We start from the raw sequence: 288,358 nt of genomic DNA, 5'->3' as shown, positions 1-288,358 counted from the left end.
TCTGACGTTACTTCAGTCAGCCAGCCAGGAAGAGGGGGCGATGGTACACGAATAGGGGGCAAGCCCATTGGATTGAGACTGTGTCTCTCCCACTGCAGTCTTGGCACTGCATCCTTCCCCTGTTCAAGGTTACTGGAAGACTTCCATTGTCTTCAACGGGAGCAGGAGCTGGGACTCTGATGAAATATTTCACAGCTTTGTGAGTGGCCTGGAGTCCCTCATAGGGGCTGGAAGTTGAGGAAAATCTCTGGACTCAGGTAGACTTCCTCCTGCAGGACCTTGTCCTGGCCAAGGTACCCATGATTACACTCTCTGCTCCAGAATGTGATGAGTAGATAGAGAACATTTCCTTCTCTGTGGTAACTTCGGTATTCTTGCAGCCAGTTGGTCACCCATTCTGTCCTAGTTCTCTGCCCCCGCAATTTGGTCAGGAAATAAACTGGGGGGGAAGAGGGGGAGGGCTCAAGGCTCCTGGGATGAAATCCTGATCCCACTGAAGCCATTTGCTGGTATGGGACCAGGATTTCACCCCTGGGGGATGTAGCTAAATCTCCCTAGGTGCTACATCTTGGTGTCTCCTGGATATTCTGTGGGATTTTCCCACATGGAATTTGACCTTTTAATCTCTCCTTCTTTTTTACAAAAGTTTCCAAAGGCTTTAAGGTGACCCCTTGTCCCTTATTTTAAGGGACTGTCCCCTGTTTCTTTGATCTGTCCCTTTGGGTGATGACACGTCCCTTATTTTAATACTATAATACGTACCATTTTAAACATTCAGTGGAAGCTTGTGATAATTGCACTGTCTACTCGAGGGCAACAGAAATATACACTTGAGAGAAAAATACATCATATGCTAAGGAAAATGATCTTCCCCCTAAAATGTCCCTTAAAATAGAGCATTGCCCCTTATTTTTCATGTGGTTTTCCCCTATTTCCATCCAACAAAGCTGGTTACCCTCAGAGGCTTTGACCAGCAAAGTGACAGAGAGCTACTGGCTAAGCACAGAAAGGTTCCGAAGTCGCTGTTAAGTATTTATAAAATAAGGAACTCTTCACCCCTGTACTGCCTCATTCTGTAAGTGGCTGTGTCTAGCTGAATTTTCATGTGTAATAACTCCCTAATATTTGATCCTCAAAGATGCTTTGGGCTCCCTGTAAATCCCCATGAGCAACAGAACTAGGAGGCATAAATATACACTCCAATGAAATCAGTTCATAACTACTGAGGTTATATTTATTGAATGTGTTTGTGTTCATGCTGCTGCTCGACCAAGGAAGTGAAGCACTTGGATTGTTACTGTACCAAGTGTCAGAGTAGCAGCTGTGTTAGTCTGTATCCGTAAAAAGAAAAGGAGGACTTGTGGCACCTTAGAGACTAACCAATTTATTTCAGCATAAACTTTCGTGAGCTACAGCTCACATCATCGGACGCGTGCACTGTATTTTCCACTGCATGCATCCGATGAAGTGAGCTGTAGCTCACGAAAGCTTATGCTCAAATAAATTGGTTAGTCTCTAAGGTGCCACAAGTCCTCCTGTTCTTTTTACTGTACCAAGACTGCCACCTAGTGGTGACCAAGGACTTCTGCACTCCACGCATTGCCACAGTGAGAAATGTTTGCTGAACATAGAGTACTAAAGAGCTCAGTATAAGACCTTTTCTCAACACCGGCGTTGTGAGGAGAAATGTTTCTCTGCTTTATTCCATTGGCACACCCTTTTCAGCTTTTCTTTACATGAGAAACCGTAGGGGTGTGTCTAACCCCTCCCCTCCTCCAGCCGATGAAAGGGTTAATGTGGCCTTCAAAGGCCGGCTGGCTGCTGGAGGGATGAGTCCCAGCTGGGAGAGAGCTGAGTGGTTAGGATAAAGGCAGGGCATCTGGCGCAGAAAAGGGCTATAAACAGAGACTGAAGTGCTGCTCCCCACGGTTATGAGAGGGTCAGTGGAGTAGTCGTATTTAGCCTATTAACTGGTCACGGTGGGTTGAATGACAATTTCTATCTATTGGCTAGACACAGCAGTGGGTTATGTAACACGGGTAAGGTTAAAAAACCCAGCTGATCACCTGCGATGGGAATGCAAAGAAGAGCTCTTCATGAAGAATTGAGATGCATTACTGTGACGGACAGTGCTACGAGGGGTTTAGTGAGTGTCAGGAAAGTGGGGAGACACTAAAAAAGCTCTGCTAGGTTGTTGTAAGGAGACAGAGCAGGGTAAGAGAGTGTAGTGGCAGGAGTGTATGAGGAAAATAGCAGGTGGTGCTTATAGACTCAGGAGATGAGTCTGCTTCACCATAAAGTACACAAAGAGGAAATGGGCTGTAGGAAGAAACTTTGTTGCTGTTGTTCTCTGGAAGGAGATAATGAAGAGACTGGGAGGGTTGAGGAGGCTGCTTGGGGGAACTCCTCTTCTGAGTTGCAATGTTAAGGGGCCAGGAGAGAAAGAGAGAGAGAGAGACCAGCCACTGGGATGGAGCAAACTTGGTGGTGAGGGGCCCCAATAATAGGGCAGGATCTGGACTTCCAAGGGGAGAGTCCTGGGACATGTTCAACTGAGGATCAGAAAGGGATGAAAAGTCAAGCCCGAGGAGGGCAGAAGGGGGCTTACGTTTATATTTTTGGTTTGGGATTTATTAGGGGTGCTGGGGAGAGCTCTGTGAGTCCTGGCTCTGAGAGAAGGGTGAACTTCGAGAGGCCTTGGGAAAGGCTTGCTAGTAGGCTTGGTACGAAGGAGTCCAAGGAAGTAGCAGCAAGGAGTCTGGAGGTCTGAACTGAGACTGCCAGTCCTAGGTTTCCTGGACTGGAGCCTAGCAGAGAGGCTGGGCCTGGATTCCCCTACCAGACACTGGGAAGGTGACATGAAACTCCTCACAAGGGAATATGGCAGCCCTGGGGAAACAGCAGCAGACTGGATGGAGCAGTCAGAAGTTGGTTAGTTGTTGGTTTTTTGTTACCCCGGAAGGGCTGTGACTAAACCTTGACTTGGTTGGAGGGCCAAGTCAGGAGAAAAGGTGGACTGGAGTGGCACTCGGCAGGGGGCACTAGATGTGGAAGAGCTGCCACACCACATGCAGCTGCAAGGGGGCACTCCTAGGAGTAAGTCCACCCTTCTACAATAACACTTTCAATAAGCAACCAGAAATTCCCCTGACGTACCTCCCATGTCAGGCTAGGTAGATTTGTATTACTATGCAGGTCAGAGCAAAGAGTATACCCAAAACAGTATACAAGAGAGTAATGCCTGCAGGAATTGTGGATGCCAACAATGTCTGGTTCAGTTTCTGCATCCATTTCCGCTGGTGTCAGTCTGGAGTAACTTCTTTGAAGTCAGTGGTTGGTCTCCTAAAGGGCCATGTTTAAATTGTAATTAAACAGCCCAGCTGCAAGAGAGAAAATATAGGGCCAGAGCCTAATGTCACGTCACTCGTATATCAAGAGTCAATAGACTATTGAAGACAGTGGAGCTATACTGATGTCAAACTGGTGTAAGTGGACTGAGAAGCATACTCATGGGGACAAGCATATCCTGGTGTAACACTATTGGACTTGCACCAGGGATGGTTTTGGCTGAAATTCCCATGACCAATCTGGAGACTGTCCAGGATCTCAGTGCAGGGCAGTGAGGTCTGTTTGCTGGCCCCACAATGATGACTGGTGGAGATAACAGGCCGTTGGTCCTTCCTGGCAAGAAGACAACAGCAGGTTGGGTCAAATGAGGACTGTGAGGAGACAGAGGGATGCCTGGACTGATGGGGCCCTCCATAGGTTTAGATAGCTCTGAGATCCTGTCCCTCGTGTCTGACTATGTCGAGACTGGTTGATTATGTGGTTTTACATATACCGGTAGATCTGCTGTGAGCTTGGAGATGGATTTTGGTGCTCGCCAGGCTGGTTTGCAGCATGTCTCCACCCATAGCTTGGCTATGACCACTGTAGGACTTGCAAGATTTGTTAGCTTATTTCCCTTCCTGTCCTAATGTACAGGAGATGGCAATCAATGTTGCCTTGGTTATGCTGGAAGGGGTGGCTCCTGGGAGCACGGTGTCTTATCTGCTACAGCACCATACATGGCTCACAAGACTAACCATTCTGACCTCTGCCTCACCCACCTCTGAGGGGGTGGGGGAGTCACTGGTTGGTATGGATCACCGTGCCAGTTATGCAAGGGGAACTTGGTCCCACACAGCTTTCTCGGCTTCTGTCCCCGCCAGGTCAGGTGTCTGTGTAGCTCATATGTTGTAACTGAGTGAGTTTCTGCGTGCCATTCAGTATTCCCCGTGTCTTTCCCCAAGCCAGACTTTCCCATGATGGCTATTGTGCGTAATTTCATGCAAAAAGTTTGAAAAACTGAAATTACAAGAATCACAATGTCCTGCCTAAGTGAATTTTAGAAGCTTATCTGCAAGGGAGGGGGAAAATTACTTCCTTGAAATGTAATGGGACATCAATTTCTGGATTAAACAAACTGGCCAAATTTTCCTGGTGAAACATCATGATAATATTTGTACCAGTTTGCTCCAGCCCTTCTATGTAGTCACGTTTCCACAGAGGTTTCCAACACCACGTTACCCCATCAGAAAACTTTGCGAGCCTACAGATAACTATCTTGAGGTCACCATGGATATTTGGAATGGGTGTTTCAAATGAGCACAAGGGGAATTAGGGCACCTACGGTCAAATTCTGGCCCCACTGAAGACCACAGCAAAACTCCCATGATCTTCAGTAGGGCCAGGGTGTCACCCCTAGATCACAATGAAATTCAATAAGAACAGAAGGTCCTGTGAGGCAGCATGCCTGGTTATTAGACCAGAGGAATTGAGAGCCAGGACTCCTGGGTTCTGAGCCCAACTACTACAAACTCATTGTATGAGCTTGAGCAACTGATTTAACCTCATTAGCTGTCTTTCTCAGTTTACCCATCTGTAAAATGGGAACAATGCTCACCTATATAACAAAGGGGTTGTAAGGCTTAATTTACTGATCTTCGATACAATAGCATTTTCATTCAAGGATCTCCAGGCATTTTAATAAACAAAACATTATTATTATAACACAATTTCTCAGGCAGGAAAACAGGCAGTTTTGAGTAATAAAACCTGCTTTCTCTTTTTATTCACATTGGACTTGTGAATATTTACACAAAATCCAATTTTTGGCTCTTGATAATTTCAGCATGATGCCCATTCCTTGGGCCAATCATGGGGGGTGGTGGAGTGGGGCTTTTTGGTCATGCACCAGCAGAGATTAGCTCAGTTCTCTCACAACTTGCTGTGAATCAGGATGGAACTCACATCTGCAGAGATTAAATCAAATGCACATTCAGTGTCCATCTGACTGTATATTGCCAATCTGGAAAAAGGAGCAACGTAAAGATCTAAATTGATTGTGTGATGACCTACAGTACAGAACAATGCTCTTTATCAGATGAATGAGCCGTTAAAGATAGCCATGACTCCAAAAAAATAAAATGTAAGATATAAACGTATATTTTCTCTGCATGCACACTTCTTGTATGGTTCTTCATTTACGTCACACAGATTTTAATATTTATCTCCCCCCGCCCTTCCCCCCTTATAGGCATAAAGATGAGAAGAGAAGCTAGATTCAGTGGTTTTCAACCTTTTTTCATTTGTGGACCCCTAAAAATTTTCAAAGGGAGATGCAGACCCCTTTGGAACACTTGGACATAGTTTGCAGAACCCCAGGGCTCCATGGACCACAGGTTCTAGTTCAACCACAAGCTACTGGGCCTGATGCAGGACTTGCTGAGTGAAACTGGATGGCCTGTTCTTTACAGAGGGTCACACTAGATGAACATTATGGTCCTGTGATGGGGATTAAGCCCCATCACCTGTAAGGCAACAGAAATAACCTAATTAGGGACGTTCCACCCTCAGGAGCTGATTAACTGATTGGCTTCTGGCCAGAGGAGGTGGGGCTAGGTGGCATAAGGAGCTGAGGGAGCTCATATTTGGAAGACACCCAGGAGAGAGGCTTCAGGGAGAGTTCTCTTTTCCTGGGAGAAGGCCTGCAGGAATGTCTGATAGTTTAGGCTTGTCTGTGGCCGGGAGTGGAGCTACTGGAATAGGGTTAACTCCTGCAGTAGGGCTCCTAAAGTGGGGGAGCCCTGGGTTAGGGTTTGTGAAACCCAAGAATGAGGTAGAAGCCCATGAGGGACAGAAAGTTGAGTGAGAGGGTACTTAGACTCGCTGCAGGGAAAAGCTTGGGTGGCCAGCACCCTGGTGATGAGGGGAGAACTGGAGGCAAGTCCAGGAGGAGCCAAGGGCTGGCTGTTTGGAGGTGCACCCAGGAGGGGTAAGTTTTAGGACTCAACCCAAGAAGGGTCCTGAACAGTGTGTGACTTGGCTGGAGGGCTGAGCCAGAGAAGACCCTGCAAGGGAGTCCAGAGAAGAGACTGGCTGGGACTTAGCCTCATGGCTGAGTACATGGGTGTCAGAAGGAGTGTGAGGCAAGTCCCCTGCAACGCTACATCTGGGCATGAGGGGGTGCCCCAGAGGCAAGAATCTGTGGTTGTACCTCTACTCTGGTTTTAACTCTATGAATCACTTGTGGCACCCCATTAAAGTATATATGATGCAATTAAATCCCTGAATGACATAGATTTTCATAAAGCCACCAAAAGGCATCTTCCTGACTTCAGGGCTATGCCATGTCAAATTTCAAGATCCTGCTGTGTACTATGGAGGTGGAAGATGTATTTATTTTTATAATAGAACACATTAGGCAATGTAAATATATGTGTATATTCTGTTAGGAGGGAGGAAGTGCTGGCATTTGACTTTAAGAGACACATTTGCATTTCCAATCTTAATTTTTATGTTTTAACTTGAAAATCCATTAAAGATTTCCTCTGCTGTTTACTTTGCAATGGGGACATGATTGAAGAAAAGGGCAGTCTTCACAAACCACTAGCGAAAATAAATACAGATAATGAGTGTGGCTGCACTTGTTTTATAGTATGAAGTCATTTTGCTGCTGTTCTTTAAACTAATTGAATACTTACCTGAAAGCCTTCATTATGAAAAGTGTGAATTGGGAGTGCTTTGTTCCAGGTGAGCCTTGAGTGGGCCTGACTGTTTTAAAAAACCAGTTAGCTGCGAACCAGCTGAGCGGCGAACAGCAGAGAGGCTAACAGAGGAAGTTCGCCCAGGGAGAGCCCACTGAGGCTTACATCTTGCTGGCTTCTCTGAGTAGTCACTACAATTCCTGAGGAAGCTCGTAGAAGGAAGGTAATATGGATGGGGAGCGTTCAGCTGTTGTGACCTGCACTGGATGTGCCATGTTTGTCTTTCTTCCACAGGACAGAAGCGACTTTGTCTGTACAAAGTGCAAGCTGGTCTCCATATTGGAAGAGAAGGTTCAAGGTCTGGAGAAACAAGTATCAACCCTGCGCTGCATAAGAGAAACTGAAGATTTCCTGGACAGACGTCAGGATATACTTCTACGGACACAGTGTTCTGAAGATTCAGAGCAGGCTGCACAGTGGGGACAGGAAGATGGTGAAGACATTTGGCAGCATGTGTCCTCCAGAAGAAGAAAGGGGAGCATCCATGTACCAGCAACACAGATACAGGTAAGCAACCGTTTTCATGTTCTCTCCACAGGTGCTAATGCGGAGAGTGGACTAAATGATACATCTGAAGGAAGGGAACAGAAGGAGACTACGCCCATTGGAAGGCATGAGATGCACTGTCCTAGGGATGGGGGTTCCACGACCACCGCTCCCAAGAGAAGGAGGCGGGTGGTGGTGGTCGGGGACTCTCTCCTCAGGGGGACTGAGTCATCTATCTGTCACCCCGACCAGGAAAACTGAGAAGTCTGCTGCTTGCCAGGAGCTAGGATTCACGATGTGACAGAGAGACTGCCGAGACTCATCAAGCCCTCGGATCGCCACCCCTTCCTGCTTCTCCACGTGGGCACTAATGATACTGCCAAGAATGACCTTGAGTGGATCACTGCACACTACGTGGCTCTGGGAAGAAGGATAAAGGAGTTTGAGGCGCAAGTGGTGTTCTCGTCCATCCTCCCCGTGGAAGGAAAAGGCCTGGGTAGAGACCGTCGAATCGTGGAAGTCAACGAATGGCTACACAGGTGGTGTCGGAGAGAAGGCTTTGGATTCTTTGACCATGGGATGGTGTTCCAAGAAGGAGGAGTGCTAGGCAGAGACAGACTCCACCTAACGAAGAGAGAGAAGATCATCTTCGCAAGCAGGCTGGCTAACCTAGTGAGGAGGGTTTTAAACTAGGTTCACCGGGGGAAGGAGACCAAAGCCCTGAGGTAAGTGGGGACGTGGGATGCCAGGAGGAAGCACAAGCAGGAGAGCACAAGAGGGGAGATCTCCTGCCTCATACTGAGAAAGAGGGATGATCAGCGAGTTATCTCAAGTGCCTATATACAAATGCACGAAGCCTGGGAAACAAGCAGGGAGAACTGGAAGTTCTGGTACAGTCAAGGAATTATGATGTGATTGGAATAACAGAGACTTGGTGGGATAACTCACATGTCTGGAGTACTGTCATGGGTGGATATAAACTGTTCAGGAAGGACAGGCAGGGCAGAAAAGGTGGGGGGAGTTGCACTGTATGTAAGGGTGCAGTATGACTGCTCAGAGCTCAAGTATGAAACTATAGGAAAAACCTGAGAGTCTCTGGATTAAGTTTAGAAGCGTGAGCAACAAGGGTGATGTCGTGGTGGGAGTCTGCTATAGACCACCAGACCAGGGGGATGAGGTGGACGAGGCTTTCTTCCAGCAACTAACGGAACTTACTGGATCGCAGGCCCTGGTTCTCATGGGAGACTTCAATCACCCTGATATCTGCTGGGAGAGCAATACAGCGGTGCACAGACAATCCAGGAAGTTTTTGGAAAGTGTAGGGGACCATTTCCTAGTGCAAGTGCTGGAGGAACCAACTAGGGGCAGAGCTTTTCTTGACCTGCTGCTCACAAAACGGGAAGAATTAGGAGGGGAAGCAAAAGTGGATGGGAACCTGGGAAGCAGTGACCATGAGATGGTTGAGTTCAGGATCTTGACACAGGGGAGAAAGGAGAGCAGCAGAATACAGTCCCTGGACTTCAGAAAAGCAGACTTTGACTCCCTCTGGGAACTGATGGGCAGGATCCCCTGGGAGAATAACATGAGGGGGAAAGGAGTCCAGGAGAGCTGACTGTATTTTAAAGAATCCTTATTGAGGTTACAGGGAAAAACCATCCCGATGTGTAGAAAGAATAGTAAATATGGCAGGCGACCAGCTTGGCTTAACAGTGAAATCCTTGCTGATCTTAAACACAAAAAAGAAGCTTACAAGAAGTGGAAGATTGGACAAATAACCAGGGATGAGTATAAACATATTGCTCAGGCATGCAGGAGTGAAATCAGGAAGGCCAAATCACACCTGGAGTTGCAGCTAGCAAGAGATGTTAAGAGTAACAAGAAGGGTTTCTTCAGGTATGTTAGCAACAAGAAGAAAGTCAAGGAAAGTGTGGGCCCCTTACTGAATGAGGGAGGCAACCTAGTGACAGAGGATGTGGAAAAGCTAATGTACTCGGTGCTTTTTTTGCCTCTGTCTTCACAAAGAAGATCAGCTCCCAGACTACTGCACTGGGCAGCACAGCATGGGGAGGAGGAGACCAGCCCTCTGTGGAGAAAGAAAGTGGTTTGGGACTATTTAGAAAATCTGGATGAGCAAAAGTCCATGGGGCCGGATGCGCTGCATCCGAGAGTGCTAAAGGAGCTGGTGGATGTGATTGCAGAGCCATTGGCCATTATCTTTGAAAACTCATGGCGATCGGGGGAGGTCCTGGACGACGGGAAAAAGGCTAATGTAGTGCCCATCTTTAAAAAAGGGAAGAAGGAGGATCCTGGGAACTACAGGCCAGTCAGCCTCACCTCAGTCCCTGGAAAAATCATGGAGCAGGTCCTCAAGGAATCCATTCTGAAGCACTTAGAGGAGAGGAAAGTGATCAGGAACAGTCAGCATGGATTCACCAAGGGCAAGTCATGCCTGACTAATCTAACTGCCTTCTATGATGAGCTAACTGACTCTGTGGATGAGGGGAAAGCAGTGGACGTGTTGTTCCTTGACTTTAGCAAAGCTTTTGACACAGTCTCCCACAGTATTCTTGCCAGCAAGTTAAAGAAGTATGGGCTGGATGAATGGACTATAAGGTGGATAGAAACTGGCTAGATCGTTGGGCTCAACGGGTAGTGATCAATGGCTCCATGTCTAGTTGGCAGCCGGTATCTAGCAGAGTGCCCCAAGGGTCGGTCCTCGGGCCGGTTTTGTTCAATATCTTCATTAATGATCTGGAGGATGGTGTGGATTGCACCCTCAGCAACTTTGCAGATGACACTAAACTGGGTGGAGAGGTAGATTCACTGGAGGGTAGGGATAGGATACAGAGGGCCCTAGGCAAATTAGAGGATTGGACCAAAAGAAATCTGATGAGGTTCAACAAGGACAAGTGCAGAGTCTTGCACTTAGGATAGAAGAATTCCATGCACCGCTACAGACTAGGGATCTAATGGCTTGGCAGCAGTTCTGCGGAGAAGGACCTAGGGGTTACAGTGGACGAGAAGCTGGATATGAGTCAACAGTGTGCCCTTGCTGCCAAGAAGGCCAATGGCATTTTGGGATGTATAAGTAGGGGCATTGCCAGCAGATCAAGGGACGTGATCATTCCCCTCTATTCGACATTGGTGAGGCCTCATCTGGAGTACTGTGTCCAGTTTTGGGCCCCACACTACAAGAAGGATGTGGAAAAACTGGAAAGTGTCCAGCGGACGGCAACAAAAATGATTAGGGGACTGGAACACATGAGTTATGAGGAGAAGCTGAGGGAACTGGGATTGTTTAGTCTGCGGAAGAGAAGAATGAGGGGGGATTTGATAGCTGCTTTCAACTACCTGAAAGGGGGCTCCAAAGAGGATGGATCTAGACTGTTCTCAGTGGTAGCTGATGACAGAACAAGGAGTAACGGTCTCAAGTTGCAGTGGGGGAGGTTTAGGTTGGATATTAGGAAAATCTTTTTCACTAAGAGGGTGGTGAAACACTGGAATATGTTACCTAGGGAGGTGGTGGAATCTCGTTCCTTAGATATTTTTAAGGTCAGGCTTGACAAAGCCCTGGCTGGGATGATTTAGTTGGGGATTGGTCCTGCTTTAATCAGGGAGTTGGACTAGATGACCTCCTGAGGTCCCTTCCAACCCTGATATTCTATGATTCTATGCTACTATTGATAGGATCCATCTTCCATTGGAGTGAAATGACTCATTTTTTATTTAGGTAGTGCACAAAGCCCCATTGCGTGAATTTTATGACAAGGTCTCATGTAAACCTTTGAGATGTCCAGGAAGGTTGTCAGTCCTTCTGCAATGGTGTCATCCTCAGGCATCTTTGTTGGCCAAAGACTACTTTAAAGGTAAAAAACCCTCATTATGAACGAAGGGGCTAACCGTGAACTGCCACCTAAGTAACTTCTGGTTAGCGAATTACTCTTCCGGTGTCTGCGAGGCAAGATGAGCGAGGTAATATCTCGTACCCCACCCTTTGTCTCTCTAATATCCTGGGACCGACATAGCTACAACTACACAGCATACAGCAATGGAAGTCTTCCACTGTGTAAGCTTTTAATGAAGCTGAGAGCCAGTGTTGTTTGGACACCTGCTTTTGGCTCTTGAAATGAGTCTTTTGCTTCTGTGTGACTTTGTCCTTTCAAGGTTGACCTTTAAACATTGTCATCTGTTCCCCCTCCCCTTTATTGGTTGCTCAGTTGCTTGTATGCTGCATCTGCTGCTGATTGTCAGTTTTAGTTGTAAATTCATTTGGATGTGGGTAGGTCTACACGGCAATCGGGAGGTGTGATTGCAGCACACATGCCCACATTCGACCTAGCTTTGATCTAGAGCAAAGCTAGCTTGTGTAAAAATAGCAGTGACACCATGCTTACACCAGTTAGCTCTGCCCATCCAGGACTCTGATATGTTCTCAAGCAGCCACTGCCGAGGGTGACCTGATATTCAGAGCTTTGTCTTATATAGGTACCTTTTAACCCATTTTCCCTCTCCCAATTGTTCACACTTGCTATCTGGCCACCTGACCACCGTCCCTCCCGCTGAGGCTTCACTGCTGTTGTTACTTGAACAAGTATTGATCTAGCTAGACAGAATGCCAAGATTTTCTTCCCAGTTAACCGCTTTCCCACAATTAGATGGCTGTCCTTTTGCAAAAGGAAATAGGCCATTGTTTCTATTTGTTCAGCCATATCAAGTGGAAATGGAATGGCCAAAATAAAAGGATCCGTTTGTTGTGGGTCAAGCAGGTGTGGCAAAATCCTAGTTTTTCCCTCAAGGCTTTTTATGGCATGTAGGGAAAGTGAGCATTTCTTCCGCCATCATTCTGTCTCAAGCCATGGCTGTATATATTGTTGCCTTTCTTTGATCCAAGTGACTAGTCACATTTCAGGGGCCTCGGGGCACATTCCAGCCAGGGGTAAAAATTGATGATAGAATCTGGCCTTTTCTTTGGTGCAGTCTTGTGTATTTACCAGGAAGGTAAGAGGTTCTGCTTCTCCGAATGCAGGAGGAACAAGAAACAGAAGAATAGTTTCTTAACTTACAACCCTCAACCTGTTTAGCCTGCACCAGACCCAAAACTCTCACCAGCTTTTTCCAGGATCAGACACCGTGCTTGAAGGCTGCTGCTTGGTTTTCTTGCTCTTTATTTTTTTTACCTCTGTCTCTCCCAGTTTCCAATCTGCTTTCCTTTCCCTCACACACATACCTTACCCAAAACAATACTCCACAAAATACTCTGCCCACCCAGTGAACTTATCCTAACAGCTATGTTAATAGAAGAGTGCATTCAGACCCGATCTCAGGTGTTTGTGACCCATGCAGTCACCAGGACCTACCAGTGTAACAAAATGAGTGCCTTACTGGGTCCATCCATGCTCCATCTTGCCCAATATCCTGTCTCTGACTGTGGCCCAGGTTCCATAACATCTAGTCCAGAGCTTTACCCATTGGACCCACCAAAAAGTACACCAATTAAATATACTTGGTCCTGTGCCACCATATGGGTGTTACCCAGGGTTCTTTCAACCCAAAGTTCTTGGTAACTTTACTCTGTGCAAGGTGGTGTCAGGAAATAAACCAAGGGAGACATGGCCGTCCAGCTGCTAGATGGTTGAGACAAACAGGACCACACAAGAGTGCTTTCACTTAAAGCTATACTTTACTTAGTCTCAAACACTTCTACACATCCGCAACAGGTTAGTAAAACACCCACAACCCTCAATTACTGAAGTTGGGTGTGGCTCCTGAGTGGCACAGTGACAGTCTTCCGATGGCCAATCTTCCATCTGCCACTGGGGACCACAAGATGTGTCCAGAGTCAAACTTCCTTCCCTTATTCATTGCTATTACAATAACATATCACTCAAAGAAAACTTGTTAAGCAAGCAATTTCACAGGTTAAGCGAGAGGTTTCCTTATGATCGTCGATTAGCCAGATGTGTTTTTTCAGAGTTCGCATGCCTTGAGGCCCTGACAGACGCATCCCTGAGGGCACATATAGAGGAGCTTCTTGTTTTTCTAAAATACATACCTCAGCAATTTCAACAGAGATCTCACCAGGAAGGATGAGGGGTCAAGCTGCCCTTCTGTGGTCACCCAAACCCCCTCTCCTCCTGCCTCGGTCAGGCTAAGGCTGCTGCATAGGCCCACTTACGGACTACTGGCTTGGCTACTTTTACCAATAAGCGGTAGTGGTTCAGATAGTTTACTGGTCCGCCAAGATCTTCCCGTACGGGGGGCTGGAGTAGGTGGCCTCTCAAAGTCCCTTTCAGCCTTGCCTTTCTATGAAAAGGAGAAGGAAAATGGATATGTAAAAATGGCATCTCATTACTTGACAGATCTGCTTTCAGAGTCAAGCAGAAAAATGCCCGTACTGCCTCAATCCTGCTGGCACTGCCAAGCCAGGACTGAAGAGAGCAGGGAGAGCAAGCTAGATTGTACTTTCGCTCATTATCGACAGAAGTGCTAACTTAGGCCCCCAATCCAGCACAGCGTGCCTTCAGCATCCTTTGTTTTGCTGGACCAAAGACTAAATTCCAATTGCAAGGACAGACTCTGCCTTCACTTACACTGGTGCAGTACCACTGAAGAATGGGGGTGCATAGACATAACTCAGGACAGAATTTGACCTGCAGGATTGTCACTGTGACTCGTTCACCACCAGAAGCAAAGGATAGACATAGGTAGACACACCCAAAGAGCTCCGCTTGGCTTTCCAGTTGTCATGGTGAACTGCGAGCATTTAGAAACACAATCTTTCAACTTGCACAGTGAGCAAATTTGAAGCGGCAATTGCTGCTGGGTTGCCAATTCCCATGAGTGAAAATCATGGGATCTTTAGTGTTTTTCTGAAAGCCCCTGCTCCTAGAGTTATGTAATTACATGAGAATCACAGCTTTCATCTGTGAAAAGTTTCTAACACTCTCAGTTGCAGAAAGAAGCTTGGAAATGTGAACTGTAAAAGGTTCAAAAACCAGTAGGCAAATGAAAAGATCCTTACTTTGACTTACAAATCATATGAATTTTAATTATAATCCATCTGATTTTGGGGGCCTGCCTTGTGATTTTTGAATGCTGGGGTTTGGCATATTGTCACTGAAAACACAGCTGATCTGGAACCCTACTGATTCTTCAGAGAAGAGCTATGCTGTATGCATCACTTACCCACGTTTTCTCCCTGAACCACTACGTGTTGATAACAGTAACTTGAAATGGATAGGCGGGAGATTTACCAGCAGTTACATAGTAATTAACACCAGCTGTAACTCCGTATGTGTTGTGGATTCCTGGCACTGCAAAGCAGTATGCCCACACTTGTTGCTGATTGGAAATTGCTATGCATGGAGCAGTATGCTGGGGAAGTGGCATCGTGATGACATAAGATACCACTGCAGTTGTTATACATTTTGCATGGAAATCTGGCTGTGTACTGATCTATACATTGTTTCATTCTGCAGTGTTCGTTCTTTCCAATCTGTTCTCTTACTTACCCCAAACCAGAGATAGCCGAGTGCACCAGTGTATGTACGCACAGTTTTCCAGACACTGGTTATATTTCCTCGGCTGCTTCTGTTACCTTAGTCACAGTAGATGCCTGTTATCCAAATTGAGAACAGATAGTTGATTCTAAAATGGCTTGATTTCTCCCCCTACCCCACTCTGAATTTGGAATTTGATTTTTTTTCCCCCACCGGCATAGCTGGTTACATACCCGTATAACCCAGAACAAGTGCTGAACATGATATATTAATCAAAGCCAATATACGCATATTTTGGGAGGGAGGTGGGGTGGAGTTAAATTTCAATAATACAATGTTTACATAATTTTGAAGTGATACAATGTTCTCTCTATCCTAGTAAAAATGAGAGGATAGAAGTTGATAAAATACAGTAGGAACCAAAGAGAAACAGTCAAGTGAAGTCAGACAACTAAAATTTTTTACAAGTGCTTGTATACAACTGCTAGAAGTCTAAATACTAAGATGGGTGAACTTGAGTGTCTAGTATTAAAGGAGGATATTGATTAATAGGCATCACAGAAACTTGGTGGAACGATGACAATCAATGGGACACTAATACCAGGGTACAAAATACATAGGAATGACAGAGGAGGTTATGCTGGTGGCACTGCACATGAAAGACAGCACAGTGTAAAATACAGTAAAAACCTCAAATGAATCAAACGCTACCATAGATTCTCTATGGATAGAAATTCCATGATTGAATAATAAGAGTTTAGCGGTAGGAACATACTACCAATCACTTAACCTGGATGATGATGGTGATTGTGGAATGCTCAGGGAGATTAGAGAGGCTATAAAAATAGAAAAAGAACATCAGTAATAATGTGGGATTTCAGCTAGGTACACGTCACCTTAGGATGGGCTGTGAAGATAGAGTTTACGGACACCATTAATGACAGCTTTTTGGAGCAGCTACTCCTGGAACCCACAAAAGCAGAGAAAATTCTTGATTTAATCCTAAATGGAGCACAGTATCTGGTCTAAGAGATGAATATAGCAACCATAATATAATTAAATGCTACTGTGGTAGGCTTCTTTGGTATCTAACCCCCCGCCTCCACCCCAAGGGATGTTAAATTAATGTCAGAAAGGGGAACTACAGACAAATGAGGAAGCTAGTTAAATGGAAATTAAACAGAACAGTCACAAGTGAAATACCCGCAAACTGTATGGAAATTTTTAAAAACACCACAGTAGAGGCTTAAATGAAATGTATAGCCCAAATCTGGGGGGTTGGGGGGGAGGGAGACACAGTAAGAGGACCAAAAAAATGCCACCATGGCCAAACAGAGTAAAAGAAGCAGAGGCAAAAAGACTTCCTTTGAAAATTGGAAGTCAAATTCTATGGAGGAAAATAGAAGGATAAACTCTGGCAAGTCAAGTGTAAAAGCATAATTAGGTAGGCTAAAGAACTTGAAAAGCAACTAGCAAAACACTCAAACTAATGGCAAAAATCTTAAGTACATAAGAAACAGGAATCCTGCCAAACAATCAGTGGGACCACTGGATGATCAAGGCGCTAAAGGAGCACGCGAAGATGATAAGACCATTGCAGAGAAGCTAAATTAATTTTTTGTATTGATCTTCACTGCAGAGGATGTGAGTGAGATTTCTACACCTGAGCCATTCTTTTAAGGTGACAGAGCTGAGGAACGGTTCCCGATTGAGGCGTCAGTAGAAAAGTTTTTGGAACAAATTGTTAAATTTAACACTAATAAGTTACCAGGGCCAGCTAGTATTCACCCAAGAGTTCTGAAGGAACTCAAAGATGAAATTGCAGAACTACCAACTGTGGGATGTAACCTATTGCTTAAATCAGCTTCTGTGATGACAGCTAATGTGATGCCATTTTTTAAAAAAAGGCTGCAGAGCTGATCCTGGCAATTAGAGGCTGGTAAGTCTCTAATTGGTAAGGTGGTAAGGTGATTGGTAAGGTAAGGTGATTAGATATAGTGTACTTGGACTTTCAGAAAACCTTTGACAAGGTTCTCAAGCAAAGTAAGCAGTCATGGGATAAGAGGGATAACAGGGAAGGTCCTCTCATGGCTCAGTAACTGGTTAAAAGATAAGAATCAATGGTCCATTCTCAGAATGGAGAGAGGTAAATAGTAAATCTCCCAGGGATCTGTACTGGGACCAGTGCTGTTCAATATATTAATAAATGGTCTGGAAAAAGGGGTAAACAGTGAGGTTTTGCAGATTACACTAAATTACTCAAGATAGACAAATCCAAAACAGACTGCAAAGAGTTACAAACGGACCTCACAAAACTGGGTGACTGGGCAACAAAATAGCTGATGAAATTCAGTGTTGATAAATGCAAAGTAATGCACATTGGAAAACATAATCCTAACTATGCATGCAAAATGACGGGGTCTAAATTAGCTGTTACCACTCAGGAAAGATCTTGGAGTCATTGCGGATAGTTCTATGAAAACATCTGCTCAATGTGCAGCGGCAGTCAAAAAAGCTGACAATGTTGGGAATCGTTAGGAAAGGGAGAGACAGAAAATATCTCAGATATTTAATAAGACAGAAAATAAGACAGAAAATATTATATTGCCTGTATATACATCCATGGTAAGCCCTCATCTTGAATACTGCATGAAAGATCTGGTTTCCCATCTCAAAAAAGATATTAGATTTGGAAAAGGTACGGAGAACAGCAACAAAAACCACAAGGGGTATGGAACAGCTTCCATGGAAGGAGAAATTAAAAAGATTGGAACTGTTCAGCTGAGAAAAAGAGAGGATAGGAAGGGGGGATACAACAGAGGTCTATAAAATCACGAATGGTGTGGAGAAAGTGAACAGGGAAGTGTTATTTACCCCTTCACGTAACACAGGAACACCTAAGGGAGTTGGGCACCCATGGCTCCTTTGAAAATCCAAGCCTCAGTGTGTATTTAAGTGCTTGTGTTTTCTTAATATGAACATGTTGGCTTTCAGAATAAAATATTAGATGCTTTAAAGAAAAATCAATAACTGAAATGCTGTTTCCTCCCCTGTGTGCATGCAAGAATAGATGAGCAAAGCCTAACAAGAAAACAAATAGGCTGCTAATTCAGCAGTGAAAAGGATAATTCCCACTGAATTCCTGTTTGCTCCTGCTTATGGAAATGTACATAACAGCAGAGCAGAACATGGGGGGAATCACAACCTTTTGAATAATGTATCTGCCCACAAGAGGGCGCTGCTGCCTCACCGCATAGGAAAAGTGAGTGCCTAGAAGAAGGAAAAGAGAAATAGCAAATGTTTGATTTCATTCCAAGCTTCTCAGTGAAAGATTTGATTTGTAATTCAGTCAAGTCATTCCATTGCTGCTCCCTCACTTCCTATTTCTTAAAACAGCCCCCTTTCCTGGTACGAAATGCCCTGGCATGTGCTCAAAACAAGGCTGGGGATTTAGAGCAACTCACGAGGGACAGAAGGGTGCAACTGTTCCTAATGTACAAGACCTGCGAGAGGAGAGCAGGCCGGAAGGGACACCTGGGATGTTCAGTGACAGGCCAGGCTCCTCATGAGTTGGCCCTTAGTCGTCAGATGAAAGCCGCTCCTGGTGCCTTCACAGAGATACAGCGGGGGCTCCTGTGCTTCCCTCAGTAGATGTAGAGTACGCACATCTGATTATTTCCACTGACGTCGGTGGCTGGCTGCGGTGCTGGGAGTGAATTGCGTCAGACGAAATATGAAGCTGTGCAAGTCTGACATCCGGAGGGAAAACTTGCTGTGTTTTCCACAGTGGGGAAGAAGTCAGATGTTCCCTTTGTTTGACGTGCCAGGGGCTAAGTAGTTATGAGGAGACTGTGCATGTAAAGGCCCTGGTTTTTTAAAAACTAGGCTATGCTGGAGAGTATACCCCACACTGAAAGGGTTGTGGGGAGCTGGAGAAGTGAGCTAGGATACCTGGTGGCAACTACAGGGCATGTCAGGCTCAATTAAGGAGGAGACCCTGGGTGGCTAATCTCAAAGAAGGATTTCAGGGAAGGAAGCTCAAAGAGGATTGGCCTTGAGATCCTCCCAGGGAAGGAAGAAGTCAAAGGAAGCAGGAAGGAGTCTGAGCAGACCCTGGCTGCTCCCTGTAGGGTTCCTGGACTGGAACTCAGACTAAGAGTGCCTGGGTTTCCCTGTCAGTCACTGAGAGGGTGTAAACCCCCTGATTCAAGGTGTAATGAAAGCCCAGAGACAAGGGGTGTCAGAACTAGTGGGCCCAGAGTCAGGGCAAAAGACCTGACACGAGGGCATTGGACAATTTGTTGGCAGACTTTGTTACCCCAGCAGTGCGGGGAATGGGACCATAAATGACCTGGATGGAGGGCTTTCACAAGAAGAGGCAGACCATTGCAGGGTTAGAGCAGGTGTAGCAGGGGCCACTGGAAGAGGCGAGTCTGCTACAGCACACCAAGCCATGAGGAGGCGCCCCAGTCAGTGCGTCACTCTGACACCAGAGCCTCAAGTTGGGTTCAGAAGGCTCACTTTAGGCTCTTCTTTCTGAAAATCTTGGCCACAATTCTGGGGGCATTCCTTATGAATAACGTGTTTAATAAAAGAGGGCCCTCACCCGTAGCAATGTCCCCTGTGGAAGGAGGGCCATTGGTGCAGCATGCCCAAGGCCGTGGGAGAGCCCAGATGAGTTCTAGTGCAGTTCCTGCTCTGAAGGGAAAAGGATCTGGTGGTGGGGACGTGGGTTAGCGATTGTGGATGTTGTATGCAGTGTCTCTGAGGTGCAGCACGCAGACCCACCCCGACGGAGGGGCGCAGGGTCAAAGTGGCTTCTGTGTTTTTTTCCAAGGGTTCCTGTCATAACCTAGATAGCACTAGGGCCTAACTTACAGCAGCCCATCCCCGGCTGTGTATGGGTGGCAACACTGCCCCGAATCTCCACAGGGCACCCCAGCCTCTCTCCGCCCTGACATGCCCTTCCTCCCCCCGACACACCCTGGAAAGTGGGGCTTGGTGCTGTGCAAGGCCACTAGGGAAGCCGAACGCAATGCTGGTGCTGGGGAAATTCTCTCCTGATGAGCGGAGAGTCCTTTCTGGTCCCTGTACGCTGCCACGGCAGCACCCAGAGCAACGAGGTGTAGAATCCCCATATCTTGCAGCTCCCCCACCATTTACATTCCTTAGCAGTTAGAAGAACTGCAGCTACTGTAATCTGGAACACAGACCTGGGTCGAAGAGCTCATTCTTTATACTGTGGGGACTTCCATTTGTCACCTGAAGACCTAGAAACCCTATTAACATCCTTTGAAAACACTAGGCATGTCAAAAAGAACAGGAGGACTTGTGGCACCTTAGAGACTAACAAATGTATTTGAGCATAAGCTTTCGTGGGCTACAGCTCACTTCATCGGATGCATAGAATGGAACATATAGTAAGAATAGATATGTATATGATGTAAGCAGTGTCAGGATGAGCTCCACCCTGACATCTGGTGGTGAGGTGTGGCAAGTTGTGGAAAAAAACTTCAGGGGCCAATCTCATTTGCATAGGCACACCCACCCCGCCTAGACTGAGGCCATAGCTGCCCAAATGGTCACTTTGGCTGCTGTGGGATCCCCAGTGTCTCTGTTATTGGGGCAGGAAGAATAAATTGTTATTACCCTGATTATGGGAACTGTGCTTGGAACTGTACTTGGCCTTTTGTTATGATGGAGGGACTCACCATCAACTAAGTAGCACTCGCTAGGCAAGGGTCATGGGTTCCAAAACTGTGTGAATTGAGAGAGGTTGGGCACAAGTATTAATGCTTGGTAGTATGGGCCTCTTGGTGAGGGCCTTACATGCTAATTGCACTTCCTCCTCTCTCCACTGTGGAATATCAGAGCTAATTTTGATTCTATTAGAAATCTAGTTACAGGCTGCTGAGCTCACTTTGGGCTAATGGTGCACCAGCACTGAGGCTCCTCTACTACAAGCTGAATTCACCTAAGAGCTGAAACCACTGAGCATTGTGTTAAGTAGTGGGGGAGCCTGAAGATATATCATGGAGCAGTTTGCGGAATGGCTGGCGTGCCTTGTGGACCGGCTGGTGGAGCAGTTTGTGGGACGGCGGGAGCTGCTTGTGGGGAGCGGAGCGGAGCTGAGCGAAGGAGTTCGTGGGGCGGCTGGCGGAGCGGAGCGAGGGCCTATGGAGCTGTGGGACAGTCAGCTTCAGATCATGTAAGGTGCCTCTTACCCCCATCCCATCTCCACCCAGGGTGGGAGGTAAAGCTCCGCAGATAAACTTTTGAACTCTGGGGCTGCCCTGACCAGGGACAGAGACTTTTGGGTCATTGGACTTTTGGGACTTTGGGTGATTTGGGGTTGCTGGACTCAAGAACCAAAGGGAAAGGGGCATGCCCCAATTTGCTTGGGGTGGGTTTTTTTTGCTCATGGGTTGTGTTATGAATCATGTTGGTGGTGTTTCCCCAACATAATGCCACATTGTTTCTCTCTGTTATTAAAAGGCTTTTTGCTACACTCAGACTATGTGCTTGCGAGAGGGGAAGTATTGCCTCTTGGAGGCGCCCAGCGGGGGTGGTATATATTTGTCCCAGGTCACTGGGTGGGGGCTCGAGCCAGTTTGCATTGTGTTATCGGAATGGATCCCCTAGATATTGAACCCGGCCCTTGTTGCTGCCAACTCTGACGGGCAGAAGGGTTACATATAATATAATCAGAGAACATGAAAAGGTGGAGTAAGAGGCTAATTAGTTAAGATGAGCTATTATCAGCAGGAGAAAAAAACTTTTGTAGTGATAATTAAGATGGCCCGTTTAGACAGTTGACAAGAGGGTGTGAGGATACTTAACTTTAGGGAAATAGATTCAATATGTGTAATGACCCAGCCACTCCCAGTCTCTATTCAAACCCAAGTTAATGGTATCTAGTTTGCATATTAATTCAAGCTCAGCAGTTTCTCCTTGGAGTCTGTTTTTGAAGCTTTTCTGTGGCAAAATTGCCACTGGCTGCTGAAGAGACCTGAACAGAGATTCAGGCAGAGGAGGCCTGCAGGCTGGTGCTCTGTACGACTGGGAGAACTGCAGGGAGTCTACTTCAGGAGATCAAGGGGAGGACACTGGAAGCAGGAAGACCTTCCTGTTGGGTGGAAGACCTGACTAGGGATTTCTGTTGTGTAGGCAGCAGCAGAATCCTTTCGAGGCAGTGGATTTAGGATGGGCCAGGTGGCAGGACCTGGGTTACCAGTTCTGATGGATATTGGACTGAGGTGTACGTGTGACCAATAAATGCAACTCTGGGAAAGGGGAAGAAAAAACAGACTGGTGGAAGCTTTGTTGATGCACTGGCTACTGAGGAGGCCCACTGGGAGTTAGGAAACAGAGGCGGAAGTAGGGTCTGATGCTGAGCGAGGAGGGTCCTTGCAACAGTGTGCCTGGAGCTGTACAGCTCTTTTGCAAGAACTTCCAAAAAGAGCACAGAGCTCTGCAGAGCTGTCCCAAGCCCTGAGAAGCTAGGTTGGGAGTATTGCTTGCAATCCGCTGCAATATCCAAGAATGTAGTAATCAACAACTCTGCTACTTTCTTTGAAAATTGGATTCCTGGAACCACTTATTATGCAATCAATGACCCTCTTCAATTTGAAATGGTTTACAGTATTCCAAGCAGCAAATGGTCTAATACTCTGGAGACTGGATTAACTATTAATTGCAAGACTTGTCAATTCTGGAGTCAAAGCTGGGATACTGCTTTTGAGAAGCAGCCAAAGCAAATGGGAAGATCCCATGCGAAGATCTGTAGGTTCTTTAATTGCCCTCATTTTGGACCTCGCATCAATGCGAAGAGATACGAAGCAATGAATATTCCAGTCAATGAGTGAATGTTACTGCGTCTGAAGGCAGTGTTTCAGAAAGCAGCATGGCTTAAATTGCAGGGCCTTCACTCATTGGAATCTCTAAATGGAACTCAATTAATGGATCATTGCTGGGTCTGCCTTAGGCAAAATAAATACATTTGCCAACCGTAGTACGTGTGACAAGATGCCAGATATCTGAGTTAGGCTCTCAGAAGAAAATTCAGAACAGTTAACTCACTCATTATGGGCGAGATTGTGAACCCAAGGGGATTACTTGTATGAGCAACTGCTCATCGGTGTGAGTAAGAGGGCCAAATTTCGAGCTTACCTGTTCTGTGTGGGCGAACAGGAGAATTTCTTCATGTACCATAGTGGATTAGAGAAAGGAATGTTAGGAGATAAAGCTGGAAATATACAGGACGCTAATTGGTTAGAAATTCCCCCATCTACCGGTAAAACTGCATCCCCTGTTAAAAAACAAACATCTGTGGAGATCTTTTCCTGGGTTGCTCATGGCCTGTTTCCATAGCATGTCTTGCTGTGACTGTGATCCTGTAAGATCTTAGATGCTAAGAGTGGAAGGTATCTTTTTGGTATATAACAGCAGTAAAGAGCCACATTCTGATCTTATTCACTCTAGTGTAAATCCAGAGTAACTCCAATGACTTCAGTGGATTAACTCCAGATTTATAGTGGTGCAACTGACAGAATTTGGCCACGTAACCTAATTTAAGTTTTGTGTCAGCAACTCTAGAAAGTTAGCCATTAGCCTTTGCAAATGCCTTGTACCTTGATCATTTTTGCTTCTGTGAACAATTGTCTAAAGAATTGGAAGACCTTCTTTAAAGAGGTTTTTATTTGGGGGGAAGCAGGACTGATACTTATGCTCCAGCTCCACAACTGGTATGAATCAATGTAGCTCCCATGACTTCAATGACTTCAAATCCACAGATGACAGGTAGGAGACTCAAGGAGCTTGGCTTGTTTAGCCTAACCAAAAGAAGGTTGAGGGGAGATATGATTGCTCTCTATAGATATATCAGAGGGCTACATTCCGGAGAGGGAGAGGAATTATTTAAGATCAGTACCAATGTGGACACAAGAACAAATGGATATAAACTGGCCATCGGGATGTTTAGACTTGAAATTAGATGAAGGTTTCTAACCATCAGAGGAGTGAAGTTCTGGAAGAGCCTTCCAAGGGAAGCAGTGGGGGCAAAAGACCTATCTGGCTTGAAGATTAAACTCGATAAGTTTATGGAGGAGATGGTGTGATGGGATAACATGATTTTGGCAATTAATTGATCTTTAACTATTCATGGTAAATAGGCCCAATGGCCTGTGATGGGATGTTAGAGGGGGTGGGATCTGAGCTACTACAGAGAATTCATTCTTGGGTATCTGGCTGGTGAATCTTGCCCACATGCTCAGGGTTTAGCTGAACGCCATATTTGGGATCGGGAAGGAATTTTCCTCCAGGGCAGATTGGAAGAGGCCCTGCATTTTTTTTGCCTTCCTCTGCAGCATGGGGCATGGGTCACTTGCTGGATGATTCTCTGCACCTTGAAGTCTTTAACTCATGATTTGAGGACTTCAATAGCTCCGAGATAGGTGAGAAGTTTATCGCAGGAGTGGGTGGGTGAGGTTCGGTGGCCTGCGTTGTGCAGGAGGTCAGACTAGATGATCATAATGGTCCCTTCTGACCTTAGTATCTAGGAGTCTATGAATCTGTGATACCGATTTTTACCAGTTGAGGATCTGCCCTTTAGTTTTTTGGGTACCTGGTGAGTCAGGTGACCCTGATTACAGGAGGCTAGAGCTGATCAAAAGATGGAAAATTCTGTCCTGTACAAAATTCCAGTATTTCAACCCTTATTTTCATTCTGCATCAGGATGAGCAATGGAAACATCAACTTTTGGCAGAACAATTTAGAAATGTCAATGTTTTATTTTGATATTTGCAATTGGAACAAAATGGTTTTGACGTGACTGAAAGGCAAGAGTTTTTAGTTTCAACTCCATTCATATCAATCAGTGCATCCTCCTGAGCTTCCACAGTATTTAATCAGAGTTGGAGTTCCAGCTCCCCCGCAACCCCATTCTCCCCTCTGCCTTTTGCTCCCTGGTAGACTACATTTCCCATGATGCATGGGGGTCTGCACCTGTGACTGAGCCACTGCAGTGCCTCATGGGACTTTTGGGCTGACAAACTGAAAGAAAACACTTTCTTTCAACTTTTCTCAAGGAAAATTCCACCAAAATCAGTGTATTCCCATGGGATACTTCAGTTAGAAAATGGGGTTTGTCAAAATTGGAAAATCTTATTACGAACTTTCGAACCAGCCTCCCGATGGATATTTGAGTGTGACCCACAAAAGGCTGCAGAACAAAAATTCCAAAGAAATCTTTTCTTTAAAGCAGACAAAGGGTAAAATGGCCAGTCGTGAAATACAGTTTAAAGATATGCCACAGAACACTGAGCAATTTTTTTCCAGTTCAGCTTCTTTGCCTTCCTCAGCAAGTTTCTCCTGAAAAAAGAAGAGTTGAAGGGGAAGAACAAAAAAAGAGGGAGCTGCAGAAATCACCATGCATCAAAAGATGTCATCAATGATGGGTACTTATGCAACATTAAAGCGGCATTAAAAGTGGCAAAACGGATGTTTTTGGTTCTCTGGTTTTCTGCGTGAAACATTATTGCATGTGGATCAGTGAGGATAGTACAACTGAAGAGGCAAAACAAAAGGATGAAGCGTGGAGACCAGTGAGCATGAAAAAAGGAAAACAACAGAATGATCCATTCCACGCTAATTAAAAGAAAAATCACTCTGTCTCTTGCACTCTTTCTTCCAGTACATTAGTTGTTGCCGTTAATGCAATGCATCAAAGTGACAGGTGCTCTGCATCATCTTAAGAACAAATCTAATCGAATGGCAAAACAAAAGTAATGGTTAGGCTACATATCCAGGAGTGGTGTTTGCCTTTGAAAAGGGAATTATAAGGATGCCTTGACGGTGCAGCAGATTGGCAAAGTGATCAAGTTGGCATGCAATTATCAGTTTATTTGATAGTTTAACATGATTCGCTTCTGTGGCATGTTGATATTAATTCACTATAATTTGTTTTTATGTTAAGATTGGAGCTGGGCAAATAACGGACTATTCAGTTTCCTGGCAGTTCTGAAGAATCAATAAAATGTGGTTTGAATTTTTTGGCAAATAGGAAAAAGTCTGAAATCTTGTTTGAGTCAAATGACACATTTTGTTTTGATTTCAGGCATTCTACTTTCCTTTACAAAAGCCCAGGGAATGGAGGGTTAGTTTTAACAAAACTGGTGGGCATATCTCCTTTGATGCCCAACTGTTAGGGCACTCATCTGGGAGGAATCATAGAATATCAGGGTTAGAAGGGACCTCAGGAGGTCATTTAGTCCAACCCCCTGCTCAAAGCAGGACTGAGTTATCCCTCCCCGGGGAGACTTGGGTTCAAACTGCTGCTCTGGAACAGGGACTAGAACCCAGATCTCCCACTCTCACATGGGTAAGTGTGGGTAAGGAGAACACCACCGCCTCCTGTTGTGTGAACGGAGCTAAGTCCGCAGTGAGTCTAACCCCGAAAAGACCTCTTTTGGGCCAAAACTGTTGGACAAACTGTTGTCAAATTCACAAATAGTTCTGGTCGATCCAAAATTGTTTTTGGGGGTGGGGGTGGGAGAAGGGCAAAGAAGCTATTCTTTGGAAAAGTGTCACACCGCTCTAGTTAGGGGTGAACTTGTGAAATGTGATCTATGCATTTATGTAACTGTTAAATGTTAAGAGAAAAGGAGGACTTGTGGCACCTTAGAGACTACCAAATTTATTTGAGCCTAAGCTTTCGTGAGATACACGTGAGCTGTAGCTCACAAAAGCTTATGCTCAAATAAATTTGGTAGTCTCTAAGGTGCCACAAGTTCTCCTTTTCTTTTACAGACTAACACGGCTGCTACTCTGAAACCTGTTAAATGTTAGGGATTTAATTCATACTGTACATACAGTTAAATTGTTCATTGGATGTTTCTTGATATCAGGGTTCTCAAGAAATGAACACTTACAGATAGCAAACAAATTACACCTATTTGTGATCCAAACAACCTAATAACCTATTTAGACCTAAATGAAACTGGAATTAAGGTTGTACATAGGTAGCAGTGACTTAAATGAACATCTTATTTTAAAGTAAACAACTATTAAGATACTGTGCAAGTCTTGTTAAATAGACAGTCCAGCCCCAAAGTTTCAATTCCAGGCTACAATCACAGATCCAGTATTCTCTGCTTACATTGTGATGTGTCCCATTGACTACAAGGGAAGAACATAGTTGAATTATATCATGCAAATTGACAGAATAAGGAGTAATGGTCTCAAGTTGCAGTGGGGGAGGTTTAGGTTGGACATTAGGAAAAACTTTTTCACTAGGAGGGTGGTGAAGCACTGGAATGCGTTACCTAGGGAGGTGGTGGAATCTCTTTCCTTTGATGTTTTTAAGGTCAGGCCTGACAAAGCCCTGGCTGGGATGATTTAGTTGGGGATTGGTCCTACTTTGAGCAGGGGGTTGGACTAGATGACCTCCTGAGGTCCCTTCCAACTCTGATATCCTATGAAATGGTAGAAGAAAGTTTTGCCCACTTCTCTTTAGGGCTTTTGAGTGTTTCCAACTTAATGCAATTATTCGTGTTCTGCAATATTATGTCCCAGAGAAGAAGGCAACAGTGACTGAAAGGAAATATAATCCTAGTATTTGCCGTTGAAATATTTGACTTAAATAAAAAACAGCTCTGTAACATCCAGAGCAATATGTTGTGGTTAAATTCATTGATTGTGTGTGGATATATTTTAGATCAGTGGCTGTTAGCATACTTGATAAATAATGCAGTTAATTGTCTAATTATTACAAAATCAAGTGAGGAATTTGGGAAGCATTACAAGTAGCAAAGAGATGACTGAAAGGCAGAAGAAAAGGGAAAGAAGGGGAAATCAATTAAAAGCACGTCTTTCTAAATTGGACTGAATGACTTTGAAGTCAGTAAAGAGAGTTAGGCAATTTCTATCATATATTACTAGTGATTGGATGAGGCTTCTCTACCATTCAGACTCATGATAGCTTTGACCCGGATCCTGCAAAGGCGTCAGCACACGGTTACCTTTATGCTACGTGAGTTAGTCTCACTGAAGTCAGTGGGACCGCTCAAAGCATAAACTTAAGCACGTGCATAAGTAGAGCTGGTTGAAAATTGGTTTTTGTGTGCAACAGCTTTTTGACCAAAAGGGAATTTTCCATTAACATCTTCCTTTTTGGGGTGGGTGCTTTTTTTTTCTTCTTTGTTTTTAAATGAAAACCCAAACCACTTTGGGTTTTGGTTTAAAAAAAAACCCATGTTTTTGTTTTATAAAAAACAGAACTTTTTACTAAAACCTGAATTTTTACCAAAATGTTTCAGGCTTGTCCTCAAACATGATACTTCTAGGAAACTTAGATTTTAAAACTGTTTCAAAAGTTTCTATTAAAAAAAACCAACAGGGCCGGGAGGGGGTCTTTTGAGCAGCTGTGTTTGTGTAAGTCTTTACAGAACCCAGGCGTTTGGTAGCAGTGAGTAAAGATTTAAAGGAGGACCAAACCGTCCTCTGAAGGTTGGGATTATCTGGGCACAGCAAAGAGGGTATTCAACAGGGAACTGCTTCCAGCACCCTGGCTATGAGGTCAGTTTCATGCTATCCCAGGGGATTTGGAGCAGACCTTAAGTGCAATGGCTCCAGAATGTCTGCAGTGCACAGGACGGTGATTGCTCCAGGTTCTTGCTTGGGGCTATGGCAAACTTTTTGTATCCTCCACTGCTCTGCTTACCTATGCAAGGCATCATCTAGCCCTCATAGTTCTAGGAAACCCTCTCTGCCAATTCTCCCCCAGGACCTGATCCGAGTCCCTCTGAATGGGAATCTCTCCATTGACTTTAGTGAGCTTTGGATGGGACCCATGTTGAGTATAACTAAGCCAATCCACCCTCTTATGATGCTCGATGAAACACTGCAGTTCCATCTTTAATAGCAGCGAGGGGACAAGGAGTTGATCAGAACTGTGTGGGTGTCATGGGGCCATTTAACAATTATTGCCAGATCATCCCATAGGGAGAGTGGTGAGTCAGGAAGTCGAGACTGTGATTTGTGTTGGAAGAGAAGGCTGGGACTATGCTGCCTGCCTATCGTGCCTTAACGATGCAATTAACTTGTGTCACCCTTGTAGCAATGTGAAGCATGTTGCTTGTAAAATTAAGATTGACAAATTTTGCAAATTGAGGGGGGAGGGGAGGAAGGGGGATTGGGCAGCAATCCACATTCTGCAGCGCGGATGTTTGCTTTTTAAAGAGAAAACAAAATCCAGCTGTTGCAAGGCTGGGGTTGTGAGTCAGGGGAAATGGCACCTGCTATGAAAAGTTGGATGGCATGCCAATCACTCGTGTGCCACCCTTCCTTTTAGCGTGTCAGATGAGCCCCTTCAGGAGTAGCACTACAAGGCACTGCAACTCAGAGACCCCTCCGAGGCTCAGTTCCTCCTCCCCTTCCTTCTCTAGTGGTGGAAGATGGCCCTATGACACTGCTGGCCTCTCAGAGTAAATTTCAGCGCTTCCTCCATGCCAGATCAGCCTGCCTTAGCCAGTAAGTGTATGGGTGGGGAGAGTAGAGCTAAGTCTCCACTCATTTGCCTCCCCACCCACCAGCTCCAGGGAGGACACAAGTAAATAGCACCTCTTACTCCTCCGCACCCAGCACCAAGTTCTGAGTAGCCTGTGCTGGGGCATCAGGGACTTGCTTATTCCCTTGCCTGGGCACGTAGTCCAACTCATCACCTAGTGCCTAATATTTAACCCATCCCTCGTATTTACTTGCAACTTGCCCATGTCACCGTATCTCCACCAAATGTTTTTAGACAGCAGGCTGTTTAGTTTTCAAACATGGTCGGAAGCATAGGGAGAAAAGACCTATAATAACCCCCCCCACCCCCTCACTCCGCACAGTCTGTTGCTTTTCCTATAGTAACTGGTTCTGTATTTTCTGTCTAATCACCTTTAATTCCTAGCCACTCTCTTTTGATGAACTTTTCTGTCCTTGTCAAACACATTCTCACTAGCTAGCAGTGCATTTGCCAATCTGTAACTTACTTCACTGTTCATCTCACGATACATGTAACAAAAGCCTCCTTGCTTGTCTTTCTGCTTTTCCTAGGCTATAAATTATTTTCAGGTTCTATACAATGCCTCATGGCCTTCGCAAATCTCTTTTGTTTACAAAAAGGAAAAAAAAAGCCATCTAAGTCTCAGAAAAGGAGATTTGTCATATGTGGTTCCTGTATTTCAAGTGGTGCTCCTTCCCGTCTTGTTGTCCCTACCACTCCCCAGCTTCCTGTAAATAACACACTGGACACAGGTCAATCCATTTCAGTAATATTTAAATGCCTTGATCTTCATTCCACTGACTCTTTGGTCTGCTAAGCCATCACCTTTGGTAGCAGTGGTTTGTGTCAGGCCATCAGGAGCTGCCGCATTTGGAAAACTTTTTTACTGTAGGAAGGGTAGTCTAGTGGATAAGGCACTGGACTGGGACTCAGGAGACACAGGTTCTATTCCTAGCTTAGCCTTTAACCGGCTGTGTGGCCTTTGATAAATTACTATGTGTCCCCTGGATTTGAGTTCCCCCTTGGGAAAATGGGACTAGTGTACTACCTTGTGGGGTGAGGGGTGTTGTGAGACTCAAATCCATAGATGGCAGGGAGGTGTTCAGATACTGTAACAGTGAAGGACAAATAAGTCCCTACAGAGGTTTGTGTTCAACCCAGTTTGAAATGTCTGTTGCCTGAGAGACTAATCTAGGCCCCCACTAAAGTCTCTCCATTGACTTTAAGGGGCTCTAAATCCAGAGTATGGAAGGCGAGAGAGACTCCGAGCTAGACGCTTGGAACTCTCTGAATAAATAGATGTGATAGAAGCTCACCTGATCTTGGAGGTAGCTGAGATCTCCACCCTGCTCTCCTTCTTGGGTCTTTATTGCCCTATATTTAATGGGTTTAAACTGGAGGATGAGTTTATTGCCAAGTGTGTGTGCTACATACCGGGTGACCTGCATGACATGACACCAATAGGAAATAGGGGCCATCTCAGTGCTTATGTGATCCTTTGTGTGCAGGTAGACTTGACAATGGGTTATGCAGCTTTCAGTGGGTTTGTCTGTTGGAGTAATCCCTACTTGGAATGGCCCAATGAAATTCTCGGAAGCAAAGGCTCTGGATTCTCAATCATGGATGATTCTCACTGGCCAAAGAGCAATGCTAGGGAATGGCAACAAAAGAAGTGTACACTCTTTCTCTCCCCACTGACAGACATCAAGGGTATAATTTAAAGTCAGCACAGGACAATGAGTGGCTTGCTTAACTGTATTTTAATAGTGCCCCTAATCCCACTCATCTGTGTCTGCATCCAGCCCTCCTGCTGTGGGATCTGACAGGTAACAGATGTTAAGCATACACTGAGCATACCTACAGGATTGGGTCCTAGTGGCGAGAGAGGTGCTCCCCTGCCTACTTGGAAAATCCTGCTTTGGGGACTCCGGGACTTTCCCTGAGTGAAGGCTGTGATGATTTGTCCACACTGCAAAGAAAAATGGTGGCACTGAGACTATTGGTGAATTGACTCAAGCTTGTGGGGCTTGGGCTACAGGGCTGCAAACAGCAGTGTAGACGTTCAGGCTGGAGTGGGAGCCCAGGCTCTGAGACCCTTGCCAGGTTCCAGAGCCCAGGCCTGAATGTCTACACTGCTGTCTGCAGCCCTGCGAGCTAAGCCAATTGACCAGGGCTCTGAGACCTGGTGCTGCAGGTTTTTCTGTACTATTCTGAACTGCTCACTTCCTGTGATTAGGTGTCTGTGCTTAGAAGGCTTTGTGCATGCTGGCCAAAAGGCTTTGTGCATGCTGGCTAGGGGACTTAAATGCCTACAGGCTTAGGTAACAGCTGGACTTTGGCGTTCAGAATGTCAATGGTGCCTAAAGGATGGATTTAGTTACCTTAGTAGGCAGTGAGGCCCCAATGATTATTGCTTTCAGTCCTTGGCTTCTGTGTTTGGGGCTGCCACGAATGATAGCATCTCTTGTGACGTGGCTGGACAGCTGCTCCCTGGGCAACAGACACATAAATCTCAGCAGTTTAGAGATCAATGACTGTTTTACATTTACTACCAACCTGAGCTGGATTTGAACCCGCAACCTAAGGGCGTTGGGGAGAGCATGGTATCCTGCTGCCAATTCCGTCACCCTAATGGTCACTCCCACATGTATGTATTTGTGATGTTAAATGCAATTCTGCTACGGTATGTTCTGTAATGATCAGGGAGCTCAAATAAGTAGTGGTGGTGGTGGGTTTTTTAAATTCCACTTTTACACTTTTCCAGGCCTGTCGTAGTCAAAGAAATGTCCCCATCTGGCTACATGCCCAACCTCAGCTACAAAAGTCTTCCTACCTCTTGATATATCACCATAGCACTAGTTGTCACTTGTTATTCAGCGATAAATAAGCAGCACTTAGGGAGCCATTAAAATTGCCCTATATTTAATGGGTTTAAACTGGATGAGTTTATTGCCGAATTCTTGCTTGCTGTCCCACTAGATGGCACACTTGCTTTAGCATACTAGATACTGCGGCTAACACAAATCAACAAGCAAAATGTCATCCAGAGATGTTCCACTTCAATTGTTTTCCATCATGGAGGTATCTGTTTAATCAATTAAAGGAATATAACCCACTCGTATAGTACTAAATGGGAATGAGCAGGACATGCAAAATAGTTATAAACAAACGTAAGGTATTTTATAAACATAACCAAAAATATATTTGTCCAGATTATTCCTTTATCTTTTCATTACTAGACTACCAAACTTCCCCCGGGTTTTATAACACTTGATATTGACTGTTCCTTTTCCAAGGACCATCTGTTGCTCTTAAGCAGTGTTCACATCTCCCACTGACATCGATAGGTGGCTGTAGGTATAGACCTAGGTCAGCGTATGTCTCCAAATGCTGGCTCTTTGTTGTTCTTTACTGATCTGGTAAATAAGCTCTCAAGGCCCACATCCACCAGAGCAGTTAAACATAGGCTTAGCTTTAAGCACAGGAGTCGTTCCATTGAAATTGAACAAAGATATACTTCTTCCATCTCCCCTTCTTCCAGGAGCTGTTTGGTGAACTCCCTGCATAATGTAAATAGGGTCAGGCTTTGTTAAGGGGATATTTATAAATAGTTTATAAAGGTTTAATCGATTAAGGCTTGGTCTAAAAGTTATGTCAGTTAGGAGTGCGGTTAAAATCGCCCCCCACCCCAGCTATGCCAGCAAAAGCTCTGGAGTGCAGGCAGCTATGCGAATAGAACCGTGCTTCTAGCTAAGGTGGTTCAGGGAGGTGGTGTAGCTTGCTGGCAGAACTCGTTCTGTTGGCTTATGCTGTGTGCCCACTAGGGGGCCTGGTCACTAAAGCCATACTAGCAAAGGCTCTCTAGTGTAGACAACCCCTAACAGAGGTTACAGACGTGATTAGTATGTTGTTGATGGTTACCAGTAGAAGACGTTACAGATTGTTTATAATCATGGCTTATCATCATCTACTGATATGGTGAACTTAATGAATGGTTAGTAGTTAGAAATACCTAAATACCAATCATTACTGTAATGATTATCTAGAATTAAGCGGCAAAGAGTCCTGTGGCACCTTATAGACTTTAACAGACGTATTGGAGCATTAGGTTTCGTGGGTGAATACCCACTTCGTCACATGCATGTAGTGGAAATTCCCAGAGGGAGGTATAAATATGCAAGCAAGGATCAGGCTAGGGATAACGAGGTTAGTTCAATCAGGGAGCATGAGGCGCTCTTCTAGCAGTTGAGGTGTGAACGCCAAGGGAGGAGAAACTCCTTTTGTAGTTGGCAAGCCAGTCACAGTCCTTTTTTATTCCTGAGCTGATGGTGTCCAATTTGCAAATGAACTGAAGCTCAGCAGTTTCTCATTGAAGTCTGATCCTGAAGTTTTTTTGCTGCAGGATGGCTACCTTTAAATCTGGCTCTGTTGATCTGTTTCCTTATTTCCTCGCGTGTGTATCGTAGTTTTGAGAATGCTTGGTGAACATCTTGTAGGTGTTTGTCTCTGTCTGAGGGGTTGGAGCAGATCAACAGAGCCAGACGTGTACCCAGAAGCCTCCTGTTGCTAGACAAGCCCAAGAAAGAAACCAACAGAACTCCACTGGCCATTACATACAGTCCTCAGCTAAAACCTCTCCAACGCATCGTCAGTGATCTACAACCCATCCTGGACAACGATCCCTCACTTTCACAGGCCTTGGGAGGCAGGCCAGTCCTCGTCCACAGACAGCCCGCCAACCTGAAGCATATTCTCACCAGCAACTACACACCGCACCATAGTAACTCTAGCTCAGGAACCAATCCACGCAACAACCCTCGATGCCAACTCTGTGCACAAATCTACACCAGCAACACCATCACAGGACCTAATCAGATCAGCCACTCCATCACCGGTTCATTCACCTGCACATCTACCAATGTAATCTATGCCATCATGTGCCAGCGATGCCCCTTTGCTATGTACATCAGCCAAACTGGACAGTCCCTACGTAAAAGGATAAATAGACACAAATCAGATATTAGGAACGGCAATCTACAAAAACCTGTAGGAGAACACTTCAACCTCCCTGGACACACAATAGCAGATCTAAAGGTAGCCATCCTGCAGCAAAAAGACTCCCTTGGATTCACACCTCAACTGCTAGAAAAGGGCCTCATGCTCCCTGATTGAACTAACCTCGTTATCCCTAGCCTGATTCTTGCTTGCATATTTATACCTCCCTCTGGGAATTTCCACTACATGCATGCGACGAAGTGGGTATTCACCCACAAAAGCTGTTGCTCCAACACGTCTGCTAGTCTATAAGGTGCCACAGGACTCTGCCGCTTTTACCGATCCAGACTAACACGGCTACCCCTCTGATATCTAGAATTAAGTTTTCCTGGTAATCTTTGGAAGTTATGGAGTCTCTCCCACTATGACAAATGTCTTCCACTGATAGGTGTTGTGCAGTTATTCAGAATGAAATCTCAGTAAAGAAACAGTTCTCCAACAATCCTGTCCAGAGGGTTAAATAAGTGCCAAAAGTGTGGGTTACTGAAAGCAAACTGTTAGCAACTCCTGGGAACAATACAGACCTGCAGGGAGATCACACTGGTCTAGACCAGGGGTGGGCAAACTTTCTGGACTAAGGGCCACATCTGGGTATGGAAATTGTATGGCAGGCCATGAATGCTCACAAAATTGGGGGTTGGTGTGCGGGTGAGGGCTCCGGTTTGGGGTGCGGACTCTGGGGTGGGGCTGGGGTTGAGGGGGTGCAGAATGGTTCTCAGGGCTGGGACCGAGAGGTTCAAGGGCAGGAGGGGGATCAGGGCTGGGGCTGAGGCAGGGGGTTAGGGTGTGGGAGGTGTAGGCTCTGGACAGCACTTAGCTCAAGCAGCTCTGAGAAGTAGCGGCATGTCCCCACTCTGGCTCCTACGCGAAGGCCCAGCCCCTGCAGCTTCCAATGGCCGTGGTTCCCTGCTAATGGGAGCTGCGGGGGCGGGGGGCCACTTGCAGCGGGGGCAGCGTGTGGAGCCCTCTGGCTGCCCCTACACATAGGAGCTGGAGCGGGGACATGCTGCTGCTTCCCGGAGCTGCGCAGAATGGGGCAAGCCCCAGACCCTGCTCCCCGGCGGGAGCTCGAAGGATGGATTAAAGTGTCTGGAGGGCCAGGTGTGGCCCCCAGGCCATAGTCTGCCCACCCCTGGTATAGACTAAAGGAGCTGGGTTAGCACAGCAGAACACATCATCACCTGCCCACCCCTCATTTCTTTTTCTGTTCTACATGGTAGTTTCCTGAGCCATTCCCCTGCCCCTCCCTGTGGTTACTGCTTCATGAGCATTAATTCTATCCCCAGCACTCCGTGTGTGACAGGCACTTATCTGTCTAAAGTGAGAGCTTCCCCAGACTCGTGAGAACTGGAAGTAGAAGAAATCTGTGTGGAGATGCCATGGGCCTGGGGTCTTAGGCTTGTTGCAGATTCATGTCATTCTGGGAGGAGAGTGCCTTGTCACCTTTACCTTGATAAGCCTGTGAGTGTAAGAGACATGTCACAGGCAGCTTCTGTTACAGAGATAAACAGGAATCCACCAAGAAAAGAAGCAGATAGACTTGACAGGGTGTGGGCTCACACAGTCCCTGGAAGGGATGAGCAGTGCCGCTTTCAAAGGGTGAGCTGTGCCCCAAAGAGAGGATCAAGACCCTGCTGTGACCTGTGCCTGGTTTTCTCCAAGTCAAGAGACTTAGTTATATGTTCTGGATCTAGACCTTCTGGTTAAAGGGGAGAGAAATGTCTGTCTCTGCCCCCACCCCGCAGATAAAATGATATATTGGAAACTCCATAAGGGGAACTGGTGGAGTTTCTTTGCCCACTACCATCCCTGCCAGGTTTTTTCCATGGTGCGGGTGATATTACCCTGAGTGAGGACAGCAGGATTGGGCACCAAGTCAATAACCCCCAAAATACTGCAGCATTGACCAGTGCTCCCACACTTACATAGGAAACACTTCTTGGGCAATGGTACCACTTTACTTGACTACGAGCTCACTTGTCGGAGGCAGACACCTCCTTCATTCCTTTCCTTTGCAACCAGCAACTTCATCTCAACACTCTCCCCTCCTAGGTTTAATGAATTTGGAATCTGGACTTTGACCTCTTTGCTGGGCCTCAGTGTTCCTTACCTACCACTGCTTTGGGTGCACATCCAATGGCATGGCACTTGGTAATGACTCAACTCTCAAGGGATGAGTTAGTTGGGGATTGGTCCTGCTTTGAGCAGGGGGTTGGACTAGATGACCTCCTGAGGTCCCTTCCAACCCTGATATTCTATGATTCTATGAAGGACTAGGGTTCAAAGCCCTAAATGCTTCCAAGATGCCGTGCAGGATTTCGCCTTTTTTATACAGCTAGTAGGGCATATAGAAAATGGCTAGTTTTATGAGACCATCTCTGAGGCCTACGTGTATCTGAGCTAACTTTAACTTATTTAACATCACTATGCTGCACAGAGTTCAATATCACCTTTTAGAAAACTCAGACACGAAGATGCAAATTAGACAAGTTAATGGCACATTCAGGCATCAATAAAAGGCTTATGCTTTATTAGACTCTACAAAAATAATACTGTAGTAGTAATAAAAATCTAAGACAGTAAGCTCTGGGTATTCTAGAAGTTTCTGGCCCATGTTTACCAGCACAATGCCATGGTATGTGACTGCCATCTACTAAGTCCAAGATTTCAATTTCTGAAAAATGTGACTGGCTGAAATAAGTGATCTAAGGTAGATTTCTGTTTCCATTTTACCTCCAGTCTCAGTGTTTGGTCATCAGTATAATGCTAAAATAACATCCTTAGAGCTAAGCAGCATAATTTCGAGAATAAACATCAGCTAATGTTTACCTTGGCAGGAAGATTGGAAACAATCTGCGTGTGTCAATCAGTATGAAAATGTAATTTAATTCAATGAGACAGAAATCAGTTTTTCTCCTAGGATCTGAGAGAGCTAAATATCACCCTCTCAGTCTAATTAATTTCTGATATTTGTACAATCTCACCTTTCCACTGTGGATCAACATAGCTTTTTGGAGTTTCTTTCCTTTCCTCCCCTCTATCTTGAGCGCCCAGCTGAAGAGCTAGGGTTTTATCTTTGTAGTCATGAGTCAAGTCTTACCACAACTTGTAGTCTCTCTTTAAAACAGGAGCAAGGGATCTGTAACACTCCGTCAAACCACTGGTCCATCTAGCTAGCATCTTACCTCCAGCAAACACCACTATCTGGTGCTTCATAAGAAGAAAAATCTCTCCTCCCCAAGTTTATGTGCCTAGCGAAATGGGAACAAAGGCACAAAATCTGATGAGTTTGCAAAGCCATTTTTTGGCCCTGAAAGCACTCCAACAACCTGCCCCACCTGGGAAGGCTGTGGATGGGGATCTGTAGGAGGCACAGCCCGAGATGATGATGATTTTGATTCGTGCAAGCACTGGAGGCCAGATCCAGTGAAGTCAATGGGAGTCTCTCCATTCTCTTCAGCGGGCTTTGGAAAAAGCACTGAAAAATATGCTTAGCTCCCATAGAAGTCAGTGGGACTTACACATGTGTTTAAAGAGCTTTTCTGAATTAGGGTCTCAGACTACTCCTATGAACGGTGGGGAAGAACAGCAACACCTGGGTGAGTCCTCTTTGTAGCACAACAGGCTCTGCAGGTTCAGGGAGTTGTGATTCTCACCCTCCCCTGTACCAGCATTACTGGTACTTGTTATGGCAGGACCAAGGGGAGCCAGTCAAGGGTCAGAAGGGCCCCACAGTGCTATTTACCCTACAAATAGGCAGTAAAATGTCAATTCTTGCCCTGGCCCTTCATCTCTTCCCTCCTCTGCACACCCCACAAGGACAATATGCATGCACCTGTTCAAATAGCAAACATCTTGGTTCTCAATTTCATGCAAAAATTATGGAGTTGACATGAAAGAGGGAGAGAAGTAAACTCGTAGCAGTCCCCAGCCTGGAGCAGATCAGGGGTCCATCTAGTTCCATCTCCTCTCTAACAGAGGCCAGCACCAGCTGCTTCAGAGGAAGGTAGACGAAAACCCTGCAATTAGGGCTGACCTGCCTCCATGGAAAGTCTCCTCTTGACCCCCAATAGATAGAGATTGGTGCAAGCCCTGAAGCAGGAGGATTTATTTTCCTTCCAAGACTCTTGGTTCATCTTTAAAAGTTTCTATGATAATTCTGAATATTCTTGTGATCCAGCTGAGCTCTTTGCCTCAATGGCATCTTGAGGGAGTGAATTCCACAGGCTAATTGTGTGTTTTAACATGACTGGCTTTTACCACACTCTTCTTTCCATCTATCATAGGTATTTATATGGCTCCCCTCATCATAGTATCTGAGTGCCTTCTTTAATGTATTTAATATACCTCACCCCTGTGAGACAGGGCAGTGATATTATTCCCATTATACAGATGGGCAACTGAGGCACAGAGAGACTAAGGGATAGATCCACAGAGGAATTTAGGGGCCTGTCACTTTGAGTATGTAAATCCAAAACTTAGATTCTCAAAACCCCCCACTCGGCTGCTGCCTAACTCGGTAGGTGCCTAGAGTGCTGGGGCTTAAAGTTCTGCAAGTGGCAGAACCCAAAAGCCCTTTAATTACATTGCACCAGCTGTTCAATTTATTTTTTTCCACCTCTTTTTCTCATTCTGCTTTTCTTCTTTTTGGTTATTGGATTATTCAGGATTTAACACAGAGCAGAGTCACCTTTGGCAGCTAGTTTGAGAGATTAAACTGCCAATTCAAATGAAAAAAAAAAAAAACCAGTCGCCCACACATATACACACACACATCGAATGCCGCTGTGTGTTACTGCTAGACAGTGGTAGCCAGTTTGTCTAGTGTTTCCTAACAAGAGGCTGCATCCCCGACTCTAGCTGGATGAAGAAATGTTGACTGCTTGGCTGGGAGATTGATGACTGTCAGTGACATCACTTCTATGCAGTGTAGTTGTGGCTGTGTCAATCCCAGGATATTAGAGAGGCATGGTGGGTAAGGGAATATTTCATCGGACACCACTTGTTACTCCTCCAATAGTCCCACTAGTTAAAATAATAACAGGAAAGTGCCCCACACAGTAATTGGAACAGCATCCTTGTTTGTGTTGCTCTCCTGACGACTGTGCTATGCTGTGTTATTTTCTTTCTTCAGAAGTGCTTATTTCATTTTCCCTGCTCTTTCATAAACAATCAATGCAAGGAAATGTTTTTTTTTTTGGTGAAGTATGGAAGTCATCAATATGAAATCTACACTTTTTAAAACGATCCTTTTTTCTTTTTTGTTTTTTAGCTGAAAGGCAGGCAGATTGATTATATCCTTGTGAGAATGCTTTCTCTGCAGAGTCAGTTCTTAAACACCAACACAAAGAGACATCAGGGATGATTTAGTTGGGGTTTGGTCCTGCTTTGAGCAGGGGGTTGGACTAGATGACCTCCTGAGGTCCCTTCCAACCCTGATATTCTGTGATTCTATGAGTCTATGACTTCAGACTTCTAGAGGGAAAGGGCCAGATTGTCAGTTCTACTTACAACCACGTTTGCACCATTCAGGTTATATAAAGGGGCCCAGAATCCAGCAGAAAAGGGCTAGAGCAGAATTTTCCTGTTGGAGTGGAGCCCCCTGCTTGGGCATCTGCCACTGCTGGGCCCTGCACCTTCCACAAAGGGAGGGTCCTGGGGACAGAAAATGTAATGTCGGCAGTGAACAGAGGACAAGGTGGTTCTTAGCTACACCTATCCTCTATTGGTGTAGGGTACATTAAGGATCATATACTACTGGTGGAATTAGTCTAGAGTCCACTAGGACCCAATAAGAGTGGTGGAAGTTAGAGTAGCTCTGGGAGAGCTCTGAAGGAGGCCCATCCTTGAGAATGATGGAGTCATAACCAGCTCCCCGATGCTCCCCAATCTGTTCTGCCCTGAAGCATCTGCCTCAGGATCTCGACTGCATTGATCCCCTGCACTGTGAAAATATAGGGAGGGATTTCCCAAACGTAACTCTGCTCTCATTGGAAAAACTCCCACTGACCTCATCGGGAACAGAGCTAGGCCAAAGCTGAGTGCTTTAAGAAATTCCATCCATGCTCTGGGGTATCAGCTGTGCTCCCAAAGTGGTGAAGGCTAGTGTGAGAACCTAAATAGTTGAGTCCAGTCTTTGGAGCAGTCATGGACATTCTTGGAGCTGGTGAGAGAGCCGATACTGAACGGCTGAAGAAACGAGGAGAATTACAGTGAGGGACCACACTATGAGCCAGAGCTGGATTCTGACCTTTATGATTACACTGAATAGTCCCTAACCTCAGGAGTAGACCCATGTGCTATTCAACCTGAGTAAAAGAATCCAATCTGGGGCCCAAGTATAACCGTGGCATTACCCAACAGCATGAGGTCATCACTGGGAGGTTTCATAAGGAGCTGATCTTCTGTTCTTCAAACAAGTTAAATATTAAACGAAATCATGAATACACACATGCAGGACAAAGGTGAGCAATGTACAGAGACGTGTAGTAACGCTAAGGATCCAGATTGCCTGTGATTCTTTAGAGTTTTTAAACTTACTTAGATTGTCTTTTCATATCTAAATTTTTTTGCTGTAGCAGCAGCCTTGCGGTAGCATTTTTAGATGCCTCAGTCAAGGACCAGGACCCCATTGTGCTAAGGGCTGTACAAACACACAGTGGAAAAGATGGTAGATGGTCCTTGCCCCAAAGAGTAAGTAAAAAGACAATCTACATTTATTTGATCAAATTCAAATTACGGACCAGATAGACACTTCAGCGTGTTCCAGAGACCAATTCTCACCATCTCTCCATGAGTTATTGGGTGGGAAAATATGATATTGTACACCTTGTACCTGTATTTTGGATACAGATGACACATGGCCCTGATTCTCTTGATGGAATAGACGACAATGTTTTATGTTAACCTACAGATGCTCCCTACTGAAACTAGTTGAGTGCATGTTTCATTAGACCACACAAGTCCTGAATACACCCGAGCTTGTCTGGTGCATTTTAGTTTGTCATTGCATTAAATGGGGGGAAACATACAAATTCTGCCTGAGGTGATAAGCATAGGCAGAAAATAGCAAAATGAAATTCTTTGGGAAAAAATGTGGTTTTTTGCACAGGAGTTAAAAACAATCTGAAACACTTACAGACCTTGGGAGGGAGAAGATGTAGGAAGCTGGAGGAGACCTAAGGGTGATAGTGGAAAGAAATCAGACATCCATTTGGAATGCACTAAGAAAGAACAATGCAATTTGGATCTGGAAATGCAGAGCTATATGGTTCTGGTGCGATCACTGCTGGAACGCTGTATTCAATATTGGGCACCATGTTGTCAGGGTGACACTGACAAAGTGGAGGGAGAACAGAGATGAACCATCTGAAAACGATCTCAGGGTCAGTGACTCTCATGGTATGAGAGAGAGGAAAAGTACTTAATGTGTAGGGCGAGATCTTCCTCTGGTCGAAATTAGAATAGCTCTGTTGAATTCAAAAGAGCGACAATGATTTACACCAGCTGTGGAGCTGAGCTATCTACTTTAACTTTGGCTACTAGCCAACACAAAGTGTGGGAGAGGAGCTTAGGGATCTACAAATAATTGAAGGGTGTGAAATATTAAGGAGGAAGAGTAATGAGTTTGTGTAGTACATGGAGGTATAAACTAGAGGTAGTTGGATGTAATAAAGGAAGTGAAAAATTCAGACCAATACCAGCAAAGCCTCCTGACAGTGAAGTGTAATAGGTTTTGGAAGCACCATCACTGGAGACTTCTTTAAAAACTTGATGAGATGACATGCCAGTGCACATTTTCTGTAGGGAGCGATGCTGCATTTGCATGAAGATTGACTTCAGTGGGTACTGGGGATACTTAGGACTGGGTCCATAATAATTAGCTCTTCCCCAGTAAACTAGACAAGTGTGGGCTTCTCACCATATGCACATTTACTACATGCCTTTCAGGTTCATAAACTCATACCCTAAAATAGGTATTTGCCTCCTTTTAATAATCAAAATATTTGCCACACTCCGTTCTGCAAAACCGGTCAGTGGAACTTCTCCTTGACAAAGGAAGCTCACCGGGGTAAATGCTGAATTTCTAAGCTAAACTGTTTTCAAGTGTTGAGGGAGCTGAAATGTGTGAGAGAGCTTTACAAGAAGGCAGGATGTGCTTTTCTGGATCCCTCATAGCTTTAAAACGCTTTTTCTGCTTTGTCTAAAACTTCCCGGGAAATTTCTACCCTGCCAAAGGACTTTACATGCCAGTTTTCAGGTGGATTGGTTTAGTTTTGGCACCATTCGAGGATGAGGAGTGGGGTTAGAACAGACCTTTATAAAGATGTTGGAAAGTCTGTCTTAATGTAAGAGGGAACATAGGCCAATGTCCTATCCAGTGGACCAAGAATCCTGGGTTCTATTCCCTTCTCTGGCCCTAGCCTGTGTTCTTCCCTTGGGCAAATCACTTTCCCTGTCTTGTCTATTTTCATTGTAAGCACTCTGAGGTATGGCTTCTCTCGCTATAGGTATGTATCTTCACTGTAGAGTTAACTCGGGTTACTGGAACCTGGGTTAGCTTAGCTCAGGTGAGAGTAGCCACACTACAAAGCCAGCTGCATTCCCCCATGTGCATTAATAGGACTTTGGGAGGCATATCCCATGGTTCTTTGTGCTGCAGTCTCTGATTCTTCCCCAGTGAATTGTGCGAGAACTTGTCCAGGCGCACAGGGGGAATTGTGGGAAGGCACGGGAGGACCATCAACACTCAAGTGATTGTGCCTGCATCCTTGCTGCGAAGTGGGTATGTTGCCAGCCCGAGTGGAAGCAAAACCCATGCTCTAACACACACACCCAGCCAGCTTGAGTTAAAAGCACCACTAAACTCAGGCGAGAGGGCTTTTTGTGTGGCGAGGAGCGGGGATTAGAGGGAAAGCTAGGCCACATTTTTTTTGACTGAAACTTTTTTCGGTAAAAAAGTGCAGATTTGGGTTAACCAAAACCAGTTTGAATCCATATCAATTTTGGTGAATGTTTTCAGTCCTCCGCCCCTCCCCTCAAAACACCTCTTAAAAATCCCCCCAAATCAAACATTGTAGCATTTCCCAAATGAAACACTAAGATTTTTTTAATTCAAAATGATTTTTTTTTTAAATTTCCTTTGATTTTATTAAAAAAAAGAATAAATTTTCAAAAAAAAGCTCAGAATTAGAACACAACATTTTGGGTCCAATGAAACATTTATTTATCTATTCTATTTATTCCCACCCCCCCGGCCCCCGCCAGGATTGCCAATGAACTGAAAAATCCATTATTCACACAGCTGTAGTTTGGGAATGTTCACAGAAGAGCTGGAGGTGTAACGTCCAACTCAGGTGGGCAAACTCATGCTGGTTCCGATTTGACCTACCCCACTAAGAATCGAGTATGTCGCTGCAGCAGTGGGAGGTATGTGTGTGTGTAGGGTTTCAGATGGGATCATACTCAGGTAGCTAGCCCGGTCCGCTACTTATGCCACTTGTTTTTAGCGTGCTAGCTCAATTACAGCTAGCATGGGTATGTTTCCTCAAGGTGGACATTAGCCCTCCAGACATACCCTGAGCAAGAGCTCAAGCTAATGCTGCATTGAAGACAAGCCCTGTGTCTGCTCAAGGTCTGGCACAGTGGAGTCCCGAACTCAGTTTGCGCATCCCAGAATACAAAGAATAGCTATGGAATCATTACTGCTTCCCTGTAATACATCCATGAGCAGCAGAACGGGGTGTTACCATTCCCATTTGTGAACAAACTGTAAATCATTAGCCGTGACACTTGAGGAATGGAGATTACTCTGAATTTACTAAAACGACCAATTCTCAATTTATTTTACAGCTCATTAGAGAGATGTGTATAATAAATTACCCAGCCCTTCTTGTTCAGCTAACCTGCCAGTCCCCGGTTCATTTCATGCTCTGGATTATTGGATGTGGAGAGGAGATGCTTAGTCTGCCCTCATCACACTGTGTGCAACTGACAAACAATGGCTTGACATGGCTTTTCTCTTTCCCTAGGGCTGTCCCCAGCCCATCCTGACCACGCTGGCCGCCAGCCCACAAAGGCTCTGTGATACATGGGAGGCAGCCCCTGACTCAAAGGAAACACAGCTCTCTCCACAGCAGGCGTCCTGCTGATTTCAGCTGCACGTGGCAGGCTGTCACAAGCTCGGAGGCTGTGTGTGAAGTGGGGAGTTTGATGGTTCCTCATTACATCTGTCATCTAGGAATAAAGGGGGAGCATACCGCAAGCCCTCTTCCTTGTCAGCAAAGGAGCTCAGGCCTAGGACAGCATTAATCACGCTGAAGATCTTTTTGCTCTCTCTAGCAGTGAGCTAGGGGTGTCGAGGGGTGACCGCCTCCATAGGAAGCCCCCACAAGAACAGTGGTAGGAGTCGCAGGAGCTTTCCTGAGTCTTTGAGATTGCAAATCAGGGGTGGAAGATTCTCCCCTCCCACTTCGAAACTCAGCGGGTGTGTCTGTGTGTACTTTTCTGAGCAAAGATGGTGAAGAAAACAGACCCTGGGCTAGTTCCCTTCCCCATGATGGAGCTGCACAAGGTGTTTAATCCAGCCTGGGTCTCTAGTAACTACATGACCCCACCAAGTTTGGAGAAATAAATGGTAAATGGAAGGAAGGTAGATTCCTCCCCACCCAGCTACCCCCATCCATTGCAGAAGCTTAATGGCCGAGACTTTCAAAGGTACCTAAATAAGGTGGGGGCCTAATCCTGTTGAATTCCAATGTGTGTTGGGCATCCTGAGGGTGCTGTGTGACAATCCCAGCCTAGAAGTCCCAGGAATGGAGCTGTTGTGTGTTTGTTGTGCAGTCCAAGCCAACCAGTATTCTGTTCTATAAATGTTCTCCTATCGCACGCCTCACCATAGTATCTGAGCACTTTCTAATAGTGCATTAAGCCATGTGACTAACATCTGCCATGCGTTTCTTCTCTTAACCTCTCGCCAGGGGAGAAGTGTGTGCCTTGGAGTGTGTTTGGTTGGGAATTATTAAAAGTAATGTGGAGAGAGATACTCGTTCCTATACATCTGTTAGAGAAGGGAGTGTCAAAGGCAAGGTTCCACATTAGGGGTCCCCAGGCGTTTTTCTCTCAGGTCCTCTCCATACCAGCTGTGTATATGTTCTTGCATGTCTAATCCCATTCTCCTCAGCGGTCACAGCTCTCAGGAGGTTATGGCAAGAAACCGTGACTGATTTGGGGACAGCGGACAAATGGGAGTAGATTCTGTCTTTATACTGAAAATCAAAATTTCAGTGATACCACTCTTAGGAATTTCCACAATGTTGACCAGCTCTAGTTCCATATCATCTTTTCCCCTGTCTTCCACTCACTGTGACAGAAAAAGGGCATCTCTAGAGGGTGGAAAAAGCTCCATGAAATTGTTGATTGTACCCTCCCTGACGAGGATGGTTCATTGTAAGAGCTGGTTTTAAAAAAAAATCAAATATTTTGACCAAAAAACGGGGAAAATTTTTGTGAGAACTTTTTGCTGACAATTTTCCAACCTCCCCTATTCATGGTCATGCCAACAGGACTAGCCCTTTTCACAGGCTGAACATGTGCCATAACTCTGGCTGTTCAAGGGTTGGGGAGTGTAATTACTCCCTTCTCCTTCCCTTCATGGTAGAATAGGATTTGACACACACACTCACTCACTCACTCTGAATGAATTTAACTAAATCAGTTTCCAAACAGCTAGTAAAATCGGGACAGCCGCCTGTTGTGAACCCACTTATTCTGGATTTCAGAGTGCCCTATTTCAATTTTGTTTAAGCCAATAAAAGAACAAATTAAACAACATGAATATAGGGTTCTCTTAACCTAAAATTAATGTGCCCACATTAGGAAGTTGTGTTGATTTCACTAAATCAGATTTCAAAATCAATTTTTAGTTTGGTGCTCAAACTGTGCATAGACCAACCCTTAGGCCTGGTCCACACTCCAGAGTTAGGTGAACATAAGGCAGCTTACATCAATCTAACTCTGTAAGCATCTACATTTAAAATATAACTCCCACCGACGTAAGTCACCCACTAGACCAACTTAACCCCACCTTCGTGAGAGGCATAGCGCTTAAGTCAATAGAGTTAGGTCAATGCAGTGTCAAGGTAGACATTGCATTCCTTATACCACCTGTTGCTGCCTTTCCGGCTGTTCTGGCTGTCAGTCCGTGGTGGCTGGCAGGCAGAGTGGCAGGGCTCGGTCTGTCAGCCCCGGGTGGCAGAGCTTGGGCTATCGGTGCCCCACAATGCCCCACACCAACAGTTAAATCAGTGCGAGCACTCTTGGTGAGGACACACACTGCAGAAAGAAGAAGCATAGTGTAGACATAAAAAACTCATTTAATTACTGTGGTGGCTGTATGTCGACAACTTAAATTGACTTAATTTTGTAGTGTAGGTGAGCCCATAGACAAAATCACAATCTAGCCTTTACTTTGTACTGAAATATTAAAGGCATCATTGCTGTTCAAAAGTACGTGAAAATATTAAGGCCATTCAGGCACTTAAATCAAGCGACCAGATTTTCAAAAGTGCTCCGCACCTGTAGAGAACAATAATATTTAAATAGGAGTTGAGTGTTGTTGTTTTTTTAATAGACAGTATATCCCTAGTGGCTAGAGCATTAGATTAGGACTTGAGACATGGGTTCTATTCTTGGTTCTGCCCCTGGCCTACTGGATGACCTCGGGCAAGTCATGCCACTTCTTTGTGCCTCAGTTTCCCTAACTGCAACATGGGTATAATAGTTACCACCTTTATAAAGCATTTTAATGGTGGAAGCCCTATATAAGTGGTAGGTTTCAGAGTAACAGCCGTGTTAGTCTGTATTCGCAAAAAGAAAAGGAGTACTTGTGGCACCTTAGAGACTAACCAATTTATTTGAGCATAAGCTTTCGTGAGCTACAGCTCACTTCATGCTCAAATAAATTGGTTAGTCTCTAAGGTGCCACAAGTACTCCTTTTCTTTTATATAAGTGGTAGGTATTGTTATAAAATCATTTATCGATTGCCCATCACATACAATTTATAGTAATGTTAAGTAAAAAAAAAAAACAACCAAACAAAAAAAAAAACAGTTCACAGACCTTTGACCAATATGTTATGATTCTCACCTAAATATATTTAGAGTAGTGGAGAGAATGCAGAATGATAGGATTTCCTTTTTCTCCAAATTCTATGTCTATAGCCTACTTTAATTGCTTTACTGTAACAATATAATGATAGGATGTTAGACTGGTATGAATAATTCAGGACAGCACAGTGATAACTTTATCAACAAAAATGGTTTATAGTGATTATTTAATGCATTTTCTAGTCATTTCAAAGACAAGCAGAAATAGAATCTGAGCGTGGTATGTAAAACACTGCAGAGAGTGCACTGCAAATGTATTTACGCTATTACTGGGATGGTGAAAAAACCGGAAAGTTATGGGAAGGCACTTGAATAAAACATTTTTTGTTTCCCATGAATGCGTGATCTCTTGTTCTATTAAATAATCACCAAAGGATGTTTTGAGAAATATTCCTATCCAGAGCTAATTGTTTGTGCTGTAGATGAATTCGCTGTTTATGAAAAAGGAAGACCTGAAGAAGATATAAGGCTTTCTTCTAGCAAGCGAAGAAATAAATACGGCACTGTGTTTACGCCGGAGACATACTGAGGCTTTCATGCACAGACTGCCTAGATCAGAAAGATGCTGGAAGCTCGCAATGGAGCAAGCACTTTGAATGTGATCATTCTTGTTGGTTTGCTCCTAGAAAGCAAACCCTTCCCCTGCACCCTCCCTTTTGAGAATGTCACACGATGGAGAGGGCCATTGGAAATACCTGCAGGAAGTGGGGGAGGGGAGCAAACTGTGCATGATTTCCCCCCCACCCTTTAAGAAACATGGTTTTGTTTAGAGCACTATTCAAACAGCTGCTTTTCCAATTCTGGCTTAGTTTCTTTTCAGCCTGAAATACCCAAAGCAGCTCATCCGTTGGTAAGAGAGCTCTGCTTTCTTTTCAGAACCTGTCTGCCTTTCACAGCTCGGCGCCCAGCTTAAATTAAACCCAGGTTGATGGTGCCTGAGAGTTGTTGCTGCTATTAACAAATAATTATGGTGGTCCTAACGCAGACCAGGGCTCCATTGTGCTAGTTGCTGTACAAACACAGCGTAAGAGGCATTCCCTGACCCTAAAGACCTTACAGTCTAAATAGACCAGACAGATACAGAGTGAGGGGGGAAATAGAGAGGGGCAGGGACTTGCCCTAGGGCTCATGGCAGGACAGGGGCAGAGCGGGGACTAGAAGGCAGGTGCCATAAGTCCCGATCCAATAGACCATGCTGCCTCTGTGTACCAATCAGTAGCTGAGGGTGGCTTTTAGAGATCTCTGAAATGAATTGGTGCTTCCAGTCCAGTTACTAGAGCAGCGTTTCTCAAACTGGGGTCCGTGGAGCCCTGGGGGTCCACGAGGGAACTCCAGGGGGTCCGCGGGCCCTGCTGATCAACTCCTCCTGCCTCCCTCCCTCTATCTCCCGGAGGCTACTGAAGCCAAACTGGGAGATTTTAGGTGCTAAAAGGCCGGCCTCCCAGTGGGGCTAAGTCAGGCTTCCTGCCTGCCCTGGCCCTGTGCCGCTCCCAGAAGCGACCGGCACGTTCCTGCGGCCACTGTGGGCAGGGGGTCTCCGCGCGCTGCCCACACCCCGAGCACCGACTACACAGCTCCCATTGGCTGGGAACTGCGGCTAATGGGAGCTGTGGGGACAGTGCCTGCGGGCAGGGTCAGCACACGGAGACCCTCTGGCCCCCTGCCTAGGAGCCGCTGCCAGAGGGATGGGTCGGTCGCTTTCAGCAGCCGCCCGAGGTAAGCACTGCCTTACACCCCAACCCCCTGCACCATTCCAGAGCCTGCACCCCACATCCAAACTCCTTTCCAGAGCCTGGCAAAAGTGAGGTGAGGGTGGGGGAGAGTTAGCGATGGAGGGAGGGGGGATGGAGTGAGCAGGGGGTGGGAAGAGATGGGGTGGGGCTGGGGCCTGGGGCTGAGTGTGTGGACTTGGGGATCCCTGAAAAATTTTAATTCAAAGTGGGATCCTTGGGTTGTTAAAGTTTGAGTACCGCTGTACTAGAGGCCATGTGTCACATCACAAAAATGCAGGGTCAGAATTAATACCAACTGGCAGCCTCATTGGCACTCAGGAGAGATACAAAGGACTGCGTGGGTATGGATTCCCTAAAAGTAGTTCTTCCAGGCCAAGGTTTAGGCCAGCTGGCAGGTGGAACTGTAAGAGAATCAGAGTTTTTTTTTCATTCTGGGGGCAGTTTTGTGGTGGTGGGTTTTTTGTTTGTTTTTTACTAACTACTTCTGTTTCAGAATAGAAACAAAAGGTTTCAAAACTTTCCATGAGCCAATTTTTTTTAAACCGATTCAGGGTCAATTTCATTTTCACAGAACTGCTGGTTTTTCCAATTTCAACTATCGACTAGTTAATATTATGTAATATTAAAAAAAGTGATTTTGGAACAAAGTGGAAATATTCTGAAAAGAGGAAAACACTATTTTCAATCTTTATTTCCAAATGAATTTTCATCAAAGATGACAATTTCTGCAAAACACTTTGCTTTCAATAAAGCGGCATTTTCTGATGCAAAAAGTTTCAGTCAGAAAACTTCTGATCAGCTGTACTGGGGTGGCAGTGAGGTAGAAGGTTTCATGCTTGCTGGGCTTGTTTTATAGGCTTGTTCATGCTGGGCTTGTTTTATAGGCAGAGAAGACTTCAGTCACCAGAGTTGCCAGTCCAGCATCTTTCATCAGCACGGATGTTCATACATGCAAGGAATGCATCTCTCTCTAATGCAACTGTTCACTTGTGTATGTAGGTGACTGACGCACTGATATTTATTATTGTACTTGACTTTCATACTTAGAACTGGGTGGGAAACAGTTTCCTCATCCCACAGAAATGTTTGAAATGTCCCCCCCTCCCAAATTGGAATAGAAAATCAAAATTCTGAAAATGTTTGTTTGCAGACTTAAAAATTCCCCCACATTTTTGTTTCAGGTTAAACTAACTTTTAGTGGTTTCAAAATGTTTCATTTTGAGAATGACAATTTTTAAATTTTTTTTTGGTATTACAATTAGCTTTAATTTTGAAATGGAAAGTCCTTTGTGGTTGCTTAGAAAATGGCAATATGGGACACTTTGATAAAGTGAAACTTAAAAGCATTCAAATATTTTTTTTCCTGAAAAACGTTTTTGTTTCAGCAAATTGGTACTTTATGCCCCCTGCCCTCTCACGCCCTCTATGCGTAATGTCACAGATTACGAACGTTGATCATATGGAGTAAGTCTGATGTTCTGCAGAACATGTGAGCGTGCTGATACACCACGGGCTGCTTAACAATGTTCATGGGAGTCAGTGTTGGCAGCAGTAATGCAGCAGAAGTGTCCATATTTGGAAGAAAGCTTTCTGCAGCAGTGCAGATAATAGTACTATTGAGAGCCTAGGAGACAGTAGGGAGCAAAGCTTTGGCCTCTATACTGCTAACAATGAGACAACAGGAAACAAAGCTAGCTTAAAAAAAGACTGTAAATATTTTTTTGAAAAACTGTGAGGAATTTTGCTCTTTCTTTCTTTCTTTCTTTCTTTCTTTCTTTCTTTCTTTCTTTCTTTCCCCAGAATTTTGAAACTTGAAAACTTTGAGCAGCCCTAATAAAATTCCAGTAACGCTGTAAATACACCTGTGCTGAGCTGATTGGTTTTAGCTGAGTTCCTGTGAAAGGCAAATGAGTAGCCGTGGTTTTGCTGACAGTGTTTTGAGGTGACTTGGTTTGATTTTTTTTTCTTTTTTTTTTTGCCTGCAGAGGGCACAGAGCCAAATCATCAAGGGCCTTCTCTTGGGTTGCCCTGAGGCAGAAGGCCTGTTGAATGGGGGAGCTGGAGATGTTAGGAATATGTTGAGGCAAACCTCAGATTTTGATGAAGTTTCTGAAAAGGATCTGTTCACCTGAATGCTTTTTCCAAGGAGGTCTGCTGGGGATTTCCCACGCCTGACTGGCATACTGTTTCCGGGGTTTCCATTGTGTTATCTCGGCTATAACGATGGGCAAAACTCAAAAGGTTCGCAGAGCTCGTTTTGTTTGCGTAAGCACCCGGAAGTTCAGTTGCTTCTTCAGATCTTCTCTGATCCCTACCCAGGAAAGACTGGGTAGGAAATCTCATGAGTGCAGACAAGGCTTCTAGGAGCTTCCGTTTGCTGTCAGTCTGCAAATCCCATAAGAGCAGTTTCACAGGTAGTGCTGGGTCACGAGAAGAATCTAAAAATTGGGAAAGTGTGCAAAGCTGAACATCCAAAAGTTATCTGGATTGTACTGAACTACAGACTTGTTCGGTAGAGGTTCACTTTGAGTTTTGAGGAAAGATTTGGGGTCAGCTTTATGGTTGCATCTTCCTTTATTTTTTTCCGGTTCCTTATGCATGCAGTAAAACCCTCCACCATTGCCAACTCATCCATGGGATGGGAAGAACACCAGGTTTGGTTTAATCTACTGCTGCTTTAAAAAAATCACCTCTGAAGCGCTTTAAACATCCCTCTGCATTAAGCAAGTCCTTGTGTGTATCCAATTTCATAATTATTTCCCCATTCAAAGACAAGTGAAAAAGTATCTTCAGTGTCGCATCAGAGTGGGGGGGGGAGGGGGAAGAGCAATAAAGTCTTGATCTAATTGTCTTTCATTTTTCCATTCTATTACCTTTTATTCAGCGCATTTACCTCTTCACCCATTAAAATAACTGTCTGACGGTGGCACTTCTTGTTGAAATGATATAGATATGCTAAGTGGAGTGTGACAGATGAATTCTCTAATTTGAAAATCTACTAGCTATTAGGTAGCGAGCAGAGACTTTTGCCAGCTTTATTGACTATTAAAGCCACATTTTATAGCACACGCGGCTCAAATGACTGGATTTTCCACCTTAAAAGCCTGATTTTTCTAAATCTAAAATAGCTCCCCTTTGGGATCAGGTGGGCTGCGTAATTCTTGGAGACTTATACATCCCAGAGAAAATCTCTATTGGTGTTATTAAAACATGCTTCTCACCTGCTTTCTGCATTTAACATTTTAATGTTTCTAGTGCATAGGAAACCATAATCTCACTCAGTAGCACAGTATACAACTGCCACTAGCTTCCGCTCAGACTATCTTTGCCAAAGCCACTGCTGCTTAGAGTGCCAATAAAAGGACACTTCTAGGCCTGTATAAATGAACAAAAAGAAAAGGAGTATTTGTGGCACCTTAGAGACTAACCAATTTATTTGAGCATAAGCTTTCGTGAGCTACAGCTCACTTCATCGGATGCATACTGTGGAAAGTGTAGAAGATCTTTTATACACACAAAGCATGAAAAAATACCTCCCCCCACCCCACCCCATTCTCCTGCATGCTTTGTGTGTATACAAGATCTTCTACACTTTCCACAGTATGCATCCGATGAAGTGAGCTGTAGCTCATGAAAGCTTATGCTCAAATAAATGGGTTAGTCTCTAAGGTGCCACAAGTCCTCCTTTTCTTTTTGCGAATACAGACTAACACGGCTGTTACTCTGAAACCTATAAATGAACATAGTTCTGTTAACATCAGTGGAGCTATCCTGAGTTACACCAGCTGAGGTTTTGGCTCCACGTCTCGCTTAATTCCTGTTCTTGCTTCTGTTCCATTTCACTCAGAAGGTGAAGGATTTGTTTATCCTCTTTGATAAGCTGTTGATATCTTTTCCCTCTCAGTTCTTCAGTTTTTGTTACCAAATTCTGTGATCATCAGTTCATCCCTTTATTTTAAGTAATGAAAGTACTAGAAGTTCATCTTGTATTTATTGTGATAGAAAAGAGCATAATAACTATATTTATGCATCTTATGGCCAGGACATTTTCATTAACATTAATGAAAGCCATCCAGTTACCATGCCAAAAAAAGTTAATTGTCAAACGTTTGCATTTATAGGTAGACCTGGTTATTATTTTTCTGTTTAGCCCTTTACCTTGAACACACAGTTCAATTTACTAGTTTTTGAACTGGGGTTACTCTTGAATAGAGCTGTGAATAGCTAATTTTTCAGTTTACTGGCATGTCCAAAAAAAAAAAATCACCTGAAACAAATTTCGTTTAAATTAGTTAATCAAAATTTAAAACAAAACACCATTTTGAGTCTGACCAAACACCTTGATTTCAAAATATTTTGTTTTGATTTCAAGCATTTGTAAAGGCTTTACATATTTTTTTAAAAAAAGGAAAATGAAGGGAATTTCAAAATTGAAATATTTCATTTTGGAAATATTGAAACAAAATATTTTTATTTTAAAAAAAATCCAGAGACTAACAATTCAATGCAACCAGCATAAATTTGCAAAATGCTTCAGTCTCACCAAATCAAGGATGGCAAGGATAATCTAGTCTAAACCCCTGTCAAGATTCAGGATTTGTTGCATTGCCTGATGGGAACACTGTGCTCCTGGAGTTGCTGCTATTCAGGTGAGATGAAAGATTAAGATCCCGAGCACGTCTGGCATAGGTGCCCATGTCTAATGGTGCCGGTGGGTGCTCGACCCCCCTCGGCCCCTGGCCCCGCCCCGACTCCACCCCTGTCCCACCTCCTCCCGCCCCCATTCCAACCCCTTCCCCAAAGTCTCTGCCCCAACTCCGCCCCGTCCCCACCCCTATTCGACTCCTTCCCCATATCTCTGTCCTGGCCCTGCCTCTTCACCACCTCCTCCCCCGAGCACACCATGTTCCCGCTCCTCCCTCGGCGCTCCTGGAGCTTGCTCCAGCTGTTTGGCAGCAGCAAGCGCTGGGAGGTAGGCGGAGGAGCGGGGACCCGGTGTGCTCAGGGGAGGAGGCAGAGGTGAAGGAGGAGGTGCAGTGAGGCCAAGGGGCGCGGTGGGGATCTTGGCTGCCGGTGGGTGCAGAGCACCCACTAACTTTTCCCCCTGGGCGCTCCAGCCCCGGAGCACCCACGGAGTCAACACCTATGGTTCTGGTCATTTAAGATTCTGTGACATCTGGTCTAAGGGGTTTGTTTGTTAGTTCTGTGACATAACCAATGTAATGACTAGAGCAGAATTTTTGCCCTATGGGAAATTCTGATATTTTGACTTTTGTGTTCATCCTGAATTGGGGAAAACTGTCAAAAGATCAACACTTTCTGGAACAAAAAGTTCCAAAAGTTTTGATTCAGAAATGTCAAAATATTTGCTTAATTTTTTTTTTTTTACTGAAATTGATGTTCTTGAATCCATATGTTTTCGTTCCATTTCTCAGCCTGAAACGGGAACCTTTCAATTTGGGTTGGGCTGACATTAATCTCTGTGTCCACCTGCGCTGCCACAATGCCTCATGGGATTTGTATGTTTGGGACCCTCATGCCCCCGATAGGTCTTTCCCTCTGGCCAGGTTACAGCTTCCTTGATGAATAGTGGTCTCTTTGAAAACATCTGCACAGCTAAAGAGAACCCCTTGGCAGTGAGTCTCAGAGCCCTGATTTACAGACTCAGGCTTGTGCTACAGTGCTAACAATAGCCGTGTAGAGGATCCTGCTTGGGCGCTGAAGCCCAGGAAGGGAGTTGGTTTCAGACCCCAAGCTCCAGCCTAAGCGAGCCCATCTACACAATTATTTTTAGCACCATAGTATGAGCCCAAGTGTTGCTATTAAACCCCTTTTCACCCCAGAGGTGGCTGCATTACAATAGTGAGTGAAGTAATCCCTGCCTCTGTTTATAGATTCCAAGGCCAGAAGGGACCACTATGATCATCCAGTCTGACCTCCTGTATAACCCAGGCCATAGAACTTCCCCACAATAATGCATCGAGCAGATCTTTCAGAAAAAACCCCACCCGACCTTGATTTCAAAATTTTCAGTGATGAAGAATGCACTAGCTTGGTAAATTGTTTGAACTGTTAATTACTCTCACAGCTAAAAATGTACACCTTATTTCTAGTCTGCATGTGTCTAGCTTCAAATTCCAGCCATTTGATTTGTGTTGTACCTTTTGAAGGGGTTGATCCTACCAAAGCACAGGTGAGAACTATTTGAGAGCAGCTCTGGGCCACCATTAGGGCTGTTAAACATGGTCCTTTTCTTCTTCTTCTTCTTCTTCTTCTTCTTTTAACTAATGGCCCAAGAAAGTGTAGGTAACTCTAGAGGAGCAGACATAGCTGGGTGGTACCCTGGCAGAGCTAACAAGCTATCATAGAACGGATACACAGCACAATGGAAGGAATTACTTTACGGGGTGGCATTTATCAAAGGATAATTGGTAATCTGCAGGCATTTCCATGTAATATGCTCACTGTATAGAAATGCAGTTCTAAGGCAATGTAACTGGACAAAAAAACATAAAGGAAGACAGATCATTTTTGCCTCAGAACTGTAGGCCAAATCTTTACCTGTGTTAAAGTTCATAGTGCTACGCTGACTTATACAAGTTGACCTGGCCCTATAATATGTGCTAGAGTTGGTTGGAAAATAGGTGGTTTTTCCATGGAAAATTTAGGATTTTTTTTCATTTTTGTCAGATTTCCACAGAAACGTTTGTCTTCAAACTGATGTGATGTCTCATGGGAGTTGTAGTTAAGGTTCCTTCAACTTCCATTTGCCTCTATGGGCTGGGCTCCTGGGCTGGACTACATCTCCCACGATACACCACATTCTCATTCCTGGTGGCAGAGAAGGGGTGCATCACGTGAGTCCCTACCTATGACACATTATGAGAGAGAGAATCTGATCACAGAGCCAGGCAGAATGGAAGCATAAGGCATCCAAACTACAACTCCCATGAGGCACCACAGCACCCTTTTGAATGAAAATATTTCAGGTCTGGGCTGTAGTGTTTCAGTTTTTGACCAAATATGAAAATTTTCAGTACAAAAGTTGAATGAAGGCCAGAAATTTTACAAGGACCTTGAGGAATTCTTGTACTTTTACTGAGAGGTTAAGAAATCAATATGGTAGCACAGAATAAAGGGGAAGCTGAGGTTGTGCCTCTTGTTTCCCACCAAAGGTAGTTCAGTGCTTAGCTAATCAATGTTCATAACCCAGAGGGAACTATCTGAGTCCCTTTAAATGCAGTGAATTTGGAAATAAGATGTAAATGCAAAAATAGCAGTCTGGGACAGATTTTTGCAAAATTTTAGCTGATTTATTTATTCAAATGTAGTCAGTAATCATCACCATAGCATCTGAGCTGCCCAGATGACCAGATAGCAAGTGTGAAAAATCGGGACAGGGTGGGAGGTAATAGGAGCCTATATTTAAAAAATAAAGCCCCAAATATTGGGACTATCCCTATAAAATCGGGACATCTGGTCACCCTATTTGGGCACCTTTATAGAAGGTAAACACAGATGTAAATAATAGTCACAATATGCAGTAAATGAATCTCACTAATCACTTCCCCCACCTCGCAATGCATCTCTTAGTCCTTTTTAGCCTGAATAGGACAGAGTGAAACACCTGATGCCTTCATACCAAGAACAGTAACAACCAACAGTGTCCCTCAGCATTAAGGAGACTCCCAGCTTTGGCCAATTCATCATGGAGCTGACAAAAAGCCAAGAACCCTGACACACGGACCAGTGCTGAAAATAACCGTGTCGATGATCTCACTCAGTAAAGCATACGGACTCAAAGTGCGTCCAGTGCTTGGTAGTAGTTTGCTGTCAACAGAACGAAATAGCAGACAGTGACACGGTGAGCTCCAGGTATACGGCACTGACATGGATTGTTCAGTTTTCTTTGCTGGTAATAAACCTTTTGACCACATCATGAGAGCAGAACATGGAAGGAGGGTTTTAAACCAAGACTCAGGGTCTCCCTAAAAATCATACTCTAGCTCAATCACAAGATATAGGCTTGATGCAGGAATCACTGGATGACATTCTCTGGCCTGTGTCATGCAGGAAGTCAGACTGGTTGATGATCACGGTACCTTCTAGCCTTATTATGTGTTACTTACTATAGCATATTGAAATGGCAAGCACTGAGTGTCATTTTCCAAAGTGCTCATCAACTACAAGTGGGGCCAGACTTTCAAAAACGCTTTTCGGTTCGTAAAATCTTCTCACCTTAAAGTCTCATATCTCAGTAATCTCCGTGGCTAGCATCAATTGCAGTGTATCCCATTGGAAAGCTGTGAATTTCCCCTTTCCAATGGTATAACACTTTGATTTCCAGCCCTGAAGAGTTGTAAGATATTAGACCTTAAAGCAGTCACTGGTCCAGGATTGAATATTGCCTATTCTCTGCCTCCAACTTGGAGTACAAATTCCCCATTTGTGGGTTGAGGGAGGAAGAGAGACTCATATCTCTAGCAGGTTGCTATTGTTTTCTTTTTAATGGCACTGGTTTGAAACTGCTCATGGACTTAGAATAAGTCCAGTGAAGATGTCGTCTCAGCTTATCCATAGCAAGATGACTCATGCAGAGGGCTGATTTGCAGTCATTTAATAGTTAGCTAAGGCTAAACTCAAAATGTGTCTGTATGCCTTTAAACTTTCAAACAAACACCAACAAAAGAAACCAGTTGGCTGTACAACTGCAAAGGTACAGTCCAAGGATAGACCTTTGCCCAGGGTTAGGACTCAGCGCTTTTCCTGTCTCAGCTCTCCTACTTAGCTGATGCAGGCAAGCTAATTAATCTACCTGATGGCTCCTGATTGGTTAGTTCCTCCTGGCCCTTCTAGACCCTGGAGGACCAAAACTTGTTGAGTTTTCTAGGCTGGGGGCAGAGAAAATCTGGTATACCCTGTCACAGTTGGATTAGTGGGCAGAGTGCAGATCAGATGCCCAAAGATCAATAATTAATGTAATCTATTTCATGGACCTGCAAATTATGACACAGCTTTCTCCACCACTTATATATACTTTACATTGAATGCCATACAGGTGTATAGATCACAGCCTTGTTCTGCCTGTTGGCAGCCTGAGCTTACATATCAGGTCCTGTCAAGGTTTCAGAGTCTACTATGGCAACTGCTTTAGCTGTGTTTGTCTTTCGTGCCAAATTACTTACCCCAGAGTTGTCAGACGAGGACTAATATAAGCAAGCAAGTCTCTACTCTCCATTACGCCGATAGGCAAGGCAAGAAAATGGGTTGTTGACTTACGCGGTACAGTCACTTCTTCCCTGCTGGCTTCGCTGAATAGCAGACGGCACTTGAGAATGATTCCCTTTTGTACGCTTGTAAACTTTGCAAGTGGATGCGATATAACCTAGCACAAGTAAAGGGAAAATAGCTGGCAATGGAGAGTGTGGTGAGAAACGTTTCCTCCTTCAGCCATAAAGCTAGCTAATTCGGGGTCGGGGGGAGAGATCATGGCATTGCTGGATTTGATGCTCTTCAAGGTATCAGGGCCTGCACTGAAATCCCACTCTTTTCTGAGGTTTCTATTAACTCATGCCGCGCTACATCTTAGTATAAGTTCATAGCATAGGATCATTTTTGTCCTTCCTGGCAAAGTGAAATTTAAAATAAGATAATTAGGGGAGGAAAGTTGAAGACCATGTCCTATTTCCACTTGTGCTTCCAAGAAGACATTGTTGTCTAGTGAAAAAGGCTTTTCACTGCGAGTGTGGTCACCTTGTGTGGTGGGGGATACTCACCCCTGGAGTGCCCCTAGTAGTCCTAGTGCAGCAGTACAATTACATCTCTGCCTCAGTTTCACCTAGATGGTTTCAATATGTCTAATGGGGTTTATGTGTATTCAGCAGTGACCCTTCAGGGGTCTAGTTTTTTTAACCCAAAGGTGGAACATTATGCAAATAGGCCTCCGCCCCAGTGTCTCTAGCTGGAGGGGCTGAGTTAACTTACCCCACTAATGTCCAGGTCCCCTTATTAGTAAGGCCCTCTTACTGTGGAACCCTCTTCTGGAGTCAGTGCCTCTTGTCATCAGCTGGAGGTGGGTCTCTCCTCTTGGATTAAGGCCCCCACAATTTTCAAACCACGACGACTCTTCCTCGGAACAGCATATAATTCCTCTGCTCTGGCTTTGCTGCTACATGGTGAAGTCCTTCCAGGGTGACCAGGTTCCACTGAGACTTGGCAGTCCTAACTCCTCCCTTTTAGGAGCTTCCCCCACCTAGGACACTCTTCCTTGAGTTTCCTTTCCTGGTGAGCCCTCCCACCGGGTCCCCCTGAGACACCCTCCCTTTGAGAGCTTTCACTCTGTTTCTCTCCCCAAGATCCTTTGTTCACAAGCCAGCCTCCCGTCCCGCACTGGGACTAGCTGCCTTTTATCACGCCCATAGTACTTCCCTGCCTAACTAATGGCGTCTCAGAGGTAGGCTCAGTTCCTGACCTCCTGAGAAGGCCAGCTACCCTCTGACACCTTGGTTCTTGTCTTAGCTCTGTTACTGTCCCACCAGGTGACCTCACCTTTGTGTCCCATCCCACACTTCATTGGCTTAGATTGTGAGCTCTCTGCGGGCAGGGCCTACGTCACATGTGTTTATCCGATGCCAAGCCCAGTGAGGCCCTGGTCTCACTGGGGGTCTCTGGTTCCGCTGTAATCTGAATTATAATAAAAGTCCTGGTTCTGACGCAGACTTCCTATAGACTCTTAAACAAGACACTGGAACAAAAAAAGCCGCCAAAGTATGAGTTAATCATTCATTTATTTCTAGCACACATTTGGCTCAGACTCTGACTGGGACTTGTAAGTGCTGCTTTGGTACAAATAATAATCAAGAATTAAGGATAACACCAGAGAGGAAGTAAAACAAAATCCAAAAGCAAGGTTGCTTCAGTCTTTCACAAGTGTGCCCAATGAGGTAGGGCTCCTGTGGAAAAAATAGTTTGATCACGCGATTAAAAACGTATGATAACGCATATCCACAAGAAGGCCGAATTCAGGTTGCCCAGGCAACCTTAAATCTAGCATTTCCTAACAACCAAGTGCTTGACTTTTCAACCTTAATGTTCTTTGGCACACATGTGCATATACAGCATAATACAAATGTACAGCTGGAAGGGACCTCAATACATCATCTAAATCCATTCCCCTGTACAGAGGCAGGACCAGGTGCACCTAGACCATCCCTGGCAGATGTTTCTGTCTAACCTGTAATAATGTATATGTCCTTGAGGGAAAGAGTTTAGCATTATTCTAAAATGGATTAGATATTTATATGGATCACAAGAATATCCCGAATTATAACAGTAAAAAATTAAAAATAAACAAGATCTTTGGAAGGGATTTAACCCCTCCTGATTCAGGGTTTAAGGCAATCTTTAACTAATGGTAGTGAGGAGAAAACTTTCCTTGGGGGTAGCCCAGAACTGCTACTGCAGGGTTTCTTGCACCTTTCTCTGAAGCATCCAGTGCTGGCTGCTGTTGAAGACAGGATATTATGCTGAAGGACTATGGGTCTGATCCAGTCTGGTGACTCCTACAGGACTCCATTGTTCACATGCCAAACTCCAAAAAGAAATCTATTCCACACCCCTGCTGCATATAATATTCTGATTGGAGCTGTCTAGAGGAGGACCATTCCATTTCACAAGTTTTGAGGTGAAAAAAAAAACTTCCTACCTTTTGAATGTTTTTATTCAACAGAATTGTGTCAAAACAGCTGGTTTTTGGATCAAAGACATCAGATGTTTGATTTGGGTGTCTTTCTGGTCAGAAATGATCAGCAAACCCTAGACCTCAAAAATCTTCCTGGAGAAAATGTTAACAAAACAGCATATTTTGAGAAAATGAAAATGACCAGCTCTAGCTCTGATTGAGTGATCTTCTTTTACCCCTAGTTCCATATAAATGGGGTTGGATCTTCAAGTCCTTCTTCTCCATTCCACTCTGTCTTGAATTGGTTCCTCAAAAACTCCACATTTAATCAAATCTTTTTGTGTAACATCCATCCATCTAATTTTGGGGCTTCTCTTACTCGCCAATTCTAAGTTTAACACCCTGTTTCCTATAGACTCTTCCAGTCTTGTTTCCGCATGCCCCCCAAACCATTCTAAGCCTGGACTCCCTTTTGCTTTTTCAATAACAGGTACCACCTTCACACATCCTCTAAATTGTTCATTCCGAACATGGTCCATCAATCTTAACAGTTTCATTTCCATTGTATTCAGGATCTGCTCCTCTCTCTCAGTGTCCAGCATTTGGAGCCGTACAAAAGTGCAGGCCTGATTACCAGCTTGTATATCTTGCTTTTCAATTTGATAGGCATTCTTCTATACCCTAATCACTCTGAACACTTCTCTTCATTTAGTCCATGCCTTTGCTGTTATGCTTATAAGTTTGTCATTGAATTCACCATTATCCTGTACTATGAAACCTAGGTAATTTAACTCCCGTTTTATTTATTTCTGTTGATTTTCATGCCATTTCTTTCAAATAGACATCTCAATCTTCCATCTTCTCTTTGCTGTCGCCCATGAACACTGTCATCAGCAAAAAGCATTCACCAGGGTGTTCTCTGTCAGTGCATCGAGCAAAAAAGGGCTGAGTGCCAAGCCTTGGTGTCCTCCAGCTCTGACTAAAAACTGTTCAGTGTGTCCATACGGCCTTCCGCCCGTGGTAACAGCACCCTCGTACATGTCCTGGATGCATCTGATTATAGTCTACTGGTATCTGTTCCATTCTCATACATCATCAAATGACTTCTCTTGGGACATGGTCATAAACCTTCTCAAGATGTATGAATACTATGTGCAGGGTTTTCCTTGTTTTTCTATATTTTTCCACAGGCAATCTTAATGCACAGAGAGCATCCATTGTTGACTTGCCTGGCACAAATCCAAACTGATTGTCACTGAACTTTATAGTCTCTTAGCAATAACTTTCTCCCGGATCTTCACTATGTGGCGTATGAGTTTTTAATAGCATGGTAGTTACCACAATAGCTTACGTAAAGGATAGCCGGCTTTATCTTTGTTACATTGGGATAGACACATGGTTTTGTCAGTCTTACTCTGCTCCCATTTGTGGGAATGACTTTGCATCATTGTATTTCTATTCATTATCTTTACTTGGTGGGTGATGGACTTCCAATAATGCAGTTCTTTGATCTGATCCTATTAAGCCACAGTCCATTATCCGCTCAGGATGTGTTCTAGGATGGAGGGTAAAAAAACGAAACAAAACAAAACAATGCTGTCAGTAAAATACTCCAATGAAAGTAAGTGAGGACATGAAGTAAGGTTGCACTGACACAAAGTGCTGGATATCAGCACCTGTGCCTCATTAATCCACTCAGTCCCTCTCTCTCTACTCTGTGAAGTGGTGTGATAACACACAGCCACGATAAAATACATTTGAACTTGCTGTCCATGCTTTCTGGCCAGCTGAAAGAGACTCGCAGCAAAACCCCATGGCATTCGCCTCAGAGTTTGGGCATGTGTTAGGTGCCGAGAATTCTTCTGATCTAGAGCGTGCACACCTTCCTCATACTGCTGAGTTATTTGCACAAGTGAAGTGAACGCCACCACTCAAGTGAGGAATTAGACATTAGCATGAGGAAAGGTTGCCCAATGTTGCCTTTTAGGATGAGCTGAAATGAAGCCAAAATGTAGAAAGTGGAGTTTTGTCTCTAATCCAATGCAGTGTCTTATTATTAGTCTGATTGACAAAGGGACTCAGTGCCTTTATAAAAGCCAGTCCAGTAGCTCCCTCCTCAGCAATTAAACAATTAGCAGGCAAAGAGTTTGCAGTTTAATAGACAAGACAGGGAAAGGAAAGACAGGTGAAGTGACAGAACCACCAGGACACATAGTCCAATAAGAGAGCCAGAAATAGAACCAATGTCTTCTCAGTTCAAGGCCTTCCCCCCGCCCCTTGACCACACTGCCTTTAATAGCCAGTCTTTCTAACTATAGATGATTTATGTTTTGTGTGACTTAGAACTACTGGAGCTGGCCTCATTACCAGGGCTTCACTCACCAGTGTGATTTGTTGACAATGACAATATCATCCCTAAAAAGGTTTGGCAGCTAGTGATAATGCTGACCAGAAATCCCAAATGTCACTCACTCACTGTGGAGACAAAGCATCATAGAGTGTTTTCTGTGGCGAACAGCACACTGGAGAGTGAGGGAGGGTGCGAGAACATTAATCTTACACTGTGTGGGGTTCAACAGCAAACGTATGGGCACTGCTATTGCAGAGGCTTTTGTGGGCCAGTTGCCAACGCTGGAATCCATAAGGGGGCTGTGAGATGACAGAGTCAAGACAGCAAAAGTTTGTAATGTCTGCAGTGCTCAAAGCTTGGAACATGGCAGGAATATCCTGATGCTCAGCAGCAAGCATCCATTTGAGCACGAGTCCTCGGGAACTTCATTCAGGCTCATTCCAGGCTGCACAGTATATAAAAGGGAATTTCCTCCGGCTGAGTCCAGATGCTGGGCTTTGGTGAATCTCCACTTACATGCTGAGATACCTGCTAGAAAACAAATCAAGTCTGATCATGCTTCTCAGAGACACTATTCCTAGATTTCTCATGATGTCTGGGTAGCTCATGGAGTCCTGGGTTGTATTCGTACAGCCATAGAGTCTCAGGGATGGATCAAGACCTACAGAGCCCTACACATAAATTCCCTGACACTGTGACCCTACACGTGTGATGTGGCCTCACTCCTGCTTGGAGCAGTAATAAGCCATCTATTGGGCTAGTGGAGGAAGGATGCCATCACCACTCCCAGATCATTGTCCTCAGGTAGTGCTGTGTTGGCAGGGACCACGCCCTTCACCCCAAGGCATTACGTTGAATGGAGAGTTCAAAGCTCTTGTCATGCTGTCTGCAGCCTTAGGCAGATGTAACTACACTGGGGTCATGTTTTCCATTTTTTCTTGCGAACATGAGGGCTCGAAACTGACATTTTAATAACTGAGATTCAGAGGTCATGATGGACTCCAGGCAGAAGGGCCAGGGCAGGGGCCTGTATTCAAACGGTGGTACGCATACCTCTACGGGCTCTCATCAGGGGCTTTGTGAGAAGAATCCTGTAATGCTGGACAACGCCTTTAATTTAGCCAGACTTGGCAATCTAATCATAGGTATATTATGACCCTATCTCCGATGGGGGTACGTGGTAGACTACATTATTTGGAAAGGGGTACACAGCCTAGAAAGTTTCAAAACCACTCTATGCCTTAATCCAGCCCTCAAGATTCCCATTCTGAGTACCACAGCGGAAGCCATCCGTTGGCACTTGGCTGACAAGAGTTTGATGGCTGAGATTCACTCTGTGGGCTGATGCTCCTCCTCCTTGCCCTACCAGCTCCATAGCTCTTTCTGCACCGTAGCTTGCTGTCTTTACAGTAAAAGGACTCCTGCAAGTGCAGGATCAGGTAACCCATGGCAGCGTGACATGAGGGGCACCGTACTGCTCTTCTAACCGTAGCAACACTCACGCCCACCCCCTGCCACTTAGTTCTTCTGGCTAATAGCAGCATTCAGTTAAAACATTAGTCAGATGGGGCACAAGTTAGGCTTGGCCATTGTCCCCTTAATGGCTGTGATGTTTGGGATAGCCGGTTACCTGGGTGTCTCTCAAATCATTCCTTGGAGCGCTACAGAGCACTTCAGTTTGCCAGCCCGGCTTGCGGAGGGCTTAGTGGCTGCCCCAGCCTTTAGCTCTTCTGCCTTGCAGCCACAAAGGGCAAACATTACCCCTCACTAAAATAAACACCGAAACCACTGGCCTAGGTTGTCAGAGGCTGAGTTCTCGGCACCCAGAAATGAAGGCACCCAACATCACTGGTCACCCTTGCAAATCTTGTGTGCTATATTGATGAGAATGTTCTTCCACAGAAGGCAAATAAATAGGTTTGGGTAATTTTGCTTTGTTTTGTGTAAAATTCATAACAGGTCTTGTTACGCGTCTGTTTTGCCATTGTTTCATGACAGAAAATTGCTGGCTCCCTTTGTTTAGGGAAATGTGTTTATAATGTATTGATCAGTGTGGCTTATAGATGCCATGTGATATGCAGTCCTTAGAGGATATGGGTCTGTTACATGTCATAGCCAAAGAGGTGGTGTATTTAGCTCAACCTGGTAGGACGCAGGCCTTTGGTTGAAGAGGTCCCTGGTTCAACCCCTGGTGTCACCCAAGATGATGGCTGTCATGTAAGCAGGAGTTTGTCCACATTACACAGTTTTCATAAGTACGCTATGGAGTACTATATCCATATCTCTCTGCTTGTCCAGACACAGGAGCACGTGAGGATTCAGAGTTCCACCCCCAAGGTTTTGTCAAACCCAAACTGTCTGTCATTGACGGTCTTTAGGCACATATCTTCCTAATGCTGCTCTCTCTGATATTGAACTTTCTCCAGCATCACATGAAACTAGTGATGTTACACTGCAGAATTAGCACACTGGGTTGTGATGCCTGTCATTCGAGAAAAACTGCCAAGTGTAATATGACCCATTGCCGCAGACTGACACTAATTGCAGTAACATTCAGGTGTAATTTAATGTCTAGCCATCTTCCAGCTGTCTAACATTTGTTAAATCATACATTCACACTGGGGGAGGGTATATTGTGTAGACTGTCTGTCTGGCTATTGGTTTCCATTCCAGTTCTGTTTTCAGTTGCTCACATAGAATACCAGGGTTAGAAGGGACCTCAGGAGGCCATCCAGTCCAACCCCCTGCTCAAAGCAGGACCAATCCCCAATTTTTGCCCCAGATCCCCAAATGGCCCCCTCAAAGATTGAACTCGCAACCCTGGGTTTAGCAGGCCAATGCTCAAACCACTGAGCTATCCCTTCCCCTTTTTATCAGCTGATATTTCCCTTGCTTGGTCTCTGCCTATAAGTGACTAAATCTTGAAAAATGTTGGAACAAAACAAGTTTTGCCATTTGGGGCACAAAAATAAATTAATAAAACCCCACAATCTCACAACTGGAGAGAAGGTTCACATGAGGCCCAAGATGAACAAAACCAAACCCACTCTGCTTTTCCTGATTTATGCACACGATTCTTGTTGAACTAGCAGGTGGTAAACCAGCAAAATCCCTGCCCCCTTCCCTTAATGCAAATTAAGAATCTGTGAACTCCCAGCAAACACTGCTTAATCAAATGGATATTTTGCATCTAAATCCCATTGGGGCAAGCTCCAGTTGATTGCCTCTGCTCAGCATGGTGCTTACAGCTCCAAGTCTGAAATCCCCTGCTACATTTACCCCTCCACATACCCCATGTCAATGCTGGCATGATAGGGTCTCCTGGTAGGACCACCAGTGAAGCCAGCTATGGCAGAGAGTTGGCACCATCTCCAATGGACACCATATTATCAAACACCCAGGCCCTGAGCCCTAGTGCTGATGCATGTGGGGCTAGATCCTCAGCTTTTCCAGAGCATTACCAGTACAGCTGAGAATGAAAAAGATGGCTAAGAACTACTTTCATATTGCCCGGATACCCCAAACTATGGGGAGCTGCTTCAGCCGCAAGCATAACTTAGAGCAGCCTCAGGGTTGGTCTATGTTATGCAGCCACCATGTTCCAACTGTGTGTCTTTCTCCCCAGGCATGATACCTACCCTTTGGCAGCTGTATCCTTGGTTTCAATGGAGCCGATTTAAGCCAGTACTGAGTGCTTTAGAAAAATCCCACCTTGAAGGGTAGGGTGGGGTGTGTGTGTGTGTAAAAATATATACAATTTAGCCATTCCATATAAAAAAGCTATGGTGAAAATTGCATGGTTAAGCACTTGAAAGTTAGAAAACACCAAGGCATTGTACAAACGTATTACAATGCAGTCTTTAATTACATAATCAAATACTAGTGCTTAAATAACACTGGAAAATATTATATACCATTTTATGCAACTTTGACTATATGGTATGTAGCATCTTGTGATAGTGTATATGCCTCTGTGTAGACAAGATTCAAGTAGCTATGCACATGTACACATTCCTATTTTGATTGTTTCAAAAGAGGATCCTAGTTGTAAAGAATCAACCCACAGAATAGAATCAACAGCATTTTTAAAGGCATTAACCCAATAGGCATACTCATGCCTCAACTCCTGGCCATGTCAAGTACAGGGGCACACAAGCAATTTATAGCCAGCATTTTCAAATTGAGTGCATCAAGTCAGGCACTTAAAATACATACGTAGGCACGTGAATAAAAGGGACATAATTTACATAAAGACTGAGCACACACAACTTACACCAAAATTAATGGCAGGGTCTCGGAAGATGAGGCCCTTGGTTAGTTGCTGAGATATTAATTTGGGTGCCTGCCTAGCTTTAGGCTGGCATGGGAACAGCCATAATTTGGCCAGTGGAATCTCTCCCGCCGGAACGTAGCTCATTTCATTTCATTTCAGGGGCTCTCTCTAATCAAGATTCCTGTGGGAAAGGAGGAATTCTACAGATTGCAATGTCGGTGATAAACCAGTGATGGGTGAGCTATTGCCGACAGGAGCTCTGAGTGACAGAGACGCTGCATTAACAGCCAAAATACTGTAGACCAATAGGAAATTTCCTTCTCTCCAGAAGGCGGAAAATACCAGTACAAAATATTCGCAGATATTATTAATTGTGGCAGTAGCACCCAGAGGCCATAAATGAGATCAGTGCCCCAGTGTGTGAGACACCGTTCAAAGACACAGTTAGAAACAACTCTTCCCCAAGGATCTAACTATCTTCATAGACGAGACAATGGATGGGAGGGGAAACTGGTAGGAAGCGAATTGCCCAGGGCCCCAGGCAGGACAGTGGCAAAGCCCGGACAGGGCAGGTCTCCTAAGTCTCACCGTACAGCCCTAGACGTTCAACCCTGCTGCCTTTTTCCAAATGCTTCTTGAAGATACATATTTGTTTCTTGCAAGGAAGCATATTAGAAGGCTGAAAAAGGTCAACACACTGACAGCCCTTTCATGTGTAAAATCTCAAATTGTTCCATCAGCCTGAACCTGTGGTCTGTATACTGCCCTGCCGCACAGCGCAGAGGGGAGCAGACCCACCTGGAAAGCTGCATAAAAGCGTGTGTTGCCCAAGGGCCAAGTGGGGAAAGCAAGCAGGGCCAGGCTTTGAGAGCAGAGGCGACAGTCAGCACGCTCCTTCCAAACGCTGGCAGCAGGAGAAGTTGTAGAGACTGGAAGCTGGTGGAAGCAGCTTCGATTCCCACGATGTGCTCTTTGGCTCTTCCCAGAGTTCCAGAACGAACCGGGATCAGTGGCTGCCAAGCCATCGTGCCATACAATGGTAATATCGACTAATATTGGCACAATCTCTCCACACATCTGCTTGGGTTCCACGGGGTTGGGGACATTCCCTTTGAGGCCTCTGGTCTTTCTTCAGTCCCCACCCACACCAGTCTTTGGGTAGGGAGCATGTGCGTGTACTGCACTGCCAATGGAGATGTCGAATTTGGCTGTTAATCCCCCACCCCCATGTGCACTTCTGCACAGGAGGGAACCATATGGGCCTAACTATTTTACGTCAAAGCCAGTGGTAAAAGACAAAGATGAAATTTAAAGGGTCAGCACAGCCCTTGACACAAGTGGCCAATTAGCTGCTTACTGTACGCCATTTCCCTTTTAAATCTCGGGTTGTCATCTACTTGCTGTTAGGGGGCTTATTCCTTCACCCACTTACTTCCCTGGTCCTTCTCGCATGAACAGAGAGCAACAATACCCGAAGTCCAAAGGTGCAAACAATTTGATGTTTATTGGGGTGAACTTCCAGCAAGCATGATTCCAGTTTCCTTCCTTAGTATCCTCCTTCCCAGCTTTGACTCCACAGAGCCTTACACCTGTGTCCCTGTTCCCATTCCTGCCCTTAGCCAAACATGATTCCAATTTCCCCAGCCCCATTCCCTGTTCCCATTTCCCCCTTTAGCAAAACATGATTCCAATTTCCTTACCCCCATTCCCTGTTCCCATTTCCCTCACCCGCATGCCCACCCCCACCCCCCTACTTCCTGATTGACTGCAGACTATATAGTAAAACTTGAGTTCTGCTTTGCTATACCTTAACCAATCATGTTCCTGAAATTTAACTAACCAATCCTAACATATTGTAACATGATTATGTACCCAATTATATCCCACCACCTTAATTAGTTTACACCCAGCAAAATTAATTATACAGCAGACAGGAACAATCACAGAACCAGACAGAGATCATACAGACAAACAACAGCAAAGTGGGAACTATAATGACAAAACAATACAGAAGTGAGGATGTCACATCCCAGCTATTGATAAGTGAGTTCTTGCCAGACAGGATGCTATCAAACTAAGTTTTCTTTTACATTTTCTAGGCACTTCCCTTTCTCTGGAGGCGATAGGCACTATCAGGACAGGATTGTATTCCTATCAGCCGAATAGCACCTTATTTCAGTGTGACTAGTTTGGAATGTGAGGATGTGACCGTTCGCTTCCCAGCTTATGGCTGCCTCTGCTGCTTAGCCAAAGGCCATAGCCTAAGCACAGGGCCACAAACTGTCACAGTAAGAGAAGGCCCTTACACCAGCAGACAGTGATTTTGATTCTTTCTTTTGTACCTCTATAACTAGCCAAGTGATAAGAATACACCTAAATTCTTAGACTATAGGCCTTTACAGACAGGCCTGAATATCTATATCCTAACACTCGCCCTATCTTTGATTATTTTTGGAAGAGTAGCTCTCACCCACCTTGTACATAAGTGCTTTGTTTTCCATCCATCAGTCCCCACTCACTGCTATCAAGGGTGCTCTGTTCCAAGCCCTACACCCATGAGTTAAGAGGAAAAGAAGGAGATCAGATCCTCAACTGGTGTAACTCAGTATGGCTCCATTGCCTTCAAGGGTGCTGTGCCAATGTACACCAGATCTGGCCTGATCCAATTTACCACCAAAAACTTTGATATCCTATAACATTTGCTTACCTTACCGCCAACAGAGTGTTGAAGTAATATGACTACAAAACATCTGTAGATGTTTTATTTACTGGAAATGGATTCTGATCGACTACTGTTCATTTGTCAATATCAGATAATAAAATTATGTCATTTAAATGTATACAGGAAGTGAAATATTTTTTCAATATAAGCATCAAAGGTTTTATTGTTATACTTTTAAAGCTTTGTATTTCATTTTAAAATGTAACCACATATGTTGTTACTTTGTGTTTGCTATTCCAGTAGGTGCATCTGATCTAGTAATTATTGTTGTTATTCTTTCATAGGTCTGTCATTTTCAATGCAATTAGTAAACAGCTATACATTTGTTAAGATATATTTTGTATTTCATAGATTGAGAGATTTTAAGGCCAGAAGGGATGACTAGCTTGTTTAGTCTGACCTCTATAAAAAAGGTGTAGAATTTCTTCCAATTATCCCCACATTGAGCTCCATAACTTGTGTTTGACTAAAGCTTATCTTCCAGAAAGCCAGCCAGTCTTCACCGTGTGTTCCTCTGGGATGTTTACTTTCCTACATTTTCATTTAACCCAATACAGTTAACACCAATCTGTCTGCTTCCAAGTGATGTAAACAGTCAGACTAAATTTGATCAGATTTGGCCATATTTCTTCTACTTGGCATACTGGCTACTCTGTGGTTGTAGTTCATGTCATACCTATTATCTGGTTTCTCAGCTGAATGGTGGACCTCTTCACCTATCGTAATGTAATTTTCTGTTTGCCTAAGAACAGAAAAATATCATTTTTGTCGATTTTTTTTGCGGGGGGAAGGCACTTAGATACTACTGTGCTGAGTGCTAAATATAAGAACTAGATAGGTAGGTAGATAAACCTAAGGATATTTTTTTTTCCAGATTATCTCTTTCTAGAAGCTTTAGGCTATGTCTACATTTGGAGCTAGAGGGGTTAGCACAGGAAGTAGTGAGTGACAGCATAGGTTCGCCATACTGGGTATGTAACCAGGTTCTGGCGGATTTGTACTCAACCCAGCTAGACTGTGTGCTGCCCTGGTTACACTACTATTTTAGCACACTAGCTCGATGAGAGCTAGCACAAGTATGCCTATACAAGCTGGGAATCACACCTCCACCTCCACTCTTAGAATTCTCCAGTTCAGCTATAGGCTGAAATTCCTTGTCAACAATATCTGATAGTATGAGTGATATCCTGGCCCCATTAAATCAATGGCAAAACACTGATTGACTTCAGTGGGGGCTAAGATTTAATCCTATATTTATAACCTCCACCCAAAATCACTTGTATCTGCATTCCAAAATCAAGGGCCTTATCCAAGGTTCATTGAAGTAAATAAGAGACTCTCCATTGGCCACAGAACTGCTTTAGCAATTAAAATGGGTTTTGTACGAGGCCCCAAGTGCAGAAAGGTGCCATGACACGTCCATGTATGACATCTGGGGTATTACTACCTTTCTTCTGCTTTGATTCAGGTTAACCTCCATAGTCATATCAGCCAGGGGTAGGATCACATAATAGATCGAGTAGTATCTCTTGTTAATGTATATAGTCTTGTTATCCATACCTATATTTTGCTATTGTGTGTGCTCATTCTGTTTCCATTGAAGTCAAGCCATTAATTTCCATGGGAGGAGGTTTAGGCCCTATTTATTCAGTTTTGTAGTCCCATATCTCTTTCCGATTTGGCTGTAAGTGGTCAGGTGAGATCAGCATTATAAAAGGAAAATAACTTTTACAGGTCTGATCCTGCAAATACTTATGCATATGCTTAACTTTATGTACCGTGGATTGTCGTAGTCAAGCCAGTTGGATTACTCACACATGTAAAGATAAGCATGTGCATAAGTTTCTGCAAGATCAGGGCCTTAGCCTAGACATTTTATTTTTGGTATCTTTGCCACTGTCAATGTATGAATTTTAACGCATTCTCATTTCCATTCTGGTGATTTCCCAGATATTGCAGAGTGCTTCTTTGTATTCAGCAAAATAATTGGTTGACTGCTAAATTATATTTAAATAATGGTTGATTTAAAGGTAACAGAGCCTTATTTTCAGTGCAACTGTGTTAAACGTTTATCTTAGAATATCAGTGTTGGAAGGGACCTCAGGAGGTCATCTAGTCCAACCCCCTGCTCAAAGCAGGACCAAGCCCCATCTTTGGCCCTAGATCCTTAAATAGCCCCCTTAAGGATTGAACTCACAATCCTGGGTTTAGCAGGCCAATGCTCAAATCACTGAGCTATCCCTCCCCTGACAGCTTGCTGCTGTTTAATCAATACACACGATGGGTTATCCCACAATGGTGTTCATTCTCCATGAAAAAAGCGGGATGACTTTTTCTGTGCCTACCCTTCCTGAACCAAAGTTGCAAGGCAGATTTTAATAGGTGGGATGGATTCAGCCCTCATTTGGTGCTCTGCCAGTAACATCCTGGAGATTGTGCTCGCAGAGGAGTGCTGTTCCATGTTAATGGGAGAGAGGGGTTCCTGCTAAATATGTGCCATTCAACAGCATACAACAGTGAGACCCTTGAGATGGAAAACATCAATATGAGGCCACTGCTTTGCTCAAATTCTATGAAAAGACATTCAGTGACAAATGCAGCAGTAGTAAGGGCATGATGTGGAAATGTGTGTTGTTTTAACCAGACCCTTATTTAGAAAATTAAGGCCTCTTTTAGTTCAGTGGAACATCATAAAAATGGCTAATAGGGTATTGAATTTAGCGGGGAGGGGAGGAAAGGGTTCAAATGACCAGGACCCAGGAAGGTTCTTTAGCATGTACATAACTTTAAGTACATGAAAAGTCCCATTGATTTCATTCTTTCTGAGTATAAATGCTTTCCTGAAATGGAGCCTTGCACTGGTATAATTTCTTTGGCTTCAAGGGTACTGGCATAGCTGAGGAGAGAATTCTGCTCTGAATATGTAACATACCATGCATTGCATTAAATGTAGCCAAATGCCAAACCTTTTCTGCCACCAGGATATGTCAGCAGCTCTCAAGTTCTGCTGATGAACTCCTGGCATTTTGTTGTTTTAACTTCCCCTTGCGCATTAACAACCATCTCTAGGGTAGACAACGTTTCACATATTTTTCATATATGGACATGTTTAAACACCTAGCCCAGATAGATAACTGTGGAATTCTTTGCATTTCATTCCTGATTCCTTTCTGGCCCGGGAATTTCAGGGACTGACTTGTCATAGTAGAGAATCAAGATAAAGGGAGTAAGTAGGACGTGTTGTTTCAAATGCTGGTTTAAAAAAAAAAAAGCGGCACATCACAATAGCAAGTTAAATATAGAAATGGATTAGAGAGCCATTGTTTTCAGTCCTGCTAAATAAGACTGGACTCTCAACATGGAATGCCACTTGACCTTTAATGTCTCATCAGTCCATGCTTGTATTTAACTGATGCAGGGAGGACACATTTCCCCTTGGAAGTGTCCTGTGTCGACATGACAGTTGCTGCTGCTGGGTCACACAATGTTCAGGAGGCATAAACCCAGCGCTCCAGAACACAAGAAGGACTTTGCTGTGCATGGAGCCGCGCTGCCGGGACCACAGAATGACATGAGGTCTTTTTTCAACTTGTCTCAGCTTGTACTCTGTGCTGGCCAGTTCAGATCACCACCCACACTCAGGCATTCAAAAATCACTTACTTTGAAGTGGAAATCCTTGATGCCCAAAGTAAGAGGCAGATCTGTGTGGTGGATAAGGTGAGTGTGTGTCATTTTCGGCACACTGCTGAGTGTGTGATTCAAAAGGTGCATTATCCTAACATGGATTTAATCTTGTTCATCTTACTGGGACATACTCAGAATGTCTCCTTATTCACTGTCCTTTGATTCTTTTCCCTCGTGTTTCAAAACCATTGGAAATAAATAAGTTTGGATTTTTTATACCTGCTGACTGCTCATCAGAATCAAGCGGGTACTTTGCTTGGGTCTTAAAGTTTATGAGATTGCAATGCTTATGTCATGGCCTAATACTTAAAACAGGCACTTCGGAAAAGGTAATCCAGTTTTATAAGATATTTGCAACGACTTGAGTCACTGAAGTGCTATAAGTTCTTTCTAGGGTCCAGATGCGTTCAGTAGAACCCCATTTATCCAAAGGGGAACTGGGATCCAGAGTAGATTTTCATGTAGGGCAGTTTGGCTAAGAGAGATTTTTGTGTTAATGACGGGGTTTAAATTACATTCAAATTATGGACAAGTGTGGCGAAGGGATTGGATAAGATTGGATTCTACCACATAAGTAAATGCTGGCTTGAGAAAACACCTCAAGAGACTTTATCTAAAAATAAACATTTTCACCACAGATTTCTATTGCAGATTTGGAGGCTGGATTACCCATGGCTTTTGGGGAAAAGAGGATAATTCATTTTTGCACAGCGAGTACGTGACTATGTGGACTCAGAGTGGCCAAGTCAAAGGCTTGACTTAGATGTGCTCTTTGCAAATATAGGATATAAGTATGGGAACATAGGATTTTCTATAGCAGAGCTGACCATTGATACATTCAAAGCTACTTATTAATGTTGGATAACTACAAATATAGGGTCAGAGTCTCAGCTGGACAAAAATCAGCATTGAGTCAATGCAGCTATGCCAGTGTACGCCAGCAGGCAATCTGACCTATTGTATTTTGCTATGAAAATTTGTATCCAGAATATTTCTTTAGAGTATAGAACATTCACATGGCACAGCAGAATTATGAGACTTCTCATTTGGCTGAACAGTAAGTTTATTATCATCCCCACTGGAGATTCTTCTTCTCCCCTACTGGAACAAATAACTCAGACTTCTGAAGATATTTATTGTAACATCTTTTATATGTGCAAGCTGGGATACACCAAAACATTTCCAGCATTCCTGGTCTTTCAAAGTACCATTCTGTAATACAGATATATGGCTAATATTAAATAAATCCATTAGTTTGTCTTAATATTGCAAAATATTTAATGATCAACAAAGATATAATACATTATTTATTATTACGTAATGTCTGATTATGTCTGCACTGCAGAAGTAACTAGATCTCCTATGATCATAATAAAATAATAGCACTAATGTGATTTTTGAAAATATACTGAATAAAGTCTCCAATCAAAATAATAATAAAATAATAACAATAATAATAATAATAATTAATAAATTAAGCATTTACCTAACTTTAAGTTCATCAGTAGTCCCATTGACTTCATGGCATTTACGGCAATGGGAGCAGAATTACGCGAATGCTAAGCACCTTTGAAAAATCCCAACCTAAATGATTTGTCTAAACATTACTGTGGTGTACTGGAACAGCCACGGGCCGGGGGCCTTGGGTTTTAGTCCTGATACAGCAGATCCCCGTTTATCTGATCTAATTGGGACCGGGGCCAGATCGGATCATCAAAAATCTGTAGAATAGGAAAGTTCGAGGCTGCTGCATTACAGGAGAGAGACCCCACTTCTGGACCTGTGTGCGCTCGTTGTGCCATGAATACGGAGAGACGAATAAAATAGGGTCAGATAAACAGGGCTCTACTGTACTGATCTGGGGGCTTCCCTGTGAGGTACAATAAGCTCCCCCTCTTCAAGAGAGGACTCATTGTACCTGCCCACTTCATACCTGAGTGCTGGTTGTGACATGCTCCCTAAAAGCCAAGTAGAAAAGGCTCAGTTACAGAAAGGGCAACAGAATTCATGGGCTTGTGGCTTCCAGTCAGAAAGCCAGGGCCACCTGTGCATTGGCTGCCATGAGCACCTCCCCTACCCCCGCCTCCAAGCATCGCACAAGAGATCATTGAAAAAATAGCACAAGCCTCAGATTTCCAAAACTGCCGAAGGAGTTTGGATATCCAATTCCCATTCAGCTGAGTGTTCAACCCCCTTAGGATACCATGGAAATCCCATTCCAAAGCAACTCCAAAGGCAGAGATTAACACATTCATTCTGTATTGCAACTAGAGCTCATTGGTATCAATGCACCATAGTTCTATAATTTATTACAGCAATGAAGAGAACATTTCACTAAATTTCACATAACCTGCTGCTTAATTAAATGGAGCACAGACACAGACCTAACATGACACTTCTAATGTCTGCTTTCTATTCTAATATAATTGCTATTAGCTTCACTTCTCAGCACTGTGTGTAATTATTTCTTGTCAAGATTAATAACAGGCGGGCACACCATGCACATATTTTAAAATATATATCTTCTTAGTCTGTCCTTGCAAATTGTTAACAGTTCAGAGTATGCTGCTTAGCAAATGCATGTGTAATATTCCCAGTTTAATAAATCTGACTGGAAAACTAAATCACTAATGACAGAGCAAGTGCCTCGTCTTCGCTCACCCTTATGGAGGCTCAGGTGGAGGGAACAGATGATTAATCCCTCTGAAGATAAGTACCAGGCACTGCTACCCGATGGATTAGTTGTCACCATTACACTGGCGCAGAAATCCCATTAAAGTTAATAGAAGATCTGTGCATTCAGTAAGGGGAATCCTAGCGCTGTAGACTGTCTAGCAAGGAAGATAGTCTTGTGGTTAAGGCATGAGAGGGGGATTTAGGAGATGTGGGTTCAGCTGATCACACAGACTTCCTGTGCGATGTTGGGTAAATCACTGGATTACTCTGTGCCTTAACTTGCCTTCTGTAGAACAATAATATTTCCTTTTTCTTGTCTATGTAGACTGTAAGATCTTTGGGGCTGTCTCTTAGTATGGGTATGTAGTATGCCAAGCATAAAAAGGGCCTAGTCTTGTTTAAGCCCACCTTGTTTATTCACTAATAATGATAATGGGATACTTAAATATAGAGATGTTGATGGATTCCTTCTTTCTCTTAATATCTCTGGGGGAAAAGATGTCAGACTGTAGCTGCACAAAGAATAAAGTTTCTGCAGGGAGAGGTATAGGAAAGGGGGGTTACGAGAAATTCAGCAGTGCCAATACCAAATATTTAAAAATGATGAGTCAGGAGTTCCACTCCTCACTCCCCAAAACCATGAGATTGGCTTAAAAATCTTGAAGTGTAAGCACTAATAAATGTTAGGTTCTTTTTACATTTTTTATGGTTTCTGAGCTTGTAGATTACACTTGCTTCCCATTTTCAGGCTTTTCTCTGAAACCACGAAGGTTAGAAATGCATCTTTTAAAAGCTGAACTTCGCACATAATCCCCTGTCTCCAGGAGCTGGGGCTTTAAGAAAAATATCTAATATTGCAAGAATTGTGATACAAACCCCAAGAGTTGGCTGCACTGGTAATACATTTTGCATAGGTGTATGTATGCCATAGAGGCACTGTACACAATTAATAATAATTAATAATACCTAGCTCTTGGGACTCTGCTATGAATGTTTTTATACAAGTGAAATGAGGGACAGCTAAAAATAGCTGCACTCAAGGAGCAGAGCCCCATCATACTATATGCACATATTGTGACTGTACAGTCTGTGCCCCAAAGATCTTACAATGTATATCAGTTTTACCTGCAAGGTGATGAGCATTCAAGCCCAATCCAGCAAAACATTGAAGCATATACTCAATTGTAAACATATGGCTAATCCCGTGGACTTCAGTGGGACTGCTCATGTGCTTAACTTTAAGCATGTGCTTAAGTATTTTGTTGGATCAGGCTAGAGCATTCTGCCCTTGCAAGATTGAGTCCTCATAACCCTATCCAGGAAAGCTTCTCTATTCCAGTTTAACACATGCTACACTTGAAGCAATTTGTGAATATGGGCATAGGACAGGATGGTGAAGTGAGGTCCAAACATTTTATCAGCATGTGTTTGTAATGTGTGTATTATTCATGAATGGTGACGCTTGAGTGTATGCTACAAATGAGTGTCAGTAAAAATGTAGTCATATATTTATATTAAATCTCAAAACACTTCTAAAGAATGGGGGAGGAGAAGAGTTCCACCAGCAGTAACAGTGGCCTCTATGGTGGAGGGAATATTTTAGCATTTTTATGGTTTTGTATTGGGGATACCTCAGAGATTAGATGTTACGGGGAAAAGTCTAGAGATTTTTCTGAGAAATTTCAAATGGTCGTATCTCCAAAATGTTTTTGTCTGGTTATTCTTCAAAGTTTCCCCAAACTTCTCTTCTAGGAGAAGACCATGCACTCCACATTTTCGGCAGAAAGGGGTTATTGTGAAGACATTAGAAAATTGAGGGGAGGAATGAAAAAGGGACTAAGAATAGGAAGTTAGTTGCAGACTTAGGCCCTGATCCTTCGAACACTTAAGCACTGCGTAAGTATGCTCTCATGAGGATTCTCATTGACTACAGTGAAACTATAGCTACTCGCTTGCTTAAGTTTTTGCAGTATTGGTGAGGAAGGCCCTAATCTTTCAAGGAGATTTGTGTGGGCTGATACTTGTGCCCACATGATGTCCTAGAGAAACCAAAGAGGCTTCACACAAGCGTAAAGGGTCCAGCAAAATTGATCAGTGTACACGATTGTGTCCCAGTTCCTCCCCTTTCCCACCAGACAGGTAGTAAGTTACTTCATCACTTTTCATGGAGCAGCTTTATGACCGTGTGCCCAGCCAGCTATTCCGGCTGTTGAATGATAGATAGAGCCAGGGGTTTATTGGTAAAATTTGCAGATGAGACAAAAAATGGTGGAGTGATAGTTAATGATGGGGACAGATCAGTTATACAGGCTGACCTGGATTGTGTGGTAACATTGGCTCATTTAAATTAAAAGTATTTTAGTGCAGACAAATATAAGGCTACGTACATCTAGCAATACAGAATGTAGGTCACACTTATAAGGTGGGAGACTATATCCTGGAAAGCAGGGACTGTGAAAAGGATGTAGGGGTCATAGTAGAAAACTAACTCATAGAATGTCAGGGTTGGAAGGGACCTCAGGAGGTTATTTAGTCCAATGCCCTGCTCAGAACAAGACCAACTCCCAGTTTTTGCCCCAGACCCCTAAATGGCCCCTTCAAGGATTGAACTCACAATCCTGGGTTTAGCAGGCCAATGCTCAAACCACCAAGCTATCCCTCCCCTAAATACACATGAGCTCCCAATGTGATGCTGTAGCTAAGTGGATGACCATGATCTTTCAATGTTTATATGGGGGAATATCAAGTAGGAGTAGGAAGGTGGCATTACCTCTATCTATGGCATTAGTGAGACCATCATTACTGGAATACTGTGTCCAGTTTGGGAGTCCACACTTCAAAAAGAATGTTGAAAAATTGGAAAGGACTCAGAAAAGAGCTACAAGGCTGATGCAAGGTCAGGCAACCCTGCCTTATAATGAAAGAGTAAAGAAGCTCAACTTCTTTAGCTTATTCAAGAGAAAGTTAAGAGGTGATTTGATCTCAGTCTACAAATGCCTACATGAGAAAGAGATTTCTGATAGTAGATGGCTCTTTAATCTGAGACAAAGGCATAGTGTGATTCAATGGTTGGAAACTGAAGCTAGACAAATTCAAACAAAAATTCAGGTGCAAATTTGTAATAGTGAAGATAATTAACCAGTGACCTAGGGATGTTATGGATAATCCATCACTTTGAGTCTTTAAATCAAGACAGGATGTCTTTCTGTGGGCTTGTCTACATGGGGAAAAAGCCTGGAGTCGTTAATGTGCACTGGCTACTCCGCACCAACTCCCCATGTGGACTCTTTCACACTGCATTAAGAGTGTGTTAAGCTAAAGCACACAAAGGCACTCTTAATACTGAGGGAGGCCTGGTCTACATCTAAAACTTTGGTCGACTTAGCTACATAGATCAGGGCTGTGAAAAATTTCACTCCCAGTGCAGCGTAGTTAAGTTGACCTAACTCCCACTGTATATGCAGCCAGATCCACAGAAGAATTCTTCTGTCGACCTAGCTCCTGCCTCCTAAAAGGATACATGGAAAAACCTCTTCCATTGCTATAGTAAGTGTCTACACTACAGGGGTGCAGCTGTAGTGTAGACCCACCCTAAGAATGTCCATAAAGAGAGTTAATGTGAATTAGCTATTTTGTTTTCAATTCACACCCTAGCTCCCTCCACACTAATGTCCAGGTAGAAAAGCCCCCAAGCTCAAACAGAAGTTATGGGGTTTTATGCGGGAATCACTGGGTGAGTTTATCAGCTTGTGTTTATACAGCAGGTCCAACTAGATAATCATTAATTAATTGATCTTTAACTATTCATGGTAAATAGGCCCAATGGCCTGTGATGGGATGTTAGATGGGGTGGGATCTGAGTTACTACAGAGAATTCTTTCCTGGGTATCTGGCTGGTGAGTCTTGCCCACATGCTCAGGGTTCAGCTGATTGCCATATTTGGCATCGGGAAGGAAATTTCCTCCAGGGCAGATTGGAAGAGGCCCTGGGGGGTTTTCACCTTCCTCTGTAGCATGGGGCACAGGTCACTTGCTGGACGATTCTCTTCACCTTGAAATCTTTAACCCATGATTTGAGGACTTCAGTAGCTCAGACATAGGTGAGAGGTTTATCGCAGGAGTGGCTGGGTGAGATTCGGTGGCCTGCGTTGTGCAGGAGGTCAGACGAGATGATCATAATGATCCCTTCTGACCTTAGTATGTAGGAGTCTATGAATCGTAACAGTCCCTTCAGGCCATAGAATCTATGAATCTCTCCCCACCCACTTGCTCACAACAGGCAGTAACTCCTGGTCTCCTTCCTAAAGCTGGGTCACAGTCTGCAGGGGAGTGAGAAGGCCTATGATTAGAGATGGTCAACGTATTTTGTTCAAGCTTTTAAATACATATATAACAATGTCCCCCACCCCCAGCCTACATTTGTGTTGGGTTTCTTCCTGTATTCTCGCTTTTTCCATTTTGGCAGCGAAAAGGAATGAGGAGGAGGTGAGCGAAGGGAAGGAAAAAAAAGAAAAGGGAAAAAGACAAAAAATCCCCAAAGCCAGTCAGTATGTACCTACATGGGGAACAAAAATTTGATAATGGGCTTTTCAATCTAGCCAGCAAAGGTGTAACTAGATCCAAGGGTTGGAAGACAAATTCTTCGTGGAAGTAAGGTGCACATTTTTAACAGTGAGGGTAATTAGCCATTGGAACAACTTGCCAGGGGTTGTGGTGGATTCTCCATCACTGGGCAATTTTTAAATCAAGATTGGTGTTTTTCTACAAGACCTGCTTTAGCTCAAACAGGAATTCTTGTGGGGAAGTTGTGGGGCCTGTGTTATAGCGAAGGTCAGACTCGATGATAACAGTGGTCCCTTGTAATCTATGCATATATGTTCTGGAAAGCTATGAAAAACTGAAAACATGTCGATGTTCAGTTTTCATCTTTTTTCATCAAAACCATAGAACATTTCAAAATTGTTTATGCACTTTACATACCATTTTCCAACCAGCTTTATTTGTCCTTTATTCTGAACTCCAGACATAGTCTAATTTGAAGGTTCTAAATGTGCAATGGTTTGATTGAACGCTGTTAAATCAACTCAGCCATTTTTGTCTATGCTGCAGCGTTTGCCACATATGATTTTTTTCTTCAGATTAACTTGGAGTAAAATGCATTTTCCAACAAGTATTGCACAGTGTAATTAATTTTGCATGAGTTGCTTTTAAGACAGAATGTGTCGTACAGCATTGTTTTGCAGGAGAACTCACCCGTGGGAAAGCAACAGAGAAAGCTTTCCTCATCAAAAGCCTTCAAGCTCAGCAGTTATGTGATTCAGCATTTGGCTGGGTGAGCTATGCATGAGGACGCACGCCCAGGGCTTGAGTCTCTTACAGGGCAGGGATTTCTTTCTTGTGAACTTTCCGAGGTCTCTTCACAAGCAGATCTCACTTCCTAAAATGCATAGGACAGGAGCTCTGCAAACCTTGGGAAGCCCACTTTCTCTCTGCTCTGCAAACCAGCCCCCACCATTCCAATGCCCCCGCCTACTGCTGCCCCTTCCCCATTGCAACTCCACTCTCCGCTGTCCCATGCCATTTTCTACTAATCCGAAATAAGCACATAAATGTTAGATGCAGCATTGCCAACTGTTGTGATTTTATCACAAGTGTCGTGATATTGGGGGTTTTCTTGATGCCTCAGCTCCTAGAGTCATGTGATTATGTGAGACTCTCAATTTTCATTTTTTGAAAAAGTATCCTTCAGTGCCTCATGATTGCGGAGAAAAACTTGAAAATGTGTACCCTGAAAGCTCACAAACCAGCAGGCAAATAAATAAGCCTTCAGATTTATTATTATTATTGTCTATCTCATGATTTTTATGACATGCTCATGATTTGGGGGGCTTGCCTCATGATTGCTGAATGCTTGAAAAGCACGATATAAGACCTGTGTATTATTGTTATGCATTTATTAACATTCATAGGTACAAAAATTATTTAAACTATGGACTGACCATTGATGTCTCTCTCTATCTGCTTCATTTGGAAGCTCTCTGGGGCAGGTATCATCCTTTTGTTTTATGTTTGTACAACACCTAACTCAATGGGGTCCTGCTCTATGACTGGGGTTCCCCAACATTACTGTAATACAAATGAATAATGATAATTAGTATTATTATTAATCAATGTAATTCTATGGCCCCTGTTGCTATATGATATGACATTGTGTAATCAGTGTAAGCCACGAAACAACATTAGGCTTGATTTTGATTTCCCTCGCACCGGTTTTACATTTGTGTAACTATCTTCGCTTACCTAGACTGTAAACGCTTTGGGCAAGGGACCATCTTTTTGGTCTGCATTTGTACAGCACCTCACATAATGTGGTCCTGCTCCATGGCTTAACTTTCTAGGCCTACCATCTTCATCATCATAATTCAATGGAGTTGCTCCTGTTTTATACTGGTATGAGAGCACAGTCAGGCCTCTTGTCCTTATTTTATAGAAACTAGACCCTGGTATCATATCCCACCCAGAAGGAACTTCGCTGATCTCCACTCTTTGAAGAGTGGAATAATAAAGTAGCTATTTTCCTCCATAGCTCACAAGCAGCCAAATAAAGCAGGCATGAGTCAGGCATGTATAATCATCTCTAGCAAGTAAAATTAACTTCCCACACTCTGACCTGTATGTTATATTTATAAATATCGCATTCATTTGTATGTGAGCAATTGCTACCTTTATAATAGGGTATTAAGTGTTCTTAAAGCTATTTCCTGCAATAACATGACATTTCATTTTACATCAGACTCTCCTCTTTGGCTGTACAATGCGGCGGTGACGGGCTAGGAGAAGTAGCATTGAACGGGTCCTTTTCTAGGAAATGTACTCAGGTTCTCTCTTAAGACAAGAACAAGTTTTATAACAGCTGCCAAGACTCTTGATCTAGCAGTGACCATCACTGGGAACAGCAGCAGCTAACCAAAACCTTTATTTTCAGGACCTCTAAAATCCAGATAGGATATTTGCATAATACTTTTGAAAGATTCTTTAGACATTCTGAACACATTCCATTCTGGGGTTTCTCCAGCTATTAATTACAACTATGAACTGTAAAACTGTTTTCTAGTATAATTTAGTTGCCTTACAGCTATCTGAGTATACACTTCATAAATGAAAAAAATGCAAATAATTTTAATGGAACTTCATGAACTCCAAAGGTCTTTTTAAAGGAATATGTGCTTTATTAAACAATGGAATTATTAGAAACCTTTCCTCCTAGTACTTACTGTACATTGCAGCCCTTGATTATCCCTTTGTTAATTGCCTTGAATACCTTTTAAGGTAGCTTTTCTATCCAACCAGTGATTATGTGCTAACTGTTATGTCCGTTGATAGAGCTAGGCCAATGTGTTCAGACGAAATAAGAAACTATCTGAACCTTCAAAACAAAATGCACTTGGTTCTGATCCAAAGATCATGGTAGTCAGAGAAGGAAATGCATCTGTTTGGATTGACAGGAAGGGAGGCCAAGGTTGGGAATGGAGGAAAGGCAGGTTTCAAAAGCCTCTCCTTCAATACACAAAAAGAATGAGAGACAAAGAGGGAAAAGTTTCAGAGTAGCAGCCGTGTTAGTCTGTATTCGCAAAAAGAAAAGGAGTACTTGTGGCACCTTAGAGACTAACCAATTTATTTGAGCATAAGCTTTCATGAGATGCATAGAATCATAGAATCATAGAATCATAGAATATCAGGGTTGGAAGGGACCCCAGAAGGTCATCTAGTCCAACCCCCTGCTCGAAGCAGGACCAATTCCCAGTTAAATCATCCCAGCCAGGGCTTTGTCAAGCCTGACCTTAAAAACCTCTAAGGAAGGAGATTCTACCACCTCCCTAGGTAACGCATTCCAGTGTTTCACCACCCTCTTAGTGAAAAAGTTTTTCCTAATATCCAATCTAAACCTCCCCCATTGCAACTTGAGACCATTACTCCTCGTTCTGTCATCTGCTACCATTGAGAACAGTCTAGAGCCATCCTCTTTGGAACCCCCTTTCAGGTAGTTGAAAGCAGCTATCAAATCCCCCCTCATTCTTCTCTTCTGCAGACTAAACAATCCCAGCTCCCTCAGCCTCTCCTCATAAGTCATGTGCTCTAGACCCCTAATCATTTTTGTTGCCCTTCGCTGGACTCTCTCCAATTTCTCCACATCCTTCTTGTAGTGTGGGGCCCAAAACTGGACACAGTACTCCAGATGAGGCCTCACCAGTGTCGAATAGAGGGGAACGATCACATCCCTCGATCTGCTTGCTATGCCCCTACTTATACATCCCAAAATGCCATTGGCCTTCTTGGCAACAAGGGCACACTGCTGACTCATATCCAGCTTCTCATCCACTGTCACCCCTAGGTCCTTTTCCGCAGAACTGCTGCCTAGCCATTCGGTCCCTAGTCTGTAGCGGTGCATTGGATTCTTCCATCCTAAGTGTAGGACCCTGCACTTATCCTTATTGAACCTCATCAGATTTCTTTTGGCCCAATCCTCCAATTTGTCTAGGTCCTTGTGTATCCTATCCCTCCCCTCCAGCGTATCTACCACTCCTCCCAGTTTAGTATCATCCGCAAATTTGCTGAGAGTGCAATCCACACCATCCTCCAGATCATTTATGAAGATATTGAACAAAACCGGCCCCAGGACCGACCCCTGGGGCACTCCACTTGACACCGGCTGCCAACTAGACATGGAGCCATTGATCACTACCCGTTGAGCCCGACAATCTAGCCAGCTTTCTACCCACCTTATAGTGCATTCATCCAGCCCATACTTCCTTAACTTGCTGACAAGAATACTGTGGGAGACCGTGTCAAAAGCTTTGCTAAAGTCAAGAAACAATACATCCACTGCTTTCCCTTCATCCACAGAACCAGTAATCTCATCATAAAAGGCGATTAGATTAGTCAGGCATGACCTTCCCTTGGTGAATCCATGCTGACTGTTCCTGATCACTTTCCTCTCATGTAAGTGCTTCAGGATTGATTCTTTGAGGACCTGCTCCATGATTTTTCCAGGGACTGAGGTGAGGTTGACTGGCCTGTAGTTCCCAGGATCCTCCTTCTTCCCTTTTTTAAAGATTGGCACTACATTAGCCTTTTTCCAGCATCCAATGAAGTGAGCTGTAGCTCACGAAAGCTTATGCTCAAATAAATTGGTTAGTCTGTAAGGTGCCACAAGTCCTCCTTTTCTTTTTAAAGAGGGAAAAGGAAGACCTCAAATGATGTATTCAGCTAGTGGGCCTGATTCTCCATTGTCCCACAACTTCTGCAGTCATCAAGACCATGGCAAAGCTAATGCAAAGGGGGCATAAAATGGTACTGCTCTGATCTGGTATTGTTTTACATGTACTTTGCACTGGTGAAAATGGCCATGCAAAGGGCAGGGTGGTGAAGAATCAGGCCCCAGGGTGGTGAAGACTGAGATGAACAGAATTGTTGGAGGACAAAATTAGGGGCTCTCATCCAGTGCAAATCGTCAAATCTGTCGAGTGTCTCCCCAGTGTTTTGTTTTTTTCTTGCAGTCATAACATTTCCTTTGACAGGGAAACACACTGGGCCTGACTGAAGTCAGCATTGTGGCTCTAATTCCCCAGGTTTGGGTTCATGTATGATAGGCCTCACTAAAGAACCGCCAACCTTTCCCTGTGGCAGCGCCCTGCTCTCCAGCAGTAGGAACAGCCTGCCTCCCTTGCAGCGGCGGAGATACGTGCAGAAAGCATGCCCTTCACTCCACCCCCACCTACAACATAGCCCCTGTGCTTTTGCTCTGCGGGGGGCGGGGGTGTCCCATGAGAGACCATGCAGTGGCACTTGGCCCTGCACAGTGCAGGACTCCACAACAAAGGGGTGGGGACAGGTCAAGGACTGGATGGGTGCAGGCTGGAGGGTCCACTACTATGCAGATCCTCTTCCCTGGAGAGGGAGTGCTTCGTGGCTGCAGTGCCTAGTGGGGCCTGCCTTCCATGCCTCCACCCCAGCTCCCTGGGGAACTACCCCATGGCCGAGCCCAGCTGCTTAGGGTGGGTGCTGGAATGAGGGTTTGGAACAAACTGCTTCACCTTCTAAAGAGGGGCATCCCGGTCTAGCAAATAGGGCACTGGCCTAGGGCTCAGATAGCGGGGGGTTCTAGTCTTGGCTTGACTACTGACCTACTATCCAGCCTTGGGCGACTCAGTGGAACTTGCGTGTCCCTTCCTAACCTTATTTTCAATATAAGCTCTTTGGGTCAGGATCTGTCTCTTATGATGTGTTTGTATGGCATCTAGAACCATAGGCCACTGACCTGGACTGGGGCCTCTAGGTTCTACTGCAATAGAAGTAATAATTCATTTACAAGCATATTACAAGCAGACATTTGCTGTGTGACCTAGTGGCTAGAGTTTGGGACCAGACTGGGACTCAGAAAACCTGGGTTCCATTTTTGGTTTGGCCACTAGCCAGCCGGGTGGTTCTGGGCAATTCACTTCACAGCCCCATGCCTCAGTTTCCCGAACTGTAAAATGGGGATAATGATTCTGACCTCCTTTGTAAAGTGCTTTGAGATCTACTCACGGAAAGGGCGACCTATGAGCTAGGTATTATTATCGTTAATTACTTATTCAAAACTGAATTAGACTCCAACCACCAGATAGGGAGGGGAAAACAAAAATAAACTAAAGGGAAAACCCGACCCTGGGTAACTAGTTGAACCTTGCAAAATACCCTGCAGGTGAACAAACTCAAGTTCTATTAAACTGGAATCATTGGACTCACGTCTTCCTACTCTCATAGAAATGTCAATACTGTAACTGATAGTTTCATGTAAAAGGGGAGATTTGCATGTATTATTTTCTGCTTGCTCTTCCCTATTATTTCTCTTCTTCTGATGTGGTTTTGGACACAGAATACCTGGGAGCAACCTTTGAAGCTATTGATTTATTTAGCAGCGATCAGGTTTTCTGCTATGGAGAAAGTTGCTAACCTTGGGGCATGAAAAGTTGGTAAAGTGGGTAATTTAGAGAATGATAGAAACCATTAAAGAGGATTCCTGCTTTAAATGATAATAATTTCCAAAGTTCGGAAGCCTCTTTTAAATGTCAGGCTTTTACTTATTCATTCTCTACTATAGTGAGAAGACTCTTTAGACCTGAAAAAAAAATGAAATCCAAAATTTAAGGGCCTGATTTGAATTAATCCCTTTGACATCAATGGGCTTTTCATCAAGCTGTTCATGAGAGCCATCATCCTGGCTAGGAACTGTAGGTCATCTTTCCCCCTGATGTAAGTCCAGGAAATTAAGGGGAGTTACAACAGGGATGGATATGGCCCAGTATATATCTATGGGGGCAGATCCTCAGCTGTGTAAAGCTGAGGATCAAACCATTATATTGAGGATAATTCATGGGTAATTGCAAGTTATGACTGTACGGTAGCATTGCAATATTACAGAGGGCCTCAGATACCATATTAGTCTAGTGGTTAATCAGCAGAACCCATGATGGAAATGTGGTTGTATGATCACCACCTATATGTGTATTACTATAGCATTAAAATGTACCAGGGTATGATTTATTGGTACATGTTTTAGGTACTTTCTGAAGTATGAGGCCTGTGGTACTTCACAACGTACCTGAGTAGTAATGTAGCAATGGACTATAAATAAGCCCCGGAATATATTAATACTGTAATCATAATATGACTTTCTAAGTTTAAATCATTCTTTTTTAAAACTATCTTTTAAAAACCATTCTCTCCTTTTTACTGTGCACGGTACTTCCACAATAAAAAAAAACGAGTTGAAAAGAGAGGCCGCAAACATCTTCTGTTGATAGTCTTTGGTGTTGTGAGAAAAATATTGGAATTTCTAATCACACCAGTCTTAGAGCTGACTTTTAATCCCTGTTACATTGTATCCTTTATTTCCTGCTTTCTCTTGTCTCTTTTTATTTCCCTGCAAGGACTGCAGGGAACTTGCTGTCAAACTCCTAAGTAGGCAAAGTGCCTGCTGGGGCAATCTGTGAAGGGCAACACATACTTAGAGGCAGTCCCGGCCCTGAGGAGCAACAATGGGTGAATAACTGATTTTTCAGTTCTCTGTCTGTTCGAAAAAACCAACCATCGACCCCAACCAACCAACCAACCCCAACCAATCAACAATCGACCACAAACAAATTTTTTTTCCAGAATATTTAGCAAATCGAAAAGTTGAAAAACAATTCATTTCAGGTCAAATAAAACGATTTGGTCCCCCCGAAGCTAAAAATTTGTAACATTTAAAAAAAATAAAAGTAAGATCATTTCTCAATGAAATATTATTTCAATGTGAAAAAATGAAATGCTTCATTTCAGAAATGTCAAAACAAAACATGTCAACTTTCCTGGATTTTGTTTTTTTAGTTTGACTGAAACAATTTGCTGAACTCAAAACAAATCCACAAAATGTTTCGGTTGAATTGAATCCACATTTTTGGCCACAAAACCCCAAACCAAAACAAATTTTGGCTGAAAAATTTCTCGGAGCTCTGCTGAAGAGCATATGGATTAAATATACAAAATAAGGTAAGAACAGCATTATTATCCCTGTTTTACAGATGGGGAAATGAGATACAGAGAGATTAGGTGACTTGTCCAACGTCACATAGTAAACCTGTGTCAGAGCAGGGAACTAAACACAGATCTCCTGAATCCTCTTAACCACAAGACCTTCCTTCTGAGCCTGCAATGTGAACTTAACCTTGGTGGCGTCCTTTCTGTATGATGCCATGAAGTGATGTTGCATAGCAAAGCTGGTGAGGTTTGCTCAGAAATGAGTATACATGGGGGGCATAGTAAAGTCAGGAACAGACTGAACGCTTTTTAAATGTTAACAGACTTCTTTCTCTTTCCATTTTACCTTATCATACCCCAATGCCTTAAGTATTTTCCTGCATTATCTGTCCTTTGCTTTCAGCAATTTCCTTGCAAAGAGAGACTATTTTAAGTGCCAAGATGACACTGGGAAGGTAGCAAACAATGACTGCCCCTAAGTATTCAAGTATTCTCAGCCTCCGGGTGCAAAGGGATTCTGTAACTGTAAATGAAAGTGAAGTCTCCTACAACATTATTAATAGCCATGCACTACTTCCACCACACTTTTCAAATATAGATTTGATTGATTCCAAGTTCTCCAGGATGACAACAACCCTTTGTTTAGAGCACTTGCGGAAATTACTACCTAATATATTACCTAAAAATAGCTACTACTCTGATATCAGTCTAGTATACCTTTGGGACTAAATTCTCTAATGTTATAAATCGGCACAGCTCTACAGAAATCAATACATCTGTGATGATTTGTACTCGCAGAGAATTTGGACCCTCTATTCTTGATATTTTTGGATGCTGTCTGCAAGTAAAATTAATTCAGAACGACAAAGTATTCCACTGAGATTATTTTATATGTCAAAGCCAATCTGAGCACACAATTATCGGTAGTAAATTACTAATTGTGGTCAATCAATACCCATGTAGGTGATAATGGGCTTGAACTAAAACCATAGCTCTGAACATCCGTGAATTCTGGGAAAGTCTGGCTCCAGATCTCAGTTTAGGGTATTTAGGCTCCTAACGTCCACGGATTTCCACACCTCTCTGTATCTGGGCCTTAGTGTTTAACTTCCACAGCAATCCATGGTTAAGGTGTCAAATTCCATGATAGAAGATTTAATCACTGGCAGTTGCTGAAGATGCTTTCTTACATGTAACCACTTATCTCCCATAAGCATGGGACTCTTGTGAATAATATAACATATCCCTTGAGAGGTTGGAAGTGATTATCACGATACCCCTTCATGGCTCAAGCTCAAATGGGGTCAGAGCTGGAGAGCACGTAGGGAGGATATGGACAGTGCAACATCCTTTTAAATACTGTTTGAAAATGAGCACAAAGAAGAACAAATCAGCTAAAGCTAAGTCAAAGGCATAAAAAATGAAGATGAATTCGAATGGCTCTTTCTTCGCACTGATTTTTCATCAATTCCTGCTGATTACTGATAGCACAGCATGTGCCCTAAGCAAGGGCTGTGTATGAAAGCAGTAATGAAGAGATACTTGTTGCATGCTTCATTTTAACAAATAAATGGCATTCCCATTAGTTATTGTGATGGGGCACCCGCCCACTTCCCGGAATGCATTAGGACTGGCCCTGAGAGGGATAAAACCAGCCTAGGGAGGCTAAGCAGCAGGCAGCCAAAGGAGTGGCTGCAGGGGAAACAGCCAATTAGGGTGGTGACTGCAGACAATTAGGGCGGGAGCTGGGCCAGCCAATCAGGGCCCAGCCGGCCCATATAAAAGGAAGCTGCAGACCAGAGCAAGTTAGTCTTCTGCAAGGAGCTCTAGGGAGAAGACTGGTCTTTTAGAGGGCTCCTCGTGCGCTGCCAGGAATTGCAGGCTAGAGGCCCTGGGAAGAGGACAAAGAAGCTGGATTCAGAGGCAGGAGCCAAAGGAACTGAGGCTGTGGGGAAGTAGAGAAAGTGAGCTGGAAGGAAGAGGCAGCAGGAAGCTGCTGTTTGGGCCGGGCTACCCACTGTAGCAGCGGCCAGGCTGTGGACTACCAAGCTGCTGTGAGGGGTGGCTGGGCTCTTGTTGGAGGACTCCCCCAGAAAGGGGGGATACCAGATGGTGACATGGCTGGAGGGCTGTGCCACAAAGCAGATGCTGAGAGGAAGGAGTTGTAATGAGTCTGGAGGCAAAGAGAAGAGAGCCACTACCACCTGAGGGTGCATCTGCTGGGACTGAACTAATTCCCGAAATGCCCAGCAGGAGGTGCCAATGTGGTGAGTGACCCTGTGACAGTTATTTATCTACTTTCTTGGCCGGATCCTCAGCTGGTGTAAGCTGACATAACTTGTGTTATCCTCAGCTGGTGTAAGATGACATAATCTACTTGAGCAGATTTACACTAACTGAGGATCTGGCTGTCTAATGTTCATGAACACTGTGATGTATTGAAAATTGTGTACAAATTACAAGCCATAATTTTAAATCATAAAGGGTTTCCTGGTCCCTCTTGCAGGCTAGGGAGTTCTGAGGGAAGTGTGTGGGGTGTGATCAGTCAGTTGGCAAAAAGCCAGCCTAAAGCAAGGTTAGGTGAGTTTTAGCTCTCTGTTGTAGGGAGCAGCCTGCTTCGTCTCTCTCTGTTTTTGGTTCTTGTATGTTAAGGTTCTGGATTCTAAGAAATAAAGTCTTTACCTTTCTACCTTTCAGTGCGAGTTTCTTTTAATTTATCCAACTTCTGTTTGTCCACCATGAATATAACAAACAGTTCAAATGGTGGAGTTTCAGAATTTCAATAGTCATTGAAAATTAGTATATACAGGAGGTGCATAGTTCAACAGTACTGGGCTTCCACAAACTTAAAAAACTAATTAAAAATCAACTATCATAATGAAGAGGAAGATCATTTATTTGCTCAAATTCTATTACTCAAATTCTTATTGACATTCTTTTAACTTTAGCCACTGAAAATAATCATTCAGTACTAGAAAGTACCTAATTGTGTTGCATCCATCAGTGGACTTACAGTATTATCTTTCCTCAACCTATAAATGTGAAAGATGCAATGAAAAAGGGATAGGTAGCATTTGTGATATCCTGTATGAGTAAGTTACTTCTATAACAACACTCCACCTCTTTCCAGCTATAGATCTCAAAGCACTTTCCAAAGGAGTTTGGTATCATTATCCCCATTTTATAGAAGGGGGAAATGAAGCATAGGGAAGGTGAAGTGACCTGCCCAAGGTCACCCAGTGCTAGATCTGGGATTGAACTGAGGTCTCTAGAGACCTCAGTTCAAACATGCTATCCACTAGGCCACACCCTCACTGTAATAAGTGATCCCCTAACACTCTTTAATGAATTTCACCTCAAAGCACCCCTGTGAAGAAGGGAAGCACTATTAGCCCCATTGTACAGATGCATCCCCAAGGCACAGACACTAAGTGTGAGATGCTCAAAAGGACTTCTAACTTCTTTTGAGCATTCCACCTTAAGTGACTTGCCTCATGTCATTGAGGAAGTCTGGGATACTACCTTTAAGAGGTGCCTGTTATGTAAGCCAGAGGCAGAGTGGGATACTGAGACACTGAATGGAGCAGACCTCTGCCCAGGGACTTGTGCTCTAATGAACACCTATATAGGATATAGCAGAGTTTACCCACCTGTTAGCCTACTGGACCATCTTCCTTCCTGGAGGTGACACCTGATATACTAGACCATCATGGTGTTTCATAGTGACAGGTGAGGTTGCAAAACACTTTCCACTACTAACCTCGCTGTGATGTGGTGTATAAAGCCCATACTGATGATAGGGTTAAGGGGAGTCAGAGAGCCCAGTTAGCCCTTTCTGTGGCACTTGGAAGGGAGACAGGTAATCAAGGATTAGTCCCAGCTGGGGAGAACCAAACTGGGTGGCTCCCTATAAAGGAAGGACTGAAGAGTCACCAGGGAGGTGTAGTAGGGACCAGCCCTGGAGGGCAGCAGGAGTTCCAGGGGGTTGTAAGAGAGTCTAAGAGATCCTGAGGAAAACTCCTCAGCAACAAACTGGGAAAAGCCGTCTGGAGAGATGAAATTCTAGGAGAGAACTGGAGAGCACAGCTCCATGGCAGATGTCTGCAAGCAAACAAAGGTAGGAAAAGACCCAGGCAGCCAGTGAAGGTTCATCAGAAACAGACCCTAGCTGCCTATCAGAAGGGTCTGGATTCTATGCTCTTGTTTGTAAAATCTTTACCTCTCAGGCTGTAACTTTCTGCACATGGGCCCCTATCCAGGAAAGCCCCATCTGCTTAACTTTGAGCACATGTTTAAATCCCCTAATCATCAACTTATTAGCTGAGTTATGTGAAGATATAAAAAATACATAATTTTCCAATTGTGTAATTTAAAGTTTTCCTTCTCCCAAAGAATATGGGAGAACAACTCAAGACTGGCTAAACTGTCAAACGTACAATGGAAGCACGCAAAAGGTTGGGTGATGTGGCTCGAGTAATGAGGCAGGAAAATGATCTTTGCATGGATCTAAGGGTAGGTGGCAAGATGACATTTTTCATGGCTGGAAAGCAGAAATTTGTCTTCTGAATATTTCCAAATAAGAACTGCTTTTAAAATTAAGGTAATTTCTTTTTTAAATAGACCAAGATTGGTCTTTACTGTGTTTTGACCTTTGCATATTTAACCTTGCTTTTACTCCAATTCATGCTGGTTATCACCCTTTCCAGAATAATTTAAAGGGAATAAAGGGGAGAAGAAATTATAACTGTCACAGCATATTTCAAAAAGTTTGTATTCAATTAAGTACAGTGGGTAATGAGGTGGTGTGGTGTTCCAACCTTACAATTCCATTTCTAGTTCCATTGAACAAAGAAAGGAACAAAAGGTAACTAATGGAGCATGCAGAGGACATTCTGATTTCTAAGATGTCTCAGCATCGTCTTCAATCTGATCAATATTGCAATCCATAACTTCACTGGGTGCTTTATGAAGGTTTTTTAAGGCCGTGAGTCACAAATTGTGTTTAATCCTTCTGCAGGATTGACTCCTAAATGTCCCAAATCATCCTGAAGAGGAAAATGCCTTTTCTCCTTCTATTCTGCATAGTTCTTCTGAAGTATGGAGAAATCATTTGCTGGTAGTCAGCTGACCCACAAAACAAATTGTTCAGCCTTCTAGCCTCATCAATGCTCCAGGCACTCTTAAGTGTAAAAAAACTTGAGTGTGACTCCAGATCTATTAAGTAGCCTGACCTCCTTAAGCCATAAGTATAATAGTCACAGGGCTAGTCTACACTGGAAGTACTACTTTGATGCAGCTGTAGTATATCTGGTGAAGAGAGATTTTATGTATCCTGTCAGCATAAAAAACCCAGCTCCGCGAGAGGCAGATGCTCTCAGTGGGAGAAGTGCTCCCATCGATATAGCACTGTCCACATCAACGCTTAAGTCAGCATGGCTTACGTCGCTTCGGGGGGTGGCTTGTTCACATGCCTGAGTGACACATAAGTGGTAGCGTGTACAAGCCCATAGTTGCTTGTTAGGAAAACATATGATTACCTCCGGTTCAATGGGTATCTCTAAATACAGACCCCATCCCCAACTTCATCACTCTTTTAAAAAAAAACTTCAGAGCTGGGCAGTGAGAGCTTTTGACTAAATGTTTTTGGGTAGAAAATGATGATTAATGACGACTGAAACTTTTCACTGGAAAGGGTTGGTTTTGGCTAAAATCTTGTTGGAAGGTTTTTTCCTCAGGCTCCAATTTCTGGTCAACCCACAAGAACCACCTAAGAATTGCTTGGTTCTTAGAATACTCACCTGGAATGTAAGAGACCCAGGTTCTGGTCTCAAGCTCTGCCTGATTCAGCTATTTGGAGGCTGAACTCTTTTTGCAGAGTGTAGGGTGTGTTATGAAAAACTTTGGAAAGTCTATGTCCTGTCCCAGTGTGGATCAGGAAACTTCTTGAACTATCAAACTTTCATGGGCTGGAGAAACCATTTTCTTCCAAGCTCTGTCTAGAGTAAGGGTCCTACACTTAGCAGCTCAGTTCTTGCCCTGGGACCCATCATTGGAACGCCCACTGACTTCAGCCCAGAGAGCTAAAGTTTGGCAAAGTCCTAAGTAATTGAAAGAAGGGGCTTATCAAGGGAAGTGTTTAGTACCTCAGGCTACAGGCATCAACCCTTACGCTTAGGGATCGCATTTGAAAATGGCAACCTGTCAGAAATGTTTCCTCATTTCTTCCCAACTTTGGTATGTCTCCCACAAAGTTACACTGCTTTGAGCTACGAAGGAGCCAACATTCACTCCTGGGCAAATGGTAGCTGTGAGGTACAATACCTCCTGGCTAATCAGGGCTCAAAACAGGAGCTTTTTTGTTGAATGAGGGGAGGCAGCATGGTCATGTGGATCAAGTGCTGTCTCGACTAGGAATCAGAAGGCTTCCATTCCCGGCTATGCTGCTGATCTCTGGGCCTCTGTTTCCCTTTGTCCACTTTGATCATAGGTTTTTTGAGGCAGCAATAGTCTCACTGTTTATTCAGCACCTGCCACGATAAGGCTCTGCTCTTGGGTGGGGCTGCTGACACTAACACAAGTAACTAGTGCCTGTAAACATTTAGAAAGTCAGGAATCCTCCCTTTCTGGTGTAAGAACAGACCCCGAGCATGAGCAATACTGCCCTTGCCTTATGACAGGGGTATAAGCCTTCAGAATCTTGATCTGGGTCACGTCTCTGGGGCCAGGAAATAAAATGTCCAGAGTTTTTAGTCTGGCTTCATGTGTTTCAGACCCTTAGTTCTGTATATACAGCCCTTGCTTCTAACACTGGGAAATTCCAAGCTTCCAGTTCATAAAACTTTGTGTGGGGAAAGGTATTTTTGGTAATTTTTAGAGATTTCTAAAATGTAGTCTAACCTTCCCTCTCCTTTCAAGACCTCCGCAGGTACACTCATGTAACAAAGGGATTCTAGCCTTATATAAAAAGGCAGAGGAATACTGGAACCAGGCCAAGTCTGAAAGCTTTGAAACGTGTGTGTACATTATAGGATGACATGGTGTTCTATAAAGGTTCTGTTGGTACTCTGTGGAATGGCTTATGTACACACCAGATACCGATCAAATGTTTTCTCTTGTCATTGTACCCACAGAGTAAGATAATGCTGGTGCTAAACTCCAAAACAATGCCCAAGAATTCAGGATCAGACCTTCCTCTCATGTACCTGGTGTAATTTCATTGGGTGAAATCCTGGCCCCACTGAAGTCAAGAGGGTGTTTTGCCATTGACTTCAGGGACTTCACGCAGTGAATTTAGTGGAGTTACAGCCCTGGCTACAGATTAACTCTCAATTTCAACAGACACTGGACCTTGGCTGAGGGAAGGAAGAGTTATCTAAACTGGAGATTCACAGAAATGGAGGTCTGGTGGGGGGAGACCCGAACTTTAATTATTTAAACCAGCAGTTCTCAAACTATGTGGTGGCACATGTTGAGCTTTGCTTTAGCTAAAAAATAGAGCAGAGCTTGTGCCTCCACTGGGCTCTTATACATAAATATAAGAGGAGGAGGGATAACTCAGTGGTTTGAGCATAGGCCTGCTAAACCCAGGGTTGTGAGTTTAATCCTTGAAGGGTCCATTTAGGGATCTGGGGCAAAAAATTGGGGATCGGTCCTGCTTTGAGTAGGGCGTTGGACTAGATGACCTCCTGAGGTCCCTTCCAACCCTGATATTCTATGATAAGTAAGGATGACCATGGGATGCAAGTCTGCTGTGAAAAGTGATACTGATGATCACTTACTTCTGCGCTGCTGCTGGCATGTCACCACCTTCAGAGCACCAGCTGCTGCTCTCGGCTCTGCCTTCAGAGCTGGGTGGTGATCTATGTATTTGTGGGAGGTGGGGATGTAATCAGCTACAGATAAAAAGAAAGGGGGAAGGCAATCAAATACGTTTGAGCACCACTATTTTAAGCTAAGCACCACCCCATTTATTCCTTTGGAATTTAATGGAAACTGTTTACTGTTCAGCTGGAACATATGGTTACATTGCTCTGTTCTGTCAAAATCCATACCTAGTTGACTGTCCTATATCTTACTGATTTAGAAATGTTGACTTATCACTTATGCTAAGGATGAGTCATTATATAGTTGCACTGTGTACTGAATTAATTTGGTTTCTGTATTGAACTATAGCTGTCGATTCTAGATCCTCTCATTTCCTTGGATCAATATTTCCCCCCCATTCTTTTCAAAGTTTGCAAGAAAGGAAGTCTAAGGTACTTAACTTGCCCCATTACCATGGTCTCTGAGTGCCTAACACCCCTATGAGTTAGACAAATAGTACTTTCCTCATTTTAAAGATGGGGAAGTAAGCCACTGAGACCAAACATCTTGGTGATAGTTTCACAGATGACTGTGGCAGAGCAGAGACTGGAATGCAGGTCACCAGAGTGACAGGCTGACACCCTAACTACTGGACCATCCTTCCTGTCTTACAGAATTCTATTCTTTATAAGCCCCATGTAGGAAAATGCCACCTTCTGCATACTTATTTCAGGCTTTCTGTAATTTCAATCATCATAATTTAAATTAGCCCTTTTTAACCTATTGGAATCACGACACAAGATGCCCTTCTACAGCCTAAACTAAGATGATCCCACCCTAGCCACTGTATCTTCCAAAACCTTGAAGAGCAGCAGTTCTGTCCTATTACTGTTTCACATGCACCTAGGCCCATGGCAGCCAGAGCCGGAATGGCCCCAGAAAGGAAGCTTGCTGTAATGCCCTATTGGCAACACAATCCATGTATGCTTCCCTGAGATCTGCCATGTTCCACTAGAACGTCGACGACTTGCACCAGCTGAGGATTTTCTGTTCACTTCTTTGTCTCTCTGCTTAGATGACCAAGATAGGGTGGTGGTATGTAGATCTTCTCCTACCAAGAGCTGGACTGAGAGCATTAGCATATATTCCAAAAGTCACCAATCCCTCCTGGGATTTGATTGCTATTTCCCAGGGCCTGGTCTGAATTGTTAACCTAAGATTCAAATTCTTTGCATCCTTCACCTTTAGCAAGCCATCTCTTTCCCTATTTGCCATATCTCCCTAGTGTCTATCACAGATACAATGTACCTGATACCTTTTTAAAATCAACATGAATTGTAAAAAAATATTTGGTAGCACCTCAATTGTTTTTCAGAAGTAAATACCATGATTTGATTTGTACGTGAACAACAGTAGAGAAAATAAACTTGTCTGCTTGTTCCACAGGTCACTGTCAGGATGACAAAATGTTATTGCTCTTCTGTACCTCTAAGAATTAGAGCAATGCAGTCCCTTGGCAGTTATGTCCTGGCCATGTCCTGATTGCCAGTCTAATAAGAACTCATGAAGACCAAGATTTATTATAACCATCATGCCTAAGAGCCCCAACCAAGGACCTGGACTCCAGGGTCTGGTACTAAGTGTTGTACAAACTCAGAACAAACAGACCATCCCTGCCCCAAGGACCATACAGTATAATACAAGGCCAATAGATGGCTGCAGACAGACATGGAAGTACAAGGAAGCAATGAGACAATATTGGCCTCATTCAGCACACCAGCGATCTAAACCTTGTCAAGTGTGTGTTTTGGTTTTTGTAGGCATCACGCAAAGGAGAGTTGTAAAGAGTATAATGAAGTAGCTTGGCAGTTCTTTTTGGGAAGACCGATTCTGGTACCCTTGTACTAAGTAGTTCTTTACTCCTTAAGCAGGCCCTCTCAAACTGCCCACTCCCTACCTGTTCCTAGCTCCAAGGGCCAGATTCTGATACCCTTTCTTATAGGGAGTAGTACCTTTGTTTTGATCTTTGGGGAAGGGACTGTCACATGAGAAATAGCAGCTTTCCTCCTCCACAGCTGGAATTTGTGCCCATGCTGTTTATACCAGTTATGGCCACATCAGGCTAAACCCAGTTATAACCAAAACATTACATGGGCAAAGAGTGTTGGTGTACAAACAAGAACAGTGAAGTCAGGGTTTTGCAATGGACACTGCCTGAAGCAGCTGTATGCAAACTGAAATGGCCACGTGTGAAATGAATGTATGTCCCTGTCCGCAGATTAGAAGAGGAGGACAAAGGAGTAAAGACTAATCTGCTCCTGTCTGTTTCTTTTTCAGGTACCTCCATCATCCACCCTCCTTGATGTTAAACATAAATTTCACAAAGCATGTAAGTACCCTGAACATCTGGCTGGAAGGGGGGAAGTTTAATGCTTGGAAAAGTTTGTCAAATTAACTTCACACAGGACTTAGATTGTCCTGACAGCTGTTTTGGAGTAACAGTGACACCGTGGGAGTGCTGTAGCCTCCCAGAGCTGTAGCAGGGTAGTATAAAATACATCTAACTCCTAAAAAGGGGAAGACCTTTCTGGTGTTAATATTACAATAGCAACTAAAGGCCACCACAGAGATTGGGCCCTGCAGTAAGTTAGGTGCTGTACAACACACGGTGACTGACTGTCTTGCCTATCTAGACTACATTCTTCAAGGCGAAGGAGGTGGTGTTTAGAGTGGGTTGAGATTCTTTTGCTGAAATGTCTCCTCCATCACAAAATGCCAACTTGCCAAAATGGAAAGCTTCTGCAGACAAATATTGGCTTTGATTAACCCTTTGTTGGGAAGGCTTCAATTCCAAGATGCAATTGCTGGTCAAAACCAGAGATGGGCAAGGAGCTGCCACCCGCCTCCCAACTAGTTGATGGCCAAGTGGTTGGGGCACTCATCTGGGAGGTAGGAGAGTGGCACCTAAGTCCCTATTCAGAGCAGGGACTTAACCTGTCTCTTCCGCATCCTGGATGAGTGCTCAAACTACTGGGGCTATTGGCTATTTGGGGTGGGGTGTGTATGTGGGTGCTCTTCCTGGTTCGTGCAGAAATTTAAAGGTCTTGGTTTCATCTTGAAGCTCAACAAAACCAAATGTGAAAACCTCAATCTTTCATTAAATGGAATTATTGCTTTCTGCCAGTTCTAGTAGTATTGTCCCCATTTTACAGATGAGGAAGCGAGGCACAGAGGTTGTGATTTGCTCAGGGTCACACAGTAAATCTGTCACAAGTCCTCCCTTTCTTCTTCCTTTAACCATCGGACAATCCTTCCCTTCTTCTAGGGTTGTTCTTCTTTTGGTCTTCTTTCAGATAGTTGAGTATAAAACAATAGATCCTGATAATTTGTAGGTTATAGAGCTGGTGCCCAGGCCTGGGCAGAGAATAGAGCAATCTTACTTGAATCTACATTCCCTCCTCCTCCACATGCACCTATAAACATGAGTGGTGACGAAAACGTGGGAATCGGAGCTGGGAATGCACCTAGAATCCAAAGCTTTGTCAAAAACATCTGTAGAGAATCCTGATGGGCGTGAAAGGAACTTAAGGTTTGCATGATTCTTACCTCTGGTATGATACTGTCCCTGGCTCACTTCTGCAGCATGGGCATTAACTATTTCCCAGAATAAGTGACTTGAGGCTGTGTATGTGTCTTCCAAAGATGAAACTAAGGAAACATTTGACATCTAGTTCTCTTCCTACTGCAATTGCTGATTGTAGAGGTAATGATGCAACATGGCTCCTCTTCCTCTGTTGAGCTGATGGGCCAAATTTGGGAGATAGTGTATTTGAAAACAACTGGAAAGAAAACTAGTAAGTGTATTGCTCTGTGACCATCCTCTTATTCACTATTCCCTTTGGCTTAGCTAAGGCTGTTACCCTGCAGATCCTCATAGATAATATCCTGATGTATATTATCACTGTTGTATATAAGCACCTGCTACATTAACATGGTCTTACTGAAACTGGGTTGGGCAGTCCTACTGGACCTTGACCATTGAATAAATGACATGTGGGCTTGGAATGCCATTTAATGTATGCTCTTGATGTGAGAAAATAGAGTGGTGTCAGTTCAACTTTTACATTGAATAGTACCTTCAGAGCCTGTTCCAAAGCCCACTGAAGTCAATGGGAATCTTTCTACTGAGTTCCATGGACTTTCCATAAAGGATATGACCCATAGGTAGCCCCGCTGTTATGATGTACAATGGTGATAAAGCAAATATCACTATAGACTATAGAATATAGCTCAATCCACAGGTACTTACTGCCATATGTCCTTTTTAAAATTGGGTAGGCACAAACAAATATGCTGCAATGTCGTCTTTTAACTCTGAATTGGCTCCAAATCCTCATAATATTGAAGTAAATACAAGAAACTTCATAAGTCCTGATTCTGCCACCCTTATGATAGTGCCTTCCTCCATCACAACTCTCTGAGCTCTGTGAGAGTAAGGTGCTACTCTAGACAAACTAATGGAAGCAGAGGTTGTCCCTTAGGTTCACAGTCATGCTTCAGACATCTGTTTGTAATTCCCATTCTCTTGAGTAAGAGCTTAACACCAGGAGGAAATACCTGGTATTAAAAGGCTCTTGACTCCAAGAAAGGCAAAATAGGAACCATTGGCAGGAACTTAAAGCCAGACAAATTCAAACTAGAAATGGGGCACACTTTTTTTAACAGGGAAGGTGATTAACTATTAGAACAAACTAGCAAGAAAAGGGGCTGATTTTCCCATTGTTTGATCTTTTCAAATAGAGACTGGATTCTGCTTTGGAAGAGATGCTTTTGTGAAACACAAGTTACTGGGCTCAATACAGGAGTAACTGGGTGAAGTTCTCTGGCCTGTGTTATGCAGGAGATCAAACTAGATCTAATGGTCCCTTCTGGGCTTAAAATCTCTGAATCTCAGGGCTGAATTGGATTGTGAAAATTTACAGTTGGTAACTTTAAACATCCCTTTTGGTGACTGCTCTTAAATTATTTCTGTTTGTCTCTGTAAAGGTTTGAGAAATTCAGAACAGGAATGGGTTGAAAACTATTCATGTTCTTGTGAAGAATGTTGTGGGCAGCTGGGGGGTTGTATCAGTTCAATTAAGTTTGGGGTTTTTTTATAAATTCACTTAAACTGTTGCAAATCCCTGTACAGACTCGTAAACTGACTTAAACTTGGTTTATAATGTTGAGACACTAATGCTAAAAATGCCCCACAAGGGTATACACCAGTTTAACTAAGATCAAGTTGGAATTTTTTTTGGTTAAACCAGTGCAACCTGGTGTTAAATCAGCCTTGTGACACCATTCATTACACTTAATAGTACTTTACTCCTCATGGACTCCTAATGACTTCACTGGAGCTGTGTATGGAGTCAGGTGCTACTTAGCATGATAAAGGTATGACTGTGTAGCTCTATATTGCTCACAGGGAGAGCTTTGTGACATGGCTTTTCCTGTAAGTTTTTGTTCCCCATTATTCTATTACTTCTGTCTAGTCTCCCTAAAAAGCTGGATTGTTTTCTTAGGGCTGGTCTACACTATGGGAGCGGAGGAGGGGTTGGGGAGAGAGAATCAATCTAAGTTATGCAACTTCAGCTATATGAATAATGTAGCTGAAGTCTACATACTTAGATCTACTTACCATGGTCTTTTCACTGCGGTGTGTCCTACGGGAGACGCTCTCGCATCGATTCCCTTTTGCGCTTCTCGTTGAGGTGGAGTACCGGAGTCGACGCTAGAGCGACTGGCGGTTGATTTATTGTGTCTATACTAGACACGATAAATTGACCACCTCCCCCCCCCACTGGATCAATCACTGCCCATTGATCCGGCCGGTACTGTAGCATTTCTTTCCTACCAGTTCTGATTTGCTTGCTTTCTTGGGTATTTTTTCCTCAATCCAACTTTAACATTTTTGGTTTAATTTCATCCCTTTTCTCCCACTCTTATAGCTGCTAGCATTCATATATGTGCATATGCATGGATGCACAAATGGGGCATAAGGGGAAGGCAATCAGAAAATACACCCCTTTTATGTAGGGGTAAAAATGGTTGCAGTTGTAGAGGTTACATTTTCAGTGTGGTGCTTTCCATAATGCTCAGTCTATGTGGAATTTTATCTTCACCTTAGATAATGGAATGTATGAGATCTCATCCACTAATTACCCTCATTCTATGGTTCCCAGACTCAGTATTCTCAAATAAGCATGCGTGTGCACCTGCTCTCTCTATCCATTTCCTGTTGATCACCCTTGTCAAGTTCTCTCCCTAGCTCATAGCCTGTCCTGATGAGCAAGTCCTCTCTGTGCAACACCAATCCTTTCTTAGTAGTGATGAAGATCTGATTCACTGCCCACGGCAATGAAGAAGGGAGTGACAACTGAATTATAGATAGATTTATTTTAAAGAGCAGGATGGATCATGCTCACCAGGTTACAACTCGTTACTGTCTTTTGAGATTCTAATTGCAGTAGATTCTAACTCGGTCTCCAAGACTTCATAGGAACACATTCTGAAGTCCGTTCTCACTCCTCACTCGGGCAAAATTCCCATTGGCTTGACAGAGTCCCACTGAAGTCAAACTATAACCCATTGATGAGTGTTTGTTACATTGATTTGAATGGTGCAAACCTGGTCCACAGCAGCTGAGGATCAGGACCTCTAGCATCTATGAATCAGGGAAGAGTAGTTTAAGGTGAACTACCATCCCCCTCTGAGGTTCAGGGTTTGTTCTACCAAATCTGATGCAAGTTGAACACTTGGGTCTTCCGGTTCCTAACCCTAGATCATGTAGGATATTCTCACAGTAATACATAGTGGTTAGAGAGCTTTTCAGCTGTAGATCTCAAAGCACTTTACAAACAAGGAAAGCATCGTATATCTCACTTTTACAGATCTAACTGCTAGCATCTCCTTTGAGTTTAATTATTCTAGCAGGAAGTGTTGCCTAGAGCTCTGGAGTTGGACTCAGAATGCTGTTATTCCTGGCTCCTCCATTGGCCTGCTGGGTGAACTGGAGCAAATCACTCCACTGCCTTGTGCCTCAGTTTTCCCATCTGTAAATGGAGATAATGATACCATTCTCCTTTGGAAAGTGTTTTGAGAGAAGACCAGGGCGTTACCATTTTGTTCAGGCCCATGCTGAGCAGTGGAGGGTGACAAAATCAAGCATTGACAATTAAAACATGTTGATCCTTATGTGCTTTGTCTAGTGCAGTGGTTCCCAAACTTTTTTTTCTACCAAATACTCATTTGGTATCTGACTAAATGTCCTGGACCCCTTTTACTTTCAGTATTACTGGAATACCTATGGCAGCATGACCTCTCCCACCCAGAGGGTGTCATTTTGTTCTCAAAATTGCTGGAACCTCTTTTTAGCCCTTGTTCAACGGTCAGACCCTCCTCCCTGTGACTCACAGCAGACTCTCCAGGGACCCCACGTTAGGAACCATGGGTCTGGTATGTGTGTGTGTTTTGTCAGGCTTTGCTTTTCCTTTTGAAAAAGCATGGTTTGAACAAGTCACTGTTTTTAATTAGAGGGCAGGCTAAACTTTTGGGGCTGATGTCTGTGGCATTCTCTCTTTAATTTTATTTTGCAAAGTTTTTGTTAGAGTTGGGAAAGATTCTTGAGGACTATAAAGTGTAAAATGTAATAACTACTCAAGGATCAGAGACCCAGCCTCTAGAACAAGTGATAAAATGGAGACGCCATCCAGCATACTGATCGAGGAAAGGATTTCAAGGTTATGGGCAAAAACTACTGAGGGGGAAAAATGGTTGTATCAGCAGAAGAGTAGAATAATAGAATGAACCTGTGGGATCATAAAGCAACATTGCTACCAAAAGCCAGCCCGAAGAGGGCTCCATAACCTCCATAGGACAGGAAAGAGCAGAACTGTCTGAGGTCACGGGGGACATGGCTCAGGAGCAACCCATGAGCTGCAGCTCTGGCTGGAGGCAGCAGCCTGGCAGCAAAGGGAGGGCTGGATAGCAGGCAGCTGGGGAGATGGGGCTGGAAGGCCTGAGCTGGACAGAGTCACTCCCTGTTGCTGGCGGGGGGCTAGCTGGAGCAGTGGGTCTCAAACTTTTGTACGGGTGACCCCTTTCACATAGCAAGCCTTTGAGTGTGACCTCTCTTATACATTAAAAACACTTTTAAAAATATATTTAACACCATTATAAATGCTGGAGGCAAAGTGGAGCTTGGGGTGGAGGCTGATAGCTCGCAACCCCCCACATGTAATAACCTCATGACTCCCTGAGGGCTCCCAACCCCCAGTTTGGGAACCCCTGAGCTGGAGCTTCAGCAGGAGTGGAGGGGTCATGGTGCACCCCTGGACTGCACTGCCCCTAGGGGCAGTGTTGGGAACTGCTGGGTTTATCTATTAGCTGTAACTGTTAAAGCAATCAAGGCCAGGGTGTCTGCACTTTTTATTTCTGGCAGCCCGGGAAGAAATCTCTTATTGGACTGAAGTGTTCTAGGGAGTCTACCCTGGGCTGGAGCCCATACAGCCCAATGCTTGGTGCATGCACAGAGCTTGCCTCTGGTACACAGAACACACGGCCAGACAGGTAGGGGGAAGTGGGGTCTGTTACAATACACAACAGGAGCTAAAGAGAGATTCTGGCTGGTGCATGTGTCGGCCATGTATGCTCAGGGTGGCAATCTGTCCCCCTCAAGTGGTGGCTGGGCCAGCTTGAGATCGAGCTTGCTACAGCCTTGGCTGAGAGATGCCTCTCTTAGCACAGACAGTAGAGGCTTATGCATTAAGCCAAAGAGGCCCCAGGCTTGATCCCGCTTGCTGCTGGCCAGGATCTGTCTGCATTCTTCTTGATCTAACAAGTGTTACTAGAGTGAGCTCAACAGAATGAAAAACAAAGGAGTGGACTAAAATCCTTGTCCTCTAGCTACACAACCTGAAGCTGCCATCTTTTGAGATAAAATATAGTCCAAGAGTGCTCTTCAAATGAGATGTCTATGTGGGTAAATACTTTGTACATGCAGCACCAGTAGATAGAATCAGCCATAGGCTTTGGAGGACCAATAGAATGTGTTTCTGTGTATTGCAAAGGGCTTCCTCTGTGCAGACGTTTATGTGGGCTGCTCAACGAAGGAGATCTCCTTTAGGGCCTGTTCTAAAACCCCTGGAAGCTGCTGAAAAGATTCCCATTGACTTCACTTGGTTGTGCATCAGGCCTTTAATGCATGGTAGGATTGGTTACCCTCTCCCCTCTGTGGCTTTGCAAACAGAAGGTGGCAATAACACACACAGCCGTAGGAGAGCACATTGTCCTTTTCCAGCAGCTCTGCGGGCCTCTACCCAGCCCCCTGCCGCCTTCTTTCTGAACATCGAGGGCTGTCTGCCAGCTCTGCTCCTCCTGGGGCTGCTTTTGCTTCTCAGCTGTGCTCAGCTCAGACAGCGCGTGGGGAATGCTGACTGCTTGGAAGAGGAGCAGCTCATTTAAAAATGGCTGCTTCCTGTTTGCATGCAAGCCTGGGCCAGGTTTACAAAAGGGGGTGAGTGGCTGTGTGGGCCATGCTGGAAAGGGGATACCTAGGGTGAAGCCTTCCCTTCCAGCAGTTGCAGTAAGGCCAGCCCCACATGTTCAACAATTGAGTCAGGTGCAGCCAAAATCATGAGATCAGCTTAACAAAACAGGACTCTCAAAATCACATAGTTAGGATCTTTCCATTTCCTATCTGGGGTTCAGCCACGTAGGATACACCTCTTCAAGGGTTTCTCTGCAATCAGAAGGGCTAGGGACTTTTTTTAAAATGTAGACTGAGATTCCTCCTGACTCCAGGAGCTTGGTCTTTAAGGAAAGACACCAAATAGGACACAGATAACAATAAAATCATGGGAGCTGGAAAAACTGCAGCTATGAGAAAGGATGAGTATTCTTAATACATCAAGTAATTCCATTTGCAGAACGGGCCTGACACTAAGCTACATAGGTCAGAGAGGTAACCAGGCATGCTCTGGGGTTTAGTCATTAAGAGTATCATGAAGGAGGCCAGTGATTGCTCAGCAATGCCTTGCCTACCAGTTCTGTAGAAGCAGGGAAGTCTGATAAGAGTCTTGCTAAGAACCTGCAATTCCTCTGATCTCTCCACACTGTCTATTCAAGCTGGAATCTAAGGTGGGAGAAAGTTAATGAAATCTGTCAGTCTGGATGCCTGGAAAGACAGATCTGCACTATGAATACACCTGCTGGGGACTCGGAGGCTAAATCATGCAATTTATGGCTCTTCCAAACCAGTTTTGTAGCCTAGGCCTGTCAATCAGCCAGGAAGCCTTCAAGTGTTACACAAGCTGAAGAGACCCAAATAAGCTGTATCAAGGACATGAAGGCTCCCAGGGGGATCTTTCCTGCCCTCTCCGCTGAGGAGAGCAGGTTTTTTATTTATGTAATATGAAGGGGTTTTTTTGGAAGAGTGACCTGATCCCATCCTGGGGCCAGGGGCTGGGGCTGGATTCTCTCTCTGGACAGAAAGATGGTTGTGGAGGGGGCAGTTGGTTACAATTCACACATTCTCCAGATAGCTCTCTCCAGCCCGGAGCTATGACTGCAAACCATGGGCTTGTATAGGGCAGCCAGAATCCCGCTGGCCAGATTGGTCGACTGCAAGGCAATATCCATAGCGTCCAATCCCCAGTGCAGATTTACAGATGATGTGGGCTTGGCAATCACTTCCATCCATTCTTTTCAATCAGATTTCCTCTGTCCATGTTCGTAGTAACTCAGCTGGAAATGCACAATGACTTGTGTTCAGCGGGGACAGATAATTAAAGCAAAGGGAGTGAAGAAATACAGCAAGTTCATTTGGGCAAATTATTCATTCATCTTTGTTGCCAATGGAAATGGGCTGACTGGGAGAAGACGTTCGGAGGTTTTGGTGCAGGTCAAAGCTACAAATAGAAACGTGTTATGGTGAATTTCTGTACCACATTAATGAAAAAACTTTAAAGCTGTGTACTAGAGTTCCTTACAATGATCTTACTGTCTTTGAGACAACTACGTTTACTGAGCAGGTTTTAACAAACACTTGGATGTGTTTGCTATTATTACTGTAGCATCTGTAAACCCGAATTCAGAGTGGGGCCCCTTACTCTGTGTTTGTGCTAGGTGTAGTACAAAGTAAGAGACAGCTCCTGCCCCAAAGAACATACAATCTAAATGGGAGGACAGATAAATGCTTTGAGAGCGTCATGCCTATTTTACAATTAGAGCAGAGACAGTAAGGCCCAGATCTACAGAAGGCCGTAGGTGCCCAAGGGTATTTCAGCAGTAGAGCAGCACAGCTAAAACACTGCAGCTGGGCCACTGTAGTGCCATAGTATAGATGCTTCCTACATTGTTGGAAGGGCTCGGTGTGTGTGTGTGTTCATGTTGTTAATCCACTTCTCTGACAGGCGGAGCTAGGTCAATGAAATAATTTTCCCATCAACCTAGCTGCATCTACACCAAGGGGTGAGTTTGAGCAAACTACAGAACTCAGGGCATGAATACACTTGCAGATGTAGAGCGCTTTGAGTGAAACCCACCTTCGGAGAGCGCGGCAGGGAAAACGCTGCAGTCTGTCCACACTGACAGCTACAAGCGCGCTGGCGTGGCCACATTTGCAGCACTTGCAGTGGCATTGGGAGCGGTGCATTATGAGCAGCTATCCCAGCATGGAAGTGACTGCAATGTGCTTTTCAAATGGGAGGGGGAGCGGGTGGAGTGTGACAGGGAGTGTGTTGTGTGTATGGGGGGGAGAGAGAGAGTGGGTTTGGGGGGCTGAGAGCATGTCAACATGCTGTCTTGTAAGTTCAGACAGCAGCAGACCCCCCCATCCCCGCCTCTCTCTCACACACAGCATTCCACACTAATGGTCGCTTTGTCTCGGAGCAGATAAGCAGCCAGCTGTCAGAAACAGAGTTTTCAAAGGGCATTTCCGTATTCCTACAGCCGATTCCAAACAATGATGAGTGGCCACTTGACTTAAAGGGATTATGGGATGTTTCCGGAGGCTGATCAGAGCGCAGTAATGCAACACCTCGTTCATACTGGCGCTGCAGCGCTCCAGCAGGGGTGCAGCAAACTTTATTCCACTCGCTGAGGTGGAGACCAGCAGCGCTGTAGCCACGGAGTCAGAGCGCTCTACATGCCTTGCCAGTGTGGACGGGGAGTGAGCTAGGGTGCCTGGGGCTCCTTTATTGCACTGTAATTTGCAAGTGTAGCCAAGCCCTATGGGTGTGAAATTTTTCATGTAGCTAGGCCACTCGAACTTCTAGCTGTAGACCAGGCCTAAGTCTGTGAGGGGGTGGGGCTTAGGAATCACCCCTCCCCTCAGCATCTGCTATTGGCTAGCTTAGGTGGTGCTCCTGCCCACCTCGCGTAGCGTATTGGCTGCTGTGAAGCCCATTCTTAAGCGCCAATCTCTCCCCATTCATTGTATGGGGAGCCTAGGGGCCTAATTCAGGTGTAGTGGATTCCACCGAGCAGCTAAGTGTGTAGAAGCTAAGCATTGCCACACTCAGCATTGCAGTGCCTAAGTGATTCATTAAAGGACACATGGACTGTCCGTCTCGGAGCGGGGAACTGAGTGCAGAGCTCTGTGTGGCCCCCTAGCCTCTTATGTTTTGTTTTCATCCACACAGCAAGAAATATGAGGCTGCCCAATTGGTTCTGTTCTAGACACATCTGCACAAAGGTTTTTGTATCACAGACAAGCGCCTGTCCGCTGATCTAGACTTGTGTTAGCTGAACTGGTGGCTCATTTGTCCGAATAACAGAGTCACATGGGGAACTTGTTGTTAGTTTCATTTACTTATTAAATGAAGTCCATACAGTGGAGGTTCTACCACTGATCTCATTTGGTTTAAAAAGAAGAAGAAAAAAGCTAGATTGAGTGATCAATTCTGAGACTTTTCCTGAAAGGCATTTTAAATGTTTAGTTCATACTTGTCCCCCACCTTGTTTGTGTCTCTTCATGCTCCTAGGATTTATCTACAACTCCTGTTGGACAGGTTTGCATAGCAAGGGTCCATGAAAGAAGGCTCCGGCTGCCACTGAAGTATCACACTTGTCTGTGTGTCTCAAGAGTGTGCATGGTGCGTGTGTATAGAGGAAAGGCATTGGGGTCACCAAGTTAAAAGCTTCTTTTGGTACCCTCCATTTCTTTTTTATGGAGAGTTTGAATTGTGGGGGGTGGAGTGATTAGGAATAGCTATTTGATCAGACTCAGAACATTGGATCAAATATTCCTGGAGTGGTGTTTTCTGTAGTTACAAGCTACTCCTCGTAGAGAATCTTTATGATTTGTGTTAACTCATGACACTGGTGAGGCAAGCCTGAATTCCTCAGACAAGGAGGGTGGCTTTGTGTTTCAAACTCTGGGCAAGGATTTAGGCTGTCTGGGTTCAGTTCCTGATTTTGCTGTAGGCTTCCTGGGTAACCTTGGGCAAAGTCACGTAGGGCAGACATTTAAAGGTATTTTAGTGCCTAACTTGAATAGAAATCTGGTACTTAGGGCCTAATCCAAAACCTATGGGAGTCATTCCACTATTTGAATGAGTTTGGATCCGGCCCTTTCTCTTTTCTGACTCAGTTTCTTCTCTGTAAAATGGGAATAACTTTCTCCCATCCTTTGCCTGTCTTGTTTAGGTCACGATCCTGTAAGAAGACCTTGGGACTTTGGCACATATTTAGAGTTAGCATGTGTTTAAGTGTTTTGGTGACTCCCAATGGATGCTTACATGCTTTGTTGAACTGGAGGAATCTCGAAGGATGGAGATTTCTGAAATCCAAACCCTACTCTGCTGGTTAAATGTTTTTGAAAATAAGAAGGCCTTGATAAACACAGAAACGTTTCAGCATTTAAACCATTGACAGAACAGTCAAGATCAACTCAAAAACATTAATGCAAATGAAAATTGTTTCCTCTTTTGGCAGCTGCTGCTTTGATTTTATTGCACTGCATTAGCAGGACTACGATATTTCTGATGAGTAATGTAGTAATAATAATAATAAAAAGGCAGTGAATCTATTGAGACGTATCTTGGAGCAGAACTGGTCCTCTTTGCTCTCTGGGACATTTTCCCTGGCTGAGGTTTACAGAGCTCTCACACTGCATCATAACGACATCCTATGTAAACAATCTCCGAACAAATGTAAAATGTCATTTAAATGCCTCATTAGGAAAAGGAAATTTCATAGATTATTGGATGTTTCTGTGACCTTTTTTATTTTACTTTCATTTATTTATGTTTGCATTTGCGGGGGATTTAATTGGCAGATATGCAAGAGCAATGACATAACTCTTTTCCAAGGCTGTGCTATTATTTATCCTATTTATCATTGTAGTGCATAGGAGCCAACTGAGACTGCGGCTCCATTGTGTCAAGTGCTGCATAAACATGGAATGAGGGCCTGAGGAGTTTACTGTCATGATCACAATGAAGCAGGTTCAGGCCTACAAAATGCTACGAACTTTGATCTTTTTTTAAAAAAAACCTCCTGGACTAATTTAGACTCCGACATTCAAATTTTTCCCCAGTAACCAGAGGTGAAAGTCAGCCAGTCCAGTCTGGTATGGCATACCGGACCAATCGGCTTCCCCAGGCTGGCGATTTAAAGGGCCTGGGGCTCCGGCGGTGATTTAAAGGGCCTGGGGCTCTGCTGTGGTAGTGGCAGCTGGAGCCCCGGGCCCTTTAAATCGCCCCTGAGCCCCAGGGCTCCCAGCCGCCTCTGCAACTGGCAGCTCTGGGGGTGATTTAAAGACCCCGAGGCTCCCAGCCGGAGCCGGGGGCCTTTAAATCTTGATTTAAAGGCCCCGCCTCTTCCATTTGAGGCCACGCCCATGCTCAGGACTCCAGCGTATGGGTAAGTCCTTTAAGTTACTTTTACCCCTGCCAGTAACAGACATTGTTAGCATTAAGGCTGTGTGCTCAGTGGGTGTGTTGGGACAAACGGTGGACGCTGGGAACAAACAGTGTAATGAAAGCTCAAAGGCAGAGCTGCTGAGCCAGGAGAGGAATCCTGGCCCCACTGTTGTCAATGGCAAAACTCCTACTGATTGCAATGGGGTCAGATCTCTCAGCGTGTTCGGCACCTACAAATGGGCCGGATTTCCCAAAGATCTTCGCTCCCATAGAGGCACCAGAATGAGGTGAGGAGATTTGCAGAAGAGCTCAACACTCAGCTGTTCCCCAGGGGAGCTACTAAGATCTTCTGCAAATACAGCCTTATGTGGCATGTCTGGTGATCTGCTGTAAAGTTTGGTCCTGCAGGTGCTGGTGGGATACAGAATCCCGAAAGACGTGGCGATGCTCTCCCCTGTTAAAAGTTAAAACAAAGGAACGACCCCTCTGTTCTGAGCTCTCAAAGGGGCCTATGAGAGGAAGAGGAAATTCTGAACTGACTTTAACGATCCTAGTGCAGCCTCTGATGCAGGCCAGAGCAGAATCCCATGACTCTCTCGGCAGGTAGGCCCAGATCCACAAAGGCTCCTAATGTTTGTTTAAATCAAGGGAATTTAGGAGCCTAATTACTTCTGTGGATCTGGGCCATAATACATACCCAGCTGACGTGCTGTCCAGTCCCAGCTCCCTGCTGCTCCAGTTATTGCCAGCCTGTCCTCTGGAAACCTCCTGCTTCCAGCAGGCCAAGTAACCAAAGTAACCTCTGGGGTAGGGTGAGACAATGGAAAATGGAGAGCATGCACTCGGGACAAAGGGGCCTTGTTAGGGCACTGTGGAGGGGAGATGTACTACAAAGGGTTAAGCTTCTGATGAACGTTTATATGTCACCATTCCTGTATGTCAGTAGAGAAGAAGGACGGACCAGTGGTTAGGGAGCTAGCCTGGAACTTGAGAGATGTCAGACCAATTCTCTGCTTGATCACAGGCTTTCTGTGTGAACGTGGGCAAGTCACTCAGGGCCAGGTTTGTAAAGGTATTTAGGTGCCTAAAACTGCCAGTAGGCACCTAGTGGGGTTCTCAAAAGCACCTAGGCACCTAACTCCTTTTGCTTTCAAAAGGGACTTCCATTTGACTATGTTTCAGTGGCTTAGCCAAAGTAATTCTGCTGAAATGGAGGGAGAATTAATCCGTGCCAGATACGGAACTGGTACAAATTACTTCCCCCTGGAACAAAGGGGAGCTGGGTGCCTGATTCTGATTCGGAGTCACAATCTGGACCCAGATCGGCTGCTAAGGCAGCACAGATTCATGCTGCCCTTTATTCCGGGCTTGTGGAAAAGCTACAATTTAGCCCTATGCTATTAGCTGGAATTAATTTTCAGTGTAGTGGATTAAACAATGAATTAAAAGAATTTAATTTACAGTATGCAAGAAATAAGGTCAATTAAAATGTACTCTGTTAATTGTAGCAGCTGTTGGTGGAGCTGTGTGATGTTTGAACACTCTGCCACTATGGAAAGTGAATGAATGCATCGTAATTAGATTAGAGATTAGCTTTGTGCTTTAGTTAGTCAAGCAAATTTGGAAATAAAACTACAATTTTACCTCTATTAATAACTGCTAATTGCCTGAGAGGTGGTGTTTTAAAGAAATGGGGCCACCAGATCATCGGCTTTAGTCTTTCTGTGCAGGTCGTGGATGGACTGTAAAGGTGTCTTTAATATAGCTGGGCAGGAAATGGCTTCACTAGTCCTCAAATATTTTTGAGTTCAAATTTTATTCCCATCTCAAATTGGGCTGGAAAGTTGAAATTTCAGTTTTTGCAAAAGCAAAAAACCAACATTGTTTCTGGTCTATTGAAACATTTCACTTTAAAAATTATTTCATTTTGATTCATCCTTTTTTTTTTTAAAGCCTTTTTTGTCTCATTAGCTTAAATTTTGAAATGAAAACTTGCTTAGAATCCGAGAACTGGAATTATTCACTTTGAATCATTTCGTTGTGACAATTCTGAAACTTTTCCCAACCTTCCTATTTTGAGTCTGGAGATTTGTCAAAACGGACCTCGATCCATGAATTCTCAGTTGTGATAAATCCGCATTGTTGCCCGGGGAAGGGGGACGCGGGGGGAGAATTTGTGAAAACATTCCTGACCAGCTCTAATCCTTGTCACCTTTACTCCACCCCCATGCCCCAATTCTCTCCCCCACCCCCATATTTTCTGATCCCGGAGAGCAAGTTGCAATGTACAGTAGCCCTAAGGCTACTCTGAGCTATGCAGCTGCTTATGGCATTCCAGCAGCTGGCAACTGCTGAGTGGAGACAATGGCCACACCCGCTTTTGGTCAATCACTCCCCTTATACCAGTGGCCACTACTGTCCCTATACCATCCAGCAATTTCCCCACACATGGGGAATCCTCAGGCAGCTGATTCTACCAGCATCATGGCTGTTTTGAGTTGAGGGACTGGCCAAATGTTTGTGAAAGAAGGATTGCAAATATCACCATCCGAAAATATCCCAATCCATGCGGTAGGCAGAAAACAGACACTGAGTTTTTTATAAAGCCCCCAGTAAAAGGAGCCCATGGTAAGAATTCTACTGTTGTAGGTCAGTTGGAGCATGTTTCATTAACTCTCCCACTCTGCCTCGAGTGTGTGTGGAGATCATTCAGCACCTCCTCGGAGGTGGTCAGCCCTGAGAATGTGCCACTTATCAAGGAAGACAAGAGAAGTCAAAGCTGACATAGGGTTCTGTTCCCTTGTCCGTGCTGAGTGTGAACTTCCCAACAGAAGTACCCTTTCTGGGAAAGACAAGTAGAGGAAAGGGGTTCTGCCCAGTTGGATTAAATTCTTATCAGCTGTGTATTCTCTGCCTATAGCTCTGTCCAGAGTTGCTGCGTAAAAAAAATATTTCACAGCCTTAAAAGTAAATCGCAGTGTCCAAAACAAAGCTTTCTGCAGCTCTGATAGTGGGAGGAGAGCATATGCAAGCAGTGTGCTGGGAACAAAGCATTATCAAAGCAACACTTCTTCACTGCCAGCCACGGCAACTCTTTGTTCTGTCTGAAACTGGCACCGGCTGAAACTGACCCCAGATTTTTTAAGAAGTAAAAATAAACCTTTATTTCACAGTGTTGTTTTTGAGCCCAGGCGGGATATTCCAGTAGTTGTGGTATTAGGCTGGGGTTTGAGAAACAGGGCTTCAGTCCCCTACTCTACTGTCCATTACCTGTGCATGGGCAAGAGCCAGACTTCCAAAGCTATTTAGTCAAAGCCAATGGGAATTAGGCACCTAACCTGCTTAGGCATTTAGGGGCATTTACAAAAGTGCCTGTCTGAATCTTTAGATGCCTAAACAGCTTTGAAAATGGGGCATTACTCTCACTGTGCCGCAGTTCCCCATCTGTACCATGGGGGTAATAGCACTGCCCATCCTCCCAGAGGTGTGGGGAGGGTGAATGGATTACAGATTGTGAGGTGCTCAGACACTATGGTTATTGGGCCATATAAGTACCTTTCTTTGTTCCATAGTGTGAGATCCCTTGTATTTTTGTCACGCTTTGTACTGAGCTTCCATTTATAAAGGGTTAATAAATGATTGATTTCTATTATACACGTTACAGGCATGAGCAATGTGTTTTACCAATGGTTATAAATACATCAGTAGAAGAAGATGTCAGAGATGGTCATAAGCAACCTGCTGACCTGTTGGATTCCGTAACAGCTGAGTAAGCATTTGTTAAAACATCTATTACTCATTTATTGACCCATTATAAACACATTGGAACATAGCCACGGCTCCTTGCTGGGGGCTTGTGGAAAAGCCACAAGTGAGCCCATTGTTTTTTTGAGCCCATGTGAACAGGAATCAGCCTTACCAGTGGGACGTCATCCTGATCCCTCTGAGCTGGAGAGATTCAACTTGCCTTTGACTTGTCCAACAAAATCATGGTCTATCCTGTTTTAGTTCTTTCCCCACCCCAGGATATATCGGCACCAATTGCATCGGCTTTCCTTAGATTTGTAATAGGGAAGCCCAATACGACCTTAACTACCATGGGGCAGATAATCCCTGCTGTAAATGGAAATCTCCAGCGTGTACCAGCACTAGTTTTAATTGCTGCCACAGTTTCAGAGTGAGCAAAGGCAGGCCTCTGCTGAATCAGCTGCATCAGTCAGGTATACAAAGGACCTGTATCTCTTGAATTGCTGAATACTGAGGTGGCCATCAGCTCTTAGCGCTGGTGTTAGGTGTTGATTTCGCTAAAGTCACGACTTTAACAGGCAGCGGCAGTGTTAAATGGATTGATTTATAGCTACAACCGCCACTTTGAATGCCAGTCCCGTCAGAATATCTATTTTCCTGTTTTGCCACATCCCACTTCGTTATTAATGCAGTAAAAATCATTTAAATGCAAATGCATGCCTAAAAATTCAAAATTAATTATAGCTTCTGCAGGCTACATGGAAAATTAATAATGCATGGACTTGGCTTTTTCTTTAGACTTTACAAGCTGAAAGGAGAAAATAATTTAATAACACTAAAATACACAGCTAAATGTTTGCTTTTTTTTTTTTTTTTTTTTTTTGGTAATCTGCTGCTGAAAATGTGGGCATCAAAAATTGCTTTTAGGGTCCAATTGCTTTAAATCTAAAACAGAATACTTAACACAGAAGCAACAAACTGATAGGACCTGCTACACGAAAAGCAGAATGTTATTTTCTGCTACTTATAACAGTTGACCTTCATCAGGTTAATTCATAGTAAATGTTTCCAATGTGTTCATTATTCTTTAGCTGCGAATGAACAATTTTCAATCTTAAGTATTTTTTCGTCTTCCTTGCTAACAAAGCATGAAAACTTTTTTTCAAATAAATCAATAGACTCTAGAGCTAAACGAACTACCTGATTTTTTCTGAATTTGTGGGGTCCTGGTTGGACTCGAGCATGAAGATTCATAGATTTGAAGGCCAGAAGGGATCATTGTGATCATCAGGTCTGACCTCCTGTGTAACACAGGCCATAGAACTTCCCCAAAATAATTCCGGCACTATAACTTTTAGAAAAAGATCCAATCTTGATTGAAAAATTGCCAGTGAGGAGTCTCCACCATGACCCTTGTAAACTGTTGCAATGGTTAATTACTGTCAGCGTTAAAACTGTCGCCTTGTTTCCAGTCTGAATTTGTCTAGCTTCAACTTCCAGCCATTGGATCATGTTAGATCTTTCTTTTCTTACTGAAGAGCCCACTGTCAAGCATTTGTTCCTCACGTAGGTCTGTGTATATATAATTGTCACCCCTTCCTTCTCTTTTTTGAAGCTTAATAGACAGACTCAAGGAGCCCAATCTCTATAAGGCAGGTTTTCTAATCCTTTAATCATTCTCTTGGCTCTTCTCTGAGCCCTCTTCAATTTATCAACATCCTTCCTGAGGGTGATGCAAGTTCATGGCTGCCCACATGTTCCAGGATAATGGGCGGATTAACCATTTACAATTAATTGCCAACTGCACAATGACCTAGAGTTGTAACAGCTGCTGTCACGGCTAACCTACGTCAGCTCCTGCTGCTACACTCTGATCTGTACAGATGGACACGTGTACCTGTACAGAGCCCCAGTGACTTCACTAGGGCAGGACTGGCACTAAAAGGGTATCTTTGTTCCTTTGCTCACAAAACATGCCCATCCCAAGCTCAGCAGGAATTGGCAGGAGGATCCCCCATGCCATAAATTGGGGGAGTGGCAGTAGACTCATCAGTCCAAAGTTTTTAAGAGGTGCATGCACATGAGATGCCCAAGCCCCTTCTGTGCCTATAAAAATGCAAAGCCTCCCACTGGTGGCTGCTTATGGCTAGACATGCAGGGCCCTATGTGTGCAGATTTGGCATTTAGCAAGTGTTCAGGCCCATATGTGAAAGGAAGGGTGGTTGGGGAAATACAGTACCTGCTGGAGATGTGGGTTCTGATCCCTCTTCTATTCCAGACATCCTGTGTGATGTGCGGCATGTCCCTTATACCCAGATCTTCCAAGGTGTTTAGGTCCCTAACTTCCATTGGTAGCAATGATTTCAATTGGTATCAATAGACTCTGAGCCTCAGCTCTCCACCTGTACAGTGGGGATCATAACGCTGCGTTATCTCATGGGGATTTTATGAGGGTAAATACACTGAAGATTGTGAGGTGCTAGGGGGCCAGAGAAGTATCATAGATACTTTTTGCAGCCCTTTCTGGTTTAAAAAGTAACTATGGCTAGCATGTTTATTGTAAGCGTTCCTTCCTGGTCCCATGTTGTGTTGATACAACGCTATTTTATGTATCTGCCTACTGCGTGGATTGAATTGACCAGTCCCCCGTTCTCTGTCACCTATCACCATCCCAGTACTGCCGACCCAAAGAAAAACTATGAAACAAGGCCCTCAGAATAATGAGATTACAAAAAAAGAGTCTCATCTTTTTGAGCCAAATAGTACATTTTGCTGCCAGGTCCCTTCCGGTTTGCGAGCCTTTAAGGGGTGCTTGGGTCGCATTTCTCCATAACCAAGTGGGCTAGAAAATTACTGAAAGAAGACAAGTGAGATGCTCTCGTCATCCATGACTGTAGGAATTTGGATTTTCAGAAAAACACTAACCGCCGTATGACACCAAATATTGACTTGACTGCACCGCTACAGCCATCCTCACAATCAGCTCAGTGACTGTGCGTGCGCGTGTGTAGTCTGTGCTTGGAAGGCTGAAAATAATAAGGGGTGGGAGGGGAGGCAAGTGCCATTTTCCCTTCCTGTTTTCTGACCAGCTCTGCCTGTGATTAACAGCAGCAGTAGCCAGGAGCTGACTCTGCAGCTCAAGATCTCCAAGCCAGAGGAACTAGCCTGCTCCCAGCATAGTTCAGGCCAGAACTGAATCTGACACCAAAGGAAACGGCGGGCAGTCTGCAGTTTGCTGATACTGCTCAAGTGGTCGCCATGTCCCTCCTCCAGCGACGTAACTCCCTCCTCCGTCACCCACCCTACCCAGGAGGGGTGGTCACCCAGTGCAGATCCATGTTGCTGCATAGCGCCACCCACGGGTCCAATGCAGAAGCAACAATCTATCATCCACCACCCTCTAGGGTTTGTTGCCCACGTTGCTGCTGCTGTTTTCCCCTTCCTCCTTCACTAGCACTGCTGCTTGCTGGCACTGACGGTGCCGCAGGCTCCTCCTTGTTCCCTAACAATAACAGCTGTGTGGTAGGTGACCCTCTTCCCTGTCAGCGGCAGCTCTTTATATATCACAATGGCAGGTGCACATTCAGCTGCAAGACCATATGCCCCCCTGTCATGTGTAGAGGTGAGTTCATACTGTAGTTCTTCCTAGTCACTAATCTACCCTGGCCTTTGTATCTGATCGCACTGCAGTATGCCACGCTGTCATTCAGGGGTTGAAACATACACAAAGTGTCGCCAGGCATGAAGCATTTCCATTGCTGAAACATCCATGCTTAATGCCCCGTGTCTTTCCTTCTTATCTCACGGCTTTCCATGTTGACGTATTTATTATAGGCCCAAATTTCCAACTGATCGCACACAAGCAGACTCCAGCACCCACTGTCTTCTGTTTTAGAATCAGCACTCGACTCCTGCACGAGCAATGGCGGGATGACAGCATTTGTTGGAGGAGGCCAGTGATTTTTGAAACGTTCTCCCCATCTCAGCCTGCTTCCTGCTGCTCTCATCCTCAAAGCCCTTATATAACAGGGTGGAACGCAGGTCTCTTGAGTGCTAGTCTAATGCCCTATCCACGGGATAAAAGCTATGCAAAGCGTGTCCTTTACATTCAGGAGTCAAAGGATTATGTGGTAGACAGTGATTGACTCAGCATGAGTGCACGAGAAGGACATGTAAATTGGGAAGAGTGTAGGAGGTGAAACTAGAATGACCAAGCAACTAAAAAGTACAGGGAATTTTTCAAGACGTTTCAGGGCAATTTTACAGAGTTGAATTGTTGCTGTCAACTATCCACTGCCTGAGGCTATGGACTGTACCGTGTTTGTTGCTGAAGACTGCAAAGTCCATTTTTCTTCCTTTAAAGATGGGTGCTGATAGTTTTATCTTGTCACCAGGAGATATTTCTCCATGCCTTTCTGTGGAAAATGTGTGCTCACACATGCCATTAACTGGTCCTCTTGCTCTGCCCAGACAGCATTATATAACAACTGGAGTTTAATGTTCCCATTGCTGGATTGTAACTCTAAAGAAATCATACTCATTGCTCTGGTCAAAGGGCCACAGTTAACACTTTGGGGTAGATACTCTGTCCTGTTTCACTCCCTTTGTACTGCTCAGGCTAAAGATCACAGCAACATTATATACCAGGCCACGAAGCCATCAGCTCTTAGGAAACTCCAGCTAGTACAAAACTCAGCAGCATGTCTCCTCAGCAACATGGGCTACCATGAGCAACTCATGCATGTCCTCTGCTCCCTATGCTGGCTTCCTATGGAATATTGAATCAAGTTTGAGGTCTTGGTCCTTATCATCAGGACAATCCATCATATGGGCCCGGCATATCTAAAAGAGCCTAAAGAGGGATGAAGATTGGTCAACAACTCCACACCTCTGGCACAATGGAAGTTTCTACCACAAGGGTAAAGCTTGTCTGTATAGGAGTCAGACATTTCTCAGGGGCCAGTCCATGATTATGGACTGAACTGCACCAGGAGCTGAGGAACATCTCAAACCTCACCACCTTCCACTCCAAGTGCAAGGGGCATTTCTTTCACCCGCCTTCTCCAACATAAACACATAACAGCATGTACATCTAAAAATGAGCACAGAAGCCCTTCCAAACCAGAACCCTCTGCTGCACATGAAATTCTCCCCTTGGGGAAAGGATGGGAGCGAGAATGCATGGCACATGACAGGCATTGACCATGTCGCTTAGATGCATTGGTGGAAGGCCCTCAGATACTCCTGGGATGAGAGTGGGATAAGAACCTGAATAGAACAGCAGAGAGGACACAGCAGGTGCTCGGATCACTCACGTTGGATCTGCTTCTGGGGCAGGCCAGATTCAAACACTCGCAGGGTGCATCTCAGCGACTACACTTCCATTCTGTTATCTAATACAAAATTTCTTAACACAGTTGCCCATGGTGTAGCATGATGAGTGCAACTGGAGAAAGAGAGACAGGTTTCATAAGGGAACTAGTGTGGTGTGAGGCCAGGCGCTCAGCAATGCAAATGGGGCTCCAGCTGCTTGCCCTCAGCCTCGGCGTGTAATTGACCTCTCAGCCTATGGAATGAAGATCTCTCTCCTACAACGCTGCCTGTATTGCTAATGAAACACATGGAAATCATACGTTACAGCTTCCAGGGTTGGACACTATTGGCGTAGACTCGGGCTACGTTTATACTTGGAGCTAGGGGTGGGGTCCCCAGTTTGAGCAGATGTACTTGTGCTAGCTGTCATTGAGCTGGTGTGCTCAAAATAACCGCACTAGCACGGGTAGTGGTGAGCGGCAGCATGGGCTAATTGCCCTGAGCATGTACCTGCAATGTCCACATGGGTACACACTTGGGTCAGCTAGCCCGTGTCGCCACTACCTGCTGTACCCCCGCTATGTTACTAGTGTTAATATTTTGTCATTTCAGTGGCAAAAGTCTGGTGCAGACTGTCGTGTCAAGCAAATATTCTTATTTCCTTTTCTCCTTGTTCCACAGCCGGGCTTTATCGTGGCTTCTTTCATGGGTGGTTGTGCTTCACTTACTGTTTGCTGCCATATGTCTTATGCGTAGAGCTGGGCACCTTTTTTAAGGTGAAGAAGGTAGATTCGGCAAAACCAAAATGTTCTGTGAATTTGTGCCTGTTTTACCAAATAGTCTGTGTTGCGGGAGGGCGGGTTTTTTTGTTGTTTGTTTTTTAATCGAAACACCTTCGTACCTTCAATTTTTTAAAAAAAAATTAAAGAAAGTTTAGAAATTTGAAATTGAAACAAAATATGTCATTTAGGGTTGACTGAAACATTTAAAGAAATATTTCATTGAATTTGAAATAATTTTTTTGCAGTTGTTCAAGTCAACAAAAATTTTGAAAACTTTCATTTGCGGGCCAACCCTAATTAATTTTGCCCCACTTTTTCAGAATTGCCGCCAACCGACAAATCAGTGACTTTGTCTTAGCGGAATGAATCCCTAGGCTTTTTCTCAAAATGAAAGTGGAAAGAAGAAATCTCCAGTCATTTCAGCTGCTTTCTGTGAGCATTCGCGGCTCCATGAAGCAGTGATGCTCAAACTTCCGTTCAGCAGAGGACTCGATTGTCAGGATGATGATATCTTTATCTACTCCTGGTGACTCTGAAGTGTTCTTGAGAATTCTCAGATGCTCCATTCCAACCAGTAGAAATGGCATTCATGACCTCTGCTGTTTTAAGGGTTGAGGATGTGAATACCAACATTCGCTCAGCATTCACTTGTCATGGAAAGACCTTGACAAGTTTAGTTGTCAGATAAGCTGTGTGTCACCACAATTTATATACACCATTGAATCAGCTACATTCCAGTCATGGGAGTTTCATAACAGCATAATGCCAGTGATTTATAGGTATTAGATCTACGCCCGAGTTAGATGAAGTACATTAGTCAGGTATAGGTGCAGTGTATTTTGTGGGAAAGTCCTGTTCTATTTCTCAGCTGGTGCATCGCAATCTGTGATCATATGATGGGATGTTTATGAATTGCTCCTATTGCAGCATTCCCAAGAACATCCTATGTTTCTAAGGTTTTTAAAAACATGCTGTTGATGATTGATTATAGTAATTTTATTGTTCATATTGTTCTATTCATATCACAGCAGGTGCTGCATGTAATTATTAAGCATCTTTGTTATTAGAGATGCATGGGTAGTAAAATATAATCAGAAGCAAACAATTTAACTGATAATAAAATTAGCAGTTCATGGAAAGTCAGTCTGTTAAATTATCTGGTTTTTAGATGGTTTATTGCTTGAAGGAGTAACTGTTGAAGGGCTGGATTCAAGGGAAAATGCCAAATTGCACAGAGGGAGGCATATTTACTATACCTTTACTTTTTCTATGGTATACATAAGATTTCTTCCTTAATGCGGTGTAACGCATTAGCGCCCAATCATATACTTTATGACCGGATGAAGTAAAGCACTGAAAGAACTTTTCTTACCTTTTTATGAAATGGTACAAAATGATAATGTTGTGATAGGGAACTCCTCAATTACATAGTGCCTGGAAAATTCACAACACTTACCTTTGATCTGTCAAAGCACACCAGGGGGCTTTTACCAGGAAGCGCCCATTAAAGTCAATTGGAGTCATGCAGCTATAATACCATTGAGAGCCTTTAAAATTTTATATGAACCTTTGCAAATGTCACTAGTTCCTATGGTTTTAGGCTGACTCATTCTGTGGCCTCTTTAATCCAAAAGCACACACAAACGAATCCATGGCATTGCACTGCTGGGAAGGTATGGTGCCTTCCTGCATAACAGATTCCTTTGGATACAGCTTCTTGCTGTATTCTACCTGCTTTGAAATGGGATCTGTCCACATTTTGTTAAATGAGTTGTGTCTTTGTCTATCATCTCCACAGCTCCATTAAATACATGTTGGTGTTGTTGTTGTTGCCAGAGACAAAGTAAGTGAGGTAATAACTTTTCTTGGAGCAACTTCTGTTGTTGGAATGGACAAGCTTTCAGGTTTCACAGAGCTGGAAAAGGTAACTACAGCATCTAAGCTAAATACAAGGTGGGACGTATCGGTAGGTGTAGGGTGTTCATGCAGCTGTAGCTGCATTTAAGCATTAGGCAGTAAGGTGTGTTACAAATCATTGCAATAAAACCAATGTCTCTGTTAAGCCTGTGGTTTTTAATGTCCAGCGGAGCTATAAATTTGAGCTCCCAGGTTCATCTTTTGAAGGTGTTGTGCAGGTTTGCTGCGAGGACAAGAGGTCGGATATGCAGTGATTGTTCTGTGAAAACGATGGGAGTTTTGTGATCTTTTACCATTTTTCTGTTTGAGTTCATCTGAGAGCATAGTGATTGTCCGGTTTCACCCACATAGTTGTTGTTGATCATTTGATGCACTGGATGAGGGACACCACATGTGGTGATAGTCATGTGTAGGACCCAGGGATTGTGAAAGCTGTGTTGTGGGTGATACAGATCATTACAAAAGAGGAGATATGTCTGCAGTTTTTTTCATCTGTTGTTCTGGCAGGGTCTAGTGCCACTTTGAGGTGGAGAGTCCTGGTCTGTGGGGAGCTTGCTTCTGATGGAGAGGTTGTGGGTTGTTTGAAGGCCAGAAGAGGGGGTTCAGGAAAGATTTATTTCAGGATGTGGTCCCTACTGAGTATGGGTTGTAACTGTTTGTTTGATGAAGCCCCATATGGGTTCTAGTGTGGGGTGGTAAGTGACAACTAGGCATGTGCAGTCAGGGTTTATTCTGTATTGAAGTAGGTTCTTCCAGGGTGTTTGGGTGAATGCGAACACTTACCCCTCCATCACCTGAGGCTACGGCACTGCATCTACCTCTGCTTCTAATGGGTGTGTTACATGAGATCTTTAGCCTTCTCAGTGTTGATGAGAATGAGACAGAAACTGTAAAACCTAGAGCTAAGACTGAAAGTCCAGCTCTATAGAACCAGACTGTGACTCAGGAGACCATGAGTTCTATTCCCAGCTTACCCTCTGGCCTGCTGGGTGACCTTCGACAATTCAGTTCACTGCCCCGTGCCTCAGTTTCCCCATAGGTAAAATGGGGATAATGTGCTGACCTCTTTATAAAGTATTTTGAGATCTACTGATGAAAATTGCTATATAAGAACTAGGTATTATTTCCGCACTATATCACTCTTTGTTTGGTGTGTCTGTGGGTTGTTTGTTTGACTGTTTGCTCTCTGTGTACAGGTTATGTAGCTATTTGAAGTCTCTGAGAGATTAACTGGTCTCTGGTAGTGAGGGCCGAGCTGAGCAAAGCAGGGATAAAAAGTCATTTGCTAGGTGAACTCGAAAGTTCAGACCGAGGCAGCTAACATGAGAGTTTCAGAGGGAGTTGAGAGAGGGAGCGTGAGAGGCTTTCCTTCTAGGTTCAGCTTGTTGTACAATTTTGAGATGCCCAGCGATGGGACAGTGGTGATGACCTGCAATGGATGTGCCATGTTTTCTTTCCTGCGTGACGCTGGAAGGGGACTTCCTAAGTGTGAAGTGAAAGCTGCTGGAGGAGTGTCTGTACTAGAGAAGAAAATTCCTGGATTGGAAGGGCAAGCAGAGATACTACTGAAAATCAGAGAAGCTGAGGAATTCCTAGACACCCAGGTTCAGGAAACATCAGTACCCCAGGTTCAAGGAATGAAGGAGCTGGCCACCAAGGAGTCATAGAGGAATCCTGACAGTTTGTAACCACCAGAGGCAAGAGGCCACACCGCTGGAGATAGACTATGAGGGGCAGGCTGTGGCCACCAGAAAGGAGAGGACCTGGAGGAATTCCTCACAGCTAGAAGTTTCCAATCAATAACAGGTCCTCAATGTGGAAATTGGAAGTTACTTCTCATAATCCAGCTGCTCTAAGGGAATGGAGAGATGTATTGGACAGCTCTGCCCAACTTGTAAGAAAATCAGCCTTGTCCACAAAGAGTTATTCAACCATCCAAGCAAGACAGACAATCCTTATTGGGGATTCCATACTCAGAAGAATTGAAGAAACTGAATTCAGCAAGAGACAGGTGGACAACAAGATGGTGTGCTGCCTTCCTGGAGAGGTGTCACTCTAAGATTGCGTAGGTTTTGAAATCGATGGGAAAGGATCCATTGCTGATGGTTCATATTGGCACTAAGGACACTGCATTGCAGAACATCACGCAGATAGTAGATGACTTCAGGGAATTTGGAAGAATGCTAAAGGAGGACGTCCATGCAATTTTCTCTGAGATCCTTCCTGTTCCATGAGCAAAGGAAGAGAGAAGGCAGAAGATTCTTGGAAGTGAACTGCTGGCTAGGTAGGGTGGAGGAGTTTGGCTTTTGTGGAACATTGGTCCACCTTCTACAGGGAGAGAGCCCTGTTTAGTTTGAATGGCCTGCACCTCGGTAGAAGTGGGACCAATCTCACTGGGGACAGGCTGGCTAGAGCAGTCAAGAGGGGATTAAACTAATAGCAAAAGGGACAGGTAAAATAGTGAAGATATGTGCACTCAGCACATAATCAAGATGTTGAGACCAAAATTAATCAAGGAACCAAAGAACATCACCAGAAGATCCTGGGTAACAAACAAGAGGAACTGGAATTTCTCATTTATGAGCATAAATTTGATCTAATTGGTATAACTGAAACCTGGTGCAATGATTCCCATGACTGGAATATTAAAATCAGTGGTTATAATCAATTTAGGAAAGATTGAGGGAGGGGGGAATGGGAGTGGAACAGAAGAAAATGATTTTGAATGTTTATGGACCAATATCCTACCAGATAGAGCACAAGATAGGGTGCTGCTATAGACCACCGAATCACACTATGGAGCGGAATGACTGGCTCCTTACATGCCTATCTATAACATATTGTGGGGAAAAGCTGTGTGATCACGGGGGACTTCAGTTTGAGTGACACATGCTGGAGCTCCCATGCTGCCAGTAGTAAAACATCCTTGGAGTTTCTAAATATTATAAGTGAGAATCTCCTAACTCGAAAAATGTTGCATACAACACAGGGGAGCTCTCAATATGAGCCCTTGGCTTGATGGATAAAGAGGAACTGATACAAGTGATATATACCTGGTGCTGTAAAAGGGCCAATTTCGCAAAGCTGAAAACAATTCTGAGGCAAACCAGCTGTGAGGAAGAATTTAATCCGAAAAACTGTGTGTGATTATTGGAAATTATTTAGAACACTTTACTAGAGGTGCAAAAAGCCACAATCAAGGAAGAAGGCTGTATCAGTTAAAAAAAACCCAACACCTGGTTTAGAGGGGAAGTGGAGGTGTGTGTATATAATCAAATGCAAGAAAAGAGAAGTAGATAGTAATGAATATAATTCAGAAGCTAGGAAAGTATATTAGGAATAAATCCTAACATTGATCTATTAGTAGATGGAAATGACAAAATTATTTATAATAATGGAGAAAAGGCAGAAGTGTTCTGTATTTGGTAAAAAAACAAAACAAAACCCAGATGTTATGGTCATATCATATGATAACATTTTTTCCCTTTCCATTAGTACCTCAGGAGGATCTTAAACAGCAGCTACTAAAATTACACATTTTTAAAATCAGCAGGTCCAGGTAACTTGTATCCAAGAGTTTTAAAAGAGCTGCCTGAGGAGCTTTTTGACTGTTAATGCTGATTTTCAGTAGGTCTTGGAACAGTTGGGAAGTTCCAGAAGACTGAAAGAAAGCTCATGTTGTGCCAATATTTAAAAAATGTTAACGGGATGGCTGGGGTAATTATAGGCCTGTCAGTCTAACATTGATTCCCAGGTAAGATAGTAGAGTGACTGTTATGGCACTTGATTAATAAAGAATAGAAAGAGATGAAGTTTACATGGCACACAATAAATGGATTAAAATCTATCTGACTGAGAAATCTCAAAATATAATTGTAAATTGTGAATCATCGTAGAATGGATGTGTTTCTCATGGGGTCCTGCAGGGATCATTATTGGACCTACACTATTTAACATTTTTATTAAGGACCTGGAAGAAAACATAAAATCATCCCTGATAAAGTTTGCAAATGACACAAAAGTTGGGGGCAGTGGTAAATAACAAAGACAGGTCACTAATATGGAGTTATTTGGTTCATTTGATGAGTTGCAAGCAAACGATATGCATTTTAATATTGCTAAATGTAAACGCATACATCTAGGAACAAAGAATGTAGGCCATACTTACACAATGGGGGATTATATCATGGGAAATAGTGATTCTGAAAAAGATTTGGGCATCAGGGTGGATAATCAGCTGAACATGAGCTCCCAGTGTTATGCTCTGGCCAAAACAGCTAATGCAATTCTTGGCTGCATAAACAGGGGAATCTCAAGTAGGAGTACAGAGGTTATTTTACCTCTGTATGTGGCACTGGAGCAACCACTGCTGAAATAGTGTGTCCAATTCTGGTGTCACTATTCAAGAAGGATGTAGATTAATTGGAATGAGTTCCAAGAAGAGCCGTGAGAATGCTTCAAGGACTAGAAAACAAGACGCAAGGAGCTCAATTTATTTAGTGTAACACAGAGAAGGTTAAGGAGTGACTTGGTTACAGTCTATAAGCACCTACATGAGGAACAAATATTGGGCTCTTCAATCTACCAGAGAGGGGTATAACACGATCCAAGGGCTGAAAGGTGAAGCTTGATACATTCAGACTGGAAATCAGGCGTAAATTTTTAACACTGAGAATAATTTACCATTGGAACATCTTACCAAGGATCATTGTGGATTCTCCATCACTGACCATTTTCAAATCAAAATTGGATGATGTTCTAAAAGATCTGCTTTAGGAATTGTTTTGGGGAAGTTCTCTGGCCTGTGCTATACAGGAGGTCAGACTAGATGATCACAATGGTACCTTCTCGCCTTGGAATCTATGAATCTGATTCGCCTCTCCCTGTTAACTTTGTCACCCACACTAATGCATTCCGGCTCTTTGTCACCCTCTAGTCACTCAAACACCTAAGAGGATAATAAGTTTGCCACTTCCTTCGAGCTAAGGGTATTGGCTCTTCAGCTCAGGTAGTGGAGATCAGAGAAACTAGGTTCAGTCCCTGCAGATGACCAATCCAGGAGTATCAAAAACCTCATCCTATTGGGTATTACTTGGTGGTGTGTATTAGTTTGGTAGGACCAAATCCTGGCAAAACTCCCATTTGCTTCAAGAAGGCCAGGCTTAGCTCTCGCAGAGAGCTCCTCCGCCAGTGACAGTCGGTGTAGCCCTGTGGACTTCCATGCAGCTATGCCCATTCACGGCAGCAGAGTCTGTGACCCTTACTGTTTAAGAGGGCTAGGTAAATACTCCAGTGTCCTGATTGTACATTTGTCTCTGGAAGGTCTGTTGTTCAGACGATATGCAGGACAGGTTGAGATTTAAATGGAAATAATGTTAGCAGATGGGCAGAAGAGTGAGTGCATGATCACATTCATGGCTTCTATTGGCCTCCTATATCAAACTGAAGCTCCTGTCTCTGTCTTCAAGGCTCTGCCTATCCCAGCTCTTGACTTTCTCTCTCTGCTGTTATCTCCACTGACTCCTCCAAGTTGCACAACAAATTGACTTCCTTCTCCAGTTCCCATATCTGGGCTTTCTTCCATGCAGCTTTTTCTACCTGAACCCTCCATCCCCCTTCCCCCCCGCCCCCAACCTGATCTGTCCTAATGCCATCTTCTCTCCTCCAAGTCCCTCTCTCTAAATCAAATCCCTTCCAAATGCTTAATGCTTTGTCCCCCATGTGTAGGGCCAGATTGTGATTCCTTACCTGTGTTGAATAGTACCTTACCGCTCAGATAACCCCTTTGTAGTAAGGTGCTATTCAGAATGGGTTAGGGTATCGGAACCAGGCCCATAGAGGCAGTAGCTAATCTGAAGCCAGGCCCTCATAATCAAATAATGACACCTTTAAAAAAAAAAAGGTAGCTGTCAAAACACATGGTTGGTCTGTGTCACGGTTCAATAACTTCTCAACCACTGTTGTTGCTGTGCAAATAATATATAACACAAATAATCATCAGAACAGGGAAAGGGGCAAAGGGAAAGTAATGGAGATTTTAAAATCTACAATAGGAACGCAGGAATTGCCAGACTGGATTCAACCCAAGAACCATCCAGTCCAGTTTTCTGCCTCAAACAGTAGCAGATGCCGGATGCTTCAAAAGAAGGTGCAAGGAACTTCCTCACTTCTAGTAGGTAGAGATTGGTTTAAACCCTGAAGCCTGATGGTTAATATCCCTTCCAAACTTCGTTAGTATCTTTGCGTTATCATACCTTTTGAATCTCACTTCATTGTTAGCCTTGATGGCATCCATGTGGCAATGAGTTCCACTGTCTAATTAGGTGTTGTGTGGGGAAAAGTGGTTTCATTTTCTCAGTTTTGAATGATTTTTCTTATGGATGTGTGCTTGCCTCTTTAGGCGTGGGAGAGGTAGAGACAGCCCTAGGTGGGCAAGCTAGAGAAGGGCAAAGCAAGCAACCCGGGAAATGGAAATGATTACTCCATGAGCGCAGCACGTTGGTGGGCAGCAGCGGCTCAGCACACGCAGTAGCAAGGGCAATCACTTCCAGCCAGCACCAAAAGCGATGCATCCGATGAAGTGAGCCGTAGCTCACGAAAGCTTATGCTCAAATAAATTGGTTAGTCTCTAAGGTGCCACAAGTCCTCCTGTTCTTTTTTCAAAAATTAGTGTTCCCAAGTCATATGCCTAAGCGTCTAAATAAAACTACCTATTTGGCGGGAATGCACTGATGAGTTTTGAAAATCTCTCTGTAATCTCTACCTCCTGGACAAAACATGCAGTCCCCAGTATGTGTCACTTGAGTATTTGGAAATATTTCAGTAATCAAATAAGGCCAATATTCATACTGTTCAGGAAGTGTATTTTTTTTTGTCTTGCCAATCCCTAATGCAATAAATACATCTTTGTAAAGGGTTCTGCACAGTGGTGAGCTGGAGCCTGTTCGCACCGGTTCGCGTGAACCGGTTGTTAAATTTTGAAGCCGGTTTAGAACCGGTTGTTAAAGGGGTGGACAAACTGTGGCCCGTGGGACCATCCTTTCCGTCCCACCTGAGCTTTCGCCTGGGAAAGCTCCCCTGAGAATTTTTACTCACCCAGCGGCACTCCGGGCCTTTGGTGGGACTTCGGCGGCGGGTCCTTCACTCGCTCCGGGCCTTCGGCAGCACACCCGGAGCGGCTGAAGGACATGCCGCTGAAGGGCCGCCGAACATCCAGAGCGACTGAAGGCACCAGTTCTTCAGCTTCTGGCAGCTCATCACTGGTTCTGCATTGTAATTTTTGGTGGTAGTCAAACTTTTTCATCTGAACTTTGTGTGTGTGTTTTAAAAATGGCTTTTTGACAAAACAGAAATTGTGATTTGAAAAGTTTTTTTGGGGGGGGAAACAGTGTTCATTTTCTCCATGAAAACCTTAAAGATGTCAAAGAAAACTGTAGAAGGTTCATGTCAAAAATTTTGCCTGGAAAAGAACTCGTTTGTGACCAGCTCTAATAACTTGGCTTTTATTGTAATTCTGCTCGACCAGTGTGGTGTTTAGATTAATGTGCTGAGGCTTTTCCGAGCCCCGTACAATGAAGTTTTGGTCCATAACCATGGCTATGAGGCTTTGCTGCAATACAAATAAATATAAGAATGATTGAAGGATTTCAAAGCATGCCTTGTAGTGATAGATTCAAGGAGCTCAGTCTATTTAGCTTAACAAAGAGAAGGTTTAGGAGCGACATGATTCGTTTATAGGTACCTACATGGGGAACAGAAATGTGATAAATATAGGGCTCTTCAATCAAGTGCAGAAAGGTATAGCAGGATTCAGTGGCTGGAAATTGAAGTTAGACAAATTCAGACTGGAATTAAGTGGCAAATTTTTAACAATAGGAGTAATTTACCATTGGAACAACTTACCGAGGGTCATGGTGGATTTCTCCATCACTGGCATTTTTTAAATAAAGATTGGATGTTTCTCAAGAAGATATGCTTTAGTTCAAACCAGGAACTAACTCGGGAAGTTCTATGACCTGTGTTATACTGGAGATCAGACTAGAGGATCACAATGGTCCTTTCTGGCCTTAACAGTAAAAAAATATATTAAAAAAAAATTATAAGGATGGGCACACTTGCTTTGCCTAATTTTATACCCACCCGAACATCAAGGGTTAAAAGGTATGATTCAGACACACATGTTTTGGGGATTGTGCTTAGACGGTAATAGACGGCTCAGAGGAGGAACGCTAATGAAGAATTAAATGGTATATAAAATTATGCATTGTACAGGGATATCCCCTTTTAACAGACTGGAGCTTGTCTCCGTTGTTCTTCCAGCCCTAAAACATAACACGGGATTCTCTTTAGCTAGAATGTCTCTCTCTCTGGAGCCAACAGAGCCCCGTTTGACTTCCTTGAAACGAAAATGTCTCATTTCAGTTTCGACAAGACGGCATATTTTGCTGAAATGTCCCCCCCCCCCCCCAAAAAAAAAAAAAAAAATGTTCCTACCAGCTGTAATTATGGTAGCACCTATGAGCTAGTCATGGAGCAGAGCCCAATTGTGCCAGGTACTGTGCAAACACAGAACCAAGAGATGGTTTCTGCCCCAACCACCTGAAAATCTAAGCAATTGACAACTCCGTCCCTGCAATATTCCACAGATTGTGAAGCTCATATGCAAAACATAAACCTCTCTTGCTCGTGGAACCTGAGAGTAGCTGAGTAGCACAGTCAATTGAGATTAGCTGCATATCCTAGTTAAACCAAAGGTCGTCTTGCATGGAGAAGGTGGAGTTAAAATAAGTCTCTTTATAAAGCAATGGTGTGCTTGGGATAATGCACTGAAATGTAGGATTTCATGCCTAAAAGCATTGCCTCTATTCCCTACTGAAGATTATGAGCTGTGCCTCAAAGCACAGAATCAGGCAAATTGTTTTTTATTGAAACATACAGTAATGCAGGGTGAAAGAAAAATCAATTTAGCACAAGCACATCACATTTTGGGCCCCAGTAACTATTGATATCTGCTGTCCTGGAGCAAATCATATCCTCGACACGTCTGACAGCTGCTGTTTCTCTATCTTCCTTTCGTTATCTCTAATAGCCATGGTCTGTTCTGCTACCTTGAGAAAACTAGTTGGTACTTATTTGATAGATAGGGTTTTTCTTGTGCTTCTAGCATCAGTTTGTGGATAATGCTTTGGCCTGAAGAGATCAAAGCTAAAATTGATCTGTGTCACCAGTACACCTTGTGTAGTCTAATGCCTGTACTCTGCTCCTGAACTCTCTGACAAAAAGAAAAGGAGGACTTGTGGCACCTTAGAGACTAACAAATTTATTTGAGCATAAGCTTTCGTGAGCTACAGCTCACTTCATCGGATGCAATTCTGACAAAATTTACTCTCTCTGCCATAAAACAAGAGAATTCTAGGCTGCATTCTTATATTTTAGGGACTGTGTGCTGATGTGTCCATGCCACTCTACTGTCCACAGCTTGTCTAACTGCAGGAGCAGGGTGAATAATGCGTATTTTGGTTTCTTGGCTATTTTTAAAAGTAAAAAGAAATATCTGGGGATCAGCCTGAAAACGGCAAATTTTCAGTGAATCAAAAAGTTGGAAAAAAATTCATTTCAGGTCAAACAAAACGTTTAATTTGACCCAAGAGAAACATGGTATTTCAATTTTAAGAATGTTTAACCTTTTTAAAAAAATAAAATAAAAAAAAGAGGACATTTTGAAACAAAAAAGTCATTTTGATCAAAAAAATCAAAAACTGTCCAAATGAAAAGTTTAATATTTTTTTCAGATTTTTTTTCTTTCTAATTAAAAAAAAACCTGTCAGAAGCTTCATGAAACATTTCAGTATTAGTGAATAGTCATTTTTTATTTAAAAAAAAATTGGCCACAAAACTTTGTCCAGTTCTACCTGCTTGTACGTTTTTATTAGAAGCTTTGTCAAACAAGGATTTTATTCTGCTGTCTTCTAACCATTACAAAACACCTTGCGTCTCTCCAAAGTGCTCAGCTTCCATCAGTTTCAGGTTGACCATCACTACCAATTTAAACAGCAACATAGTAACCAAATGATATTTATATCCTCCACTGTTCCTGTGTTTTCTCAAAATAAAGAAATTAGAATTTTGAGCAACGTTTCATGTATGTTAACAGATGTATCACAGCCCTAAAGAAAGGAATGGCTGTGTTTGAATTGAATGGATTGGCTAACTGTCTGGAAGGGAGAGGTCTTTCTACACCACGGAGCCAGTTTAAAGTCCCAGGGATTGCAGCTTTAGTTTCAGAAAATTTGACTCCTGATGTGTTTGTTGTTAAAGACAGGTTATTGCTTTGTGTCCAGGCTAGTGCATTTGGATCAATATTTATGCCCTTGCTGAGAGGAAGGTGAAATTACACATCTTTAAAAGACTGGCTGCTCCTCTAGGCCTTGTCTAGGAAAATAAGTTATGCTTAAAAATTATGTTTGCTAACATGTTTCAAAACCACAAATGAAGACGAGGGTTTAACGGATTTAAAACACGTTAGATGGTTGTGATCAACCCTGGGGGATAGAGGGATGCAGCATTGATGAGAAACAGCTAATATGTGTTCTACATAACCTATATTACTTGTCTAGACATGGCCTTAGCAAACCACCCAGCACATAAGGTTTTGCCTCTAGAGCCTGATTTTAAGTGTGCAATTGTTGAGGGTACCAACAGAAATCATCCAGAACCTCCCCCATTATTTGCTTCACGGGGGCCTTCTGTTTTGTTTTGACAGTGACTTATTTGACGCATGAGGGGATTTTAAGACGAAGGAGAGAGTGTGCCTGGGTGACAATCCATGCTGGTTTTTCACCCTCAGTGAGACCGGACAGTTTTTATGTTCTTAAAAACAATTATATCCATTGCTTTTAAGTCAGATTTCCCATGGGAGTTCTGTAATCATACTCTGGGTCGTTTGGCCTTGTTCTCCATCCACTCTGACTCAGGGTTATGAAGGTGGATCTAACTCTGCCAGCAGCCAATGGCCGCAAAGCACTGCTGGGGATCTCCAGAGGAGAGAGGAACTGGATGTACCCATTTCCCCAGCAAGGTATCCTTCCCCTGCAGCGGGGGAATGGGCGGTATAGGAGATCCTTCAGTGGTTCCATGCTACTTGATGATCCTCCTATATGGGGGAGATCTAGGGGCTGGATCAGAGGATTAGAAGCACTTTGCACTGGAGGAATGTCACAAAGTAGAGCCAAAGTTCCTCTTTTTTCCTTTTGAAATAGTATATTGCAGAGTTCCTCCCCCCCCCCCCCCCAAGGTGGAGTTTGCAGGCTTGGCAGGTGGAAAATGCAGATGGTTGAAAATTTTCCATCCAAACTCTTTTATTTATTTATTTGTAACGGAAAAATTGGAGTTTCAGTATGTTCACAGATATCAGCTTTCCTCAACAAATATTTTATTTTTTGTTGGAAACCCCCAAAACTGAAAAAGGGGGTGAAAAACTGAATATGTTTCTGTTTTTTAATCTGAAAACCAAAAAGATTGCGGTTTTGGAGGGCTTGCGGGGGGCATTTTCATCAAAAGTTTAAATTCTCACCAAACTTTTCAGCAGAAAATAAGTTTTTACTGAATTTTTCAAACAGCTCTAGTAGAAAACTCAACTTTTTCCTTGGAAGTTGGGCAAGACTGATATGGAAATCAAATAAAAGGCTAAAAGAAACATGGACTCCTTCCCCCTCCATTCTATACACACACACTGCTTGGTGCAATTATGCCGCAAGGCTTGGGCATCCACACATATGACACTCATCTGCTGATTGCACACTTGACATTCAAACCGAACCAACCAGACAGTCTGGGGATGGGAAATTTCCCCTATAACTATATGTACTGTACTGCATGTCCATATTTCCACTCTATTTGACTTTTAGAGTTAAAACACGTAGACAGTTTTATGGTCTCATGGTTCTAGCTATGATCTAAAAGGACACTGTTGCTACTAATAAGAAATGAGGTTTAGAAGCTACACCATGAAATTAAATGTAATTCTTTATGAATTAAATAGGTCCCCAGTGGAACCCTTCCCGTATTGGCCTGCGACTAGAACGCAGTAAGTATTTATTTGGATGTCAAACCACCTACTAGTATATTACGAATCTGTTAGCTGGTGTTTCTTCCTAACACTATTACACCATATGGGCTAAGCCATTAGCACTTTTGCTAATTAATATGTATGACTAGCTAATTAGCTTCCCCTCAATTAAGGAATCTGTTTGAGGATTTTCATATTACCCTCGCTCAGCATGCACCATCATGTCAAATATTAATATTAGTATGGGACAGCAGTTTTCAGTGGAAAGCTGCCAGTGCCACCATCAGGAGTGGATTTACCATGCAACAAACCATGAGGTGGCACGGGGCCCCCAAAATGCAGGACAAATATCTGACAACCTGCCCCCGAGTCCTGGCCGGTGGTGCAGCAGGGCTCAGGCAGGCTGTCTGCATGCCATGGCTGGTGTCCCCATGCCGCTCCCGGAAGTGGCCGGCTGCTGGCACATCTTTGCACGCCACTGGCAGGCACGGGAGGCAGCTCTGCGTTCTGCCCCCACCCCCGGGCAGTGAACAAAGACCCACTCCCACCCCCTCCTCCCAAGGGGCGCGCAGAGACATGCCAGGAGCAGCGCAGCAGGGCTAAAGCAGTTCCCTGCCCACTCTGCCTCCCTCCCTCCCTCCGCTCCACTCCCGGAAGCAGCTGGTATGTCCCTGCGTCCCCAGGGCGGGTGTGTGTGTGTGTCTCTGCTCGCTGCCCCCTCCCCGAATGCCGACTCCGCAGCTCCCATTGGCCAGGAACTGTAGCCAATGGGAGCTGCAGGGGAGGTGCCTGCGGGCAGCGGCGCACAGAGACACTCCCCCCCCCCCCGCCTAGGAGCTGCTGCCAGAGGTGTGTGTGTGCCGGCCACTTTGGGAGCTGCACTGCCCACCTCCTACACCCCAACCCCCTGCCCCAGCCCAGAGCCTGCACCCAAACTTCCTCCCAGAGCCCACACTCCCTCACCCCTTCTCCCATACCACAACCCCCTGCCCCAGCCTAGAGCCAGCACCCAAACTTCCTCCCAGAGCCCACCCCCTGCCCCCCCAACCCCCTGCCCCAATCAAGGTACCTCATTTTATTTTCATTTACTTCCCATTACTTATAATATAGGAGAAGGAGGAAGGGGAAAAAAAGGACGAAAAATGGCAGGGGGTGGGGTGGACAAGAGACGATATTCTTTTTCTTGGCTGGGTCCTGAGGGTGGCCCCCTGAAAATGAAGCTGCTCACAGGGCCCCACAAACTCTAAATCTGCCACTGGCCACCATCATTGCTGATACCAGTCATCACCCTTCTTGGCAGCCTCAACAGAAAAACCGGGGAGGGCTGAATGAGCCATTGAGACTGGCCTACTGGTCTCTCTCATTTACATAGTTCTTGAAGGACATGGGCAGGGAGTGGAACTTGGATGGCCAGTGCCCAAGCTGCACCTGTGTGAATCAATAAAGGACTTCAGATGCCCGTGATGTCATCCTGTACCCTTTACTTGCACTGGCGCCTTCGCAGAGTAGTGGGCACTGTCTAGGATTCTCTGCTCCGTGCCTCCCTGCAGTTCCTTTGTTTTGGCTCTGTGGCTTTTTTCCCCCCTTCCTGTGTTTGCATTCATTGCCCCTCATAATTAGTTGATCCTTGTTTTTCTGTAGCCCTCCTCCTCATTTCTATGAGGGATGGCTGCATGTGGGGGGTTTTGGGTGGAGTCACACCTATGTCTCTAGGGATCAAATAGGTTAGACACTTTAAATGCATTGACTCTTCAGTTCTCTTCACTGAGCCATGGGCATAGTCTGAGGTGGTCTACTTTGTGTCCTCTTCTGGATCCCTGATTTTGAACCTGTGATTCACCCCTCCTTTTTTTTTCCCCCCATTGTTTGTCCCCCACCATTTAGGTGATCCTTGGTTTTCTTTGTGTCTCCTCTTTTGTTGAATGGGCAGCCATTATTGTTTCACCCACCGCTGGTGCACTTTATATGTACCTTTCACCCCACTTCCCTCCCTGCACTGTTCTGATGTGTCCCAAGCAATCTGTTCCCCTTTGTCTTTCATTTTCATAGATATTAAGGTCAGAAGGGACCATTATGATCATCTAGCCTGACCTCCTGCACAACGCAGGCCACAGACTCTCACCCACTCCTGCGATAAACCTCTCTCCTATGTCTGAGCTATTGAAGTCCTCAAATCATGGTTTAAAGACTTCAAGGAGCAGAGAATCCTCCAGCAAGTGACCCGTGCCTCATGCCGCAGAGGAAGGCGAAAAACCCCCAGGGCCTCTGCCAGTCTGCCCTGGAGGAAAATTCCTTCCTAACCCCAAATATGGCGATCAACTGAACCCTGAGCATATGGGCAAGATTCACCAGCCAGATACCCAGGAAAGAATTCTCTGTAGTAACTCAGATCCCACCCCATCTAACATCCCATCACAGGCCATTGGGCCTATTTACCATGAATAGTTAAAGATCAATTAATTGCCAAAATCATGTTATCCCATCATACCATCTCCTCCATATTTTCTTTGGTTTGGAGGTGGAAACATATCGAAGCATCCTCAATTGTGTGTGTGAATTGTTTGGGCTTGTGAGAGAGTTGACCAGTTTGATGTTCTGTGTGTGCAAGCTACTGTTGTTCCCAGGTTTAGGCCCTTTTGAGAGCCTTGCTTCCTCACACAGAATATCAAACTGGCCAACCCTCTCACAAGCCCAAACAATTCACACACACAATTGAGGATGCTTCGGTATGTTTCCACCTACAAACCAAAGAAAACAAAAGATAAAAATGCAGACAGGACTACACTCTGTCCTTGTCCTGTATAAGGAATTCCCATTGAAAGGGACTTTTTATGCCAAAATGGTGAACAGAATGTGGCTCATATTTAAGTGCAGCGAAACTTACCCATTAGTTTGGAATCTAGCCCTGTCCGTACAGTGGGGCTTTCTTTGTGGGGTGTTAATCACTAGCCCATTGATTTCGGTGAGATTACTCTCAAGGAGTAAGGTACTACTCCATGTAAGTAAGGGTGGGAGAATCTCAGGCCTAGCTTGCAAATACTTCACAAAGTCAGAAAGAGACAAAAACCACTGGATTTTGCATTTGACAAATGCTCTACGGCCGCCATTTATTACAAGCTAGATAACAGAAACAATAGCCCGCTGACTTGGATGATATGTAAAGACACTTGGACTTGCTCCCAAAATATGAACCAAATTTTTGGAGGTTCAAATGGTTTTGTCAGTATGCTGTTAGTAGTATTCCAGTAGCAGCCTCTGACGGGGTTGGGACTCACCACCACAGCGCCTCCTGCTGTTCACTCTGGGAATTAGCTCAGTTCGTGCAGAGCGCCCTCTGCCAGTAGTGTCCTGTCTGTCTCTCGCCCTAGATTAGCGTCTCGACCTGTGTTGCTCCCAGCTTGTGGCGTCCTCTTTGGGACACTGCCCTCCGGCAGTGCCTGCTGCTCCAGTCTCACCCCCTTCCAGGGGTTTGGTGTTATCAGCAGTCCTTCTCTTCACCCCAGCCACAATGGCCAACCACACCCCCACAGTCTAACCCCTTTTGGCAGGGATCTGGTGCAGTCTGTGATGGCCACTCCTAACAGCCAGGTGGAAGTGCAAGGGGGAAGGGGGGGACCCAGGGCCACCCTCTACTCTGGGTCCTGACCCAGGGACCCTTTGGTGGCAGCCTTCCTGGCTGCCCTCCTTCTCTCCCTTTGTCCATCTCTCTCCCTGGGCTGTTTCCCCTTCGGCCCCTTTGCACCAGGTAGGCCCTTTTTCTCAGGGACCGCAGCCTGGCAGGAGGTCAGGTCAGGTCAGGTCAGGTCAGGTCAGGTCAGGTCAGGTCAGGTCAGGTCAGTGCCCTGCCCTGCCCTGCCCTGCCCTGCCCTGCCCTGCCCTGCCCTGCCCTGCCCTGCCCTGCCCTGCCCTGCCCTGCCCTGCCCTGCCCTGCCCTGCCCTGCCGCTAGTCTCCTCACACAGGAGACAGCCCTTGACCCTCTGAAGGCCTGGGAGAGACTGCCTGCTCTCTTCCTGGGCAGCCTTTATATAGGGCCTAGCCTAGCCCTGATTGGCTGGCTGTAATACTGGCCCTGATTGGCTCTAACAGGCCCTCCCTGATTGGCTGCCGCCTTGAGCAGCTGCTCTGGCCTGTTGTAGCCCAATTTGGCATGGGGGTGGGGCACCGCCCCACCACACAGCCCCACTGATGTATAACACATAATGAGAGAGAGACTTTGCCCTAAAGAGCTCACAAGTTAAATAGACTAGAAGGACAAGGAGAAATAGATGAAGTAACTCAGCCAAGGTCATGCAGCAGGTCAGTGGCCGAGCTGGGAACAAACCTCAGGTCTCCTTACTTTCAGTCCACTGGCTGACTAGGTCCAAGAAGGTTGACAGAGAGTTCTTGGGTTATAGGAGCTCGTCCAAACAGAAGCTGACTTCCTAATCGCTACTGTTCCACCCATCACTAATTACCGCTGAGCATGAAAAAAGCAAACATTTGACCAGAAACAGTTCAGGGGTTCAGAGACTGAGACATCGTCTCACATGGTGCCTTTCTGTTAAACCTTCCAAGGCATGGTCTAAAACTTCTTTACAAAAGGGTTTGTGCAATTATGAGCAATGAGTCCCTTATAGAGTAGATGAACATGAGTCAGCCACATAACAGCTGTTGTGCATTGCTTCTCAATGCGGTGTCATCTTCACACTTGAATCATCATGAGGATAAAATCTAATACAAATCCTATGTGGGCTAGATGTGGAGAGTAAGACCTGAAAGCACCAAATACATCAGAAAACAAACGGCTTCCTTTTCACTTCAGGCCCAATTCATGGGGTGGAATGTGAATTGCAACCACTGCTTAACTCCTGTGTGTCTTGCATTTTATGGTGAGTCATTGCAGGGGATGTATTATTCAAACCATTTTATCTTGCTTCTTTGTCATTCTAGATGGGCCCTATTTGAAGGATTCCGTTAGCATTCAAAGCTTGGCAGTTTCCTCCATCATTACTCTGTACTTTACAGATCTGGGTCAGCAGGTCAGTTGGACCACAGTAAGTATGTCCTTGCAACAATCAACACGATAGATCTTAATGTACAACACATTTCAAGCTTCAGATTGCTCCCACTTCCTTGGCCTGTCCTTCTCTATGTCAAATTGCATAATTATTTTATCATCCCTCAAACCCGAATTAAGTGATAGTCAGCCAAGTTATCAACCTAGTAACTCAGACATCCAATTAAAGATTAGAGGATGGACATAACAATAGTCCCTGAGGCAAAAAAATCAATTTTTAAAAACAAGTTTATCTTATCGTAGGCTAACCAGTGAAGGACCTTTAACCAAAGATGTTTATTTACTGCACAGGCTCTTTGGGTTTCAGAATGAAAGGAGATACAGATATAAAACTTTACTAAAACAGGAAGTTTTGTAGTCTGATTGTAGTAGCTCAGTGCATTTACCCATCAGTTCACCTGAAAGGGGAATAGGAAGGATCAGGCTATAGATTACGTTATGAAGCTGACTAATGAAGCTAAGGATGCCAAGGTATTTTAACCTCTTTGATATGGAGTGCCACAATGACAGAATTAATTTTCAATAGATACTGAAATTTACTTTATGAAATAGCAACGTAGTTAAATTACAGTAGCGCCTGCGGGAGGGGGCTGACTGATCATTGTGCTAAGCGCTGTACCAACACATACTAAAAGGCAGTCCTTGCCCCAAAGAGATTACTGTCTAAATAGACAAGACAGTTAAAGGTGGAAAGGAAATAGAGGTATACATCACACATCAGGTTGCAGAGGTGGGATTAGAACCCAGGTCTCCTGAGCTCAATCCAGTGCTCTGTCTACTTGACCATGCTGCTATACCCTATGGCTTTTCTATAAGGTATGGTATGTGATTTTTGGGAGCTCCAGACCCATCAGCAAACAGAGCTTTTGGGGGAGGAGAGGGGAATTCCTGGTTTTTGCATGCGGAAACATACGTTATTTAGAGTTGCTTGGTTTCTGAAAGTGATAAAAGGAAGTATGTAGTCATTCATAGCAATCAATACTCTGTAAATTACTTACACTTCTTTTAATGTTGCACTTGAATTAGTTTTTAATTACCATCGATGAGGAAGGACCATTTTCTCACAACCTTCCCCATACTGAGTATTCTACTGCTTAGCAGTCAGAATTAAAGCCCTTCTCAATGGGCTAGTTGGAGCCATATTGCATGAAGGGCAGTGTGGAACTGCTGCCTCCCAGAGGCAGCCCTGGGATGGAATTGTGACTCAGGGAGCCACCCGCCTCTTGGACAGGAGGGAGTGAATGACCACAAGTCTTAGAAGGGAACAGCTTCCTCTCGGCATGTGCCTAGGCAGCTACTCTTGACCCTCTCCCAGCCCTCTTGTTGGAGGGGCATGCAACAAGAAAGCAGGGCCTCCGCTCTGCACCAAGCCAAAGATCCAAGTAGGTCGAGCCAGGGCTTGGGAAGGCAGGGGAATGTGACTGTCCTGCTCGCCTTGAGCATGGTCAGGGCCCAGTCTAGCCCACTGTGAGGAAGACTGTGAGAATCTGGCCCTTAGTATTTCCATTTCTTGATCAGAATCGATAGGAGAAGCTAATTGGTAGCTTGTAGCCACAGCCCTGCCACGGGGCAGGGGAGCACTGGAAAGATTCCCACCTTAGAGAAGCAAAATGTTTCTTAGAGCTGCTCGCTTGCACTGTGGGAAATTAATCTGTGACACCCCCTCCCCCCCCAAGGGACACAACACACATCCCCCCTCCTCCCAACCAGATACTAGCCCTTGAGCTCCCTGAAATATACGGGCTGCCATTCCGGCTGGTCCTTACAGGATAAGTCTTGGCTGCCAAGCCTGGGCTAGCTTCGTACACGTGGAGCATCCCCATTGCACAGTGCTACCCGTGCCTGACCCATGTAACTGCACCCACGGTTCTGTACTGGCCCGTGTGCTGGGATGGATTTCTGGGGGCGTAGCCCATGGTTCTTAGCAGTGCGTAAAAGCTGGCTACTCTATTAATTCATTCACAGGGTGCTCTCTCTCACCTCGCAGGGAGCTGCTCTCTGTGGCAGGGACAGGGGACAATGCTTTATGAACATAACCGCCAAGTGGGGTTACTCATTGTTTATGCAGATAGTTCTGAAGGTGAAAGCAAACAGCATTTGGCAGGAAGAGCTTTTAATGAGCGTGTCATCCAGGAACTCAGTTTGCAAACCATGAAGTGGGCCATAGCGCACTCAACTGACTTCTCTACCTCTCCACTTCTTTCCTGTCCGCCACGCTTAGAAGTGGGTCTTCACATCACACCTTCCCCAGGAGGTGGGTGTGAGATTCTGGACAGCTGACAGTATGCCGGCAGGAGGATGTATTGGATGGCATCTCTGTATGCTGCACTTCCACAGCCATTGAGCAGGCAACAGTTGGGTTAAGACACAGTGCAGAAACAGGGAGCAGTTAGACAGGAATATACAACCCCGATGGAATTGTGGGATAGCACTGGAGGACTAACAGCACCCTCGATTGATTTGCGTGCATTCTCACTGCAAAGAAGGCATGTTGCCAGCCAAGGTCAGCTCTAGGATTTTTGCCACCCCAAGCAAAAAAATTTTGGCCACCCCCGCTTTTTTTTCATGCCCCCCTGCCACCAGCTTCGCCCGAACTTCACCCCTTCCCCAAATCCCCGGCCCCGCCTCCTCCCCAGGGTGTGCCTCATTCCCCCCCCATTGCTTCCTGCGGCATCCCCTCCCGCAACCCTTTGCCCTAGCTCACATCTGCTCCTCCTGCTCCCTTGAACAAGCTGCCTCTCCGCTTCTCCCCCTCCCTCTCAGGCGAGGGAGAGGCAGCGCGTTCAGGGAAGCAGGCAGAGAGGAGGTAAGCGAGGGTAGGGGGGAGCACAGGAAGTAACGGGGGGGGGGGTAGAAGAACCAGTTCCCCACCCCAGCTCACTTCCACTCCACCACCACTGCCTCCCCCGAGCGCGCCGCCACTCGGCTTCTCCTCCCTCCCAGACTTGCCGCACGAAACAGCTGTTTCGCGTGCAGCAAGCCTGGGAGGGAGGGGGGAGAAGCGGAGCGGCGGCGGCGCGCTCAGGGGAGCAGGCGGAGGCGAGCTGGGGTGGCGGGGGCACATTTCTAGGGGCGCGGCAGGGCCGGCGCCAGAATGCCGCCCCGAGAAATGTGCCGCCCCAAGCACCTGCTTGTTTTGCTGGTGCCTAGAGCGGGCCCTGTTGCCAGCCCAGGCTGAAGTGGAATTCCAGCTCAAGCCTACAGTCCCAGCTGTCCCTGTTAGCTCGGGCTTAATGCACCCTCCAGCCTGGGTGCGAAGTTTTTTTATGTGGAAAGATGGGAGAATTAGGGACAACATGTGGGCTCTAGCTGTGATAACTCTGTAGGGAAGACATACCCACACAAGCTGAGTGTGGGCAGTGGCCCCTCAGTGCCTCCCCTGCACAGCTGCATAAGGTGTAATGGAGCAGCAATATGATCTGCTCCTCAGTAATCCAGGTAGGTAGCAATCACTGTGCATTACTAACCATTACTGCAAATCACTTACAGAACGGACCCATTTTGACTGTGCCTAAGCAATGAACTAGTGCTTTGCAGACACATCGGCAAAGGGCATGTTACTGCCCGACTTTTGTCCTGGCCAAGGGCAGCTTCCGGGTCAGAGCTGCAAGATGGCACATCTCTTCCCTGCAATTTGTGATGGTCTTACAGTCCTAGCCCTCTAGGCTTTCACCTGTAGGCATTTGTAGCTGTTCTGCTGAATGAATGCCACATAGATTTCTGCTTACCCTGGAGGGCAGAAGGCAACACCCTGAAAGGTGCATTCTTGAAATCTGAACTCAGAATCGCAGGAGCATCTGCCCATTATGCTCTTCCCTTTGCATGTTTAGTTCCACCACTTCAGCCAGATCTTCAGCTGGTGTAAATCAGCATAAGTGTGTTGACTAGGGTTGTCAACTCTGACTGAAGCTATTCTGGGAGATGTTTTTCCCCAACATGACAATGTCATTTTCTTAAAATAGCTTATTAAAATCTCCTGGATTGCTTTCAGTAGTCACCAGGAGATTGATGCTGATTCCGGGAGACTCCAGGCCAATCCAGGAGGGTTGGCAACCCTAGTGTTGACTTCAGTGGAGTTAATTCAATTGACCATGTATGGCCCATTGACTTCCATAGAGCTATGCTGATTTACACGAGCGCTTCTGGTGCTGTTTCATGTTTGTAGATTATTTAGTTGTAACAATAACTGAGTTTAATCTCTTCCTTCCCAGTGGTTTATGTCGCCTAAAACATTAAGCATAACCAAAGCTTAATTTCCCATTGTAAATAATGAATTTATAGCGAGGCATCAGTACCACAGGTGATAGCATCTTTTACTATTTAATCCATGTGTAGAAAGTCCTCCCCATGGATTTCTCAATATTCATCTTACCACATTGTCATAGAATCATAGACTTTAAGGTCAGAAGGACCATTATGATCATCTAGTCTGACCTCCTGCACAACGCAGGCCACAGAATCTCACCCACCCACTCCTGTAACAAACCCCTAACTTATGTCTGAGCTATTGAAGTCCTCAAATCGTGGTTTAAAGGCTTCAAAGTGCAGAGAATCCTCCAGCAAGTGACCCGTGCCCCATGCTGCAGAGGAAGGCAAAAACCCCCCAGAGCCTCTGGCAATCTGCCCTGGGGGAAAATTCTTTCCCAACCCCAGATATGGCGATCAGCTGAACCCTGAGCATGTGGGCAAAACTCACCAGCCAGACACCCAGGAAAGAATTCTCTGTAGTAACTCAGATCCCACCCCATCTAACATCCCATTACAGGCCATTGGGCATATCTACCGCTAGTAGTCGAAGATCAATTAATTGCCAAAATTAGGCTATCCCATCATATCATCTCCTCCATAAACTCATCAAGCTTTGTCTTGAAGCCAGATATGTCTTTAGCCCCCACTGCCTCCCTTGGAAGGCTGTTCCATATACTAAACTGTCTCAGTTCTCAGCAGGAGGAATATTCTTCCTCACTGTGCCATTAGTTTAAATATTCAGAACTTTTATGGTAGGGTTATTCTATAACAGCATAGTTACAGTGTATAAACTATTGTATTGTACAATACAAGGCATTTAAAACTTTTATTTATTTAAGATTTATAGGTTTCAGAGTAACACCCATGTTAGTCTGTATTCGCAAAAAGAAAAGGAGTACTTGTGGCACCTTAGAGACTAACCTCAAATAAATTGGTTAGTCTCTAAGGTGCCACAAGTACTCCTTTTCTTTTTAAGATTTATAGTTATTAATGATTATAGTAGTGCTCCATGGCCCCAGCCAAATGAGCTGCAGCAGAGATTTGAGCACCTGAGTGCACTGGCCACCGGGCTACTGGGTATTCTATGGTGGGTTGGCCCCCTATGCCGTTTTTTCATGAGAGAGAGCTGACTTGGTTTGGGCACCTGGCTCCCGGAGAGAGTCCACAGCTGAGAATCCCAAGCCGAGATTAGCATCTCCCTTCAGACCATCAGTCAATCATCTAGAGGGCCAGATCCATGGGAATTAGGCACCTTTGTGAATCTGGGCCCTAAACCCCATCTCTTCCCTCTGCATTTCAGGGCTTGTGAGCTTACACAGATCTCCACTCAGCTTCTTGGCTTCTGAGCAGCCCTCTCTCTAGGCACCTAAGTCTCCCCATGCGTGATATGAGAGCCTGGGCACCTAACTTGGAGATGAAGATTCCACTTGGCCACAGGGCACCTAAAAGTTAGTTGTTGCAACTCCTAAGCCACTTTTTGAATGTAACCCCAAGTGATTTACGAGCCTAAGCGCCAATTTCAAAAATGACAAAGGCACTTAGGACCCTAAATCTCATCAAAAGACAATGGAGCTTAAACTTTTAAGTGCTTTGTCACATGAAGTACTGTAACTGGGCCTCACCATGCTGTGCTGGGCTCAGCCTCCTGGCCCCGCTCCCCAATGAGTCAGGACCACTTCTAGCTGGTGCAGCACCTATGCTCTTTATTCCTGTGTCCAGTCCCCACCACCAAGCTCTAACTATTTACAGGTTCAGCCTAGCACAGGCCTCAATGGCACCAGGCTCCTAGCTCCCTCTGAGCCTACTCTCCTCTCCTGGTCTCCATCCCCCTGGGCTAACTTCCTCCTAAGCTTTTAGCCCCTGTTAACGAGGCAGGCAGGTGAGGCCAGTTTCCAGGCCAGTCCTAGCTAGTGGCCAGCCCCTACCCATTTCCCCTGACTGGGTGGCAGGAGCTGTTTAGGGCTTCCTCTGCAGTGCCCTGCCACCAGTACTCAACAACTAACATTCCCTCTGAGGACAGTTCTTCCCCACAAACTAGTCTCAACAGGTGCTGCCAGGTGCTGAAAATCTGGCCAGTTGATTTAGATGCCTAAATGGGCCTGGAGCTCTTTCACAAGTTGGCCCTATGTGTCTTCCAAGCAACTAACATACTTTAGATCACTACATAGCCACTCTTAAGAGGTTTCTTCTGTTTGATTTGGAACCAATTCCAATTTTGCATACCAGAAAGAACTTTTAAAGTGTAACCTGTGTATGTAAATAATATAAAATTAATAATTTGTTCTCCCAGTTTATACAGTAATATTCCATTAAGAAATGTCGGGGGGAAATTGTTCTCTTCCAGCTGTCTCTTCTAGTGCTGGATGGATGAGGTAATATTTACTAGACCAACTTCTGTTGGTGAGAGAGAGAAACTATTGAACTCCATAAAGCTCTTTTTAAAGTTGCCTGCTGAGTTGGTCAGAAAACGGATTATCTGTCCCTCAAAACAATTTGAGATTTGTTTATCTGGAGTTGTTAAAAAAAATCACTTTTTTTAACAAAATGGCATTCTGGAAAAAAAAACTGGTTCAGATCAATTACTGGATATTTTTGTCCTAAAAGATCTGCTCTATGAACTATTTTTGAGAAGTTCTTTGCCCTTTGCTAAGATGGAGGACAGACTAGATGGTCACAGTGGCCTTTTTCTTGCCTTAGAATCTGTGAATCAAAACATTTTATTTCAATTTCAACTATTCTTTTTTATTTTTAATTTTGTATATATACAAGTTTTGAAGCCAAAAATCAAAACTTTTCACTCTAAAAATGTCAAAACAGGATGATTCAATATTTTCAAAACTTTTTTCAATTTTTTTCTAAAATAACATTTCTTCATAAGTGATTCAATTTTGTAAAACATTTCAATTGAAAGAAAATGGCTTTTTCTTACAGGAAATTCCATCTCTAGTCTTTTCCCCTCCCTGTTTCTTCCGGAACTAAAATTAGCACAAACTTGTAATTTACTTCTGTGCAAGCACTGTTAGTTGTTTTTGGCTAGCACTGGGAGTAGAAAACGTTTAGTTTTCTGCTGTAGAGGTGCTAGGGGGATCTGAGTTCACAGATCATTTTTATATGGCTCCTATAAAAATGCTACCTTGGTGGATTTGAATTCCTCATTAATGGTGTGTTGGGGTTTTGTTTAATCTATGACCAATTTTGGGCCTAATCTAGTTGGCAGAGACCTCTTTTATATATTGCCTTGTTGTGTGGCTGACAGATAACAATACACAAGGCTCTTATTGTAAATCAGCCTCAAGCCACTCCTCTGTCTATCTAATTCACGTTTTTGTTAAAACTCTCCTTATTTGGGCAGCAATTACACAATCAGGTTTAGCTGGGTCTGTTATCTAGCCACTAAAGGTGTCAGGCACCATCATTATCCTCATAGTCAGAGGTGAAGAAAATATGATAAAAGCCAACTCAAAGAGGTGAGCATGAAGCTTTATTAATTTGCGGTTTAAGTCTGCCAATTTAATGAGGTTGTTAAGACCTGAAGACAGAACTTCATTTAGGCTTCTATTCAGCAGTGTATTTAAGCATGTGCCTAACTTTAAGAACATGAGTGCCATTGACTTCAAAGAGATTATGCGTATGCTTAAAGTTAGGCAATTTCTTAAGTACCCTGCTGTTTGCGGGAATTAAAATGCTTGGTTTAACAGCAGAACTGGAATACTTATTTAGGGTTTGCCTATACATGCCACTTAGGAAAGTTAACTCGGATTAACTAAAGGTGTGAATTTAAAGTGGATTAGTGGATTAGTGAAACGCCATTAAACCTCTAGGTGTATGCTTTTATTCTGAAATAAAGTGGATTTCATTTGATTTAGATTAATTCACTTTTCAATTAAAATAAATTAGATTACGTCCAATTTAATTCTGAATAAGAGCATCGATGCAGGGGTTCCATTAATCCACTTTAAAGTTAATTCAGATTAATCTTTCTGAGGGTCCCCATGTAGATGCCTTAGATTGTAATGATTTAGATTATAAACTCTTTGGGGCAATGATTGTCTTTTTGTTCTGTATTTGTGCTGTACCCAGCATAATAGAGTTCTGGACCAAGACTGAGGTTCTTAGATATTAGTGCAATGCAAGTCATTAGTAATAATCAGTTACACTGTTCTAAGTGCAGGAAGACTTTCATTCTCTAACTTGACTTACTACTGCACACTGCAATGGATGTCTGTTAATATAAATAATACAGTTGGTTGAAAAATGGGAATTATGTTTGATGGGAATTAAATTCTTTTGATCATTTCCCATAAAAAATCATTTTTGACATACCACTGAAACCCCCTTTTTTCCCCATTTTTGAAAAATTGTTTTTGTTTAAAACAAAATGTGTTCAGTAAAAAAAATTTCAGCATCTGAAAACCAAGAAAAAAACAAAAAACATTTTAACCAGAAAATGGGGAAAAATCACAGAAAAAATTAAGTTTGGTCAAAGAAACATTTTTTTTACTTTGGCACCCCCCCCCCCCCCCCCCAGTCTCTAATAAATAATGGAAACATAATGAGGATAATAGCACGTTTTGTCTTAAGCCTGCTTTCCAGACTAATCAATCTACACCACACGCCTTTGGGGCAGATAAGTAATGTAATTCCCGATGTAGAGACATGGGAAACTGAGACAGAAATGTTAAATGGTTCCAAAATAACAAAGTATACTAGCTATAAAGCTATCCCTCCCCCTGCCCCCATTCATGTCTGGGTAATGCAACTCTGTGCAGGAGGAGAGGACATGGTTTATTGAAAGGATCAGGTATTCCTGTTCCCTGAGAAAGGAAGAAACAAGTCACCTGGTTCTTCTCTTGCTTATATAACCCACACCCACTGAGCATGCACTCTCCCCTGCTAGTGATGGCTAGGTTGATGAGTGTGCTCTAGCCTTGGTTAATCGGCTGGGGTCATTTAGCTCAAGCAGGCGTGTGTTTCATGATCCTGAGTTCCCAGGTTCAGTTCCCCCCCTGCCAACAACAACCCATCCAGGTGAGCGGTGGTAAACTGGGAGTAATGCCACTGAATAAAGACATGTGAAAAGTACTTCACTTAGGAAGTAAAAATCAAATGTACGACTACAAAATGGGGAATGACTGAGTAGGTGTTAGTACTGCTGGAAAGGATCTGGTGGTTATAGAGGACCACACACAGCATATGAGTTGTCAATGCACTGAAGCTTCAAAAAAGGCTAATATGATTCTGGGATATATTAACAGTAGTGTTGTATGGAAGACACAGCAGGTATCTGTCCAGCTCCACTCAGCACTGGTGAGGCCTCAGCTGGAGTACTGTGTCCAATGGTGAGCATCACAATTTAGGAAAGATGTGAAGAAACTTGAGAGCGTCCAGAGGAGAGCAACAAAAATGATAAAAGATATAGAAAATCTGATTTAGGAGGAAAGGTTAAAACTGGGCATGTTTAGTCTTGAGGAAAGAAGACTGAGGAGGGGCCTGAGAACAGTCTTCCAATCTGTTAAGGGCTGTTCTAAAGCAGACAGTGATCAATTGGTCTCCATGTCCACTGAAGATAGGACAAGAAGTAATGGGCTTAATCTGGAGCAAGGGAGACTCAGGTTAGATGTTAGAAAAAACTTTCTAACTCTCTGGGTAGTTAAGCTCTGGAATAGGCTTCCAAGGGAGGTTGTGGATTTCCCATCATTGGAAGCTTTTGAAAACAAGTTGGATGAACACTTATCGGGGATGGCCTAGGTTTACTTGGGCCTGCCACAGCACAGGGGGCTGGACTTGATGACTTCTGGAGGTCCCTTCCAGCCCTACATTTCTATGATTCTATGAAGTCTGTGTAAAGAAATTGGGGTATGTAAGAAGAGAATCACACTCCAAGCCCTTATGTTTCAATGTATTGTGAGAGGAAGTTGCCAAATCACCAAAGAGCAGTGGTTCTCAACCTTTTCCATAACAGGACCATCTCCTCCTCTGTAGTCCAGACCTGTTCAGGACCCCTCTCCCAATGTGGCCATGTGGGAAGATACCTTGATACCTGTTTGGGAACTCCTGGGGCAGGGCTGCTTTCCACAGGTTGAGAATCTTTGCCATAGAGAAAGCAAATCATGTGGCTTGGACTCAATGTGAGATTGTGAAAGAGGCCAGGGAATGGGCTTGTATACAATACCACAATCCAGAGGTCATCATTTGGTAAGAGGCAAGACAAATGAAGTGCACAGAGTATGGGGAAGTAACGGGGGAATAGGGGTCCCAGGAAATTTGTGTGGTCAGTGTAAAGAGGAGAAAGAGAGAGCAGTAAATGAGATGCTGATAGGATCAATGAATGGGAGAAAATGTGAGATCAAGATAGAACGTGAGCTGATGGTTGGGAGGATAGGCCAGTGGATGACTGGAAGAGTGGATCATAAATAAGCCTGGGCCTGTGGATTTTGTGGCCAATTTGATGACAATTATGTGGCAAGGCCCTCTGATTTCTGTAATGCACCACCAAGGAATTCTGGGGTAAACTGAAAACTCTGCAGTAGTGACAATAGCAAAAAAACATACAATTTTATTAACTAGTTCTACATGCTCAATGTCCTTAGTATACAATTGTCTTAACATTGACTAACACATGAAGGTATCAGAAAGCTGCATTTTGACAAAGCTTTCTGATTTGTTACACCCATTTACATCACTTGAGAATCTGGTCCCAGGAAGTAGATATGCTGAATAAGAAGGTGGGTTTTTTTTACAGTCACTTTTCTGATCATAATTTTGAGACACAAGTGACCTCAGTTCTAAACAGACACTTGGTTCATGGCTGAGATTTCTGATTCAATGCATAATGTTACATATAATGCCTGTTGCTTTACTTTGGCACAACTGGACAAGCCATGAACTAATGCGTGTCAACACTGTGAACTTTGAAAATGTAGCCTTCTGCAAAGGCAAACTGTACACACATGGTTGTTTTTTTTCTTTAGTTAATGAAGTCAAATAGTTTTCAACTTCCAGAGCTATCAACAAAGAACAGATTGAGTTTGCCTGACACTGTATATAATGGTATAATGTTGTTTAGGCCTTTCTTTGGCCCACATACACTCTCGGCCCTTTGCTTTTGCCCAGCAGCTGCAGAGAAATCTACTGATAAGGGAAGCGGGGACCTTCCTGCTGTTGAAATTGGCCAACTGGCTGATCATAATTCATCAGATGCCAGTGCTAATAAGGCCAAGTAGAATGCTGTGATTGTTTCTCTCTCTGTCTCAGGAGCAAAAGCCACAAGCATATAACTAACCTTGCCAGAATGTCAGTTGTCCAGGAAGGCAGCTGGGAGCGTAGTGAATTTTAGGACAGGCAAATGTTTTATGCACTGTTGAGCATAACACATGTGGAAGAATGGGTGCATACATATTAAAGGCCCCCCCGTGGGTTGTTGTTGTAAGGGCAAAGACAATGTAGACAGAATTCCAGGGCACTAAAGTAGCTAACTCATTTTCCTAATTGCTAAGTGCTGATTTCTATTCCCTGACTCAGAGCGGTGCCTTCCTCGACTGAAACCCATGAGATTACTGAGAAGGTGGGGTGCTACTCACTTTGAGGAAGGTTGGTAGTCTCTGGCCATCTGACCTGTCTATATTTGGATAATTTTGTAGGAACTGAGGCTCAGCAGGGTGGATTTCCAAAAAACGTTCAGCGCTGGTCTACCTCTGGCTCCTGTTGATGTTGATAGTTTTACCATTCATGTCATTGGGAGCAGAGGTAGGCCAACACTGCGTCCTGTTGGAAATCCCACTTTAAAGGTCTCTTCTGGGCTCTTACAGACCAGGAGTAACTGGGCCCTGGTCAACCACCTTCATACAACTTTTGAACCGTAGACTGTGGAGTTGACCAACACATTAGCTGGTGACTCTTAGAGGGCTGCCCAGTCCAGGTACTGATCCCACTCATTCCCTTGAGATGTATGGGTGATCTCAGTAAAAGCTTTAGGTTAGCAAGACAGGATAATTTAATCTATATCATAAAATAGCAAACATCTTTATGCAAGACACTGAATGTGGCACTCAGGAGAGGTTTGTACTTTTAGAAGCAGGGGTCCCATAGCTAATCCAGGCTGCCCATGATCTACCCAGAGGCCTGGGAATGTGTAACAATTATATAAACAGTATTACTGGCTGGGAATCCCCAGTTACCTAAGGGACCCAGCTCCCATTAACTTTATTCTTGGACAATTCCATCCTCGTACTCGCAAACACATTCTTAACTGTTACAAGCTGAATGCACCACAGTATTTTCCATTTTTGTACAATTGTGTGGGTTAGAGCCTCGTTACTGTTGAATCTACATGAAGTCTATGTACAACATAGAACATTACACCGAAGGAAAGCTGCGTGACTTCTGATTTATGCAGCAGAACAGCAATGGAGTTTGTACGTGTTCACTGATTGGAAGATCGTTGGATTACCTTGCATTGTATTCTTTGTATGATTCTTTGTATCGTGATTCTTTGTATTGTAGCAGAGGAATGCCATGAGGCTGGAGGAGTGGTTGGGCATGCAAGGGTCCATGGACTGTTTATTAACAGCTTGTGACCTTCCACAAATTTGAAATTAACAAGGGGCTGCAAATAAACTCTCGGTCTCTCTTACGCTCTCCCCAAACATCCTCTCTGGGTTCTAGCTGCAGAGTTTGAAAGCCATTTGGAACAGCAAGCTGCAGGCTGCTAATCATCTCTGTGTAACTGGAGTAGCGTCCCATCGAGACCACTGCTCTGGCCTGGGCAGAATTGACTGTTGGTTTGAGAGTGTCATAAAATGTGATTATTAGGGATGTGGTTAATAGATTCTTTAGATCCTCAAAAGTGTGTTCTTGTGTCTTTTATCCCGGATCCATGGAGTCCATTTTATACAGTTCAGAAAAACAGTTCAGTTGACTGTTTAAGGACAGGCTAAGTAGGAATTTAGCCCAAGAAGTTATTGTATTGAAGAACTGATCTATATTTCAGGTTTAACTATAGCCGGATTTTTCAAAATGCTCAGCACCAGATGAGCCAGATTTCCAAAAGACCTTAGCACTCAAGACCTTATTTAGGTAGCTAAATAAGAGAGGCATGTTGCTTAGTGGATAATGCGCTGGATTGGGACTTGAGAGATTTGGGTTCTCCTTCTGGTGGCCTCACGTAAGCAGCTTAACCTCTTTTTTGCCTCAGTTTGTGAAATGGAGATAACCCTCCTTTGTGAATGGCTTTGAGACCTCTAGATGAAAAGTTCCATGGAAATGCACCTCACTGTTGTAAATAACCAGGTTTTCAAAAGGGCCACTTCATTTAGGTGCCTACAGGGGAGTTGATGGATGCTGAATTCTTTTTGAAATCTGGCCCACAAATACACCTGGTGTCCCATAACTGCCAGTCATTCTCTGCCCATGTTGGAGTTAGGTTACAGATGGGTATGCACATGTGTCACCTGGGTTGTGCCTGAATATAGACAAAGCTATAATAACTGTGCACTGATTTACAATCACTTGTTTGTTTTCGGGGGCTGGCAGGTATGTGTCCTACTGAAGTGGCAGACACAGCCTTAGTTCTCTGCAAGGAATGGGGAGGGCTAGTGGCATTCAGCATCCCAGGACTGGTACTGGAACCTTCCCTCTCTTCTGCCATAACCAGCAGAGCAGGCCCGGTACATTTCACGGTTCACGCCTCCAGTGATTCTGGGGGGGTTCTGACTGAGAATTCCTCCTTGGCCCACTGCTCCGCCTCAGCCACTTGCAGCACAAGCCAGGATGGAGCCTTAAATAGCTAGAAATGCTGCTTCACTGTCACTGTAACCCCAGGCCAAGAAATACAGGCCCGGGCAGACTCTGTCTGCAGGAATTAAAATATAGCACCGCGGATCTGGGGAGATGTTCAGGAGTTGGGAACAAAAAAGTTGTTTGACTATCCGGATAGCACAGCTGGACTTTACCGTCCGCTGCCAACCTGCCTCCAAAATCCTTAACAACAGTTGAGATAAAAGGCCAAAAACATGATCTCTGTTGAAGATCATGCCAAAATGGTGCCCTGTTGACTTTCCTGAGGTTGCAGAAGTATGAGTGGGGGTAGAAATTGGCCCAGAAGCTAATGCTGTATATTAAGATTTGACACAGTAACACTTGGAGATGGGATTTTTTCAAAGGAGTTTAAGGGAGTTAGGCACTCAGTGCTGTAGGATTTGGGTGCCTGTGGGTGTTGAGTCCCTAACTCTCTTAGGTTCCTTCGAAATCCCAGCCACTATCAACACACACACACACACACACAAACGCAGAGTAATGGTCTCTATAATGAATATAAATAGAAGATATGCAGTATCATATGGACTGTGTGGTATGCACTGTATCCATTTGGCCTAGACTCAGGGTTGTACACCCAGCCACCCTCTGTCTTTCATTTGTCAAAAAACTAAACTCAGTCCTTTAGATAACTTATTTACTGCCGCTGTGGTCTTTTGTCCACATGATTGCCCCATACATGCTTAAAATATGTCATTGCTATTGCTTTGCCTCAGGCAATGACCCAAACTCATTGCTCCTAGCAAGGGTGCTCTCTCAACCACTCCCATCAGCTCCCCTCCTTGTGCGCACAGTACCTTGTTCGCATCGCTCACTGATGGAGGTGTCACCCATGAACTGGCAAACTACCCTTACATGGCATGGAAAGAGCCAAGGTACGTAGCTGAGAAAAGAGCAGCCGGGAAAGGTTAAATGGCCTCTCTGGAGTTCCATCCCGCAGCTCACCATAAATGAAATAATACTAGACTATTCCAAAATGCAATATGATCCACACTAGGGGTCTGTTCCGTGGCAGGGTAAAAAGGGCATGTCAGAAGTGTTATATGGAAGAATCAGCTAGTATATTCTCATAAAGACTTATTTGTGACTCTGTGGGCTTCTAGTTTATAAGTATGGAATTTTCCTGCTATTTCTTATTACATCAAAATAACGTTTCTACTTTGTCCTCCAGGCTCCAGTTCCTCCCTCCCCCAATTTATCTTCTTTTTATCTCTTTTGATTTAACTAGTACATGAAGTGCAATTAGCTGGCATTAGAAATCCTGTGATCCCCTCTGGTGGTCCCACCGGGCTGATGTCGAGGCTCTAATCCAGCTGCATCAACCAGTCAGAGAAATTGTCTCATGTCTCTGCCACATTCCATCTGGGTTACAAGCAATGAATAACTTTAAGGAGCTCCTTTCACCTCTTCTGCAGTCATGTCTTCTAAATATACTTACTGCCTCATGTGGTTTGGGATTATAATCCCTGACCTGATTGTTATTCAGGGCAGTCAGGCTTCATTGGCATGACACACTGTACAAATTCTACCAAAGGGTAAATAAAATAAGAGCCAGACCCCTCGGGACCTGTCAGAGGTAGGAATAATCTGATTCATGCAGGATGAATGAGGGATCAGGCTGGGTATGAGGTTTGCTCCCCTGTGTCCCTTTGTCATTAATCAACATTAATGCTGATAGAATTAACATGCTAGGGGCTACTATCGTTCTATAATCTCAGATCACTTTTTGTGATATTTTTAGTAGGTCAGAAGTTATTGAATAACCCATTAAGCATCTGATGTTCAGACATGCTAAGTGCCCGGCAGCTCCAAATGAGACCAGTCTGAGCTCTGGTTCCTCTGAAAATCAATCACTGAGCAAGTGCGCCATTTTCAGAAGCATGTTGCAACTGCTGGCAGAGAGTGGCTCTTTGTTCCCTCCTAGTGGCTGGACCACAAGTGGATGTTTATGAGTCTGCTACTGCCTTCAAACTAACTGGTGTGGTCTTATAGCTCAAGGGGTACAGGCTTTAGATCCAGAGTTTCCAAATTCAGTCCCTGCAGCTGACCCCTCCTGTAGCTTTGTTACAAGAGCACCAGGGCATTGTTTGGCCTTCTATTTTCGAAAAGGAACTAGTGGGTTGAAAAATGTTTGAAAATAAAGTTGGCTTGGGGGGCAGGGGTAGCCTAGATGACCTCTTAAGGTCCCTTCCAGTCCTATATTTCTATGATTCTATGCACAAAGAATTGGAGTGTTCCCATGCACCCAGTTGTGGACTACACATCTGATTGTGCCAGTGGTTAACAAGGCAACAGGAGACGGTGTGGGCAGGGAGAAATAGAGGCCCCTCTGATGGATCAGTGAGTAAAGATGCTCCTAAGCACCTGGTGATGAGCTCCTGCCCATAATGGGTTTGCCCCCCAAAAAAGAAAGACTTCTTCAATGCCACCAAGCAAATGGGACAGTGGCAGATTTGTGGCATACTGGGAGGGAGAGAAAAGGGGAGGCAGCTATCCGCTGCGTGGGATATGAGGAACTCCTAGTGGGAACAGAAAACGAGGGCATGTCCCTTCTGAGAGCAGTCCACACTCGTACAGAGCAGCACACACTGTTGTACAGGGGTCGCTAGAAGTGTCCCTGACAGAGTCAATGTCCACCACAGGAAGGTTTGTTTCAGAGCTCTCTCCCAACAGCAATACTAACTATAGCGCTCATCAGCATTTTTAGTTGAAAAGGGATTTCCCCAATTTTTTTTAAGGCAAACTTTTGCAGAAGAAATTCATTTTCAATGATGGTTTTTTTTCCAGGTTTTCAAAGACTAACTGTATACCAAACGTTTTATTGGCAAAGATTTTCAGTCTTTGAAAACTGTTTTTTTGTGTGTGTGTGTGTGTGTGTCCAAAGTGGTTTTCAACAACTAAAGTATCGTGGGTTTGGGTTTACATTTTTTCATTGAAAAACTGACTTTTTGAAGGAAATTTCAACCAAAAAAATGAAAAAGAAACCCTGAATATTTCTGGGAAAAATGGTATTTTTATCAGCTCTAAATAATAATCCCCAGCACTTATCCCATGTGCTGCCCCATGCAGCGATCCAGACATCATCTCTCCCTGCCGGCCCAGACCTCCTTTGATTGCAAGACTGATGACAGGCTCCGGGATCATGTGCTACTAAAGTCTGCAATGAAGTGTTTTGTATTGGAGATTGATGACATGTAAGCCCTTCCCTGTCCCTATAGACCACCTTGGTCAGGTGGGGCTTAGTCAGTGTCATAGACCTATCATGACATGTTGTTGGTGTTGCTGGTGTGTGAGGTTGCTCCTTGTGGTGATAAAGCACAGCATATACAACTCAACTGTATCTCTGAGTGGCTTGTTCCTCTGGCATATGGAATCAGCTAGCCCATAGCTTGTATATTACTGCTGCTTGGGCAAAGTCAGGCTATACTCCATCCACAGGGCCCTGCCTGATTCTCCGCCTTCTGTCTGAATCTGAAATTGGGCAAAGGGTCAAGAGAGAACATGTTTCTGCTGCCGTGCCAAGTAGCCACACACTGCTGCTCTGTTCCTGGCTACTCCCCACAGAACAGCTGCTGTGAGCTGTCAGCAATGGGCTGGGATTCATGCTGGGTGATCTCAAGCAAGCTACTCGCCTCTCTCTGCCTGTCCCCTCTCCCACCCTTTGTCTATTTAGTGGATAAGCTTTTCCTGGCCGGCACTGTCTCTTACAATGTGTTTGTACTGCACTTAGCACAGTGGGACCCCCAGATTGATAGGCGTCACTGTAGTATCACTTATAATCATTCTCACTTGCACCCAGGCGTGCTACACTGGGAAGTCCATGGTGAGACTGTTTTTTTAAGGACATCTTGACCCCTCACACTCCAGACCCATTCACTCCACAAACTCTGGCAGCCTCAGCTCACTTGGGGATGAAGTGGCATGTAAGAGGTGACCAGACCTCACGCTGGCCTCTCTGCCCCGAGGCTGTGCCCTCCTTTATACTGACTCAGCGTTTTTCCTTCTTCCCGCCTGTCTACTGACGGACCGGGTTAGGGAAACACTTACTTGGGGAGAGGGGAATTGTGCACAGGCCTAATTCAATTGAACAAGACCTTCTGAAAATTGAGCCTTACATTTATCGGCTGAGATTTTCAAAGCCACCACATAGAATTGGGTGCTCAATTGGGACGTTAGTGGATTGACACCATCAGAGAATTTGTCCCATAGTAGCTAACAGAGGAAAAGGGAAGAGTTTTAGTGTCCCAAAATAAAAGCCATCCCAATTTAAAGATTAGCGCTCAAGGAAAGTCTCTCTGTTGCAGTCATTTATAAGCACTGCTAAAGATTTCAAAAACAATGCATGGGGGGAGGGGGTCCACTGAGGGATTGCCAAGCACTATTTGGAGAAAGCTATTCAAAATTAAATTCATTTAAACCACAGGCGTTTAACATGTAGCGTTCTAAAGCACTGCAAACAGCCACCTTTAAGCTAAATAGTCCATTAGTTATGAATATATAAACTCCTTTCCGCAGTGTTATGCACTTGAGTTACAATTTGCTCATTACAATCTCTTGTACATGTGTAGTACAACATGGTTTTAATCTGGGATTTCATTCCAGAGAGGCTAGTCAATCAGATCCATGCTCCTCGTTGTTCTGGTCACATTATATTTCCCCCAGCAGGGATTCTCTAAAAAGCTTTGTGTCAATATCAATGGAAGGCTGTTTTCCATGAGCTGGACTGTAACTTTACAATCTGCCCTGAGAAAAGGGCGATACATAGCTGCATTGCCCAATGGAGAGAATAGAGAATGGAGTGTGAGTGAGCCCTGGTCTACACTAGGAAATTAGGCTGATATAACTTTGTTGCCTAACCCCCAGTGTAGACAGCGCTACGCCAAAGGGAGATTTCTCCCGGCAGCCTAATTACTGTCTCTCAGGGAGGTGGAGTACCTGCGCCGATGGGAAAACCCCTCCTGTTGGGATAAGTGGTGTTATCCCTAAAGCGCTACAGTGACACAGCTATAGCTTTTTCAGTGTAGACAAGCCCTCCGACTATTTCCCCCCCCCAAGTCAACCCAATGACTTCCCGCCTTTCCCCTTGCTGTGGGGCAGGAGTACGCCCTGGTCTACACTTAAAACAAATGCCGGCATAGATGTGTCAGGCAGGGGTGTGAAAAAACCCACAACCCCAGCAACATAGCCATGCTGACAAAGGCCCCAGTGTAGACACAGCTATGCCGACAGAAAGTGATTTCTGTCAGCATAGCTAATGTCAGCTGGGGAGGTTCCTACACGGCAGAACTTCTCCTTCTCTCAGAGTATGCCGTGTCTACACTGGGGGCTCTGCTGACATAGCTATGCTGGCATTGGCTCTGTAGTATACACCTAGCCTAAGGGCTGGTCTACACTGAACACTTACCTCAGCATAGCTACATCTCCAAGGGATGTGGACAATCCACACCCTTGAGAGACCCAGCTGTGCTGACTGAACCCCCAGGATAGACAGTACAGTTCTTCTGCCGACCTAGCTCACACCTCTTGGGGAGGTGGGTTAGTGATGGGAGAACCCCTCCCGTCACTGTGTTGAGCGTCTACACTGAAACGCAACAGCAGCAAAGTGACTTCACCCAGCTTTGTGGAGTAGCTTACTTCCCCCTCCCCCATGTGCCCAGGCACCTACTGTGGCTGGTGAGTGGGGCAGAGAGGGGACAGAGCCAGGATACCCCCTGTTCCCTTGCTGAATGTCCTTTCCTCTCAGAATTGTGGAGCTACGTCAGCAGAGCACCTGAGTGTAGACACAGCAGACTCTGAGAGAAGGAGGAGTTATTTTTCTTTGGAAAAAGGTGTTGTTCCTTATAGACCTCTGCTGGCTGTCTGCGTACGTTCCTCTCCAAGGCTTGGGAGTGCAATCCCTCTTCAGTGATTCGGTGGAGGCTTTCACTGAATAAGGACTGCAGGATGGGCCCCCAGACTTCATATGTCAATGAGCTATAAATGGCTAGCTGAAGAATGTTGTAATAACTAGTGCTGGGTGGGAAAGAGTTTTCCCATCCGGTGATAATTGCGTTTACTGTTCTGAATTAGAATGAAAAGTCAAAATCTTGCAAATTTTTATGAAGCAAAAATCCAAACTCAGATTTCAGGTTCGGTCAGTTAAATCACTTTATTTCAATTTCAGCCATTTTTGAGGGTTTTTTTCCTCCCATTTGCTTGTATGATAATTAGCTCAAGTTTTGAAATGAAAAGTTATTTTTCAACCGGAAATGAAACCTTTTGACAATTTGGAAACTTTTTTCAAACATTTTCCAGTTGAAAAAAATTGTCAGAGCTGATCCCCGGACTTGAGGGATGTTTTGGCTTTGCATTGACATAAGAACAGCCATACTGGGTCAGATCAAAGGTTCATCCAGCCCAGTATCCTGTCTTCCAACAGTGGCCAATGCCAGGTGCCCCAGAGGGAATGAACAGAACAGGTAATCGAGTGATCCATCCCCTGTTGTCCATTCCCAGCTTCTGGCAACAGAGGCTAGGGACACCATCCCTGTCCATCCTGGCTAATAGACATTGATGGACCTAACCTCCATGAATTTGTCTAGCTCTTTTTTGAACACTTTTATAGTCTTGGTGTTCACAACATCCTCTGGCAAAGAGTTCCACAGGTTAACTGCACTTTGTATGGAGAAACACTTCCTTTTGTTTGTTTTAAACCTGCTGTCTATTCATTTTATTTGGTGACCCCTAGTTCTGGTGTTCTGAGAAGGAGTAAATAACACTTCCTATTTACTTTCTCCACACCAGTCAAGATTTTATAGACCTCTATCCTATCTCTCCCCCGCCCCAAGTTGTCTCTTTTCCAAGCTGAAAAGTCCCAGTCTTATTCATCTCTCCTCACACGGAAGCTGTTCCATACCCCTAATAATTTTTGTTGCACTTTTCTGAACCTTTTTCAATTCCAATATTTTTTTTTTGTGATGGGGTGACCACATCTGCACACAGTATTCAAGCTGTGGTGTACCACTGGGCCCTTTGCCATGGCAGATCAAATACTTAGGTACTTCTTCTTATTATTATTCCTTTGTTGTTCAATTCCCCACCCTGAGAAGTCTTTTTTTTTTTTCATTTCTAGGTTTTTCTGACTGAATACAGTGGGCCTCTACTAATCTACTTGCTCTTTTACATTCGTCTCTCAAGTATTTATGCTGAAGAGGAGAATATGGAGAGCTTCCGCCACCCAGTAGTTCAGTAAGTGCATGAACCAAAGTCATGCAGGACGGTAAGCCATTAAATGTTCCAGATGAATGGATGACGAGACTGTTGTTTCTTAACGCTCTCTGTTGTTTCTGTAATGCTAGAGCCCAGAGAGGGCTTGACCCTACATTCCTTCCACATCCAAAATTCTCCTCTCTGAAGTCAATGAGAGTTTCAGGTTGTTGTTGTTATTGTTAATTATTATTTGTATTACAGTAGTACCATGTGGTCCCACCCCAAAATGGAACCCTGTTGCGTTCGGCATTGTGTGTGTGTGTGTGTGTACGCACAGTGGGAGATATAAACTATTCAGGGCAGGAACTATCTAAATAGACAAGCCAGAGGAAAGGTGTGATGGGAAACACAGGTGGGAAGTGACTCACCCAAGGTCATGCAATAGATCAGTGGCAGAATGAGGAATAGACTCCAGGACCTCAGTCCTGTGCCCCCTATCCGTTAGACCAGAGTACCTCCCAGTAACAAAATGAATTCAGGATCAGGACCACAGCGTAAAGGATGGTTTTATAAGATTAATGGCATCAGTCTTCAGCAAAGAGGATACCCAGATCTGCTCTTTTCAGGTAATAAAGAAGAAGCATTGTCAGAGGAGAACATTCAGAAACAAAGTGATGAATAAATGGAGAGTTTTTCAAAAGGCTCTAAGAAATTTAAGTGCAAGGCTCTGATTGAATGAGGCCCATGCTCCTAAATCCTGTAGGTACTTTTGAAAATCTCACTCTGAAAGTTCAACCTGGACCAGACGGGATCCATCCAAGAGTTCTGAAGGAGCTTAACAACAGTTGCTGAGCTACTAATAAAAAAATATTCAGCAGAGCAGCCCATGGGCACAGCAGTCCTTTTGTGTGCTATCGGCTGTAGGATCGGGGGAATCTAAATAGATAAGCGAGAGAAAGGTTGGGAGGAAGGAAGTAATGTCATAGACTGGGAGGGAGATGGGGAAATAAGGCACAGAAAGATTGAGTTGGGAGAGCTGTGCATAGAACGCAGAATAATTCTTGAGTAACACAGTGCCGAAAGACCAAGTAACACGTGAGTTCTCCTCTGGGTTGTACATTTAACAGGAGATAGAGGGTTTTAATAGAAGAGAGGCCAAAATATCTGCATTCTTTATCTGGGGGCTGGGATGCAGAGAGTCTTTCTGCGGATCCTTTTGAAGCTATTTAGTTGTGGTTCCTGATGTAAGCCAAATGTTTTTAAAATTCCTGACAAGAAGGAAAGTGTGATTCAGCCTTCTGCACAGTCGTTAATTACCTGATTTTCCTAAGCTCAAACCTTGCTGATTTAATTACCTCAAAAATTGTTTAATCTTTGACTTTTATTGGGAATTTTGTACGGTGGCCAAAGTATTTGAAACTTCACACACTGAAAATCACTTTTCATTTATGTCTCATAATTGGCTTTCAATGAGACAGGCACAGCTAGTACGGTAAATACAACCAAGATAAAATGCTGCCATGAATCACTCTTGACATTTGTTTTTTAAACCCAATCTTTATGAGCTGCAGCTCGTTCTCTGAAGCAAATCAGAAGTGCTGGTGGTTGTTTCATAATCCTCCTCAAAAGGGAATCAGTGTAATAAATTCTATAACAATTATCTCGTTCCATTGTAACGTGGAACAAAAAAAGCCATTGCAGTGGATTCACTTTGCAACAAAATCTTGTTTTGACTCCGCAAGGAAATGAAATACAAACTACCTCTGTGCAGATACTGTACTTACTAAAGGGCAAGCAAACCATTCAGAATGTTTTCAAATGTCAGACACATCCTACGAGAGCATTAAGATATCCCTAAAATGTGTGAGACGTCTGTTTGAAGCATTGCAGGCGTCTGCTTGTATACACAGCTGTCCTGTTTTAATCGACTGTCATAGCTGTACATTACATTCTGAGCCTGCTGTGTCCTTTTTAATTCAAGGTGGGTAAAATATGTTGCTTCCACGGTAAAATGGATACAATGTTATATAACTCTGTGAAAACGATTCCATGAATATCAGGATTCAGTTGCTTTCGCGAAGGCAAAGTCTATGCCCAGAGATTTCAAGCGTGACTCTTCAGTTCTAAACTATCGGTCCTTATTCGTTATGTGAAAATAAAGGGTGATGTAGCAGAAAGTGCGTGGGTGGTTTTTGTTGTTGTTTTGTTTAAAAAAGAAAAAAAAAAACGACCTCACCACCCATCTTTAGTATATCTTCATTCCCCTTTTTTCATTGTTTTTCCAGCTTGGCCTGCTTCTGTCATTGTTTACACTATGTCAGACATCTTCTGGAGACATTATTTGTTCACAAGATTTCCGGAGGGCACACGCCTCTGAAAAATATGATAAAGGTAACAATTATATTTATCATTCTATTCAATATAGAGAAGGACCTCATGCTAATGGGGCCCAGAACGATGACAGGGAAAGAAGATTCATTTGTTTTCCAGGCCCAGTAATTATGTTCCCTTTACAGTATTTAAACCACGTCAGGATCCCGCCTTCAGAGGGCGTAGCATTTCTCTGACGGAATGGTATTGGTTTGCCGTATTATTATTATCCGTATTATTGGTTTGCTGTATTATCCATATTATGTTAACAGCTGGAGTTCACAACTAAAATCCGACTCTACGTTTGCTCTGCAAGTATCACAGTAAAGTCAGAGACAGTCCCTGCCTTGAAGAGGTTACACTCTAAAGAGACAATGCAACTGAAGGATTATTATCCTTGTTCTAGAGATGGGGGGGCCGAAGCAGGGAGAACATCATGTGACTTTCCCAAAGTCACATGGGGATGCAGGGATAGATAGATGAATAGAACTAAGGTCTCCAAAGCATTTGTCGGGCACCTTAAGCAAAACTCCATCCTTCCTCTTGCTCCAGCTGCTGTATTATGAAGTAAGCTGTAGCTAAGCATGAGGAGCAATAGGGAACGTTAAACGAAACGTCTTTCAGATATGTTTAAGCTTTGTAGTTGAGAAGAAAAGGTTTGGCTCTGCAGACAGACCCCTTTGACCCAAGCAAGGAAGGAGATAAGGTTTAGTGGGCATGTGCTGAGGAGGATGTTAACTTTCAAATGAGATGTAAACTTGAGATCTTAATAAAAATAGCACCTCAGAATAAGAGGTAACAGTCCCAAAAGCACCTGTAACTTTCCAAAGGGACTTAGGCACTTGGGAGGAACACTGATTTTCACTGTCATTTAGGCACTGATGAGAATTAGATCCTGTGGTAGTTTTGGTAAGAAGTAAAGTATTCACCAGGGCATCTATGCAAGATTACAACTGGGTTATTATATGATGCCCTCTCTTTCACCCCCATCATTTCAGTTCAATGGGGTTTTCTTCAGTCACCGTCAAGCAACTGCCATACTCCATCTGCAGAAATGGCTCTCTCTCACAGGTGGACGAAGTGATGCTGAATACATAGGATCAGGTACAGTGCAACTGAGTTAATTTCAGTGGAACTGCACCTGCCCCCATCAGGGCCAGATCAGATCCATAAGACCCAGTCCTGCAACAAACTCCATTTGGGTTGCGCTTCATTCCTATATTGAGTCCCATTGACTGCAGGTTGCAAGGAACCTCTGGAATGGAATTAATGCCCAGTAAAGTACTTTGGGGTCCTTCTTGAAAGAAGTGATAGACATCTAAGATAACATCAAGAAAACATTAGCTGTAGATAAAAGGTCTTTGAGGCCGGGACTGTCTTTTTCTTTTGTGTTTTTACCACACCTAGCCCAAGGGGATCCTGGTCCATGACCAGTAATGCTCACGCTACTATGGCAAGACAAATAAATTACAATAATTACTAAATGTTAACTCAGTTCCACAAAAATGTGTGTGGGAGATTTAAAATGCTAATGCATTTTACCCAAAGAAAACACACATTTGCTGAATAAGTGACTCTACAAGAGTTACTGATGTTGGACAAATAGCGCATACAAAGTTTTGTCACAACCAGTAATACTTTATCCAGGAATAATATTCCACTCAGTGTAGTTCCCAAAAGGGAACTTATTTGCATATGTACTTCTTTGTGACTTGCTTTTTATTGCCTTTGAAGTTTTACCTATGTATGACCATTGCTATCTCAGTTTGGAACATAGGAGCTGAAAAAAAATTACAGATTGACAAGCTGAACCTAGCTACAGTCATCTCTTACAAATAGATTTTAGATCTGTATGAGTCAGAAGGAATATGCCTGTACCATAGCAGAGTCTAGTTATATTGCACTCTGATAAAGTGACACTCCTTTTATTGGGCTAGATCATTGATTTACCGCGATCCCTTGGTAAGGGAAAGAACAAAAGTAGCGATGCTCTAGGAACAGGCCAAGAGTCATTTAACTCACTGTTAAAAATCTGCTTCTAATTTCCAATTTGGACTTAATAATTCTTAAGAGGGAAGAATAAAAATTAATTTTTATTAATGAAGCATCTTTAAAAAGCACTGTAGTCATCTGGACTTGGAGCACTGCCGCTAGAAAATGTATATTAAGTTATAATTTGAATTTACCTGTAATTTTTCCCCCTAAAATGTATCTTTTTCTTTTTTTTTTCCTATTCCAGGGCTGTGCCTTTTACTGGGGATTCACTTCTTGGATTGCTTACTATGTCAATCACCCCCGATACACTCCACCATGTATGTACCATGGAAATGACATTGTTTTTTTAAATCTTTCTGGGTCCAATCTTACGCTCATTGAAATCAGTGGAAGTTTGGGCCTTGACTTCAATAGAAGTAGGATCAGACCGTTTGCCTGTACAAAGCATAGGCGTGCATTATTTGTCAGTAGAAAGATTAATGTAAGCATCCCTCTTGTACTATGGCTGTGAACATATGTTACTGTTTAACCCAGCTTAATCATCACTGAGTTTTGTGAACATGAAATATTAGCCAATTGAAAGAAACAGTGTGATAAGTATTATTCTCACCTCTGCAATATGTTTACATTAAAAAATATACAAGGGGATAAGAGCTGGATGAGTATTTTCAAATGAGAACATTCTTGCTTGATATAGAAACTGCCTTTTTATGAAAACGAAAAGATTTGTGAACCCAAGAAGGCTTTATCAAATATTTGCAGCAACACTGGGGAAAAAAATCTTCATTTTTCCTTTTCTTTTTCGTGTACAGTCTTCATTCATCATTGTTGCACCACTAGTCTTTCTGGGTGTTTTTTGTTTAGTCATTGAACTTCCCTTTTTTCTTTTTTTGTGTTCAGGCATAACCCTCAGAGCTTTCTTCCATTCATGTGCTTGGTTGTCGCACCTTCCTTCGGCTATTTCATTTTGCTGGCACTTCATCTTTGTACTTCTCCTTTTCTTTTCTTTTTTTTTCTTTTTTTTTCTTTCTTTTTTTTTTTTTTTTGGTATGTGTGTTGTCAGGACACTGTCTGTGGGTTTTGGGAGAATACAGGATTTGCCCTGCCAATTTCAATTACTCATATTAGTGTCACCGTGGGATTTTTTTTGAAAGTTCATAAATGGCATATGTTCAATTTTAAAAAATCATCACATTTCATTTTGAAAAATGGCATTTCTTCAAATGACCTTTTAAGTTTGTGTGGAAATGGCAGTGGTGGATTGAACTTCTGTGTGAAAACGAACTCTTAGATTCTGGGTCATTGAATCAGCAGGCACTGAACGCAAGTATTTATTTGAAACGCATGTTTTTTTCCCCTTAGAATACGCTGAGTGTCTAATTCCAAGGACGGCCATTTTGTCTATTCCTTCTACAGTTCTCAGTGGAGGTCATCTCCACATCGGGTGCTCTTATTCCTAAAACTACTGCTCTTGAAATGATGCTTCTGGAGTAAACCTCAGTGAGCTGGATGGTACCATACTCAGATGATTCAGCAAAGAATGATATGAATGTCAGCCCCTTCCTTTTGGGAAATATACATGGGCAGACCCCTGAGTCTCAGACCCAGAGACAGTTAATTTGGTGACACACAGGTGACTGGGGAATAGCATGCAGGTATAACGAGTTGAGCTAGGTTGAAAAGGGAACCTGGAAGAACATCTAATTAGCAGACACATGCTCGGCAGCAGTGGCAGCTGTGCTGGCTGTCCTGGCAGCTGCTGTCATGGCACGTCACCCTTGCACAACTGAGGAGCTGCGTGTCAGCCCAAGTTGAGACAAGCTGGGTTTGGGAAGGAGGAAAGGTAGGACAGGGGGTTGGAGTAGATGACCTCCTGAGGTCCCTTCCAACCCTGATATTCTATGACACGGGAAGGATCTGCAGAATCAATGACAGTGAACATGCTCTGTGCGCCTAAAACTACGATTGAAGCTCTGGAGGAAGGCTGCAACCCTCTGAGATGTTCATGATGTAACACTATCATGATGCATGGATACCAAAGGGGTACGAAAATGCAGGGTTGGGTAGCTGAACATTGTAGGGACTAAATGTATTTATTGAGGTGATCTGGCTGAGTTGCTGGTACTTGATATATGATGCCTTAGTGCTACAAAAAAGGAAGGGCAGGATACATCTCAGCTTCATTAATAGTGGAGGCAGTACGGACTAGCTGATTAAAACACCTCTATTGGAAGCAGAAGATTTGGCTTCTAGTCCCACTACTGCCATTAGCCTTTGGATGACCTTAAGCATGTCTCTGTGGCTCACTCCCCCATCTGTAAAACGGGGAGAATGATGCTTGCCTCTTTTGTAAAGATGTATGGGTAAAAGGTGCTCTATGTATCACTATTAATTAGTGACAAAGAGACTGGCATTGACCCAAATACATTTGTTATCTGCATAATGCTCAGATAATGTGGGTGAAATTCACCCTTGTGCAAAGTCCCTGAGGGACATAAGCATTTCTAGCACTCTGCACCAGGGTGAACTTCACCTATAGTGAACCATGCACATAGACTAAAGTGTAACTTATTATTTCCTTCTGTTTTCCAGCATTTGGCAACAGGCAAGTTATTTTTGCTGCCCTCGCTTTTCTGGTATGTACTCAAATAAAGTATTAAGGATGCTTATGGGATAAAACAGACTCATTATTTGTCAAGAGGAATAACTTTGTGTGAGTGAAGATTAATGCCTGGTCTTGCAGACCTTCAGCATGTCACTCGTCTTATTAATGTTAATGGATCTATTGAGCTTTCTGGGGCAGAAACAGTGCTTATGTTGTTTGTGTGTACTTTGCCTGCTATGTTGGTGCCTTGTTCCCTGTCTGAGATCCTTAAGTGGTACATCTTGATGATAATGATGCAGAATTGCGTCTAAAGTTGAAGATTTAGGCAATTGCTATCGCTTACCGTAATTTCTCAAATGCTGTGATAAAATCAAATGGAAATATATCCCAAACTGGCTTTCCAATAAAGTTGTCTTCCCTAAATAACATGCCTGCTATCACCTGGAAACAGATTTTTTTTAAAAATAGGGGCATCTATGGATGAAGAATGGCTAAGATTTGTTTCTTCACCTAGTTTTCACCTTGTTTTTCCATTGACGGGGATGTCATCTTCCCAGTATTTATGTGCTCGGGTGCTATTTTTACAGAGTAGAAATATCTCAGTGCAGCTACTTCGCTCTGTAATCACAACAGGAAGTAGCTCATGCCACTGGGGTTGGTTTTGTAGCATAGCATTAGATCTGCACCCCATGCGGGGCTAAAAGTTCTGAATTACAGTATTTCTGAGCTGGTGATTTTTCTCCTCTAGGTCTCATCCACTCACAAACACTGTGATTTAGGAGCAGAATGGGATGAAAGTGCTGAGGTCTCTCCAGGAGAAAAGATTCTAGGAGCCAGTAGTTAACACAGAGCCCAATTCTTTCCTCAAATACAGCCGCACATCTCCCATTGAAGTTAATGGGAACTGTACATGTATATCTGACTGTACAGTTGGACCCATACATACTAGCATAGCAGGTCCATATATTAGAGTCTACTAAGTGAGATGGAGTGGTCCAGGGATGTATACGAATACACTAGTGTGAGAGCGTAGAACTCTGAGAAAGTTGAATATGATGCTTAGATTATCACAGCCGGAGTGCTGGGGATCTAGTTAAACAGAAGAATGCTCATGGAAGCTTATTTTCTGTCCCACACAATACTGGCCTCTTATTCAAAAGTGCTAAATATCCACAAATACCATCAAAATCATAGGCAGCTAAATGTGCTCATTCCCTTTGGAAATCAGGCCACATGAGTATGGGTGGGATTCCAGAGATGCAACAGGAAAAGAGGAGAGTGACTGATTTGGGCTGATCCCGGAAAGCCACCCTAATCAGGGAAGTGCTTCAGCATGTACTTAACATTAAGCAGATGTGTAAATGGTTCCCTGAATCGGAGCCATTAAGATCACAATTTTGGCACTGTTCAGATCCTGGAGGCTCAAATACACCCCAAGTTTGCCTGATCAGACCCAGGCTAGTGAAGTAGAGCTGGAGAGAAAATAGTTTTCCCATCTCGTGAAAATATTTGAGATTTCAGAATATTGTCTGTTTCTCAGGGAGATAAAACCAAGACCTTTCATTTTTTTCCCCACAGAAAAGTCCATAAACAAACACAGAGACAAGAACAGGCTGGAAGTTAAGGCACTCACCGGGCACACAGGAGTCCTAGGTTCAACTTCCTGCTCTTCTGAATGGGAGTAGGGATTTGAAACTGGGTCTTCTCTAGCCCAGGTAAGTGCTCTAACCACCAGGCTCTTTCTCTCCCTAGGCTTGATCAGAAGTTCCATCCTGGACCTGAGAAACCATCCTGACAAAAGTTTTGTGGAAACTTTTCTCACGAAAAGCTTCGGTTTCAATGAATCAGTATTTTTCAACAACAAAAAAAAAAATGACACTGAAAAATTTCCAACCAGTTTTCTAGCAAAGACATACAGTACACTTATGTGAAGAAAGAACTTCATGTAGTCACTGAAACCCTGCGGGTGAAAGCAGTAAGTGCTTAACTTAGTGTGTTGTGTCTGCAGGGGATCATGTGTTAATCCAGTGATGCATACAGTACCTTACTGCCATCACGACTATAGCAGTCTGTATCTCAAAGTCAGTGGAAATGGATTACATCTGCAGTTTATGTTAACAATAAAAATAGCACTTATCCAAAGTAACAGCTTAGTAAAAGCAGTCCATTTCTTCTTCAACTTAAGTGGAATCTTCTTTTTATCATCTTTTATGGTTGATTGCAGAAAGAAATGGTTTTTAATTTTTTTTCTGCAAAACATTGCAGACAACAGTCAGTCCAGAAACAGGAGCAGGTTTGAGGTCTGAGCTCCAGGATATTTATACCATTGAAAAGGGAGCCATCTCCCTAGATACAAGTGCTTGCCTCTTGTCTTAGCAGGTTCTAAGATACTGAAGCCTCAAATTGCAATATGTCTGAAAAATCTATTTGAGGTCATTTTTACAGGGTCCTCAAATATATGACCAATGTTTTTTCTTCCTTCATGGCTTGTCTTTATCAGATACCTTTGATTTGTATTAAGTATTTGCTTCTACATTCATGATAAACAACAGCACAGAATAATTTAAGGAGCTCAGCAGGCCTTTCTGAAAGATGTTTCTATTTGGAGAAATGGAAGCAAGCCAGCCAAGAGAGAAATTTTCACATAGGGTGCGTTTAAAATTTAAGAAGAAAAATGTATGTGCAACTCATTGAGGAGATAGAAAATGGTCACACATTGCAAATCAGAAGTTTTGCAAATTCCCAGATTTTAAATTTTTAAGACATTAGCTTAAGGGCTGGTTTATATTTAGCTATACTTCTCCATTTGGAGGATCACCAGCCAAATTTTAAAGAGGGAGATAAAAGCTAATTACAGCTGACTGCAACTGCAGCATCAAAGGTAAGCTAATAAGAATCCCAGCAAAAAGGCCGCTAACTTGCTTTTACTTATAATTGATTACAGAATTAATAGGTGTTAAGTATAATTTATGAATGGGTGGTGCTGCATAGTCATATGTGTTTCAGAGTAGCAGCCGTGTTAGTCTGCATCAGCAAAAAGAAAAGGAGTACTTGTGGTACCTGAGAGACTAACAAATTTATTTGAGCACAAGCTTTTGTGAGCTACAGCTCACTTATTGGATACATTCAGTGGAAAATACAGTGGGGAGATTTTATATACACAGAGAACATGAAACAATGGGTGTTACCATACACACTGTAATGAGAGTGATCAGGTAAGGTGAGCTATTACCAGCAGGAGAGCCCCGGGGGGGGGGACGGGGGACGGGGGGGACTTGTGTAGTGAGAATCAAGGTGGGCCATTTCCAGCAGTTGACAAGAATGTGTGAGGAACAGTAGGGTGGGGGGAATAAACAAAGTAAAACTATTTCCACATGTTTATTCCCCCCCCCATACCGTTCCTCTCACGTTCTTGTCAACTGCTGAAAATGGCCCACCTTGATTCTCACTACAAAAGGTCCTCCCCGCCCTCCCTCCTGCTGGTAATAGCTCACCTTACCTGATCACTCTCCTTACAGTGTGTATGGTAACACCCATTGTTTCATGTTCTCTGTGTATATAAAATCTCCCCACTGTATTTTCCACTGAATGCATCCGATGAAGTGAGCTGTAGCTCACGAAAGCTTATGCTCAAATAAACTTGTTAGTATCTAAGGTGCCACAAGTCCTCCTTTTCTTTTTAGTCATATGTGTGTAACATATTTGCATTTGTGTAGTGTTTCATGTAATTACTTTTAACTTTGAAAATTTGTGTTACGATTGTTTTGTAAAAGAAAAAAAAAGCTGGGTGCTTATTTTTTAAAAATATAATTTTTGCCAGGAACATAGCAATTGTAGCCACTTTTACAGTATTTTGGAACATTTTTTCCTCTATCTATTGGCATTTTTTGAGGTGCAGAGGTTTTCCATTTTTTATTTCTCATGGGTGAAATATGGAGAAAAAAGAACTGGGTCTAATCCTGACTTTCTTACGCAGCCAAAATAAAACTTTTAAGTAGATCTGATCAAAATGTCCCAATGAAAATCTTTTCTGCTGAAAAATGGGGTTTCTTCAAAACTGATTTTTTTCATGGTAAAATGTTTTTTTTTTTACATTATTCAATTTTTAATGGAAAATTTCATAATGACATGAAACAATCTTTCTTGTTTTAATTTCAAATTGAAATTTTCATTTCATTTTGGTTTTTAAAAATTGAAACATTTTTGAAATTTCAGATTTTTGCTTTTCCCCTCCTTTTTCATTTGTTGTCACCAAATATCGCAGAATGCACAATATCTAGTTTGTTTTCCCTGCCTTTTCCTTCTCACTGTAACTTTTCAAAACTTCATCGTAAAAGTTAGAGTATTAAAAGTAATATGAAATAATGTAAATGTGTAACATTTCAAAAGTTGAGGAGCATTTTTCAGTTTTCAAAAAACTGATATGAAACAAAAAGAAAAGGAGGACTTGTGGCACCTTAGAGACTAACAAATTTATTTGAGCACAAGCTCAATGCATGCTGAATGCATCCGATGAAGTGAGCTGTAGCTCACGAAAGCTTATGCTCAAATAAATTTGTTAATCTCTAAGGTGACACAAGTCCTCCTTTTCTTTTTGTGAATAGAGACTAACATGGCTGCTACTCTGAAACCTTCAGATACGAAACAATTTCAGTTTAAATTGTCATGAAAATTGTGATCCATGTTGTTTTGATATTTTCTTGTGAAAACCAGAAAAACTGCTAAGAAAAAACTAGAACTTTGTTGTTGTTGCTCCTGCTGAAAAATTTTCACTGGATTTTTTTGTTTTTTAAAACCAGCACTAGTTTTCAGTAACAGCAGCATTTTGCTTATTACAGTAGCAGGTCAAGGCCCCAATTCAGATCGGAGCCCCATTGTGCTAGGTGCTGTTTAAATAGTCCCTGCCTCAAAGAGTTTACAATCTAAATAGAAAAGATAAAGTGGGGGAGAGCAAGCAGAGATGAAGGGATATAGCCAGTCATTGGCAGAGGTGGAAATAGAAAACCCGGGTTTTCTTTGGATCCATTCACTGGAGCATACTGCCCTTCATGGAGCAATTGCTTCTGAGTAATATTTGACAAATACATTATCCAGCCCATTTCTTTTCATTGTGTAACTTATTCAGCAGATTGTTTTTGTGACCCTTGATCAACACAAAGAAGGTCTGGAAAACATGGAGGAAGAATGGGCATAATGCCTGACAGTGAGTTTATTGGTTAGGTCCTGATCCTGCTCCCACTATAATGGCTGAACTCTCTTCAGCTTCCATGGGGCAGGATCAAGTTGTCATGGACTCACAGGTCATGCCCACTCTTCACCCCATATGGTTCCCGGGGGGAACCCCTTTCAGTGTGACAGCCCTTCTCAGGGGTCCACTCTGTCTTGGGGGGTTAAGTCCCTCTGCCTCCTGGAACCGCACTTCTCTGAGCCTTAGCATGCCTGTTTCTCACCATGGCTCCCCTCAGGAAGTCCACTCGCTCTGGGCCCCTGGGGCCTCCACTCCCAGAGGGAATAATGCAACTCTGTTCTCTAGACGGGAGAGACTCTCAGCCAGCGTAAAACAGGCAGGTTTATTGAGTGTCTCAACACAGCATAGAAAACTCTCAGGGTCCTCAGGCCTGGCCTCCCTCAACACAGCACATGTAAGTCTCCCCTGCATCCAAGTGGGCTCTGCCTGCTCTCTCTCTTCAGTCCAGAGCCCCCCTGCTTCCCAACTGGGCATCCGATATCACCGCCCCCAAGTCCCGCCTTGGTCCTTTGTCTTCTATCCAGGTAAACAGGGTTGCCTGAGCTGTCCTTTGCACCCCTCTGGATGGAACCAACTGGTCAGGTCACCGGGGTCCTCTCTTCGCAGCCCATTGTCCCCCCACTGGCCAGAACAGTCTGTGACTCCTGATCTGGGCCTCCCGGTCACCAGGTCACCAGTTGCTGGGGTCTCCATCCTCCAGGCCGTTGGCTGGGGTCCCAAGTTCTGTCGATGGTCCTCTGTAACAACCAACTCCCTCTCCCATCACCTCGTTAAACCAGTAACACCCAGGGAAAGTGCGTCCCACCCCCTCTGCATGCAAACCATTGGAAAAATCAAGAAAAAAAAAAAAACAAGAAAAAGCCCCACTTTGTCACACAAGTCCACAGCCAGGAGACGATGGTGTGCCAGAAACTTGTCTTGCAAAATCCCTTTAATTAGCCTACTGTGGATGATCCCAAGGCTGTCTCTCCTGTTAGATCAAAGAGTCTGCTGCTAGCGTGGAGGATTGCACCTACACTTCTCTCTGCAACCAAGGGTAAAATCCTGGCCCGCTGAAGTCATTGGGAGCTTTGCCATTGTGTTCAGTGGAGCCAGGAGTTCACCTCAACAGTTCACCCAGTGCATGGTTTTCTGGGGCATCTGGGTTCTCACAATGACTGTAACGTATTTCCATTTGAATGGGTTTCTCAATATTTTTTTAACGTTCTGCTATTCTTTTGGATACAGAGTTTAATCCTATTGCTAAAATCAACCAGTCATGCAGTTATCTGGTAACATCCTAAATGTGTAACAGTGACCATGCTTTCCATTTTTTTGCAGATGTGTGAAGCTGGAAATCATTTTATCAACGTTGCTTTAGTCCAACAAAATAACTCAGGTTTGTCTCCCCTTTCTTCCCCCCCACCCCACCTACTTCACACTGAATTGCACTTTATCTATGGACCTTTTCCTGACATATTGTAACCTATACGTCTGCCTACAAAATAAGGAAAGATGAGCGAGATATCATGTCATTTGTTATAACACCTGCTAAATAAATGTGGTGATATTTGTAACATTGCTGTTCTAAAGCTTATGGCAAATTTGTCTTTGTTATAAATATCCACAATTCCATTGTTGATTGGAGTGTTTAAATGTATTAAAACACGCTGTCGACGGACAATGAAGGATTTAATTTTAATGAGGATTCAACAAACATTCAAATAACTAATTTGCATAGTTTTCCGCTCTAAAAATCGGAGTGTGCGCAAACGTGCTGTTAAATTGTGCTCCTCACCTCTCATTTTTGCAGAGCATTTTGGATTTAGGGCAAATAATTATGGCTACAGAACATTTTATAGAAAGCAACACATATTGCACAAGAATAATTGTTTTTCTTAGCCTAGGCCCCATTTCAAGAAAACACTGATTCACATGCTTAATTCAATCTCTACGCAGTAAAGCAGTTAAGCATGTGCTTAAAGTTAACCATGTGCTTAACAGGGGCCACAATGTGCAGTAGAAGCAACAAATAAACCTATTTATTTACACACACACAACCTCATCTCTAAAAACCATGACAGTGTCAACAACATTATGGCCACTGTGAGACCTGAAAGGTATTTGCATCCTTCTCACGCGTTGCATTTTGTAATAGCAACATTAGCATTATGGAAGGAAAAGGTCAGGGTCTGGACCACAACATTATCTTACTGTATTATTGTTATTTTATTTTATTATTACTGCAGTGCACTTTCTTTCTGAGTCCTGACTATGTTCCTGGGAAATTCTGTTACTGTGACATAAAAATTGCCTTTTTTTTTTTTAAGAAGGCTGGAATTCCAAAGAGGCATAGGCATCCAGTTGCCACTGACTCTGAGAAGCTCTCCCCCCAGTACTGTTCCCCTCTGAACGCCATTACTGCCTACATGGCAGCCCCATCGGGTTCAAAGCACCAGCCAGTGGTGCTGGGCTGCACCAGAGCAGTTTTCCAGTGCTTCTTTTGAACCCCAGAATGGGATCCCAATGGTCCTAACAGGGGCGCAACAAAGGGGGACCCTTGGCCAGCAGCTTCTGCCTCCCCTCCCGGCCATGCCCAAGACAGCCCATACGGGAGGAAATTGGCCTGGCACTGGGGGCCTGGGACATAAGTGCTGGAACATACTGAGCTGAAGGAAGCACTGGGATTTGCTGAGCCAGGGCAGGGCACAGCCTGGAGAGTGCAGAGAGAGGTACCACAGCCTCCCAGCGCCCCTGCTCTGCATGGAAAATCCCCGCATTCAGCCTGCAGCTCCCCCTCCTCCCCCTGACTGCTGCCCCACCCAGGGCAGGGGAAAGCACCAGGGCCTCCACACCCAGCCCACAGCACCAGAAAGACATCAGGGGCTTCCTCACTGGGCAGGGATGTGGGTGCCCCAGCCTACTTCCTCCTGGGTGCGTGGCTGCCCTGCACTGCTGACTCCATCACAGCCAGGAAAGGAAGCTGCACCCTCCTACTTTGTTGCACCCCTGTCCCTGCCTCCTCTATGACCAGACCTTCTGTCCTTTTACCGCTCCACAGGCCGAAGGGTCCTGGCAGGAGTATAGTGTCCCCACATCCCCATTTGCTGCCCGTGGACCAGTGTCAACAGGGCTCCCAGGGAGAAGTGAGTTCTGGCACCTCTTTTTTCAGGACTCAAGCACTGGTGCCAGCAGGTTCTGTCAGTCCTATGGTTACACCTGATGGCAACTTCAGCCACTACGCATGAGCCTACTGGTTCTGCTCTGAGGTGCCGAATGGTTCCCATCCTGAGAGCAGTGTCTCTCTGCATGTTTGTAAGGAGTATGGGAGACCCACTGGCCAGCATGTCATATTGGTCCTCTGAGCCCCAGAGCACAGGAGTCTGTTGCAGCCCCAGCTCGTGCTGTGGGAACTTGTGCTTTTAGCTCTGGAGGTTCCTTCCTTCTCCCGTGTGTTGGTGCAAACGGTGGCCATCATACGTTCAATGAGGCCCTCTTACCCGGTGATCCCTGCTGTACTTACATTGTGGATTTGTTTGTGTTTTCTTCTTTCCCAAAGGAAATAAAACCTCTTTTCCAAGTCCAACTTACAACCCGTTCACATGGCTATTCACACTGGTTTCCTGTCCCAACTACACATATGAGGTATGCTGTTTTCTTCTCTGCCTGGGGGAGGGGCAGCCCAGTCAGGTCACTGCCCAGGTGCACCAAGCCTTGCCCACAATGAACATCCCTCCTCTTTAGTGCAGTCCCCTTGACTCCAGACACATCACAGGCCACAGAACCTTGCCCTCCTGTAACAGACCCCCTAGCCTCTGGCTGAGTTACTAAAGTCCTCAAAGCATGATTTAAAGACTTCAAGTTACAGAGAATCCGCCATATACACTACTTTAAACCTGCAGAGGAAGTCAACGCCCCCCGCCCCACCAGGGTCTCTACCAATCTGACTTGGGGGGAAATTCCTTACAGACCCCAAATGTGGCGATTAGTTAGATCCTGAGCAAGTGGGTATGACCCACCAGCCAGATACCTGGGAAAGAATTCACTGTAGTAACTCAGAGCCCTCCCCATCTAGCATCCCATCACTGGCCATTGGGGATTTTTGCCACTGGCAGTCACCGATGGTCCACATACCATTGTAGGTAGTCCCATCATACCATCCCTTCCATAAATTTATCAAGCTCGGTCTTGAAACCAGTTAGGTATTTTGTCGCCCCCTCCCCCCACCTTCCTTGGAAGGCTGTTCCAGAACTTCCCTCCTCTGATGGTTAGAAACCTTTGTCTAATGTCAAGCCTAAATTTAGTGGCCATTTGTATATATGCATTTGTTCTTGTGTCCATATTGGCGCTTAACTTTAACTCCTCCCCCTCCCCGGTATTTATCCCTCTGATTTATTTATAGAGAGCAATCATATCTCCCCTCAGCCTTCCTTTGGTTCAGCTAAACAAGCCCAGCTCTTTGAGTCTCCTCTCATAAGGCAGGTTTTCCATTCCTCTGATCATTCTAGTAGCCCTTTTCTGCATCCTTCTCCCCAGAAGGAATGCTCCCAACTGATCCTCAGAGTCACCCCTACCCTCCCGTGCAGATGATTCCCTCACTCCCATCTGAAGCATTGGATGCTCACCTTTTATCCAGCCACCCAACTCCTCCTACCTCCTATCTGCAGTGCTGTGAAGATACCCAACCGTCTCTTCTTCCAGTGGATGGCAGTGGGAGCCATTGTGCACAAAGTACAGTTAAAACCTTGCCACAGACAGGATTAACAATTCTTCTTTCTTCATATAGATTGGGTCTTGGATTAGTTTTACGGTGATGACACAAACACTGCCAGGTAAGACAATCGTGAACTGGAAGCAAATAACATATAAATGCGTTATTGGCAAAGGTGAGTTTCGTAAACCTACAGTCACCCCAAAGAATAATTGATGGACTATCACCATCAAATCCTCCGTTGTAGCCCTATCACATTACTCTTCAAAGTGTCATCTTTAGGAAGCTGGATAGTGGGTGGAGCTGGTCAAAATTTTCCAAAAAACAGTTGTTGTGGTGGTTGAACACTTGTCTTTTTTGTACATCGGTGATTTTTGTGAAAAATTATTCTTTTAAAATATTTTGCAAATAAAAGAAATCTGAAATTTGATCAAAAATTCAATAGATTTTTTTTTCATTTACCATTAATCATTGTTCGTGACATTTTCTGGTTTTTTTTTTTAATTGGACTTTATTTAAAAGAAATTTCACCCAGGGACCAGATTTCCAAAGGCACTGAGGCACCTAAAGATGCAGATAGGAGCCTCTTGGGATTTACAGACGTGCTTAAGTGAGTTAGGCACCTAACTCCCATTGAAAGCCTGCATAGAATTTTTTGAAAATGCCACCAGGGGCCTATCTGTATCTTGAGGTGTCTAAATTCATCTGGAAATCTAGCCCCATGTGGCTAAGCTGACCAAAAAATTCATTTAAAAATATTTCTTTTTTTTGTTACCAGAAAATAAGAAATGCTACATGCAAAATTTTGCAATTAAAAAAAATACTTTGAAACATTAAATAAACGTGATTTCAAGACTGAATGAAAATTTTCATGACAAGCTAACTGAAAATGATTTTTCTTCATTTATCACAATGTAAACAAAAATATTTTCCCAAAAGCTTTATAAATAGTTACTCTGGGAAAGACGTGAATGTGTAGCGAGGGTCATGGTGCTATTGAGTTAAGAGGCAAGTAACAGAATGAGCTGCAGGATACTTATCCTTGCCCTGCTGGCCCTGTGATACCCCAGACATCTCTTAGCAGTGCCCTTCAAGCTACGGGCTTTTTGTTTTGCTAAATGATACAGTCGTGTTCACATCTGATGCCCTGGGCTGTTCTAATTCTTCTTCCATTAATTGTATTCTTCCCTGCGACACTTTCCACTCTCTTGCCTTGTTAGCGCCTAGGGCTTTGTATTGGAGCACTTTCTGGAAGCCAGATTAATGAGTCTCCTCAAAGCGGCTACCTACTTATGTAGGTTAAAATTGATCGGTGTCGTCTGTGGGAACATAAGCGTGTCATGACACTGGTATCTCTCCACCACCGCCACCACGTGCTAATGTTCCTAATACCTTCTGCCCTGTCTGATGTACACTTAGGATATGTCTCCACTGCAATCTGTGGTGTGATTGCAGCATGGATACGCAGACCTGCACCAGCACAGCTCAAAGCAGCAGTGTAGACATGAAGCTTGGGCTTTAGCTCAAGCTGTACAAGCATGCCGGGAACCCTAGGCACAAATGTTACTAGCCCGATGTCCATGTCCACACTAATATTTTTGGATGTGCTGGCATAGGTAAAGCTAGTGCAGGTACATCTAACCCACGTTGCAGTTACCCCTTGGGCTGCAGTTTAGGCATATCTTACGGTCTCAGGCTTTATATGCCTGGTATAGGATCATATAATATCAGGGTTGGAAGGGACCTCAGGAGGTCATCTATTCCAACCCCCTGCTCAAAGCAGGGCCAATCCACAATTTTTGGCCCAGATCTCTTAGTGGCCCCCTCAAGGATTGAACTCACAACCCTGGGTTTAGCAGGCCAATGCTCAAAGCACAGAGCTATCCCTCCCCCAATAGTGGTAGGTACCTTTATTAATGCCAATGGTCTTTTTTTCTAACAGACTAGATTGTGCCTTTAGGACCTGATTTAGCACCCACTGAAGTCAATGTGACTGTCTTCTTTCACTTCAATGGGCACTGGATGAGGGCCTTAAAACAAGAGTCGGGGCACACTGCCACAGAGAGATCACCCCTCAGGCAGGAAAGGTAGTAACTCGACACACCCCTTGATGGGTGAGAATTCTTATCTTCAAGCACATGAAATCCTGGCCCCAGTGAAGTCCATAGCAAAACCCCCATTGACTTCAGAAGGGTCAAGATTTTACCCCATGTGTCTACTCACATGCTTAAAAATAAGCAGTGTGGCGGGGGGAGGGGGATTGTTTTGTTTTGTTTTTCCTGGATTAGGGTCTGGATGCCCTTGACATAACTGAACAAAATGAATAGCCCGAATTATACCTGAATATAATCCACGATCAATGAACCAGAGAATTCAACAGCTCACATCAACTTCCCCCTGTAATAGTTCCCATCCAAATTACATGGCTATTCAAAATAGTAAGGGAGAATTGTCCAGTGTTTAGGGCATTGTGTGAGTGACCTGGGCACAAGCTCTCCCTCAGTCACAGACTTTCTGTGTAACCTGGGGCAAGTCACTTAGCCTGTCAATGCCTCATCTCCTCGTCTGTACAATGGGGATAACAGCCCTGCCCTACCTCACAGAGATATGGCGAGGATAAGTACATTAAAAGACTGTGAGATACGCAGATACTACGGTGATAGCACTGGTCGTGAATTTTTTGATGAAATATTTTTTCAAAAGAAAATGAGGCTTCTCAGAAACCAAAAGTTTTTGCAGGAAAAGGTTGGTTTTGATGAGTTTCCTGTTTGGAAAGCGTTTATTTTGGGGAAAAAATAAAGCACTGAAATTGTCAAAACGTCCCATTTCAACGATGGCAAAACAAAATTTCTGATTTCGGTGTGAAACAACTTTTTGTTTCAAATTTAACTTAATTTACAGTGAATTTAAGAAAAATGTCAAAAAGGTTAAAGTCAAAGCTACATGTTTCAATGGACCCAATCCAATTTTTTTCCCAATGAAATTTTTTTAGATTTTTTACTTTTCATCCTAATTTGAAACAGGAAATATTGTTAAAGTCTCAAAAATTCTCCCAGGATGGAAAAACCATTCCTCACCCAACTCTAGACAATGACAGGTGTGACAAAGTTCCTCCTCTGCCTTGGTGGGTCCTGTTCTTATTGGTGCATTTGCTTGCCTCAGAGATTCATGGCCACCCTCAGTTTGGCTACTTTAGAACAATCCCTGCAGTCTCTGCTGACCCACCTAGTGGATCAGGGAACAGGCCAGGGACCTTCCCCTCTGGTGGGACCCACAGTCCAGGTCACCTCCTCTTGTCTCAGATAGGGAGTTGAGGGGGATGGGGGAAACCTGGGCCCACTCTCTACTCCGGGTTCCAGCCCAGGGCCCTGTGGATTGCAGCTGTCTACAGTGTCTCTTGTAACAGCTGTGCGACAGCTACAACACCCTGGGCTACTTCCCCATGGCCTCCTCCCAACACCTTCTTTCCCTCACCACAGGATCTTCCTCCTGAAGCCTGATCACGCTTGTACTCCTCAGTCCTCCAGCAGTACACCTTCTCACCCCCTGCTCCTTGCACACCCTCCCCTAACTGATGGGAGGTCCTTTTTAAACCAGGTGTCCTGATTAGTCTGCCTGCCATAATTGATTGTAGTAGGTTCTTAATTGGCTCCAGGTGTCTTAATTAGCTTGCCTGTCTTAATTGGTTCTAGCAGGTTCTTGACTGCTCTGTTGCAGCCCCTGTTCTGGTCACTCAGGGAACAGAAAACTGTTCATCCAGTGGCCAGTATATCTGCCTTCTAGCAGATTCCTGTACCCCACTGGTCTGGGTCTGTCACATGGGGTATGTAAGATACACAGACGTGCTTAGGAAATGTAATTTAAAACACTGTGCTGCGAGTGACTCATGCTGTAGGGATCCACCTTCCATTTTATTCATGGTAATTATGAGTGTTGTTGACAGACGTTTTCTTCTTTGCAGTTGGAGTTTTTGCTTTCCTGATGGCCATCCAGATGGCCCTCTGGGCCCAAAAGAAACACAAGCTCTACCTGAAGAAATATAATATGGGTGTGCTTAGGAAAACAGCCATGATTCCATTCATCTTCTAAGCTCTTCAAGCACTAGAAACCTGTATTCACTGTTTGAGAACTGATTCTGGAAACCAATGAACCCTTTCATTTAGTAACCAAAGAGGGCTTAGGCAAGAATTGTTGGGTATCATTTTCAGACAATTTACATCAGAATGGGGCGTTTTAAATTAAGTGAACAGAATCTGGCTTTGAACCCTCGGTTTGTGTTAGAAGATATGATTTAATTAGATTTTGTGCAATGGAGCTAATCAGGAAGACAAGAAAATCTGGCTTGTGAATGTTGGGCCAGATCGTCAGCTGGTATAATGGGTGTTGCTCTGTTTCAAGCCATTGGGGTGATGCTGATCTACTCCATATGAAGATCTGGCCCTTTTAAGGTTCAAACCAAATGCAGATCAGATTCTGAGTGTTTTGCATTGCAGAAAATGCCACAGCTTTAACTGTATTCAAAGCAGCATGCTCTGTGCAGATCCTTCTAAACTGTACCAACAAACAGTGTTGGTTTATACAGTATTAACACAATTAGGGTAGCTTTGAAGTTTTGTTTTACTGAACCGATTCCTGACTACTACCAAGTTGTTTGATGATGCAAACTGGCTTAAAGTCAGCACTGTGGAGAAGTCTGTTTTTTTTTTCTAGGAGGCAGCATGGCCTAAGTGGATCGAGTGAGTATCAGGCAAATGAAGTTCTAATTCCAGTCTTATGAACATAAGCACTACCACAGTGGGTCAGACCAATGGTCCATCTAGCCCAGTATCCTGTCTCCAACTGTGGCCGGTAGCAGAGCATCAGGGGGAGTGCTCAAAACAGGGCAATTATGGTGTGATCCATCCCTCTCTTCCCCTCCCGGCTTCTGGTAGTCCCAGGTTTAGGGTCACCCCAAGTATGGCCCACCTTACCACTTATGTCGTCTGTTGCCATGAGTAAATCACTTAAATCCAGATTATGACACCATCTCTCATGCTGAATTAGTCACACCAGAATTAATGGAACTGTTTGTGCAGTAAGTTTCTACTCAGTGTGAGTAATGGGATCACAAATTGGTCTGTAACCTCTCAGTGCCTCAGAGTTTCCATCTCAGGCTAACACTTACCCTCTATAAAGCACTTGGAGATCCTGAGATGTACCCTGTACCTCAATACTAATTATTACTGAAGGGGAGAGGATCCCCACCTGAATTCAGTGCCTATCTTGGTTCAAACATGCCAGGACAGGTACTCAGCTGGTGCAAATGGGCAGCGCTTCATGGATCTTGTTTGGCATCGTGTGCATCTTGAGGTTGCTTTTGGAAATCAAGACCTGGTTTGAGTTGCTTAGTCAGTTCTTTCTTTGCTTTGCTTTTTTTGAGTGTCATTATTCTTCAAAAGGGAAGATCTTTTATTCAAATCCCTGGAAACTCGAAGTAAATTCATTTGCAAGTCAATGACTCATTAATACGGAGTAACACAATTTTTAGAGGCACGGTATGATGGAATTGTAGTAGCTTTGGAGAGTAAAAGGGCCAGAGTTGCCTCATGAAGCATTACTGCACTTAACCCCACATCTTCAGTTCTTCATTCTATTTATTTGGCACCTGAATAGATGCTTCTCACATCCTCGTGGCAGGTCAAAAAGCCTGGCTGAAAACTTCAATCATTAGTGTAGAACCAAGCTACAGTAGCAAAGCGGGACAAGTTCAGGCTCTGAGAGAAACTGTTATCTTGCCTAGCAGTACCATTCTCAAGTGCTCTAACAAAGTTAATTTGTCCAATAAATTGGGTTCATATCCCTCTTCAGATGTCTAATCTACAGGCTTGCAGTGTTTATCCTGTTAGCAAGACAAGCAACGAGTTACGTGTGTTACTATAGTATCTGTTATAAATATTCAAGTGAAATAGTAGCCAAGCCACATTGTAAGTTTCATCAGTTCTGCTAGACTGGTAGATACAGTGAAATATGTTGTTTTAAAAAATTGGAAAACTAGGGAGAATATAACTGAGTTTGGTTATATGGCTAGGGTAAAAAGAGAAGGAAATAAGAAGAAGGGTTGAGTTGAAAACTGTTTAAAGTAATGATGAAAGGGAAAGACATATATGAATTTTTGGCTACGACAACATCATAGGTGGACCCATAAATCCTGGGAGATGCACATATCTTAGTCCTTTCAGTAAAAAACAGTGGATTACACTGAAACAGATTAGGACTGTGTAATGACATGGTGCATACCAAGTAAATCCTGTGTAAGGATGATGTATGTAAAGAAGAATTGCATTTAATTTTGGTAATGTAAATACATAATTTCCCATATATTTTTTTAAACTGGTGAGCTGTTAACACCTGGTATTTTTTTTCATTGCTACCAATAGATATACCAGAATCACTGTGAACAACCAATTAGCGAATATAATGTCCCATAATAAAGATCTATTTTAGAAGATGATATTTGCTGTTTACTTTTGTGTTCCAACTTCTAATTATATTATTTGTAAAGATGTGTTTTATAGACTCTTACCAATATAGAGTTGAAAGGGACCTCAAAAGGTCGCCTAGTCCATCCCCCTGCTCTGAGGCAGGAGAAAATAGATCTAGACCATCCCTGACAGGTGGTTGTCTAACCTATTTTAAAAACCTCCGATGACCAGGATCCCCCAGCCTCCTTTGGTAACTATTCCAGCATTTAACTATCCTTATAGTTAGAAAGCAACTTTTACATTAAAGATTAGATTTTTTTTCTGAAAGATATGTTCTAGGAATTATTTGGAGGAAGTTCTGTGGCCAGGAGGTCAGATTTGATGATAACAATGGTTCCTTCTGGCTTTGGAATTTATGAATAGCCTAAATCTCTCTCGCTGCAGATTAAGCCAATTACTTCTCCTCCTAGCTTCAGCGGACATGGAAAACAATTGATGAATGTCCTTTTTATAACAGCCCTTAACATGTGCGGAGCCTGTTATCAGGTCCACCCTCAGTCTTCTTTTTCTAAAGACAAAATATACCTCTAGTTTCCCCCGTCCCCTTTCCACCTATCAGGCCAGAAACCGAGTCAAAGAGGGAATTAAGTTGGGGTGACACAATTTTGTTCTTGACAAATCCATCTTGGCTACTTACTTATCACTATGTTATCCTCTAGGGGGTTACAAATTGATTATTTAATCATTTGGTCCAGTATCTTTTCAGGTATCAAAGTTAGGCTGACTGATCTATAAATCCCCAAGTCCTTTTTGTTCACCTTTTTAAGGATAGGTAATATGTTTGCCCTTCTCCGGTCCTCTGGGACCTGACCTGTCCTCCATGAGTTCTTGAAGATAATTGCTAATGGTTCCAAGAGTACAGTTCCAGTTCTCTGTGCATACCAATATCCAAGTTGTGTCGGTATGAGCCACCAGATTATCAGAATGTTTCCATTTTCCTTCCTCCATCTGTTTACTTCTTTCTCTTTAGGTTTTCAGGGTCTATTTAGTGATATGGTTATCTCTGTGGTGGTTTATGAATTATTATTCTATTATTAATTGTTAAAACCTCTAATATGGGCGGGAATGCTTGCAAAACATCACAACAATAGTATTTTTTATTTATTTATCTGATCAGCTATTTATTGCAGAGAAAAATACTGGTTGCAAATTTAACTTTATTCAGCTCATGAAATTTTGCAAACGGATATCGATTTCTAGAAATGTAGTCATTATTCCTACGCAGTCACCAAATAGCTCATGTCAAATGGGTTGCTCTGAATTGCTCATTTCAATTATTCACTATTTGGTGTGTAAGTGACTGGTCACCTAAGTCACATGGTCTTTTTGCTGCTCCCTGATTGGATGACTGAAACTTTTGAAGCTGGACAATAACAAATATTGAATGATGACGAGTGAAGAATGAACTTGCTGTTTCCAGTCTCAGATGAATAACTGTTCATACTAAAATATGTGATAATTCTGGGGATTCATAGATATTTTCATGAATTCCTGGAGGCTCACTGAGTACTGATGGACAATTAATAATATGGCCCCACAAACTGCAGAATCAAGAAGTAGTGGTGAGATTTCATTTCAAAGATTGTATTTCTCTTTTTGTTCTTTAATATAAGTAATTAAAAGTTCTTTGGTGAGCATAGTGAGATCGCAAGGAAGCATATTTTGGATTTTAACTGATCAGTGCTATATTTTAACAAAGCAATGCCATATGCATGGTTCCTCTTTGTAAGTCCAAGAAGATTGGCCTAAGACAACTTCAGACTATTGCTTTAAGCAATTTTTTTGTATTTTGTACTAAAAATTAAACTGCAGGGATCACATTGGTAAGATTACTTAAAACAAATGCTCTGGAGAACTACTGAAAGTGTGGTGAAAAACAAATGAGAGATACTGATTATTATAAGTAAATGCAATTAGAAAACTTGGTGATCAGCATGGGGCTAGAAGAAAGTCCATCCATGGGGGCTGGTCAAGTGTCTGGCAGCACTTCATGGTCCTGCAGCTTCTTTTGTGGGTTCTGCAAACTCCTCTTCTCAATCCTGTAACCATGGAATCATAGAATATCAGGGTTGGAAGGGACCTCAGGAGGTCATCTAGTCCAACCCCCTGGCTCAAAGCAGGACCAATCCCCAATTTTTGCCCCATATCCCTAAGTGGCCCCCTCAAGGATTGAACTCACAACCCTGGGTTTAGCAGGCCAAAGCTCAAACCACTGAGCTATCCCTCCCCCCATGGAGGAGGAGAGAGACTAGCCATATGGATTTAGTATCTCACACAGCGTCCTCAGTTTTATATATGTGGATTGAGGGTCTGTCAGAGGGATAGCTGCCATCCTGTCTCTATTGGACACTTACCAAATAGCTCTGGCTCTTAGCTGTTTCTATGTTGCTTCCATCAATACACAGAAGATGGCAACGGTGTATAATACATTTCTTCTCTGCTTTACTTAGAGGCTTTTTATGTTTAATTCATTCGAAGGATTGTATTTCTGTGTTTGCCTGTATTACTCAGACTATGAATTGGAACTTTCCCCTTTTTAAGAAATTTCTTTTACTGTTTCAAAGGCATACCCTGGTTAGTTGCTTGTATCTTTTAATATTCTCTTGTCTTCGCTATCATTTCTAGAGTTGGACAATCATTTAGAAAGGAAACCAACAAAACCCTTTCTGGTTCCTCTGAAGGTAATGGGCCCAGTATGTACAGTCTTTGATTATATATAAGTAAGCATTTCACATCCTTGAGGACTTACAACAGAACAAGACATTATTTTAAAGAAACAAGACAGGCTAACTACATATGAAGAGACAGTGCATGTTTCATAAGGCAATGTAAAGCTTCATATCTGGGGAGAAAGGTAGTTGGTTTGGGTATCTTGGGGTAGCAGGAAATTTGTTTGTTTTCTGGGGCAAACAGCAAATTACTCATTAAACCAGTTTATTGGACTTATAGTTCCCCCCTCTCCCCATCATTTCTGTTCTCTACTTTCCTGTAGCCAGGCGGTAAGATGGGAATTCTATCCACATGCAAATGATGCGAAATTCCTGTCTCAGAGTTTAACATCTGCGTGTACCTCACTCTCGTTCTGAAGGAGTTAAATAGAGCTGGAGAGCTTAATTAGGGTACCTGGTTGAACCAATTAAAAATGAGTCCCAGTGTGGGGAAGAGTTGGGTGGTTACAATAAAGTGCAGAAGGCCAGACTAGAAGGAGAGCTGCAAGGAGAGGGAGAAAGAACCTTGCGGTCCCTCTCTGGGCAGTAGAAAGGCCTGTAGGGAGAAGAAATACCCACACAGGGTCAGGGAAGGACCACAGGACAGTAGAGGGAAGAGGAAACCTGGGGGAAGAGTTGGCTTTGGGATCCTCCCCTGATCAGGAAACTCTGACAAGAGGCCAGGAGAGGCAGGGAGAAGCCACTGGATGGAGCAAGCGGTAGAAGGGAGCCTTGATAAAAGGTCTGGATCTGGACTGCCAGGGAGAAAACCCAGGGAGGTGCTCAGCTGAGAAACAACACAGGAGAAATGTAAGTGGGATGAAAGTTCAAGCCCAAGGGGAGAAGATGTGGTTTACATTTATATCTTTGGGATTTGTTGGGAGGACTTCACGGGGGAGCCCTGTCAGTCCCTGCCCTGAAAGATGGGTGACTAGAGGGGGTTGTGGAGTCTGGGAAGAATACAGGTATGGAGGGGGCTGAGGAAGGATCTGTGGGAAAGACCTGCAGGCAGGCTGAGGTAGGAAGAAGCCCAGGGAGGAAGCAGCATGCTGGTCTGTATAGACATACCTTGCCTGCTTGATACAGGGTCACTGAGCTGAAACCCAGTTTTGAGGGAGAGCCTGAGCTCCCCTACCAGCCACAGAGGAAGGAGGCATGAAACCCCTTGATCTAAGGAGCTACAGACTTTTGAAAGCCCTAAGACTTTCAAGGGGGTGTACGAACCACACAGCCCAGAATCAGAGGGCTGAAACCTGCTATGAGGGCCTTGACCTTCTGTTTGTTAGACTTTGTGTTATCCTGGAAGGGAGAGACGGGACTAGAAGTGACCTGGCCAGAGAGTTGAGTGAGTCACAAGCAGAGAGAGACCATTACAGGGTCAGAGGCAGCTGTTGGCACTAGACCCTGCTACAGAACATCCAGCCATGACAGGGTACCCCAGCCAGCAAGTCAACTCCTCTCAGATTGCTTGAAGACTTTGTTAAGCATCAGAGCCTTCTGTTTTAGGGAATGTGGATTTCAATCTCAGTTAATCTGACACTCTTTATTCAAAGTGTCTTACACCTTCAGATATATATGCCTGTCTCCCATTGTCTTTTGCTCCTTTAGGAGGAATTAACCCCTGGAATGGGTGATTATTGGAATCCAGATCCCTATGTAGAAGGGAATAGGGCAATTGCCTCCTGATTATGTAGGCAAAGAATGAGGGCTATATTAATCTGAATTCTATTATATATTCAAGGCAGAGTTGACGTTGATACATCTCATCCCACCCTGCACCGGAAAAGTCGTTCTCACAGACTGTAGGTGCAGCAACCAGCTAGCAACAAGAGACAGGCTTAACTTTGGAAGGCAACCAAAGACACCTTTCTGTATACAGTGCTATAAAATCCTCCTGGCCAGAGGCAAAATCCTTTCACCCGTAAAGGGTTAAGAAGCTAAGGTAACCCTGCTGGCACCTGACCGAAAATGGCCAATGAGGGGACAAGATTCTTTCAAATCTGGAGGGGGGAACAAAGGGTTTGGTCTGTCTGTGTGATGCTTTTGCTGGGAACAGATCAGGAATGCAGCCTTACAACTCCTGTAAAATTAGTAAGTAATCTATAAATAATCTAGCTAGAAAATGTGTTAGATTTTCTTTTGTTTAATGGCTGGTAAAATAAGCTGTGCTGGGTGGAATGTATATTCCTGTTTTAGTGTCTTTTGTAACTTAAGGTTTTGCCTAGAGGGATTCTCTATGTTTTGAATCTGATTACCCTGTAAGGTAGCTACCATCCTGATTTTACAGAGGTGATTCTTTTACCTTTTCTTTCATTAAAATTCTTCTTTTAAGCACCCGATTGATTTTTCATTGTTCTTAAGATCCAAGGGTTTGGGTCTGTGTTCACCTGTACCAGTTGGTGAGGATTCTTATCAAGCCTTCCCCAGGAAAGGGGGTTTAGGGCTTGGGGGGATATTTTGGGGGAAGATGTCTCCAAGTGGGCTCTTTTCCTGTTCTTTGTTTAAAACGCTTGGTGGTGGCAGCATACAGTTCAAGGACAAGGCAACGTTTGTACCTTGGGGAAGTTTTTAACCGAAGCTGGTAAGAATAAGCTTAGGGGGGTTTTCATGCAGGTCCCCACATCTGTACCCTAGAATTCAGAATGGGGAAGGAACCTTGACAGGGGTGTATAGTTAATGCCTGCCATACAAGACATAGACTATATCCTCCACTTTCCATATTAGCTGACTATAAAAGAATGAGAGTAGTAACACCATCCTTTTATGGTGAATATATAGCCAAAAGAGACCTAGTAGGACAGATGAATAAAAGGAGTTTCCCCTCATTTTTAAAACTCTTTTAAAACTCTATCATCCAAAGACTCTTAATTTCACATCGTTTTGTATAATTTAAATGACTCTGAACTTGCTTTTATCACACTAGGAACCAAGATACAGCCTGATATCAAAGAGAGCCTACTGTGATAGTTAAGTGTATTAAAATAAAATCACTGAATGCAATGACCTGTAGATCAATATAGAAGGGAAAGAAAAGCACAGACCTATTTATATCTAGTTATAGTTGCCACAAGCGCTGCTAAAGTCAAAGCAAATTCAAGCCGTAAAGAGTTTTCCAACAAGACAGTATTTCCTGTGCGGTGTTTTATTTGCAGATCTTTTCTATTTTTTAGTTCGCTGCGAGATTTGTCTTTAACGCACATTCCTCACCGTCAGCATCCATTAAAGGTTTTAGAGGAATGTGCAATACGCTAATTTGAGGATTTGCACAGATAAACAGAAATGAAGTTTTAGGTTGTGATTGCATCAGAACGAATATCTGCTCTTTGTTCTAATTGTTGTGAAAAGTCTTGGTTGAGTCCCCTCATGCACATAATTAATAAGAAGATTAACCTTCACAGAGCGAAGGATTTGTGGGAGTGTTTGCTCAGTGCCACTGTGGTTTGATAAACGTATGTTAAAAAGTCCTAACCTGGATCAGCCTGAGTTTTCTTTTCCCTGCGCACATGAATCGTTAGCCTCTTTGTTTGACACTTTACACGCGTGCAATATGGACATCGGCTCAGCTGGTGAAAAGAGAGAAATATCCGGTCATTTGATTATTTGTATTTGGTAAAAATGCCAAACCACTAAGCACCCCACGGGGATCTGGGCATACAAAGTTCATCTGCTTTGGTCCAACTTACAATTGATTTGAAGACAGGGGAATCAAGAAAAACTGTGGGGGCATTTACAGTTTAAATAGCTATGCTAAGGTTGGGAAATGTCCCATGGACTGATGGATGGAAAAATGTCTTTTTTTGCAAAAATCAAAATTTTTTCACTGGAAAATTTCAGGTTTGTGGAAATTTTGGTTTTTTTCCCCTCAGGAAAATCAAACTGATGGCTGCCAGGCCGGAAACCTCTTGCTAATTTCATTTTCCATCTGCAGGGAGCTAGAGAAAGTGACAAGAGCCAGCAGCTGGGCCAGTCAAGATTCCACTTGGGTGCTGTTGAAAGTATTTTTTTCTGGAAATCCCTTCCCAGGAGATATTTCACATTTCCGACTTTTTGTCCTGATTTGGGGGAGGAGGGGAGGAATCAGTAACAAAAATGTATCCATGATAGGGACTTCTATTTCCCAGCTAGCTCTAGTACCCAGCAATATTAGTTAATTTCTTACTGAAAGAGCATTTTTTATTTTAAGGAAAATGTCTCAGTAGCTAGCTCCCTTCTGAAACTCATATTCTTAATGGTAGAAACAGTCTTTGCCAGCCAGTCCTATTTTTGTTCCAAATATCCGACCATTCTGCTCAGTGAGAAAACTTTAGTTTCAAAGTTGCAGCTCTCGCGGAGCTTGGACACTTTCTTCTACACCGTAACAAGGCAGGCTGCAGTGGAAATATATCACATGAAAATGTTCTCTCTTCCTGACACTGATCACCTGGAAAGGCTGTTGTGATCTTTCTATTTGCACAAGTATTATAGCCGAGATACACAATAATAATTTTTTAAATAACCATTCATTTTTAAAAAATGGTAGTTTGCTAAGATTTTTTTTTTTTAATTGAAGCCATTTTTCAGGTTGAAGGGCATTACCACATGAGGAAGCATTGATGGGAGGGTGTGAGGGCCCAGAATGTGGTCACAGTGCACTGTCAGGGATTAGTGGCTGTGTCTTTCTGGAAAGAAATTTCACCTTTTCTGACAATTGAGCTTGACAGCTATGGATTAAAGATGACACATCTCCAATATTATATCTAATGAAAAGTACCCATCCTTAACCAACAGGGAATATTTGTCACACACAAGAACTTTGTATTCTTCCACTCCTTGGCTTACATCACATCTCTCAATGCCCTTTGTGCGGCCTTCTGAAGTTGGAATCCTCCTAACTTACTCTCTGTAACTATTACACAGCCTTTAGGGCCTGAGCCAATACCTAGTGAAGTCAGTGGAAAGACTTCCATTGACTTTGGAACAGTCTAACAAGGAAGAAACCGTCAATGTACTTTTATCACCCTCGTCTCCACAACATATGATCTTCGCATAATTGTTAATGGATTTATCCTCATAACCCCTTTGTGAAGGAGGGAAACATAATCCCCATTTCACTGCCAGAGCACGGAGAGTGAGTCACTTGACTAAAGTCACACAAGAAGTCAATTGACTAACAGAGAGGTAAATTTGTGTCTGGTGAATCACAGTTGAGTGACCTATCTTCCATGCCATCCTTCTTTCAGAAGAAAGACATACCCCATCTCCTTCAATCCTCACTCTTCAGCATCTACTCTCCAGACCGGAAACTATTTGAAATGATTCTCTGTCCAAAAACATTAGCATAAGCTAATTCTTCCAACTTTGCTTGGATACTTTCCCAACATCATCATACTATTGTACTTTAGCTCTGTGACAAGATAAGCCAGATGCTTACCCAGTCCAATGCTGGGCTTTTTTATTATTTAGATACTCCTTATACAGATAAGGATTACTGAACCTGAATAACTGACGTACCAAAGATTGACCTGAAATGTACTGTTGTAGGTATCACACCTTAACGGCAGTTAAATAGTTACTAAACTTTTGTCAACTGCATAAACAATGGCAATTAGGCATCCAAAAGCCCTTAGGTAGCTTTGAAAATATCTTTGGAATTCTGCATGTTAGTTCACTCAACTGTAAATTCAATCCCAGGAATTTGCATAACTAATCCGGGGTGGGGGGTGTTGAAAGAATTATGGTTGATAAGTTCTTATTTGTGGGTGTCTATTATTGTTTTTCTGGGTAACTAAGAACTCTCTACTAAAAGATGGGCTGGACAATCAAGGCCAGGATTTTTCTCAAATATGAGTAGAGAAAGCAGGCTTCTGAAGCCTTACATGGGCACCTAAGTAAATGGACGGGTTTTTCAGAAATGTTGAGCATTGACAAGCTTCCAAACAAGTCACTCAGAGTTTCTGCACCCTCTTCTGAAAGTGGTGTTACCCACCATTGTTAGAGAAAGGCTCTTAGACTAATTTGTTAAGTGGTTTAGCCAGTATGGCAGTGGCGTTCAACCAGTCGTCATTTGCGAATCCCTAAAGAATTGCAATTGGAAGTGCAGACCCCTTTACAAATCTTAGTCTCCAGCCGTCTGTGGACCACAGGTTGAAAACCAGTAAGGCATTTCCCATGGTGCCTATATACACATTTTTGTTCCTCCAGCCTTAGTGGTGTCTGTCCCAACGAAAGCTACAGAACAGAAAGAGCTCCCTGAAAGGAGCAGTTCCAGTTAGCTAATACCCGCGTTCTTCACAACACTACTGAGATTCCTGTTCTTTGTCTTGTGACACGGCAGGCTCCCTGCCACAGCAGCTCGTGTACAAGCTTGACGTGGCTTTAAGGTTGGTATAATCTCATATTGACTTATAGCCACTCCTGTTGGTACAAGGGCTTCTAAAAAGAGGAATAGCCATAGCAACTGGAAATACATGATTATCGTTTTAGAGCCCATGTTTTGAAACACCTGGCTCCCATTTTGTAATAAGAAAGGAACGTGATGGGCCAGCAAAGCACTGCACCACAACTCAGAGACAAGGCCAGTGGCTTTATATTTATAAAGCAATATAATAAGATGACTAGTGAGGTCTAGGGGGTTGAGGCAATGAACTTGGAGTTGAGAGGTCTGGGTTTCTAGTCTCGCAGTTCCTAATGACTTGTTGTCTACCCTTGAATGAATCATTGCTTCGTCTATTTAGATGGCGTCTGCCCCAAAGAGCTTACAATCGCTCCCTAGTGTGTGCAAAACCTGGCACAATGGAGTGTCTAAGTGCTACCATGATAAAACTCAATATGGGGTAAAGCAGCCTCCTGCTCAGATATGTAAATGACTTTCCAGGACAACGCTACTGTAATCTGTGCAAAATTGTAAAGTGAAGGGTTAGAAATAGTGAAGCAAATGCTAGCATTGCCCATGTCTGCAGCATGAACCCTCAGACAGATACATGCTGCTGCCGAGCTTCAGAGACACTGCACCCTGGTGGTTCCTGTGGCCCAGCCTCCCCTCTCAGCAGGGACGAAGGCCTCCCACAATTACCATGTATGGCAGGCACCCACTGGGTAAAATGCCACTGTCACCCCGCTAGGTGGAAAGGGTATTTCTGCCCCGTGAGTGACTGGCAGCTGATGGACACTGGCTTGGTGAGCAGCTCTGAAATGGGGCTCATGCTGGGCGGTGGGAGCTAGGGTAGACCTCAGAGCGACCACTAATACAAGAGGGACGGACACTCACTGGTCTCTCTTTCTCTCCCCTGCAGAAGCTGAGCTGGGCTGAAATAATGTCAGGGTGGGAGAGAGTGTGCATGGGAGAATTTGGGAAGTTCTTTTACTTGAATGCCACACCCAGAGCAGGGTGGCGTGAGAGTGGGGCATCTCCTCTCCTCCCCTACTATGGACCCCTGCATGACAGGTCACCGAGATCAGGCTGGCATTACCCTTGGTGTGCTACGGGTGTGGAGCGAGCGCACGCCTTCTAACGTAACGTGGTGACAGGCTCTGGCTTAGCCTACACACACACGGTGATGGTGGTGCACACTAAATAAGGCCTGCACCCACACCTGGTTAACAGTGGTGAAGATCTAACCATCATAGCCAGTGGGTTCACCCTAGTAGTAGTAGGGTGCCAATAAAATTCTCTCAGTGTCATTGCTTAAAGTGCGGGTGGGTGGAGGGCAGGCATCACAACCCGGGACCAGAAGCTTTGGTAAGATGAGGGTTAGACTGTGACCCTTTGCCCTCCCCGCCCCGTACTTTACGCATTGCTCAATGTAAGTGTTTTGGGTTCTGTGATTTGCTCGTGCGCCATTCTACCGAACAGGCATTGCCACAATCAGTGCCTCTTCCCAGCTGTCGTGTGCAGGGAATGGTCCCATGCGAACAGAAAGACAACAGCAACGCCGGTTAGCAACTGCTTCGAAAAATGTTTCCTTTTATCTACTTGCACACAGTTTATACAAGAGCACTAAATCTGGACAAGTGCAACAGACTATAGGGCAATCAAGCCTAGCATAGTTTTATTATATTCCCAGGACTGCTGAGCGGCTATCTCTGGATGCCAAAGGCGCTATCTGGTGTAATCACATTGCTGCGCTGCAATTATATGTGAATAACGCATTATAAAACATGTTGACAAGACGCCTGCTTCCAAGCAGCTCCCAAGAGTGGTCATTTTTTCAGATATTGTTGAGCACATGGAACTAAAATCAAATCCTTCAGTGGCCCACAAATGTAACATTGACATATACAATCAATAGGCTGCTACAGCGACAGAAAACTGCCTTACTGGAGATAAGGGGATAAATGCAAGGGAAAGATGGGCAGTGTTTTTGGTGAAGAAAATCAGATTGATGCATTAGTTACGACATAAGGCGATGAACTTGTTTGGCAGAGATTAAGGACACGCACAAGGTCACCAGACATAAAAATTTCATGCAGCAGCAGACAGGGCTGGCTAAATCGACGCTCATTTTCGTCAATAAAAATGTTCACGTTAGCAGACAGGCTCGAGGATGATCAAAAGGTGAAAGAAGGAGGGTTGCAGGAGACAGCCAATAGAGCCATTGTCTCCCACAGAGTTTCTGTAGCCAGTGACCGTTGTGTTGCGGGCCCAAAGGGGGAAAAGTGACCAAAACGCAGGCACCTTGCTGTGCCTTTGCTCACACAAGCCCTTGCAGAGCTAGGGTTGCCAACTTTCTAATTCCCTGAAAACTGAACATCCCTTCCCCCAAGGCCCCGCTTCTTGCCCCACCCCTTGTCGCTCTCTTTCCACCCCCGCCTTCCCCTGGGGCTCACCTACTGCCTGCAGAGCCGGGCTCAGAGGAGCTGACCCAGAGCCTGAGGGGCTGGGGTGGGGAAATCAGGGCACAGCAGGATGCGGGGGGGAGACAGTTACACAAATCCCCCGGACGGTGCCGGTACCTACTTTGGAGCCCGGTCTGTGAGCCAGCCAGTTCTCTCCGGCAGGCTGGAAGGGGGTGGGAAGAGCAGCAGCTGTTAAGCAGAGGTACCGGCTGCTGCTCTTCCCGTCTCCCCGTGGTAGAGACCGTTACTGCAGGTAACCAGACTTTTAGCTGACTGGACGGTGCCAGTTTCCCTTTTCGACCGGATGTTCTGGTTGAAAACTGGACACCTGGCAACCCTATGCAGAGTACATGTAGGCGTCCTAAAGTTGTGCTCCAGTACAAATGTGTGGGGGATAGGGATCATTAAACCCGAGGGGTGAAATCCAGCCCTACTCAAGTCAATGGCAGAGCTCTCATTGACATAAATGGGGATGTGTGTATCAGGATTTCACTTTTACTGGTAGTTCTGCACAGTGAGTGGTGGTGGTCAGATCGTCCGCGCACCCTCTGTGCTAAGAGCTGGACACAGGAAGCCATTTGCAGTGTGCAGTTCTATCTCCTCTCAGTTGCCAGCAGGGGGGCTGTTCATGTTAATGAACTATCTACCTATACACCTATCTACACTCTTGGAGCATGCTGCGGGACAGTGCCCTTACTTACAAGCGTGCAAGGTATAAAGGAGGTGGGGGGCGTGACCAGAGACAGGGCAAGCCATGGCATGAAGTGAAATCTTTAAGATACTAATGATGCGCTTAGCCATGTGGTAGGGTGGTGGGGTTTGCCTCAGGACCGTCCCACCAAATGTGGATGCACCCTAAGGCTCTGCAGAGAAGGTTGGACTTTGACGCAGAGACCCTGTACCTTTCCTGCTGTTCTGTCACCCACTGTACCGACCCCCTCCTTTTTTTGGTAGCACAGCTCAACTGAAACCACTTTCCTATGGACAACACTTGATGGGAACTGCCCCAGTAATTTGTATTGGGGAAGTTGCGGCTTGGCCTAAAACTACAGACACAGGTGTCCCATCTAGCCCTAGGCCCTGGCCTTCTCCTGCCTACCACTGCTGTGTTCATCCCCTCTGCTTCACAGGGCACAGAGGACTGGGGGAGTATCAGCCCCCCATGAAGGCAGCGGCCCACACTCCCATCCCATGTGGGTCAGGGGCCCTCTACGCTCAGAAGTCCAGCTGTGGGAGTGTGGCAGGGGGAAGCAGAACAAAGTTAGACGCTCACAAAGACAAGATGTGTCACCGCCAGGGGAAACATTCAACAGAGAAAGTGAACCAACTGGTGGGAGGGGAGGGAGGAGAGCTACACAGATGTCTAAAGATCAGCATTGTTGGTAAGCGTTAAAAGATCATTGATTGTGGTGGCTTGTACACATGAGCCATTCAATTCCCTTTCCTGTCGCTCGCACCTGCAGCCCATTTACCATTCTTTCAACTCATTAGCTTTTACAATGTATCTTGGCCTTTATTTGGCTTCATCCGTTTCATCTCCCATTACTAGCCATCAGAGCACTTCACCTTTCAGTGTCTCAACATTTATTTGAATACAAGCCTGCATTTCATGCAATGGGAAGGTAAGATGTAGCCACACAAGGCTGGTTATAGCCACGCAAGGCTAGTAGTACCGAGGATTGTTCTCGGTCTGATATTTCTGACAGTCCTCTACAACCCTCTGGAACTTTTTATGATTCATTTCAGTTTCCTTCATACGCAGAGGGGATTTTGCATCAAAATATCCAACTGCCTCAAACTGACAACGCCATCTGCTCCTTGAGCCTTAAGTGTCTTGTTTTAGTTAATAATTAATCTGGCTAATTTTGTCAGCTCACTTACCTTTCCCACATCATTGAAAAAGCTCCTCTCTGCAGCGTAACTGAGGGAAATATTGTGGAGCTCACAATAAATTACATACACTAGTGGAAACAAGTGTTTCTCTTTGATAACAGAGTGATTGTCCCAGGTCAGCTCACCCCCTCAGTGGCTATAAGTTAAAGTTGAACAAAATTCACCTCAGCTACTTTGATTTCATGTCAAGTCTGCCAGAGGGAGCTCAAGAAACATGAGACGCGTTCCTTCTCCCTCACCCTGTAATTCCCTCAAAGCTAATGACATATGTTGGTGGTATGAGAGCAGTTGTGTGGTCCACTGGCTAGAGCTATGTCTCAGAAGACCTGGATTCTTCTCCATGATCTGCTGTGAGTTTTTGAACAAATATCTGCAGATCCATTTCCCCTCTCTAGATCGCAAGCTCACTGAGGCCAGAGCTGGCTTATGTGTTTGTACAGCACCTAGAATGATAGTCTCTCAGGCTATGTCTGCACTGCAGTCAGGTGGTGTGAGTGCAACATGTAGAGATGTACCTGAACTAGCTTTGATCTCGCTAGCACGAGTACCCATAACACTGAAGCCAAAGCAGCCGGGTGTACAAGCACACCTGAGACACTAGGTGTGTACTCAAGCCACACGTACTCAAGCGGCAGCTTCACGGCTATTAATACCAGAGCTTGCTAGGTTAAAGCAACTCAGGTATGTCCACATGTGCTGTGATCACACCTCCCACTTGCCTTGTAGACATACCCTTAATCCCAGGCGGGCACTCTCAACGCTACCACACTACAACAGTCCTCTTGTTTTGCAGATATCTCCAGGTGGGTTGTAATTGGCCCCTGTGTATTGCCCATTCTCAAAATGCAACTTACATCACTCACTGCCAGTGGCAGTTTTTAAGAATACTGGCCTTCACACCTAGACTGTTTTTAAGCTGCTTGCCTTAGAAATATCCTGCAACGGGGAGTTCCGGAGCTACATCCCTTCCACACAAAGCCAATCTTAGCTCATAGTTAGTTACAGTACATTTTACAGCAACTGAAAGCATTCCCCTTGGCGGCAGCACAGCGAGGTTGATTCTCAGTGGTTGTGAAAACCTCACCTGGCATGTACTTCTGCACCAGACACGGCCGCACAGATTGCTTAGACAAACCAGCTGAGTTCAGCATAAGATCCTATCACGCTCTGCCAGGTATGGCTAAGGTTAGCTTTAAATAAAGTGTTTTACACACACGCTTGGTGGCTGAACAGTGTAATACAGGTTAGTATGCCATTACACCCCCCACTGTTTCAAGCTAGAAGAGGCCCTGTCAGTTGGCCGAAGCGGAAATACCATGGCAGTTCAGCAAAGGATGGGATAGTGACATGGATGGATTTCGGGTCAGTATTTAGATTGAGCTTGATGCTGGAGGTTGATCACGGTAGATTAGAATGCAGGGACAGCGGAGAAAAGCAGGAGGGTTCAACATGACTTTGAGAAGAAAGCAAAATAACAGGGAAAGCTCTTCAGAATAATAAGCTGTCTCTAGGGGTTTTTTGTTAAAACAAATATGGTGAGAAGTGATGGGATATTAGAATAGACCTGGAGCAGTGCGACTAGAAGACTAAACATCCGTCCTCTGTATGGGCTACCCAGCCATTGGGTCTGGACATGTAGACGTAAACAGGGCTATTAGCCAGCTTACTCCATCCCTGAGAGCAGGGTGGCTGAGGAATGGTAAGAAACAGGTGATGCCTTGAAGCCAACTCATTGGCCAGAATAACTGAGCTAGTGCAGATGGAATCATTGTTTGCTCTGGAGTACACACAAGTAGCAAATTACCACCTCCCGGGGCACACAGCAAGCAGGGGAAGGATCCAGGTTCACAGAATCACAGGGTTGGAAGGGACCTCAGGAGACCATCTAGTCCAACCCCCTGCTCAAAGCAGGACCAATCCCCAATTTTTGGCCCAGATCCCAAATGGCCCCCTCAAGGATTGAACTCACAACCCTGGGTTTAGCAGGCCAATGCTCAAACCACTGAGCTATCCCAGGTGGTGGCTAAGACCCACCAGCTTCCAGAGTTGTTCCTCAGGGGTGCAGTTTACACCCTGCCCCTTGCTCAGAGCTGTGTCTGGGCACAGTCCACTATTAGCAGCCAGCACTGCTTTGAAATGATGACCGATGGAATGACATCAGCACAGAAATAATATGAAGTCACCCACAAGACAGAAAAGCCTGCTTGCCGTGACTTTAAACATACTAAGGTTATGAATGAGTTAATGTACCTGAAACAGCAGCCCTCTTCTTCCTCCTGTTAGTGGTGTATCTCATTTCTTAAAAAACAGAGTGTCTGCAGTTGCAGATGGCTATTGTAATTGAACTGACTGCCATAAATAAGGTGGATGGATGCATGCAGACTAATGTGCTTCTCTAGGAGGCTTGGTTGTGGTCCACTGAAAAGAACAGCTGGCTGTCAACAACATATTTATCAGGAATTTAAAAGACAACAACAGCCACATAATCCAGCACATTTAATGATATAGTCGAATAATTGCTGTATAAATTGCTCCTTTTGATAAACTCATACATTTTGGGGCTGCAACTGTGATTTACTTTCCTGTCTGGGGAAATAAACAAGGAGTTGATGGCCTTGTGGTGATCAGGACTTGAAAACATTTGGTGGGAATAGTAAAAAGAAAAGGAGGACTTGTGGCACCTTAGAGACTAACCAATTTATTTGAGCATGAGCTTTCGTGAGCTACAGCTCACTTCATCGGATGCATACTGTGGAAATTGCAGAAGACATTATATACACAGACACCATGAAACAATACCTCCTCCCACCCCACTCTCCTGCTGGTAATAGCTTATCTAAAGTGATCATCAAGTTGGGCCATTTCCAGCACAAATCCAGGTTTTCTCACCTTCCGCCCCCCCACAGACAAACTCACTCTCTTGCTGGTAATAGCCCATCCAAAGTGACCACTGTCTTTATCAATGCAGACTCCTGAGCAGTGAAAAACTCTGGCATCATGAACTTTTCCAGTGCAGCCCATATGGACATTCATAAGTCGGCCTTTGTGGTGCATGAGGACCTGCATAACAATGGAGTATTGTTGTACAAACATACTACCCTTTGTGATTGATGTACTCATGTGCTCCTGTAGGAAGGCAAATTATGGGCATGAAACCCATCAGTGACCCTGGGGAAATTAAGAAACCCCATTCTCTCAAAGCCAGTGATTACCTCTGGAATATCTTTAATGCCCGTCACCTTTGGGCAAACCAGACACCCGATTGCCTCCAAAACTTCCACCACCACTTCACCCACAGTCGACTTGCCTACATCAAACTTGTTGGCAATGAACCAGTAACAGCCTGGGGTAGCCAGCTTCCAGACAGTTATAGTAACCAGCTTCTGGACAGGCAAGGGTGACCTCATGCATGTGTCTCTATGCTGGATGGTTAGGGCAAGTTGCTCACAGAGCTCCAGAAATGTAGCTTTCTTCATGTGAAAGTTCTGGATCTACTGCTGGTCATCCCAGGTCTGCATGATGGTGTGATCCACCAGTCTGTGCTGGTGTCCCTGTGCCAGTCTATGGAGGGGGCCTCAGAGGCTGTACCGAGCTGCATTAGCCAGTGTGGGTCTGTCATGGCAGGGTACACCTCCGCCTCCTCTGCCCGCTCCTCCGGAACCTTTGGTAGGACAGACAACGCTGGCGAAATGTCCCCGAGTGCCTTGTGGGTGCTGTGCCAGTTTCCTGACAGGACTGAAAGCACGAGCAGAGAAGCTCTTCAAAAGGCCCCTCCTCCATGTTGCTGGCTCTGGTAGCACAGACCAAAAGGAGCGCTCGGCAGGCTGTGCTGACCGGCTGTTCAAGCTTCCTGAAGGTGCAGGGCGGGCAGGAAAGTTTTCCCACAGTGCACCACAGTCTTAGCGCTAGAGCGGCCACATTTCGGGAGGTCACTTGTGACTCTTGGATAGGGTTGATTTGACTTGGGTGTGGGTAAAAAAGTCTTAACGTAGAGTTAAATAGCAGTGTAGACGCTCACGCCCAGGGTTCCTTAACACGAGTCAGCTGACTCGAGTCCCACTAACCCTGGGCTTATATTGCAGTGTAGACAGACCCTTCGGTTCTTGCCAGAGCCAATATTTCAAAGCAGGATCCCAGGATTTACGCCCCCTAGGATTCTTCCTTGTCTTTTGCCCACTCCCCTCCTCTCTAGCAAGTGACTGCAGAGTTCCTTCCTGCAGCGCCTCTTGCTTGCTACTTCCTGGTTTTATACCAGCTCATCATCACTTAGAGCTTATCAGCCCTGACTGTCCTCCCGGTGCAGCCTGTCACATGGTTAACTGACCCTTTTTACCTTGCCCGGTCTTGCATGGGGTAGGCACCCCAATGCATGCCGCCATAAAAAAAAAAAGGCATCTATGCCCCTGTACATACAGCGTAACAGAGTGTCACTATCCCAAAGCGCTTACACTCCAGCGAGACAAAGGGGAAACAGCATCATAGAGAAGTGACATGACTTGCTCAAGGTCACACAGCAATTCAGTGGCAGAGCCAGCAATAGAAATCAGGTAGCTTGCTTTGCAGCCCAGGTTCCCAATCCATTAGACCATGCTGCCTCTCAAAGCATTGTTTATCAGATTCCAGAGAAGGGAACACTTCCACCAGAGGCAGAGAAATCCCCCCCCCCCCACCACCACCCAATTAATCCATCAGTTAAAACACCAAAGGCTCTGCATTTCTGTTCCTTCAAACCTCTGGCCCCAGCTACCTTCAGTGTGCAACTTCCTTGTATAAGCTGCTTCAAGGAAATAAAAATGTCATTGAAATAAATGACGGAAACAAAAGTTTATTTTTGTAGCTAAAGGGCTATTCCTTGCTGCTCTAGGACGCCAGCCTGAACGGTGCTGAGCACCCACACCTACTTGAAATCAATGCGCGTTGAAGGTGCTAAGCAGCACTTATCCCTGCAAGGATCAAGCCCTTAGACCAAATTCAATATTTGTGTTCACGCACATCAGTTTTGATATTGATTTGGGCGCAGAAGATCAATTCTGCAAATATCATCTGGAAATGGACTTGATTCTTGTTTACAGAAGAGGCAAAAAGCACCATAAGCAAGGAGCATGGTTCACAGAAATCACAGCACGGCTGATTCTAGCATCCAATGAAGAAGACAAATGCTGGACACCGCTCCTGATGATACAGTCCTCCTTTGTAAAGCGCTCGGAGAGCTATAGCTGAAAGATGCTGTAGAAGAGCTAGGTAGCATTATTATTATTAGGGCACTACAAGTTGGAGTTTAAAATTGTTTTGCTTTTAAAATTGTTTTATCTTTTGCAAAGAAAAACTATGCAACAATTCTCAATCATACACCCGGGGCAAGATTTTCAAACGAGTCCGACTGTGAATGTTGTTTCACTGAGGTGTATAAATGGAAACTGGGCTGTTTTGAAAATCTAGCCCTAATGATAAGCCATTGAAGAAGAAAAGAACAATCAAATATTTGTACTAGTAATCTGCTCAAAAACTCACTGCTGACTTGCCCCATAAAAACACAAAGCAAATCCATTCCATGATCTATTAGATGTCACAAAGGGCTACAAATGATTACATTTAGTTAATACAAAAATCAAAACGGTTAGAATTATTGGGATCCTAATAAATAATATGTTATTAATAGTATTAGTGGTATTCTATCATTAATATGTTTGAGAGGAAATAAATATTAACAGTAAGACTAATTGATATTGTTATTAGTCTGTATTACACTAGTGGCCAGAAGCCTCTAATCACTGCCCTTAGCCACAAGATAATATCTGAGATAATATCTTTTACTGATCAACTTCTGTGGGTGAAAGAGAGGAGTTTCCAAGCTTCACAGAGCTCTTCTTCAAGGTGAATTGTTGAATTACAACAATCCGTAACCCACTGACTCAGACTGAGGACCTATTAAGTGTCCCCTTCACCTTGAATAGGCTCTTGTGATGTGTTAACTTCTTATTGCTTCTACCCTTGTATTTAGCTGTGACATCCTGAGTATCTTTCCCTATCTTTCTGAAGCAGAGCTCTGTGCAAGCTTAAAAGCTTGTCTCTTTCACCAACAGAAGTTGGTCCAGTAAAAAATATATTACCTCCCCCGTCTTGTGTCGCTAATGTCCTGGTACTAACACGACTCTCACACCACTGCAAATACTAATCCAGGAAAGCACATAATCATATACTTCACTTTAGACATGTCAGAAGTTCCACTCAAATCAATGGCCCAGATTTGCAACAGACTCAGCACCTCTTGTCACCCCTTGAAAACTCTCAAATGCACAGAAGATCCATTTTTGACTTAATGTTACATCATATAGCAGGTGAGCAAGGAAAATAAAAACATACTGAGACAACAACGAGTTTCCAAATCTCAGTTCACTAGTGTTGTTGAATGAGTCTCTAAGAGGGTATTTTTCTCCCTAAGGCAATCCCTTTATAAGCCTAGCAGGTGATGTTCATTTGGGGTGGGCGAGCAGGCCTATTCTCGGCATTAGTTTATAATAGCCTTTTTTCCTCCCCATCGGTAAACCTCAAATCACTTTACAAAGGACATGAGGTTCACTATACCCATTTTACAGATGCGGAAACTGAGGCACGGAGCAGGGCGGTGATGTGACTTGTTCAAGGTCACCTAGCAGGCCAGTAGCAGCTCCAGGAACGGAACTTAAGTCTCCCATGTCCAAATCCAATTTTCTAGCCACTAGGCAACACTGCTCTATCATCATATTATCCATGCACTGTCTTATTGTTTATTCTATGTATTGCGGTAGTGCTTAGATGCCCCACCCAGGGCTCAAGACCTCATTGTGATAGATGCTGTACACACATAATAAAAAAGAGACAGTCCTTGCCCCAAAGAGCTTACAACCTAAGTATATCATGAAAGACAACAGATGGATGTGACAAGATAACCAGGAGATAACTAGTGTAATAAACATTGGGCACAACATACAAGGTGCCTAGCCATCATCAAAAGTTTGTAGCCTTTATCGCATACATGAGTTTTAAGGGGACATTGGAAGGAGGATAGGGTAGCAGCCTTGTGGATTTGTCCATAGAGCTCCCCCTAAGCATAAGAGTGGGGATGGAAATGGAATCCTTCCTATATTTTAATTGCCAAGTTCATTTTAAATGTGCTGAAGGGTATGGGAGGAATTTTTTGTTATAAAGACAAACATATCTTCTATTTGTATTGTCATCTAGATAAAAGAAAAAGTAACAGAGAGGTATGGTGTATTGAAGACTGTGTTGGAATTGCAAGCTACCACTTTAAGAGCAGGGTTTCCTGGCCCTTCTTATAGGCTAGTGAGCACTGTAGCAAAGCGAGGGAGCAGAGACAGTCTGGAAAAAAGCCAGTTTAAAGCAAGGTGGGGAGAGTTGTACCTTGCTGCCTTGGTGAGCAGCCTGCTTTGTCTCTCTCTTCACTTGGTTTCTTAAGTGTCACCATTCTGAATTCTACGAAATAAAGTGGTGTTATGTTGCAAACTTCCAGCAAGAGTAGTTATGTTTGTATCTAACTTCTGTGTGTATGCCACAAACATAGCAAGAGGCACTGATGATGACCATAAAAGGAAGTGGGTGAAACCGGGGATGGTAGGTGTATGATTGAAAGAACAGCAGCAGATGTCAGGTTCTATGTGTGTGGCCTTAAGAGGATTAGCGCTTAACATAAGTCTCCATTTTGAACATGGATACCAAATCAACACAGGGAATATTTGCATGATGGTGGGTCCCTCGTCTCTCTTTCAATGGTCTTACCACGGAGAAATTGCTATGTTTTGCAATGCAACGTCCTACTGGTTTTTAAAGCAATGCATAGGCCCTGCTACAGTGCAGGCAAATACCCGACTTAGTGATACAAAATCTTAAAGATCTTGGCCCTAAATGTATGTTACCAGCAAGGCATTAGAATTAACAAGTCTAGCATGTTTGTGGCAAGCTAACACTTCCCTTTATTATTCAGCTGAACTAAGTTAAGTTTCCCGATAGTAAAAACTGTCACCCTGAAGATGATAATACAGGAAATCTCATGCCATGAAAAGGTATGTGCCACAGAAGAAACAGTACTGTGTTCTTTAGTTAATTAACTTATACATTTCTTCACTGTACGGTACATCAAGTCTGGTCATAAAAGTGGCAATATTAGAGCATGCATAAAGAACAAAGTGATTCAGGGAGATTGAAGAATCATTTATGGCAAATATACATGCCTTTGATAGTTTAATGGACTCCAAACAGATATTTTACTGTCATCCATAAAAATACCTAAATAACTTATTTACTGTAACTGAGTGACATTGTCAGGACCAGATGGTTGTGATGATGCTATGCATATATGGACCACACATAGTTTGTTTAAAGGGATTTTCTCTCGGGTGTGAAATACTGGCACATACCGAAACTTGCAGTTGCAGTAGTTTGAGTTCCATTATTTCTATGACATGTTGTTAGGTTATAAAATGGGTGGATGAACACAAGAATAATTTATGCAATTTAAGGAAAATCTAATTCGAATATCTCATTTCTCCATTAAATCTTCTACCCTGAACTCTTGAAAGACAAGACAATTGCAATGTAAATGTAACCAGCTACAGAAAATAAATAAAATAAAATGTAAAATGAAGATGGGAATACAAATTTAACTGATGTAATCTCCAAAGAGAACCAGCAATCAAAGTCTAATATCCTCTTGCACCAGATAATGAAACATTAAGGTGAAGATAATAATATTTCTCTCCACACGATAGTCTTCAGCATAGTTAAACCCATGAATGAACTGATGAAGTGGGTTTTTTTTATATAAGCAAAGGTAATATGTCAAGGATTTTAAGTGAGGGGAAACAATTCTCAGCCCATTTAGTGTGAATTGGGCAGAGCAAAATATAGCTTTTTTTATTATTATTTGTGTGACGATTAAATCGCCTGTAAAAAAAGTATAGCATCACCTTTAAATGTTGAAGAGCTTGGGAACCGTACGGAAGCTTTTTCTTCAATATGCCCTGATGGTAGTATAAGTATTAGCAAAAGTCCTACAGCTTGATTCTTTCATCCTTGCATTTTGTGTGGTCATTTACATCTGAGCAAAGTCGGTCCAAAATGCTATTGGATCCAAACCAACATTCGACATCCGCTTTGCACTAACTTTCCATGGTAATAATTCCCACCACAAAATGCTCTGTGCAAGAGATCCAGCCCTCCCGTTTTCCATACCACTGAACGGGTATCCTACTATCGTCAATGCTGGCTAGTGTTAAAGAAATGTTAGTGTACCCCACAGATATATTTTGTCTTCTCTAGCTGGAAGATGCATGTGTGTGAAACAATCAGAAGAAGCGCTATTAAACCGTAGAAGCTCTGAGATTAATATATTTACCCTGATGCTTCTAAATTGGGGGCAGAATACATTGTCTCTGATTTGGACCTTGGTCCTGCCTTAATTCCTTATTGGAAGAGACACAAGTCACATAGACTTTCCTAATCTAATACAGTAGTCTTATAGGTATATATGACATGTTTTTACAAAGCTGTTGAATGATTAAGTATAACCTGTTTCAGAGTAACAGCCGTGTTAGTCTGTATTTGCAAAAAGAAAAGGAGGACTTGTGGCACCTTAGAGACTAACCAATTTATTTGAGCATAAGCTTTCGTGAGCTAAAGCTTATGCTCAGATAAATTGGTTAGTCTCTAAGGTGCCACAAGTACTCCTTTTCTTTTTAAGTATAACCTGTAAAATAGAACGATGCTTACATTAGCTAGAAACTGTGCTAAACTTCAAAGTCAATGGAAGGATCAATATTTTCTTAAGGAGCAGTTTTTGAATAGGTTTGTTCTCTTCCAGCATCTCTTGTAATGCCTATACTGACTTCTAACCACCGTGTGTAGTTACAGCACATCCCATGCTGTGAAAATATATCAATATATCTCTTTCATCGGCATTTGCTGTGTGGCATCTGTTGCCTGGGAAATGGGGGAGGAGCACAGAGGTGGAGATAAATCCAACTTTAAAGTCATGGACAGGGGGAACTTTGGATTTAGCCAAAAAGATGGATGGAGATCATAAGAATTGCATGGGGGGTGAAGGATGGAGCCTGTTTAATGAAGTTATTTACCAAATCAACGTAATATAATATCACTGGATAAATTGCTTAAATGAAGGCATAAGACTGGTACCACATGCTCAACATATCAATAACAACATTACTCCTGGAAAGTCTGCGCTGATGACCTTTAAATGATAGATGGGTTTCTGACTTCTGCTAGTTATGCTCCTAAACTTTTTAAAAAACATTTTATAAGTAAAATCGTGTAACATATTTGCAAAATGGTTGTAGAAAAAGTCCATGAGGAATGTGGACCCAAACTTATAATTAATTGAAGCATCCCTCTAGCAAAAGCACTGCTAATTTCTCTTAGGAACATACTTGGTCTGTGGTAAAACAGTGACTATGTTAAAAAAACAACAAGGAAATGCACAAGAAATGTGGCAGATGGTTGTATCCTAATCTGCACATGAAATCTCTCTTAATTACAGAATTAGTTGCTTAGCATTTCAAAGTACATATTCATTTCCCACACTAACTGAGGGGTGGTATTGGAAACTACAGGATCTGGTTGAGAAGCTGAATAATCTTCAATGCAGAGTTTTATGGCTGTTCCCCGCCAAAGTGAGTTAAAATCCGACAAAGACATTTTGCCAGATGGTAACTGGCAATGCAGTGTGCTGTGCTGCTTTTTCCAATCAACAAACGGTCAGGGGAGAAGGACAGCACAAAAATCTAGTAACTTGAGCAGTTGAGGTGAAATTTAACTCCTTTCCTAAAAGGACAAAACTCATCCTGATGCAGAAAGGACCACGCAAACTCTACATGCTACTGAAGTCCCACGTAAGCCTTCCCAATAAGTAGGATTTCAATTCTGCATTGGCCTTCTGCACAGTGGTGAACTTCACCCAACAGTCCAAGATATTTAAGACACATTAAATTTCTATTGCACATATGCACGCACTCTGTAAAACTGCAAAACCTGGGTCCGAGGAGCCAGCCGCTTTATTATTATGAAAAGATTAAAAATGCCACAGCAACTTTTTGCTCTAGTTAATCACGTTTATTAAATTTTATTAGGTGCCTCTGAAGTAAAATGGCAGGAAATAATCTATAAAAAGTAATGTGCTCTTAAATACAGAGGCCACGCATCTGAGCATAAAACGGCGACTGAATCTCTAATTTAGTGGAGCTAGTACAATTAAATATGATTCCATATGCAAAGTGAATATTTGGAGGGAAAACATGATGAATGCGCTTAGTACTATCAATCTAATTTGTATAACAAGCATTTTCATTGACAGTCATGTTTTCATTCAAAATGTGAAAAGATTACAAAGGAATAACTCAGTGTTATTAAAACCTGCTCCACATATTTATATCTGCACTCCGATTGCTGGTACCCCATGGCTTTACGGCTCTATTTGTCATTTAGACGACCCAGAAAAAACCCAAAACTATGACAACTTTTAATTAAATTGTTTAATTAGTAGTACACATCCATGCTGTGAAATATTAATTGTGGCAAATGAAAATAAAATATTAGATATTTAGTTACTGATTGCATGCCATGTCAGCAAAATCACAGACATTAGCAGTTTATCTGTGACAAATTAATATTCATTAGCACTCTATTAACTTTCGTAACAACCTTGGAAAACATTATTTCCCCTTTCTGCTTGTAGTCATAACTTCAGATTGTGGATTTATTTTCTCTCTTATATTGCCACCATTTATTTTTTTCTAGGAAAGGCTTTATTATTTTTTCCCTTATAAATAGAGGGGGAAATAGGTTCATGTACAAACTTGGTCAGTAAATAAAATCCCTCAGGTTAAAAACTGGTTTATACTAGTCACTAAAATGTGACTCTCCAATATCATTCAGTGAATTGTCAACTGTTAAATAACACACATGATCAGAAATCGGGACCCAAGACAACACTTATATAAACATAACTGGATTTTTAAAATATATATTAAAGAATGCACTTTTGCCACAAATTTAAACCACTTTTAGATACTTGCAATATCGCAATGAATTTTTTTACAGAGATAAGGAGAGATTTTAATGCTTGCTTCAGATGTTGGACTGGTTTTACTTCTACATCAAAATTTCTATTCAAGCTAATGGAGCTATGCCAGTTTACACCAGCTGAGGATCTAGCCCAATCCTGCATTTGGGGTGGACCTGGACTGCAGGATCGGGCCCATAGAGAGCAGTATTTTTTATACCAATTTCTTTTTATGGACTGATTTTTCTCAGTGCCCACAACTTAGGACAGATATTCAAAAGCGCTCAGCGCTGAGCAGCTATCACTGAGAACAAAAATGTAGGTCCCTGAATAGCAGCTGAGCTCTAATGAAAGTTTGGCTCCATCTGTAGGTGCTGAGAACTTTTAAAAATAGAGCTATAAATGTAGAGGGCCAGATTTTCAAAGATAGGCCCAGATGACGACACACATTTTTAAGACATGCCTCACTTTTGGAAGCATCATATGCGTGCAAATGGGTGTTTGTGCTATCATACGGTCAGTTAGGTTGTGATGGAATACTGGCTGAATTGTTAAAAAGCATGAGGGATGAAGACTGAAAGCCCTGTCAGAGGTAATAAAGAATATGTCTGAGACTGGAGAATTACCAGAAGACTTTACAACCTCACTGTGTATCCAAATCCCCCCAAAACAACCACCACTATTTGTTGTAAAGCGTACAGAACATTCAGAATAATATCTCATGCCTCTAAGATGAGTTTGCAAAGTTTTCCTTGTATTCGGTCTTGAACAACTGATAAGGAAATAAGTGAACAACAATGCAGCTTCAAATGTGGACAGAACACGACAAACACTTTATGCACAGATTCCAAGGGCACAAGAAACCATTGTGTTCATCTAGCCTGACCTTCTGCATAACAAAGGCCAGAGAACTTCCGCAAAATAATTCCTAGAGCAGAGCAGAGTAAAAGATCCAATATTAATTTTAAAGTGTACAGTGATAGAGAATCCACCGCAACCTTTTATTGGTAAGTTGTTCTAATGGTTAATTACTCATCGTTAAACAAAAATTATGCCTTATTTCCCGTCTGAATGTATCCAGCTTCAACTTTCAGCCATTGATAGTGTAATACCTTTCTCTGCCAGACGGAAGAGCCCATTATTAAATATTTGTTCTCCATGTAGGTACATTTAGATTGTAAAAACGTCATCCCTTAACCTTCTCTTTGTTGAGCTAAGTAGATAGTGTTTGAGCTTCTGGACTCTAAGGCATGTTTTCTAATCCTTTAATCATTCTCATGACTCTTCTCTGAGCTTTCTGCAATTTATCAACATATTTCTTGAATTATTGACACCAGAATTGGACACAGTCTTTCCAGCAGCAGAGTGTAGAGAGGTAAAATAACCTACTTACTCCTATTCAAGATTCCCCTGTTTATCCATCCACTGGGAGCTCATATTCATCTGATTATCTACCACGACACCCAAATCTTTTTCAGAGTCACTGCTTCCCAGAATAGAATCCCCCATCCTGTAAGAATGGTTTACATTCTTTGTTCCTAGATGTACACATTAACATTGAGCCATATTAAAACACATAGTTTGTCTGCCACCAGCTCACCAAATGATCCTGATAACACCACATCAGTGACTTGTATTCTTCATTATTTACCACTGCCCCAATTTTTGGGTCATCTGCAAACTTTATCAGCGATGATTTTATGTGTTATGCCAGGTCATTAATGATAGTTAAATAGTGTTGGGGCAAGAACTGATCCTTGTAGGGTCCCTCTAGAAATACACCTATTTGATGATAATGATGATTCCCCCTTTACAGTTAGCCAGCTTTTAATCCATTTTATGGGTGACATGTTAATTTGATACCTTTCTAGTTTTTAAAATCAAAATGTCTTGTGGTACCAAGTCAAATGCCTTACAGAAGTCTAGGTATATTACGTCAGCACTATTACCTTTCTCAGCCAAACTTATGATCTTAAAATTATATATAAAATTAGTTTAACAAGATTTGTTTTCCATGAGTGAACTTGAAGCTCATATTCAGCAGAAATTGGAGAAAGGGTGTGGGGAACAGTATGCTTCTGTTTTATTGACTTCCAAAAGACATTTGATAGAATTTTCCATTACAAATTGCCCAACATATTAAGATCCATAGGGACTGATGGATATAAATTCTGAGTAATATAATAATTATACGGGAATAAGAAGGTAATTATAATAGGAGATGAAATGTAAACATAATAGAGATCAAGAGAGGAATGAGACAAGGATACATAAAGTCACTGACTTTATTCAACATATATAGTCAGTGTTTGAAGAAATTAATAAAAGAAACAAGAAAGTATTAAAATTAATGGGAAATGGGTGAATAACATTTGCTATGTAGATGACACAGTGCTGTTGGTTGATTAAGAAGAATGTCTGATTACGTTTGTAGACATTAGATATGAATACGGCAGAGAAAATGATCTAGAGTTCAGTTGGACCAGGCAAACTGTGGTGGTATGCAAGGATCCTGGGAAAACTATGCAAGATTCCAATGAATGACATAGCTGTACAGCGAGAGAAATTATTGCATCATTACAAAAGATGGAAGATTGGATGCTGAAGTCAGCACTAGAATAGCAAGAAGAAAAGACAGGTTTCAGAGTAGTAGCCGTGTTAGTCTGTATCTGCAAAAAGAAAAGGAGGACTTGTGGCACCTTAGAGACTAACAAATTTATTTGAGCATAAGCTTTCGTGAGCTACAGCTCACTTCATTGGATGCATTCAGTGGAAAATACAGTGTGGAGATTTATATACACAGAGAACATGAAACAACGGGTGTTACCATACACACTGTAAGGAGAGTGATCAGGTAAGGTGAGCTATTACCAGCAAGGGGGGGGAACCTTTTGTAGTGATAATCAAGGTGGGCCATTTCCAGCAGTTGACAAGAACGTCGGAGGAACAGCGGGGGGTGGGGTGGGGTGGGGTGGGAGGAATAAACATGGCTTGAATAAAGTCTGGGAGTGGATGGGTCATTACACAAAGTAAAACTATTTCCCCATGTTTATTCCCCCCACCATTCCTCAGACATTCTTGCCAACTGCTGGAAATGGCCCATCTTGATTATCGCTACAAAAGGTTTCCCCCCCTGCCCCTCTCCTGCTGGTAATAGCTCACCTTACCTGATCACTCTCCTTACAGTGTGTATGGTAACACCCATTGTTTCATGTTCTCTGTGTATATAAAATCTCCCCACTGTATTTTCCACTGCATGCATCCGATTAAGTGAGCTGTAGCTCACGAAAGCGTATGCTCAAATAAAGAAGAAAAGAGACATTCTGGAAGAATAAACATCTGAAGACAAAATTCCATCTCATAACAACTTATATTTGATCTGTGTTAAATTACAGCGGTTTGATGTCCATGTTTCCAATAAAAGAAAGAAACTACAATCCTCTGACTTATGGTGTTATAGAAGAATTCTAGAAATATCATAGATAGATCACAACCAACAAAAATTATGGGGGATGATTGGAACTCAGCAAATGCTAGTCAGAGATCTTCTGAAAAGAAAGATTTGATTTGCAGGACCCCTCTTAAGGGGTTCAGTGGGTGATGCATGTTAATGGGCACTGAAAGAGAAAGTTGATGGCAGAAAAACATTAGGCAGTAAAAGATCTTGGATAGGAGATGTGATATCTTTGGTGAATCAAAAGGACAATTCCTCCACAAAGAGATTAGCAGAGGATCGTACAGAATGGGCTACCATGGTTGCAAATCTCCAGTAATGGTGTTGACACATAAAAAAGGTCAGTTAGTTGTTGTGGCCAGTTTTAACAATGTTACAGAGCCCCTAGAGTTTTGGTGGACCATTTTATACACTGGTTGGGTATTTATGCACATCAGTTAGGTATTTACAAATGTATGCAAATCTAGTGGTGTTTGAGGGTGATGCACAAAGACAATCACAGAGTGGCTGAGTGACGCCCCAAAGCATTCGTACCATGTGTCCTGAGCTTCCTTTGCCTGGAAGAGGCACAAAGAACCCTGGTTCTTGGCATTTCTGGGTTTACAATAACTCTTCAAACTACTAGGCTTGTTTTAGCACAGACAGAAATGAAGTATTTTGAAAAGGCTAAATGCTGTCCAGGCATCTAGGGGAAGATGGCCAGAATAGTATAAAGGGGTCCTACAATATTCATAGCGGGGTGGGGGAGAGGGAAGGATTCTCTTGGTACAGGCATTGTGAAGATAGCTATGAGGCTGCCTTCTCAGGACCCCTGGTGAGATCTGGCAACAGGGCGTGCCTAGCATGGGATTGGGGCAGGAGGGACACAGCAAACATCACTTCAGAGATTCCAGTCACTGCCATAGTCCTTGGGATAGCCTGGGAAAGCTGCCATAACCCAGGTCCCTCAGGGCCTCTCCAACCCCCAGAGCAGCCCAGAATCAGGAGGGTACAAAGCCTCCTTCACCCCTAGTCCACTGGCTTGTGAGCTCTGCACTGTGCCTCTTAGAGGTACATTACAGAATCTCACCCCTGAACTGTCCAGTGAAAACTACAGCCATGCTTTACACAAAGCTTCACCTTCCTTCAGGCTGTGAATAAAATAAAACATGGTCAAAATATCTCCTAGAAAGCCTCCTCAGCAAATACACTGCAGTTCACCACTACCTACTCTTAGGTATGACATACTTTTAACCACATCTAGTGAATTTGAAACGTGTAAGGACCACAGATCTGCACACAGTTGGAAATGTTTGGATCCAACCAGCTGACTACCGTCATCTCACAATACAATGGTCAGTATTTCATATTACTGTCCATTTATAATAATGCTGTTACACTGCTGGGGTTGGGGCAGGAGGGACACAACAAACATCACTGCAGAGATTCCAGTCACAGAGATTCTCAGCCTTTGTCAGATCAGTTTCAGACTACTTAAACTCAGATCCCAGTGAAACTCAAAAGAAAAAAAAATACTTTACAAAATTACATCTCCTCCAGTCCAGTGATTAGTTAGATTAATTGCATTGCCTATGAATTCCCTTAGAGATTTTTGAAGCAGAATATGTTTTCCATTTGCTGGTTAAAGGAGGTTAGAAAAATTATCAGTTTAAATTCAGTCCACATTCAAATAAGACACTAAAATGTGGGATTTCTTTTCTCATTTCTCATCTTTCAAGTTTTATGAAGAAACTTGTATGTAAAGCTCAGAGAGGAAAATGTAACACTAAAACTTTCTCTTCTGCCTTTCACCAGCCTCAGGGGTGGTGGTAGGGACCCTGTTACATCAGATTTTCTACTAAGCTGCAGATCTGTAGAACCGTGGTTATTCCAGCTCTATTGCACAGCAGTGAAATGTGGGCACGAAGGAACGCTGGAGAGTGGTGGATTGACATTTTTGATTCTCATTGACTTTGTCAGCTGCTCCATATTATGTGGCAGGACAAGATCAGATGAGGATATTCAAAGCTGAACTCAGCAACTGCCTCCATCAGCACTGGTTCAGTTTTGGTGGCTTTCTGGCTATGGATATGTAACCCTTCTGCCTGTCAGAGTTGGCAGCAACAAGGGCCGGGTTCAGTATCTAGGGGTTCCATTCCAATAACACAATGCAAAACCGGCTCGAGCCCCCACCCAGTGACCTGGGACAAATATATACCACCCCCGCTGGGCGCCTCCAAGAGGCAATACTTCCCCTTTCGCAAGCACAGAGTCTGAGTATAGCAAAAAGCCTTTTAATAACAGAGAGAAACAATGTGGCATTATGTTGGGGAAACACCACCAACAGGATTCATAACACAATCCATGAGCAAAAAACCCACCCCAAGCAAATTGGGGCGTGTCCTTTCCCTTTGGTTCTTGAGTCCAGCAACCCAAAATCACCCAAAGTCCCAAAAGTCCAACGACCCAAAAGTCTCTGTCCCTGGCCAGGGCCGCCCCAGAGTTTGAAAGTTTATCTGCAGAGTTTTACCTCCCAACTTGGGTGGAGATGGGGGGCGGGGGCTAAGGGGCACCTTACGTGATCCAAAGCTGATGGCCCCACCTCTCCATGGGGCTCCACTCTGCCAGCCACTCCATGAGCTGCTTCAGGCATCCAACAAACTGCTCCGCTCCACCAGCCACTCTGCTCTGCCAGCCGTCCCACAAACTGCTCCGCAATATATCTTCAGGCTCCCCCACTACTTAACACAACACTCAGTGATTTCAGCTCTTAGTCAGTTTAGCTCTTTTGTGATTTCAGCTTGTAGTAGGGGAGCCTCAGTGCTGGTGCACCATTAGCCCAAAATGAATTCAGCTCAGCAGCCAAAAATTAGACTCCTAATAGAATCAAAATTAGCTCTGATATTCTACAGTAGAGAGAGGAGTAAGTGCAATTAGCATGTAAGGCCCTCACCAGGGTGCCTATACCACTAAGTATTAATACCTATCTCCAGTCTCTCTATTCACAGAATTTTGGAACCCATGTCCCTTGCCTAGCAAGTGCTACTTAGTTGATGGTGAGTCCCTCCATCATAACAAAAGGCCAAGTACAGTTCCACTAGATTCCCATAATCAGGGTAATAACAATTTATTCTTCCTGCCCCAATAACAGAGACACTGGGGATCCCACAGCAGCCAAAGTGACCATTTGGGCAGCTATGGCCTCATCCTAGGCGGGTGGGTGTGCCTATGCAAATGAGATCAGCCCCTGAAGTTCTTTTCCACAAGTTGCCACACCTCACCACCAGATGTCATGGTGGAGCTTATCCTGACTCTGCTTACAGATATATTATTAGGTTAGATGAGCAGGGATTTCCGAAGTGTGTTTACAAACGAATGTCAGTGCAGGGCTGGTGATTTTCTGGCCACCAAAAGCTTTGGTCGCACAATAAGATCGCTGGTGGTGGACATAAACTGAATATCCAGCAGGACCCCATTAAGGCCCTAGCTAAATGTCAATCCAGCTGACCCTTGATATCCAAGGAGGGTATGTCCCTTTGGTATTTGCCATGTTGATGATAATTATGATGATGAAAACCTTCTCTAATTGTCATCTACTATTTTCTAAACATTTAGTGACATTTTTAAACTTGCAGAATTATTAAACAAAGACAATGGAATTCTCGGTGTATTACCAGCCATGTCCATGTTAAAAGAGTGGCAGTGGTTTACCTAAACTGATCTAAAATTAATCTAGTTAGACCAGTGCAAATCCTTAATACAGATACACAGAGCGTTCCCCTGTACAAGACAGTTACAATTGGTTAATAGGGTGGCCTAGGGGTATATGATTTTAGGTTATGAGTGTTAGGGGGCTTATTCCTTCACCCACTTACTTCCCTGGTCCTTCTCGCGTGAACAGAGAGCAACAATACCCGAAGTCCAAAGGTGCATACAATTCGATGTTTATTGGGGTGAACTTCCAGCAAGCATGATTCCAGTTTCCTTCCTTACTGTCCCCCTTCCCACCTCTGACAACACAGAGCCTTACCTGTGTCCTTGTTCCCATTCCCCCGCCCTTAGCAAAACATGATTCCAATTCCCCACCCTCATTCCCTGTTCCCATTTCCCCCCTTAGCAAAACATGATTCCAATTTCTCCAACCCCATTCCCTGTTCCCATCCCCCCCACACACACCCACCCACTTCCTGATTGACTCCAGACTATATAGTAAAACTTGAGTTCTGCTTAGCTATACCTTAACCGATCATTTTCCTGAAATTTAACTAACCAATCCTAACATATTGTAACATGATTATGTAACCAATTATATCCCACCACCTCAATTAGTTTACACCCAGCAAAATTAATTATACAGCAGACAGATACAATCACAGAACCAGACAGAGACCATGAAAATAAACAATAGCAAAGTGGGAACTATAATGACAAAACAATACAGAAGTGAGGATTTCACATCCCAGCTATTGATAAGTGAGTTCTTGCCAGACAGGATGCTATCAAACTAAGTTTCCTTTTACATCTCCTAGGCACTTCCCTTTCTCTGGAGGTGATGGGCATTATCAGGACAGGATTGTATTCCTAACAGCCCAATAGCACCTGATTTCAATGTGACTAGTTTGTGAGGAGGTGACCGGTCGCTTCCCAGTTTATGGCTGCCTCTGCTGCTTAGCCAGAGGCCTCAGCCTAAGCACAGGGCCTCAGACTGTCACAGTAAGAGAAAAAAGAAAAGGAGTACTTGTGGCACCTTAGAGACTAACCAATTTATTTGAGCATAAGCTTTCGTGAGCTACAGCTCACTTCATCGGATGCATTCAGTGGAAAATACAGTGGGAAGATGTATATACACAGAGAACATGAAACAATGGGTGTTGCCATACAGACTGTAAGGAGAGTGATCACTTAAGATGAGCTAATACCAGCAGGAGAGTGGGGGGGGGCGGAACTTTTGTAGTGATAATCAAGGTGGGCCATTTCCAGCAGTTGACAAGAACGTCTGAGGAACACGGGGGGGGCGGGGGGGCGGGTGTTGGAGAAACATGGGGAAATAGTTTTACTTTGTGTAATGACCCATCCACTCCCAGTCTCTATTCAAGCCTAAGTTAATTGTATCCAGTTGCAAATTAATTCCAATTCCACTGAATGCATCCGATGAAGTGAGCTGTAGCTCACGAAAGCTTATGCTCAAATAAATTGGTTAGTCTCTAAGGTGCCACAAGTACTCCTTCTCTTTTTGCGAATACAGACTAACACGGCTGTTACTCTGAAACCTGACAGTAAGAGAAGGCTCTTACACCGGCAGACAGTGATTTTGATTCTTCCTTTTATATCTCTATAACTAGCCAAGTGATAAGAGTACACCTAAATTAGAGTATAGGCCTTTACAGACAGGCCTGAATATCTATATCCTAACAATGAGTTTGAATTTCTAGGTAAGTGGAGCAAAGGAAAGAGAACTTTAAATCTAAAGTTATGCTTTAGCCAAATACAAGTTATTGGACTCAATATAGGGGTTACGTGTTTAAATTCTCTGGGCTATACTATGTAAGAGGTCAAAATAGATGATCTAATGGTTACTTCTGGCCTTAAAAAGAATCTATGAATATGAGTAAAGTGTGAATGCAAAGTCTTATTTCCGTGTATGTTTAATTTAAACCTGTTTCCAGGTAATTCATCTGAAATAAGACTATCCACACGAGGGCTTACAACAATTTAACTATCATAATGTTTTAACCCTAATTTAAGTTAAACACGATACAAGTTTCCCATGCAGACAAGCTCCATTCCTAAAGGAGTGGTTCTTGTATAAGAAAGCAAGGATGTAATCAGGTTACATTCGGGTTTTGTAAGAGGTTAACTAGATCTAGTTTTAATTAGTTCAGTTAAATTGCTGCAACTTTTCTAGTATAGACAAGGCCACTTCTTTTTTCTTTCCTCCTTTGCAAGGAGAAAAAAATCATGGATTTTGGCTTCTGCTGCTGCTCTACGAGTATTGTTCCCGATGTGGGGAGAGAGGGGAAGGTGGGGAGGGAAAAAAGGTCAGAGAGAATAGAAAACTAGCCAGTCATTTCTAAGGTAAAGCAATGAAGAAACTGTCATGACCATTATTCAACTAATCAGGGATAACGCCAGTGACCTCATTCTGTCAGCATATATGTACGACCACGACCGCTTCTTTTATCAGGAACAATGTGATGTGACAGTGCAGCTGTTATTTCTGTGTAGATAAGAACGCTTTCCCCCCCAACATACCCGTGAACAGTGATGCCTGCTTGTAGCTTTCCCTGTCATCTCACATTTCTCATGTCTGACACATTTGGAATCCAGTCCTAATAAAGAATTTGTTTGAAAACCCTTGTAAAGTTTCATGGGCTCCTTTCACTAATGGGAAATAATTGACAGTGGTTGGATGTAGTGTTCGTTTGAGGCACTGGCTCTCCTGCTCGGTTAATGCAGGATAGACGGTGAACTTGGTTGTATGGCAGTTCAGCTGTGAGACTTTCATGCAGGGTAATCCAATTGTTAACTGCTCAGATAATTGAACTGACTTGAAGCTTCATTATACTGGTTCATAGTTCCTGACTTACACTGCCAGCAGGATTAATACATTTTAAGGACAGAAGGAGCCATTAAGATCATCCAGACTGACCTCTTGCACAGCAGAGGCCAAAGAACCATAGCTAATTGAATTTCTGCATCAAGCCCATAACTTGTGCTTGAGCTATAGAACGTCCTTTATAAGGATGGTCAGTCTTGATTTAAAGACTTCAAGTGATGGAGCATTCATCACATCATTAGGTAAGCTGTTCCAATGGTTAATTACTCTCACTGTTAAAAATATGCACTGTTTTTTCTTGTCTGAATTGGTCTAGCTTAGTCTTCCACCCACTGGATCTCATTATGTCTTTTTTCTGCTAGATTAAAGAGCCACCTACTATCAAAAATCTCTTCCCCATGTTGATAGTTGTAGACAAAGATCAAGATGCCGCTTAACCTTCTCTTAGATAAACTAAATGGATTGAGCTTCTTAAATCTCTCATTATAAACCATGTTTTCTCGACCTTGAATCATTCTTGTCATTTTCTGACCCCTTTCAATTTTTCAGTATCCTTTAAGTGCAGATGGACAAAGTATTCCAGTAATCAGCTCACTAATGCCATATACAGAAGTAACACCATCTCCCTATTCATACTTCATATTCCCCCCACTCATACAGCCAAAGATCATGTTCACCCACCTAGTTACAGTATCATACTGAGAGTGCATATTCAATTGGTTATCTACTGTGACTTCAGTCATTTTCAGAATCTCTGCTTTCCAAGATTAAGACTCTCATTTTATGTGACCTACATTTTTTTTTTTGATCCTAGACCTATGACATTGTATGTGGCTGTATTAAAATGCTTGTTGTTTAAATGAGTCCACATTACTAAGTAAAATTTGCAGACAACACAAATTGGTGGAATAGTGAATAAGGATGGGGACAGTCTGTATAGTTGACCTGTTCCCATACTTATTTACAGTGCTACCAGCATCGCCTATACAATGGATATCACTGACCAATCAGAAGCAAACTGGCTTGCCCTTCTCTATCCCAAACATAAACTGCTTTTTGTCATTTTCAAGGCCTTCCATGGTCAATCCCACCCTCCCTACCTCTTCTGTCTCGTTTGCTATTGAGCTGTTGACATTCACCTCTGATCAGCCCTCAATGCTAGCCTTCAGTGCCCACTTGATGAATTCTCAAAGAAGGGCCTTCAGACTCTCTCCCCCGCTGCCCATCACACTTAGGAGGATCTGTCCAAAAACATCAGCAAAGTTACCTCATTATCTACCTTCAGATCCCTCCTCAAGACTCTCCTTTGCTGTGATGCCTACAAAAACCAGGTGTGCTGAGACCACATCTTCTCATGGTGACCACTGTCTCCTTGTACCACCTCACCTTGGAGCCATTTGTCACCTGGGCTTTAGATTCTGGATCTGCATTCCGAATAGAACTTTCCTCATTGACCACATCTCTAGAATCTTGCTCTAATTTTCCACTGGAGCTTTGGTATAAATTGGTTGTTTGGAATCTTATTTACGCACATGCACTGATGTATTCAGGGTTTTTTATTCCTTCTATGCCTACCCCCAAAAAGTAATGTGCTCCCAACACCCCATCCCATGAAATTAATAGCAACAACACCCCTCTTGGAAAACAATTAAAGAGAGCTTTAAAAGACATTTAGGCCCAGGAAATGGGAAAGGAAAGCTACTGGAAAAGTCAGAACCTTCAGTTGCTGCTACTTTGATTTCAAAACCACGCACAGTGTGTTAACGAACAGGTTTCCAATTTTACATATTTAATTACTGAGCAAGAATTTGGGTAGCATATTTTAAAACACTGGGGCAGGGTGAAGAAGAAACAGTGAATATTCAGGCCCTGTGGATTGCTGGCAATATTTGTTCTGAGTAATGCATTAAGTGGAAACTGAAAATTGAGGCAAGATTTCCATATTGCATAATGAGCATCCAGGCAAGAAGTGCATTGCTGCTTTTTAGGGCTATGGCCATTACACTTTAATGCCCGGTATGCAATTTAAATTATATAATGATGATCCAGGAATAAGTGGAGCAGAACCATGCTGAAGTGGATGAAACTTTTTTTGGGAGCTATAGATAGAATACGACTTGGGGGAGGGGGAGACAGAGAACTAGAAAGGCAAACTCAAGTAGTGCAATTTGAAGAGGCAAGGAAGATATTTAAGGATTGTGGAAGGAAAGTAGTTTTCCATGGAAATGACTCAGGTAAATCAGAGAAGATTGGGGAAGCTAAGACATGTATGTAAAAGGGGACAGGTTGGAAGGATCTTCAGTGTGGATGCAGAAGTACCAAATGATGTGTGTGGAGGGAGAACTTAGCATCCAGACTGATGAGGGTGAAGGAGGTTGGGAAGATGATAGATAGCAACTCAGTGGGAGGTAGAAGAATGATGGTTCAGACTTAAAAGGAGGAGACAGAGGGGCAGGAGGAACACTAGTAAAAGGAAAGTTTCAGGTCACCACAGTCAAACCAGACTGTAGGGAGAAGAAGACACTTTTGTAGGAAAAGGATCTGACACATCAGTCAGAGAGGGAGAAAACACAGGATTCATTAAGGACAAGGAGGTGAAGGAACCAGAACACAGAGAAATGAGGAATGGTCCCACACCTGGTTAGCTGTTGGAATTAAGGCAACAGTTCAGACAACTAATGCACCATAGCCAGTATTTTCAAAAACTAGGAGGCTAAAATCAGGCTCCATACTAGGGTGACCAGACAGCAAGTTTGAAAAATCGGGACAGGGGGTGGGAGGCAATAGGTGCGTATATAAGATAGATCCCCAAATATTGAGACTGTCCCTATAAAATCGGGACATCTGGTCACCCTACTCCTTACTCCATATGTAAGTGCAGCTTTTCAGCACTGCTCAATGCCCAGTGGCTATCATTGAAAACAGTGGGTGCTGCTGTGTGGTGAACACTGATGGAAACCTGGCCATTTCATTTAGGATCCCAAATGTAGCTGCCAGGTGCTGATACTTTTTTGAAAATCTGGCCTTTGGGCCCCTCCATATATGGTCTGCGTTTCAATAGCAGCCATTGGACGCTCAGTAGGATTAAGAAAAGGAGTACTTGTGGCGCCTTAGAGACTAACAAATTTATTTGAGCATAAGCTTTTGTGAGCTCCAGCTCACTTCATCGGATGCACTCACGAAAGCTTATGCTCAAATAAATTTGTTAGTCTCTACGGTGCCACAAGTCCTCCTTTCCTTTTTGCATACACAGACTAACACGGCTGCTACTCTGACACCTGTCAGTAGGATTAGGAGCTTCTCATCAGGATCCCCCACAGAGGCAGTCAGGGCCAACGCAAGGACAAACCTGAGGCTAGGAGCAGCGGAGGAATTCATAGTCAGCTCCAGGCCTGGGTCAATACCGAAGGTCAAAGTTCAATTCAGGTTTCAGTATCCAAGTCTGGAGGCAAAGTCTTAATCAAGCCAACATCAAGCGAGGAATTCAAGATCAGGAACAGTCAGGACACCTGTAGAAGATCCACACTGCTACCTGCACACTTCCTGGAATGCCCTGGTGTTTATAGAGGGCAGGGAGGCAATAGGAGCCATGGTATTGCTGCCCCTTACACCCTTGAGGTGGAACTTCCCATGGTCTGTGTCCCCAGTGGGTCATGGAAAGTGGAGCATAGCATAGCTTAGTTACAGCTACTGGGTGGCCTGGAGATGCCAACTACCTGGTAGCACTACAGGCCTGGGTTCTCAACCGTTGTGGCTTTATGCTTCTGCAACACAGCTTGATACAGAAATTGTTGGGTGAGGTTCTATAGCTTGTGCTAGAGCAGAGGTCACACTATATGATCAGAATGGCCTGAAAAGCTATGACAAATGAGGGCACTTATTTAGATGCTGAAACATGAACTTAGGAGCCTACAGTTAAGCACAGTTTTGAAAATCTTGGCTCATGTAACCAGGGGCTGAAATTACCGGTTACAAATGGGTGCATATACTTACACACACACAGGAATTCTGAATTCTGAATTTTGTTGTTGGATTAACATTGAGGGCTAAATTCATAAAGAAACTTAGGCAGGGTGATGCTGAACATCAGGTGCCCAACTGACAGGTGTCTGGAAAAATCACCAGGATTCACAAAGCCTGAGTTTAGAGCCTTGGTGCCTTATACAATGAATGGGAGGAGACAGACACCTCATAGAGTGGGATTCACAGAAGTCAGCAAGCTATAGGCTCCTTGCATAAACTAGCCAATGGGAGCTGCCAAGCTGAGGGGAGTGTGCTAAGCCCTGCCCTTCTCTCAGAGATAGACTCCTTCCTCTGCCTGGGAGTCTCAGTTGCAAATCTTCTCTCGGCACGAGGTGCTACTGCTGTTTTAGCAAGAAACGGAGGGTACTGTCTCTTATCCTCCCCATTGGCTGGGATGCTCATCTGGGATGTGGGAGCCCCACCTCCACCCAAGGGGGAAGGAGGGATTTGAGCTGAAGTCTGCCACCAAGGAGTGAGTGCATTACCACTGAGCAATGGGACATTCTAGCTTGGAGCTCCCTCAGTCTCTTCTGAGAAAGCTGTCCCACCGTGGATTAAATAAAAAGAATAATGAAAGAATCATGCAAACAACTCTATGGCCTGTTTAGAGCTCTCCCCTTGGCAGTATGAAAGCCAAGCTCCAGTCACCCTTCTCCAATTACTTTTTTTTAAAAATTAGTTCTCCACAGTGGAATAGCTTCAACAGGATAGACTAAGGGTACCTATCTCCAAACCCATCAGAGTATCCCATGGTTAGGGCATGCACCTGTGATGTGGTAGAACCCAGTTCAAATTCCTTCTTCCCCCCTCAGGTAGAGTGGGCACTCCCACATCCTCGGTAAGTGCTAGTCACTGGGCTAGATGCTATGAGGGAGAACCTTCTTGTCCTCCCCCTTGGTGTTTAGTGAAGCCTCTCTATAAGGGCCCAACCTGGTAGGTGAGCTCTGAACATGCTCACTGGATCAGCCTCTGCAGGTGAGTTAGGCACCTACCTTCCCCTGGTTTGTGCTTAGCGGTGGAGCTTAGGCAACTGGCCGCCTGGCATGGGGCTGTACTGCACATCCTCAGAAGCAGAATCATAGGTAATTAGGGAGCTTTTACCGCAAAAATGTAGGTGCTGAAAAAGTTTGTGTGGCGACAGAGTTTGGGAGCAGCTGAGCACAGGGTTTGTGAATCCCAGTGGGACCCAATTCTGGGAGCTAGGCACCTAACATGTCACTTAGGTACCTAAGTCCTTTTGTGAATCTAGCCCTGAGAGACTATGTAGTCAATTTTGAATATCACTGAGTTATGAACAAAGTCCTGTCCAGTGTATCCTAAAGAAATGACTTAAAAATTCACTTAAATTCTCCCACATTTGAGAGGCAGTTTTTATGTTGCATCCAGATTCCCAAGGAGACTTGTTTGAGCGAACTAATTAAACATTGATGTCTGCAAAGGCTTCTACGAGCAGTGCTTTAGAAAGCATTTGGCTTTGTGATAAGGTTTGGTTACCTGATAACCCTGAAACCTCTAGTTATGTTACAATATTTATAAATGGAGGAGACATTTACAGCCTCATAAAAGCTTGTGTTTATTGGGATCAAATTGCAATTTTGTGCTGAAACTTTAATATGTGGCTTAACCTTTCTTGTAACTTTGTTATAGGAAAGTTTACAGCTTATGAGGATGAATGGATAATGTCAAAAAGGCTGGCAAAAGCCAAATGACATGAATAAAGTGTCACAGGAAAAGGCACTTTCAGACAACGCTGCCTAAGCTGTAGCTTGGCCTTGGTTCCTGGGTGATCCAGCCTGACGGGACAGGTTGAAATGGCAGAGTGATGTGTATGCAGTTTGGAGAATAAGCTGTGCTGGACTGACTGAGATCTCTGAGGTGATGCAAGTTGTCTCCCTCTTTTTCGCAATTCTGGATGGAAGAGCAGGAACTCCTTCCCACCTCCACTTGCTTATCAGGAGTCTCCATACTCAGCTCTATCAACTCCATCTACAAACACATACTCTCCCCAAGTCTGAACACATGGCTTGTTCTGCCTCCCTTCCCCAAACCGCTATCATTTGGCACTCCCCCAGCTGGCATGCCTTAGGAGTTTAAGATATCTTGATTGTTTTCTTAATTGGATTGATTCATACTGGGGTTCTGATTGCTTAGCACAAGCCCTGCTGAGTCACAGCAGGAGAGAATGTCCGATGTACATATGGGAGATAGGTGCCCGACCCCCACTAAAATTCAGGGGGACTTGGGCACCTAACTGTTCTTTGTATCTTTGAGAATGACCACTTCATATACCTCAATCAAACAGGTTTTAGCCAGGAATTCAACCCCTTTAAAACAAAGCAATGAACATGCCATGACAATAGGAGGTTGACCTCTAAGACAGATAACTGCAAAAGTTTGTTTCCTTCAGCGCACATTGTAGGCCCTATAGTAATATAGAAAATGTATACACTTTAATTTGCTATATTTTAATGATTATATTAATGAGATTTAATAAGTAGCTTTTCAAGCAGCTTGACTTTGAGCTCTGATAGAGCAAAAAAAAATTTTTACAGTTTCCCTGGCAGGGCAACAGTTCTGTAATTTCTTACTGTGGTCATGACGTCTTGTAGGCCTTGAGAAAGTGCAAGCATCAGCTGTGTGAATGGGTAAGGAATAATTTTTCTAAATCAAAGGACAATGAGTCATAAATTATGACCAGGAAAGTGGCCAGGCCCTGAGGTAAAAGAAGCCATTTAGGAGCCCCATCTGTTGACCCAGACAAGAGAGCTGAGATTGTGTTGGTGGCTTCATCATCTCCTGTTATTCCCCTATTTTTGCTTGCTTGGTTAAAAACAAGCAGAATTGTGGATGTGACAAAGAACCAGTGCCCTAGAAAGGAGGGCCCCAAGAGTGGCCCAAAGATCAGACTGACCTCATTTGACCGGGGCTGGACAACGCACTTGGAGTGCAAATCTGTGATCCCCTGATTTGATCAGAAGATTGCAGAGGAGGTCCTGTGGGAGGAAACCAGCCTGTGTTTCACCCTGAGAAGACCAGGTAAATGAGGAAGAAGTGTGCTTCTCAGAAGGTCACTACAGAACTAACCAGATGGTTGAGATTTCTGCTTTCCCTTCCAAGGAAAGTTGATGGGAGGATGATGCCCACTAATATACTGGTACCTAAACCACAAGACATCACCTTCTTCCCTTCACTTCAGTTCCTGACTGACTATGATGATCCACAGACCAAGCAAGTCAAAAAGCAGATCCTTTTTCTTTTCCTAAGTAAACAACTTATTTTTGTCTCCTTAATAGGATATCTGAATATCTGTGCAGAGAAGTCTGCCAGGAAAAGAAAAAAAAAACTTTTCCTAGCCTTCTTAAATGTGGAAGTGTGTGTCTGGCCGGAATAGCGGGTGTATATAAGCCCATAGTACAAGCTATCTTTGGGCATCAATTAATCTAGGTTTAAATTAATGAATGGCATGTAGAAAGTGAATAGGGGAGTATTATTTACTCCCTCACATAACACACAAACTAGGGGTGACCTAATGAAATGAATAGGCAGCAGGTTTAAAACAAATAAAAGGAAATGCTTCTTCACACAATGCACAGTCAACCTGTGGCATTCATTGCCATGGAATGTTGAGAAGGCCAAAAGCATAACTGGGTCCAAGAAATAATTGGTTAAATTCATGGAGATTAGGTCCATCAATGGCTCTTAAGATGGTCAGGGAGACATTCCCATGCACCAGGTATCCTTAAACCTCCACTGCCAGGACCCGGGACTGGACAACAGGGGATGGATCACTCAAAATGGTTGTGTTGTGTTCATTCCCTCTCAGGCATCTAGCACTGACCACTATCAGAAGACAGGATGCTGGGCTAGATGGAACAGTGGTCTGACACCGTATGGCCATTCTTACGTCAAAGCAAACCTTACCACACATCAGTAGAGGTCACCCACAGTAAAGATTCCAACCTTTCCCATTGTTACCACAAAAGAAAGTGTAAGCTGCTAAGTAAACTGCATAGAGATAGAAATACTAAGTCAGTCATCCAATCATTGGTGTTACAGAATCATAGAAATGTAGGGCTGGAAGACACCCTGAGCGGTCATCTAGTTGAGCCTTCCCCACCCCTCCATGCTGAGGTAGGACCAAGTATACCTGGACTATCCTAGACAAGTGTTTGTTTCACCTGTTTGTAAAATCCTTCAATGACAGGGATTCTATAGTCTCACTTGGAAGCCTAGTCCAGTGCTTAACTACCTTTATAGTTCACATTTCCCACCTAATATCTAACATAAATCTCCCTTGCTTCAGATTAAGCCAATTATGTCTTATGGACATGGAGAACAATTGATCACCGTCCTCTTTGTAATAGTTCTTAACATATTTAAAGATTTATCAGGCCCACCTTTAGTCTTTTCTCAAAACTAAACGTTTGTGGTTTTTTTAACCTTTCCTCACAGGTCAGTTTTTCTAAACCTTTGATCATTTTTGTTGCTTTCCTCTGGACTCTCTCTAGTTTGTCCACATCTTTCTTAAAGTATGGAACCCAAAACTGGACACAGTTCTCCAGCGGAGGCCTCACCAGCACTAAGTAGAGTAGAACAGTTACCTCCTGTGTCTTACATACAACACACCTGTTAATACAAGCCAGAATGATATTAGCCTTTTAAAACTGCTTTTTATTGTTGACTCATATTCTATTTGGGTTCCAATATAACCGCCAGGTCCTTTTTAGCAGTCCTACCATTTAGCCAGTTATTCCCCATTTTGTTGTGCATTTGACTTTTCCTGGCTAGCTGAAGTATTTTGCACTTGCTTTATTCAATTTCGTCTTCATGATTTCAGACAAATTCTCCAATTTGTGAAGGTAAATTTGAATTCTAATCCTGTCCTCCAAAGTGCTTGCAACCTCTTCCAGGTTGGTGTCATCTATATACTTTATAATCATACTGTGGTGGATTAGTGGTGGTCCCTCTCCCCCAGAGTCAGTGGGAGGCCACTCCTCCTCATGACATCACTGGGTATTTCCCACAGTCAGGAAATTAACGGAGCACTACCCCGAGTCTATGGCTCTGGCCTGCAGAGCTGCAATCAGTTATGAGCCTCAGTCTGCAGTCAGGGCATGGCAGCAAAGAGTCTATGGCTCTGACCTGTACTCAGGGCAGAGCAGCAAGAGGGTTGGGTGTTCCAGCTCCAGCAGACAGCTGACAAACACAACACGCTGACCGGGTCTCTGGCAGCAATACAGCCAGATGAGGGTTGGCTGTCCCGGGTCACTGCCATCCACCTTCAGTTTCACTACTAATTCCTCCCTGTTGGCCAGAATCAAGTCTAAAATGGCCGCCCCTAGTTACTTCCTCTACTATCTGTAGCCAGAAATTTTCCCATTACAGTCCATGTTAACTTTGTGATTTGATTACTGATTGTGGTCATGCAAATTATTTAATCAACTGTTGATCTCAGATTGTTTTCTTTTAATTAAACAATTTTCATTTGCATTATTGTTAACTCCTTGATTTCAGTAACTTGATTTACATTGTAACCTCAATCGAATTTTCATATTGTTCAGTACTTTAGGGAACTATAATATATTAGTTAATCGAATAGTCATTTATGCTTTTGAATAAAAGCCATACAAACACACCAAATTAATTTTCTCTGATGAAATGGTGCTGAGGTAAGAACAACCTTAATTATAAGAACTTTAGTGAAACATTAATAAATATTTGACTCAGGCTCTGATACTGTATTATTGCTAAAATGTTCCAGTTGATTAAGTAGCACATTTGATAAGGGACCAATGCTGCTCCATTGATACACCTGTGTATCAACAGTAGTGTGATCATTTATTTTTCTCTTTGATAGAAATATACCCATGGTAGTCTGAGAACATGTATTTACATTTAAAATATGACCAGTTTTTATAAAGCAAAACATTGACATTTGTATTATAAAGTCAGCTCAGAAATAACTCCTCTGAAATAATAATGAAACTCAATACACTGAACTCCTTTCCCACAAGCAAAGTCCAGTGCAAATAGAACTTGCCACGTGTCCTGAAGGCCAGTGACTGTGGTCTTTGTTTGCCTGACGCAGAGAGAGAAATCTAGAACTGAGAGAGCGCCTTCACTGAAAATTCAGGCTAGGACTTTCGAAAGCACATAAGAAATTTAGGAACGCAAGACCCCTGAGAGCCAATGGAAATCATGTTCCTAAATCCTTTGGCGTTTTTGGAATGCTCCACCTCCGCATCTCCAACCACCGAGAGTTCAGATCTGAGGATCTGTAGCAAGATCATCCTTGTTGATGTCAACTGTTGGGACAGAGCCCGAGGAAGGTGGTTTCTACTGTAGTCAGAACCCAAACTATGTAGGACTTTACAGTTCAAATTTAACCCCTGAACTGCAAATGGAAGTAAGCAGTAGCCATGACATAGATGAAGCACAGCGATAATGTGCTTTGATCCCCAAGTGCTCCATATATGTAAATAGTTGAGGAATTTGGAAAGCTGATGCCAGAAAATCTGGAGGAATAGAAATCTCTTCAAAGAGGAACCACACAAAGGGGAATAGTGATGAAATTGGCTAGTCATTTGAAAGACTATATAGTTAATTGAAATTACTCAGTTTTCTTTATACAAAGAGAGACTTACAAGAGTGCCCTATACATGTATTTACATATTCTTTTTAATCGATAAGGTCCCAGTAGATGGCACTCACGAATATATACCATAGTTTCTGGGTTTTGTAGAACTAGTAAGCTGCCTTCTTGTTGTCCTTTGAAAATATCTTCCTTGATACAGCTCTTAACACACTCTGCATGAGACGCCAAAACTAAGTTACCTATGTTCAGTACCAGCTGAACTTTTGAAATGGTGTTAGAAAACAGCCCTACACGGGGCACAGTGCAGTAATCCAGGTCTGAGGATAAGAAAGGCATGGATAGCTGGAAAGTCTGCAATCAAGAGGAAGGGCTGCAGTGGCCTAGGCAAAGGAAGCATTACAAGAAGAAATATTTCAGGAATATTTATCTTACTTTTTAAAGCTTCGTTTGCTTCAGCTACATTTGTACTGCTTTTGTATCTGCTTTCCAGGAATGATGGAATTTACAGGCAGAAGTATTCTTGGGAAGCAAATTTCAAAGTCACATGCATACGTAGTAAGGGAAAATGTAGAGCTGGATTTTCCAAAGTGCTCAGCATCCAACAATTCCCACGGTTCTTTTGAAAATCCAACAACAGGAACTGTTGAGTTCTGAGCTTTTTGGAAAACCTGGCCCTTACTTGACACACTCACGCTTCATGGAACAGAAGAAGCACCATGTGACCTAACATTCCATGAAATGTGGTAGTGGGCAGCTAGACAGCACTATTGGGAGATATACTGGGGAAAAATTAGTGATCAAGGTATCAAGAGTGACTGACTGAGCCTTGTCCAGACTTCAGGCCACAAACCTGCGGACACACATGATTAACACTGCACAACATTTCAAGCCTGCTGTAATGGCCCCTTTCCCTCGACCACCCCCCTGGCACTCTACAGAATGTGAGTGGAGTGACGTGTTGTCATCTACATTGACTCTGCACCACTCAGAAGTACTCCTTTCTTTATCAACTTTATGGCTGCTCCCTCCTGTTTTGGAGCACTTCTTTTCCCCAACTATACCAGGCTGGCTCCCAAGACATATTGGCCCTATTTGTCAGGAAGCTAGATCAATATATCATACTCTACACATAGGACCTGGTCCTCCACTACATTTCTCCAGTTTTACCACAGTGGAACTCCACTGAAATCAATGGCGTTCCACCGTATATAATTGGATGTTTACAGTGGCGAATCAGACCCATTGTATACAGATAAAATTTCAGTGTGTGTGTGTGTGTGTCTGTGTTTTATAAAAACTAATGTCTTACATATCTTCCTAAAATGTTTTCAGTGAGATTTGTCAGGAGCCTAACAAGGGCTGTTGGGACCAAGGGTCAGAGCTGGGTGAAACCTGAGGCTCAGAGTAGCGGAGAAGTTCATAGTCAGGTTCCAGGGCCTCAATACCAAGAGTCAGAGTCCAAGTCAGGTTTCACAGTCAGGAGATGAAATCCAACTTAAGCCAAGGTTGAAGACAGGAATTCAAGGGTATATCTACACTGTAATTAGACATCAGTGGGTGCACCATGCCTCCCCTCTTACAGGGTCCTAGAATCCAGGTGCCAGCCCAAGCATGAATGTCTACCCCACAATTAAACAGCTCCTTAGACCAAGTCAGCTGGCACAAGCCGGCCATGGGTTTTTAATTGCCGTGTAGACTTACCCCAAGGGTTGCCTGGACATTTCCTGGAACACCCTCTATGGTTTATATAGGGCGGGAAGCCAATCAGGAGCCTTAAGGCTGCTGTCTGTCAGACCCCTTGAGGCAGAACTTCCCATGGTCTGTGTCCACAGCAAGTTGTGTGTAGTGGAGTGCAAACTGGTTACAGCTGCCAAAGGCACAGAGATATCTTTTGCAGCTCTACAGGTCTGGGTTCTAGACCTGCTGGGTCTCATAGGCTTCTTCCATCTGTGTCCTTATCCCCGTATTTATGGCTTAAAATCTTTAATTTACTTTCTCAGGAACCCTAGGATTTAACATAAGTCATTTTTAAAAATAAAACCCCGCAAGATTATTTCTGGGATGATTCCACCACCACATAAATCTTAACAGCTTTTTCAATGCATGTACTGCATCTTTTCAAAGATGCCCCCTGCTGAAACCAGCAAGGAAGCTACACATTTAAAAACGGTTCTTAATTTGAAGACCTTTGACTTTTGAGACAGTAAACTTGCATTTTCAAACTTCCTGACATTTATGCCGAGACACCGTGTTTATTTGAACTTACTTTTCATTACCAGTTGTGGCAAGATGGTCGATTTTAGTCTGGTGGGTCCTGCACTTTTCTTGGCGGGGAGCTAAGATGCCACCCTTTGCCCCTGCTCTTTGTTAGGATATAGATATTCAGGCCTGTCGGTAAAGGCCTGTACGCTAAGAATTTAGGTGTATTCTTATCACTTGGCTAGTTATAGAGGTATAAAAGAAAGAATCAAAATCACTGTCTGCCGGTGTAAGGGCCTTCTCTTACTGTGGCAGTCTGAAGCCCTGTTCTTAGGCTAAGGCCTTTGGCTAAGCAACAGAGGCAGCCATAAGCTGGGAAGCGACCGGTCACCTCCTCACATTCCAAACTAGTCACATTGAAAGAAGGTGCTATTGGGCTGTTAGGAATACAAACCTGTCCTGATAGTGCATATCACTTCCAGAGAAAGGGAAGTGCCTAGAAGATGTAAAAGAAAACTTAGTTTGATAGCATCCTGTCTGGCAAGAACTCACTTATCAATAGCTGGGATGTGAAATCCTCACTTCTGTATTGTTTTGTCATTATAGTTCCCACTTTGCTATTGTTTGTCTGTATAATCTCTGTCTGGTTCTGTGATCCTGTCTGCTGTATAATTAATTTTGCTGGGTGTAAACTAATTAAGGTGGTGGGATATAATTGGTTACATAATCATGTTACAATATGTTAGGATTGGTTAGTTAAATTTCAGTAAAATGATTAGTTAAGGTATAGCTAAGCCGAACTCAAGTTTTACTATATAGTCTGCAGTCAATCAGGAAGTGGATGGGTGTGGGGAGGGCAAAATGGGAACAGGGAATGGGGGTGGGGAAATTGGAATCATGTCTTGCTAAGGGGCGAAATGGGAACAGGGAATGGGGGTAAGGAAATTGGAATCATGTTTTGCTAAAGGGGGAAATGGGAACAGGGAATGGGGGTAAGGAAATTGGAATCATGTTTGGCTAAGGGCAGGAATGGGAATAGGGACACAGGTGTAAGGCTCTGTGGTGTCAGAGCTGGGAAGGGGGACACTAAGGAAGGAAACTGGAATCATGCTTGCTGGAAGTTCATCCCAATAAACATCGAATTGTATGCACCTTTGGACTTCTGGTATTGTCGCTCTCTGTTCTTGCGAGAAGGACCAGGGAAGTAAGTGGGTGAAGGAATAAGCCCCCTACCACTCTTGGGTACGAGGGCCCCACTACTAGCCCAGGAAGGTGGTAGAGGAGGGAAGCAGGGGAGGGGTCTGGGTTTGCTCCTTGCTCTAAGTCCCAGCCCCTCTCAACCCCTGTGGGTTTCTTACCCTTGTCCCCCTTAGGTCGGGTTACCTTGGTCCTTAGATGCTGGGGGGAAGGGAGTCTCCCTGTCCTGCGGGGCAGGGTCTCCCTTACTCCAATTCTCAGGTCTTCCAAATGTCTCAACACACCTCCAAGCTCCAGTCCTTCCTCCTCTGTCTGCCTGACACAGGGGGTTTTATTAGGTTCCTCACAGGGCCTTAATTGACTGCACGTGCTCCAATTAACCTGCAGCCACCTTCCCTAGTCTACAGGGAACCACGCCTTAATTAGCCTTGCGCTTATATATTTCCCCTCTAGCACTTTCCCACTGCTCCCTGGCCCTCCTGTATCACATATTCCCCTCCCCCCACCCCCGCTCAACACCACGGGGTTGGGCTACTTGGTGCGAGAGACAGTGTTGTCGTGACAGGCTGTCCGCATTGCCGTGTTTGCTTCCGGCTCTATGCTGTATCCGGAAGTGGAAAGGTTGCAGGGATAGAAACCATCTAATCACTCGTGCATTCCTCTCCTTGTTTGTGTGCATCCATTTGAGTGGGGCATGGTCTGTCACAAGGGTGAACCGCCACCCAAGCAGGTAGTACCGTAGAATCTCCATGGCCCATTTTACCGCTAGGCATTCCTTTTCTACTACAGCATATTGTTGCTCCATGGGCAGGCGCTTTCGGCTAAGGTAAAGGATTGGGTGCTCCTCATCCCCCACCATCTGTGAAAGGACGTCCCCAAGGCCTACCTCCGAGGCGTCTGTTTGTAGGATGAATTCCTTTTTAAAATCTGGGGCTATGAGCACTGGATGACTGCAAAGGGCTGTCCTTAGGTCTGTGAAAGCTTCTTCTGCTGCTTCGGTCCACTTAACTATCTCCGGGCCCTGAGCTCTTATCAGGTCCGTCAGAGGTGCTGCCCTTGTGGCGAAGTGAGGGATGAACCGGCGATAGTACCCCACTATCCTTAAAAATGCTCTGACTTGCTTCTTCCGGATCGGGTGGGACCGTTCCTGTATTGCCTTCACTTTGTTCCACTGGGGCTTCACCAGGCCCCTTCCGACTACATATCCGAGGTATCTGGCCTCAGCTAACCCTATTGCATATTTGGGTGGGTTAGCGGTGAGGCCAGACTGTCTAAGATCATCTAGTACTGCTTCCAATTTCCCCAGGAGCGTCTCCCAGTCAGGGCTATGGATTACCATATCATCTAAATAGGTGGCAGCATACTTGGCATGGGGTCGAAGTAATCTGTCCCTCAATCGTTGGAAAGTTGCGGGGGTCCCATGGAGACCCAAAGGGAGGATGGTATATTGGAAAAGGTCATTGGGTGTAGAGAAAGTGTTTTTTTCCTTGGCGTCCTCAGCCAGGGGGATCTGCTAGTAGCCATTTGTCAAGTCCAAGGTGGTTAAGTATCGGGTCTTACCTAACTGATCCACAAGCTCATCAATACGTGATATTGGGTAGGCATCGAATTGGGATACCTCATTTAACTTCCGGAAGTCATTACAAAACCTCAGGCTGCCATCAGGCTTGGGGACCAAGACAATAGGACTGGACCACTGGCTGTGTGATTCCTCAATCACCCCAAGTTCCAGCATCTTCTTTACTTCTGCCCTAATTTCTTCTCTTTTTGCCTCTGGTATGTGATAGGATTTTATTGTCACCGTTGCTCCAGGACAGGTGATGATGTGGTGCTGGGTCAGCGTCATATGGCCTGGTTGTGTGGAGAACACACCTTGGTTCCTCTGGATCATTTTGATAACCCCTGTTCATTGTTCTGGGGCTAATTCAGGGGATATCTTTACCTGCCTTTGTGGGCCACCTGCCTGGGATGGAACTGGCAAGACAGCCAGGAACATCTCCCAATCATGCTAGGGTTTCAGTAAGTTGACGTGATATATCTGCTCTGGTGTTCGGCAGTCTGGCTGCTTCACCTTATAATTCACCTCCCCAGTGGCTTCCACGATCTCATAGGGTCCATGCCAACTTGCCAGGAGCTTACTTTCTGTTGTTGGTACCAGCACCAGCACCCGTTCTCCTGGTTGAAATTTCCATGTTTTTGCCTGACGATTGTAGTAGGTTCGTTGGGACTCTTGTGCTTTTTCCAAATGCTCTTGTGCTATGGGGATCTCTTGGGCTATTCGTTCTCTCATCTGGGCTACATGTGTAATGACATTCTTCCCCAGGTTGGGTTGTTCCTCCCATTCTTCCTTCGTGATGTCTAATATGCCACGTGGGTGGCATCCATACAGTAACTCGAAGTGGGAGAATCCAGTAGATGCTTGGGGAACTTCTCGTATTGCAAACATTAGGTATGGGAGGAGGGTATCCCAGTCTTTTCTGTCTTGGGCCACCACCTTTCAGATCATGCTCTTGAGAGTTCGGTTAAATCGCTCAACCACACCATCTGTTTGGGGATGGTAGACCGAGGTTCGCAAGGCTTGGATGTGGAGCAGGGTACATAAGTCTTTCATTACTCTCAACATGAAGGGAGTCTCTTGGTCTGTCAGGATCTCCTTAGGGTTGCCTACCGTAGCAAAAGCAGTTCTTTTGCAATTGCGTTGGACATGGGGTTTCTTAAAGGAATGGCTTCGGGGTACCGTGTAGCGTAGTCCAGAATGACGAGTATGCTTCGGTGGCCCCGGGCCATTCTTTCTAATGGGCCCACTAGATCCATTGCTATCCTTTCAAAAGGTACTTCAATCGTAGGCAAGGGTACCAACGGGGCCCTTAATTGAGGTCAGGGGCTATGCAGCTGGCACTCTGGGCAGGAGGAGCAATAGCGCTGGACTTCTGTCCGTACCCCCGGCCAGTAGAACCTCCTTAGGACTCTATCCAGGGTCTTGTCTACTCCTAAATGTCTCCCAAACAGATGAATGTGAGCTAACTTTAATATGGCCCTTGTGTGCTTCCGTGGCACCAAGAGTTGTTCTACTACTTCCCCCCGTATTGGCACTACCCAGTACAACAGATCCTGCTTAATTATATAGTAGGGCCCTGGGCCTTTGGTTTTCCCTTCTACTTGCACGCCATTTACCTCTACTATCTCCTCCCTCACGTTCCCATACAGTGGGCCATCAGCTTGGCCCTGCCCAAAACAGTCACGTGCGGGACCGACCTGGCCTGATTCCATTAGAATGGGCTCCCCTCCTTCTCTTGGGGTGCTTCCACTTGTGATGGGGACCATTTCTGGGTCTCCCCGGGATCTCCTCCCAACCAGGGCAGCTCTTTGGTTTGCTGCCAAAATCCTGGTTCCTAGTCTTTTGTCTGCCCTCCTTTCCCGTCTGAATTTCCGAGACTTCCCAGGGGGTGAAAATAACTCTGGGGAAAACCCAGCAAAAACTGTGATAGGGTCATCCATGGGGGCCTCAGACTCTGCTCAGAGTTTACTTCCCTCCCCTAACTCGATGGTGGGGAGCAAGCTCTCGAACCCAGGAAAGTCCCTGACAATTAAGACTGGATAGAGGAGCTTGGGGACCACCCCTGCAGTCATCTTGGTAGTGTTTCCCTGGATCTCAATCCGTATTGGAATTGTGGGGTAGAAATTTACTGTGCCATAGACACATGCCACTCCAGTACTTTTGGCCCCGCTCAGTTGGTCTTGCCCCTCTAACTTCCCTGAGACCAATGTGACAGCACTCCCAGAGTCCACCAAAGCTATCGTCTGGATGCCGTTCATTTTTACAGGCCTGGTGTACTCATGTGGGGCCATTGTGATCCCTACCAGGCTGATTAGTCCACATTGGTCCCCCAGATTACATTGCATGGGCTCCTCCCTATTGGGGCACTGGGCTGCTATATGTCCCAACTCCCCACACTCATAACAGCGATATCTCATCCCGGAGGTTGCCCTCTGTCTTAGACCCTCTGACTCACTCCCCCAACTCTCTCCCCCTGGTCTCCCAGGTCCTCTTGGGGCCTCAGGCCGCTCCTTGGGGCCTGTTCTTCCGGCTGTGGCTTTCCTGGTGTTCTCGATGATCTGGGTCCTTGGGGTCAGGACTGGTTTCCTGAAGTGCTGTGTTCCACCTTCTGGGGTGTTGAACAGTTCACAGGCTGCCAGTTGTCTCTTGATGAGGGTGACCAGTTCATCATAGGTGGAGGGGTCATCCTGGCCTACCCAGCCTCAGAGGCCCGAGGGTAGTTCCCTCATATAGAGGTCCAGCACCAGGAGCTCCATCATTTTCTCTGAGCTGAGAGCCTCTGGGCATAACCACTTCCTGGCTAGGTGAATTAGGTCAAATAGTTGTGATTGGGGTGTCTTGTCTTCGCAGTCTTCATGGAACCTCCGGGCTCGCAGGGCCATTATTATCCCTGCCCTGGCCAGGATCTCCGCCTTCAGTCGGGGGTAATCTGCCACCTCCTCTGTGGTCATATCACAGTAGGCCTTCAGGGCCTCCCGGCACAAAAATGGGGCAAGGATGCTTGACCACTGGTCTCAGGGCCAGGCCTCCCGCAGGGCAGCCCTCTTGAAAGCTATGAGATTCGCCTCCATATCATCCTCCCGGGTCATTTTCTGCAGACAGTAGCTGGCCCGTATGGTCTGCGTCCCATCATACCCGCGGCTCCTCTCCGTAAGGGCCTTCACCTGGTTCACTAGTTCCTGCAGCAGGGCCTTATCTTGGGTGGCCTGGGTCATCAGCAGGTGATTGGTCTCTTGCTGCAGCCGCATGGCCTCCTGCTGGGCAGCTGCCTGGACCCGGGTAGCCTCCTGCTGGGCGGCAGTGGCTTGCACCAGTGCTTTGATCACATCCTCCATTTTGAGGCAGAGTGATTGTGACTCCCCTGGACTACGTTCACAGTGCAGAAATCTCACTACTGACACCACGTGTGGCAAGATGGTCGATTTTAGTCTGGTGGGTCCTGCGCTTTACTTGGCAGGGAGCTAAGATGCCACCCTTTGCCCCTGCTCTTGGGTGCCGAGGGCCCCGCTACTAGCCCAGGAAGGTGGTAGAGGAGGGAAGAGGAGGTGGGATCCGGGTTTGCTCCTCACTCTGAGTCCCAGCCCCTCTCAACCCCTGTGGGTTTCTTATCCTCATCCCCCTAATTAGCCTTGAGTTTATATATTTCCCCTCTAGCACTCTCCCACTGCTCCCTGGCCCTCCTGTATCACACAGTGAAAAAGCCTTCAATGCATTATGTCATGATTAATTTGAACATGGCTCCCTGAAGTGAAAGAAAACGTAGGAACAAAGATCATGTTCTAAAGTTGTAGCACTAGGCACTGATTTTATAACAGAAATACATCCTTCCTTTTCTACAGCTTTTTCAGGAAGATGTCAATAGATTGCTTAAGGTTCATGGCCATTTAAGAAGTCACCCAATAATGTCTAATAGAGGGCAAAAGGCCATGTTTTGATAAACTTGTCTCACCTCTATCAAAATACTGCTAAATCAAAAGTCTTCTTAATTTTACAGTTACCTATTTCAGTGTTAGATGTCTTTCACTTATGACACACACTCAGTTTCCTGTCTTTCCTATCAAAATATGTTATAGCTGAGACAAAAGAAGATAAAATGTTATTTTCTACACAATGTTAGTTTCCAGTTGCAGCATGAGAGACATTCCAAGAGAATAAAAACCATTGATCATTAAAGAAATATGATTCTAATTACGAGAGAGAGAGATGGTTTGGCGGTCCTTTCCAAATATGGGCTAGATTTTCAAGCAGAAACTCCCCTTTATGCACCGAAACAAATAGCCAGATTTTCAAATGTGCTCGGTCCCACCTTAGGCACTTAAAGTGGCCCAAGCATTAGAAGAGCTGAGCATCCAGAAATGCTGTGGCTCTCAATAAAAGCTTCTGGGTATTGAGCACGTTTCAAAATGGAGCCTGTTCATTTAGGTGCCTAAATGGGAGCTGAGCTTTTGAAAATCTTGGCCGGATTGTAAGTGCTGAGCTTTTGAAACCCTGCCTCTAGAGGTGGAGCTCTCTCTGGCCCAGACCAGAGCTGGTGTTGAATGCTACACAAATGACAGGTCAAGAGGGTGAAGGTGGTCTTATGCCACCATCATGCCCCACCGCTGAACATGAGATTATTTGAGACCCAGCTCAACCCCAAGGTAATTTAGAGCAGCCTTCATCTTTCTGTAATGACTCCTTTCTCTTGGCCACACCCCTGCACTGAGAGGTGTGAGGGGAGTGGCATATTGCCAGCTATGTTGGTGCTTCACCACTCGGAGAGTCTCCCTGCATTAGTCCCTTTCTGACTGGTCCTTTCCTGTTGTAGAACACCCATCCCACAGCTATGAGAAGAGTTTGGGGCAGGAATGGGCTGCGAACAAATGCAAGCTCTGTAATTGAGGAAGCCACACTGCCACCAAGAGTGGGAGCAAAATTATGAAATATTGGGCCTTGGCACAAATCCTCTAGTCCTTTATCTTCCCATCCCTAGAACCTCCCCATAAATCATTTGTGGGTTTGGCCAGACCACCTCCCTTCTGCCTCTCCTACTCCCTGCTCATTGCCCTCTCTGCTGCAGCTGGCATCAACATTCCCCTCTTGAATGAAACTTGGATTTTGAAACTCAGGATTCTGGCCCTCACACAAGTAAATTTCTCTGGACAGTATGATCTAGCCCTGAACTATTAATACCGGTTGCCATTCACCAGTTACCAATGCCTTCTTCCAGATTTAAGATCAAGCTAACATTTTCCTTCATGAACCTATACTCCAGGTAAGAAACTGATATTTACAAATAATAAAGTCATCTTTTGTTAAGGTGGTTGCTAGATTAAAAAAAATATTCCCAAAGATATGAGAGAGAGAGAGAGAGAGAGAGAGGGAGAGAGAGCGCGTTGCCCCTTTGTTGAATGGTGGAAGATTTTCTTGACCTTGTAAATCAATTTCCTGTTGAAGCAGAAATTGATGTCGCAGTCCCGGGATTTTCCTAGTATAGTTTCTTTAGTTACAAGATGTACATGAGCCCTGCTGTCTCCGTAAATAGGTTGTCACAGGTGACCCCTTCCTGAAGAAACCTCCAGTAAAGTATCACTGTCCTGTCACTAAGAAACAGCTCTTTCCTGGCCCCTGGGCCTCATAGACTCTGACCTCTTAGGCTCCCACAGAATCTAACTGCTTAACACACAGTTTCTTTTTCCTGCCTCAGTCCCTGGCTTTACAGCTGAGAAACCCCCTTAGACTAAAACTGCTCACCTAAGATGACTTGGTCTCCAGATGTGACCTGGGCAAAATTTCCTTGTGTGCAGATGCTCTACAACACAAAGAAACCCCATAATGACTGCCAGCATGCAGCTACTGAGCGATTAATGTCATCCTGGGTGCTTATACATCAACACTGCAATGGGAAGGGTGGCTGCAGCTCGGGTAGGCATAAACATGCCAGCTTTAATCTCGCTAGCATGGATGCAAACAGCAGTGATGATGGAGCTGCATGGTCTTCAGAGCAGGCTGGGGGTGTGAGTCCAGACCCAGGCTAGGAACATGGGCAGGTTTGTACAGCTTGTGCTGAATTGCACACAGCTGCATCGTCACTGCTATTTTTAGCCAAGCTAGCTCGATTAAAACTAATGTAGGTAAACCAACCTAGGCTACAGTCGCACCTCCCATTGCTATGTAGGCATACCCAACAACATCCAACAGTCGTGACATTAGAATCTGGTGCCACAGCAACGGGAGGTATAGGGTGCTTATTGATCTAATCTGAGTGACCCCTTTGAAATTGATTCTAGGAGGAATTCTGATAGGCTCTAAAGGAGCTTTGTTAGTAGCAGGATGGGCAGGCCCAAGGCATTGCCTTTTGGGGAACAGAATACAGATGAAAATGTGAAGGAATTCGGAAAGGCTCCACCCCCAAATGAATTGCTCCAGCAAAAGCCTGCATACAATTACCTCAATGTACAGCTGCCAGCCTGAAATATAATAAATGTGGAATCACAGCCAGAAGATTATTGTAGCGGAGGCGGTCGTCTGCTTGGTAAGTGAGCTGTAGCTCACGAAAGCTTATGCTCAAATAAATTTGTTAATCTCTAAGGTGCCACAAGTCCTCCTTTTCTTTATCCATCATTAGGGATCACGGATCACTGCACACAGTTTCTAGGGGGCCATCAGTGGTTCAACTGATGTGGAAGCAGATGGCAGGAAAATGCATTTGTGGATGATTGACTAACACCTTTTGCCAAATGCCAGTCGTAATAAAGTCATTTTGGCCATCTTAGACCAAATAACAAAGAATTGTTATCTCAATAGGTGGCAGTATTTTTGTTTTATTTTATTTCTCTGTGTGTAAACAGCATTAAATAACTCCAAACTAGGTTCTAAAGCTTCCACTTTCTCCTCCTCTGCCTAAGCAATCTTTTTCTCACTATATAGTTGGAAAGGGTAGTATAAATATTTAATCAATTGTCTCATGTCTTGATTCTGTCAGAAAGAGGACGACATATATGCAGAAGAGCAGGAGTAAAATCTGCCCCGCACAAGAGGAAATTTATGGTTGTAATTTTACAGAAGGGTACCTGTGTTGCTGTAAACTGCAAGAACGAAGCAATGAAGAGTTTATTAAAACCATAGGAATCCCTGAGGTGAGATCACGGACTTCATGCTGCACCACGATTCAGCTTTGATAACGCATGTCTCCGCCCCCTCCCCCATCAATCCTGGAAAGAAAAGGAAATAAACCAACCAACCAACCAGAGTAGACTAATGAGAATGCTATATGTGAAATCAAAATCAAATTTCAAAGCATCGACTCACGAAGGTCAACATGGCAGAAGATGCTGGCATCAGCTTTCAGAACTGAGAGCTCATCACTCTGGTGATACAATTGTAGGATTACCAAGGATTCCATCTGCAAGTCTCTACTGTTGTAAAAAACATTGTGACAAATAAATACACCATGTGACACCACTGATACATCAGCTTTACTGGAACACTTAGCAAAAACAGTTTGAGTGTCAGCAAATGACAGTCATGCCTTGGATTGTATTTTTCAGTGGTGTAGTTTTTGAAATGTGAGTGTGTTTTGCTTTTGTCCCCGTTGTTCCTAGCTTTGCCATTACCATTTGGAAGTGGAGTTTGTGCCATGAAAAATCTGAAGTGACTTTGCCAAGGAATCATCTTGCCTTTCTTTGGCATGTCTATTGGGACACTATCATCAGGGTACAAACAATCGATTAACATCTCCAATAGAAATGTCTATCTTACCATTTCATTTTTTTTCTTTAAAAACTCATTTCTCTTACTATGCAGGGATTCAGGAAAAAACAACAACAACAACAAAAAAACAACAAACATGACACCTTTACCTTTGCTGGGTTTTGTGCACAACCATAAATTGGGTTTTATTAACTGGAAACTTTACCAGAAGCCTCCCTTCCCTGCACATAGTGGATTGGGTCACCTTCATAAACTGAACCTTAGACCTTTGAGTGCAAACCTCTCTTGCTTGAGTTAAAGGACTAAGCCTATCAGCACAGATGGGGTGGCATATTCATAACCCTCAATATTTTGATTAGCCACTAAAGTGAAATAAAGAGCCATAGTGTGTTCATGTGAGCTGCATGCACATTAAATCCCTTTGGAATCTTCACTAATTTCTGAAAGGTTAAGTCAGCTGTGGGACCAGAGAGAGGACAAACACAGCACTGGTGCTTCAGCAGAGAGCAGAATGACCTCCTAAGAGGAAACTCCGAACCTTATTAAGTCCACCATGCAATATATCCTGGTTCTCTCTAGGAAGTGGAGAGCTAAGAACTTGGGTGAGGGATAGCTCAGCGGTTTGAGCATTAGCCTGCTAAACCCAGTGTTGTGAGTTCAATCCTTGAGGGGGCCATTTAGGGATCTAGGGCAAAAATTGGGGATTGGTCCTGCTTTGAGTAGGGGGTTAGACTAGATGACCTCCTGAGGTCCCTTCTAACCCTGAGATTTTATGGGAAGGGTCTTCTAAAATTGCCAATATTGGTCTTAGTCTGCCCCCAGTGAAGTCAATGGTCAAACTCCTATTAACTTTAATGGGAACAGAGTTAGGCTAACACTGACTGCCTTTGAATTCCCTTCCTCACAGTTTAATTTGCCACCACCAAGTCCTCTGTACCAAGTAAGGTATTAAACGTATCAATGTCCATCTCATATGCCATGTTACTTATGTGCGTTTGCATGATTGTGGCCTAAAGTTTGAAAAAGCCCTGAGTTGGCCCAGTTTCACTGTGCACTTCGGGGAAAGCTCATAGAAGCTACATACACAGGCCTCTGCATTACTGTGTAATCTCATGCCACAGAATACGCTTATGTGGGCCCACTAGCTTAACCCTCACAAAGGGGTTGTGTAGCCAGGGGCTGATGCAGCCCTGTGAGCTCTGTATCTCTCTCCTGGAATAGGGGAAGGGGAGGAAATCCAAACTGCTCAAAAGTCTGGATATTTTTTCAGTGCACAGCCCATGTACTCGGGCTGTGCGCAAAAGCTAGGTTTTGACCCTCAATGGCAAACAGACTGGGAATTAAATTTCACCACTTGCAGCCACAATTGCTACTTTTCCGAACCATTGTTTTCCATCTTGTGCCCTACTCTTAATATTCACTGAGAGCAGACAACAGAATGAGTTAAGGGCAAGAATCACAAGGATAGGTACATTGCAGAAAGCCTGGAAGTTTGGTATAGATAAACCCCAGAAAATCTGGATGCTTGTCTCACTCTTTTGAGTAAGTCAGACTCCTCTGCAAAAATCTATCCCATGAGAGTTCTGAGGCTTTCTTCTTCCAGTCACGTTAGAAACACAGTATGGCAAAGGCATCCTTTCTGTACAGTTGTGTCTCAGCCAAATCCAAGTACTCCAAAGAGTGGTTCTGAAGATGGAAAATAATGGGAGAAAATGTATCCAATGTTTTTTTAAACCCCAAAATAGGGTTGGTTCATGGTTTGAGTTATCATTTCTTGTATCCCAAATAATTCCTGAAGTCCTTGGTTGAAAGCACTGTATTAAGAATAAAGTGTAAATTGCATCTTGTATAATAATCCATGCCATTTTAAAGACTTAACACACCCACATGAGTAGCACCACTGATTTTAAGGTGGCTCTAGTCTCATCCATTTTATTCTTCCTAGTGTACCTAGCCTGGCTCTTACATAACAGCCTCCTACTTCAATTCCTTCTTAGTTGATGTGTTTAGGCAAAGCCAAGTAGCAGTATTCTATCTTGTATCACAAAGTCTCTCTGATTATCTTAAATTTGGAAAGGTTCAGAAAAGAGCTACAGTATCATTCAAGGTCTGGAAAACATGCTTTATAGTAAAAGACTAAAGAAATTCAATAAATTTAGTTTATCTAAGAGAAGGTTAAAGGGTGACTCGATCACAGTCTACAAGTCTCAGAATGAAATCAATTCCCCATATAGAATCAGACAAGTCAAAATGTCTTGTGGAACAGAAATTTAAAAAAAAAAAATCTGGAAATCAATCGTTTTATTTTGAAGAGGCAGAAATATTTTGTCCACTAATATTGAAACATTAACATAAAATATGAACATATAAAACTTTTAGATTTGATAGTTATATACTATATATATAATGCTATACAATTATATAGTTTTATATAAAATATTAAAATTTATATAATATAAAAATCTAAAGGGAATTAAATAAAATGAGAAATTTAAAGCACAATGTTTTTACCTTAAAAAAACAAAGTATTAATGTTATCAAAATGAAATGAGAAAAGTCTAAATGATTTTAACACTTTTCTACTGAAAACGTCAAAGTCAATATGTCCCTGCAAAATACTGTGACTTTGATGAAACTGCGTTTTACCACAGGAAATTGTTCCGTTGAAAATAATGTAGATACTAGAGATGGTCAGCATTATGAAGCAAGGGCCAGATGTTAAGAAGTGCTCTGTTCCCACTTAGGAGCCTAAATGAAGCGTCCCTGTTATTAAAGAGAACAGTGGAACCTGCTAACTGCCAAGCGCTTTGGAAAATCTGGACCTTTTTGCCATTAATGTTCATCAGTGGTATAACCATATAACAATGATGCCCCCCCTGGGCTTGGATTTTCTATAGTAAGTTTCTCTATTCAGTGAATTTTTAAAACATGTTTGTGGTGAAAAGGGGGAAGGTATGTATTGAAATACTGACACCTGCTGGCATTGCTATGGTGAAGGCCGGGTCCCCTCCTGTGCTGGTGCCAAACTGAGTTTCAAACTTAGGTTAAGTTGGTTGTCTTGAAAAATAGAACATAATTAAATAATGATCACAATAAAGGCTAAGTTAATATTGTCTTAAATCTTTCCACTTCTGTTTTTCACCTTACCAGCTCAGGAGGGGCTTCCCACATGTGTCCGTTAGGACTGAATTTCCACTGCTGACCATAATATCCCATCAGCATTTTGAAGGCTGTGGTTTTTCCTGGTTCTCACCAGAACAAATACCTCTCTGGACATACAGCTCTTGGAAGGCTGCTCTGGTGCTCACAGATGACAAAAAGATTTCAGAGGCTCTGTAGATTTGCAGCCAATCACATTTAATTCTTTTAGAAAGGATACAGCATCCGTAATCTAACAATAATCCAGCACAGCGATACTCAGACCTCAGTGATTTAGGAGCCAAATTAGCAATCAACATTACCCAACAGAGCCATAGTAGCGTGATTCATTGTTTCATTCATTATAGTACTATATATCCATATTTAAACGGTATGATGGCGATATAATCTCTCACAGCAAAATGATTGTCCAAATATTATTATTTTATTAACTACAGTTGGTTAATAATACAGTAAAAGCATCCTGATTGATTAATAACTAAATCCCACAGCGTTTTAATATCATGTGCTTCGATTGTGCAGGAGACACATTAAAGAGCCACTTGCGGCTTGCATCCCTGAGTCTGAATATCACTGGTCTAGCAGGATGATCTCCACCCTTAAAACCTCGTATTTTAGTGTACCTATTGTCCATGCTGTGCATGGGAAAGGACTTCTGGAACACTGCTACAACTAAAATCCAACTGATTTAACCAGGCAAGACTGACAATGCTCAGTGACAGGTATTTTCTCACACATCAGTCCCTATGTGCTGCCCTGTGCCCATAATCATATAGAGCTGTGACAGGGTGCAGCTCACCACTGTGGCACCTCCTTCTGGCTCTCTTGAAAATTATCTCTGTACCCTCTTCTGGTGGTGTCTCACCCGCTGCCACCTCTGTTCCTGGACCCCAAGAACCACAGGGTCCTCTTCAGTCACAGTGCCCACTGGCTGTGCCACGCTGTGTGTTCTCCCCTTCCGGGGGACCTGCAATCTCCACCCAGGCACTACCTCAGTGTCAATTACAGTCCTTTGTCCCCAGGCCACTTCCCATGTGGCTCCAGCACCCTTATCTGCCCTTACCTCAGTGCCTCGGCCTACGGGCCCTCGCAGTCCACCAGGATCTCTCCGTAGCTTCCCTGGTCCCTGCTTGCAGCACGGAATTGTCCCAGGTGCTAAGGCCCCTTCCCTCTGCTAGGAGCCTTGTCTTCTCCCTTTGAGCTCCAGTCCGCTACTGCACTCCGCTCTGCTCTGCCCTGTTGGGCCATGATTGGCTGCTCCTCTCAGCACCTTTTGAATTGGCTGCCTCCGGCGCAGCCATCCTAGGACTGTTTTAACCACTTTTCTGCCAGTGAGGGCCAGCCGTCCCATCACAGGAGCTTTTAAAGATGCCACAAGAGGCAGAGGGAGAATGCCACCAAAGCAGGTGGCCCTACCCTGCTGCCTTTGCAACTCCCAGCAGAAGGGGTGTGCGTGGAGTGCGAGCAGATGTATCCATTATGCAAGCCAATGTAGGTCTTCTGGACAGTGATACAACCCATAGGCAGCCCATAGGAAGCTGCCATAAATTAAAACAGCCCTTAGCTGCTCTAATTTATGTCAGGGGCCTCACCCATCCCCTAGGAACCCAGAATCTGGCTGATGCAAAGGTGGTTTAAAGCCAACATATTCCCCTCTCGTTTTAGGGGTTGTCTCCTCCCGCATGTGCAGCCCAGAATCAGATGTTATTTATCGGGGTGTATGGGGGCTGTGTCCTGAGCTGCTGCAAATGGTCACAGCTCAGTTGCTTTCAGTGGAGCTAGGGCAATTTAAACCAGCTCAGGATCTGCCCATCTTCACAAAAAGAAAACTTGCCCCTTAATATGCTGCTGTTGAGATTTGTTTTTTTTTTTTAAATCCAAACACTTTCTGCTCATTACAGGGTTATAAGAGCAAGTCACTAACTGGGATCTGATTAAAGAGTCACTAAGTCAGACCCAGTAAAATGCTGTACATTTTTACACAATCAGCGGTGAATTGAATGTTGAATTCAGGGTCACGCTAAGTCATTGAGTCAGGTGCTGTGAGTGGCTGGGTTTCTAAAAAGATTGAATTATTTTATGGCCTCTAATCATATGTATAGCTATGTAAGTTCTATTCTATTTGGCACTTTGTGTGTACAGATCTCAAAGCACAAGAATAGGTAAACAGCATTATCCCCAGTTTACAGAGAGAAAAACTGAGGCAGATAGTAATTTAGTTACCTCTCATTGACTTGTCCAAGATCACACAGCAAATCAGGACAGACCTCAGGTCTTCTGGCTTCCAGATGGGTGCCTCATCCATTGAGCCAAATTACTAATGAGGTTTCCTGCTGTAGAGGTTAAATGGATCACATGCATATTTGACAGCAAAGGTCAAAGGAGGAGAAATAAAGAAGACACTGTCCCATACACGTGTAGCATGGTTGGTAGGTGCATTATGAGGGTTTTCACCTTCCTCAAAAGCTTTACCTTTGCCCACTGATGGAGACAAGATACAAGAACTGATGAACCAATGGCAGGAATTTCACCATGACCCATTCTATGTTCTTCAGTGCTTCTCTGTACTTTTGTTTTGTATCTTCACCAGGCAGCATTCAGCCACAATCTCCCAACAACATTAGGCAGGTAGTCATAGAGCCATAGATTTTAAGGCCAGAAAGAGATCCTTTTGATCATCGAGTCTGGCCTCCTGATTAGCACTGAATTCCTGCATCCAGGCTATTTCTTGGTACACTAGTTAATTTTCCTCTTAGTTTAAAAATCGGTGCCTAGTTGTAGCCTGAATGTATCTATCTCCAACTTCTAGCCACTGGATCTTGTTGTGGTGTTCAGCACACCAAGAATGCAGAGTAGCAAGGGGGTGGAATTGATTGTATTGGTGGGGCAGTAATGAATGAGTTTTGGGGGCCAGAATTACTTGGGGTTGGAACTTGTATATTTGTGGAGGAAGGTCAGTCAGCATAGCAGTGAGAAATGGTGACAGAATGTTATTTATTACTTTTAGAGTTTTTTGTGTGTGAAAGATCATAAAAGCCTGTTTAAAGACAACAGAATGCCTCATTCTGATTATGAGGACTGTAAAGAGTTTCTAATCTCTTAAGAGCTGTTGAGATTCTTTTTGAAGTCATGAACGTGACTCTGAATTAGAGAGTTCAACTTTATATTGGATTTTTCATGTTTGTAGGTAACATTCATATTCTGTTTGAGCTATTCTGCCACTGAGTTTAGTGGTATTAGGCCTTTCATGTTTAAAATTTGATTCATGATTAGGGAGAGGTTTTTAGTGGTTTACCCATCCAATGAGGCTGCTCTGCCTCCCTGTGTTGCAACACAATGTGGGTAGCCCACACAGACTAATCAAGGGGCACCTTAGTCCCCGACATTCCCCTGCACAAATGTTCAGGCCAGCTCATGACTTAGCTCTATGTATATTGCTTACCATACACACACTCCAGAAGGCAGAATTGTCAGAAAAAAGTTACACTGCGGGATAAAAAATAATAATTTGCTTTCTTGGATACTTTGATAATTAATTTTTTCCTACATCGGTGCTTTACATAGTGGCATCTGAGCTCCCAGAAGACATTACCAGGCAATGCCAGATTCACAGCCTGTGTAATGAGGTTGTCAGTTGTGAACGGATTGCCCCCCAGTGGAAAGGATACTGTTAGCAAACTGACAAAAGCTGCTAGAAGACTTACAAACATAGACAAGGCCACCTGCCCGTTGGTTTGATGTCAATCCTTTCTGCAAACAGTCCAGGCGGTGACAATGCAAAGCTGGTGTCTTCATTCTGCCCAACCCCTTTTTATTAGCTGGGCACTGATTGTGGAATGACAGGTTTCAGAGTAGCAGCCGTGTTAGCCTGTATCCACAAAAAGAAAAGGAGGACTTGTGGCACCTTAAAGACTAACAAATTTATTTGAGCATAAGCTTTCGTGAAGAGATTGGCCAAACTGGACAGTCTCTACGTAAAAGAATAAATGGACACAAATCAGGCGTCAAGAATTATAACATTCAAAAACCAGTCGGAGAACACTGCAATATCTTTGGTCACTCGATTACAGACCTAAAAGTGGCAATTCTTCAACAAAAAAACTTCAAAAACAGACTCCAACAAGAGACTGCTGAATTGGAATTAATTTGCAAACTGGATACATTTAACTTAGGCTTGAATAAAGACTGGGAGTGGATGGGTCATTACACAAAGTAAAACTATTTCCCCATGTTTATTCCCCCCGACACACATGCTGTTCCTCAGACATTCTTGTCAACTGCTGGAAATGGCCCACCATGATTATCACTACAAAAGGCTCTCCCACCCCCCCTCCCACCCCGCTTTCCTGCTGGTAATAGCTCACCTTACCTGATCACTCTCGTTTCAGTGTGTATGGTAACACCCATTGTTTCATGTTCTCTGTGTATATAAATCTCCCCACTGTATTTTCCACTAATGCATCCAGTGAAGTGGGCTGTAGCTCACCAAAGCTTATGCTCAAATAAATTGGTTAGTCTCTAAGGTGCCCCAAGTCCTCCTTTTCTGATTGTGGAATGTTTCAAATGCCACACAAAACAGCATGTTGAGTTTCTTGCTGACATACATCAAAGACCACAGGGTGGCAATAGCCATCTGGCAACAGCAAGCAGTTTCCGTTCTTCAGTTCCTTTCTCTCTCTGCCCATTATTCATAGAGTTAATCCAATCACCTTCTGCAGTTTTTGCACTCTAAAGGACTGACCCAACATGCATCGAAGGCAATGGAACTTTTCCATTGACGTCCACGAGCTTTGGATCAGGCGCCAAGAACCTGGTGCACCTGCTTTCTATGCTAAGAACCTGCTTTGCCCACCTGCTATATTCAAGATCTGATTAAAGCTAAACAGGGTCCAAGATCCAGATCCATCAAAATATCTGCCTCCCAGCCCTCAAAGGGCCTGGACAGAGTTCACGTCAGCCGCCAACCACCAGCCCTTGCTGGACTCTCCAAGCTCCACCATCACACCACTGCTCATGTATAATATGTGTGCTATGACTGTTTTCTCCATCACCTTCTGTTCATCCTCGGGTTGCAGCTAATTCCTGTAAAATAGCAGCACATCAGCCACTATGGTCACCGGGTTCACTGTGCACATTGGCAAAATGTGTGTTATTTTCTGCTTATTTTAGGTGTGCACACATGAAGAGAAGTTAGATACAAACATAACTACTCTTGCTGGAAGGTTGCAACATAACACCACTTTATTTCTTAGTATTCAGAACAATAACATACAAGAACCCAAATACAGAGAGAGAAAAAAACAGGCTGCTCCCTAAAATAGACACGAGGGGCTCTGTAGTGCAGCACCTGGAAGCAAAAATCAGTCTTCAGCGAGAAGGTGGGGTGAGTTGTGCTTCTCTATTTTAGAGAGAAACCTGTTTTCTCTTTCTCTGTATTTGGGTTCTTGGGTGTTATCATTCTGGATACTAAGAAATAAAGGCATGATTACATTGCAAAGAAAACCCATGACACTGCGTCTCGGAGCCCAAGTATATTGGCTCAGGCTCATAGGGCTTATATTGCGGGGCTGGAGGCCAGGCCCAAATGTCTACCCTGATACTTTTAGCTCTGCAACCCATGCTCCACCAGCCTGGGTCCATTGATCCAGACTCCGGGACGCTCATCCATGGGTCTTTTATTGCAGTGTAGACATAGCCTAAAGCTCCCAAACTGGGAAAAATTCTGAAATGAAAGCACCCTCCTGTAAGAATCCATTTACCTTTAATTAACATATTATCCTCTCAGACAAAGAAAAATGCCTTATCGTGAGGGTGCCTTATAAAAATACATGGAGCAGAAGTTGGATATGTTCTCTGTGGAATTGTGCAATTACATTATAATATCTCAGCTAATATATAGAAAATGCATGCCTGAAAGCACAGAAGCCAGGTAATCTAAAGACAACTAGACAAACGAACCCATATTACGTCTGCAATTGTAGGTTATAGCAAATATGCCTGAGAGAAATTAAAGAACACTTGAAAGGATGGCTAAAGTGACAAATGATAATTTAATAATTTCCACTGAGCTTCTTTCCACCTTTGCTTCACTAAGCACTGACCAGTAATTCAGTATTATTTCAAGTGTCATTGTGTTAAAATTATCAGTCTTTTTAATTTTGCTTGATATAGTTTTATGCTGATGGTCAAAAGGATAGTTTTTTGGTTGGCATGGGACTCAACACCTTAGCTCCGCTATGCAATTCCCGTGTGACTTCATTTATCTGTGCTCAGTTCCCCATTTGTAAAATAGGGAGGTAATAATATTTCCCTACCTTATAGGGCTGTTGTGAGGATAAATTAAGTAATAAATGTTTGTGAAGAACTCAAATATTGTGATAATTGGGTCCACATTAGAAGGTAGACAGAATTTCACAGTATGCGTGAACATAAATAATGGAAAAGCTAATTACTTGATAAGTAATCACTGTTGCAATCTTATGCAATGTTACTTACCACTACATCTATCTGGACTATATCACAAATATTAATTGTTACAAATTTAGTCCCTCTTTTGGTTAGCAATCCTGATTTTCTTTCTAGGGATTTGGTATTCACTAAAGAGTTTGGAGCTTAGTTTCTAGGTTAGGAAATGTAACACTAGCCACTGAATCACCTGCTCCCCAGAAGACACTGTCTGCACCTTGATTGTGCTAACTCTAACCACTGCAGAACAGTCCCCTCCCAAAGCCAGGTATAGAACCCAGAATCTGGGCTATCCAGTCTTCTACTATTGTGCCATATTCTATTCTAGCAGATAGCTTTGTAACCCAGTGGGAAAATGTGTGTCAAACCCCCCTGTCATGGCTGGTTCACATAAAGGCTAGCAATTATTCTAGGAACTCAAGTGGTAGTGGCCTGAACTGAAAATCTGGTTTAAATACTGATGATGACCTACACTGAGGGATCAGTATGTAATACGCTTTATGTTTCCAGTTCTCTTAAAACCAGTTTCATTTTATTTTCTCAGTAAGAAAACATCCTTTAAAACTTTTATTCTTGTAAGAAATCACTGTAATCTATAAAGTATGGTGCGACGTGCAACCAAATACATTTTTCCATGTTCATTCATTTGATTGGCACGTTTGAAAGTTGAGAAGAATGGGCATGGAAAGAATACCCCTACAGAATGTATTAAAGATGACCACATGCAAAGAATATATTGTATTATTTACTAGCGGTTGGCAATCCATGTCCTGTGTCCTCCTTTTCAGAGAAAATGTCTGATAATGAATGCACTCAAATGACGCACTACTTTGTTTTTGCAGACAATCAACCCAGCAGTCTATGGCCGAGGCATATCACTGTGGTGAACTATCAGTCCCTGTTGCAGCATCCTTCTGCTCCATTTTCCTTTTTAAAGGAGGTAATTCACCCAACAATTTTTCATTTCAGTGGCTAACTTGTAATCTGCAAAATGAATGATACTCCATGCAACAAGCCTCTGGAATTGATGGCTTTGGCCTTATGCAAGCACCTCTCTGTTTAATCTTTTAAATGCCCCATGACAGTCCCTCTCAGTGTAAAAAGAAAAGGAGTACTTGTGGCACCTTAGAGACTAACCAATTTATTTGGGCATAAGCTTTCGTGAGCTACAGCTCACTTCATCTGATGCATACTGTGGAAAATACAGAAGATGTTCTTATACATACAAACCATGAAAAAATGGGTGTTTACCACTACAAAAGGTTTTCTCTCCCCCCCACCCCACTCTCCTGCTGGTAATAGCTTGTCTAAAGTGATCACTCTCCTTACAATGTGTATGATAATCAAGTTGGGCCATTTCCAGCACAAATCCAGGTTTTCTCCCCAGTAGTATTTCTCCAGTGGGGAAAGATTCAGAAATCACAGCTTGATTTTTTTAAACAGTTTCTGAAAGACAAACTGTACATTTATAACAAAATTCAAAATGGTAGAATGGAAATAACCATAGACTGGTCCCCCTTACGCTGACCCTTTTGGTCACTGTATCTCTCTTCTCTCCCAGCCTTCAGTGTAAGAGAATAACAATTTGCTTGTATTTCAATATCTATACAAGCACTTTTCCCTCCCCTGCACCATTACCATAGTGTCTGCATGCCTCCAGCTCATCAATGGGTGTTATTCTCACAACAACATGAAATAGGAAAATATAATTGTCATTTCACAGATGGGGAGCTGGAATACAGGGCAAACTAAGTAGAGCTGGGTGAAAGTTTTTGGCTGAAAACTTTTGTCTGAAAAAACATCTCACTTCAATGACACTGAAACATGTCACCAATTCATGTCGATGTGGCCACCTTATTTCAGGTGAAAAACAAATCTGTAAAAATAAAAAGTCATTTTTAAAAGAAAAAAATATCAGTGTTTGGGGTCTGAATGACATTTTTCTTTAGACATTTATTTCAATTTTATTTTAAAACAATGAAAAAATGTTTTAAAAAAGTGCTCAAAATCCCAACAAAATGTTTTGTTTGACTTGATTTTTTTTAAATTTTTCAGTTTCCTGGAAATTCTAAAAAAAAAAAAAAAATCCAAATTTGGTTGCACCAAGCAAGACCCTTTAAAAAAGAAAAAAAATTTAGAACAGACGAACTGGAAAATCCATTATTTCTACAGCTCTAAAACCAAATGACTTGTCCAAGGTCTCCCAGGTAGTTTTCAAAGGAAGCAGGAATTGAACTTTGTGTCTCGAGTCATAGTCCTATGCACCAAGTCTAAGTGGCACACTGAGGCAACATTCAAGGATCAGGATCCTATTGTACCAGGCACTGTATACACAAGTAAAACAGGTTTCAGATTAGCAGCCGTGTTAGTCTGTGTTTGCAAAAAGAAAAGGAGGACTTGTGGCACCTTAGAGACTAACACATTTATTTGAGCATAAGCTTTCGTGAGCTACAGCTCACAGTCCCTGAGCTAAGCAATTCACAGTCTAGAATAGTGATAAAATGTCACAGGTGAGAGTGTGTGAGGAGGACCAAGTAAAAGTAAACCAATCATGTTATTATGAGCAATAAAATATGTCGAATCACAACCTATAAATACCAACATAATGAGAATATTTCTGACAATAGAGATCTTCGATCTAGCAGACAAAAAATAATGAGATCCAATGGCTGGAAGCAGAAATTAAATACATTCAGACTAAAAATAAGATGCAAATTTTTAACAATGAGGATAATTGACCATTAGAACTACTTATCTATGGGTGATGTGGATTCTCCATCACCTGAAATCTTTAAATGAAGATTGGATTTCTCCGTCTGAAGGATATGCTCTAACTCAACTTCAAGATGTGGGCTGGATGCAGGAATTACTGATGCAAAGTCTGAGGAGTAAATCCACTCTCTCACCGCTGTTGCCAAAAGATTGTAGAGTCTCAATTCGTTCCTCACATCCCTCCAAGGATATGTCTACACTGCTTCTGGGAGAGAGCTTCCTAGCCTGGGTCAACAGACTTGTGTTAGTGGGGCTTGCACTAGCATGCTAAAAATAGCTGCATAGATGTTGCTTTGATGTTGTGACTCAGGCTGGAGCTCAGGCTCTCAAGCCCAATGTCTACACAGCTATTTTCAGCTCTCTCCCTGTGATCCCTCATGAAATGTCTTGACCATTCATGGCCTTTAAAATATCCCCTGGCATTCTTCCCAGGAATGATAAAGTGAGGATTGGTGTTCTAGCCAGATTACATTCTGCTGCCCTAAATTCCCCCTGCTATTTCAGTTGGACATGGTGTTCTTCCTCACGTCCTGTCCTAAAATGATGTGCACTGTCAAATATATGCTGTGTTCTATCCCAGAAAAGGCTGAATTTCAATGGTGGAAGAAATAACCCATAATATTTATTGCATGTGAAGTATTCTGGGATCCTTCTGGATGGAGAGCATTACTGACTCAAAATACAGTCCAGGAGTCTGATTTCTCAAAAGACATAAAAATTCAGCTAGGATTTTCAGCTGGGATTTTCAAAAGCACATAAGCAGGTTGCAGAGTGGCAGCCGTGTTGGTCTGTACCCGCAAAAAGAACGGGAGGACTTCTGGCATCTTAGAAGCTTCAAAAACAGACTCCAACGAGAAACTGCTGCGCTTGAATTAATATGCAAACTAGATACCATTAACTTGGGTTTGAATAGAGACTGGGAGTGGCTGGGTCATTACACATATTGAATCTATTTCCTTAAGTTAAGTATCCTCACACCGTCTTGTCAGCTGTCTAAATGGGCCATCTTGATTATCACTACACAAGTTTTTTTTCTCCTGCTGATAATAGCTCATCTTAACTAATTAGCCTCTCACAGTTTGTATGGTTTCAGAGTAACAGCCGTGTTAGTCTGTATTCGCAAAAAGAAAAGGACTACTTGTGGCACCTTAGAGAAAGCTTATGCTCAAATAAATTGGTTAGTCTCTAAGGTGCCACAAGTCCTCCTTTTCTTTTTGCGAATACAGACTAACACGGCTGTTACTCTGAAACCTGAATTACTGGGTGTAATTCTCTGGCCTGTGTAATGCAGGAAGTCAGAGTAGATGATTACTTCTGGCCTTAAAGTCCTGAATCCATGACTAAACAGCAGTCCCAACTCATCACCTGCATCCTGTGTTAACTTCCTGTGTAGTACATGATGGTAAATCTCCGGTGTGCTTTTTATAGTCACTATGGGACCCCTTTGCCCCTTTGACACTACACAGCATTTTATGGAACCCTGATATAAGTAGATGCAAGGCCTAGTGAAGTCAATGAGAGCTGTGCTGCCTTACACAGGTGATGAATTCAGTTCATAATGTCAAGCATCTGCTTCCAGAAGGAGATGTTGCCCACCTTCATGCAAACGGCAAGAATACATAAAATGACTAACAAATCCAGAGAAAAGATAGCTACTGCAGATAGTAATTAAGCCTTTTCTAATCATATACATGCAAAATTAGACTGACTCTAAACAGTGACTTCTTATCATGGATTATTGTAAGTACCACAGTAGCATGACAATGTACTGGGCACTGTATAAACACATAATAAATGTTATGCTAGGGGTTGGCTGAAATCTTGTTGAAATTGTTGGGCATACAGCTGCCCTTCATTCAGGATAAAGGTAAGAAACAATTAAGCTGCTTTAAGGAATAAGATAGCTGAAACAATAGGCATCACTGCCCAAAACACAGGCCACGTGCAAGACTGGTCTGGCACTGAGCTAGGTGAGTGGAGGGGTTCAATGGGGGCTGAATGCAAATGCAGAGGGCTGGGCACTCTTTTGGTGGAGCTGTGCATATGTGTGCACAGAGATGGCAGAGACACCTCAGAAGCAGACAGAGAAGTCAGAAGAAAGCCAACAGCAGCCAGAGAGGCATGTGGAATGTGAGAGAAAGTTAAGCAAGAGAGAGCTTTTTGGGCAAAGTGCTGGCTATAAAAAGAGGCTTGGGAAATTGAACAGGGAAACTGCCTCCTGTTACTTGATTCCTACTGTGATCAAGAAAACAGGATTTTGTGTACTTTCTTTATAAATAAAGAAGATTTATGGAAAGAATACCTGGCTCCATCATCAATTTCTCCTTCTAACAGAAGCAACCTACAATACCCCAAATCTTGGCTAACCATCCAGAGCAAAAGGGGTATTATTAGAAATCTATTATAAATGAATATTTTTCCAATCCTGCAGCCCATGTATTTGCATAACTGAAGTTAATGGGAGTTCAGAATATATAAAAACTACAGGATCTTGTGAATTGTTAGGACCTTTCAAATGTGGATCTGTGAAATTAACCAGCTAAATATCTGACCTTGTTTTCAAAGGTGTTGATTGCACACATCTTCCATTGAACTCAATCAGCTTTGCTGAAAACCAGACTACGTGAAAATGTTGTCCCATGTCTTTCATTGCTTTCCACAATATTTTGGAATGCTTTGAAATCAATTAGAGCTGCTGGGAACTAAGTACTTTTGAAAGTGAGACCATTTATTCAGGTGCCTAAAATGGATTTAGGAGCCAAACTTCAGCCACTAATATTTTGGAAAATCTTGGTAAAGATCAACTAGAAAGCAATAGTTTGGCCTACTGGTTCCAGCAAGGCCTGGGAGTCATAACACCAACTTTCTATTCCTGGCCACGGCATTGACTTGCTGTGCATGTAACCTTAGACAACTGACTTGGTAGCTCTGTCTCCTCATCGGTAAAGGGGTTATAATACTACCTGCCTCACAGGGATGTTGTAAGGTTTGCTTCACAATGGCAGGTCCCACCCAGCCCAGGTTTGGGATATGAACATAAGAAACAAAGTGATGAGCAAAGAAAGACAACAGGAGAACCTGATCCCGCATTAGAGTACCACTGAGCAGCCACCAAATGTCTTTTGCCTATCAGTAGCATTTAAGGCCTCTGACATAAGAACATAAGAACAGTCCTACTGGATCAGACCAATGGTCCATCTAGCCCAGTATCCTGTCTTCTGACAGTGGCCAATGCCAGGTGATTCAGACGCAATGAACAGAACAGGCAGTCCTCAAGTGATCCATCCTCTGTCGCTCATTCCCAGCTTCTGGCAAACAGAGGCTAGGGACACCATCCCTGCCCATCCTGGCTAATAGTGACTAATGGGCCTGTGCTCCACGAATTTATCTAGTTCTTTTTTGAACCCTGTTATGGGTAGCATGTGTATCATGAGGACCACACCTTAGCCCACACACAAGCATCCGTTGCCCACACCTGGCTTCTTTCTTCTTCTGAAGGTTTGGCTGACATGTTGGAAAGTACACCTGTGTTTTTCCTGCTCTATACTTCACCGTTGCTACCAGTGGAGGAAGCGCACCGAGGCAGAAAAAAGCCCCAAGTTTTCCCTTTGTTGACAGTACAAAGAGGACCCATAAATCTAGTTTTTCCAAAGGACAAGGCTCTTGGGCTGCTACCCTGCCAACAACAGGTCAGTTGCATACTTTAGGACAAGTCTGCTCTTAGTTAAATGACTGGAACTCCCACTGGTTTAAATGGGAATTGCTGCTAGGTCAATCCAAGGCAGAATGGGGACCATGGTGTCTTAAAAAATAATAATAATAAAAAACCCAAACCATTATTTAGGACACATGCAATTCCCAGTGATTTGAAGTTGGTGTATGTCTCTGTCACAACTGAGGGCTCTCATATTTTTAATGATAAGTAAAAGCTAAGTTATTAACAAAGAAAAGCCTGGCAAGTAAATGCGATCACTGAGCAATGCAACAAACAATACGGTGTACAGGACTTATAATCTTACCCCTTTTCAACCCAAACGGCGAGTGAATGTATGGGACCTTGTAGATTATTCCTGCTGAGAGCAGAAATTGATGATGGAGTCTTGTATTTCCCTTGGTATAACCTTGTTGATTTACAAGGAGTGCACAAAGTTTTGCATCTCTAAATCAAAGACAAAGGTCGTAGTTTGCTTATGGGCCCAAGCTTCTTTCAGTCAGCACCCCCCAGCCCCTCTGAGGACTTCTTTCAGGGTCACACCATGCTTACAGGATGCTGCTTGGATCTTTTGCCTTCCCTAAGTCTCTCTCAGTTTGTCTGCCCTCCAGCTTGTCTTTTATACACACACAGATTCCCCCCCCCCCGCCCTAAAAAAACCCTGGTATCCCATGGAACCCTCCACCCACACAGTACTAGTTTCTGGGCAAACTCTGTTCTGCCTTGTTTTAGGTAGGTTCCCTTAACTGTCTCTTTCAGCTGTCTTAAACAAAGGGTGCATTCACACCCATCAGTTTCAGGAAGGAGTAACCTAACCCATGACAAGATTTTGCCGAGCTCGTGATGTCAACATCACATCAATTTGTTACCAAACCCCATGTCGCTGTGATGATGACCAGTAGTGATACATGACATTTAGAGAGATACATTTTGTTTTTCAGCATAACACTCAAAATGTGTGTTTCTTGGGTGCAGACAAACTGTTTACTGAACCCAGTAAGTAAAGGTGGGTTTAGATTAGGGGTATTTGATTCATCAGACATTTCTAGACCAAGGACATTTCTTTATGAGGCAATCTCATCCCTGAGCTTTATTACATTTCAGAATAAATCAAGTTTGTTTAATATGTAGTTAACATTTGCACTTCATTCATCTGCCCCCCACCCCCACCAAACAAAGACAAAATGCCCTGTACAGCAAACTAATGGCATGGAAATAGCTACCACATTCATCACTCAAGTACCTAAAAGATGCCCAATAATTTATCTTGACTATGTTACTTTCAAAAGGAGAAGGAGAGATAAATAAACAGCCACAAAATACGGAGGTGCTTAGTTACAGGAGAATAATTTCCAGTGTTGGTGCAAAGGAAAATATGAACGAGCCCATTAAGCACATGCTCATGCTAATTTATTTACATTTAAAGAATTAGTGACCCATTTGCTGTAACTAAATGCAAGATAATTAAGACTGGGAATTACCAGCTAGAATCCATACAGCAACAATAATTACCCTTAAAAATACTGGAATGCTGAATGTGCCAACATTAACAATTCATTTTAGTTTGCATGCCAACCATTTCTCACATCACTACACAGGATCTTTAGACTACTGCATGGTTCATTGATGTTTTATGAGAGGACACGGCATGTTGAATTTCCCCTTGAATGAAATGGCCAGTAACAAGGAGTGCATGTTAAACAGGTTCCTTTTCAAAAATTGTTTTCCATACGTGTTTTAGTCTCTCTCTGGTTAATGCAGAATGCGTACATTGTATGAGTTTCCAGTGCAGCTGGAGAAGCTGCATGGTCTAATGGCTAAGGCAACAGACTGCCCCTCAGAAGGGCTGGGTTCTCTTTCCGGCTTTACTATGTGACATTCGGTAAGCCATTTCATCTCTGCTTCCCTAGATTTTAAGCTCTTGAAGGCAGGAATTGTCTCCTAACCTGTGCTTCTACAGTCCCAAACATATCAGGGCCCGAGAACCTATGTACTAAGAAGTTGACCAACTTTAAACTAACCTACTCAAACGTTTTTTCATCAGGTGACTGGGACAAGGGTGGTCTATCCTAGTGGTCAGAGCAGGTGTCGGGTACCAAGGACTAGTGCCAGTTCTGGAGTCAGTAGTCTGAAGCAGGAGCCAAGGGCCAAGCCAGAAGGTAGGAACTGGAGCAAGCAGGGTAGCAGGAAAAGAGGGGTTCTGAGGTGGGGCAGGACAGAGGCAAGGCAGGAGCAGCAGGAACAAGGTAATGTAGGACAGCCATGGGTGGGCATGAGCACTGAGCAACCAGCAATCTCCTGCTGGTTTAAGAGCCAGCCAGCTGAGCCCCCTTGCTGGCCTCTCCAGCCAATCAAGAAGCACTGCCAGTCAGGCGGCCTGCTGCAAGCTAGCTGGACAGATGAGGTTGCCCGGAGATTAGCTCTGCTGCAGGCCCTGATTCCTGATACTACTTTCCTGTGCTAACTCTGGAATCAGTCCAGCCTCAATCCAGCAACTCACTTCGGGACAGGTTTTTAACAGGACACGGCACCTAACAATTCTATTGCACTCAATTCTATTGAGCTATCTTCACTGCTGATCTGCAGGAAGGAGTCAACAGCACATAAACCGGTGGACACTATACTAAATCGGGGGGAACTGAGAACATCAGTGAGCTCAGAGAAAAAAACACAACAATCCGATAAGATTCATTGTGGAAATATCCAAGCCAGTTCAATAAATGCACAGGAAAGTGATCTGAAGTATGAGAGCTGGTGGAAAATTAGGAAATTGCCAATTTTTGATGAAAAATCAGGATGAAAGTTGGAAGCATTTTTTTCAACCAGCGAGATGGAAAGTGGGAGAGTGAAGGCAGAGTGACAGAGACCCTGGGGATGATAGAGAACAGAAAATTAAACATGAGTTTGCAATATGATACAGTTGCAAATAAGGCCAAAGCAACTTTAAGCTACATGGTGGATGACTGGTCCAGGTATCAGGGGACAACATGAAGAAGGCTCCTCCCACTTAATTGCCCCAGGGTCAGGCCTGCACTCAAGGAGCACAGTAACTACTCCATGCAACCTCAAGAGTGAGCATCATCCTAAATGAGCCTGGGACGGCAAGCAGAATAAGACGGGGCCATTGCCTAACTTCCTTCCACACTGACCACCGACTGACCAGGTGTACTAAGGGGATGCACCCTCTCTGAGACAATGTTTGGCCCAAGCTCTCCCTGGGATGCTTTGGCCCTTATTGCAGGCCAAGGATTAAATAGCACCAATTGGACCCAGTTTGCTATGAATCCTAAAAGAAAAGGAGTACTTGTGGCACCTTAGAGACTAACCAATTTATTTGATCATAAGCTTTCGTGAGCTACGCCCCCCCCCCCCCCCCCCCCACACACACACAAACCCACTCTCCTGTTGGTAATAACTTATCTAAAGTATCCACTCTCCTTACAATGTGTATGATAATCAAGGTGGGCCATTTCCAGCACAAATCCAGAGTTTAACAAGAACGTCTGGGGAGGGGCGGGGGGTAGGAAAAAACAAGGGGAAATAGGTTACCTTGCATAATGACTTAGCCACTCCCAGGCTCGTCCCCTAACGCCCCTACTCTACTTGCGCTATATTGATGACATCTTCATCATCTGGACCCATGGAAAAGAAGCCCTTGAGGAATTCCACCATGATTTCAACAATTTCCATCCCACCATCAACCTCAGCCTGGTCCAGTCCACACAAGAGATCCACTTCCTGGACACTACAGTGCTAATAAACGATGGTCACATAAACAGCACCCTATACCGGAAACCTACTGACCGCTATTCCTACCTACATGCCTCCAGCTTTCACCCTGACCACACCACACGATCCATTGTCTACAGCCAAGCTCTGTGATGCAACCGCATTTGTTCCAACCCCTCAGACAGAGACAAACACCTACAAGATCTCTATCAAGCATTCTTACAACTACAATACCCACCTGCGGAAGTGAAGAAACAGATTGATAGAGCCAGAAGAGTTCCCAGAAGTCACCTACTACAGGACAGGCCTAACAAAGAAAGTAACAGAACGCCACTAGCCGTCACCTTCAGCCCCCAACTAAAACCCCTCCAACGCATTATTAAGGATCTACAACCTATCCTGAAGGATGACCCAACACTCTCACAAATCTTGGGAGAGAGGCCAGTCCTTGCCTACAGACAGCCCCCCAACCTGAAGCAAATACTCACCAGCAACCACATACCACACAACAGAACCACTAACCCAGGAACCTATCCTTGCAACAAAGCCCGTTGCCAACTGTGCCCACATATCTATTCAGGGGATACCATCACAGGGCCTAATAACATCAACCACACTATCAGAGGCTCGTTCACCTGCACATCCACCAACATGATATATGCCATCATGTGCCAGCAATGCCCCTCTGCCATGTACATTGGTCAAACTGGACAGTCTCTACGTAAAAGAATAAATGGACACAAATCAGATGTCAAGAATTATAACATTCATAAACCAGTCGGAGAACACTTCAATCTCTCTGGTCATGCGATTACAGACATGAAAGTTGTGATATTACAACAAAAAAACTTCAAATCCAGACTCCAGCGAGAGACTGCTGAATTGGAATTAATTTGCAAATTGGATACAATTAACTTAGGCTTGAATAGAGCCTGGGAGTGGCTAAGTCATTATGCAAGGTAACCTATTTCCCCTTGTTTTTTCCTACCTCTCCCCCCCCCCCCCGACGTTCTTGTTAAACCCTGGATTTGTGCTGGAAATGGCCCACCTTGATTATCCTACACATTGTAAGGAGAGTGATCACTTTAGATAAGCTATTACCAGCATAGCTAGGTCTCTGCGGGGTGTGAACATGGACCCAGCCCCAGCTATCCCGCCCCAGCCCCTGGTGTAGACCCCTTTGGTCCAAGCACTGTACCAAAAACCTACAGAGCCCTAGAGCGCTTATCGTCTAACTAAACAAGGGAAATACGCTGATCTCCATTTGACGGAGGGGAACTGAAATGCAGGAGATGAAGTGACTTGCTCAAGCTCCCACAGGAAGTTTGTAGCAGAGCCAGAAACTGATTTCAGATCTCGAAAGTGACCACGCTTTCCCTCTTTTTTCTAAGAGGAGTCTGTGGATTAAACACGTCTATTCCCCTGTTGCTCCTGGAGGGAGAACAGAGATTAAAGGACCTCAGATGATGTCTGCCTTTTGCATTAATGTAGCCATGTGTTCTTTCCATTAGCACAAAAGGACCTTACACCTATGCATTGAGCGAGGACATTCCCCATGTACATATAACAAAAGGAGAGCAAAGGCACTGAACGGATTACAGCCTAAACACAGTGGTTAATAGAGTATAGTGTGTAACTGACAGGTCAGATAATTCGCCTGCCGCAGTGGAAACACATTTCTATTATCAGTGAGTAAGAGCAAGTAGATGTATCATCTCTTACAAATTTCTATTTACAGGTTTTATAAGACCTTGATGCCCCCAAGTACCATGAAAGAAAGCCTTCCAGATTAATTTCTCTTAGCAGTACAATGTGCCATTATTTACAGCAGGATTTAGTCCTACAAAGAATCAAGCTTGAGCATGTTTTAGGGTCTCTCTGGCTGGGTAAAAGCACCTCGCATCTGTAAACATCTCTAGCATAATAGTAGCCACACTGCCATGGATGCAGACGAACAAGGTGATGCATGTCAAGGCGACACACTGCACTAGGAATATTAAAACAAAGGAAGCTGCGTGCAGTGAAGGAGAGACAGGACAGCTAGTAAAGAAAATACAACCAAGGTTCTGTTACAAATTCAGTAGGGCCTAGAGGCCCCCAACTGAGATCAGGGCCCATTGTGCTAGACATTGAGAGACATATAGAGACATTGAGTGTGACACAGTCCCTGCTCCAAAGGACAGACAAGTTACCCAAAAGATGGAGGAGAAACAGAAGCACAGTGAGGTGAAGCAAGTTGCCAAAGGTCACTGGCAGAGCAAGAAGTTGATTCCAGTCTCTTGAAATTCTAGCCAGCGCCTACACACTGGGTGATGCTGCTTCTAAACACATGATAAAAACTAGAGCTGACGGCAAAAAGGTAAGTATTTGCTACTAAAAACAAGTTATCAAGTAACTTGGGCCTGATCCCATCAACGATGAGCTCATCAACTAAAATCATACCCTTAATGATTTTGTATTAGTTGTATTGACCTCATTGAGTTGTAGCTCCTGCTCCCAATGAAGTCAATGGGAATTTCCTGTTACCTGCTGTAAATTTGCACCTGTCCTTTCCACTGAATGCCTCCTTGTTTTTATATTGAGGCAGGGAGAACAGAAGTTCCTGATCCACCTTTTCTGTGCTAGTCAACATTTTGTAAACTCAAGCGTATCCCCTCTTATTTGCCTCTTCTCTAAGGTATACAGTCCTAAAATTTCCCATCTCTCCGGGCCCTTTTTCCATGCCACTAATAGTTCTTGTCACCCACCTCTGAACCCACGCTTTTTTGCTCACAAACCACCCCAGGGCAGTACCTGACAATGGATTTAATGCTCTAGTTCACAAGGAAGACACATGATTGCCAACATTTACTATAAGTGCTCTTTGCTCAGTAAGCAATGGACTACACGGACACTTGAGAAAGAGGTAAACAGCACCCAAGGGTTGTAGATGGTTTAATCCATTTGGAGGTGACTAATGTGATCATTTGGTCTGACCTCCTGTATAACACAGGCCATAGAACTTCCCCAAAATAATCCCTTTTGAGCTAGAGCGTCTTGTAGAAAAAAAATACAATCTTGATTTTAAAAAATTGCCAGTGATGGAGAATCCACCATGACTCTTAGTAAATTGCTCCAATGGTTAATTACTCTCACTGTTAAAAATGTACGATTGATTTCCAGTCTGAACTTGTCTAACTTCAACTTCCAGCCACTGGATTGGTGCTGGATTCCACCTTTGCCTGCTAGACTGAAGCATTATCAAATATTTGTTCCCCATCTAGGTACTTATGGACTGTGATCAAGTCACTTATCTTTGTTAAACTAAATAGAGGGATAGATACCCAGAGCTCAAAGGCAGGTTTTCCAATCAATTAATCATTCCTGTGTCTCTTCTCTGAACCCTCGTTAATTTACCAAAATCCTTACTGAATTGTGGCGATCAGAACTGAATCTGAAGGCATGAAGATAGTTACGAGTTACCACTGGCATAAAAGTAAATGCAGCAATGGATATATGCTAGGAGGCTCAATAAAGTTCTTGTAATGTGCTGCAAATGGCTTCCAGTCCAAAGCTCTTCATGTTCAGCCCCATGCAGGATCATGTGCAAAATGTTAACAAATGCAGGAAAGGTAGCAAGCCCAGATTTTCAGAAGTATTTAAGTGCCTAGATATGCAAATGCCTACCCCTACTGGAATTTTCAAAAATGGCCAGGAAGTCACCCTAATTTACAATGAAATCAATAGGAGTTAGGTGTCTAACCTGCTCAGACACTTTTGAAAATTCCACTAAGCACCTAACTGCATCTTTAGACACCTAAGTTCCTTTGGAAATCTGTCCCCTTGTGATTTCCAATAAGACTGATTTCTCTATATCCCTCCAATGCTTTCGAAAATCTCTCCCTTAGTGCTTTGCTGAATTGCAAAGACCATACTTAAGTACTGTATGTGGCTGAATAGGGACCTTAGCAATTGATTCCAATGGAAGCATATTTAAGCCAAAGGCTTTTTATTGGAAGCACAAACAGAAACAAAAACACTGTGATGTATGGTGCAGTAGTTGTACCGCAAAAGGAAACTAAATAATGGACTCATACTCTAATGATTTTCATAACTATTAGCTTTGCTAATGAGTCATTAAAAATTTACTCCCTGTACAGATTCAGCAAAAGAAAGCAATCCTTTATTAACAGCTTCTCTGAAAGCTTTTACTTCAGCTACTTTCCAAAATATACAGACATCTGGATTTAAAAAAAAAATGCAAAGAATTGCAATGCAATGCACAGAAAAATCTTTTAATAAAGAAAATGCCAGGGGTCCCTAAGAATATTAAGCACTGCTTCAACTTTTAATATGTACTGACTTTTAATAATCAACATGGGGAAAAAAAGCAAACGAGAAGAACCAATGGAAATGCATGAAAACCAATAGCACAAAAATAGAAATATATTCAATATACAAAAAGAAAAGGAGTACTTGCGGCACACGGCTGCTACTCTGAAACCTGTCATTATTCAATATACAGAAGTTATTATTAAGCACTTTTGTAATGAATACAACAACACATAATACAATAATTAAATGTTAGTCTGCAAAACAGAGGGATGTTGTGAAATTATATTTTTTCTCATGAACAATAAAACAATTTAAAAGGTTTTGTTTGTTCTTAAACGGTGCAACTAATGGGAAGCAGACCAGCACTTATTCAGTCTTTCCAACTCACAATTTTATCACGAGTCTCTGGACATTTGGTATTTTGCTTAAAGCCCCAGCTCCTGGGGTCAGGTGATTATTTGAGAGAAAAAACTCAGCACTGGGGTTTATTTATTGTTTTAAAGTACATTTCTAGCCTGCTTGGTTGCACAGGAAAGCTTGAAAACCTGACCCCTAAAAGCTGAAAATGCAAAGGGCAAATACATATGGTGATTTTTAGTCCAATCTCCCAATCTGAGGGCGGAAAAAAACTGTAAATGATGTTGCTGCCCAGTTAGGATCATTCTATCCATTTTACTTCAGGAAATCAAACTAAAATATATGTAACCCTTCTGCCCGTCAGAGTTGGCAGCAACAAGGGCCGGGTTCAATATCTAGGGGATCCATTCCAATAACACAATGCAAACCAGCTCGAGCCCCCACCCAGTGACCTGGGACAAATATATACCACCCCCGCTGGGCGCCTTCAAGAGGCAATACTTCCCCTCTCACAAGCACATAGTCTGAGTGTAGCAAAAAGCCTTTTAATAACAGAGAGAAACAATGTGGCATTATGTTAGGGAAACACCACCAACAGGATTCATAACACAACCCATGAGCAAAAACCCACCCCAAGCAAATTGGGGAAAGAACCTGGTTCTTGAGTCCAGCAACCCCAAATCACGCAAAGTCCCAAAAGTCCAATGACCCAAAAGTCTCTGTCCCTGGTCAGGGCAGCCCCAGAGTTTGAAAGTTTATCTGCAGAGTTTTACCTCCCAACCTGGGTGGAGATGGGGGGGGGAGGTAAGGGGCAGCTTACATGATCTGAAGCTGACCGCCCCACAGCTCCATAGGCCTTCGCTCCACTCCACCAGCTGCCCCACGAACTGCTTCACTCGGCTCTGCGGCCCACAAGCAGCTCCCGCCGTCCCACGAATCGCTCCGCGTCCCACAAGCAGCTCCCGCCGTCTCATGAACTGCTCCACCAGCCTGTCCACAAGACACTCCAGCCGTCCTGCAAACTGCTCCACAATATATCTTCAGGCTCCCCCACTACTTAACCCAACGCTCAGTGATTTCAGCTCTTAGTCAGTTCAGCTCTTTGGTGAATTCAGCTTGTAGTAAGGGAGCCTCAGTGCTGGTGCACCATTAGCCCAAAGTGAGTTCAGCAGCCTATAACTAGACTCCTAATGGAATCAAAATTAGCTCTGATATTCCACAGTGGAGAGGAGGAAGTGCAATTAGCATGTAAGGCCCCCACCAAGGGGCCCATACCACCAAGCATTAATACTTGTGCCCAACCTCTCTCAATTCACAGAGTTTTGGAACCCATGACCCTTGCCTAGTGAGTGCTACTTAGTTGATGGTGAGTCCCTCCATCATAACAAAAGGCCAAGTACAGTTCCAAGCACAGTTCCCATAATCAGGATAATAACAATTTATTCTTCCTGTCCCAATAACAGAGACACTGGGGATCCCACAACAGCCAAAATGACCATTTGGGCAGCTATGGCCTCATTCTAGGCTGGGTGGGTGTGCCTATGCAAATGAGATCGGCCCCTGAAGTTCTTTTCCACAACTTGCCACACCTCACCACCAGATGTCAGGGTGGAGCTCATCCTGACACTGCTTACATATATATTAGGATTTGGAAGAACCCAGGGAAAATAATAGGTATGAAAGAGCTTGAAAGCGAATACAATGATAGCTAGTGCTATTCAAGGGAACTCTGCAGGTCACGCGTAGAAGTGACAGTCATGTGGCCAACAACCTTAATCATTCTGACAAATGGACAAAGCATCATTAATTACCCAGCTCATGCCAAAGATGTAGAAAATAATAAACCTCCAATACTCTCTCTTTTGGACTCAGAGAGGGTGTCCTGTGGTATCGCTCACAATTTGTTCCTGTCATAGGCCAGAGTGCACACCCCAACCCTCTTTCAACCCCTACTCTTAGAAGCCTTTGTAAGTTTCCTACGTAAGAGAGAGGCAATGGAAGTACAATGCAAGCCCACTTAGCCTAGCACCCAGGGGGGCCTGATCCAAAGGCCAATGCAATAAATGTGGGTCATTTTCTTAAATGGAATTTAGGTCAGACCTTAATCTGAGAAACCATGTTGGCAGATAGGCAGCGTGGGCAGTGGCTCGGGCCCTAGATTGGGATTTGGAGCCTGGGAGTGAACTTTTGGCCCACTGACTTCAGCAGGGCCAGGATTTCATCTGTTCCTGGTTCTGCCTCTGACCTGGTGTGAGACCTTGGCCAAATCTCTTCACATCTTTGTGCTGGTGTTTCCGCTCAGACCCAGTGTCTGTCATGTCTATTTAGGTTATGCCCTCTTTGAAGGAGGGACCATCTCTTACTATAAATGTGCCTGGCACTAGTGCAATGAGTCCTTTATCTCAAGTGCTTCCATAATACTGATACTAACTGGGAATACTAAAACCGGTCTAGTACTCATGCTTCATTTTTAGCAAGCACCAACCATTTAAGCTAATTGTGTGGCAGCTGAGGACATCAAACCCCTTTTATTTTTGAGGGGGAAAACTCCAGTGTCTTTCTAGGAATTGCTTATTATGAGTTACTGGTGGCACTCTGTAATTATTATCTATCCTTTGTATTATTGCAGCACCCAGGAGTGCCCCCCAGTCATGGACTAGCATGCTGGGCTCTGTAAAAAAGGACAATTCCTGCCCCAAAAGGTTTTCAGAGAGTACTTCTATATTGTCATGAAAGACCCGTGGCTGGCCCCGGCTTGTGGGGGTCAGGCTGTGGGGCTAAACATTGCAGCATAGATGCTCGGGCCTAGGATCTGATAGCCCATGAGGTGGGTGGGTCTCAAAGCCTGGGCACCGGCTTGAGCTCAAATATCTACACTGCTAATTTTAGCCCAGCCACCCAAACCCCGCAAGCCCAAGTCAATTGATCCAGGCTTTGAGACTTAGTGCCATGGGGTTTTTATTGCAGTGAAGACATGCCCAGAGTCATCATGTGTTAGCTTAACTCCAATCCCACTGACATCAATAGGAGCTTTGCCTTACATGTATGCACCCAAATACCTCGATGGCCTTGTTCCCTAAGTTGCTCCCCGGAGACTTCTTTGCATGCCATGATAGTACAAGAATGCCAATGTCAAACAGGGCAGTTCTTCCCAAATCCAAAGCACATGCAAGACCCTGCTGAAACAGTAGACAGGCACTGCAGTGTGGCTGGTGACTACCTCAATAAAACATGGTGAAATGCCCCCTTGTGTAATATTTTTAAAGTATTTAATTTTGACTTTGGTTTGGTTTGTCCAGGAGACACACTTGCCAATATGACAGTGGCATAGTGCTCAGCAGGTTTGTTGTATGCTGAGCACACACAGCTCCCACGGGCTCCCATGCATTGCCAAACAGACTAAACACTAGGTAGGATCAAACCCTTTGTGAAAATAGTGGTTTCTCCCCGGCGCCCAGCAGGGGCTGTGTATGACTGGGGAGGACATACACAATTAGTTTTCCATTAGTCTGACTGCAGCGCTGTCCTTTATTCTTTACTGACTTCTTGACAGTATTTTCTATTCAGATTACACGGGAGGAGGAGATGTTTTTGGCTTGTTTCTTTAAATTCTCCATTCTAAACACACAATTCATTGTCAGCATTTATTGACTAGTTTTGCTACATAAGCAGACAACAGGCTTTGCTTTAAGCCATTTTAAAATGAGAAAGAAGGTTGATATTTCTATACTACTCTCTTTTAACCCCATCACATGAAAGGTGGTCTCAGGGATCTGGTGCTCAACATACCTAGGTTCAATTCACGGCTTTGCCACAGTCTCCTTGAATAGCTTTGGGGAACTCATTTACTCTTCCTGGGTGTCAGCTCCTCATCTTTAAAATGGGCACAATACTACTTACCTTTCCCTCACTGTCCGTTTAGCTCGTGATCTCTTCAGGGCTCTCACTATGTGGATGAACTTCTCACCACAAAATGGCCCCTGGTCTCAGCTGGTGGCCTCTAGGTAACATAAACCATAAGAAATAATAAACACATCCAGACTCCATTAGAAAATCCATCCCTTTTCAGCCAAGCTACTGCCCCATGAGAATTAATTTGCTCAGTACAACATTTTATTGCATTCTGAATTGTTTTCATGCCCTTCATCATGCACGTGGGTTAAATCCTGCCCTCACGCCCCATAATCTTTCTCAGAGCTTATAGTGCCCTGTGATTCTAGAAGTGCCAAGTACATGCCCCATTTGTGGATGTACAATTTGTAACAGTCCAAAGAACCTCCTAGTGATGGCATCCTTGCTACTCAAGAGGGCAGGAACAGGAAAGCCACTGATGGCTATCTTACCCCACAATAAACAATTTTATAATACAACCTCCATTAGCGCTGTCTGAGGAAAAGGCCTTAGGTGCCATGGAGTAATGTTAGCCCAGATTATGGAGGAGAGGGAAAATATCAAACTATGCTCATGTATAAACAGAATTTTTTTCTTATTATTATATTACAGCAGTATACACAGCTCAGCACAAACACGCTTCTGGGCATACACATAGGGAGAGATGGTCCCTGCCCCCAAGTGTTTACACTCTAGAAGAGACAAAGGAAGTGTTAACATCTCCACTTTTTAAAAAAGTTTCTAACTTTATTATTTTTTCCAAATACAAGAAATATACCAAAACCCCAGGTTCATCTTCAGGGTCTACATTAATCAGAGACCTCTAAAAGGTCAGCCCCAATTGCTTTGAATTTTTTTGTTATTCCCTTTCTGAGGAATGCCAGATATTTGTTAACTGTGAGAGCAGCCACATCAATGAGCCAGGAACAAACATTTGGTGGGGATCGACTTTTCCATTTATGCAGGATTTTTTTTTTTTTTAGCTACCAAAGCTACACGTTGGAACCAAGCTGCCTTGTTACCAGGTAACCTCCAGGTCTCGAAAATATATTCAAGATGAAATTTAAGGCGAGTGGGCGGGGGGAGGGCTGCAGCATAGCATCCACCTTTGACCCACCTCATATCAGAAATTCCTGATTCAGGGGCACTCCCAAAACACATGAGCTAGTGTAGCACCCAGAGAATTACCTTTTCAACAGCAGTCAGCATTTATGAAGCCCATTACCACTGTGAGGACCAATATATTCAAAAAAAGTGTCTTTTCATGAATAAACCATATTCTCAGGTCTGTAGTTGCTTTTCTAACATTAGATATGATTGTATTCCATTGGCTCAGAGAGCCAAGCCTCCATTCCAAGCAACTCTCACATTATCAATCTTTGGCAGAGTTATCTGGGCCAGAAAATGGTAAAAGGCTACTGCTGGCTGAGTAAATCCAGGAAGTTTCCTCCAAAATAACTAAAGTTCAGGAGGTTCTGAAGCTCCCAGTGCCTCTGGTCCAAATGCATTTTGTAAGTACATGCTTTAACTATAGATATTTCCGTGCTCCAGAGCAGGGCAAGCCAAATTGTTGCTGAAGGTCTATAAATGGTTTGTCATTGTCAATATGACCGTGTCACAGCTAAATTTGTCTCTACATCCCATCTCTCTACATGAAAGTTTCCCACAGATTTTAAGGAAAGGATTGCTCCATAGGACCACCTCTACATGGGAGAACGTATGGCAGCATTACTTTCTAGCCAAGTTTGACCAAGCTTGCCTCACAGCCATTATTGTGGGAGTTCTGGAGCCATCAAACCTATAATATTTGATCCTATAATACCTAAAAGGGGGAGAGGGTTTACCAGATCTCATTCAATCTGAATCCAAGATGGGGTCTGTGCCATCAGATCTAACAGCCACAAAGATGACTGGTTTAACAAAAGAGAGATCTGATAATTTGATCTGAAAATGAAATCCCCCTAGAGCTAGGGGGAGCTGTAATTTGTTCAGGGCCAGTCTAGGTTTTTTACCTGCACCCTAAAGGAACGTTCTGAAAATATTATTGAATTTCTAAAATAAGTTTGAGGAATAGAAATAGGAAGACCCCTCAGGACATACAAAAGTCTGGGAAAGACATTCATTTTCAATATATTAATTTTACCCCACAAGCTGAGGGTTAACAAACTCCATCTCCCCAGATTGCTAGCCACTTGGGCAACAATTGGTTCTAGATTTATCTTAGGAATGTCCTGAATATTATTGGGAATTGGTATTCCTAAATATTTCACGTAAAAGGATTGCCATTGAAAGTCCCAATCTGAGAAGAGACCTTTGTTGGCATATTTGTTAATGCCTAGGATTTCTGATTTACCCCACTTAATTGTATATCCTGAGAGGAGTATACACTTATTGATAATGGTTATAATGTTAGGAATGGTGACCTCAGGCTTAGATATTAATACAAGAGCATCATCTGCATACAGCATAATTTTGAGTTCTGGTTGCCACCTGAGCAAATCAACATAGTCACGGCACCATGGTGGGCCAATGACTAAAGGTTCTAGAGCTAAATCAAACAGAAGAGAAAGGGCAGCCCTGATAATAGCCTTTGTAACTGCCTGGAAGTCAGGCTAGAGCACAAGAGCTAAATTTAAGTAATAAATTGTTTATTGAATCCAAATTTTGCTAACACATGAAAAAAATAGTCCCAGGCTATGTCGCCAAAGGCATCTAAAGAAGTGTCTGCTAAGGGTTCTTTAGAAGCTCTCAAAACAGCAATAATATCAACCAGCTGACACAAATTATCCAAGCCATGTCTATTACAAAGAAAGCCTACCTGATTTACGTGCAAACGTGAGAAAATTTTGTCCAATCATATAGCAAGAGCTTTCGCTAAAATCTTATCACAATTGATTAAAGAAATTGGCCTGTAATTACTACCTAGTGCAAGATCTTTCCCAGGTTTAGGAATAACTGAAATTACAGCTTCTCTTAGAGTAGGCAGGCGAGTTTACTCATTATTGGCCTTATTGAACATATCCAATAATCTACGTGTCAAAGTTTCAGAGAACTTTTCGGGAAATTCAATAGGGAAACTGTTTGCCCCAGGCGTCTTTCTCACCTTCATTTCTTTTATAGCCGGAGTCAGTTCTGTGATTTCTACAGAGGCATCTAAAAGTTCCTTCTGAGAGTCAGAGATCTGTAGCAGAGACAATCCATTTAGGGAATCTTTACTGATTACCTCATCAGCTAATTTTGAACAAAACTGCTGAAATTGTTTATTATATCTGATTGGGCTGTACATAATTTATTGCTGCTATCGCAAACAGCAGCCATCTTATTTCTCTTAGCTTTTTGCTTAAGTTTATATGCCAACAGCTTGCCAGCTCTTTTGCCAGATTCCCAGTAGTTTTGCTTCAAACAGAATAAAGCACTTAGAAGTTTGGGATAGAAGTTGGTTGATTTCATATCGTAGATTGACCAGGGCTCCGAGTTTCTCTGAGGAGTAGGCAGAATCATAATCTATATCCAAGGACTTAATTTCTTTCACCAGGGTACCAATTCTATGTTCTTTCTAAATACTTTTCTTTTTAAAGGTTGCATAAGAGATAATGCGACTGCTGATGAAGGCTTTAAGGCTTTCCAAAGTGTGGCAGCTGAAGAAGCGATGGGGGCATTTTGGGGGGGGGCAGGGGGAGGGAGAATTCTAACTCCTGTTGGATGGATTTAACAAAGGATGCATCAAACAGCAGAGAGGTACTTAATCTCCATATTTTGGTTGGGAGTGCAGAGCCTAGGGGCCTAGAAGACATGCATACGAGCATGGTGAGATATAACAATAGTATCAATGCCACAATCAGTGACAAAATTGATCAAGTTTTGTGACACTGAGAAAGTGTCCAATTTTGAATATGTTGAATTAGCTGCAGGGGAAAAAAGTATAGTCTCTGGCCGTAGGATTACTGATTTCCATACACCTTGTAAACCTACATCAGCCATGTATGTATGAAGTACCTGATGAGTATTAGTGTTTTATATGGAGACGGAGAAGATTTATCTAGGACTGGATCATCCCCATTATATAGCTGGGAAATTGAAGCCCCAACTGATTGAAATGACTTGCCCAAGGTCACGTAGGAAAGGGCTGGTCTACACGAGAAAGTTAGGTTGGCCTAGCTACATCTCTACATGAATTTTTCAGACCCCTGCGTGATACAGTAAAACAACCTAGACTCCAGGGTAGACAGTGCTAGGTCAGTGGAAGAATTCTTCCATTGATCTAGCTACCATCTCTGGGAAAGGTGGATTCACTACAGCGATGGAAGAACACCTTCCATCACTGTAGTGTCTACATTACAGTGGCACAGCTGTAGACATAGCCTCAGATGTTGAGGCTGAATGCCAAAAATCAACACTGAGCTTCCTAAGGATTCATTTTTCTCTAACTGTACAGTACGTTTTCCATTTGGTGTAATATTATATCGAAGAATGAGGAGCTCCAGTGACTCTAAATACTTTAATTGCTTATTTTTTATTGGATTTTGGAAGGTTTTGAGTTTCTTTATTGATTTTTTAGCAAATGAAGCCATGTTATTAGTTTGGCTCTTGATTGAACTAATTGATAATTGTTGACTCTTTGGAATAAAGAATCTAAGCAGCAAAATGGTAAATGAAACAAAATCAATGCAAATCAGAGAAAAATCTGCCTTTATAAAGTTACAAAATGCTATCTTCATAGCTACGAGTCAAATAATTCTGCCGAAACATCACAGTGCTGTTAGAATAATGAGTGCTGCTGGAAATGTAATGACTACACACTGAGTAATTAACATATTACATGAATTACTAATACTTTAAGGACATGTTTATTTTAGCTTTCTGGGCATCATCAAGCCAAATAAAGTATTCTATAATTTACTCAGTATGGCGTGTGTATTTCCTGCAGCTTGGTTATAACTTAAGATGTAAGAATGCAACACCAATCCTGTACTTTACACGTATAAGGTTTAACTCAGTATTTGTGATACTTTGGTTTGTGACTTATTTGCATGCCAGGCATAGAGAATTATTAAAACGGGTTGACTCTGTACGTCATCCAAATGACCCGTAATTTGCTGAACACAGGAACTGTAGAAATCAGTTCATTTCTGTGGTTTAACTCCACCTCAGTCAGGTCTGATAGTTTTAATCACTTTAACACAAGATAACACAAGTCAATAAGATCATATTTCAAGTCTTGGGCAAGGCCCTATTTTGACCCAGGCGTAAAGCACAAACAGAGGGGGTGGGTCTTTCCGTCCTTCCTAGCAGCTCATTATTAGTGAACCTGCGACAGGTGGCAGTGGGAAGCCTTAATCCTTTAAGTCAAGCAGTAGACGCTCATGCATTTACTATGGAAGGTCTCAGGTACAACTAGTCAGGTATCCGATGAAGTGAGCTGTAGCTCACAAAAGCTCATGCTCAAATAAATTGGTTAGTCTCTAAGGTGCCACAAGTCCTCCTTTTCTTTTAGTCAGGAAATGAAGTTTTGGGGTTTTTTTGTCTAAGTTTTCCATGGGAAAAAAGAAAAATCAATTAGTTTTCACCAATTTTCTATAGAAATTGTTGACTTTTTGGTGGAATAGCAAAAACTGAGAAATGTGGGGCAAAAACAGAAAAAAAGGTCATTTGGAAATGCCACTGTGCTGCCCGTTGCACTGACTGAATAGAAACTTCATTTCTATTCAGCCGGTGCAACAGTCTCCTTGTGCAACTTTGGCCAAGTTCTGTAATCTCCCTGTGGCTATCTTTAACCTCACCACACTTCAAACATTACATCAATGAGTGCTTGTAAAAGGATTGAGCTCTCAGGTGAAGGAAGAAACCATTAGCTACACCATCATCCTTCCTTTTAATAAAGTGCTAATTTAGGGTGAGGCTAGTTGAAAATTTTCCATCAAAACCATTTTCCTATGGAAAGTTGGGTTTTTTTAAAAAATAATTTTTATTGGCAAAAAGTGCCAGCTTTCTGGGAGAAAAATTGTAAAAAAACAACCCCCCACCCCAAAACCAAAATGTTTTGACACTGAAATGCCACAATGGTATGTTAAAGAAGTTTTAATTTGAGAGTGTCATACTCCCTACCACCCTGCTGGACTCAATTCGAGAGCTGCATAATGGAACCCTTGCCCATGTACGTCTGGAGAATCGGATGTCCGCACCTTTTGAATCAGGGTCTGGTGTCAGGGAGGGCTGCATCTTGGCCACTGCACTCTTTTGTCGGGCAATGGATTTCATAATGCAGTATTCTGTCAGGTCTGTAGGTATTAAGATTGGTGATCTCTCGCTCTCAGACCTTGATTACACTGATGATGTTGTTCTTCTAGAACAGAGCCCCGACAGGTTTCCCAAGGCACTCCAGCAAATGGAGGACATGTCAGCTAAGATTGACCTCCATGTTTCGTGGTCAAAGACAAAGCTGCAAAATCTAAGACCAGGTCCACCCGTGACTCCAATCTCTTTGAATAATGAAACTGTAGACGCAGACTCCAACTCCCAAATGGAGCTTCTCCATCAGATTGTTATCACAGCATTTGCCATGGGTCGTTTACAATGAGTATGGAACCAACATCATCTCAGCATGAAAACCAGGTTCAGGATCTGTTTGAGCTGTATCATCCTGGTACGGTTGTACGGCTGTGAAACATGGATACTACGCTGCTCAGACTGGCAAAGATGGAGGCTTTCCACAAAAAAAAAAGCCAAAGTCGTATATTGGGCATAAAGTGGAATGACTTAATCTTTAATGCAGATGTTTAAGGTCGCTGCGGTCTAAAGACTACTGAGGCCATTGTCCGCAGACGGCGCCTTACGCTTTGCAGACATGTTGCGAGAATGCCAAAAGATGTTCCAGCAAATACCATACTCTGGCTGGCTTGTAACATCCAGGATAAATTTCCACCAACTGAGGGGTGGAGGAAGCCTAGAGGCAGACCCGCTATTACAAGGGTTCATCAAGTCTGTTCCGATGTTGGACTCTCAGGCTGTCAAGCCCTTGTGGCTGTGCAGGAACAAACCAAATGGCGAACACTCGCTACGGCTAACTGTTTGGCTAAGCATTGAAGAAGAAGATGCTCACATTCTCCTCAGTGGGCTGGGCTCCCAAAGCGACTACATATCCCATGGTGCACCATGACCAAGTGACTCCCATGGTTCACCACAGCATATCAGAAAGAGGGGAGATGATGGTGCATCATGGGAGATGTAGTCTGACCACAGAGGCCAGTCTGGGGGCATTGGGCATCCAAACTACAGCTCCTGTGAGGCACTATAGCAGAATGTACAAATAATTTCTCTCAGCTTTTGGCTGAAAAAAATTCATTTTTTTCTCTGAAAAGTCAAAAGATTTCCTTGGAAAGTGTTGATGAAAATCAATTATTTTTTCAATCATTTTTTCTGCAGACACTCTCTCTCATTTTCTGACTAGCTGTAGTTTAGGGCTCAGGGCCTATGGGTTCAATTCCCAGTTTTGTTACAACCTCTCTGCATGACCTTGGGCCAGTCACTTTAGCTCTGACTCCAAAAAGCACTTAAGCATATGCTTAAGTTTCAAAATAATCAAAACAAAACATTTTGATTGACATTATCTTTTTAAAAGATTTTTTTTTTGTTTGTAAACGTTTGAGATTTTGACTTTTCATCCTGAATCAGGATGGGAAATTTTTTGCAAAATCTCAATTTTTTTTCCGTGACCAGAAAGCCACTTCCTGCCCAGCTCTCACTTCCATAAATAGTGTTGTGGGCTCTAGGCCAAGTTGCAACCCTGGCTAGGCTGCCACTCACGGCAGGAAAGTAATCTTTACCAGATAAAGGGCTGGTGCATGTTACAGCTGCACCAAAAACAAGGAGGGACGAAGAAACCAGACAGTAAGTCACAATCTGATTCCTGATCTTCTCCTAGCAAAGCAGAGCTATGCACTACCCATCACTTAGGGTTTGTGGCACAAGAATAGTGCCCCTTGTTGGTAAAAGACATCACTGCATGCCAGCCTGCAGGCACACTTTAAACAAGACAGACCAAGGAAACAAAAAGAGCAACACAGGATAAATATTTAGGAAAATCATCCTTGAACATCACATCAAATGTGCTTTAAGTTTGTGCATCAAGAGATGTTTTTCTCACTGCCAGCCCTGCAAACATGACCTGGGATCTGAAAGTCACACCGTGACCTTCTCTGCTTGCACATCTTTGCCATTCATAAAGATTCTGCAGGGAAATAAATTCTGTCCTGCATTCCAAGCCTGCTCTCTTCCAATTCCTTTCCATCTGAAGGTCCCAGCTACAAGGGGGGAAGCAACAGAATGGAGTAGTGTGACATCCACTATGCAACCAGCCAGCTCCATTTCTTCCCATACGAGGGCAGTAACAGGGTCTGCAATTGTGGCCGGGGATGCAAGGAAGGGGAGTCTCCTTTCAACATCCCTTGGACACCTGAGCAGGTACAATGTGACCCATTGTGCTTACAGTCTGAATGGGGATGGAGGGGCTGTGATTGTAATAGAGTAAATACAAATAGATTAGCTAGTCTTGCTGCTTATTATGCAAGGAAAGGATGGGGGGCGGGGAAAGGAAGGCAAGAAATGAGATGAAAAAACGGTTTTTCACTTAAAAGTGCCTTCAGCAGTTTGACAGCCACATTTCTTTCGTTTCCCCCTTCCTCTTTCATTTACAGTATGGAGCTTTTCCTGCTTCAGATGAATGAACAAGCTGCCGCAGACTCGAGGCTCTCAGGTCAAAGGTGCATTTGCTAAATGCACATATCTTGCTTCCTGCTCCAGCCCTTGCCCCACAATTCCCCATCCATGACTCAGGTCATGGGGGCCCCATGGAGTGTGATTTCTGAAGGAAACCAAGCATGGGAACTGAAAGCTGGCTCTGACAATTTGCCTGTAGCCCTGTATTTAAGATGCAGCTTGAAGTCAGCCATTAATCTGGCAGTTGTGAAAACATGCAACTCATAACTGCTTGTGAAGATCATAGATTCATAGAAATGTAGGGCTGGACAGGACCTCAAGAGGTCAGCTCGTCAATTCAAAGTAGTCTCTATACAGACCCAAACAATCTAGTTCTTGTGATTCCCCCTGCCATTTCCTCTCACGGGTGGAAACATGCATCTCTCTCCTTTCTGACTTGGATATTTCCAGGCTTCAGAGTTCCCTACCTATCCTGACGTATCCCCCCAAAAAAGAGGCTGAATAAGCAGGGTGTTTTGCCTTCTCCTCAGAGATAACACACACACTGTGTTTGCGACAGTGAATCTACCTGTAAAGCGCTCCACCCATCGCAGGTGCATCTCCTTATAGCTAGGGCTGGGAATTAGCTTTTGCCCCCCTATGAGTCCTGCTGACATCGGCTGCTCATGCTGTGGGTCCATCTCTCTCTTTGCAACTCAGAGTGCTCCCTCTTTGTGACTCAGCCCTCTGGCCAGGTCACTATACAGTCCCCCCTTGTGGGGTACCAAAGTCCCACCAGACAAGCTGTCCAGAGGCTGTCTCACACGGTCTGTTCCACCTCTGGGTCCTGTGCCACTTCCCAGGGGCTGGTAGGGGAAACTGGGCCCACCCAGAACTCATGGTTCCAGCCCAGGGCCCCTATGACTAGCAAACCACATCTGCTCAGTCTTAGTCCCTGTTGCTGTTTCCCTTGTCTCCTTCCTACCCCATCTCTCTATCTCCTGGTCCATCTCTGGGTTCACCACCAAAGCTTCCTCTGCTCCCCACGGCTACTTCACCCCTCTCGCACGATTGTCAGACTCCCTAGTCCAGGGCAGGATCCCTGTATTTACTCTCCCCTAGGCTTCCCCCTTGTCCCTAACCTACTCCCTTTCCCTCTGGAGAGTGATTCCAGACCCCTTCCCCACAGCCGCCTCCTGTTCCCACTTCTTAGCTTTATGATCCTATCCCAGCCCCTCCCCCAGCTGGGCTTCTTTTGTCATTAGTCTTTATCAAGCCACAGTCCCCCTCCAGGTGCAGCCATTAATTCGCCCTTTCTGGCCCACATTAACCCGCTCAGGGCTTGTGTGGGGGCAAACACCCCATCCCACTCCCATACAGCTATTTCTAAGCAAGCCCAGTATATTTGTAGGTAAAAGCATTACAGAGAAAACATATTACAAACAATAACAGCACCTACCTCCCTTTCTAATATACTTCCCAGAGCTGAACATAGGCTCCGGTGGGTGAATAGTTTTTCACACTTCACACAGGAGTTTTTCATGCCATTACAAGTTCATGGCAGCTTCAGCTGCAAGCAGGCCCCCTCATGACTCTGAGAATCACTTGTTTATCCAGTTTGGGCCTTTAAAGAGAGAGTGAATAGATTAGCAGACCAACAATGGTTTTCTGCTCAAGGCCAAACTTTAAAAGGTCATTTTCATTGCTCTCACCCCCAGTATCTCACTTCATGCGTATTGTCCCTTCGAAGTTCCTAATTCTCCCCAGAGATTGCACTCATCACGTCTCCTAGAGAAGTTACATATAATTCCACAATAACACCCACACAATTTCATTTTGCTACTACTCCTAAAATACTCAATTCAATACGGTCTAACTTAATTCCAGGATTTCTAGGATACTGGAGGATTTTTGTCATATCTGTCACACTTACATGTGTACACCGAGTTCCTGATTTGGATAAGAAACCTCTCCTTTGCTTGTGCCGAATGCAACAGGGCTGAATCCTTATAGTCAGGGAGCTCAACACATCCATGGGGTTGGTGCCTCTGCTGGTACTCTCCTGTACCAAGGGCTGGAGATAGGCTGCAGCCTTCAGGGCACAATGGATCCCAGGGCCAAGGCCCAGGTCCTTCCGCAAGTCCTATTGGAGCAGGTCGGTTAGGTAACAGCACAACATAGGGCTGTTTTTTCATGCAAAAAATACAGCTATACATTTCCAGGTGAGATGTTCCAGTTTGAAAATTTGTCCAAATGCAGTTTGTCAACTTGCTGCAGGGGGGAAGCTGATAGCTGTAACCGAGGCAACAAAGTAATTACAGGAGTAGCAGAGCTACGCCTTCCACTTTGCTCCAGCAGACATTATGCGTGATGCCAATTAGACAAATTCTTCACGATGGCATTCAGACTTGCACACAGTTCAATGCAGAAATTTGCAGGAACGGGTTTCACTTAAGACAATTTGACATAACTATTGTATTAAAAGATGTTAAACAAATTTTCCATTATTTTCCCGGGTTGCATTGCTCTTTACACGGTAAGGTTGGATGTAGCGCTTGTAAGCACAAAATAGACTGACCAAGAACGTGCCTTCTTTTCTCCTCGGCAGTGATTGTACTAGGCCATAGAGTATGAGCCTCGAATCTACAGATTTCAATAGTGACTCAGCCCCTGCCACTTGCATACATTTTCCATAACTACACATAGGAACAAGTTTTCCTAAGAGCTCAGCCCCCATTTAGGGAGAAAAATAAGGGACTGGAGTTTCTCAAATGGAGCTGCGGGGTACTGTTGCCTCTCTGGGGTGGAGCCATGCATCCCTCTTCCTTTTGACTGGGATAACTCCTGGCTGAACAGTTCCTTGCCTTCACGGTGTTATATCTGGTCTACACTACAGACCTATATCGGTGTAACTTCGTAGCTCAGATGTGTGAAAAATCCTCACCCCTGAATGATGTAGTTATACCAACCTAACCCCCCATTCCCCATGTAGACAATGCTATGTTGGCAGGAGAAGCTATCTAGATGACATAGCTACTACCTTTCGGGGACGTGGATTAACTACGCTGACAGGAGAGCTCTCTCGTGTTGGCTTAGAGCATCTTCATTAAAGCAGGGTAGTGTTTTAAGTGTACCCATGCACTCATTCCCAGCAAAAGAAAGGTTCCTTCTTCATACAATTCAGCAGTCTTTGATTTGGGGTTTCCAGGAACAGGCAATCAGTAGACAATGTCATAGTTTCAAAAGGTCTCCCATGTACTTCCTAGGAAATCCATTTCTCACATATTGTCCTAAACAGTTTTTCAAAGTTCCTAACATTTCCCCAAGGTTTACATGAGTCGGACTCCTAGAAAAAGTACATAGAATCCTACAGTAGTACATCAACAATTGCATTTTTAATACAATGGGTCCCAGAGTATTAAACTGAATTCAGTTAGGTTTATCCAGACTATTGCAGGAAATTATTCTCAGTCACACTGAGCACTTTTTAAAATCAGCCCAATGCATGTTCATTTGGGTGGTAACTACACCCTACGAAATAGGGCAGAAAGGAGACCTAAAATCCCTTGATCTGGCTTGAGGAGGTTTTCCCATTGTACTGCTGCCTTCTGAGGACCCCTCACATATTCTGGGAGAGGGTAAGCTGGGGGCAGGCCAGGAAGGGCATGTCAGGGGCAGGGCTGCAGGATGCCTCACAGCCCAAAATCTCAACATTTTGTTTTCTTTATAGTTATAAAGCTCCTTGACTCCCAAGGAGTATGAATGACACAAGGAGTTTTCAGAATCTGACGATCAGAGTAGAGTATGAAGCTTGTTCTTACATCTGCATCTCCATATTCAGTAGCCTTCGGATCAAGCACTTAGTACACCTTTCCACGGATAAGGAATGCATGCATTCAGCCGCCCCCATTCACTTGAACTAGAGCCGCTGGATAGAGCTAGTTAAAAAATAAATCATCTCAACCTCCTTTTAGACAAAAATGGCTTTTCAATCAAAACCAACGTTTCCTGAGCAAATTTCATGTCGGTCATTTTTTTTTTTTTAAATTCATCCACCACAACATAACCAAGAGCTGAGAAAAATACCCATAGAGACTGCTGGTTTTCAGTTAAAATCTGGGGGAGGAGGAGGCAGCTGGTTTGTTTTTTGGTAAACAAACAGACGAGCCGCAACTTTTTACCAGACATTTATTGAAAATGGTTTTTGAAAACTGAGAACAATCAGTGGGGAATTTTGTTTTAAAAAATTGGGGGGTGGGGTTCAATTGGGGGTGGTTTGAAGAATATTGGGATTTTTCAATCTGCTCTTTATTAGGGTGCAGGCATTTTTGAAAACACAGCCACTTATTTAGGTTAAATATGAATTTAGGAGACTAACTTTCAGGTGCCAGTTTTTAAAGTCTGACAGCATTACAATACAGACTGTTTTCAGAGTAGCAGCCGTGTTAGTCTGTATTCGCAAAAAGAAAAGGAGTACTTGTGGCACCTTAGAGACTAACCAATTTATTTGAGCATAATACAGACTGTATTTATGCCATCTTTTGCTATGGTACTACCAACCTACAAAAGCTTATAGGATCAGACTGAGTGGCTGGACGGCAACCCCCCCCAGAGAACATCTAGGTTTGCTAATTGAGTTGTTGATGATCTAATACATATTAGCATCACTCTCTTCTCTGAACGGGGATTAAATCAATGCTCCAGTGTGCTCCAAAAGGGGCAGTGTAAGTTGTAAAGCCACACATAGCCACTACAGGTTCTACACCATTTTTATAAGAGTAGGGTGTTAACTAACCCTAGTGTCTGGGTCAAATTTCAACTCATACAAGTTCCTCCCAGTTTGAACTGAATATGCCATCTTGTTTCACTTCCCGTGCTACACTGCTATATAGCATTGCTGTGTGCTGTTAAGTATCTGCTGTTCCACCCCAGAGGCAGGTGCAGTTCAGTGATGAGGGAAATGATATTTTTATTCCCCTTTCTTAACATCATAGGAGTACTGAGAAGCTAAATTAGTTAATGATTGTAAAGGGCTTTGAGATCCTTCAATAACAGACACTGTAGAAATTGTAAAGTATTATTACAATCAACTATATCCAAAATATATATTAAAAAAACTCTTAAAAATTCAGTACTGGCATTTAAAAGTACAATTTTTTTTGGCACCATTTCATTTTCTATGCAGAATTTCTATAGACAAAGTTCTTGAAAGGGCAGCAGAAATGCTAATGTAACATAGTGTTGGAATCTAGCCATTGTGGGAGGGAGGCACTGTAATTATATGCTTTCAGCAGATATAAACAGGAAAGGCTTGCTACCAAAAAAGCTGAAATTGACTAACTACACCTGATTGTGAATTCACAGTTGCACGTCATTAAATTGTTCTATGAGAGGAAAGCAGGTTTCAAAGGTATACATTTTAAAGCAAAAAAAGCAGGCGGAAGTTGGTAATTCATTTGACAGAATATAGATCTGACTCAAATTTAGCTTGAAATGTGAAAATATATTACTAAACACTGTGGGGCAAATTCTGATTGGTGCAGAACGGGAGTAACTCCATCAAAGTCAATGGAATTACAGTGACACAAGCAAGAGTAGGATCTGGCCCAGCAAACGGTGAGAAGAAAAGAATGAGTCATAATTATGTAGAAGAACTTGCAAACACACCCGGTAATTGTTACCAAATAAATAAATAAATAAATAACAGTAGTTACTGCAAATCTCCTTGAAACAACTTCATTATGTGTTTTGTATTGCACACTCCAGCAGTTGTTCTTACTGTTCTTTGTATTCCTATTCTCCATTAGATGAATACTCTTACTTCTCAAGAACTTCACATATTGTGTAAAAGTTGCCTAACACAGCCAACACTTATTAAACAGTTTCTGTAAAGGTTGTCTGGTTGTCACTGTTCATCAAGCAGACAGCCATTCATAATCCCAAAGCTCAGCAATTACATTAATTCAAAACTAAAGGTTGGAACCATAAATTTTCCCCGATATACCCTGCAGCAAAAGTAACTCGGTAATCAACAAAAAGAAAACACTAATGATATTTCATGACTTCTCTATTTTATTATGGCACACATGCTGAAGTAATGCACAGAGATAAATGGAGTGTTGGCTTTCAGATTTTGTTCAGAACACAAAAATCACTGTAGGGGCACACAATTAAGCTTGCTTTTTGACTTGTGTTCAAAATCAATATTTCATCCTCAGCTGAGCATTAGGTGCAAGGTGCTCTGCTTAACCTTTTGTCTACCATGTCTCTCTCCTCATTCTGTGCTGTTGGATTTAAATCAAATGGTGACTGAAGATCGGGGCTTGTAACCTACGTAGTTGATATTCTGGTTTATGCTAAATAACATCTGTCACAATTCAGGGATAACTGCTCCTGTATTTCCCCTTAGTGGCCCAGCAAGGGACACCCACTGTTAGACTCCCAGTTCCCCAGCTGTCGCCTCTCTTGCGGAAACTGGTGTCTCCATCCTTTCTGACCGGGGTATTTCCAGGCTGCACAATTCCCTGCCTTCACTGCATATTTCCCAGCAGAGACAGGCCACCCAAGGACACCAGCTTGCTTTTTCTTCCCACAAAAGCTTATGCTCTAATAAATTTGTTAGTCTCTAAGGTGCCACAAGTACTCACCAGCAACCACACACCACACAACAGACCCACTAACCCAGGAACCTATCCTTGCAACAAAGCCCATTGCCAACTGCGTCCACATATCTATAATGG

At 43.6% G+C, this 288,358-nt stretch overlaps 1 protein-coding gene across 4 annotated transcripts; it reads left to right on the top strand.

Moving 5' to 3' along the window:
- Nucleotides 1–74,028: 74,028 nt before the first annotated feature.
- Nucleotides 74,029–190,471, top strand: TECRL (trans-2,3-enoyl-CoA reductase like). Of its 4 annotated transcripts, none has more exons than XM_037896577.1 (13): nucleotides 74,040–74,314; nucleotides 99,658–99,709; nucleotides 136,026–136,070; nucleotides 140,983–141,071; nucleotides 162,282–162,397; nucleotides 164,644–164,749; nucleotides 166,968–167,040; nucleotides 169,316–169,359; nucleotides 175,897–175,954; nucleotides 178,115–178,200; nucleotides 179,342–179,387; nucleotides 188,413–188,468; nucleotides 190,237–190,471. In XM_037896577.1, exons 1-13 carry the CDS (start codon nucleotides 74,081–74,083, stop codon nucleotides 190,426–190,428), a joined length of 1,197 nt encoding a protein of 398 aa, XP_037752505.1. In that variant the 5' UTR covers nucleotides 74,040–74,080; the 3' UTR covers nucleotides 190,429–190,471. The 4 variants fall into 4 exon arrangements, with proteins under 4 accessions (XP_007069976.1, XP_037752505.1, XP_037752504.1 ...); XM_037896576.1 differs by having other exon boundaries at nucleotides 140,983–141,086; XM_007069914.4 differs by lacking the exons at nucleotides 188,413–188,468; nucleotides 190,237–190,471 and adding an exon at nucleotides 183,228–185,753 and having other exon boundaries at nucleotides 74,029–74,314; nucleotides 140,983–141,086.
- Nucleotides 190,472–288,358: the final 97,887 nt, after the last annotated feature.

This window comes from Chelonia mydas, chromosome 4, assembly GCF_015237465.2.
Source record: "Chelonia mydas isolate rCheMyd1 chromosome 4, rCheMyd1.pri.v2, whole genome shotgun sequence".
In the NCBI taxonomy this organism is placed as follows: Eukaryota; Metazoa; Chordata; order Testudines; family Cheloniidae; genus Chelonia; species Chelonia mydas.
Note: the sequence above shows the minus strand (reverse complement) of the source record. Positions and strands in the feature narration are given on the sequence as shown.

Coding starts and splice junctions, on each gene's coding strand:
- TECRL (XM_037896576.1), top strand. CDS start 74,081: ATGTTCAGGAGGCATAAACCCAGCGCTCCAGAACACAAGAAGGACTTT. Junction 141,087..162,281: donor AGCAGGTCAGTTGGACCACA/GTAAGTATGTCC, acceptor TTTCATTTCTAG/GTTTTTCTGACTGAATACAG. Junction 179,388..188,412: donor GATGACACAAACACTGCCAG/GTAAGACAATCG, acceptor TATCATTTCTAG/AGTTGGACAATCATTTAGAA.